The sequence below is a fragment of the Dermacentor andersoni genome, chromosome 3 (genome assembly GCF_023375885.2).
Source record: "Dermacentor andersoni chromosome 3, qqDerAnde1_hic_scaffold, whole genome shotgun sequence".
NCBI lineage: Eukaryota > Metazoa > Arthropoda > Arachnida > Ixodida > Ixodidae > Dermacentor > Dermacentor andersoni.
This window is the reverse complement of record NC_092816.1, coordinates 173575082-173863439: the sequence shown is the minus strand read 5'-3', so window position 1 is coordinate 173863439 and position 288358 is coordinate 173575082. Positions and strand designations below refer to the sequence as shown.

The 288358-nt window shown below is 46.7% G+C and overlaps 2 protein-coding genes, 4 long non-coding RNA genes and 5 pseudogenes across 12 annotated transcripts; 4 read left to right on the top strand and 7 right to left on the bottom strand.

The window, feature by feature from the left end:
* Nucleotides 1–33457: 33457 nt before the first annotated feature.
* Nucleotides 33458–53460, bottom strand: LOC126524148 (uncharacterized). The gene is made up of 2 exons (XM_050172500.3): nucleotides 52466–53460; nucleotides 33458–33576 (listed from the first exon to the last, which is right to left on the bottom strand). Exons 1-2 carry the CDS (start codon nucleotides 53424–53426, stop codon nucleotides 33458–33460), a joined length of 1080 nt encoding a protein of 359 aa, XP_050028457.1. The 5' UTR covers nucleotides 53427–53460.
* Nucleotides 53461–55966: 2506 nt separating this feature from the next.
* On the bottom strand, nucleotides 55967–58047 carry LOC129382969 (uncharacterized). The gene is made up of 3 exons (XR_008610934.1): nucleotides 57818–58047; nucleotides 57620–57727; nucleotides 55967–56120 (listed from the first exon to the last, which is right to left on the bottom strand). It is a non-coding gene; the product is annotated as an uncharacterized lncRNA (long non-coding RNA).
* A 7092-nt stretch (nucleotides 58048–65139) lies between these two features.
* LOC140212822 (uncharacterized) lies at nucleotides 65140–257161 on the top strand. Of its 7 annotated transcripts, none has more exons than XR_011893488.1 (6): nucleotides 195414–195934; nucleotides 196097–196172; nucleotides 199206–199360; nucleotides 200527–200734; nucleotides 255839–256644; nucleotides 257052–257161. It is a non-coding gene; the product is annotated as an uncharacterized lncRNA (long non-coding RNA). The 7 variants fall into 7 exon arrangements; XR_011893490.1 differs by lacking the exon at nucleotides 257052–257161 and having other exon boundaries at nucleotides 255839–256193; nucleotides 256531–256738; XR_011893486.1 differs by lacking the exon at nucleotides 257052–257161 and having other exon boundaries at nucleotides 255839–256738.
* Nucleotides 101518–112085, bottom strand: LOC140216302 (uncharacterized; annotated as a pseudogene).
* LOC140216473 (uncharacterized) lies at nucleotides 119208–130522 on the bottom strand. The gene is made up of 3 exons (XR_011893157.1): nucleotides 130254–130522; nucleotides 130053–130160; nucleotides 119208–119397 (listed from the first exon to the last, which is right to left on the bottom strand). It is a non-coding gene; the product is annotated as an uncharacterized lncRNA (long non-coding RNA).
* LOC126524151 (uncharacterized) lies at nucleotides 125902–129605 on the bottom strand (annotated as a pseudogene).
* On the top strand, nucleotides 181332–193923 carry LOC140216801 (uncharacterized; annotated as a pseudogene).
* Nucleotides 209647–210966, top strand: LOC126530137 (uncharacterized; annotated as a pseudogene).
* On the bottom strand, nucleotides 211034–213394 carry LOC140216301 (uncharacterized). The gene is made up of 5 exons (XM_072286687.1): nucleotides 213024–213394; nucleotides 211843–212050; nucleotides 211525–211698; nucleotides 211366–211452; nucleotides 211034–211301 (listed from the first exon to the last, which is right to left on the bottom strand). The coding sequence occupies exons 1-5, from the start codon at nucleotides 213148–213150 to the stop codon at nucleotides 211034–211036; spliced, it is 864 nt and encodes a 287-aa protein (XP_072142788.1). The 5' UTR covers nucleotides 213151–213394.
* Nucleotides 230037–238062, top strand: LOC126530194 (uncharacterized; annotated as a pseudogene).
* Nucleotides 257162–257252: 91 nt separating the features above from the next.
* On the bottom strand, nucleotides 257253–258365 carry LOC129384283 (uncharacterized). Its single transcript, XR_008612016.2, has 4 exons — nucleotides 258014–258365; nucleotides 257889–257927; nucleotides 257774–257818; nucleotides 257253–257352 (listed from the first exon to the last, which is right to left on the bottom strand). It is a non-coding gene; the product is annotated as an uncharacterized lncRNA (long non-coding RNA).
* Between the last annotated feature and the right edge of the window lie 29993 nt (nucleotides 258366–288358).

The window sequence follows — 288358 nt, the reverse complement described above, 5'->3', positions numbered from 1 at the left end:
ATACATGTTAGGCAGCTAAATAAAACACCTGGTATATGTGATGTACGACAGTGTCTAGGTTTTGCCACGAACCATCAGCTGAGGCATCAAGCCACTGACTGGTTTCCTAAGCAGTCACTGCAGCTTCAGTTCACAAAAGTCCCAGCTGCTTAGTTTCCTATTGTTATTCTCAAAACAAGCCTTAGCCAGAGCCACACAAAGTCGATGCAACCGTTTTCATGAAGCTTCGGGAAGTGGTTTTGCAGCGCAGCAGTGTTTACACGGCTTGGTCGAATCGCCAGTACTCCTCGAAGATGACACCCACAGAGGCCATACCTTTGCACCAGCGGACATTCACGAAGTGGTCAGCAATCAAATTCAAAATACCCCAAACATTCTCAGCTCCGCGTGAATCGCAGACAGTTTTAAGGCATAGAGAGAGGACACTATGTACATTTAATCGTGAGACGACAGTTCTGTATCCGCGGCAATCTTGCGGTCGATGGGCATCACAAACAGATCTTGCAACGTCTATTTACAAACGTCCAAGCTGAGTTGAGTGCCAGTGTTATTCTTCAAGCACATCTTCGCTATGCCTTACAAGTAAACCTTTACGTTCGCTAACATGACGGTAATATCTCATCTCTTGTAAGTACCTCGAGCGGCCAGTCGCGCTGCGATTTTGCGTGTATTAGCGGGCTTCTTTCATGCTCGGAAAAACAGTTTTATGTAGCATCATACTGAGCAACAGAAAACTGTATCCAGAGTTTTTCATCTTCACTTAGAATTATTTCATTTAAACTTTTAGTCTAATTATATTATTTGAGAAGTTGTTTAATAAAAAAGAACTAATCATATAATTAGGCACAGTGCAATAATTAATTTGAGTATCTACAAGCGGCGGCAAACAATATTACTTTGGTTCTCTCGAGCTAGGTAGCTTTTGCATATTTTTAACGTTGGCCCAAGTTAAGTGAAACGCCTTGTATATGCATGCAAAATATGACAATGTCTTGTGGCGTGTGCTCTAAACATAAAATACATACTTTTTATCGGATGAAATACTAAAATGTGCCACTGCCAGTAGTAGCACTGCCTCAACAGAATCCTTTAATGCAAGTGTCTGCAAGCACGTGCCATACAAAACGCTGCAATCGCAGCAGCAGCGTTTGTTGAGAGGATGTGCTACAGATATTTTAACTTGCAGCGAATCAATATCATGTAAAACATTCGAAAGTCATTTACTGTCAGAAAATGGGTATGTGCAAAGTAATATTCCAAGCTGATAAGGAATGTTATGCCGGTTAGCTAGAGGAAAGCGCATTTTCCTTTCATATTTTGCTTCACGACACTCCAGAAGGACGTGGACCGAGATGGGCTCCTCGCGATCGCCGCATATAGGAGGTTCAGTACCAGACAGAAGTTAAGAATGGGAGCCATACGTATGGCCTTGCCGATGCCGCTAAAAGGCTGCCTAAGTTCGCCCTATTTTTCTTCTTGGTGGCAAATTTCCTAATTATGGCTGAATAAATTAAGCTTATTCGATGTTTTATTCACCTACCTTTGTTGCGACTTCCTCCTTCTTCTTTTTTTTTTTTTGCACAGGAATAATTCGAGTCTATGGCAGGCACATATATAGAATAGTTTTGTTGATTTTATTTCAATTATTGTAGTAATGCAAAATTTATTTGCTTTTGTGGCAATTTTATTTGAAAGCGCGTTGCCGTCGCCGCCTCTGTGCGCAGGCACCCAGCATAAGATAACATGTTGGCTTGATGCATAATAACCCGCCGTGGTTGCTTAGTGGCTGTGGTGTTGGGCTGCTAAGCACGAGGTCGCGGGATCGAATTCCGGCCACAGCGGCCTTATTTCAATGGGGGCGAAATGCGAAAACACCCGTGTACTTAGATTTAGGTGCACGTTAAAGAACGCTGGGTGGTCCAAATTTCCACAGTCCCCCACTACGGCGTGCATCATAATCAGAAAGTGGTTTTGGCACGTAAACCCCCCCCCCCCCCCACTTTTTTTTTTTGATGCATAATAGAGCATAGGAGTAAAAACAGGTCTGCAACTGCAGGACATTTATGTTTTTGTAGAGATGATTAAAGCTTTCACGACGCTTAAGGAGTCTATAACTATGATTGCCGCTCGTATCTTTGTTTTCTTAATATGTTGAACAGCTGACATTTATGCATATGGCTTTGCAGCGACGACACATGTTTCCGGGGGCACGAGCTCTAAATCCGAGAAGATTGGACTGACAACTGCACATGAGGCGGCGGCATGTGACTTTTACTGACGGCAATAAGACGATGATTGCAGTTGCTGGAAGCACATTCGGACACGTAACTCTGGGGCGCATTTTCTTATTTCGACAAATCATGACGCACGTTAACAAGCTGTCCTTGCCATGGCGGTAACAACTTCGCTGGAGCCATTATACGATAATAAGCATTGAAAGCTTTCAGATGCCGTTCTTGGTGACGTTTGAGTGACTCTCAGCCAAAGGTCACAGTCATTATCCGCGCACTCAAACGAGAACATCAGGCCAAACTGCGAGAATGAAACGAGATCATCCGGGCAACCAGTGAAATCTTAAGAAAATGTGGTCTCTGGTCCCCAACCTTCGTACAGGACCACATTACATACGCTAGTTACTGGCCAAACAAGTTAAAGAAGCTATTGCTTCCCAGTTCTTCCTAATGCTTGTTCACAACGACATTCAAACTGCAACTTCTAGCACGTGAAGTTTGATTTGGCATTTCCAATAGCGACGTTCAAAAGGCTGATACAAGGCACCATACACTACATTATCACCTTCTGGCGCTGAGACAGGGTTGCCTGTCTTCTTTTGAACGCCAGCCGTCTATGAGTTTCGCGGCGCGAGTTTTGTGTCGCCTCGAGAGATGGCGCCAAGCCGCATAGCGACTGCTTCAGATGCTTTTCTTGTAGCTGGGTGGTGCACTCTGTGTCCCTGGCGTCTTTTACTGCCTGTCGTGCCGCCTTCAGCCGATTTTCTTATTCTAGGTGTGCAGCGTCCATGTGAACAACTGCACAGTACGGTGTGCTGTGGTGTTGCGTGATAGGGTGCGCCGTTGCAAAAGTGCACTATACCCATTTTATTATTTTGGCTAGTATCGTCTCCAACGCATCTGCTTTGGCGGCTTCCATTTCATGCTTACATCTAATCTCTAATACGGGGGATGCAGCAAGCTTTTTTTTTTTAATGTGGAATGTATATTTGTTCACTGAGTTTCCCCATATAGAGTGGGAAAAGGTTATAAATCCCTTCACGCTGTGAGAAAGATTACAAGATATTTTGCCACTGGCCTTATCGTTTACCGTAATATAGCAAGCATGTTATAAAATTTGGCATTTACGTCAAGAAAATATGCGAAGCTCAAATAACACTTCTACGTTCAGATGACGTTGAGATAATACCACAATGCGTTCGATTCTACGCATAGACTTCTTAAAGGATTTGTTCTGCAGCCACCTGTGGCAAGGCGGATGCCTAATGTCAAACAGGGTCCAGCACTTTAGGGCGCTTGGCGCAGCAGACTCATACACTAGGGGCACGTATACGTGCGAGGATTTTGTACAAGTTCGTTAGGCACTTCCTAGCACAATTCCATGTTATGTGACCAAAGTTTAGGAAAATTCGTTTTTTTTTTGCTAATTGGCCTTCAGATAGCGAATCTGTGGAATGAGAGTCAGCTTTGAGTCTGTGATGATGCCTAAACTTTGTATTCTACGCTCACAGATATGTACTGTCCATGTACTTCTACATTGGAATATGCGGCCTGTCCTCGCTCATGTGAAACAAACACATAGTCTTTGATTTGGAGTTCAGTTCAACCCATTTTCGTTTGCTAATTTAAACACTATGTTCAGGCGTACATGAACTTGACAGTGGCCGACAGCAAGGTTACAAGACTCGCAATCGATCTGTACGTCATCTACGTAGACAGAATAGCGAGTGACTGGGGGCAATGATGCATGGAGGCAGTTCATTTTCACGACGAAGTACCCCACCTTGCATGGAGACGGCACGTGGAGTACCATACATGCACCCTACCGCGTGGGCCGCCACGGCGCCACCGAGCGGCGACAGATGCCGGGGATCACCACCGAAAAGAAAGGCAGCTTCGCCCAAAGGCTGAAGTTCGGTGTTCCAACTATGCGTGGACCTTCGAACTAGCGCGGATATTCTATGCGCGGTGTCTTAACTATGTACGGATTCGCCCGTGTCCTAGCGAGGCGCGGAGGCGACGAACGCCCGCGCACCAATATTTTCGGAACCTTTAAAGGCTTGAGCACGCCATGTGGCACGTGCAATGGCATCCTACAGATGCCAGGCCGGTGCCTATAAAGAGCGGAGCCAATGAAATCGCATCATTTTCAGATTGTGAGTACATGTTTTTGTCACTTTGAATAGTGATAAGGGTTATAATCGAAGATATACGCTATCAATGAACATTCTCACACCTTGCTTTTGCGTTCGGCATTTCTCAGAAATTCTGAAGAATAATTCATTTGTTAACATAGACTTGGTCATAGCAACTTTCGCGGTTGCATACCATAGTATCTTTACCGCATACACGGCATATATGAAAATATAACATAGTTTTACGTAAATATATATGGAACATCACGGTGATGGCGACGCCAAAAATTCGACTAGAGTGTCCAGTTGCTATGGAAATAAAAGCGCCTATAAGGTGGTCTCCCGTAGATGCCGACTGAGTTCTACCACGAGATACTTCCAAACACTGCAATCTTTACTATCCTTATAACTATCCAGGCAGCTGGCCCTGTTCTCTACATTATCACTCAGCGATACATAAATATCCTAATTGCAACAAATGTATATCATCAATAGCAGAATTCTACTAAAACAAACTTTTCTCATCTTTCTATGTCTACGTGATTTTCGATGGACCCCGGCGAAAAACAATATCGTGTTAAAATAGCACCAAGGCTAAACATGGATGAAGCTAGTTCAGAGGTACTCAGCTACCGTTACATCTCACTTGCGGCAATGCTTTAACGGCGTCTTGAATAGAGTGGTGACTACCTCGGTACTTACCGATGTTCGTAGTAGGCTTCAACTTGGGAGCAAATGTTACTATTGTATAGGACTGCAACAATACTATTAAGGTTGCTGCTGCTTTACTGCGAGCAATGTCCAGGCTTGTTCGTTTAATTACACAGTTTTAATTACTCCTCTGACTTTTCATCTATCCCTCATCACACGTATGGCTTAATTAGTTACTCAAGGAAGCTGCCAGTCGAGTGCGACAGATCAGTCGGTATTCGCGCGCTTAATGCTGCTACAAAGAAACGGTATGCTACCGTAATTATTTCCTAGAAAGCTTTTGGCGCATTTCCCTTAGATCTAGCTTCGAGCGGCGGCCCTTTACAGCGTCGAAGTGCATATTCCCATAACAAATTTAATAATTTCGCCCCTGAATGATGTTATATCGTAATATTATTTCGACAGAAGGAATAACAACATATCCTTATCTAATTGTTACTCATTACGGAGTAATGGCCAATGCTGAGTTAACCTTTGACTGATAGAAAGTGTGAATTTTGTTCTTTAAACGATCTCAGTAAACGACCAAACACGTAAAAGACTTACTTTGAAGGCAATATAGGCAATATAAATTGCACGCTCGTGTCTAGTCAACGCTAATTGGCTTTAAGAACGCAAGTTCAGCATGCATAACATGCGGTTATTCAAAAGAGCACTGAGATATTTATTGTCACCACGAATCGGAGTTCACGATAAAAAAATGTTCCAGCACACCATGACGTATAAACAAAATACATACTTTTGTGAACTGCTTCGCATTTGCGTATAGCAATAGCCAATCATAACTTCAGTAATGTCTAAGTGGAGATAACGCAAGGGCGATCTAGAGGCCGTGATGGACATAAAAAATACGAATTCAGAGGAAGTTGCACAAACACAATTTTTATAATTTTTGGTGTTTTAGCGCACAATCTACAAAAAGAAACGACACAGAGGGACGCGAACGCAAGAAACAACTTCCAACCAGCTTTTAATGACCCGCCGTGGTTGCTTATTGGCTATATTGTTGGGCTGCTAAGCACGACGTCGGATCGAATCCTGGCCACTGCTGCCGCATTTCGATGGGGGACGAAATGCGAAAACACCCGTGTACTTATTTAGATGCACGTTACATTATCCGAGCTGGCCAAAATTTTCGGTGTCCCCCATTACTGAGTGCCTCGTAATCAGATCGTGGTTTTGTCACGTAAAATCGCATAACTTAGTTTTGAACGTTCCATGCCAGATGTTCTGAATATATACAGCAAAACAATAAAAATTAAACCCTGAATATTACTAATCACTTGATTGTACCAACAAGTGTGAGCTAGTAAACCCTCGCTGCGCACTGCCATCAATGAAATTAATCTCTTTGGCAGATAACAAAAGAGACGGTGGGCTCATAATAACTCATAATCATAATCGTCATAATCGGTGAACTCACAATCATCACTATTCGTTACTGCAGCTTCCACAATGTCGCGCGTGGAAGGATCTTTGTCTCTGAACAAGACTGCAGGGTTATAAAGATACACGCACAGTGATGGCAGTATACCGTAAAGTGTCCCTATTCTCCATTTTCCGCGTTCCTGCTGTGCTTTTTTAACCGCTAGTTCAGGCATCATTGCGTCGGCCCTATGTAGGTTCCGCCACACGATAGCGGTATTCGAGACAGAACATCTTCTGCCACATGTAACGAATTTTTTCTTGCGCTTAACTTGGCACTCCTTCTTTTGGTTTTCCACCGACGATGTAATCCTGCACAACTTGGTCAGCTTGTCTGGGGCTCACAGGAGGGCCACATTTCCCCGAATCTTCTTGAGAGGATGTGATGTCGAGTGCACGTTTGCGCAAGTAAAGAACAAGAATAAAATTTTTGTTTAACGTTTGTTAGCCGGTGAAAAGCGGTCACCGGAGAATCACAAACAAGTACGCGTATTAATGCACCCCTCTTAAAGAGCATCGTTCCGAATCTGCAAACGAACACAAAAGCGAAACACATAAGCACCTATAGTAAAGAACAAAAGCAACAACAAGACAAAGTCTCCATGTTCGTCAGCGATCTTTAGGACACACCGCGTGGACGATTTCAGGTCGTGCTCTGCGCCGCTGTGATTGAAAAATGCCGTCAGGCACGACCTTATGTCAACACGTGCTAATACGTCGGATAATACTGTAGGGTCCGAAACAGCGCAGCAAACGTTTCAAGTCTTCTATGGCGTATGGACGTTGAAACCGAAACGCGGACGCCCGGATGGCATTCCACGAAGCGTCGTCAAAGTTTGTAGTGCGCTATCCATCCTTTGCTCGCTCTCGATGCATAGGCGGGCCAATTGTCGTGCTTCTTCGGCGCGCTGTAGATAAGCGGCGAGGCCGAGATTCTCTTCGTCGGTAGCATGTGGCACGATGGCATCGAGAGTCGGTAGTCTGGATCGTCCGTAAACCAGATTAAAAGGCGTGATCAGCGCTGTTTCTTGCAGAAGCGAAACAGCAGCGAAGGTTACGTAGGGAAGGACCGCATCCCAGGTGTTGCGTTCGACGTTGACGTACATGGATAACAGGTAGGCGAGGTTTTTATTCAGGGGCTCTGTACGTCCATTTGTCTGCGGGTGGTAGGCGCTTGCCCTGCGGTAGTTTGTCTGCCTGTATTGCAGGATGGCTTGATTAGGCTCCGCCCTAAAAGCAGTTCCTCTATCTGTGATCAGGATCTGGGCCACCATGTCGTAATAGGATGCTCTCAACGAATAATTCCGCCACTTCGGCCGCGGTACCTTTGTTTGTTAGGGATTTCGTTTAGCGAAGTGGGTAGTGTAGCCACGACGATCCACGTAATCCCAGACGTTGACGTCGGAAATTGAACCGACAAGCCCATTCCAATCTGCTGAAATACTCAGCAACGTGGCTCGATTGGCTGCAGATATACCGTTGGCTTTGTTTGGGGTGTCGTCCATCGCTGGCAGTCCCGGCATGTCTTGACGTTGTGGGCAACGTCGGTGGTCAGGCGCGGCCATTAATACTTCTGTATCATGGATACCTCAATAGCGTACCAGAGAAACCGAGATGCACAGCTTTCGTGCAGAACCTCCGGACGCAGTGCTCAGGGCACAATGAGTAGGTAACTCGGGCGGATTGGTGATAAGCTCTTATACACAAGGACGGCGTTTTGCAGGGAAAACGAAGGCAGTCATCGACTAAAGGTGCTAGAGTCAACATCGCTGTTGCCTTCCAAGCACTCGACAAGGCGCTTTAGCGCCGGCTGGCTTGGTGCTGTTCAGGGAAGTCATCTGCGCATATAGTTGCCAGGAAGGCATCATCATCCTCATCGAGATATTGTAATCCTCATGCCACTGCCTTTTGAAGGCACTATGATAGGCAGTCTGAATTAGAGTGCTTCCGTCCGGACTTGCAGAAGACGGTGATGTCACATACCTAGTATGAGGCTAAATTTCTGGAGTCTGGGTTCTTTAAATTTTCTAGTTAACACAAGGCATCATGGTCGCTTACGACATTGAAGTAAAGGTAGAGGTCATAGAAGTAAAGGCCGAATTTAGCGGTTGGCTAAATGATGGCCGGGCATTCTTTGACCGTCGTAGAATAATTGACATCCGCTCTTTACAGCGACGGGCGTAAGCACTGACCATATTGGAGCCGTATCTTTTTTTTTCTTTTTTTTTTTTTTAGAATGCGGCACCGGGACTGCTGCTCGGTGTCGGCGGCTTCATCGTAGTGGCCAAGCATTGGTGGTTATTGCAGCCATCGTTCTTGCTCCTCGAACGCTTTGATTTGCGGCATTTCCCACTTGAAATCGGCATCCGGTTTTGTGATATACTTTAATAGCTCAGGGGTCCTTGATAACTCGTTGACGAAGCTCTAGTAAAGGGCACACAGGCCAAGCAACCTGCCAGCTCCTTTCTTGTCGGCGGCCTGTGGAACGCCCGCGATGGAAGATGTCGTCTGCGGATCAGGACGCACTCCGGATTTGCTGATGACAAGGCCCAGGATAAGAAGTGCATCGTAAGCCAGGCGACACTTCTCTAGCGTAAAGCTACACTACGCGGGTTGGAGCCGAGCTTCGCGTGCGTGTGCGTTTGCCATACTGCGCATGCGTCACCCTCGCCGCCGCCGACTGCGGCGCATTCCAGAGGTGTGACGTCGCAGTCTCCGCAGACGCGCCGGTGCCGTGTGCGTCCGCTGCTGCATTTAAGGCCCAAATATAGTCTGACGTAGCGTGAACGCGCGCACACGTTACGTCACGTTGGCTAGAACAATAGCGCCTATAGTTCGACCCATTGTTTGACGCACTGGCGCCGCCAACGTAACCAGACGCGGCCAACCAGGCCAACGCGCTCCGACGCCCACGGCGTCTAACGACGCTCGCCCGCGCGCCGATAACGTCGGACAACGCGCCTTTAGGATTGCGGCGCCGCGCGGCACTGCGCATGCGCGAGGAGGGCGCACCGTGCATATAATATAAGTGCGCGGAGGGACGGTCGATGCAGCGCGCTCGACATGGGGGTTAAGGAGAGTCGAGCCGCTGCCAGTCGGCGCAAAAGACTGGAAAATTAACCAAACGTAACCGTACCTTTACGCTACGAATATCCTGGTATAGATGAGCTAAGCCCTGGTGTATTCATCGCCTCTAGTATTGCCCCAAGCCGTCTGAAGTGATTGTCGAATTTCCTGGCGAACACAACGACGTCATGTGCGTAGGCGAGATAGGTCTGCCACGTCAACTTCGCTGTTACCGTGTCCATAGCATGCTGGAAAGTTGCAGGTGCCGACCACAGTCCAAATAGCTCCACCTTGAATACGTAAAAGCCTTCCGGCATGGTGAAGACCGTCTTCTCGCAATCCCGCTCTTCCATTTCTATATGCCCGTAGCCAGTCTCTGCCAGTCTTGACATCCATCGATGAGAAATACTCAGCGTTGCAGAGCCGGCCCAATGCGTCGCCTGTCCATCGGAGAGGGTAAACGTCGTTATTCGAGGTCTGGCTCAGCCATCGATAATCCACACGGACACACACACTTTCATTCTTTTAGAGCGCAGCTTCTAGGCGCCCGTTCATGCGGCGAGCGTCGGCATCCCTCAGCGTAACCGACCGAACGAGCACAGCGAAGGATGAAAGAGCGAACGTAGAGCACAGCGGCGGGTGAAAGACGGTGATAGAGAAAAGAGCGCGAGCAGAAAAGCGGAGGAGTAGGGTGCAGCGGAACCATGAGACGGAAGGCGGAGGAGGAAGGAACGCGAAAACATGAGAAGGGAATTGTCGTGCCGCGCAAGGCGGGCTCTGCGGTGACAATGGCTACAATATGTCATCTAAGTACCTAGCGTCGTCTGTGCGGAATCTAAGGTCTGCATGTGCTGAGGTCTGTCTGCGATGGCTGCTGTGAATCGCGCCCACGTGTCACGCACGCCTTGCCTCTCGGGAACTCCCAATCAGCGCGGCAGTCGCGGCACACTTCGCTCCGTTTAAAGCGTGCCGCACGAGATAAGTGGTTTGCGCCAGCCTATATTTCGGGAAATGAAAACGAGTATAAAGCTGTGCTTAAACTTCGCATTAGGAAGCCTAGTAATTGTCTTTGAATTTTTGAGCGCAGCTCTTAGATGTCCGTTCCTGTGGAGAGCGTCGACGTTATGTGTAGCCGTAGGCGTAACGGAATGAACGAGCATCACGAAAAATGAAAGCGAGCACAGAGCGCAGCGGGAGATGAGGAAATGCGATACCGGAGGAGGAGGGTGTAGCCGAACCATGAGGCGGAAGCGGAGGAGGAGCGTAGAGAGCAGGGCCTGCCCATGCGCAGAGTTATCGTTGGCCTAGGCATCCGCAGCTGCATAGGCGATCTCATCAGCGCTTCCGATGGAGGATCGGAGACGGTGTCGTGAGGTAGGGAGGGCTACGCTCGTCTGTGGCGTCAGCTGCTGAGGTCAGTCCGTGGTACCAGCGTGTATGACGGGAATCACTGCTCCTGCAAGGGGTGATGGCGAGCGGCTACAACGAGGCTCGATGGACGCTCCCTTGGGTGTTGTCGCCGCTGACACTGGTGGTAGGATTTCCCCGCGACGAAGTGCCACTGTCGTCGTTGGTGGAACGAGAGCATAAGAATAAAAGCGTACTGCCTTGCAAGAGGGGCTTTTGGATGCGATGCCTACGATATGGCGCCAGAGTAGCGCGCGTCGCCTGTATGGAAACAAAGCGCTGCATAAGCAGAGGTCTGTCTGCGGCGCTGCTGTGAATCACACCCAGGCATCATCAACGCGCTGCATGTCGCGATCTCCCGATTAGCGAGGCAGACGCGCCACACTTTGCTCCGCTTGGAACGTGCCGCACGAGACAGATTGTTCGTGCCAGCCAATATATCGCGAAATGAAAATGCGTATAGAGCTGCACTCAAATTTCGCTTTAGGGAGTGCCGTAATCGTCGGTAATTTGTTCACAAAGCTTCCCACGGTCTTCTCGATGGCTACATGAAGTAGTCGCGCAGCACTGCGTCAGATTTTTGCCTTATAGCTTTACATCCTTGAGTAAGCGCTCTGACGGAGGGGTCGAGCGCATTCTTGAGCTATACGCGATGCTTAGAAACTCTTGTAGCGAGAATCCTTGATAACGAGATCCCCAGAGACGACTTTTGAGCTATTGCTGCTTACTCACGATGAGACTAGGACTGATGTCGAACGCTGGTTCTAGAACTATGGCCATCGAGGCAGATTCAGCTGATTGCGAGAGGACAAACGCATTGCTTGTTTCCAAAATATCCTCGATGTATGCGATTTTCGTGCATTTGCAGAGGCGTTTGTAATGCTGGCTGAAGATTGCCAGCATCACTGTAGCCCCGTCCGTACTGTCGAGCGATTCCTCTTGCGAAGCAAATTTCGCGGTCGAGCACAAACTGTTGGTCACCTTCGACGACGCTTCTACGGCTGCGCGTGTTTCAGTGGCATCGGATCACGTGGCCCTGTCACGCCGTGGAGTCGAATCATGGCTTCGTCGCGTTGTGCCGGTGCTGTGATTTCACGTGGTCGGGATTTCTCGAGGCGGCCTCTGTTTGGCTTCGAGGCGTTGTCTCGACGGCGGCGTTTTGTTCCGGTATCGTCGAGGTGGTTATAGCGACGTGGTCAGCGGAGGCGGATGACCTTGGACATTTGACGAACTGAAACCGCACCTGCATCAGTTTCTGCTTTTAGTTTTGTGGATATGGGCTTACGGGCCGGCTACGGTCTAGTCCTGTGAACGGTCGGCACTGCGGTGACAGGTAGCGACCGATGATGGTGAAAAGGACTGTTGTAGATGACTCCACTGAGTGGCAACGAGGTAGTCGACGACGTCGCGAGGACGTTCACCTTGCTGACGGCAAGGCTCCTTCAAAGTCAACCCTCCTAGCCCCAAATCGTGGTTTGGGCTTCGGCTGTAGGCGTGGACAGCTTCTCCGCAGTGGTACCATAGCAGGCGGTAGTCCGGTGAGCGCGATAAGTTGGTCTTTCTTTGGTAGTTGCCCTGTGTGACGGGCGGGGGAGCTGCCGGTGGCGGCGGTGGACGATGGAATTGCGGCGTTACAGCGCCCTAGTGCGGCCGCGGAAGGTGACCTTGACGGTGGGTGAGGGCGACGTAGGTAATCGTTTCCGGCATGAGGGGGGGGGGGGCAATTCGGATTGCAATTCGGAAACTGCCAGTGACAGTCAAAGTTCGTCCTTGACCATCTCAGTGACCGAGGCCACCTGAGATAGCGACAAAGGAAACATCTTGCGGCTTATCGCGCACAATGCTGCTTATTGTCTCTAGGAGATTATCAGAGCACATTGCTTCAATTTCGCACTGCCGCGTGAGCCCTTGATAGCTATATTGCCTCGTGCGCATTTTCAGAATTTTCTCAATCGTCGTTGCCCTTTTAGAAAAATCAGCTATTGACCTTCGGTGGTTTGTGGGTCAGTGCAGTGAAAAGTTCTTGCTTTTCGGCTCGCATCAGAAAGCGGACTTTCTTTAATGCGACAGCACTACATGGATCACAAAGCGGAAAATTCGGCGAGTGGCCAAAGATGGTACAAAAAGTCACGTGGTCACAGCCAATCGACAAGAGGTGCGTGCCTGGTGAGCCGCTGGGTTTCTTGCAGCACGACCAAATGACACTCACCTCCGCTTATCCACAGCTGCGGCGGTGCCGGCCGTGCGGAGGAAAGTAAGAAATAGATACAGAAAGCTCACCTTCGCGCATAGGGTTCGCCGGAAGCGTTTCCCTCTAAAGATTAAGGTTCCATGAGCTGCAGCTGCTGGGAAGCGGCAACTGTGTGGCCCGCGTATACACGCATAGCGCCGCGCGTCGCTGCGCTGCCAGTTGGTGCAGTGATGTCGGTGAGTTTTGCCAAGCGTTCCGATAGGCGAACCTTGGACTTGTCAGTCAGTAGCTGCGCCTGGTTTCTTCGAATGTCCACGAAAGTATGCGAACAAGGCCGAGGCTCTCTAGGAGAGACGTCGCAATGCTTTCACATTTATGCACGTATAGGGATACCTAAGTGCCCTCGCTTTATTTTTCTCCTCAGACATTCCCTGGTTGTTGTGGCGGAAAAGACGAGTCATTTCTTCCGTGAAGATGGTGATAATCTCATGGCCAATTGTATTCGGGCTTCCAGTAGTAGCTCGGCCGTCTCTCTTCGAATGACTCTCGTAAACATCTTCAGAAAGCTGCTTCTGGACAGTTCCCAGGTAGTTAGAGTTGTGTCCCGGTTCTCAAGCCATGTCCTCGCGGTGTCCTGAATATGTGAGTGCGCATGATGTAGCTTGTCCTCGCAGTTCCAGTTGTTGATTACTGCATCTTTTCGTAGGTCTCCAGCCAGGTTTGTGGGTCTTCAAACTTTAATCTACGAAATGCGAAAACACCCGTCTAGGTAAATTAAGGTGCACGTTAAAGAACCCCTGGTGGTCCATATTGTCGTAGTCCCCCACTACGGCGCGCCTTAGAATCAGATTGTGGTTTTGGCACATAAAACTCCATAAGTAAAAAAATTATTCTGTCGAAGGTCTGTGGCTCCCGAGACTTGCAACAGGACAGGCGACGCTCGAGCTGTAATAGTACTCACCGATTTGGCGTTTGGTCTCTGGTCTGCTCGGGTAGACGTCCGTGCAGCGGGGAAAAGTTTTGTAGTTCACGGTTGGCTAGGTGGGCCGCGGCGAGGTTGTTGTTTTGTTGATTGGGGCTTCCTTCACGGATCTGCGGGGGTGTCCGGAAGGTAAACGATGAAGCACACAGAAATGCAGCATGTCCTATCTCACGATGTCTGTCAGCGGTAATGCGTTAGCATTGGATGAATATAGCGACACAACGTATTGCCGCAGACGAAATGATTGATGTATAAGGCGTGTACTGCAGCGGGACTCCTCTTTGATCATCATGATTTGGGATTTTCGAGGTAGCTCAGTTGTTCAAGTGTATTGAGTTCATGAAAATCGCCAAGTAAAAGTATAAAAGCACCAAATTTTTAAGGTATCATCATATGGCACAAGCGCCTCATAGCTCAAAGATAGCATGGGATGGAAAGAAATTCTTTATGTAAAAAAATATCCTTGTCTGCAATTTTCTTAGCCGCGAGACGTTATTAAACTGCGCAGCACATTTAAAATTTCACCGCAGTGTTGGCGTGTTGATTGCGGTTTGTTAATAGACAATTATGGGTCGGCTTTGCTTGACCAATTCTAAGGCAACAAATGATTACATCAAAGGATTACCTTGTAAAATTCTTATCTGTGGCGACAGCTGCTCCATTCTTGCAAAACCGGCCTTGTACAGTGAAGCTCGTTGTGTTCTTCCTGGTCCCTCAGTTTCCGTCAGTGTTTTGCAACTGCTGTTCTTATTGTGCATTTATAATCGTACCAAAGTACGCCGACTTCATATAGCTCCAAATCTATGCGGGAGAGCTGCCCTTGCCATAAAATCTGCTGTTTCGTTACGGGGCTACATGACTACGAACCAATAAGATAGTGACGTTTAAACGTCTGCCCTGAAATTTGGTGTCATTATTTTGTACTTTCCTGAGTAAATTACTTCCCGCTGAAGAGATGGCACAGAGTTCTGCATTAAGCAGAGTAGTGTGTCTTGGAAGTTTGATTTGTTTTTCAAAATGATTAGATGTGACTGCAGCACCTACATTATCGCCGCCGTCTGATCCACTTGTAAAATATTTCGTGCATAAATTACATTCCGATTCTATTTCAAAATATTACTTAGCAAAACCTCTGTTAGTGAAGATTGCTTTCTGTTTTTAAGTAACCTAAGGTCGCATGGCAGGCTTCACCTCCCGAGGAGCAAAAGAAAGTTCACCCTCTGAGAATTCTTTTTTTTTTTTTCTATCTCATGACATAGGTCTGCCTTGAGATTTTGGTACCTCATAAAACAAGAAGGAATGACTGCCAGTAGGTTTCTAAAATGTGTTCCAAAGCGCACGCTTGTAAATGGTAATCTACCAGAATGCGTCGAACAAGACAAAACACTAATCATAGTGTTTCTAAGAAATAGCCTTCTGTGTTCCAAAGTCAACTGGTATGTTTCTGGATACACACTTTGTATGGGAGAGGTTCGGAACGCGCCTGAACACAGCCGTAGTTCAAGATGATGCACCTGGTCAAGAACCTCTAACGCAAACTTTACAACTGAGCCATACACAAAATATCCATAATCCAACAGCGACTTGACAACTGCATTGTATTGAGAAGCAAACATAATCTATCAGAACTCGAGGATCGGTAAGATAGGAGCTTTATTAGATTTATGGATATGAGACATTTCTGTTCTTCGTAGTCGATGTGCGCTTACAAGGAGGGAACAGAAAACGACGATACTGGAGCCCTTGCTCCTTCACATCGGCTCCCGCTTTACTCAACGTTTTTGCGACGCTTTCTCATCATTTCAACATTATGTTTGTGTGCAACGGCATCGTAAAGTCACAAGGACTGTGTACTTTTTTTTGACGCAGTGAGTGTTTATTTCTCCGTTTTTCAATGACTCTAGCATCGTCGCTCGAACGCCGCCTTGCTAGCTCTAGCGAGTGCAAACTCCGACGTGGCGAGCACTCGCTAGCGCGGCGCTGCAGCTGGCACAGTGCTCTCTTCAGCGCCGTCGCCGTCGCTTCGGCTGCATTTTCTCAATAAACAATGGAATATCAAGTGGCGACGGAGGACATTGTCCCGGAGGAAATCACGCCAGGTCAAGGCTGGCAAACCGCCCCATCTCGCCGAGCAATATCTCAAGATATACGCGCTAACCCCACACCGACATGTGGCACGCTGAAACGCGGAGAGAATAAGCCCCACGAAAGAGACAATGTTGAAAACATCATCCGAGCGAGAAGAATCCCGCAACTGGCAAAATACGATATGCGCATCATTATCAGACCCACAGGGGGACTTAATATCGCCAGGGTGGCCCAACGGTCGTCACCGACGCCATTGCCACCTCGGCCGGTATCAGCCGTGCGGAACAACACTCGGACACGCTTTGCTCTAAAAACGATCAGAGCATCCGTGGCGAGCACGCCGAAAAGAGGAAACGCTAACCGCTACGTACGGGTAAAACAAAGCTGCATCCGTGAGAAGGTCTTCGAGGTTAGTACCTACAAAACGGCACCGCAGTCTACGTGTAAAGGCATCATCCGTTTTGGCGGTTTGGCGGACATGGATGCAAAAATCGTCAACGACCGAAATCCACCTGCGCTGGCCGCCAAGCGCATCGACTGTACCACCGCAGTAGTTGTTACCTTCGAAGGGCATCGCGCGCCCAAATTCGTACGACATGGGTCGGTGCTGGTGCATTGCACGCTGTACCGCAGGTAGATATCTGCTACGCCTGGTGTCGACTCGGCCATCGCGCCGGCGTTTACCCCAACCCTGGGCACGCTATATGTCGAGGCTGCAAAGCCCCGAACCCCAATAGGCAGCATCAGTGTATATCAGAGTTTGAGCTATGGGGCGGAGCCAAGCTCACTACCGACAAGGCATGTAAAGAACACTACCACATTCCCTACGTAGTGCGACGACGACGACGGGAGCGAGCATGTTCGACACGAGGCGGCGACGACCGTGCTGCAACGCCCAATTCGAACGCCAGTGCTGCCTACGACGAATTCACGCAACTTCCGAGAGATGGCCAATTACTTGGCAGGCGATCCCGCTCCAGGGGCCTTTCCGGCAGCCGCTCCAAACACGCATCGAGATCCCGCAGCTGTCCTCGGCCCCGTTCTCGCAGTGTGCCACGCGGGGCCCCCACCGGATCTGCTTTGCGGGGCCGTCCCAAGCCGGGTTCGGGCTCCTGCCTCGGGCCCCGCTGCATGTTACAGAGCGCGCGTCCCACTTGTAACTTCTTTCTCTGGCTCGCAACACCTAGCGGCAATATTGTGGCTTTGGCACGTAGAACGCCAGAATATATTTCAAGCTCACTGTCAGTAATCGAGGAAATACCACATGTTAACGGAACGCATTGGACAGCGCTACTGTATAAGCGCGGCGCCTAAAGGCCCGGTTGGCGTAAATAATTTGGAAATAAATTCTATGGTGTTACGTGCGAAAACTTCGACCTTATTGTGAAGGACGCCGTCGCAGGGCACTCTCGATTAATTTGGCTACCACGAGACTCATACCATGCATCCAAATCTAACTGCAGAAGCGTTATATTCATTTTTTTTCTGATTCTTGTATCTAGCACCCACGGGAATGCGCCCGCCAAGGCTGGGAATCGAACCAGAAACCTAGTGCTTAGCGTTATTCCACTAAGCCAATACAGCACATAAATCGACCATACGCGCGAAAATTTATTAGATGTACCTCCAACTGATCGCGTAATTTTCTTTTTTTTTTTTTTTTGAAGTTCGTGCGGCATGCCAGTTATTTCTTAAAATTACAGTGGGTCCATAAGGCGAACGCAGTTACGCAAAGCCGCACATTGCGAAGGTTCACACTGTGTGGTTATAACACGTACTGAGCTCTCTATCATACAGGCGTGCTTAACCGTCTACTTATCTGATTGGTGGTAATCTGCGCAAAAAAATAAAAAATAACGGACGATCTACGCGTAGTGCCTCACCTCCATGACAATCAGAGCCAGCGCGGCTCAGGACCCACTTTTATAGCGAAGGAGGCGCTTCGAACTATCTGTGTTTTTCGTGTGCTTTCTTGCGTCCTCATCTGTATGCGCTACAACTGCACTCCAACGCGCTTGGAAGTTTCTTTAGTCGTTCAAGAGATAAAATAAGAGAGCCAGCGTAAAACGTTGGCACCAGAGCAGAGAAGGGAGAAACACGGCGCTGTCATTTAACAGGTTCGTTCTTTTCGAAACACACTATTTTGCACAATCTTTAGAGAAACTACAAAAGACGTGTAACCGTTTAAACGAAAACTAAGCATTACAAATGATAAACTGAGAGCAATATGAACAAAAACTTCTCGAACGACACCAAACGTCAACGTGTTGGCCCCTTATGTTATTTGGTGTCCAATTTCACGCTCACGCTATTACGCAAAATATGTCTTACCAACCTGCACCTTGTTCAGTACATTTGGGATGGAAGTGTAAAGTAGAATGCATGTGCCCTTTGGAAATGCCGAAATCAACAAAAATCTTACACAGCATACCTGAAGAGTTTGCTGTCGGTGGTTACGCTTGTTAAGCTTACTACAAAAATAGACTTATCTATACGGTGTCACTGTTAGTGTGGCAAATGGCTGTGCAACTAAGACATAATAATGATGAAGGTGACATGTGACCGTACTAGTACCTTGCCTCAAGCCGCCATTATGACAGCTTCTTTTTGCAAGTTCCAGCATCTATACGCGTGATGCGAATAGTTATTATTATTATTAATATTTTGTATTATTATTATTATTGTTATTATTATTATTATTATTATTATTATTATTATTATTATTATTATTATTATTATTATTATTATTATTATTATTACATCGGGGATCACCTGAGAAAAAAAAATTGCCAGTTTCGCCCGAAGGGCGAAGCACTGTCAGCCACAGCAAGGTCTGTTGTTGCGCTTGTAATCTTTGAACTGTAACTTGAAATCTACCTTCAAATCTAACTATCCCCGCAGGGGCGTCTGCGTCAGCAGGCGTTTGGTGTGTTGCGACACCACGTACCCGAGCACACGAGAGTTGGACTCTCCCGCGTCTAACCGTGCGCGGCGTAGCCGTGTCCGGGGAAAAGGGGATCCTGGGGGTTGAGCCAATGCCGGGTGTTTGGACCTTTACGGCCCCTCGGCGGCGGCAACACACCCATTTGGCCTCGGCTTCACGTAGACGGCACCCCCGGACTGACCCACCCGGGGGAAATCGGTAGTTGCCTTTTCCTGTCTCTCTCTCCCTCCAATCTTCGTCTTTCTCTCACTTTTCATCTTTCCTGTCTTCTAGCTTCCGCTTACTTCCAATTTTTCCAGGCAGCAAGGGTTAACCTTGTGTGAATAGCCAACCTAGGTTATATTATATTTGGTTATAGTGGTAATGTACAGCTGGCGTTTGCAGGCCGTGTTTCACAGGTCCTGCAACGTCCCCTTGTAGGACTCCACGGTGGGTGGCTGGCGTTACTGCCGAAATTATAATCTCTTATGGCTTCTTCTTTCCCCCCATTACCTGATCGCTCCCTCAAGAGGGGGCGCACCGATGATGTCTTCGAATTTTTCGCCCGTCAAAAAGAAACTTTTCCTCGTTTCCACGTAGTGCACTCCGAAACACCAGACAAACCCGTGCGAACAATCTCACCATTCCTCGTGTCCAAGTCTCTTACCCAAGTTTTTGGTACAGGTTATAAAGCATCGAGGATGGCAAGCGGCGATCTCCTCTTGGAACTCCGCAACTAGAAGCAATATGAAAAGCTACCCAATCTAGTTTCATTTGGTGACGCCAAAGTAACAGTAACTCCTCATCGTACCATGAATACCACCCGTGGCGTAGTCTACGATGATGATCTCTTGGAGCTGACTGAGGCTGAGCTCTTGGAGGACTTCAGTGAGCAGAACGTCATCAACGTTAAGCGAATTAAGATGAGGCGTGACAACAAGGAAATACAGACCAAACACCTGATACTTACTTTTGGCACAAGTGTTTTGCCCGAGTCCATCGAAGCCGGGTATATCAAGCTCCGTGTTCGGCCATACATCCCTAATCCCCTGCGTTGCTTCAAATGCCAGCGTTTCGGTCACAGTTCACAGAGCTGCCGAGGCCGTCAAACCTGCGCGAAATGCAGTGCTCATGAGCACACTTCTGAATCATGTGAAAACTCTCTCCACTGCGTAGACTGTGAAGGCGAGCACGCTGCATACTCGCGGTCGTACCCATCTTGGAAGAAAGAAAAGGAAATAGTTACAATTAAAGTAAAAGAAAACACAAGTTTAAAGAGGCACGCAGGCGGGTATCCTTCCTGCCAAAGCACACCTTTGCCGATGTGGCGCGTCAGGGGCAGCGCCACAACGGTCCCCGGCGGCTGTCCGACCCACACCCAGTGAGGCGGCAGTGACGCCATCCGCCCCCTCGGCGACTGCAGCTAACGCTGCTACGCCAACACAGCAGACGGGGCCATCGAGCCCGAAGGTGGGCGCAGCCGAGGCTACCCCAACCTCCCCGGCCCCATCCAGCGCTGGCAACAGCCGGCGCAGCTAAATCCCTCAGGGAGCCCCATCGACCTCCGGGCTGGTGGGCGCAGGGGTCTTGCCTTCCGAGGCAGGACCCTCACAGAAAACTTCTCGCTCGCAAGAGCATGTGTCCGGCGCCTCACAAGAGGCAATGGGCACTACACCTGTCCTCACGGCGCGCCAAGCGCCTAAGGAGCGGCGAGGCTCCCTCGAACGCTCCAGAAAGGGCAAAACCCCGATTACAGGGCCTCGAAAGAGCTCTGTAATCTAAGGCATAACTTCCGTTTCCGTACACGCAGCACCTATTGACTTCCAATATGGATACACAAATAATTCAATGGAACGTCAGAGGTCTTCTTAGAAACCTCGATGATGCGCAGGAACTCATCCGAAAACACAATCCAAAAGTGCTGTGTTTACAGGAAACACACTTAAAATACAAACACACGGACTTTCTCCGACAGTATATAACTTTTCGCAAAGATCGCGATGATGCTGTCGCATCATCGGGCGGTGTCGCCATTGTTATCCGTAAGAGCATTGCGTGTCAACTTTTACAGCTACAAACGCCCCTCGAAGCAGTGGCGGTTCGAACTGTTCTGCTAAAGAAACTCATCACCATTAGCTCTCTTTACATACCCCCACTTTACAAATTAAAGAAACATGAATTTCAACCCTATATAGATCAATTACCAGAACTTTATGTCGTTCTTGGCGATTTCAATGCGCACAGCTCCCTGTGGGGCGACTCTCGTATAGATGCGCGAGGTCGTCTTCTTGAACAGTTCCTTTTTTCTTCTGGTGCGTGCCTTCTAAATAAGAAGGAACCCACATATTACTGTCTTGCAAGTAGAACTTTTTCCTCAATTTTTCAGCATAGTCTCCCCGTCTATACTGCCTGAACTCGAATGGGAAGTTATAAACAATCCTTACGGGAGCGACACCTTCCCCATACTGCTGAGAACATATAAAGAAAACGAATATCTACCACAGGCTCCTAGGTGGAAGATCGATACAGCTGACTGGGAGAAATTCCGAACTCTCACTAGTATCTCACGGAATGACATGTTTTCTTTAGAAATTGATGCTGCTGTGGAGTATTTTACAGCGTTCATAATAGATGCCGCATCAGATGCATATCCGAAATAAGTGGTTTGGCATGCAAACGACGTGTACCGCGGTGGAACAACGAATGCGCAATCGCCCGTAGGAAACAGAACAAAGCGTGTGGATCGTTACGCGCCTCTCCCACTGCAGAGAATCTTATTAACTTCAACAAAGCAAAGTCTCAAGCCAGGAGAACGCGCCGACAGGCCAGAAGAGAGAGTTGGCAGAAGTTTTTATCGGGTATCAACTCTTACAGAGGAGGGGAAAGTCTGTAACAGGGTTAACAGGATAAAAGGACGACAAACTTATTCACTCCCCCTGGTAAACACACAAGGCGATACCCTGCTTGAACAAGCAGACTCACTTGGGGAGCACTTTCAGAGCGTGTCAAGTTCCACCAATTATTCAAAACCCTTTCTCAAATATAAACAAATAGAAGAATGCAAGCCACTCATAAGAAAGCGTCGGCAGAATGAACCGTTCAACCACCCCTTTAGTATTGCAGAGTTGAGAGCTGCCTTGAGCGCATGCAAGAGCTCTGCACCGGGAGCTGACAGAATCATGTATGAAATGCTGAAAAACTTACACACTGACACGCAAGTTACACTACTTACACTTTTCAACACTATCTGGGACGCAGGGTACCTTCCGACTGCATGGAAAGAAGCCATTGTGGTCCCTGTTTTAAAACAAGGCAAAGATCCTTCCTCAGTGGCAAGCTACCGCCCGATAGCCCTCACAAGTTGCATGTGTAAGGTATTTGAAAAAATGATAAATCGGTGACTCATCCATTTCCTTGAACAGAACAAAATGCTTGATCCCTATCAGTGTGGTTTCCGAGAAGGGCGCTCCACAACCGACCATCTTGTACATGTTGAAGCAAATATCCGGGACGCATTTATACATAAACAGTTCTTCTTATCGATATTTCTCGATGTGGAAAAGGCGTATGACACAACGTGGCGATACGGGATCTTGCGAGACTTATCAAAAATGGGCATTCATGGTAATATGCTAAACGTAATAAGAAGCTACTTGTCCAATCGCACCTTCTGGGTAAAAGTTGGCAATGTGCTGTCACGTCCTTTTACACAAGAAACTGCTGTACCCCAGGGAGGCGTGCTCAGTTGCGCACTCTTTATTGGTAAGATGACAACACTTCGTGCTTCCTTACCACCGGCCATCTTGTATTCCGTCTATGTGGACGACATTCAAATAGGTTTCAAATCCTGTAACCTCGCAGTGTGCGAGAGACAGGTACAGCATGGTTTGAACAAGGTGTCAGGGTGGGCAGAGAAAAATGGATTTAAAATCAATCCTCATAAGAGTTCTTGTGTTTTGTTTACAAGAAATAGAGGCCTGATTCCGGATCCTTGCTTAGAACTGTGTGGACGACAGATACCTGTAAACAAAGAGCACAAATTTCTAGGTGTTATACTTGACAATAGACTCGCTTTCGTACCACACATTAAACATCTTAAAGAAAAGTATCTGAAAACAATGAACCTAATGAAACTTCTATCCCAGACTACGTGGGGTAGTGACAGGAAGTGCCTAATTAATCTCTATAAGAGCCTCATCCGGTCACGATTAGATTATGGTGCCGTGGTATATATCTCTGCCGCCCCTAGCGCGCTAAAGATGCTAGACCCTGTTCACCACTTAGGTATCCGCTTAGCCACGGGCGCTTTCAAAACAAGCCCGATTGAAAGCTTATATGCCGAATCGAATGAATGGTCTCTCCACCTACAGAGATCATACACCAGCTTTGCATATTTCCTTAAGGTACGCTCTAATCCTGAACATCCATGTTTTGATACCGTTACCGATATGACGTGCGCTACACTTTTCAGCAATCGTCCCTCCATCCTGTCACTTCCTGTCACTACCCCACGTAGTCTGGGATAGAAGTTTCGTTAGGTTCATTGTTTTCAGATACTTTTCTTTAAGATGTTTAATGTGTGGGACGAAAGCGAGTCTATTGTCAAGTATAACACCTAGAAATTTGTGCTCTTTGTTTACAGGTATCTGTTGTCCACACAGTTCTAAGCAAGGATCCAGCCTTTCTCGCTGCGTGTGAAGGAGCTTAGCAATAAAATGCATGTCCCACTCCTCGAGCATCGCTTAATGCACCTAACCAAGCTCTTACCTCCTTGGGAGTGGCAGGTGATACAATGTGACATATCCTTTATAAAAGTTACAAAGCACGCTCCTGAGGCCGACATCAGAATGCATTTCCTAGAACTTCAGTACAAACACTCCTGCGCAGAGTTCTACACAGACGCTTCGAAGTCAAATGCCGGGGTATCCTATGCAGCCGTCGGCCCATCCTTCTCGGAATCCGATGTACTGCATCCGGAAACAAGCATCCTTACGGCCGAGGCCTACGCATTACTCTCTGCTGTGAAGCATATAAGAAGATCAAAACTTCCAAAAGCAGCGATCTATACAGACTCTCTAAGCGTCGTGAAGGCCTTAATGTCACTCTACAAACATAAAAATCCCGTATTCAATGAACTGTATTCGGTATTGTGTAAAGCGTACTCATCTAACCAGAATATCATAATATGCTGGGTCCCTGGCCATAGGGGAATCGAAGGTAACGTTCTCGCGGACGAGATGGCCACGTCAACCACATCGCAAGCTACTATCCCTACCGCTGATGTGCCTGTCACAGATCTGAGGCCTTTCTTACGAAATAAACTGCGAAATCACTGGCAGTGCACGTGGGACGCGCAAACAAATAACAAACTGCACGTTATAAAGCCCCAATTACGTTTTTGGCCCTCCCCAACAAAATCTCGGCGAACAGATGTCCTATTCTGTCGCCTCAGAATAGGACACACATTTGGCACACATAGTTATCTGCTTACTGGAAGTAAACTTCCAACCTGTGGTAGATGTGGCGAGAGGTTGACCGTCCTCCATGTGCTCCTGGAGTGTCGGGAAGCCGAAACGGAGAGAAAGAAACATTTTGCGCTTGCATACCATTATTACATCCCTCTACACCCGGATATGTTTTTTGGTAAGGAACCACTTTTTAACACCAAGGCAATCCTCAACTTTTGAAATCATGTTGTCCTACATGTAATAAGACCATTAATCTCGTAGCGCATCCTCTTTCCGGAGGATGCCGCTGTGATAAATTTTTATATAGCACATGCCTCTAGGCCCTTGCTTCTGAAGGGCTCTAACGAGGCCGTGGTGCTCTAGTGAATTTTAGAATCTTATACATTTTTATGTAACATTATTAATTCGTAATGCACCTTAATGCTCATTGTACACGTCTTTCCTCATTGCCATAATCTTATCACACATAGACTTTATGCACATTAGCGCGACCATTTTTTTAAGGCCCCTTTACAGCCATGTCCCATCAACTTCATAGAAGTCATAACTCCACTGCAAACTCATCAACACTGCTTTGGCGCTCTTTGGCCATACCTGGCCCTTGCGCCAATAAACACCATACATTCATTCAAATCTAACTATGCCCGGATGCGACTTACGCGGGGGCGCCTAAAGCTCTGGTACCTTTAAATGCTTCAACAGGCCATGTATGGCCTGTAATCACATCGCACAGACGCCACTGCGCAGCCCATAATTAGCAGTGCCAATGAAATCGCATAATTTTCAGAGTGTGAGTACAATTCATTTTTTTTTTCGATTTTTATTGGTGAGATTCGAAAAGATTTTGAGGAATAATTCAATCATTAACATAGACCTGGTTGCAGTAACTTTGTGGTTGAATGACCACAATATTACTCTAGCTCACATATACTATATAATCTAGCTCACATATACGACATATATAGCATACTTATACATAAATATATATGGAACGTCACGGTAATGGCGGCGCCGCCAATTCACCTAGCGTCCAATTACTATCGCAAAAAAAGCGCCTGTAAGGCGGTCACCCATATAGAGCCGGTTGAGTTGTACCTCAAGACACTTCTAAACACTGTCCTATTTACTAACCTTACATCCGGCCAGGCAGCTGGTCCTGTTCGCTATAAAACGACTCAATGATATCTAATAATAATAATAATAATAATAATAATCTTTATTCAGTATAATTACAACAGTACACAAAACGGAAGCGCCGAAGCCACAAGAGGGCTTGTGCGGCAACAACCGGCAGCCGCGGCAATCTACGCGCCACACCAGAACTCCATCAAAGCTGGTTGTGCATTTGGCACAACCATCACACATCACCAAAGATGCACTGATAACATCAGTACCTATTAAAGGTTCTCTAACGCTTGAACAGCAACTCTCAGTGTTTTGCGGGTGGACAAAGAAAATACATCGTCCGGTAGTTCATTGAAGATAGCAGGAACATAATAGCGTCTTGTTGCTTTACCGTAGTGAGTGCGCACTCTCGGTTTAAGATAACGAGGAACATGTCTCAACGGTACCGGTTTCGTATTTATGTGCCTGTATGCACTGCTCCAAAAATATTTAAGTACTACGATTTGTTTAAAAAGATTCTCAAAAGAAGGCAAACCGGCTGTTCTAAAGACACTGCTGGGCAAATTCTCCTGTGGCATGTAGAGGACACTTGTAGCGATGTTTTTCAAAATCCTATTAACTCGACATTTCCATGTGAAAGAGCAGTTAAAAAAACAACACATACCATATCTTAAAACACTATACCCCAGAGCCTGGGCGATTAGTTTTCTGATAGAAAAAGGCATCATGGTTTTTAAATTAAACAACAAACATGCAACACTTCTAAGTTTCTTACAAATGTGGGTCAAATGAGTATTCCACGCCAAATCACTGTCTATGTGCACACCAAGATACTTAACCGACTGGACGCTAGCTATAGGTTGACAAGAGCACAAAGAGCAATATGAAGGGTGTAAATATATGGAAGCGACGCTTGGTACATCTTTGTGCGGGTTACGAAAACAGACAAGTCTGGATTTGGTGCTATTTATTTGTATTAAGTTTGAGGCAAACCAATCACTAACTTTAATAGCGTCCTCTTGAAGGTTAGCCAGGGCACATGAAAACTCAGGGTTGCTTGACACTAGTAAAGTGTCATCGGCATAAAGGAATACGGTGGATGCTTTCACGTGGTCACATATATCATTCACATACAAGTTAAACAACAAAGGAGATAAGATAGACCCTTGCGGGACACCGCACACCAGACTTACCGCGTCGCTGCAGATAGGCCCAAACATGACTACTTGTGAGCGATTGTGAAGATAGTTTTTAATTAGTGACAAAAAAGGACCCCTAAATCCATATGAATACAGTTTAGAGATTAAAATTTGATGATTTACTGTGTTGAAAGCTTTTTTCACGTCCAAGAAAAGCCCAAATGCCACCTCATTGTTTTCCAGGCTTTGGTGCAGTAAATCAGAGAGATTTTCTAATAGCACCTGTGTTCCAGACCCACTAACAAATCCGTACTGACTCACACTCATTAGGTCATGTTTAGCAACAAATGCATTCATCACAGAAAGTACATGTTTTTCTAAAATCTGGGATATGCAAGAAAGAACAGAAATAGGGCGGTAGTTGGCAATATCATTCTTTTTCCCACTTTTGTACAGAGGAACAACGCGAGCACTCTTCAGTGAATCTGGCCATGTACCAGTTGCAATTATGCCGTTTAAAATAAATAGCAGAACATGTTTCAGAGCTGTAATATTTCTTATCAGATCAGCTATGAAAATGTTGTCAAGTCCGGCGGATTTATTACGTTTCAGACTAGACAAAATGCTGAAAAGATCAGATTCTGTCATAAGAGGAAGGAAGGCTGATGACGATACACTGTTTTTAATCTTTGTCGAGCTCAAAGTTTGGACTGCGACCCGTTGCTCAGCCGAAAATACGTTATTGAACTCATTAGCCAAAATAGGCGTCACTACACCGAAATTATGCTCCACTGCTTCTTGGACGGACAAGCGTATGTTACCACGTAACTGGTTTATCAGAGACCAAGTGTTCCTTACGTCGCGACGAGTGTTGTGAAACTGCTGAGCAAAGAACTTCCTCTTTGATAAGCGGATAAGCGCAGTTACCTTATTTCTGATGCAACGATATTCTGCTCGAAGTTTGTCATTTTTTGGCGCCCTGCGGCACCGAGACCAGAAAGTGTCCTTTTCTTTGATAGCAGCCAGGATTTCCGCAGTCAGCCACTGGCAGTCAATTTTACGTTTCTTCACAACCAAAGTTTTTCTGCACACTTTCTTTATTTCGCCTAATATCCTGACCAAGCTATCGTACGCAGTGTCGTTAGTGTTATGATGAGTAAATGAATCCCAATCATATTCAGTGACATGATTATCGAACTTTTTTTGGTCTAGAATGGTCACAACACACCTGGTAGAGTTAGCGTGCTGCATAGAGTCTGTTTTCATAAGGCGACACGCAATGTAATAGTGATCTGCCAGTTTCTGCCTGATTACAGCTCCGGACACAGAAGAAATGTCCGACGCACGGACGTTAGCATGGTCAATGCAGGTAGTTGTAATGCGATTATTAAGAAATTCTTCTCTAGTAGGATCGGCGACATGTGGTTCAATGCCAAATTCTGCGAGTACTGTTAAGTATCTTTCAGTGCCATGGCGATCACCCTTCATCAAATCGATATTGATGTCCCCTATCATGCACACGTTTTTAGCAACAAAGTTGGTTTTCAGTAAAGTTTGTAATTCTTCAATAAATCCCACCACATTTTGACTAGGAGGTCGGTACATAGCAAGAAGATAAAATGAAATACCACGACAGGATACTTCAAAGGCCATGACCTCCGCAGTGCCGAAGGAAACGGTAACCTCTGAGATCATCAATGATTCCTTGAAGTATACCGCAATGCCACCACCCCTGCTGTTGTTGCGTGTAATGAAATAGGCATGGTAACCGGGAAGCCTAAATACATCGGTTAGAGTGTCGGTAATGTGAATTTCCGTTAATACAAACACGTCAACAAAGTCACTGAGAGCACAGGCCGTAACCGCAAATTGATCCCAGTGTTTCCTGATGCTCCGAATATTAATGTGAAGAATGGTACAAGAACAACCCAACGCTGGGTGAAAGGTTTTAACAAAGGAGTCGAAATCTGGAAACGACATACTCTTTTGCGAGGAACTACAAATCTTAGGCCATCTTATCAATGTCGCTTACAGACGAGATTTTTAGAGCAGTAGCACCCTCGGTCTTCCTCGCAAATATTTTCCCATTTCGCACCCAGACAAATTTAAATCCCTTTGCTTTGCCTTGAACCCTAGCCCTCCAAAAAAGTTCACTGTTCGCACGAGTCAGGTTCTCACTGAAAAAAATGTCAGGAATCTGTTTGTTTTCGGCCAACGCCCTGAGTCGAGCCCTTGCCTGCAACCATTTGTCTCGCAAGTCTGGTGACGTGAATCTAGCCAATACCACCGGTATTTTTCCCTGGCCTCCCGATAAGCGGTGAACAGCACATACCTGTTCCGCCGTATGGTCATGCAAATTAAGCTTTACAGCTAGGTCCGACAAGACTGCCGGCAAGTCCTCATTTGCCGTGACCGGTAATCCGCTTATTTCCAGGTTAGCTCTGCGAGTATACTGTTCACTGTCATTTAGTTGCGATTGTAAGTGACTGATCTGTTTTGCCTGCTCAGATACAGTTTCCTCAAGGCAAACCACTTTCTGATCAAGTCTCATCGTTGCTTGCGAGTTGCTATTGCACTGTTCAAGAAGCTTGTCGTATTGCGACGACATGAACGTGACTGATGCTTTTAACTCAACAGTTGTGGTCTGCAGGGACTGACAAGTGAGCGTCAGCTTATCAACGTGTATTGGTATCAGTGCAAGACTGTCAATTACGTCTTTTAGACCAAGGATAGCTGTCAGCTTGTCTTCGAGGGAAGATAACCTTGCCAACATGCCTGAAGAGCTGTCCTGCGACAGCTTCCCAGAAGCGACAGTGGCTCTAGAGTCTCCGCGACATGTACGACAACGCCATTTCTCACGTTTCGCAGACCCCATTGACGTGTATGTCGACTCAGCAATACCAGAACAGTGCTGCCCAAAATGATAAGACAAACTGCATTCCGCACAAGTAATGCTACACTCATCTTCAAAAATCGCATTGCATAAACCACACTCTGCACTGCTATCAGTCATAGTACCGGATCAAACACTGTACGAAAAAACGCCTTGCAGTCAGCGGCGGAAAAAAATCTATATATATGTATATATATATATGCAGCTCACCTGCCAACAAACAGTAACATTCAGAGCACTGCAACAGATTGCCGCTGACTGCAGGGTTGAAGTGGCTCGCGTAGCCTTTTGTAGCTGCTGCAGGCTCTAGTAGCGCCTTCTAGTGGGAACTTTCTTGTCCTTTGCTCGCGTGGTTCCCCTGGTATGAAGCGGTGAACAGCAACGGCCTGATGATAGTGCAATCTTGGTGACGGTGATAACTTGAATCCGGTTGTCGCTCCGTCCCTCACTTCAAGACGCACGGGTGGTCATCCGATGAATGCTGCCAACAAACAGAGTAACATTCAGAGCACTGCAACAGATTGCCGCTGACTGCCTAAATAACCTAACTGCAACAAATATATGTCATCAAGAGCACAAGTCTGTTATTAAAGCAGACCTTTCTGCACCTTCTATGCCTACTTTCCTAACCATCTGATTGGCCTAAGGAGGCCAAGTATTGCCGCCTTGATGATTTTCGTGATGAGTGCGTGACGTGCCTATGTGAGACAGATTTTCAGTGGAGCCCGGCGAAAGGCATACTTATGTTAAAATAAGAGAACAGGTGCATTGAGCTGAAGCAAGCTCCGCACCTTTACTCAGCTACCATTAATTTCATTTGCGGCATTGCTTTAACGGCGTCTTCAATAGAGTGGTCAGTGTCCGTGTACTTACCGATGTTTGCAGTGGGCTTCAGCTTGGAACCAAAATTTACGAATATATAGGACTGCAGCAATCCTATTAATGTTGCTGCTGCTTTACTGCTAACAATACCCAGGCTCGTTCGTCTTAATTATAAAGCTTTAAGTACAGCTGTGGCATTTCATCCCTCCCCATCAGACACATGGCTTACTTCGGCAAGGGAGCCTACAATAGAGCGTGGCAGATGAGTCGGTCTACGCATGCTTAATTCTAATGCAGCAAAACCTAATGTAACTGTAATTATTCTCGAAAAAATATTTGGCGCATTTCCTCAAGATTTAGCTTCGAGTAGCGGCGGTTCTCGCATCCAAGTGTGTAATCTTATACTAAATTTTATAATTTCGTCCCTGTACAATTTGATATCACAATATCGTTTCCATAACAACATATTTACGTAATTATAATTCTTTACCGAATAATATTCACAGCTGAGATTATGTTCGAATATTATAAAGTGTGGCTTATCTTCTTTAAACGATTTTGGCAATTTTGGCGACATAAATTGGACGCTGATGCCTAGTCAACGCTAAGTCGCTTTAAAAGGGCAATTTCACCATGAGGAAGAAGTGGGTCTTGAAAGAGCGATAAAATATTTATGTCAGCATGAATCGGAGATCACGATAGAGAATGTTTTAGCACCTTATGACATTTACACTAAATAAATAATATCTTCATCTACTTTCCATTTACATAGAGCAATAGGCAACGCAACCTGCCAGCAGTTCCTAACTGAAGATAGCGGAAATGCGAACTAGTCGCCTTTCTCACATAAAAAACATAAACTTAGTGAAAGTTTCAGAAACACAACTTTTATTCTTATTAGTGCTTTATCAACGAATGTACAGAAATAAAACACGCAGACACGAACGGAACAGGCGCTAACTTCCGAATAACCTTCAGTGTGAGATGTTCTGAACATAAACAGCAAAACAGATAAACGAAATCAAGGAAGATAACTAGCCACCCTATCGCTCCAACACGTTTGCGTTACTAAGCGCTTGGTACCAGCTTCTCTCCAGAAAACTTAATTCTTTGCCAGAAAACGAAAGAAGCGGTGAGCTGACGCACTCACAATCATCACTATGGATTACTGCAGCTTCCAAAATGTCGGGGTTGGAGCAAACTTTGTGTCTCAACAAGACTGCAATGTTGACAAAATACCCAGCACAGCCAGAGTCACGGCAGTGTCCCTGTCCACCCTTGGTCACGTTCCTGCTGTGCTCCTTTAACCGCTCGTTTCGGCATTGCTCCATCCGTCTGTCCTGCGTTCGTTCTGCCACACGATAGCGGTATTCGATACACAACACCTTCGGCACATGCGTTGAATTTTGTTCTTGTGGTTCTCGCGATCTCCATCGTCGAATCCTATTGATGTCAAAGCATCGAATGGCCCATTGGACTAAAAACCCGGCGTCTGTAGCAGCGAAACGGCACTTAAATTGTGATTGGCTGCGACGCCACGTCACTTGAGTGCCTCGATGGGGCAAAGCGGGCGAAAGGGAACGCCTGCTGCAATGCTGACGCGCCAGGTGTAGCGCGTCAGTGTTGCGGGTATCGCCGTGAGGCCAAGTCACAATCGCTCTCGGAAGCCTGTGTGATACCCCTGTCACACGGCACGTGTACTGTCATTCGCAGCGAATGAGATTGCGTCCTAATGCCATTTTTGTGGCTTCTACACGGGCATAGTGAATGACATTGGCAGCTAATGGCATTCGACCATTGAACGAGTTTCCCGAACTCATGCAAGCGCGACTTGTCTATCACGACGACAGGCGCTTGGCAAAAAATTACGAAATCGATCAGTTAGAACGAAATGTAATCAGAGTAAAGGTTTTCGTAATTGCTGTTGTGAATTTTTTTAATACTTTCATGACGTACAGCACGATAGTTGAAGTAGTTTGTGTTTACATGTTTACATGCATGTACGTACATGTACACTTACATGTACATGTTACACGTTTACAAACACTTGTCTGCTTTTTTCATTCTGCATATTGTTTTCAAGGTAGTGCCGCGCTAAAGCCTATCCACCGACCACGAATGCCAAATCTGCAGCTTCGTCAGCAGAGAATAGGAAGCGAAAAGCGCACTGGATCGACTAGAAGAGGTTGGCGCTCCTGAATGTGTGAGAAAATCAGCTCACCGATTTGCGCAGGGCGAAGCGCAACCTGAACGTATACATGTCGATTGCATGCCGTGTAACTGCGTGCGCAAGGTGCCGATAAACATCGCCATCAATTGCGAATGCCATTTTGTATAACCATGTAGACAGGGAACGCGAGACTGCAATGACATTTGGTATAAATGTCATTTACTGCAAATGACATTACACATGCCGCATGACAGAGGTATTATCCACGTTATCTTTTTTCCGCGCAAGCTTCTGCCTGCGTTTTAACTTCGGCTCGGTAATCGCTCTAAAGAAATGAATCTATAAAGAACAGAATAAATTCGAAAGGAAAAACGTTGGTGGTAATGAGTTTCGAACCTACGACCCCACGCTCAGAAGTGGAGTGACTTAGCCACTCGGTTCAGACCAGCGCCTGCTAGACAGCAGGCTTGTGCACTCTGCTTGATGACATCATGCTACATGGAGCAAAATTTCTGTTGTCTTTGCCTGTGTGGCGAAAGCGGTGACGTCAATATCACCGCGGCTTACTCGGTAGCATTGCCTTTAGATTCTATGACAATCGGGCAGGGTAGCATGACGTCATCCATCGAAAAACACTTTGATCGACGACCTATTGCTACTTTGCGTGACGAACCTTGCGTGCTACCTGGCAACGCGTAGTCCGACCTCATGGATCATGAAGAATGCCCAGCCACCAGGGAGAGCAATGGTCGTCACCACGGTGAAGGGGCTCCCGTACAGCTGTGACCGGAAGCTCTGTACTGCAAAAATCACTACAAGGCATTGTTGCTCTGTGAAGGTGTAGTTGGACTCGGACTTGCTCTATGAGCGACTCGCATAGGCAACGACGTGTTCTTTGGTAGCAACGCGCTGAATAAGGGCAGCGCCGACTCCAATACTGCAAGCGTCCGACTGAACTTCTGTGGGAACCGCACGGTCTAAGTGTCAGAGAATTGGATGGAACGTCAGAAGAAACTTCAGCTCACGAAACTGGCCTCACATTCAGGAGTCAATTCAAAGGGAACGCCCTTCGGGAGCAGGCATGTCAGCGGACAAGCGACAGTGGCAAATCCACGAATAAACCGACGGAAGTGTGAGCAAAGGCCCAGGAAACTTCGTAGCTCTTTTACTGAGCGCGGTTGTTCAAAGGCTTCAACAGCAGCAGTCTTCGCTGGATCGGGCCGTCCAATCTACAAGATGGCCCCGAGCCAGTGTTCGGCGCTCTCCAAAAATGTCATTTCTTCCATAAATATGGCATTTCTGCCATAAAAATGGCATTTCTTCCATGGCATTTCTTTCTAGATACCAAAATGGCATTTCTTCGAGTCGAGCACCAAAACCGCTTTTCCCAAGCCGTCTACCACAAGATTGTGACGTGCTTCGTGCTCACTGGACGTGCGCCAGAAAATCACATCATCTAAATAGCACGTACACAATTCCCCCTTCAAACTACGCCGTACGTTGTCCATGAAGCGCTCGAAAGTTGCAGGCGCATTACAGAGCCTGAACGGCATCATATTAAATTGAGAGTCGTTCTGATGGTACAAGCAGGCGGAGCTTCCGTGCTGCGTCAGTTCTGGAAAGTGAAATTGGTAGGTGGTGCTCCTCAGGATGGGCTGAACGGTCAGCTTTATCGGCCCGTTCATTGCTGATAATCCCGCAGTGACTTGGAAGCCATTGGAAAGTTATTTTATGGCCTGCATCACGTATATGGTGTAACGTCTCTGTAATGTGAAATATTAGCTGTTCGTGCGGTCCGCGTCGTAAAGGTGACAGTAGAGACTGCAGTGCCGCCTTAGAATCACAGAATATCGTCACTTGTGTGGCTGTTCCTTACCAATGTAGTGAAGGGCACTAAAGATCGCTGCGAGCTCTGCTGCCGTCGACGTTGTCGCGTGAGTCGTCTTAAATTTGATTGTTGTGACTGTCGCTGGTATCACGATTGCCACCGCGGAGCTGTTTGGCAAGACAGATCCATCAGTGTAGATATGTGTAGAATCACGGTAGTTCTCGTACAGAAATAGTTGCGTGAGCTGTTTAAGGGCTGGTGATGATAGATCAGTTTTTTTCGTGATGCCAGGTATTGTGAGATTGATTTTTGGCTGAGCGAGGCACCATGGAGGAACCGAAGGTTTCGCATCCGGAGTGAAACAAGTTGGAAATGATTCATCATGTGCATTAATTCCCATCCCCAGTGTAGGGCAGCAAACCGGAGACTCATAGCTGGTTAACCTCCCTGCCTTTCCTCTTCATTCTCTCTCTTTCTCTCTCTGATGCTACGACTGCCGTTTTCTCTCTGTCCGCTGTACGAATAAGCAACTGCCCGTTCGCCGAACTCAAGTCAACAGACGAAAACTAAGATGCTGATGAAAGGCAGTCGATAGCATCATCAATAAGTGGAAGAGGATAGGCGTCCTTTTTAGTGATGGTGTTGAGGCGCCAGCAGTCAACACAAAATCGCCGTGTACCATCCTTTTTTTTAACGAGAATCACTGCAGCTGCCCACGGACTACATGATTCGTGGGTTACATGCTTATTTAGCATTTCACAGACTTGGTCGTTGATCACCTAGCGTTCCGGTGGTGCGACTCTGTATTGCTTCTGTCGTAAAGGATAGGCAGATCCCGTACCTGTGCTGTGATGTGTATGAGAAGGAGGAGACGATGGTTGCCCCTCTCGCTGTGAAAAGTCATAGAGCCAAGCATGTTTTAGCAGAATATTACCCACTCAATGACGCTGCTTAGTTCTTAGCGACTTGTTCAGCATAGTCAGTATGAAGGAGTTCGCAGCACGGCATGCATTAACGGAATGTCGTTCAGCCATATAGAAAGGTTGATTGTACTCCGCATATTTCTCAATTGATCGGTGACATGACCGTAATTAATTGTAGAATATCTCCTCCTCAAGCCAGCCTGTTCTCTTCGTTGACTGAAGTGAAATGTTGCCCTGATTCTACTTGAAATGATCTTGGTGAGTGTTTCATACACTGATCAAAGCAAGGTAACGGGCCTATTGTTTTTTTTTTCAATTATTTAACGTTTCTCCTCTTATAGATTAGAATATTGTCGGAATTGTTCTAGCTTTCTGGTATACTTGAAGTTTTGACGCACCGCATAGAGAACTTGTCATCGGGATAGAAGTGAAGGGTGCGCTAGGACCCGTTCCTCCTCTGGCTTGCACCAGCCCGCACGGCGCTACTACAGTGTATGGCCGTCCCGTGCTACGAAACAATTTGGAGGTGTTTCTTTTAGCTTATTCTCCGAAAAACCTACGCCATGTCAGTTCATACAAGGTCGTCGGGGAACCATTGTACAGTTCACGCAAGTGCTGTGTAAAGTTGTATAGGGGCCGATTTTTTTTTTTAAATATCCGGATCCGTTGTGAATATTTATGTTGCAGCCCATAGTCAAATTGTGCAGAAACCGGCGACGATGATTGTCAATTAAGGGAATAGCAGAACACTTCTATGAACCTGTTCGCTGTACTATAGACAAAGGTAGTGCTTGAAATCGTACATTTCTCACTGTGATAACATTCAGAGAGCGTTTGTTGTTTCACTGCGCAATTCCTTTGAGAGCAGGGCCGTGAACGAGTACGGTAGTAACGGGAGTATACTTGGCGATACATATAAGTCAATCGTCATCTGTGCATCGTCTACAATGTCTCGAGTCACAGTGTAGAATGCGGATTTCCCTCTTTCTCACCCACAGCCGCCACTGGGAGCAAGAAGGCGGAAAAGAGAACTGTCTTTTCCAAGCGGTAAACCACTGTGTTCATTTAAAACTTCAGGGGGGCGATCTTGTACGCGTTCCAAAATCGAACGGAGGTGGTCCGTTCTATAAGTCTCGAAATGGGCGGTCCGTTCCGTTGCGTTCGTCCGATAGCAGACGAGAAGGAATGATTCACAGCACATATCACATCACAATTGACGTCATGGCATTCGTCACGGTTCAAATTGACCAATCGTGTGCGGCTCGGTGGAACGGAACGCCTCCGTTCTATTTTGGAACGCGTACAAGATCGCACCCCAGACGTCCTAAAGCTCTCGTGCGACAGCACGTGCGTTTCAAACAGGGAAAGTTTTAGCCTGCTCGGTATACCGGTAAGCTAAGGTAAACAAGGCGTTTTGCCGGATGGTCGCATGCGCACACGTGAGCGACCAGAGTTGTGCAGCCGCGCGGGAGTGCAGATTTCAACCTAACACACAGCTAGTATTGCTGTAAGCAAGTGTATTTTACTTCACATCACGTGCAAGTTATTGCAGGGGCGCATTCGTGTCACGATTCGCCGCTGCTGAAAATATGCACCTTCCATGTCACACCTGTGCTTTTCGCTTTGCTCCAAAAACTGTGTTCGCTTTTCTCACCTCGGCAGCACAACGGAGATGGTTTGGAAGGTCAGAGGGGAAATTATCACTAGTTAGCGCAAAGCAGTGGGTGTCACGATAGCAGTGTATGTAGTGTAAGCTTTCAGCGTTCACATTTGTGACTTAGGACAGACATGGCCAGACTTTATGGCTTCGATGGCATCGTCAGAAGCAAGCGAGCTCGACGCCATGTAAGCCAAGAGCAGAGTATCGTCGGTTAATTTGCCGCTTTTGATCAGCGCTCAATCGACCTTTCCCGTCTCTTGTTTCGCTGTAAACCCAACATTGCCTTGACTGAATGTGCGCGCGGTTAATTTCGCGCGAATGCGGTGCATGCTGGCATTACGGTGGTATGTGCCGGTGTCCGTGTCACGGCTGCACTCCAGCCCGTCCAGCCAATCTGTGCTACTGGTAATTTGTGTGTACCACATGACCGGTTGTTGCATCTACGCAGCAACCGGACCTACAAAGTACTCAGTGCCAGTGCTTTCTTTGAAAATGGCGAGGTGAGCGGGATGACCAGGAGTTCGCTCGTCTATTGAACTTAGTTTGGGCATTACGTTATTTTAGCCTTTTTAATGAGGCAATCGCGGTGAGCATATTGCAGAGCGTCAGCGAAAAATTTGGAAAATCTGGTGAACAGCAACTACTTATAAGGTGTTTCCTTTCTTTCTATACTTTTGGACCCTTTCATGTCAGTTTGATTCTTGTGCGGGGTAGTTTCATCTGTGCATTTCATTAACCATTTAGCGGTTCATTATATAAGAATATTTGTAGTTCGTTTGTGGACAGTCGAGTGCGCGGAAAATAAGGTGCCTTGTTGTACTCCAGACATGTTTACGTATTTCTATTTGATGGTTAGCGCTTGTCATTTCTAGTATGTTATTGTTCATCAAACATAAAAACGTCGTTAATTTCTTTTTATACTCATCGGGGTGTCAAAAAGTTTCAAGACTGTATTCGTTTTTTAAAGTCTTTCTACCCCTTCGTAATATCCTCTGGGCGTCTTTTTCCCGGATATGTTAGAGCACCCTTTTGCAATTCGAGCTTGATTAATGGAATAGTGACAATACGGCGACGCTAGACCTAGGTTTTAATGTTGGGAAAATAGTTAAATAGACGGGAACCAAATCTAACAAATGGCAGAGACGCCTCATCCTTTCCGGCGACAAAGTCGCGTGTGCGGGGTGATCTGCAACAGGGTGCATTTTCGCTGGGACGAATGTACTCCTCCTACGCCCAGATGTGGCTCTTTTCGCAAAATAGCGTAGGCGAGATGCCCTAAATCTCGGTAGCAAAACCCGCTCTTGAAAGTATGCCCATTCGGCATAAATTCCCCGTGCACTACCGCGTATGCCGAAAAACGGAAACATCGGGCACTTTGTCCGGCTGCGAATATGTATATTCTTTTTTTTTTTTTGTCATGGAGACGTGGGGCTTTTCCACTGCGACAACTTTTGTCGTGTCTAAAGGTTAGCTGTACGCCTAAATTTCATTCCTTGTGATAACCCTCGCCATAAAGGACAAGCGATTCGTGAGTATTTGATACCGTTTATTTCACTCTCGCCTAAAAATTTAAAACCTAGCTCCTGGTCCCCCTATGGCGCCACTGCATAAATCAAGCGTGAATCGCAGAAAGGAGTTCGACTCCTTCCGGCAAAGATACTTACTGGAAGTATCTGCAAACTGGCATGCACACTGGGACCGCTGTATTCATGGGCGAAGGGACTTGCACAAATATATCAGCCGAGATTCTGACCCAGCAGCCAGCAGCGACGCCAAACCCGGCAGGTAGGCAAAAAAGCTGTGCTTTAGCATCTTACTGTCATTCGGTTGTGACCGGTCGTAACCGACCGAATGAGCACAACAACGAAGGATGAAAGAGCCACGCGGAGTGCTGTGAGGAATTAAAGGCGTTGATAGCAAAGAGAGCGCGAGGAGGAAAGCTGAGGAGGAGAAGAAAGTGCAGCGGAAATATGGGGTAAAAAGCGGAGGAGGAGAGCCTGGCGAAAGCATGAGAAGAAAGGCGGAGTGCCACACAACATGTATTTTGCAACAAGCGCAATAGGATGGTGCCAGAGTACCTCCCGTCATCTGTTCACTCCTTTATCTTCGGTCACTGCTTTTCGACGGCTAAGAAATGTTACACGTTATCCCTCGACGCACCTTCATGTATCAGAAGTTTCTCGAATGTTATCGATATTACTACTCGTTGGCTGTTGTCATCAAAGATTGTAGGACGCAGCTCTTAGGCGCCCGTTCCTGCAGCGAGCGGCGGCGGCGTAACCGAGCGAACGAGCACAACGAAAAATGAAAATGCGAACGCGGAGCGGAAGATGAAAGGACGCGAGCCGCGAACGGCGGAAAGCAATGAGAACGGCTCCTTCATTGACCTGCGCGTGGGAAACTAGTGTTATGTGGACACGCCCGACCACTCGTTTCGTACCATCTGCTCGCGTCAGCTCTCATTCGCGCTTGTTTGGTTTGGTATCATTCGCGCTTGTTTCGATTGTCATGGTTTGTGATTTTTGTAATTTCACTGTAAGCGGGACGCGAATCGTTTAGTGCTTTCTGGAAGCAAGATACAAATCCTGGAACGCTGCACTCGGGACACGAGAGCCATCCTTGGTTTGGACCTGGAGAAGGCCTTTGATAACATCCGTCACGAGTTCGTTCTCGACGCCATCTCCAAACTCGACCTAGGCTCGTCCTTCCATGCCTTCGTCAGATCTTTCTTGAGCAAACGATGCGCCATCCTCAAGGCTGGAGATTTGGAATCGGAGAAAATGGAGCTGAGCAGAAGAGGCACCCCCCAGGGGTCAGTCATCTCACCGCTCCTCTTTAACATCGCAAGGGTCGACCTCTCAAGGTACCTAGGCAAGGTCCAGGGCATCGGTCACACGATCTACGCAGACGACATCACTGTCTGGTGCGCGGGTGGCAGTGACGGACAAGTCGAAGCCGCTCTCCAGCAAGCTGTCGACACTACAGAGCGCTTTCTAACCGACACGGGACTCCGGTGCTCCCCAAAGAAATCGGAGCTCCTTCTCTACAGCCCAACTAGAAAGGGCCGCAAGCCACATAACTGGAAACCCCCCACTGAAATTGACATTAATCTCTACACCAAGTGCAGAGATCCCATTCCCAAAGTAGCGTCCATTCGAATCTTGGGAATGACACTCGAAGGGGCGGGCACGAATAGCATCACCATTCACAAACTAGCAAAGAAGACGGATAGCGTCATCGGTCTAATCAGGCGGGTAGCTAACAGAACGAGAGGCCTGAGCGAAGAGAACCTGATAAGGCTAGTCCACGCTTTCTTGTTATGCCACTTCACGTGCGTAGCGGCCATGCACGTCTGGAAGAGGGCCGAGCGAGACAAGCTAAATGCCAAGATAAGGAGGGGGATCAAGAGCGCGCTCGGACTACCAAACTGCACACGCACCGACCGACTCCTGCAGTTGGGTATTCATAATACCCTGGAAGAAATTGCAGAAGCACAAGAAAAGGCACAGATTCTCAGGCTCTCCGGTACGAGGGCAGGCAGACGACTCCTAACAGAGATGGGCGTCCCCCCGGCCACTGTCGAAGACGCCTATCGGGGCCTTCCGAAAGAGCAGAAAGATAGCATCATCATATCGCCTGCCCCGCGCAATATGCATCACCAGCGCAACGTAGAAAGAAGGAAGGCCAGGGCGGTGGCGCTCCTACGCCGCGCGACAAAACTCCCTGGCGGCAGCTGCTTCGTTGACGCGGCCCAGTATGGCAACAGCAACAATTTCACGGTAGTGTCGATCAACCACAGGGGTTCGACCGTTAATGCCGCTTCGGTACGAAGCACGTCGTCGCCTGCGGCCGAGCAAGTGGCCATTGCCTTGGCCCTCCTGGACGACAAACATGCCCATATCTTCAGCGACTCCAGGGCAGCCATCCGCGCCTTCAGCGTTGGCGCTGTGTGTAAGGAAGCCTGTCGCATCCTCGACGGCAAAAGCATCGCCACCCACACCCTCACGTGGTTCCCCGCTCACATGGTATCCATCATGGGAGGCCCCACAAACCTCAACGAGCTGGCCCATTCCAAGGCGCGAGGTCTCGCTTTCCGTAACCATGGAGAACTCCAACGCCGGCCCGCAGTGGTGGAGAACAGAGATCAACCGACCACATACAATGAAATTGCGCAGCACTTTTATCTCGGCAGGAGAGACTTTCCCCTTCCACACAAGAAGTTAAATAGAGCGCAGGCATTGACCCTCAGATTATTGCAAACAGGCTCGTATCCCAGCCCCGCTTTATTCCACAAGCTTTACCCCGACACCTATGCCACTGGCTCTTGCAGGCACTGCAATGACATCGCTAGCCTAGACTATATGCTCTGGCGTTGCCCCTCGTTACGAGGCACAGAACAAATCAATGAGGACAAGTGGCTCTCCGCTATCAAGATCCCCGATGCCGGGGCGCAACTATGGGCTGTCCAGAGGGCCCACGATGCGGCGGTCGGGCATGGCCTGACTGTCCCAACGTGGGAGTGGCCCGCAGCGCGCTAAGTCGCGTACCTCAGGACCTTCATTAAAGTTTTGCATCCATCCATCCATTCTGGAAGCCACGCGGTCATGAGCGATTACACTGGAACATTCGACGAGTCACGTATGCCAAAAATGATGGACCCTCCCCCTATCGGAAAATGGTGGTAAGCAAAGCTTGTCCTGCGTGCACCTGACCTTCATCACGGCTAAGTAGCCCACTGCTAACGGTGCCCGATCACTTCCGCCTCCCGCTCCCTCATTTCGGGATCTTCTTTTCGTTGCTGTCGGATTGCCTGCGCTCGGGCGGCTCTAACGGCTGGATCGGCGCCCGACGGCCAGCCCTTTTATGGGCGAATTCTCGCCGCCACTCGTCGAAGGCTGCCTGGTATTCGGGGGAACGCACAACGCGTGGCCGTCCCTATAGCAAAAACCAGCGTCTTCGAGTGCTTTCCAGTGTGAAGCCAGCGCGTTTTTTTGACAATGGATGGCAATGGGGACGCTGGCACTCGCTGAATCTCACTGGGACACCAGCGAGAACGCTGGATGAGAGCTGGGTCACAGTGGATGAGACGCTGGTTTCGCTTCCATGACATCGGGGTGCACTGGTTTGTGCTGTACACGCGCTGGTTCTCGCTGCAGTTAGCTGGCTCTCAGTGGAACCTGCGCTTCTTGCATTTGTGTCGCACTGGTTCCAGTACAAAAGGAGGATAGACGTTGATGAATATTACACTCTAAGAAAAAAAGGACTAAAAGGGGTAGGGAGGTTAGTCCTTTTGGGGACTAACTGATTTGCCACAACCATTAGTCCTTTTGGGGACGAACTGACATGGAATGAACTGTTACTCCCCATGCGCTTACTCCTTCGGGGACTAACAGTTGCCCCTGCCCGATGGTCCTCAAGGGAGTAACGGTAATTCGTTCCGATGCTCCGCAAAGGTGGAATTAATTAAATTAGGCATTTATACCCTAATAAAAAAAATTAATGAGCTGAAAAAAAAAACGTGCCTGCAAGCAGGATTCGAACTCACGTCCTCTCGCTCACAAGTCAGGTACTCTAACCACGTCACCACGCCGCTTTTTTTTTTTCTTTATTACATGGAAAAGAAAACTGAAGGTGTATAACAAAGCGGACACAACTACACACTTAAAACTCAGGCAAACACACACATGCATCCAACAAGTGCATCCAGTCTGGCGGAGGTTCCTGCACAGCGTACAGACTTCTTACATACGCAGCACTTTCGCGAAAGAAGGATTTTGTAGTTCGCGGGCTTTCGGCATGGCGATCACAGAGTCTACTTCTCCACAGGCTGTATAAACCAAGTACAATGAACATGTCATAGGGAGGACCACCTGTAACCTTAAACGGTAGAAACCTAATTGAGTATGGAGTCATGTCAATGTCCTTTTTAAGCGTCCGTTGGAGAATGTCCCAAAAAAATACAGCGTCCCTACAGTCTATGAAACAGTGATCTATGGTTTCGGCACGTGGACAGAGCCGACAGTTTGTTGACCACGGCACAAAGCAACCCCTCGAATTCAACCAAGTTTTAACAGGGAGTGTTTCCGAATTTAATTTAAAGAAAAATGTTTTTACTCCAGGAGGCACACACATTTTTCGGACGCGTTTAAGTACATCCTGATAAGGTCGGTTTAAATAAGGTGCACGATACAAAGGATCTGGGAAAATAGAGTCAACCAGTGCCGCAGAAATTGCTTTTCGACTCGCTGTGAACACGTACTCAAGGCTGAATCTAACTTTCAAGAAAAGAAATGTGTCAACAACCTCCTTGAGAAAGCCCCAAGGAGCCTGTGGGACATCTTTGACATTTGATGACACTACTATGTTAGGAACATAATGAACTAAACGCAGTTGCAACATTTCACGCAAGAACGGGTGGTCACTGTCTCGAAAGAAAAACAGGCGAGAAACAATTTGCCTGACGAAGAGGTGTACTAATCCTAGACCACCACGTTCAAGGGGGAGAAACAGATTGTCGCGCCGCATCCATTCACAGCTCGAACTCCAAATGAATGTTGCAAATACGCGATGCAGTGCCTGAAGGCGAAGTCTTGAGCAGTGCAGTACTTGGAGCACATACATAAGACGGGAAGCTAAGAAAACGTTACACACTTCAGCACGAAAGAACATTGACAAATTCCGCCCTCGCCATGAATTCACTTTACGTTGAATTTTGCCGACTTCCCCCGACCAATGAGCGTTGCTATTTCTATACTGTGAGAGAGGCACACCTAAATAACGCAGATCTTCTTTCCATTGAATTCCTGCGTAATGTGATGGCATTGTGGCCCATAATCCAAACCAAAAACCTGAACTTTTTTCAAAGTTAACGCTTGCACCAGAAGCAGCACAAAATTCTTCTGTAATTGCAAGAGCAGTCTTTACGCTCTTTTTATCGGTACAGAAAAAGGCCACGTCGTCTGCATACGCAAGAACCCGAACCTCATTAGTCAGTAATTTAAACCCTTGGAAATTTTGTTCTTTAAGGATGCCCATACAAAGTGGCTCTAAATACAAGCAGAACAGAAGCGGTGACAAGGGGCATCCTTGTCGTACTGATGATAAAAGCCTAATCGGATCGGAGAGAGAGCCATTCACTATAAGCCGCGTTGAGCCATTAGCATAACATATCCTGACACCTCTAAGGAGCAGAGATCCGATATTTATATGCTCTAGTAAAGTAAACAGGAATGAGTGATTCACCCTGTCGAACGCCTTAGCCAGATCTAGCTGTACCATTGCCACCTGTCCAATCCCCTCAGCTACACACTCTAGCACCGATCTCGCAACATGAATGTTCGTCTGAATGGACCGCCCCTTGATGCCACATGTTTGATGATCACCGACCACAGATCTTACTACAACTTGCAAACGGCTAGCTAATACCTTAGCAAATATCTTATAATCCACATTGCATAAGGAGATAGGCCGATATCCGTCAACTTTTTGCAATTTCTCTTAATCATCGCTTTTGGCTATAAGGACGGTGTGTCCTTCGTACATTGTGGCGGTTAGGTACCCTACTTCCAAGGCCTCTCGGTACACCTGAAGTAATAATGGCGATAAGAGGGAACGAAAACACTGATAAAATTCGGCAGTAAGGCCATCCGGGCCGGGCGTTTTGCCTTTCGCTAACGAATCGATGCATGAAGTTACCTCATTGATATCAATGTTTTCGTTTGTATTGTCACGTGGTGGTGACGTTCAAGAACACAGCAGCAATACTGTAAAGAACAAACCTAACTTTTATTGGGCGAACCTGTGCCCACAAAAACAGGCTACACTTATAGCACAACGATAGCGGCGAACACTGTCGGCGATCGTCGAAAATCTGATCAGCGAGGCAAGCCCGTCGGCTTTTATACAGCAGTCGTCGAATGTTCCAGACTAATCGTTCGGACCCGCGTGCCTTCCACAATGTTCTACACCATTCGCGTCACGCGATGAAATCAGATAACACAACGTTCGGCGACAACAGACAGCCGGGTAGAAGCATCGATAACTTTCCAGAAACTTCGGATACATGCAGGCGCGTCCCGCGCTGTGCGATTACATTTGTTAGGTGGCGAAACGTAGTCGCCCGATAACGATAAGTACACGTGTCAATACCCCCCTCTTAAAAAAAGCATCGACCCGATGCTGCATACAAATGAAAAAAGAAAAACACCCGTAGCAAAGAAAACAAAAATAAGGAAGTTCGTCAGCGTCCGTAAAAGGGTTTCAGACGCACCACGTGGACCACTTCAGATCGTGTGCGGCGCCGCTGTGAATGCGAAATTCCGTCTGGCACGACCTCATAGTCCAGTGCGCCAATACGTCGGATGATCTTGTACGGTCCGAAATAGCGACGCAAAAGCTTCTCGCTCAGTCCTCGTCGGCGTATAGGGGTCCAAACCCAAACACGGTCACCGGGCTGGTACTCGACGAAGCGTCGTCGGAGGTTGTAGTGTCGGCTGTCGGTCCTCTGCTGGCTCTTGATCCGTTGGCGGGCGAGCTGTCGGGCTTCTTCGGCGCGCTGCAGATAGCTAGCGACGTCAACATTCTCTTCGTCAGTGACGTGGGGCAGCATGGCGTCGAGCGTGGTTGTCGGGTTCCTGCCGTAAACCAGCTTAAAAGGCGTGATCTGTGTTGTTTCTTGCACTGCCGTGTTGTAAGCGAAGGTTACATACGGCAGGACCGCGTCCCACGTCTTGTGCTCGACGTCGACGTACATTGCTAGCATGTCGGCGAGGGTCTTGTTTAGGCGCTCCGTGAGACCATTCGTCTGCGGATGGTAGGCAGTTGTCCTCCTGTGGCTTGTCTGGCTATACTGCAGAATGGCCTGGGTGAGCTCTGCTGTAAAAGCCGTTCCTCTGTCGGTGATGAGGACTTCTGGGGCACCATGTCGCAGCAGGATGTTCTCGACGAAAAATTTCGCCACTTCGGCTGCGCTGCCTTTTGGTAGAGCTTTAGTTTCAGCAAAGCGGGTGAGATAGTCCGTCGCCACGACGATCCACTTATTCCCGGATGTTGATATCGGAAACGGCCCCAACAAATCCATCCCAATCTGCTGGAATGGTCGGCGAGGAGGTTCGATCGGCTGTAGTAATCCTGCTGGCCTTGTCGGTGGTGTCTTGCGTCGTTGACAGTCTCGGCATGTCTTGACGTAACGGGCGACGTCGGCGGTCAGACGCGGCCAGTAATACCTTTCCTGTATTCTCGACAGCGTCCGGGAGAATCCGAGGTGCCCAGCGGTTGGATCGTCGTGTAGGGCGTGCAGTATTTCGGGACGCAGCGCTGACGGTACAACAAGAAGGTAGCTGGCGCGGACTGGTGAGAAGTTCTTCTTCACGAGCAGGTTGTTTTGTAGCGTGAACGACGACAACCCGCGCTTAAATGCCCTAGGGACAACGTCGGTGTTTCCTTCCAAATACTCGACGAGGCCTTTTAGCTCCGGGTCTGCTCGCTGCTGTTTAGCGAAGTCTTCCGCGCTTATTATCCCAAGGAAGGCGTCGTCGTCCTCGTCGTCTTGCGGCGGGGGATCGATGGGGGCGCGCGATAAGCAGTCGGCGTCGGAGTGTTTTCTTCCGGACTTGTATATTACCGTGACGTCATATTCTTGTAGTCTGAGGCTCCACCGCGCCAGCCGTCCTGAAGGGTCCTTTAAGTTAGCTAGCCAACACAATGCATGATGGTCACTGACGACTTTGAATGGCCTGCCATAGAGGTAAGGGCGGAATTTAGCTATAGCCCAAATGATGGCGAGGCATTCCTTTTCAGTCGTAGAATAGTTGCTTTCCGCTTTTGACAGCGACCGGCTAGCATACGATATCACCCTTTCAAGTCCTTCTTTCCTCTGGACTAGGACGGCACCGAGGCCTAGGCTACTGGCGTCAGTGTGGATTTCGGTATCGGCGTCCTCGTCGAAGTGTGCAAGTACCGGCGGCGACTGCATGCGTCGTTTGAGTTCTTGAAATGCCTTGGCCTGCGGCGTTTCCCACTTGAACGCGACATCACATTTGGTTAGATGTGTTAGCGGCTCCGCGATGCGTGAGAAGTCCTTGACAAAGCGCCTATAGTAGGCACACATGCCAAGGAATCTTCGCACTGCCTTCTTGTCGGTTGGCTGCGGGAACTTTGCGATGGCAGCTGTCTTCTGTGGGTCGGGGCGTACTCCTGATTTGCTGATCACGTGGCCTAGGAACAAAAGCTCATCGTAAGCGAAGCGGCACTTTTACGGCTTCAGAGTGAGCCCTGATGACTTGATGGCTTCTAACACTGTCGCAAGCCGCCTAAGGTGATCGTCGAAATTTCCGGCGAAGACAACGACGTCATCCAGGTAAACAAGGCACGTCTGCCACTTCAGTCCGGCTAACACCGTGTCCATGACGCGCTGAAACGTTGCAGGCGCCGAGCACAGTCCGAATGGCATGACCTTGAACTCGTAGAGGCCGTCTGGCGTGATGAAGGCAGTCTTTTCGCGATCTCTCTCGTCGACTTCTATTTGCCAGTAGCCAGACTTGAGGTCCATCGACGAGAAGTATTTAGCGTTGCAGAGCCGATCCAATGCGTCGTCTATCCGTGGAAGGGGGTACACATCCTTCTTCGTGATCTTGTTCAATCGACGATAGTCGACGCAGAAGCGTAGGGTTCCGTCCTTTTTCTTTACCAGGACTACAGGAGAGGCCCACGGGCTTTTCGACGGCTGGATGATGTCGTCGCGCAGCATTTCGTCGACTTGTTGCCTAATAGCTTCACGTTCTCGCGTCGAAACTCGGTAAGGGCTCTGGCGGAGTGGTCGAGCGCTCTCTTCTGTTATTATGCGATGCTTTGCAACTGGTGTTTGTCGAATCCTCGATGAAGTAGAAAAGCAGTCTTTGTATCGTCGGAGAAGACTTCTGATCTGTTGCTGCTTACTCACAGGAAGACTTGGATTCACGTCGAAGTCTGGTTCGGGGACAATGCTCATCGGTGTAGATGCGGCTGAATCCGAGAGGACAAAGGCATTGCTGGTTTCCACAATTTCCTCGATGTATGCGATTGTCGTGCCCTTGTTGATGTGCTTGAACTCTTGGCTGAAGTTGGTTAGCATAACTTCCACTTGCCCTCCGTGGAGTCGAGCGATCCCTCTTGCGACGCAAATTTCACGGTCGAGCAGTAGATGTTGGTCGCCCTCGATGACGCCTTCTACGTCAGCGGGTGTTTCAGTGCCGACGGAAATAATAATGCTGGCGCGCGGCGGGATGCTCACTTGATCTTCGAGCACACTCAAGGTGTGGTGACTACGACAGCTCTCCGCCGGTATCGCTTGATCTTGTGACAGCGTTATCGATTTCGACTTCAGGTCGATGACTGCGCCATGTTGATTCAGGAAGTCCATGCCGAGAATGACGTCTCGTGAACACTGTTGGAGGACAACGAAGGTGGCAGGGTAAGTCCGGCCATGAACGGTAATTCTTGCCGTGCAGATCCCAGTCGGCGTAATCAGGTGTCCTCCAGCGGTGCGTATTTGAGGGCCTTCCCATGCAGTCTTAACTTTCCTCAACTGGGCGGCGATGGGTCCACTCATGACGGAGTAATCGGCTCCTGTGTCTACTAAGGCGGTGACTGCGTGGCCGTCGAGAAGCACGTCGAGGTCGGTGGTTCTTTGTCTTGCGTTACAGTTAGTTCTCGGCGTCGGATCACGGCTGCGTCGTGTTGAACTGAAGCTGGAACGTCGCGTCGTCAAGTCGTCTTTCGTCGGTGTAGTCTTGGCTTCCTGACTTCGTCGGGACGGCGGCGTGTCGTCATTAGGTCGTCGAGATGGTTTCTTCATCGTCTTCGTCGGCGGCGGAGGATCTTCGTCAGTTCGACGAACAGCAACCGCACCTCCATCGGTTGCTGCTTTTAGTTTTCCGGATACGGGCTTGCTGACCGGCCCCGGGCTGGGCCAGTGTATGGTCGGCGCTGCGGCGACAGGTAGCGGCCTGGTGACGGCGAACGGGACGGTCGTCGAGGGCTCCACTGAGTAGCGGTGAGGTAGTCGGCGATGTCACGAGGGCGTTCACCTTCCCTCGGGCGCTGTGCGTTGACGGCGAAGCCTCGCAGTCCCATCTCCCGGTATGGGCATCGGCGATACACATGGCCGGCTTCTCCGCAGTGATAGCAGAGCGGGCGGTGGTCGGGGGCTCGCCAAATGTCCGTCTTCCTCGCGTAGGTACGCTGGGCGACGGGTGGGCGTGCTGGCGGCGGCGGCGGCGGACGACGGAATTGCGTCGTTGCAGGGCCCTGGCGTGGTCGCGGAGGGGGACCTTGACGGCTTGCGACGGCGGCGTATGTCATCGCTTCTGGCTGGGGCTGCGGTAATTGTGGTTGCAGCTCGGGAACTCCAAGCGATCGGTGCACCTCTTCTTTGACGATGTCGGCGATCGAAGCCACTTGGGGCTGCGACGAAGGCAGGACCTTGCGCAGTTCTTCGCGCACAATGGCCCTGATGGTCTCCTGAAGGTCGCCGGAATCCAGTCCTTGGATGGCGTACTGCGGCGTGAGCCCCTGGCGGTTATATTGCCGGGTGCGCATCTCCAGAGTTTTCTCGATCGTCGATGCCTCTGCCGAAAACTCAGCTACGGTCTTCGGCGGGTTACGAATAAGTCCTGCGAAGAGTTCGTGCTTAACGCCCCGCATCAGGAAGCGGACTTTTTTCTCTTCTGACATTTCCGGGTCGGCGTGCCGGAAAAGACGGGCCATCTCTTCCGTGAAGATCGCGATCGTCTCGTTTGGCAGCTGCACTCTGGTTTCTAGTAGTGCTTGGGCTCGCTCTTTTCGCACGACGCTTGTAAACGTGTGCAAGAAGCCGCTTCGGAAAAGGTCCCACGTCGTTAAGGTGGCTTCCCGATTTTCGAACCACGTCCTGGCGGCGTCTTCCAATGCGAAATAGACATGCCGCAGCTTGTCGTCGCTGTCCCAACTGTTAAACTTAGCGACCCTCTCATACGTTTCGAGCCAGGTTTCCGGGTCCTCGAAAGTTGATCCGCGGAACGTCGGAGGTTCCCTGGGCTGCTGCAGCACGATGGGGGACGCTGGGGCTGCCATTGGGGTTGCCTTGTCCACAATCTTCTTGGTCTTCTCAGGTAGAAGTCCGTGCTCCGGGGGCAGCTGTTGAAGACGGCGGCTTGCTCGATGCTCCGGGACTACGTTGGTGTTCTCTTTGCGGTCCGGGCTTGGATCACGGCTTGTCGGGGGCGTCCGGTACATGAACGAAAAGCACCTCCACCAGATGTCACGTGGTGGTGACGTTCAAGAACACAGCAGCAATACTGTAAAGAACAAACCTAACTTTTATTGGGCGAACCTGTGCCCACAAAAACAGGCTACACTTATAGCACAACGATAGCGGCGAACACTGTCGGCGATCGTCGAAAATCTGATCAGCGAGGCAAGCCCGTCGGCTTTTATACAGCAGTCGTCGAATGTTCCAGACTAATCGTTCGGACCCGCGTGCCTTCCACAATGTTCTACACCATTCGCGTCACGCGATGAAATCAGATAACACAACGTTCGGCGACAACAGACAGCCGGGTAGAAGCATCGATAACTTTCCAGAAACTTCGGATACATGCAGGCGCGTCCCGCGCTGTGCGATTACATTTGTTAGGTGGCGAAACGTAGTCGCCCGATAACGATAAGTACACGTGTCAGTATAATCGTACTCATCCTGATTTAACTGGGCCAGCAACGATACAATTTTTTTGGCAGCATCTGTATCCAATGGCATATGGTCTCGGAATAGCTTTTGATAATGTTCAAAAAATGCTTTAGTTATTAGAGTAGGCTCGTTAACAATCATTCCACCATACTCTATCTCTAGTATTTGTTTAGACAGCGCGTGTCGGCGCTCATCACCAAGGGCCCTACTGCAAGGCTGTTCTTCCAGGAAACGCTGCTCTCGCGCCCGCACTAGTGCACCTCTGTATTTTTCTGCGTTCAAAGTTTGTAACTGTGCCTTGACCTTATGAATATCATCAATATATTGACCCGGATGTATGCATTCAAGCTCATGCAATTCACTCAAAAGTCTACACAATGCTTTGTAATTATTCTTTTTTTCAAAGGCTAATATTGATGATTCTTCGATAGCTATCATTTTAGCTTCCTGTTTGAATAATTCCCACAAAGCAAGGAGTGGCAAATCCTTGCGGCAAGACACATGAGCTATAAGCTCAGTAATACGATTTAAGAAACACTCACGCGAAAGTAACTGGTTATTAAACTTCCACAGCTCCCAGCACATACGCCGACTGTGGTACCGACGGCTGCCAAAAGATGCTGAGACTAGGCAATGGTCACTAAAGAATATAGGATGCACAGTGTAACCATGAATAAGAGGTAGCGCGCTAAGTGAAACGTAAATTCGGTCAAGCCTTGCATGCGAGGTACCCTGGAAGTGCGTATATCGACATCCCGCCTTTTCATTTTCCCCAATGTCCACAAGCTGATAATCACATATTAGGCGTTGCAACGCATCACTACTTGGATCATGTCTCAGCTTCAGTGATGTACGATCTTGCGCGTTACATACACAATTAAAGTCTCCAAAGAGGACCAATGCACGATCAGTACAGAAATGATGTTCTAGAGATAAGAAGAAACACTCGCGGTCACGTAACTTGTTCGGGGCATAAACACACACAAATCTAAAGCTCGTGCCACTGATATCAATATCGCAGCAGATTAGGCGCCCTTCCCTATCTGTAAACAAATGTAGCAAATCACATTGTAAATGTTTGCTAACAAATAACATACAGCCTGCGGAAACGCCTACTGCATGGCTGACACAAACATTATAGTCAGATATGAATGGAGATAGAGCTATTTCTGTGTTTTCGTCGGATTCAATCTTTGTTTCTTGGATAGCAGCAATATCTAATTTTCGATTGCGTAACAAATGAAAAAGCTGTACTTGCCGTCGCTTACTTCGTAAGCCACGGACATTTAAAGTGCCAAAATGGAAGGGAAGAGCGCCCGCCATGATTACCTATGTAGGTGCAGCGTCTAAACGCTGCTCCAGAGGTGCATCGCTCCCTTCTTGATGAGGTGATGCACTATGGACTTTTAGGTGCACGTTAACACAAGGTACATCAGCAGGTGTAGGTGTTCCCCGGAGCGGTTTTGTCAACTTTGACACCTTGGGAACGCGAGCCTCCTTTGCCGAGGGCGATGGATTGTCGGATGGCGCTGGACGCTTCTTGGTGGCCTCGCACATCGATCCAGATTCCACTGACGGTGGGCGATCTTGAACTGGTGGAGATTCGTCGTCACAGTTGGTTCGTCGTCAGGTGCCTTAGTCTCATCCTCGCTCGCAGGCTTCTGGCTAACGCTAATGTCAGCCGATGACGGCTTAATCTGTTCTTGTCGATGAGTCTCAGGGAGTGTTTCGCCAGTTGCGTCCACAACTTCGCTCACGTCCATTAGATGATCGGTGATGGCATCATCCTCAGCTGGTCTATTTGCACGAAGTTTGTCAGCGTAGGTTCCGATGCATGCATCTGCCGGGTGACCATAGCGGTGACAGTTACTGCAGCGCGGTGTTCTACAGTGTCGCCGGATATGCCCAACTCTGTTGCACCGGAGGCAAAGTGGTGGTCGGCCAGGAATCAAGATAAGGCACTGGTGGCCATATATGCTCAATAGATGTGGCAGATTACTGGCAGAAACCCCATCTTTCAATGTGAACGCGACGTCTCGATTAGTCATTTGCCAGCCCTCCATGCCATCACACCGCCACATTTCTCTCGTGATGGACTGCACTGTGCCATATGGCTCTAGCGCTTCAACAATCCGTCTCTGTTCGAGGTGTGGGGGAAGCCAAAGAAGCTTCATCTTGATATTTTTGCATTCCGGGTCTATGACAAGGCACTTGAGGCCTTTCACCAGCAACTCGCCTTTGTCGACAAGTTTCTGTTTCGCGATGCTGTTAACACATGTGACTAACCACAAATGGCTCATCTGGTATTGTCCAGCGCCGAGGATATCAGTTGCATTTAGCACTGAAAGGAGAGCATCGCGAAAGTCCGGGGCCCGATACGGCCGCCCTGCCAGGTCAGCATGCAGGAAAACTGAATTGAGAACGGTGTTGCCAGTCGGTAGACGAGGGAGAACGACTTTATAATTACCGGAATCAGTAGTTGACGGTGGGTGTGATCCTCGGCCGAGGGCCGATGCGCTGTTTCCAGCGGAGCTCATCGCAAACGTGGCTGTTCCAACAAGCCTCTTCTTCTTCTTCACGCCGCTTGGTTGAGAAGACGGCATATTTAGACAAGATTAAGCATGGGAACACAAGTGCGGCAATATAAAAGTGACTCCGTATTTTGTGCAAGCTGTGCAGTGAGAGTCTAACGTTGAGTGTACTTGCAACCATAAGCGACTGCGAAAAGAAATGAGCCCGAGTATTCTTAGGGTGATTTAAACTGAGGCACTACGCCATGTATACGTGTAGCGAGCTCAAACGGGGCACCGAAGACGACAGAGAAGGGCAATTTCTCTGTCACTAAGCGTGTGCCGTTTGGGCTACACATCGCTTCAGTTCGCAACCTCCTTAGAACGGAAGGAACTTAGGTACTATTGACCAAGAAAATCTAGCCGTCTATCAATGACTTGCGCGTTTAATGTGTATCGCTCACTTATGGGGTGCGCACGAAGGGCATGCCTCTTCACATTCCAGTTTTAAGTTTCACGTAATTTTCTCACGAAGAGGCAAGGTGCTGCATTGCATGTAGTTCAATAGACAAGGCACTAACTTAGAACCATTCACGATTTATAGACAATACCGTTTTCGCCGCATCGCTCCATGACACGGACGAAAACAGCGAAGCGCCTGGGGAGTAACTGTTGCCGTTCGTCCTCCTATTGCTCTCTTTCCGAGCAGGGACTAAACACTTACTCTCCGAAATTTGCACACGGCACGCACATTCATGCAGTTAGTCCTTTGAGGGACGAAAGCGCCCTTTTTAGGACTAACGGCGCAGTTACTCCCGTTTTCCCCGGGATTTTTCTTAGAGTGTAGATGTGTTGTGCAATTTCAACGCTTGATACTAGGCTCTTGTCCTAAATAACGCTATATATTGAGGGTCATAAAAGTCAATTTCGTGTCGCAGCTTGGAATAAAGGTGCGTGAGCTTCCCTGTTTATGCATACATATTTGACACTAAAGATCACTTTCGTTATTTGAATTTTTTTTTCTTTTGACAGGGCGGTAGCTTTGTTCTTGAACGAAACCGCGCAAATGCGGAGGATGTTTCGTTTTTGAGTAGTTTGTACGTAACCGATGACTGCAAGTTGTCGTCGTTTTCTCAGTGTTGTTGAGTCGACACGAAACTCAGAAGTCATTCAGAAGAGTTGGAACGGACCCCAAAGTTCGAAGCCTACCTGATTGATATTGTCGCACCGATAACAAAGCTGAGGCGATTCGTGCGCTACCCCTTTTTCTAGTGTACTAAAATATAATAGATTAAATGTTCTGATGCTCATATACACACCTTTTTAGCCCGGTACCTGCGCTGAGATCGGTCCCTTCAACCGAAGTTTAGGCCTAGCGTACCCGCCGAGTCCGTCCACAGGCTATCGGCTCGTCTGTGCTGAGGAATCAAGTCTAATAAGGATAAATCACTCTATATTTCAGCTTTCGCATAGGTGTTCTAAAATAAAGCATTTTTTCGTGTCTACAACGTCGGCGCAAGAACCGATGAGCGCCGATGTGACGCGTTTTAAACATACGTATAAGTAATTAAGAGAAAATGAGACATCCACCGAATCGTAGCAATTGCTACAAAGGAAACCCATACAGGTTCCTCGAAAGAAAAGCTCCGGACCAGGACGAATTTTCCTTCAGCTGCGAGGCTTTTCTTTTGACGAACCCGTATACGGGTTTCCTTTGTAGCAATTGCTACGATTGGATGGATGTCTCATTTTTGCTTAATTGATTACTTCTCTTCACCTTGCGGGTTTCCGCAGAACTATTACGTCATATGTGTAAGTGCTGTCGCCAAAGGCGTCCAGCACTAGCCTACGCTTCTCTGACGAAGATATGTGACTACGTGTCGATTGAACGCATCTTTGAACTAAGAAAATGTTGCATATCCCTTGCGCGAAGAACAAGAATGGGCCAGCAAAATCGTCAGAAACAGCCCGTAGAGCGTTCCACGTCAACGGTTTATTTCGGATGTTTTTCGAATCGCAAACGAAAATCTGTATTGTAGCACTTACAAGCATACTACTGAATACGGACCACAAAGTTTTCTTTCTGATACAGGCGTAAGCTTTAGTTACGGGGCGATAGCGCATCTACCATGTCCGTGCCGACGCCGCGAAGAAGATTCTCAACATCGGTGAGTGGAAAGTGAAAAATGCGAGATGTCTCGTGATCAACCCTGCAAACCGGGGTGTTTGAATCCCTAGCAAAAATGACCAATAGAAAAACCAATAGGCTATGGAATTATTGAACATACTGGTCTATAGGTATTGTATAAGCCTATTGGTGACTTACAGGTATATATTGGTGTTCTATTGGCCTATTAGTAATATACTTGCCTATTGGCACTCTATTGGCCTATTAGTAGTGTATTTGTCTATTGGCACTCTATTGGCCTATTAGTAGTGTATTTGTCTATTGGTAGTGTTGCCTACTGGTCTAAGCACATCGTTCATGTATCAAAACAATGGTGCTATACAGCAGTGAGGACTGGAATGTGGCAACCAGTCTATAAAAAGAACAAATTTCATTTGAAAGTAGGCATGTATTTATTTACAAATAATATTTACAAAATTACTTCTTCATCAGATCCGCAATCTTTCCAGCAACAAGCTTTCTGAGCATGTTGTGCCTCCTTGTTATGTCATCTTCACTGCTGCACCGCTTCTCAAGGTAGTGCCTGAAAAAAACTGAAATGGAAAGGTCAGCAAGTGAGAACAAAGATTTAGAAGTACTACTGAAAGGACAAGTATATATGGCATATTAACGTGAAAAAAATGTGCTGATCCCACTCACTGTGGAAACAATAAGCAAAATTTGATGAGCCAGCAATAACAAAGAGCTAAACATGGTAAGAAATCCAGAGTGGTCTTATATAAGACCTATGCAGAGATGTGACATATGTCACATCTCTGCATGCAGTGAATTCAGTGACTAATGTATCTTGCAGTCACCCTTAGTCACAACAGCATACCTTGCAGACATTTGTGGAGAAACACAACAGTGTTATCACCAAATGGATAACAGCATCTATATCTTCATACATCAGAAAGAAAGCTTCACCAAACAGCCTTCCTACTGCAGCCAGTCTTGTCACACACACACATTTTAATGGGATTCAGCAAAAATGGTTGCAAATTATGGCATGGCTTCATGGGGTTCTTTTGGGCACTTGCTCCACTACCACCTACCACAGTGCAATGTTGAAATTTCAAAAGTAAATTGTATACAATATGGCATATATGCCATGTGTTTCAAAGTGCTAAATTGCAAGAGGGAAATGAGGGGTAAGGTTGCTATACTGCAGTTCTTTGTGCGTCTATGGCCTAATGAACAGTGCATCTGATGCTGCACTGGAGTACCGAGGTTAAAATCCCACGACAAGACCCATAATTTTTTTACTGACTGACAGCTTGTGCCAAGTCATTGAGGCAATAAATTGGCCAATTTATACAACCACGCCAAGCTTTGGGAGGTAGGCAAAGAAAGCTTTGAATTGAATTGAAAACAGTATTGTTAAAAAGAGGCGTCATCTCGAACACACAAGCCCTGAGCAGCTACAATTGGAATAATACATTGAGAAAATTGCAAAGGAACATGTCGCTGACTTTTGAAAGAACAGACTTGTGGCTAAGGGGTGTATAAAAAAAAAACATGCCTTCTTCGGGGCCAATCAAGGAACATGACTGGATTAAAGCATACCTTTTAGCGCATCATACTTGAATGCATCCAGAGCAGGCATACTTGTAAAGCCAACAAAAGTTTCCAATGAAATTTGTTGAATATGCAAAACAGTAGCACTGAGGTTTACAGGTTAGGAATATATGAATCAGCTCCACGTGCGTTATGAGCGATTCCTTTCAACAAACAATGAAATTCATCTACGCTACCATTATACACACGGGAACAATTAACCTATGCAAATTGCTAAGCTTGCGGCCTTTTCCCTACAGTTTCTTACAAGTTAGGGCGATGTCTTTGAGGGAGAGAGAGCTTTAACAAAAATGAAGACATTTTGTTTTCCACACAACAATGTTATAACAGTATTTTCCTTCTCTGCTGTCAAACAGGCTGCATGTTGCATGTTGAGCTCTATACTGTTCGATATCTGTAGAAGCTGGGCACGTGCAGCGCCACAAAAGGCAAAGCAAAACTTATGCGGCCAGACGTAAGAGTGAAATTTCATTACCTTGTCCAATGAATCCACGCTGGACATCGATCTCGCTGTCCTCACTGTCCGACGGGCGTGGAGGAAGTGGGACCCGCCTTGTCGGTTGATGTGCAGCCTCTTTTGTCTCTGCGCAAAATCAGAGCACAGCAAAATCAAACGCAGCCTAAATATAAGCAAATATTATAGAACAAATGTATATATCAGAATTTAACTTACCAAACAACCGCAGGATCTGCGCTCGAAAAAAAGCCACTTTGATGGTCGTCCTTCCAGTGCACTTTGTACCGCCTGTTGCTTTGGTAGTCTGAAATGCTTTGAGAACTGAAATTTTTTATATCTCCGATGCTAACGACATCTCGCGCGTCGTCGTCGCGAAATCTGACCGACGCGTACATTGCAGCACAAGCACAAGCGAAGAATACTCGCAGCTACGGATGCAAGCCAACGCCGCCGACGCTACTGTCCAAGACCACGTGACCACGTTGTGTCATGGCAGCACGAACGTGGGCTAGCAATGGCTCTCGTCGGCTCTGCAATGCCCGGAATTCGGCGCACAATTTTTATGCAGTTATGAATTTGCTGGAACAAATTGACGTTTTACTTTCGAGTAAGGTGGTGGCTGCGGCACTTCTCGACTCACTTAAGAAGAATCTGCGTGAGGTTTCAAACAAAAATACAGTGCTCACTGACATCACAGATGCAGCACTGTATCGCAAGCGTATGGAGGGAAGTGAGTGGAGCGACATCACTCTCACATTCAATACTGGTGGTGCCAGACTGTTTAACTGTAACAAAACTTCCTTGTGGCCCATTCAGTGTGTGATCAATGAGTTGCCGGTAGCATTGCGCTGCTGGCACTAGGAACTAGATTTTGGTCGTTCTCATGTCTGATCATATAAACTTAAGATATTTTTGTCTTTTATAAAGGTTCAAGGAGATAACTGTTAATTACCAAGTTCCCACAACAGTCTTGCTCATTTATCTTAGTTTTTTTTTTCAATGTGTATGTATGCTTCACATTTAAAATAAATGTTTGTTGGAAGCCAGCACTTTGTTCATGTCTGCACTTTCACTATACCTGTATTGTGCTGGTCTGCACGAATGCCTAAACGTTGAAGTGACATGGAAAGACAGAGCTAATTATAAAATCTGTGCACGAAAACTATTAACTGCACACATTGAGTTTGGGGTTTAAAAAGAAATATTTCTTTCCACACTGAGAAAGGAGACAGGAGCTACATCTAAAAGAATGCAATGAAGGTTGATTCTAGTGGTAACAGGAAACAGTCTGCTTAAGGCACGGTGCCAAAGCACTGTCCAAGTTCTTGGGAAGACTTATAAGGATGAAAAAGAAAACTACAAAAACCACAGCCATTAAAAAAGCCTGGTAATGTGTAAACGCACGTATTTGTAGCATGTTTTAGCATGTCCTTAATGCCACAAGCCTTAGCAGTGATTTAACAAGGAATGTCATTTTGAGTGATTTTGACAAGATGACGTACTGTCGGGCAGCAACTGCTTTCTTAGCAGCATTTAGGCATGAGTAAATCGCGCCGTACCCTCAATGGGTGAGAAAGAGATTAAGCTGGTGCATAAAGTAAGCTTGGGTAATCAAAGTGTAAAAAAGAAAGTGACAGGTGTTAAGCGTTATAGGGCGAACAGTTGGTAGTGCTGCTGTTGGCTCTTTTTGAGGTGGCAATAACTCAAAATGAAGCAAACATCGATAATCTTTAATTTTGCCTTATACTTTGACTTACCTTATCCTACTCATGCACAACCTTCTCCTACTGCATTGAGGGCGAGTAGGCTACGTGCACATAAAAGCTGCCAAGAAAAGTATTTCCTGCCCTGATGAACACAATTCCATTGTTTATATGCTCCAGCGACATTCTTTGATCAACCACTAGATCACTTGAAGCCTTTCACTTCCTGTGAATTTTGATCTTGTTCAACTTTATACAAGTTTATAGCATAATTTTGAGCAGAATATCTGCACAAGTTAAATTAATAGAGAATTGTTACTGAGCGACTAAGGCATCAAGTATTAGTAAAATTGCTGCCACATTTTGAAAAATCCTCATTCATATATATTTCATGCAGTTTCTATTGAATGAATCAAAACTGCCATTTTATTAAGGTTGATCCAAATAAAGCTCTCGGTTCTACAGGGAATAATGTTCTACTGACTAAATTTGAACCAAGTAACTCAAAACTCCTAGCATTATCCTGCTGGTACCAATAGCAACCACATTAGTCTTTAGGTCGCTGATAACACCTGCCACTTATTGATGCCCATTGGTACCAATACAAGCTCTACTGGCTCTATAGGACAAGTAGCAGTTGCCATCTACTTCACCCCATTGGTGCCAATACAAGCTCTACTGGCCCCTATTGGTATCAATACAACTTCTGCTGGTCCTATCAGTGACAAATAGCTGGCATCTATTTGACTTTATTGGTGCCAATACAAATCTATTGGTTCTATAAGTGACAAATAGCTGTCCCATATTGGTGCCAATACAAATCTATTGGTTCTATAAGTGACAAATAGCTGTCCCCTATTGGTACCAATGCAAAGTCTATCGGACCTATAGGCAAGAAATAGATGTCACCTATTGGAACCTATGGGTACCAATAGAATTCCAGTAAAACCGATAGAGTTCCAATCAGTTACCTATAGAAACCATAGCACAGCTCTATTGGACCAATAGAAAATTCTATTGGCATTTTTGCTAGGGATGAAGCTGCACTGGCTCCTTCACAGTGTACCAGAGGAGGACGTGCGTATTGCCTTTTCGTCTTTTGGGAAGGTGACGGACGTCTCAAGGGAGCTGTGGCGCGCACACGGCGTGTCTGATAAGGGGTCAACTACGAGGCTGATGTCTACGTGAGGGTAGACACCATAAAATAGGGTTTCTTTTCTCTCAATATGACGATCCACCTTCCTGAAACACTACGTGTAGCGACTCCGAATGTACGAGGTCTTGGAGAAAGAAGGCGACAGTGTCCTCAGTCGCCTTCTCTTAGAGAACAATCTACACGTAGTGGCAATCCAAGAAACCAACATTGATAGCTAGGAAGCGACTGAATGAATGGTTTCCACTTTCCGTCAGCATTACGATGTTTGTGTGTGTCATTTTGTCGGTGCCTCTGGTGGTCGTGCCCTTTTCATCCGCAATAGTGTCGGTATAACTGTGCAGTCGCTCTTTTCGTGCCAAAGTGGACGCCTCCTGGTTGTTGATTTCTTGCATTGTAGTCTGAATTTCCGCATTATTTGTGCTTATTTTATAAAAAAGTACTAGTTTTGTTGAGCGACTTCCGTTCTGTTTGTCGTTCAGTGGATGGTGTAAAAGGTTTGCCAGTGCGAGATAAGAGGGCGAAGGTCTTGAATGTAGTGGTTCACCACCACAACTTATAAGATATCGGAAGTGTTGTGACAAATAGTACGAGTCCGCAATTCACACGTGTTCAAGGCGATAGCCATGCACGGTTGGACAGCCTATACGTGTCGCATGAACTTGTGCCACTATGCACATCGTACGAGGTTAAGCCAGTGTTTTCCAGTGACCACAATCTAGTTATTGCAACCTTTGGTAAAAGAGAAAGCAGAAAGTACTGTAAGTGGGAACTTTGGAAACCTAATGCGAAATTGATGGAGGATCAAAGTTTCGTCAAGGATGTAGATAAGAAGCTAAAGAAGGTACTCGCAGTGCATTCTTTAAGTGCCGGTGTAGAGTGGAAGGATTTTAACCAAGTAGTAAAAATGAAAGCCATCGAAAGAAGTTGCACATTGCGGTATGAAGACAAGCGAAACGAAACACTGCTTCGTTAGTGACTTGAATTTCTTACGGGTATGGGAATGCTCCCAACCAGATACTCCACCAACGAATTAAGATGCATAAAAATTTAGTTGGACAGAATTGATGCAGAAAAGTTTAAGAGCGGCGGTTATTCGTACAGGGGCCGAGAAGCTGTGGGCCGGTGAAACGTCCACAAAATGTGAGTTCTCGAACGAAAAACGATATGATTGCAATAAGGAAATACGGCAAATAAGAAGCGGGAATGACGTTTCGGCGGACGGCAATGTTATGAAACGCGTCGTCGCTGATCATTTCAAAGAATTGCTCGGTCAACCGCGCGCCGTTGTAGGGGGCTTTAAACCAGAATTTCTGTCATTAGTGCCAAAGCTGCTTGAAGAAGAAAGAACGCGTCTGGAACAGCCGATTTTCTTGAAAGAAATAGAGAATGCCGTACATGCACTACCTGTTGGCAAGGCACCCGAGCGTGACGGCCTAAGAGTAGCATTTTATAAAACATTCAAAACAATATAGCCCTGATTATGCTCAAAGTTATCGCCGAATCATATCCGAAAAGACATATACCACGATCCTTCACAACTTCGCACAACGTTCTCGTCACAAAAACTGAGGCACCTGAAAAACGTGAGTTGGTGGGGTCTTATCACCCATAAGCCTTACCAACGTCGACTATAAGATATTTATGTAGGTGTTGGCCAAACGATTGCAGGGTGTGATAATGAGGCTAGTTGGCACGCATCAGACCTGTGGTATAAAGGGTAGAAGCATCGCCACGAACATACACGTAGCTCGAAGTGGGCTACAATGTTGTGATGTGATATATTCGGAGAGCGAGTGGCTATGATTCAACTAGATCTCGCTAAAGCCTTCGACCGTGTTTCCCACGATGTTCTCTTCGCCATATTAGAGCATTCCAACGTAGGAAGCGTAAAACAGACGGTGTCAGGATGGCGTATGCTAAATGCTCAACTCGGGTCATTGTAAACGGGGACCTGACAGACAGAGTGCAAGTGCGGTCTTCTGTGAGGCATGGATGTCCACTGTCGTCCCTGCTATTCGCGGCTTACCTTGAGCCTTTGTGCAAGGACATCCAAAACAATGAATGGATAACTGGCTTCAGGTTACAGTCAACACAGGTGAAAATATTGGCGTATGCCGATGACATCGCCATGTTCTGTTCAAATAGAGATAGTATTTGTGAGGGGGTGGCGGTAGTTGAAACCTTCTGCAAATGAACCGGGGCGCAAATAACCTGGGAGAAGAGTTATGGGTTTTGGCATGATGAATGGGAAGAAACGCCAGACTACGTCGCTCGACTTCGGGGGTCAACCACTGCAACAACGTATCTAGGTGCGCCTCTCGACTCTTATCGCGAACCTGAGCCGTACTGGAATGAACTAGCCGCGAGAGCAAAGGATAAGGCTGAGACGTGGCAAGGGCGCCAGCTGTCAATGTTCTCGCGTGGCACAGTCTGCAACCTATTTCTTACCTCCAAGATATGGTATGTCATGAATGGGCTGTGTGCTTCGCGGATCAACATCCAAAAAATCCACTGCGTCTTCGCCGTTTTCATATGGGCATCGACTTGGGAAAGAACCAGCCGCACAAACTAGTTCTTCCTCGTAAAGAAAGCAGACCTTGAACTCGCACATTTATTTGTGCAACAAGTTGTGTAGCGCTTTATGTACCTTCGCGATCAGAATGACACGTTCCTTCGCACAGTCATGCAAGTTCTTTTATGTCGTCACCTTCCAGGATTTGTTGTAGGCTCGTGTGAAGCAATGCATGGTGCCGTTAAAGGTTACCTGCGAGAAGTCGTGCTTGCGTACAGCATGTTGCATGTGCGGTTTTCTGTGCAGTATCGCACCAATATTACTAGGAAAAAACTGTATAAGGACCTAATTGACACTATGCTTTCTGCACTGATTTACCGTATGTCAAACCGTGTAGACCCAGGAGATGCCCTCAAAAGGGTTAAAAGAATGCCAGTACACCCTTCGGTAAAAACTATTTCTTTAATTTACACACTAATACATTATCAGGTAAAACATGGATGCATAACAAAGGTATTTTTGTCCCGTGGTCCATTAACTGCTTCTTATGCAAGACACCTGAAACGATAGAGCATGAGTTTCTAGATTGCTGGGATCCCATCTTTTTCTGGGATGTGCTACAAAGGACGTTAAAGAAAGAGTTACCTTTACATCCACATGGAATAAGATTCTTACAGTGAGAAACAGAGGGTTTTCCCTATGACGCTATAATGCTCCTGGGCCTCCACAGTTTGTGGAAAGCTGGAATGCAGTTCAACAATGCTGATATCAATTGGCGACCTACACGCAATCATTTCATTGAAGCTGTAGTACGGTTCAGGGATGTCCATCGGGCATTCCCTGAACATCCAACATGGATTGACATGCTAGATAAACTGGCAACATTTACAGCTGAAGTTCTTTATGATTCTTTCAAAACTGACCGGTCTTAATATTTTGTTCCTTAAAAATGGATTCAAAAAGTGTTGCGATTTTCTGATTTAATCGCTCTGTTTGTTTTAAGGATTTTCCAGACACAACCTGGAGCGTCCATGCATCAGCGCAGAAGAAATTGCCACAGGACGTGGTTGCTGTGGAAAAATAGTCGCCTGCAGAGTAACCGACATCATGAAGGGCAAGAAGAAGCATTTGTAGTTGTTTCGATGTCAACAATATATTTGTACATATGCCTCAATCATCCACTCTACTTATCATTCTATGGGTTTTGCCACATTGGGGAACCTCTACGTGAAGAAGGACTAATTCCAATAGCCAATTACCAATAGGTGTCCAAGATCCATTAGCCAAATACAGAAGCAATACATAACCAGTAGGCAAATAAAGCTCCCATAGAGAAATGCACAACCAAATAAACCAATATAGTTCAAATATGCAAATGCAAAACCAATAGACAAATAGGTGTCAACCCATTAGGCTATTGGTTTTTCAATTAGTAATTTCACTGTGATAGTGCTCCGCCATCTAAAACTGCTGTTAAAAGTCTATACGTGCATTATGATGAGCAAGGTCCATGGTTTTTGCAGCAGACTGCTCTCTATGCGACAAGTAAAATGAACATCTCTAATTGCATTTAATCCATTGTGACTAGCATAAATATGCCGCAAAAGATATTTTATACCTGCGGAAGCGCTAAGTAGTTCGATGTTCTTTGCGAAAAGCCACATTTCGCTTGTAACGGGCAGTCTAAGCACGGATGACACAACGTGAATATGAAGGAACTGTTATTACGATCCGCATCAGCTCTCGTTGTTAGTGAAAACGAATTTTAATTAGTGACACAGTGTATCAATGCACCAGGAAGAAAATCGCTTTGCCTATAAGAGTGTAGGTAGTACCTGCAAGCATAGAGTTTCATACAATAATTATTATTGTATGAAACTCTATGCGTGTAAGTACAGTGCGCGAAGCGTTAAAGAATAGGCCTGAAAGATAGATGACGATTTTCGTTCAGAGACAAGATAAGCATACAAGCTCCACAAAAATACTCTTCGCGCATATTATGTATAGCCTCAGAGATTTAACAATGCAGTACTTAAGCTCGGAGGCTAAAAGGGCGCACATAACCTTCTTAAAGCGTACTTCTTCACTATCGTGCCTTGTATGGTATATCATATATACAGGTGTTCTGTGGTATATCCTCCCATCCTCCTACTACATTTTTTGCGAAATGGCGCGGTGCCTTGTGTAGGCGTCAGCGTGGTATGGTTGTGGTGAAAACTATTGTACGGCCCCGCGCCTTTGTTTTGCTGACATCATTCAGAAAGGTCACGCTTTGACTTATTTCCAAAAAGTGCATAGTTACGAGATCTGCTTTCTCGTGACACTTTACTCCGCGTGAAGGGACACCGCTTAGTTTACACGTGTGCGCATCACAATATAAATGAATCAAAACAAACTTGGACGCACTGCTTGGAGAAATGGCTGTTGTCCACAGCGAAGCATACTCAAATGATGGACGTTAACCATCGCCCACATGGAGCAGCGCCTTCGCGTTGCGAGCATTTGGAGGTCTTTTATTTCTGGCGCAAGAGCGGGTAAGTAGTTTTTCCCAGATGAAGCAAGTGCAATTATGACCGGGAGTCTTTCTTGCTTGCTTGTCACGCGTTCTTGGTCTCGGGTCACTCTGTACATTTGTTGTGCATGCTGTGTGCAAGCAGCGCTTTGTTTACGTTGTACTCGCTCTTGGAGACTTATTTCACGAGCTCTGTGAAGAAGGTAGTCCTCGCTGCGTTATCTAGACGTTTCAGTCAGCTTTCTTGTTGAGATAGCTGGCTGTCTAGAGCAGTCACGCTGGATGCTTGCTATAGCGCGTGGTATCTCGTGTGCGTTGCTTGTGCTTGTGGCATTGACGGCGTGTGATTAACAGCTGATCCATTTTTCACTCTGGAATACGTTTCCCGCAGCTGTTCGCTCGTTTTATCCGTATTGTGCCATGTTTACCCGGATGCTAGGTATAGTGGCAGTAAAACATCTAAATCCATCTTCCTTGGAGCTTTCCTTTTGTTTTTTTCATCTTTGAGAAAGTCTGTACGGCAAAACTGCATGAACTGAGTGTTACAGAATGCATACTGTAGGGCCCTGAGCCCCCCAATACTTGTGTATATTATGCTACGCACAATGTGCTTGTTTGACAGATCAGAGCAGTTCACTAAGTGGAGTTAGCATACACAGTTCGTACTTATACAGAGAAAATTAATATTTTGGTCACAAAACATAACGCATGCACTCGGAAAAACCATTCAGGAATCTACACTGAAATTATGGTTGATGCACACCAACTTCTAATAATTGTCATCATTTTCTTTTTCCTTTAATCCAGCAGAGGTTGAGAGCTGATTCATGAAATACGGTTGGTACATAGCAGCTTCGCGTATTTGTACAAGAGAGCCTAAACAAAAACAGTTTGACATAGCACTCAGTTTTCCGTAGTAATGTCCTTGGTCACCAGTCAGTTTTCGATGGTGAGCTATTCAAAATTTCTAGTACCTAATATCACCAGCCAAGAATTGCGAAACTATCGATGCTATTGATAATCAATTTAGTAATAGGTGTGCATCATTAATTCCCCGTCCTCGTGGAAGCATTAGTGCAGGGCTAAGGCAGGTGTTTCCAGGCCAGTTTCACACAAGCAAGAAGTGGCACCAAAGTCGACACTGAGTCGTACTTGCTGCACACTCATTTCACAAGTGTAAGACAAAGTGTTAGTGAGTAGGAACGGGAGCAAAAGCCAGCACATTTGACTTCATGGGAGTAGGAACAGGGGTGCCAGTTACGCAAGTACAAACAGTAGTCGGTAATGGGGATTTCTTAGTGGACAGTAGTGCTAATGTAGAGGGGTGTTGGCAAGTGAGAGTGGATGTGAGCGTGGGAAGGGCGAATGGAGTTGACTATGAATGCAAGTGAGTGCTGGTATGAGTGGGCTCAAGTAAGAACTTAATGGTGCCAGCATTTGTTAGTGAGTATGTAGCCATTGAAAATTTAGTGACTGAGTATGAGTGAATATCTGCTTATTGTACTAATCTAAAACCACACTAAACCGACAAACTAGTTCATAAATTCAAGGGTGAATGAATGAACCTACAGTGCTGCTTACTAAGTTTCCATGCTGTGCACGAGGGAATTAAATGCTGGGGTATTATGTGCCAAAACCACGATTTAATTATGAGGCATGCCATGGTGGGGGACTCTGGATTAATTTTGACCACCAGGGCATCTTTAGCATGATACGGCCGTTTTTGCATTTCACCTCTGTCAATGTGTGGCCATTGTGGTGAGGATTTGACCCCCCCAACTTCATGCTTAGCAGTGCAACACTATAGCCACGAAGCCATCGCAGCAGGGGGGCACAAGGGCAGCACAGCTTGTCTGGTGGGCGGCAGCATGCACCCAACGTGTGTGTGTGGTTGCTGTTAAATATGCGAAATGCAGATACTACGCACATTATGTGCATCATGTTACGAGGAAGTTTGTGTTTTGCAGTTGGTAACTCTATACTCTCCAACACTTCCGAAATTCTCATAAAATGTACTAATTTCTGCTCATTCTATGGTTTAATGATAAGCCAGGCTTTGCGAAAAATAAATTCTGTCCACGAGAAAGTCTTAAAGAGGTTGAAAGGATGGTGGGACGTGCAAGGTCAAAGAAAAAAAAGAAATGTCTGCAAGGAAGAAATTGTGATGGTACTTGTGCTTCTTGTGGCAGTGCAAGACACCATATTGCAGTGGGGCGCTTGCTTTGAGCAAGTTTATTCTAAAGCAGTGAAAATCTGCTACATTGTGTAGTTGAAAAAGTTGCTGTTTGCTTCTCATTCGCTGCTCTTCCAGGTTCACTGTGGCTTGTGTGCTGTGCATAGAGGTAAAGAATCGTTAATAAAGTGCAGATCTATTCTAGAATAAATGTGTGCTCAGTGCAAGCATAAAAGCGTGCATGGAATTCCCCCTCCCTTTTGTACCCACGGGAGTTTTATTAATGTTAATTTTCACCGGTTGGCAGGTGTGTAATTCTAAAATTACCCTATCTGTACTTCCATCAGTAATTGAAAAGTTCACTACTAAGCATTTGTTAACAATATTATTGGCAATTGTCACATAACTGCTGTAGTGGCTCTGTGGCTATGGCAGTGTCCTGCATGGCAGAAAGTAGCGGGTTTGATTTCTGGCCGCTGTGGCCACATTTCTTGGAGGCGAAATGCAAACATGCTTGTGGTACTTAGATTTAAGTACATGTTAAAGTATCCCAGGAGCTCAGTGTTAACCTGGAGTCCTCCACTGCGGGGTCTCTCATATAGCCCCAGTGCTGCTTAGGAGCACTCGACTACAGAATTCATTTCGCTACATATTTACTAGTTAATGGCTCTGTTCTCTGTAAAATTATGTGATGAAACAGGTGCTACCAAGATATCCTCACTGCAACAAATGTACGCCTTCAAGCACATCAGTCTTTTAACGAAGCACTTAGCTTTGTAGAAGTGTTCGGTTATTTGCTATCATTGTTTAGAGTTCCAGTTGCAATTTTTATTGTCACACCTTCTATGTGGCCACTGCTATTAATTTTAATTGACGTAGTAGTTCTGCGGAAACCCGCAAGGTGGAGAGAATTAATAAAGGGAAAATCAGACATACACCCGTTCGTAGCAATTGCTACAAAGGAAACCCATACGGGTTCCTCGAAAGAAAAGCTTGAGTTGAAGAAAAATTCGTCCGGGTCCGGGAGTTGAAGAAAAATTCGTCCGGGTCCGGGACCTTTGGTTGGGTTGGGTTTCTTTTGTAGCAATTGCTACAAACGGGTGGATGTCTGATTTTCCCTTTATTAATTGCTATTAATTTTAGTAGGGAAGAATGACAATTCTCGCTCTTATTTAGCATTTTTTAAAAATTTTGAGACAGTTGTTTCACATAAAGCGCTCTAAAGGGCTTTCGGGCTGCTCCTCTGAAGGGACTTGCATGCTTATGCAGTCAGCACTCGGCTGTATGGGCTGCAGGTGCGGCTGAACACTGTCTTATGGAAAACACTGGCTTTGTTCATGTAGGGTTAGCATTATCACTTACAAGTGAACTGAACTGTCCACACCAGAACGTTAGCGCCGCATTGCAACTATGTTTCTTTTCTCCTTAGGTGCACAAAGGAATGATTTGTTGCAGCATCTATTGGAACAGCATTGCATCGTGAAAGATATTCATGACATCCTAAAGGTACCTCTGGTCATGGCTTCAGGTAAGTGATGCGCAGCTTCAATGCTTAAACCACGTCATTCGACTAGGAGAACAAGAGATGACCGTTTTCTACAGGCGCCCATCAGTTGCGTGTAATTTTGCTCGGGGGCTGACCGTGTTTTGCTCGTGTTCCACAGACCCTTATAGGGTCTGTGGAACAGGTGTTCTAATCGGTAAAACCAGTACTTTTGGTGTGGCATATTTTTGTGGTTTTTTCTGTGCATTGAATGAAAGGTAAGCACAAAGCGGGTGTTTCATCATTATTAGCATTGAGGAAGGAAGTCTCATTTGGCCTGTATACATGTCGCAAAAAAATGCACAATGATTATCACTGTTCCCGTTTTTTGCCTGCATTGTGTAAGTTGTGTACACGCCATCATCTCTGCTTAATGCTCACATGTTTCATATCTGTGTGCACGTCTTTCAACATGACTCTTCTACCATCTCCTTCAGTCTTGTAGCGGTTAATGAAAGTTAGTCTTTCAGACTTGCTACCATCTTCACCAAAATTTCTGTACGCTTGCAGCAGTGTTGGCAAATAAAAGTTTTAAAATCATCTATGTCAAAACCCAGGAGTTTGCAAATCAAAGCCGCTAAATCCAGTTAAATTCTGAAGGCAGTCGGAAACACACTACATATGCCAGTTGTGCTTCTACTTCTACTTAATAATTGAAACTCAAAAATTGAAAATGGACTGTGAGATTTTGTATGAATTCTCAGGAGCTTGCGTTACCAGAAGCTCTCATAAATACAACCTGGATAAGATAACAGCTTATATTGTGATCAAATATTCACTTGAATTACATTTTGAAAATATCTTAAATGGTTGACTACTGCATTGCTGCATGCAACTTCAACTTCAGCTTTCTTATCTCCCGACTAACAGCCACAACGTACTTGGCAATTTCTCCGTTCCTTCCTTGCACCTCCGGCACTGTGAATACAACGATCTGGACTTGCTGGGCTATCGCCCTTCAATCGTCAACTCCCTCTACTGATCTTTCCACTACTTTTGTGGCTTCACCATTCAGGACATCATTTAGCCCCGCCGCTACCACTACCAAATTGCGCTCTGCAACATTCTTAGAAAGTTCGCTTTTTGTCTCTCTCAGTACTGCGACCATTGTCCTGCCTCGGAACGCCCCGACTGCTACCTGTTTATCACCCTTTACACGCTCCGTTATAGTTCTTTTGCACCTACTCATATTTGAGTCGCCACCGATAAGCACTAGGGTATTCCCTTCCTCCCTCCTAACTTTCAGATCATTTCCTCCCTCCTGACTTTCTTATCATTGACTGTGACCTCATTCCTTGGGGTTAGCTTGTTCCCCTCCTCTCCATCGCCTCCTGACTTCCCAGTTGCCACGTGTGTGTAGCTATTCCTGTCTGAACCTGCCTGACCTTCTTTCCTATTGCTGTCCATGCCAGTGCAGGCCCCATCCACGTGGCTGGCGCTGGAAAGTCCGCCAATGTGACTTCGCATGGCGGTGTCAGTCATTTTTTTCGTCCAATTCACTAAGCTGCTCTTGGAGTTTGCGCTTCTCAGTCCTCTCTACCTGTAGCTCCTTTTCTAGAGCATCCATACATAATGCTAGGCTGGTTGCTTTGTCAGCCCTGTCCAGGCGTGCACTTAATACGCAGCATTTGCACATAAAATCCGCGCCTTCGGCCTCCTCTACAGATTCGAACTGTGTTTCCTTCCAATTCAACGACGCCTCACACCACTTGCATTTAACCTTCAGTTGCTCGACCATCTTAGCAGCACTCTATTATCGCTACCACAAAAGCTAGGAAAAAAGCCACTTGCAACCACGTGCTCAAATAAAATTCTGCCTACTGCAAAAAGCTGATCATCTAGAAAAGAAATACTAACTACCTGTCTAAACTAGTGAACTCACGAATGAGCCCTGCAAATCTATAGCTGCCGGACGGAAAAGACCCTGCCGTTAGGTCACTGACCTGCTCTTTCACAAGCACTTCACCTGACTAGCCTAGATCTAAAAACTAGCCTAAATCTAAATTCTCAAAATATGAAAGGAAGGAACTCATCTATTTGTTGTAGTCACGGTGCTCTCGCAGTCATCCGTCCGTTCGGTCCCGGTCACCACGCATAATCCAAAGAACACCGAAACAAGTGTTCGCACTACACAACTGTCAACTGCCAACTTCAGAGAGGCTGTAGCGTCCTCTCTTGACTAGATTCGGTATCAGCCTGGGTGCGTGACGCCCAGCAACATTGGACGGACGACATCTCGGGCCCTAAAGGGCTCCGCATTTTAAGACATGCAACAGCACCCCATGATGACGGCATGTTATCCCACGGGAAATCTGTGATAGCAGTGGTGGCATGGCCCAGCACCCCCTGTAGCGGCGCGCCGAGGGACCCTGTGTAGCAAGGGAAATGGGCTGTGCTTTTCACACCTCCCCATTCTAGCCACCCTAATCATATCCAGGAAGGTGGTCACATGCGCGGTGTGTGATTCAATGCCACATGCGGTGGATAGAACCATATCTTGCGCTTACGGCAATCTGTAATGTCCAAAAAAAAGAAGAAATGACTGAAAAAAAAAACAAAATCTGAACTTTCAGTTCACTGCAACTTTTATTAGCCGAGCAATATGGCAATATGAATTGCATAACCAGGTAGCCCCATCTTTCAGCAATAAGTTTGACATATATATGGCCACTGTGCAAAAATAACGCTGATATTTCTTGCATCATGCATGGTCATTGAAAGCAACTCGAGAAAGCTTGTGCCACCCAATTCACATTTCTATTTTAGGTCCTTGTTAAATTTGAGGCAAACAAATGGTATCTCTGTGCAAATAAAGTTGCACAGAGTTCTTGGCCACAACAAAATATCTGGATCCCGAGTGGTGGCAGCCACATTTCGATGGAGGCAAAAGGCGAAAAAGTTCAGGTACTTGTCTTGTAGTGCACCCCAGGTGATCAAGATTAAACGAGCATCATATCATGGTTTTGACACGTAAACTGCCTGGATTTGAATGAACAAAAACTATCTTTTGCACGCTCTCACACTTGTGCATCCAGCACAGCTCACCCCTAGACCTATAGTAGCCCAGGACTGTAGGCTGTCTGTTGCTGGCTTGTGCCTCTTTGCAAGCTTGCTTGTCACAGCATTTCTGTTCGTGTGATCCTTGTTGGACATGTGAAGTCTCTGACAGTCCTTTTTAGGCTTCGGTGCACCATACAGCTGCCTGCACTGTAGCCCAGCTTCTTGGCCAATGCAGTGTTGCTTCTCATCAGACCTGGTTGAATTGGCTGACGACTTCAGCCACTGCTTCTTTGAACACTGTGCAGTGAGGCATGCTTAGTACTTGGGGGCTTGATCCCAGATCACGGAATGCAGGCTCTCGCTGGCATTTGCTGCATTGCTCCAAGAGGGCTTCCTCACTCAGCCGCTTGAAGACTGGCTCCATAGCTTTGCACACAAAGTTGGACAGGCTGCTTTTATGTGCTGAGGGTTCCTCACCCTTTGCCACAGCCTGGTTATAGATGCACCAGGATTCTAGCCCTTAGGGGCAAAGGCCATGCTTGAGGGGCCTCATCAATTGATGACATATGGCACATGGTAGCCTCAACTGCCCTTCTCATGTCTGGCACATTATTCTTGTGACTCCTCAGTGCCCAGCCATAGTAATTTGTATTTTTCTTAATCGTGCCCTGGGTGAGCCTTCCCTTTCCTGCAAGTGGCTCACCTTGGGCCTTCTTATTGTGAACCGGCCCATGCAAGGCTGCTCCTGTGTGCTTGTGCACTTGATTGATGCAGTCTTTCTTGTCTAGCTTGATGAAGCGTACACAGCTTTCTCGGTCAAGGCATGGAATTTCCTGCTGTCACCATCAGAGAGCATTGTTGTGTAACTTAGCTTGCACTTGTTGAGGGATCTCTGGAACATAAGCAAGGCAACTTGCACCTCCATTTGCCCGGCATTGCATTCAGTGTTTTTCTGGCACTCTGGAACCTGTTTAGCGTTCCAAGCCACATAGTCTTGGTCATTCAATTTTGGACCATGTGAGCAGCCCAAGCAAAAGTTGAACAACACGCTGTGTTCCATGACAAGCCCACTGTGCATCTCAATGATGTACCCAATAGCAACATGTGAACTGTGGCCACGTGTCAACCAGGTTTCATCATAAATCACATAGATGTTCCCTGGTTGGTTTCTCAAGTCATTGTAAAGCTCCTTGATGATTTGGGCCACACTTTTGGCTTCACAACCTTTTGCAGTACAGCACAAGCTTGGCACAGAGGTCGTACTCCTTGGCAGGGTTCTTCAAAAGCATCACTGCCTTCTTGCCACACCCGGGACTGCATGAGTCCAAGAAACTCTTGCACCACGGATAAAGCCGTGATTGCAAATTCAGTTCCGCTGTCTTTAACATCCTCTTTCGTGTCAATGCCCAGCTGCTTGAATTTTCGTTCCATTGCAGACTGCGACGCCAGGTGCGATTTCATGTTACTGGTGATCACTACGCACTTGTTTTCTTCATTTGTGAAGAAAACTCTCTCTACATGGTCTATAGGTTCCACACCACATCTAACAATGGTTCGCACGTGCAGGCAGAAATGTATTCCCAGACATTACCTAGCCCTTTCTGCTACCAACTGTGGTCAGCGACATTCCAGACACAGAATGTGACACACTGTGTGCCTGTCCCTCTCTCCCTAAACGTCCTTACTGACTGAAAAATAAGCCAGTGGCATGTAATACAAAGAAAAGGTCCCTCATATCAGCAAGCATCCGACATGTTGAGAACGGCTTATCTCCAGACTCAGTTTCCACTTTTAAACATACAAGTTAAAGAAATGTGAACTTTAAAAACATGGCAAAACGAAAATAGCTGGCTGTATACACTAATAGCTTAACTACAATAACTCATGAAAAAAAAAGGAAATTGTGTACAAATGATTAACTCGGAGCATGGACTATACAATAACACTGTCCTAAATGACTGCTAGAATAAAATCAATGTCTACTGCATGACTGCATCTACTGCATGCTGCCCCCTGTGTCCAGCTCCATGAAAATGGGGTGCCCGCAGATTTCGACGGTCAGCATGTACGGCAGCACAGACGACGGTACTAAGCTTGTGTGCCACATGTCGAAAATCGGCGGGTTCTCGGCCACGACATGGAGCCTGGCCGCGGAAGAACTTGAGCCTGCTGCCGCACGCCCCCACTGCATACCCTTGCGACGGCTACCCTGGCCGCGGGCTTGTGTGGTACATGGGCTTGAATCAGGCTGCTGCTTGCTGTTAGTCCTCCTCCTTCGGCATACACGTGCCAGGTGCCCAGTTTTCCCGCACGTGAAGCATTGTGCTTGCGAGAACTGGCACTGTGAGGGGGAGTGTGCACCATCCTAGTGACTGCAGGTACTGCCCTTGGTCGCCAACTTGTTGACCACCGCTTCCGTTGACAGTGAGCCAGTCACATGTGCAATCTTGCCAGTGTCCTTGACGGCAGCCATCGCCAGCCCTGCCTTCGTGGTGTCGTCGGGCGAGGGGTCTGGTAGCTCCAGGAGTCGCGTCTGCATGGCGGGGTTGTTCATGCCGCAGACGAAATGTCCAGGTGCAGTGAGCCCAGCTGGTCGCCGAAGGCGCAGGCACTTACCAATTCTCATGGCGCAGCGACGACCAGCCCAGGCCTTCCAGGCGGTTCCGGTTGTTGAAGCGGAAATGCTCCATTAGTGTGGACGATGCCGAGCTGAAATGCAAGCGCAGTATGGTGAGCAGCTCACTCAGCGTCTTAACATGCAGTGTGGCTGGCTTGAGAAAGTCGAGCAGGAGACTGAAGACGTGGGTTCCGCAGCTGGCCAGGAAAATATCCTGCTGTTTTGCCTCAGATGTGTCGTTTGCCCTGAAGAACACGTGGACTTGCTCCTGGTAGACTGGCTAAGCGGACCCATCTCTCTCAAACGGCTCGAGCCTTCTGCACAGAGGCATGGCTGCAGCATCGGGGAGTGTTGTTTCTCTGCTCGCGGCATGGGTCGATACGTGGGTACTCGTCACCAGCGTTGCGAACTGCCCAGGGTCATGTATGACGGAAGGCTCAAGGCACTCTCCATTAGACAGACGCTCTGCAGCGTGGTGGTGACGAACGATGACTGATCGCCGAGCACAAGTCCTCGTTGGTGTTTATTTGGTGCTGTGACCAACATTGTCCACCCCTAGCTGGCAGGCCACTGAGCCTGGCGGGCTGACGAAGATTATGCCTGAGGGGGTGTCACATGCTTGTTATACTATATTCTAAACCGCTAAAGCAAGCAGAAAACATCAGCCATTGTAGTCTCCTCGTTTGCAGTGGCACCCTCAGTGGCAGCTACTGTCCCTATAGCAGAGTTGACCTGAACTTTCGTGACCAATAGAAAAGCACATTATCATAAGCTCTGCCTCAGGTGACGAACACATCAGTGTCCATAGCCACGCAACTTCACATGTGGAATGTTTTGATCTACACTCTGCTGCAGCACATGGTGCCGCTTTCTTTGCTTGCTTTGAGGAAGGGCCCCTCAGTGGTCATTCCGCTGGTACTCATTTGGAGCCTCTTGTCACTCCTGGACACTGTCTGGAACTCCTGGACACTGTCTGTGGGCTATACTTTAATATGACGCCCGTGCCTTAACTCAAGGCCTAGAGCAGCATCCATAGCAATCATTGCCCCGACACCATGCTTGTGCTCTTGCAGTCTTTTTAGGCATTTAGTGGCACTGAGCAGGTGCCTTCTGTACGTTTCGTTGCCTTTGTCCTCGGCTCGAATCCGCTGCATCTGCTCAAAGAGAGCTTCAATATTGTTGCCCACATCCTGTAACAATCATCACTTTATAAAACATTATAGCAAAAATTAGGTTTTCAGTAAATAAAAAGAGTATCTCCTAAAGAAGGGTCCTTCAGTATATACAGTGAAACTTCGTTGAACCGTAGTTGGCCAGAGCTCGGAGAAACTACGTACTAAACGGTAGTACTGCTTAACCAAAATAGCATGAGATCACCCACTTACCTGTCAAAAACGGAACTCAGAGAGAGTGCGATGAAAGGGGAAAAAAACATGCAGTATTTATTCACTTCATGCGAAAAAGTGTCCTTTTCTTTTGATGTCATTGCGGCCTAACAGTGATGACTGTGACCTCAAGCTTACTGAAACTGCGAACCAGCTTTTCAGCCAGCCCCTCTTGCAAACACTCACATGGCAGATTCCTCGTTGGCGTTACATATTCCCCGTGCACAGGCCCGGTAACGCTGCATATGTCGCAGGGCATCTTTTTCATTGCGGGGTGCTGTTCTCGTCAAGACAATTGCATTCATGAGGCTGACGTAACGCATAGCTCTTGCTACTGTCCGGTCTGAGTCGCACGTGCTGTCACTTTCCGTGTCGCTAGGTGACACTACAGCAACAACAGAGGCAACAATGGCAAAAAGTCTAACCTTGTAGCCGATATCTCTTCGCAGTCGAAGCAGCGCTGCTGAGGAACTGCTTTGCATTCCAAATGCCACACACCGTAGTCAACAGTAGATCCCTGTCATGTGCCAGCGCCGACATCTTCTTGTCACGTCCGATAGCACGAACAATGTCTAATTTTTCTTCTATGTTGAGCACCCAGCGTCTTTTTACTCCGAGCTTCGGTATGACGACATTCCTTGTTTGCACGACGCCGAAATGATGTGGCTTCATGCACAAATGCACGGGGCGCTTGGAGGTCGTTGGATCCATGGTTCCGATCTCTGAGGCTTGTTGTTCTGCTGGGCCACGGCTGGTCTCGACGCACGCGCTCTCTCCTCTTATGGCCTGTGCAAAAGGGGCTGCTGCTACCTACCGCCGCAACTCTCCGGGGGTGCTGCGAGCCAACCCTCTCCGGTCGAGGGCAGCCGCAGAACTTCGCAAGAGCATCACGGCGCGTGCAGCGCCCGCTGGTTCAGGCACCTTGCACGGGTTTCTGAACTGCCGCTCCCAGTGTTGAACAAGAACTTGAGAACCGTATCTCCTGCAGTCAACACTATAAGCATGCTAAGCCGGAAACTAGTAGATGGAGCTGAAAGCATTAAAGTTAGCATGCAGAAGTGATAGTGTTATAGCATTAGCATGCACGGGTGGATCATTTGTGACTGCCAGGTGTAACAGTAAAGCAAGATACTTTAGTAAGAAACGAGGGTTAGAAACATTTATTTTAATCTTAAAGGCCAGCACAGACTTTGGCAGTACTTGAAAATGTATTATAACATTAATAACATTTGCAACTCCAAAACATTCAAATTCGTCTGCTGAATCTGTTCTCATTGCGGAAAACACACAAGGTGTGACAGATGCTTTTCCCATTGAAACTGTGACAACCATGCACATACTTAAGAAAACTGAAAGCAGTAACAGGCACTGCTTGTAATAAACTGTACAACATTCTCGTGCGACTCACAGTTCCGAGGCATGTCGTTCACAGCCTGAAACGTTTCCGCGTTGGTTTATGGATGAAACCAGATGGCATGTCATTTTGGTCCGTTAATTTCTTTGCATAGTTGACAAGAAGAATTTGGAGAAACTTTTCTGATGATCAGATGTGCTAAGTGTTTGTTGTGACTCCTGTCAACACCTTCCGGGCAGCATAGGAGGGGTGCGTCTTCTAGATGCGGCTCAACGATTAGCATCAAGGCTCCTAGATTCTTTGAACTTAGAAGTTCCTTGACTGCCTTTTCAAAAAAAAATTTGAAACCCTTTCCAGGAGAGCAAGAAACTCCGGCTTTGGATAGTGGAGTTCGCCTTCTTTTTGTGCACGCAGAAGATTGTACAGAGGTGTGCTTGTCTTGTTCATTGTCACAAGCATGACGCAAGCGTTACACCCAAGATCACTGATCAGCTTGGCAATATAGCCACCTACATATACCAAGCCTGAGTATGCAACAGACGGAGGCGGAGCTGGTGGATGTGCTCGCAGACCTTTCAGTTCTTGAACTAGATCTTCAGAAGCAGAAGTGGCCGTTCCTTCAGCGTCGTCACCTGCATGGTAGCTTCTTTCGATTGCAGTGCTTTTTCTTTTACAATGTGATCCAAACCTGTGGAAACGGCTCTTGCGTCTAGCACGTCGTTACCTCCGCACATAAACTGCAGTTTTCCGAATGATGCTTCGATAGGATTACTGTTGAATTTCCTAGTCAAAACGTAGCTGAGCCCTCTTCTCAGCAGAAATTGGGTTACTTCCACTGTTTACTTTGTGCAGAAAAATAGGGCACTGTGTGTTTCCTCTTTGAAGCTCCCAACGCCACTTGTGATGAAACAGTCTTGAATCGTCTTCACGTAGTTGCAAAATTCATTTTGCAGCCGCAGGAGTCGGTCATCATTTTCTCTGGAGATGGGCATTTTGCAATCGCTTCCCTTGTACGTTGTGTCATGAATGTCGAACCATTTCTTCATCACTTTCATGAAGTTGATCATAGATGTTGCGTCCTTGAAAGCAAAGAAGGCAGAGTTAACTCGAGAGTTCTGCTGGAGATGTTCCAGTGCTGCAATGACTTGGGGTGAAAACACTTGCATGGCACGTAGCATATTCATTTTCTCAAGGTTCGATGGATACACATGTTTTCTTGTCAGATTTCTGGCCAACTTTATGGTCATTTCCTTCTGGTGCTCATATAGTTTCTACACTAATGTGCCACTGATGCTGCCAGTGCCATCTGTGAGCTCACGTTCCAAAAGTTTACTGTGGACATTTTTGAAAACGTGGCAAGGATGGAAGCTTGAAAAAATTACTCTTTCATCGTCATGAGGATGCTTTACGACTGTTGACAACAACCCATTCCCCATGAGCTTAAACATCGTTCTGTTCACAGAGTAGTTATCAGTAACAATATGACTGACTACAAAGCCGCATTCCTCAACTGCAGAGATAACATCTCTTGTCCAGGCATACAAATCTCTACCGCTGAGCTGCTTTGTAAAGTAATACGAACATGGGGTCTTGTACGAGCTGGACACTCCGTGGAGTACGAAACATAAGACTCGGTTAGCAAGTACTTCGCTCTTGGTGCATGGCGCACCGTTTTCTGGCTTGTTTCTTATTCCAGATACTATGTGGGGCTTGCGATCATAGTATATGCACTCAGGCTTTATTGCAGCTTCATCTATTATTAAAGAAGCCATGTGCTGTTTGTGGTGGGGAAGGGAAGCCTCATGGAACTCATTCCAGAAGTTGAGCTAGGCCCGACAAAGCGCTGCAGTGTGCACTTGTGTGGCAGTGTGAGCAGTTCAATTCGGGCATGATCGTAGCCTTTTGGCGGAAGAAAGTGCCATATGATTCACTCTCTAATTACTTCTTCAGGGCAACACTGGAATTTCTTCTTGTATCCGTCAATTTGGTGAAGCAGGAAGACAGCTTTTTTCTCTCTGTTTTCGGTGTCTGCAGCAATATTTTTCAACGATGAGTAGTGCTTGTCGTCACGATATGAAGAGATCACCTTTGTCTGTGCTTCTAGTTGCTGCTGTGCTTTCGAACACTTGGAGCGATAACATGCTACCTCTGAACGAAGCCTTGCCACCAATAATCGGTTATGACCTGACTGCCGCACATTGTACGTGTTTGCTGTTTACGTGCATGTACTAGCTTTCTGCTCAGTTTCATGCTCTGGTGACTCTAAAACTGCATTGTTGCGATCTTCTGTGTCTGCTTTTCGTTTTTCTCACTTCCTAGGAGGAGCCGTGTCTCAGACTTTTGAGGTCCTGTGTGGTTTCTTTGCACTGGGTGCTAAGTAAGACTGATAGCCTTCAAATACGGTTGCAACCGCACTGGGAACCAGTTTTCTTATATCCCAGTCACTGGCATAGTCAGTCACCAAAAAGTGCCTACTGCATACTGTAGTAGATAGCGATTTGTCATTAATGACAACATTTTCCCAAGTAATGTTTCTTAGCCATTTGGCGCACAGTTCCTGACAGCTGGAAACTGGTGAAACGACACACCGAGAGTCTTTCTGGACTGCGACTGACAAAACGGCACACAACAGTACACCATAGCCACGATCTTGACATGTGAACTTCACTTCACAAGTCTGGGATGTGAGTATCCATGAAAAGTCGGATGCAGAAACTTGCTGCGAAACGTGACCTTGTCAGTAAAGCGAGTGAATCATGCGGCAGGCATGTAGATAGGTAACTTCACGTGAAAAACCTTTCACTCACGTGTTTCAGCGCAGTGAAGGTAGCCAGCACATGAAAAATTGTGCCCGCACACATGCCGGCTTGTTCGAAACCCGGCACCGCGTGAAATGAGGGTTGGCTTGGGGCGCCCTCTGGCGGAGAACAGTAGTGCCGCAGCGCAGAAAAAAATGCATTGGCCCCTCGACGCCTGGTCAGGCCATAAGGGGAGAGCGTGCATTGAGACCGGCCGTGGCAGGACGAACTGATGTAGGCGGCGCACCGCCGTGTTTGCGCGACGAAAAGTGGAAACACTGCGTGTTAACTGATATGTATGCAATAAGCTGGTATGGTTTATGCGGATACAAAACACATTGTATTCAATGGCCGCTGAGTCGGGGGATTTCACTACTTCAAAATGAAACTACTGTTCAAGTGGGTACGGGTTAACAAGGTTTTACTGTACTGCAGTACCCTTCCATGAATCCTGAAATGACATTTTTCGATTAAAATCGACCCTATGATTTAGACAAATGGTATTACACAAAGCATCATATCGAAATCAGTCAAAGTATATAACATCAAGAGAGTTGTGCACATATACAGTAAAGCAGTAAACTGGGCTGCTTGTTGATCGTAAATGAAAGACACAGAAAATGAAAGGATGAAGCACAGACATCTATTTATACGTGTTAGTGAACGCGTATATGTACATGGTGATAGGCTTGGGACATAGGATGTAGCTAGACCATAACATGCAATTACTTAATAAGCCAGTAAGGCAGCAACCACCGCCACCTGCTAACGTCTGCTAACTCTATCTGCGCCTCTCTGAGCGTGACTGAGACCGTGCTTATGTACTAGTCTTATGCACTTTTCGGTGGCCATAAACTTGCTGCAATACTTAAGGGCACTATAGAAGATGGCTATGTAGGCTATAGGAAGTGAGCATGAAAAGAACTAAAAGGGATATGAGTATCATAGCTATGTTTGAAAAGGTGCATGAAGGGCTAGAATTCATGCACAAGATGCCAGCCAAAGGGCAACTGCAGTATGTAAACCTGAATTTAAGGTGACGTGAGCACTGCACGTTGGTTTTAGAAGCGAGGACGGGAAGAAATCCTGCATTGTGGCTCTTACCATTCCAAGGTGAAGGCACGTTGGCTGAGAAGCAGTAGGTACCCCAAAATCATGATGCAGATTTCCCAAAAGATCCGGCTGGTGACACAAACAAGAGACAAATTTGTAAAAAGCATGTGATGTTGCCTGAAACGCACAGGCTGTTCTACAGGCTAGGTAAGATAGCCCAGTGTCGTGACACTAAAGTGCACTTTTTCACCCCATAAAATGAAGGGCGATCGCACACACAACAAATGAACGTGCAAGAGCCTGTCAGTTAAAATATATGTGAAAACAGACTGAATGCAAGAGCTTTGTGGTTTACGACATTCCACTATCACATGGAAAAGTGTACACAGAGTAGACTAAATGATGTGTGAGTCTATGGAAATGAAAATACGCATGCCAGCAACAAGTGGCACCCAGTAATTCTGAAGTCAATTGCAAACAGTGGAAGTGTTTGCTACTGTTACAAAGAATAAAGCTAGACTCAAGAGCAGAAACTAAAGCAGAAAGGGAAAGCTGGGAAGCACTTAAGGTAAAAAAAAAATAAGGAAGTTCACTGGGCACTGCCTAAGTTTTGTTCACTGAAGCGAAAATATGTGCTAGTTTGGCCTATGACGTCTTCACGTGTTATGCTTTAGATACGTCCTACATCCCACGCCTATCGCCGTGTACATACACATGTTCTGAGTGCATCACATGCCTGACTTTCATCTTCATCACATCTATGTATTATCATTCATTTACATCTTCATCTGTATATATCATAAGCTGCATAGGTTCAGCTTCGTTTGGCAGCACGAGCTCGGCTGGAATAAAGCGGTCCCTTATAATTCTTAGGAAATGAAGCAGGTCACTGACCAAAGTCAAAATAAAAATAAATTTTTGACCTTGGTCAATAACCTCCTTCATTTTCTAACGATGCTTTTACCTGACCAGATGGTATTCCGTCGAACTTTTGACTACATTGGTTCCTTAAAAGATATGTACTAATGGTAATACACAGTTATTAGTTTTTGCTTCATTCTTTCAGTTCATGTTTCTTAAATTTTTTGTGCCAAATACAGTGCATAACAATTATGAGTTCTATGCAGTCGGAAGTTATATCTCTCTTTAGCCAAAGCCACTCTCCTTGGAACATTTCCCATGAAGCTTACGCAATGGTTCACCCTGATCGTATGCTGCGTCACCCATCACGTGTATTGCTTCTTTCCTTCATCAGAGAATGATACGGTGAAGGCCTAAAATAGGTGCACTGTTTCAAATGTAATCTGATAAACTTAAGCTGCAATTGTGGTGCTTGCAACATTCTGTAACCCAAAATAGAGGCATAGGCGCCATGCCATATGAGATAACGTATGCTTAAAAAGTGGTACAGTGACTGTGCTTGCTACTGTTGCTTGATTTAATACCATATCATTCCCTTATCCTGAGATTATAACAGTTCACCATTTAATTCAGGGACGCAAACATGAAAACTCGGAGTAGCAGCTAGCTGCTACTCTTATATGGAAGCACTTCACTCCCGGGAACTGTTCTTTTTTGTCTAGCTGTGTTGTTACAGGTGCACAAATATTTGTAACGTTACAATCTTATGAAAAAGAAATTTCACATGAAAGCCCCAACAGCTCACTTCTGCTAGCAACATTAGTCACCCATTCCACATAATGTTGGCAAAGGCAGAAAAAGTGCACAAACTAAACATCATGACCAGTGAAGATGTGAAAATTTCCAACAGCTTCTATAAAGTTCAGGACTTGTGCATGCTGCTTACATTTGTCTCTAGTCTCCTCAATAAGCTGTCTGATCAAAGCTGTTAGTATTTGTTCTGGCTCCTTGAAAGGAGTGAAAACACTAATTTGATAGGTTTAACTGGCTGTAGCAGATGTTAACTTGACCAAGTGTGACATACATGATACTACTCAGATATTTTATTCTTATTTTCAAGTCACATTTAAACTCGCTCTGTTTTTCTATACTTGCAGTGATTGCTGTCAGCACCTTCCCCCTCTTATAGCAAAGAAACGCAACAAGTGCAATGCCTTGCCAAAGCATAATGACATGTTATGAGCGCTCAGAGTACTGAACCTGGCCAAACCAGAACTACAGTGCCTAGAATATACTTGCTAGTGTGCCGAGGGCGCGCGCTCGCGTGGCCCCCGAGGCGATGCCTTCCCGCAGCCACCGGGTGGTGGCGCTGCCAATCGCTAAAGTGCCACGATGCCTCGTTCGCTGCCGAGGCAGCGTAGGTGCGGCAACTCTGACGTTGGTGCGCTGCGCTTTTCACTGCTAAAGCCTGTCTCTGAAGGCTTTCAGAGCAGTTTTTGCTTAAAAACTCTGCTGGCTGGAGACAATCTTACCGCCCTGGCATTATCTGGAAAAAATCCTGGACTGAAACAGCGTTCGGCGAAACGTTTGACACGTACGATCAGGTTCAGTTTGCTAAATTTTTATTCGTTTATTCTTTGTGGTGAACCGCGAGAGGACTTAAGCAGAAGTCATATTGACCGCCTAATGTTCAGCGAGGTACCCAACTTGAAATAAGCAACGAAATTTGATGCGTTGGCCGCATTACGTTGTTGTGATAGAACAATCGAGTGTGGTCCGGACTCATTGTTGCTACATGGAAACTTAATTCTGATCGAGATTTTATTCGACTAGAGGCCAGTCGATTGCGATCACGCATCGCGATCGCGGGTGAAAGATATCGTATACACCTTCATGCTGAGTGTGCACTCAGCCAGCTCTGTGCAGGTGGAAAGACCGAGTAGTGGCCCCCATTGTCAATGGCGAGCAGAACATCTAACCCGGAATGGCGTCGCATATAGGTAAAAGACAAAAGCAGGGCACTATCGCTCTTTCCCACCACGGCTTCCGTCTTCAAAGATCGCATGTGATGATCAACACAAGCAGTTGGAATAGGACACACTATTGTTGTATTTTATTTGCAATTCACAGCTAGCTTGCTTAATACATAAATACTTACGCAGGTGTGTATGAGCTTGCGCTTCCCTTTGTAACGGAACAAAAGAAAATGGTGATTGTACAATTGATTCTTATTTACAAATATGGAATACAGTAAAAACAGATCAAAAAATACACAGCAACAATAACAAGCGAAATTTTGACATTATTTAGCTAAAAGGTTTCATCAAATGAAACATTACACTGGAATCATTGTTGATTAAGTGAAATAAATCATGTGCAGCTGGTTGATAAAAATTTACCTGGTCTACAATTATCAAACAAAACGAAAGGGCATGGAACGAAGCACACGCAAACCCCACTGAGAACTGGACACAAGTGGCGCCACAGGGCCGCTCTGACAGACGTCTAAACAAGTTGCTCATCAATGCGAATTCAGAAACATGCACCTGCACACACAAACTGCTCATGGCCATGAAATTACACCATACTCACAATATATGGAAAAACTGCACTGCTTTCATGCTTCAAGAAATTTGCGAATATGGCCATGTGCAGTGACAGTAACAAGAATGGTTTATACAAATGGCTAATAATTAATAAGATAATAATGAAATTTACCTGTTGACATCACAGTCAGGTGCTCCAGAGCTACAGAGCCAGCAGGTGCTTCAGATAGCTTGGCCCAGGTTTCAGGAATACAAATTGAGTCGAACGGATGGTGCTCTTTAACAGCAATACAACCCATCTGCTGCTGCGGGCATGAGTTCTCACACGGCTCTTTTGTTGCTGGCGGCTCGTCGGAGACATCGTCGAGCGTGCTTGACGCTCCATCGCTGACGCCTGCACCGGCACTGCACTTTTGCCGTTTAGCGGCAGGTTGGTCGCACAAGTTCCTTACTTTTCGTTTCGATGTCTTCTTAGGCAGAAGGTATTTCGGATAGTTGTCGAATACCGTTGGCATTGCATCGGGCATGAGACGTGATCTGTCTCGGGCGAGCTCGTTTACAACACCGTTCCCCGTCACTTTGAACATTCTTTCGATATAGTGGTCTTCAAAATGTTTTTCGCAGACAACACATGCTGGAGTCAACTTGCGGTCCTGTCTTCTGATCAGCCGCTCCCACTCCGCAAGCCGTGTTGGGTCCGAGGGCACACCGAACATGGAAGCTTTGTCCGGATTCGACCGGTAGCCACTCCGACAGAGCGGCACGAAACACGTTTTTTCCCGGCCTTGATGCTTCGAGTTTAGCATCATTAATCGCTGTGGTCTTCCCTCACACGGAACAGCACGGAGAAAAACGCAGGAAAAAGCGCAAATCCGACTAAAATACTATAATACGCACCGCACACGACCAATGCAACTGCAGCAACTGCGGAAGGCCCGGCAGCGACGGCACCTTTACGACGAGCAGCGTCTCTCGCGGCCAAAGTTGGAAGGCATCGCGCGCGCTGCCACCCTCTCCCATTGGGAGAGCGCTCCGTACGACACACTAGCAGTATATTCTAGGCACTATACCAGAACACTGCACATGTGGCAAGATTTTCTGAGCAGCACATGTGGCAATGAAGGCCTCGGACCCTGCGCACCCGAAGTGAACTTATTTTTACAAAATATGACAGCACACGATGGAGAGTTTCGCTTGATACACCAGTGAATCATTTACCGAGGGGTAAGTGATGTTCACTATATGTTTAGTGATGAGCAAAATTCTGCATTGTTTGAGACCAATGGTGACAGCAGTTCTGACAGAACTTAAGTTAGAAATGCATTCTGAGCAAAGTTGACCTGATGACAGTGCCTTTGGTTGTCGCCGCTGGTTTTTATCTTGTGGCATTTATAATGGTGCCAATCAGCCCTGGTGCCATGATCAGCGTTAAGTGCCCACAGTGGGGTGAAATTAATGTTTACTGATGTAGTTGCAGATATTGTGCTATATTCTTGGGCTGAAGGCACTCACACACATGATTTCCTTTGCAATATTCGACAAATAACTACCTCCGAATTACTTGAACGGCAAATCTGGCAATTTTTTTTTACCCTGTCAGTGTAATGACAGATTAACAACTGAATACTGGTACGTGCAATGCCAAGACGGGACAGAAGATAGACACAGAAGAACAGGACAAGCGCTAACTCACAACTAAGTTTTATTGGTTACATAAAGAAAAGACAGAAAGAAAAACACAAACACAAAGAAAACAAGAAAAGACACGAGAGAAAATACAAAAATGAATGGCATGCAGAAAATTATTTAAGGAAACGTTAACCTCAGTGGTAATGGGACTGGGGTTGGCCCCCCCGCTAATTTTGCTGGAAGCCTCGAAGTTTGTTTGCCTTATGTTTCCCCAGTTGAGGCCGTTTATTGGCCAGAAGATTGGTAGCATTAGGCTACAAGAAAACTAATGAACGGTGTTCGGAAAACTGGGAACACTTAAAAAGCAAGAGAAAAATAAACGTACAAGGTAAAAGAGATGAAAGAAAAAAAAAGCTAAAAGAGATGAAAGAGCCGCGCGCGCGATGCAGGCATCAACTAGGCTGCCAATTCCCCTAGGTTAAGAAACCACTTGTGTAGAGAACCGGTTGAGGCAGATCAAACTGCCCACCAGTGTTATGGCCGCAAGCCAGGCCATTTCCCCTTCCCGTAATCGAATTTCCTTGGCAGCCTGTTTGGGGCTTGGACAGAGGAGACCATTTGCACCGAACGCCAGGCCTAGGACTTTAACCTGCTTCTGAGGATGGCGTTCGCTCAGTAAGGACACAAGGGGGTTGGTATTTGTCCCTCTTGTGCATGCACATGTTCTCGAGTGTCTGTCCTGGCATCCCAAGCAACCGCCACATCCAAAATGAATGTCTTATCCTTGAGGTCGGGCATGATGTCAGGCCGAAGCCTACTTCCGCACTCGGCCACAAGGAGGAGCTCGCTTGAGATGTCAGCATCTAGATGATGCTTTTGAAGCTTGTTAATAATAGCATTGCTGACGAAGTTATGCCCCGAGCAACGCGGCTTGTGGACGGCTTCACACATCTGGAGGATGTGGTACGTTGTTTCTTGTGCCTTGTGGCACCTTCTGCATAGCTTGGCCGAATCGTTGCTACTGTGCCAATTGGAGAGCGTCCGTGTTGGGAATAGGTTAGAGCACAGCCGCAGGCCTTTTATTCGGTCTCCATTGCTCATGAACCTTGAATCAATTCTGAGCCACCTATTACCGACTGGATCGTTTTCAAAAGCAAAAAGGTTTTTGTTGGTGTATCTTGATTTTATGTCCTCCACATTCGTTTTCCTAGCGGCCCGAAGGGCCTTCTCAAGGGATGAGTTTTCAACGATTCCCGATGGGACCCCAATTCTCTCCTCAAGAGTTTGTCGAGAACCGCCGACACCACGTCCACGATAGGAGAGCCCAGATGTTGAAGCCTCGCGAAGGACTTTATTTGGTTTTCGGCCGAAACGCGAGAGAGCTCCAAGATGCTATGGCCCCCTAGCTCGGTGAAGGGCGTGAATGAGAAAGTCGGGGAAAGAATGTGGAAGGCGAAGGATGCGTTTTACTTCCTGCCTAATGCTTCTGTCTAGTGCAGAAGCAATAGGCATTACTGAAAGGGAGCTGGAGGTAGCATGTAGCAATGTTGGCAGCATTAGAGAAGAGATGCACTGTAATTTCTGAAAAGGCTTCAATTTGGCCGAATTGATTAGAGCCAGTTCTTTTTGAATTGAGGTAATTGAAGCCTTTGGTAGCTTGTTGACGAACAAGTCCACCCCAAGATATCTGATGAGCTCGTTCCGGTTCTTTGCAGTGACCATGACATCTCCCAACCGAAGCTGGGGAATATCATAATCAAACCATATGAGCCGGTGAGCCTTGTATCTCCAGCCAAAATACTGGGTATTTTTGGGGTTTATTTCTAATCCAATTTTCTTGAAGTGGTATTGTGTTACCTCCAGGTTCCTTGTCAGTTCTTCGAGGCTTGAAGCTATCAGGATGATGTCATCCGCATAGTCTATCGCGGACACAGTCGAGCCCTCTGTGTTGTAACCAAATCCTGATGAGTTAAGGTCGTGCAAAAGAGGATGAAATGTTAAGTTGAATAAGAACGGAGAGAGGGGGTCGCCCTGCTTGATCCCTCTCTGCAAGAGCACTCGTGTCCCATCCGTGTGGCCCCTTTAGGAGTAAGTGATAAACTGATCAGAGTACTGATCGGCTAGCGATTTCATGTAGTCGTCATGCGCCCCTCCCTCCCGTAGAGACGTGAGGAGCGCCTGATGGCTGACGGAATCAAAAGCTTTTCTTAAATCCAATGAGGCCGCATAGAAGTAACGATTATATCGTTTGGCATGTTTCATAATGCCCTGTAACAGTAGAAGGTTCTGGCATGTTTCATAATGCCCTGTAACAGTAGAAGGTTCGACTGTGCAGCTCGGTCTTTGGAAAACCCGCTTTGAAGCGGATGAAACATATGCTGCTGTTGCAGCCTGGCCAGCAGCCGGCGTGAGTAGAGTCTGATGAGTACTGAGGATATGATTATAGGCCACAGGTCCAAGGTGGAGGCAACATCCGGTCACTTGGGTATGTGGGTATGAACACCGTTCGGGATAAACGGAGCTCATCAGGCAGATGGTGGTGCGTGAGCCAATTGTCCATAACCAGTGCGTGGACCTTTGCAGGCAGCTTGCGGAGCTCTTCACTGACAGCCTGTCCGGCCCCGGAGATGATGCCGTCCCCATTCTCTTCGGTGCATCTGTTATCTCATCTGTGGTGAAACTGGGGCATTCAGACCGAGGGGAAATGACTTTTTATCCCTACTTCATTTACTGTAGGGGATTGACTGGTAAATATGGGGTTGTAGGCCGAATGGATTTGTTCGAGGGGGATTGGCTTAACTGTACCCGTGTCCAAAATGAGTTCCTCTAGTAGAACTTTGGGACCCAAGGCGAACAGGCGTTGGTGCACATTGAAGAGCCGCCGTTTAAATGGCCAAGCGCGCTCCTCAGGCCGCCTCCGAAGAGGGGAGTCCTCTGTTTGTTGCTGATTGCAACTACTCCGCCTCTGTGCAGGTCGCTATCGTACACCAAAGAAATCGTACAGAGACCTCAACTCTGACATGGTCAAAGCACAATCAACTAAACTGGCCGACAGACCCGCGTCATCGTGCCCGAAGGCAAGCAGAGTCTCGTTGGCCTTCTCGTTAGTAGGGAATGTTGCTGGGCTAATCGGAATTTTGGTGCTGGATTTAGGTTCTTCGTGTGTCGGCTGGGTTAAAGTCGGCGCAGGCAGCTGGGTCGATTCTTCGGCTAAAATTTCGCAATATCTTCCTTGCCTGTGGAAGCCTTTGATTCTTGATATTCTTGAAGATACGACTGGAAGCCTCTGCATGGCCATGTTATGGCCTGTTATATTATGGCCTTGTGTTATGGCCACATGTTGTCAGCTTAGTACGAAATAGAAGCACCCACCCTTCTTTCCAGTCCACAACAATGTCTGGGTACGCATCTCCGAGGGCAAGCCTTCCCAGGTCGTGGTGGTCTATTACTGTAAGAGCTGGGCAGTTAGGAAAAATGCTGCCTAAATGTTCGTGCACAAGTGCTTGGTGTTTGCAGAAGGCATCTGTGCAACCAGCTAGGCATGTACTCATGCCTACTTCTTTACACATCATATACTTTGCCATTCTCTTGAAAACTTGTCACAGAAAAGCAGCTGTCCCTAAGTGAGATGACTGATGCTTCAGCTCCTTCCAGTGTCTTCTTTAGGAGACTGTTGTAGAGCAGTTGGTGCGTGGGGACACAGTTGTGTGCATGTTTCAATATTCTGCTCTTGAAGTAGAGCTTCTGTACATCTGGTATGGACTCTACTAGAGTGACGGCATTGAAGGATTTTGTTCGCGAAAGCACAATATTCTTGAAGATAGGACTGGAAGCCTCTGCAAACTTATTTGTGTTATGGCGACATGTTGTCAGCTTAGTACGAAATAGAAGCACCCATCCTTCTTTCCAGTTCAAAACAATGCCTGGGTACGCATCTCCGAGGGCAAGCCTTCCCAGATCGTGGTGGTCTATTACTGTAAGAGCTGGGCAGTTAGGAAAAATGCTGCCTAAATGTTTGTGCACAAGTGCTTGGTGTTTGCAGAAGGCATCTGTGCAACCAGCTAGGCATGTACTCATGCCTACTTCTCTACACATCATATACTTTGCCGTTCTCTTGAAAACTTGTCACAGAAAAGCAGCTGTCCCTAAGTGAGATGACTGATGCTTCAGCTCCTTCCAGTGTCTTCTTTAGGAGACTGTTGTAGAGCAGTTGGTGCGTGGGGACAAAGTTGTGTGCATGTTTCAATATTCTGCTCTTAAAGTAGAGCTTCTGTACATCTGGTATGGACTCTACTAGAGTGACGGCATTGAAGGATTTTGTTCGCAAAAGCACAATATTCTTGGAGATAGGACTGGAAGCCTCTGCAAAATTATTTGTGTTATGGCGACATGTTGTCAGCTTAGTACGAAATAGAAGCACCCATCCTTCTTTCCAGTCCAAAACAATGCCTGGGTACGCATCTCCGAGGGCAAGTCTTCCCAGATCGTGGTGGTCAATTACTGTAAGAGCTGGGCAGTTAGGAAAAATGCAGCCTAAATGTTTGTGCACAAGTGCTTGGTGTTTGCAGAAGGCATCTGTGCAACCAGCTAGGCATGTACTCATGCCTACTTCTCTACACATCATATACTTTGCCGTTCTCTTGAAAACTTGTCACAGAAAAGCAGCTGTCCCTAAGTGAGATGACTGATGCTTCAGCTCCTTCCAGTGTCTTCTTTAGGAGACTGTTGTAGAGCAGTTGGTACGTGGGGACACAGTTGTGTGCATGTTTCAATAGTCTGCTCCTAAAGTAGAGCTTCCATACTTCTGGTATGGACTCTACTAGAGTGACAGCATTGAAGGATTTTGTTCGTGAAAGCACAGTTAAAGATACGACTGGAAGCCTCTCCAAAATTATTTGTGTTATGGCCACATGTCAGCTTAGTACGAAATAGAAGCACCCACCCTTCTTTCCAGTCCAAAAGGGCTTCCACACGTGAAAAGTCAGATGTGTGGAAGCTGTCTCATAGCTTTGTGATAGCACTCTCCAGCTTTTCAGGGCTGTCAGTGCACATGACCGAAAGAAATCAATGCAACGGTTCATTCAAAGCAGCTATAGTGTTATACATTTCAGGTTGTTTCAATATGCTTAGGGAAAACGAAGGCCAAGTGCACTTTTAGTCAGAGTTAAGAAACTCCTAGGTCACTTAAGCACTTCGTATGAGTTGTGAATGCAAAAGCATCAATGCCTAATTGAATGCCGCTGAGCGGTTCTTTGAGTAATGAACCCCTGACGGGCAAGCTAGCACCTTGAGACATTTGGCCAACGCCTCCTACCTAGCACAAGGCTTGTGCACTTCGATCCTTGATGTCATGCTACTTTGCCCAACCGCTATTGAATCTAATGGGGATACTTTTGTGTAAGCCACAATTATTTTGATGTTGCTGCTTTTGTCATGCCAGGCTTGACAATGGAAATTTCGCTCCAAGTAGCGGGATGGCTTAGAGCGGAGTGCACAGGCCCTCTATCATGGAGGCGCTGGTTTAGCCCAGTGGGTAAGACACTCGTCTCCTGAGCGTGGTATCATAGGTTCGAAACTCCCTAGTGCCAATATGTTTTCTTCAAAATTTATTGTTTCTTTATACATGAATTTTGTAATAGCGATTACTGAGGCAAAGTTATAACGCAGGTGAGAGCTTGTGCCGACAAGGAACACGTGGATAACACTGGCTTCTGAGAGTGAGGAGATGTGGTGCTGCGGCAATGCCCTCACCCCTCAAGCAACAGGGGGTGGGCCTGCAGGTGCTTCCTTTTGCCCATTTTGTTCTGTTGAAGCGCACATGTGATGTGGCATCGCAGCCAATAGGGATCTAGGTGCCGTTTCACTGCTACAGGCGTGCCTTCCTTTTCGCTGAGTGGGTCATTTGATGCTTTACCACCAAAAAAAAGATATTTTGTTAGCACTCCTGTGCTGGTAGCTACTTCAGTGACTAGCATTAGTAACGGACATACTTCAATGAAGCTTCCAGTTAGTTGCAGCTTTCAAATGCCTTAACAATTCTGCCAGCAGCCAATTTATCGCCTGTGATTGTTGACAAATTGTAATGTTCTGTGCACTGTCAACAGTAAAGCACATACTGCCAAAATATATCCTAGTAGTGTATGAGCACAATAACAGTCATAGCAGGGTATCTTTTCCAGAAGTTTATGTAAAACTGCTTCTGAGGCATAAACCTGCCAGATCGCTGACATGAGACTCCTTCTCTGCTCTTTTGCGATGTTGCAAGCTGCCGTGTCTCTCCTCCACTTCGCTTGCGCAACATGAAAGAAGCAAAGCAGCTGTGTGCCTTGGGGCCAAATAGCTTGAAGGGCTGCTTTCTTTGCAGCTGAATTGTCTGTCATGAAGGCTTAAGGATACTGCAAACAGAGCAACAAATCGTGTGAATCGGTCAACGAAGAACTTGTTGAAGGCACGCATGTCAACCGTTAGGTGAAGAATATATTAGAAATCACGTTTTGTATTGTCCATAATTTTTATTCATGTTAATAGTAGCAGATTATGTCCCTGCCTTATACTGCTCTTTTGTAACAGTACACACATTATTACCTACAAGTAGAATTCTATCAGAAAACGAAATTCAGGTAAAATTATACTGCTGCATACCAGTGCCCTTGAAACGCAGGGCAGTGCAACATGCGCTTTATTATCAACTTGCTTAAAAAGCAGTATACAAATACTGAAGTATAACTACACGCTACATAACTTGACCAAATGTGACATAAACAGGCCCCTGAGACACATTAAGAAAAGGAAAAATCAAGCAAGACATTAAAATATGCCTAACGAAAGTGCCACTCTCGTTGAGCCACTCATGCTTTTGGTAAAGATAATGTATTTATTACTACGCTAATACTGATGCTCATGCCTAGTATTCAAGCCATTGCAAGCCAAGGTGACACCTGTGGGAGCATTGCGCACATTGTTTGCATGCTCCTGTATTTTGTTCAGTTGTAATCTTATTTCAGTGTTGTACTTCCGGCAGCATGATGGGGCAAGCAGACAAACTGCGTTATTAAGTATTGCAATGGCCAGAGCCCTGTCTCTACTTTGTCTGTATGCCTTTCTTTTCAGCACTGAGATAGGTGGTCCTACACAATCTTACTATTCTAATTGATGCTGGGAGTATGGATGTTCTTGTCTTTTCTATGCTGTGCTGGACATCATGAAGGTATACTATATCACAGCACATTTTTTCTTTCTAATTGCATACTTGGCTGCCTCTCATCTTGACGGCAGCTTCAGTGTAAAAGAGAACTGCCGCTATGTGAGAGCACGCCTCTTCAAGGCCTGCTTTGCAGCTGCAGTGTCCAGCCTGGACCTCACTGTCCTCTTTTATAAGAACCACAGTGTATTGCTGCCTTAACTGCATATTCACTGCTGATATATGTTGTTACGACAACATCTGCAAAGAAAATGTCAAACAGATTTCAACATGGCAAACATGTATTCCAAGTTACATTAAATTTCACCGTCAAAAAGAGAAAGACAAATAGAAAACTTAGATGGTAAAAGATATAACTTAGAAGACAAGTTCAGTTACATACACACACGTGTGGTGAGGTAACGTGTACTATAATGTACAGTAGGAGCTGCAAGGGTATCTTGCACAGTGAAGTGCTTGCACCTTGTAGGTCGTAGTGATGTGATAGTACACAGTGATACATTGAAATGATATGGCTTGCAAAAAGTAGGTGATGTGACAGCAGTATGACAAAATTTGATTGCTTAATTTCCTACACACAGACTATGCCTGATGAAACATGCAGCTGCTGGAGACCGTATTTTCCGTTCTTCTCTAGCCATAATTTAGAGTGCCATAGCTAGAGTGCCTAGAGTGCCATAACTTTAAGTTCCTTTATGCATACAAAATGCATATTGTCTTATATATGGAAACACCAGACAGAAGGCAATCGCCAACATCTCAACAATGAAATTATCATTGGGTGAACTTGAACTTGGAAGAAAATTTAAGAATCCAGTAATGCCCAGGGTGGTAAGTGCGATTGGAGGCCACATTCAGAGTTGGTGTGTGCATTCAGGCACTATTTCTACTTTCTATTTGGCCTGCTTGCAATTGCTATGCACAAGAACATGCTACATTCCTCATGCATGCATGCGAAAATTAATAGGACAAAATCTTCTCCCTGAAAGCAGCATGCCTCAATGCGTACACAATTTATCACATGTGCACCTCACGGAATAACACAAGTCATACCAGACTTCTGAAACACAATTTACATAGGTACATTTTAATAAGTACCTAATTATGTACAAGAGTCAACAGGTGTAGTAAAACAATAAGTTTGTGGGCTTGCTTTTATGCAAAAGAATAGAAAGTTGGGCGAGTTGGCACAGTAACATGATCTTGGATAGTAGCGCGAAGTGACACGGACACAGACTAGAAGCAGACAGGACGAGCGCTATTTCTCGCTTTTATGGAAACTTGTAGAAAAGCATGCCTTTTAATGTAATAGTAATTTCAGTTTTGCAGTAGAATGCATGCATGAAATGAAAACCTAATGTTCTTTTACACAGGTTGCAATCTAGAAGTTCCAACATATATAAAGCTTACCCTCAGGGGACATCAATTTTTTCTGAGCATCACAGTGTCACATGTCGCGCCAAAATGGAGTGCATGAAATCATGGAATGAAGCTGTGTCTGCACGTCGCATTGCCGCTCAGCCACCATGACCACCGCTGTGCCGCCTTTTGCATGTGAAGCAGGCTTTAGTGTTTGAGGAAGAGCCACCCGTGAAGACTGCATATGTCGGTTAAGCAGGTAACTCTTAAAGAAGTTGAAGATGGGACCGGTAATACCATAAGAGTCAAGCTTGCTGAATAGAATAGAGTGACTGAGTGCATCAAAGGCTTTAGTTAAATCCAAAAATACGGAACCTGAGAAGTCACTGCTATCGATTGAACGTTTCATGAAGTCAGTGAAAGGAAGTAAGGCAGGTTCAGTGGAACTTCCTTGGTGAGAACAAAACTGGCAAGGTTTTCTAATACTAAATTTCGTTAGTTAAGTATTAAGGCGCTTAAGAAGCAAATGTTCAGTGACTTTGCTTACTCAAGAGAGAATAGATATAGGCATATATAAGATTGGTATGACCTTAGCACACTTTAATGAGTCAGGAAAGCAACCTTCTGGAAAAATAAGGTTGATTATACTGTATTGCTTAATGTATCAGAAATCAAATTAACAATCATCTTTAAATGATGTGCACAAATGTTATCCAGATCAGGAGGAGTATTTTTAAGATTACAAATAGACAGAATTTTTTTAGAAGAAGAGGAGGGAAAATAAAATGAGTGTGGTAAATGCAACAGACCATGTGAAGGGTCCATCACTGTGATCCTATTTTCACTATTCATTATAGACTTATATTCAATATTCATCACTATTTTCATTATAGACGAGCTCAGAGCAGGCATATTTAAAACTTAATTGAATAGTTTCCACTGTTTCTTCGGGTTATTCTTATTTTTTATGAATTCATTGTCATAATAGCAGTCTTGTCATGAGTTCGTAAAGTGTTAACCCTTTCAGGCCTAAATTAATTATGTTGGACATAAAAAAATGGTCTTTACAAATTGAGATGTGCATGCTCGTATCAGTAAAAAAAAAAATTTTTAATCTGTGCTTGCACTTTACAATCAAAATTTATTTAATGATTCCAAATGGAATCAGTGGAACCTGGTGGACTCGAAATGCGTCGTTGCAAACAATACGTGAAAAGTCTATTTTAGATTAAACTATTTGAAGCAATTCTTTTCTTTGTTGAGGCAGAGGTGTGTGCCACATTTCTCGCACCGAATGAGGGAGTAAAAGACAATACAGAGCTTGCACCTATTCTTCGTGTCACAGTGCACAGGCCAGTGAGCCGTCCTGTCTAAGCGTACATCTTGTATTGGTCGGAGGCATGGATTGGCTCTTTTCGGCGGCGGCGTGTGAGATGCAAGACAGCCATGCTTTCGTTCTTCTGATGTACCCGCTTTCAGGAGAGCCTGGGCAACTTTCATTCGGAAGTCAAGAAGAGGCTGATGTCGTATGCCGGATTGCACACAATACCTCCTGTACAGCAGCCAGGCATTCACAAAAGAAACATCAATGATGTGAAACACAATGCACAGATAGTAGCACTTGCCGCGAATGTTGCAGCAGTATACTTCCACCAACATGTCACACAAGTCGACGCCTCCCATGTAGCAATTGTACTCTCGTATAATTGCCGGTTGCTCAACAGTCACATGAGTGCGGCTCGTCAAGCTCCACCTCTGAACTTGTCCAGTTGGTTCCAATCCAACGTAGGATACTGAATTAATTGCCTTATTATCATACCACTTTACTACTGCAATCTTGTTTGTTGGCTCATTCTTTACGTCGAAGCTACCTCGTCCCTCCTTCTTCAGCGCAACGTCACCCTTGAAAGTGCAACCCCGTAGGCGATTGGGGTGTACAGTCCCCACGGAATTAATTCCCCTTAGTTTTAGGGCACATACAAGGCTATATGAGGCGAACTAGTTGTCGGAGGCTACTTTGAAGCCCTTGTTAGGGCCGAGAGCGCTGGTCAATTTGAGTACAAGACATCCAATGATGCCGACCTCTGATGCTTCAGTGACAGTGCCTTTACCTACAAAGATATTGTATGCATATATGATGCCACTAGCACCTGCTCTGGCAAAAACTTTGATGCCCCACTTATGAGGCTTGTTCTTGATGTATTGTTTTAGAGCACATCTACCTTTGAATGGTATGATCATTTCATCGACTGCATTGAACTCTTCAGGTTCAACTTGAGCCATATTTTCAGAAACTCGCTTGAGCAATGGCCTTACCTAGAAGAGCCTGTCTTGCTCGGGGTGTGTAGGAGCAGTCACGTAGCCGTTATCATTAACGTGGAACAGTGCTCTACAGTTCTACGTCCACTACAGTGCTGAACCTTGTTGCTTTGCTCCAATAGTTTTTTTCGGATGACATCTTCACAATTCCAGAGATAACATGTATGCCTGCAAACTATTCCATTTCTTTAGCTGTCGTTTTTATACAACTTACAACAGAGTACAGATTTGTCTGGTCTGAGAAGTTTTCAAAAACTGAGTTGTCACAAAATAACTTGAAATACTGGTAGGGTGATGGTAATTCATCTGGTGGAGATCCAAATTCTTCATTGTATTCCACCTGCAGGGGGAGTATGTCATCATTCGCCCACAACGGCGCTTTTTTCTTTGAAGATTTTTTCGTGCGATCATCCACTTGCAGCAGCTTTGTACTACTGTTTACATCTTCACCAGCATCTTCGTCGCTGAAATTCTCAGTCTCGACTTCAAAGCCAATATCACGGGCAGGATTGTCACTTGTAGATTCTTGTCTATTTTTTCTAGTTTGCACGATGACTTCTTCATCTTCATCGGACGAATCAATGTCTACGTCTGACACGTCACCTCAAGGGATCAGAACAAGCTACGGGACTTCTTTCTTTTTCCCGTAAAACTTGCACATGCTGATTGCTGCCATCTGTTCTGAAAGAAAATGTTTCCGTACTACAGAGGATTTCACACACAAAAAAAATTATCTACATGGCGTAAGCTCATATCAACAGCATAAAATCACAAAGCAGAGCTACGCTCCACCAACTATACAGGCTCCTGACGCGATAATGACCCATCAGGTAACAAGTTCCCAAAACATGGCCAAGTACACGGCATGAGAATGAAAAAATAAGTATTTATAACATGTAAATGTCACCTCTGCGCGGAGTTCAAGCACGAACAAACGCGTGATTTACTCAGTGAGGTAACATCAATCGAAAATGTACCGCGTTAGTAGTCGGGGCCACTATGTCCCAATGACTCCATTTGGAATCGTCAAGATTCACTAAGTTCTCCGGTACCCACAAATACTTTTGGCCGAATAAATTGATTGCAAAGAGATAGCATAATACCTGATAGCCAAAGTCCAAAAGTTCGAGACAAAAATAATATAGTTGTCTTGCCTCTGCACGGTAAAAAGAAGAGGTGATCTCAGCGAATGACGGGAACAGTGCAAACGATTATTTTATTTTTTCGCTCACAGGTGGCAGCACTTCCTCGACTCTGCCAGGTTGCCGGCATATGTAGAGCAAAGGCTAAATATGAGTTTTAGCATAAGAACAACCTTTCTCTTTTACTTGGTATCGCAGAGGTCTCGCACCCATGTCACTCGATTCTATTCAACCAAGTCTCGGCTTTGGCCTTATGGCAGTGTCCAAGTCAAACAAAGATGAGGGACCCTGGGAGCATTGGCAAGTTTCAGGGTGTCACTGCATTCTTTCAAGTCGACACGGAATTTGTAGTACACAGTACCATAGACACTATTGCAGGCAACAAAGTAATGCTACCTTCTAGTGAGGGTCCATACCTGCGCCACATGCACAGAAAGATCAAGTTGGATCCCAACAGTCTGTCACGCCATGATCGCCCAGCCCACTTGTCAAACGCACCTGGAGACATTGCAAACTACCAGGCAGAAATTGAGTGCCTTGCCGCCGAGCAATGCGGCGATCTCCACGAGGACCTTATGCCTGTGCGCAGTGCACGATCAACGACAGTACCATTTACGCCAGAATAAAATGCTTTTTTTATTCATCTTGTATCGACTCATTTTGTCTTGCCATATATCTTTCATATACATCCAGTGGCATGTCTTCGACACGTTCATCCAAAAATTCGTCTTCTTGCATATATCTTTCTATTATATCCATGTGTTCCTCAATTTCTTCTTCGTCATCGTCTATTGGTTCAAGTTCTTCATAATACAGCGGTAGTAATATGGCGCAAAAATTGAAAAGATTCGCGCCCTCTTGTGGCAAAGTCGCTTAATCTCCTTCAGGAGAAGCCACCATTTCTGTATCCTCTTCTGTCTGCATATACAAAAATGTAGCTGTAGTCTTCGATGATCTAACTCTCGGAGCGTTTAAAATATACTATATATATATCTTTTTCTGAGTGGTACCTACGACAGTTACTGCAACGTAAAAACATACTCGCCACCATTCTCGGAGCTCCTTCCTTGTTATGTCGTTGTCGCTGGCCGCCGAGTGTGCCTTTATTTTTTTAACCCAGGGCTGCCCACTGACCTGCAAGATTGATGATTCTATCTGGAATCACTGGGCCTTAAAGGGTTAAGAAGGTTGCAATGACATTTATAGTGTAGTGCCTAGGCCATATTAAATGGTTGCCTCTTCACTTTTTTGTAGAGATTATCCTTTTTTTTCCTCATCATCAACATCAGCCTATTTTATGTCCACTGCAGAACCAAGGCCTCTCCCTGCAATCTCCAATTACCTCTGTCATGCTCCAACCGATTCCAACTAGTGCCCGCGAATTTCCTAATTTCATTGTCCCATCCAGTTTCTGCTGTCCTCTACTGCGCTTCCCTTCTCTTGGCGCCCGCTCTTTAACCCCTGGTGGTCCAGTGGTTATCTAACCTGCGCCTCTCTCTGTTAAGGTCCTCAATCATTTGTTGTAACTCGTCTGCAGTGTTGCTGAATAGAACAATATCATCGGCAAACCGAAGGTTGCTGAGTTATTCGCCATCAGTCCTTACTCATAAGCCTTCCCAGTTTAATAGCTTGAATACTTCTTCCAAGCAGGCAGTGAATAGCAATGGAAAGATTGTGTCTCCTTGTCTGACCCCCCCTTTTTTTTTTATAGGTAACTTCCTACTTTGTTGTGTGTGTAGAATTAAGGTAGCTGTGGAATTTCTGCAGATATTTTCCAAGATATTTACGTAAGCAGTCTGTACTCCTTCATTACGTAATGCCTCTATGACTGCTGGTATCTCTACTGAATCAAATGCCTTTTTGTAATCAATGAAAGCCATATAGAGAGGCTGATTGTACTCTGCGGATTTCTCGATTACCTGATTGGTGACACTGATGTTACCCATTGTAGAGTATCCCTTCCCGAAACCTGCCTGTTCCCTTGGTTGACTTAAGTCCACTGTTGCCCTTATTCTACTGGAGATTATCTTAGTGAATATTTTGTATAATACTAGGAGTAAGCTGTTATTCGACTGTTATTCCATCTTCTCCTGCCGCTCTTCCCTGTTGCAAGACACATGTCTTGCGAGGCCCTTCTGACCTTATCGCTGAGTTATCCCGAGTGCTCTGGGCACTGTAAAGGTCAGTATAAAATTCTTGCACCGCTTTTACTATACCTTCGAGATTGCTGATATTACCCTGCTTATCTTTCAGTGCATACATCTTCGTTTGCCCTACGCCAAGTTTCTCACCAATTTCAGGCTGCGTCCATTTTTTACGGCTTCTTCAGTCTTTCTCATATTATAATTTCAAATATCACTTATTTTCACCTTGTTGATCAGTTTTAACAGTTCCGCAAATTCTATTTATCTCTTTAGTTGGACACTTTCATTCTTTATCGTTTGTTTATTAGGTCCTTTGTCACTTGGGAGAGCTTGCCTACTGGTTGCCTTGGTGCCTTGCCTCGCACTTCAATTGCTGACTCTGAATCCAGCCTAGTTACGGTTTCATTCATTACCTCTATGTCATCTTCATCTCCCTGTTCTAAGGCTGCATATTTGTTTGCAAGTACCATTCTAAATTTGTCTGCCTTTACCCTTATTGCCTCTAAGTTGACCTGTTCTTTCTTGACCAACTTTATTCTCTGTGTTCAAATTGAGGTGAATTCTAGCCCTCACTAACCTATGATCACTGCACTTTACCCTACCTATCACTTCTACATCCTGCACTATGCTGGGATCGGCAGAAAGTATGAAATCAATTTCATTTCTTATTCCACCATTAGGGCTTTTCCAGGTCCACTTTCTGTTGCTACGCTTCCTGAACAAAGTTTTCATTATTCGCAGCTTATTCAATAAAACTTGGTGCTGGGCTAGTTGGTGATGCATTCTTTAAAACTGAAGGTAGCGCTAAAAAGGACGGACACACGGTGAAAAGACGACACAACGCCGAAGAAACGTCGTTTCTTAGTCGTGTCGTCTTTTCACCGTGTGTTCGTCCTTTTTAGCGCTACCTTCAGTTTTAAAGCAGCTTATTCCTTTCTGCGAATGCTACCAGCACCTTTCCTCTAGCATTCCTAGAATTGACACCATAGTTGGCAATTGGTTGTTCACCAGCCTACTTTTTCTTCACTTTTTCATTCAAGTCACCCATTACTACAGTATACTGAGTTTGCACTTTTCTCATCGTGACTGGATGTTGGAGTGTAGGCTTGTACTACTTTTAATCTATACCACTTATTAAGCCTGATAAAGACTACTGCTTCCTCTCATTAATGCTGTAGAATTCGTCAGTGTTGCCCGCTATGTCCTTATGGATTAGGAATCCTACCCCGTATTGCTCCTTATCTGGGAGACCTCTATAGCAGAGGACATGGCCATTGTTATGTCGGCAGCGGCAGGTGATGGGGGCCCAGCAACCAGAGAGTGCGCGGCGAGCGCCGGCAACGCCGACACGAGAGAGGGAGGCGGAGAGACGACCGCTCTTGAACAAACCACCCAAAGGACTGGACCAACAAGTGGCCATTTAGTGCCTGAAGACTTCCCTGCCAGATGTCACCACCTCATTGGTCGAAGCCAAACACATGACCGAAAGGGGTGCGTCATCTAGCCAAACTAGACCACAGCATGATTAAACATTCAACATGAGATCCCTGAGAGGAAGACACTGTACCACATCATCCCCCTCTGGAAAGGAAGAGTAACTATTCAGTGAAAAGCACACTCGAAACACACATACTTAAGGCCAAGAATCATTTCTGTCCGTCCTCCCCTCAAGTTCACACACAAGTGCACCAGTCTTTGGAGGCACAAGAACGCGGACAGTCTTTGACGCACCAATGTCCAGGTGCTTCCAGTGCATTAGCGCTTCACAAAGAAATGTTCATTTGTCACACTGCACTGCAGACAATTCAATATAGAACTCGATAAGCAACACAGGGTACAAGTTTCACTGCACCACACCTGAAAAAAAATACATTGTACATTTGTATTAAACAAGGGAACACATGACACTATCTCTGTACTGTCACGGCGAGGCCCCTAGCCATGGCACCTCGGGGAAGACGCTATGCCCTACACTTAAGAAACAAAAATCATCAAGCCACGGAGGCCGTTTCTTGCTGTAGTGAGGACGTGTGCGTACCTCAAACTTTGGGGGTTGCAACGCGTGTCGGTCGACTTTGAAGCCCCATTCTTCCCACTACTGTTCCTCTCCCCCTGGCTTGACATTTGAATGTTGGTGCCACACAAAGCTAAAGAGGCCTGCTGTGGCAAGCTGCTGTGGTGTAGTAGCCAGGATGAACACCAGCCTGCCTCAAGATGTCCAGCGTGCCAATATTTCCATTGTTGAAGTGACATATACAATCGTGTAGTCCAAACCAAACAGTGTGCAGGCCTACATAGACATCTTTAGGGGGACACTGCCAGAGCATCCCATTGAAGCATTCATTTGCGTTTTGCATTTTTCTGTGGAGACATTTCGTTAAAGTTCATCAGAACAGAGGTCTGCATACACAGGTTTCACTTTGTTCAGGATGTCATTGGAAAAGCCTCCCCTGTGCTTGTGGTGTCCTGTGCCCAGAGCTTTCACTCGGTTGTAGGCACACCAACTTTTCACACCTGAATGACACAGGCTATGTCTAGGAGCTCCATCAGTCTCCATCAACTGCAGTGAAACACACATGCTAATGTGGCCTGCTTCATAGCTTGTAGGTTCCCCACATTTGCCCTGATTGCGATACCGTAATAATTTTGTAATCTGTCAATCATAACATCCATCAACTTCCCTTTACCTCCGAGCCCATGAGTTGACTTTTTCAGTTTCCTCGGTCGGCATCCGACACGCTTTTGCATGTGCCCAATGCACTCAAGTTTGCTCACAGTGCCAGTTCTGTACATATCTATGACAGCCGCATGGCATTTCGAGTCATTGTCTCCATAAAAATTGATGTACTTCACGTTGCGCATCCTTTCGTACTGCTCAAACATACAGTACAGTCCTACATCCTCCATGCTACCAGCACTGCCTGTGTGGTTGGCTTGGCAGTCAGTGTGGTTTGCCTTCCATTCTTCGAACTCAATGCTTGTGGAACACTTCTTCATATTTTCACATGTCTTGCACTTTGTGGACATTGCTTCCACATCAATCACCTTTCTTGTGTCCGCTGATTTCAGAGAGACACAACCATTCAAAGAGGAGGCCCACGCCTTTGCCAAGTGTCGTTGCCCGATATGCCATACTCGTTACTGCCGACAACCTGGCGCACTTATGCAGCAGCATCCATCATTGACTTTGATGCGTCAATTTTCACGATCTCACAGAGCTTGGAAGAAACCTTGTCATAGGGGGAATGACAAATTGGCAGTGGCATATTCATAACCTTCAAAAATGTCACAACACCAGTATGTCCTTTCCCCAGCTGTTGCATAGCTTAGACAAGCCGAACTTTGTCTTTGGCTGCGCTTGCTGCTTTTTTTGATGAAGAAAACAAATGTTTGTGGACACATGCACTACATACCATGGCATATGCAAAACATACCCCTTGGCGTGAACGCTCCTCAAGCTTCAGTGAAATGCTTTTGCATTCCGGGCACGCCAGCGACGCCAAAACTGAGGAAAGAATTTCGACATCTTTAATACCGTTCCCCTGTGGCACAACACCTTCCAGTGGCACTTCAGTCTTCCTCCAACTGGCCCAGTTTCACTTCACTTGCCAAAACAGCCACATTCGCACTTCGCCAAGTCGTTCGTGTACCGATTGCTGTAGAGCTTGCGTTTCAGCTTTTGTATCACTCAGAACTTAGCCATAACTTGTTATAGTCTGTAAGACAACAATCTAGTACACTGAAGTGATGAAACAATAGCTTTAAATGGCAGTACAACACGCCACTGCAGTGTAAACACGATGTCACATCGTGCACCCCCATGTGGCAATTTGTTCGATTTGAATAAAAAAAATGATCGCGATCACCATTGCTCAATGTTGTCAACCTTTAAAATACTTCACCACAAACTAATCTAAATCTATCCTGCGTACTTGAGCACAGGCATAAGTTTGTTTTAATGATTGAAAAGTGGGTTTCGTTTTCACAAAATGTCAGTTTCGGTTTCAGAGGTCTGTCGGTAGTTGTAAAAAACTTCATAACTTTTTAACAGAACCAGATAGAGACATAATTTTTGCAGAAGCACAATTCTGAATGTCTGTAGATTCTTAGAATATTAAAAAATAAAATAAGCTATTTCTAAAAAAAAAACAACATCTTTTCAAGGGTGGCAACATACTTTGGAACTTCCTGTCGAGTTTGTGGATGTATTCACTGACGAGCTGCTGGGGCATCCATGCTTTTGTGTTGGCCTCATACCACATGGCTTGAAGTACCTCGGGCTTTTTGATTTTCCAATCACTCGAAGCGGAAGCATCTCTATTCCTGACATGTTGCTGTCTACTATTATGGTGACGCACTCTTTACTATGCTTCCCGCCGTGGCAGAGATCGGCAGACACAGAAAGTGTCTTATCGGGCAGCATATTATAGATTAGAGTTGTTTTGTCGCAGTTAAAAACATTGTCTGCCGAAAACTGGCGCATCTGGAGGTCCCTCCCCAGTCTTTGACTATGTGACCTCCTAAAGTTACTTTTTCTGTAAAACATTTCAATCGCATCAATAAACTAAAACTGAAACAGTGACTCCAGTGTCTCCGAGCAATAATTTTCAACAAGGGTCCGGTCAACGGCACCACTCTTGCCACACATCCTCTTGAAAGCGAGGTTATACCTTTTCTTGAAATTACGGAGCCATCCGTCTTTGATCATAAAGCTCTCGATGTTCATCCGGAGAGCGAGCGTCTCTGCCTTCTGCTTCAGAAGGTCTCCAGACACAGGAATCCGCTTGGCGACCGTGGCACACAACCACATGTGGAGGACTTCTTCGAGCTTCTGGTGGCTGCCGTCTCTAAAATTTTTCCTTTCCAAGCTGGAGGAAGACTTAGTTGCTTCGCCAAAGAATCTTCGTCTTGTTTCGCATGTAATCCGAGACCGTCTGCTTCGAAATATTAAATTCTCGGGCAACTCTGCTTTGAGACTGGCCGCTGTGGATGCACAATGGCGATTTTTTCGCCATTGACATTGTGGTATATTTAGTACCACGCTTGCCGGCATTCCCCAGCGCAGCCTGCACGGGCACTGTCGGTGCCATTAGACACTTGATGCAATGTTTCCGTATGCCGCATTGGATCACCGCAACCTCGACACAGCACACAAAGCAAACATCACCGCGCCGTCACACCGACACCAGTTGCACAAACTAAAAAAGTGGTCTACTCACAGCGCCGTGCACAAAGAAAGAAACAAATCAGCTGCTGGATTGCCTTGACATGGCTTACTAAGCTGAGATCGGAACTGCTGTAGCCACTCTACCGAACGAGGCAGAAATGATAATAAGCGGGGATTTGCAGTAGCGCCACCTCATGGGGCAGCAAGGAGGCTCAGCTCAAAACAAAAATGGCGTTCAGCAAGTCGAACTATGCACTGGTCAGAGTCAGTGGGGGCAAGTACCGTTGATCGAGTTGGCTCAAGGAGCATTCGAAAAATCAAACGAGAAATCGGAAGGTGTCCGAACCTTTGGCAGTTATACATTGTTCTATGGGGAGAATTGCGGTGCCGCTAAGCAGTCCAAATAATCAAGCATGTCCGAATTTTTGGAGTCCGATAAATCAGTCGGTGACTATAATCTCGTAAGGGCTCCACTTTTTTTTTTTTATTCGTGTGGGAATATTCTGGGTGCAACCCCTGCACAGATTACTTTTTTCTTTCGCATTCAAAATGAAATTGAATTGCTGTTGTATGCAAGACCTTTATTTTGGTTTTGGGGTCTTAACACTCATTGTCACTGGAGGTGTTCTTGGAGCTTCAGGCTGGCTGCTCTGTTCCCTCAGAAGCACACAAGGTTATCCTTAGCGCCATAGAGTTTATTTGTGATTCCTGTCACATTGAAGCACTTCACATTGAAGCACATCCGAAGACAGAGTCCAACGCTCACAATCCATTTAGCAGCGGTTGTCGTGGGTGCTTGCTTGAGCCTCCCGGTAGGCATTTCATCCTGTATTGCACATGTAATCCTTTCCATATAGTGCCAACCAAACGCAACTTTGAACAACCAGTTTATCCTCGCGTCCAGGGGCTGTAGCATACCAGTGGGCCCTCCTGGGATCACTACCATGTTGGTTTGTGCTTCTCATAGCTCTTCCTGTCCTTTGGCAAGTGTTCACGGAAGCTATCTAGTACGAGAAGTATATTCTTGGCAAGCATGGCGCCAGAGCTCTTGTTCCACATTGTCCATATTCACTCGGACACAAAGGCATCAGTCACCCAGTCCTTTTCTTCAGTGCGGACGAACAGGCCTCATGGGAAGTTTTCATTGGGAAGCCTTTTGAGCTTGAAAGCAGCGTGCGGCGGCAGCTTCCGCCTCCTCCGCCATAATGCAGTGCTGCCACTCTGCACCAGTTGTGCACACAATAACACTTTGCTTGCCTTTATAGTCAATCATGCAGCACTCTGGGGTGTCAAGCAACGTAGTGGTCTGATCTGTGTTGGCGATTTGTGACAAGATGTACTCATTTTGACGCCACAATCTAGTGATGTACTTCCTAAAGTTTAGTAGCTTGTCCTCGTATAAGTGAGGAAGCTGCTGGCAAATCGTTGTTCTTTGCTGGATGGAAAAATTGCTGCTCTTCATTAAACTCTGAATCCAAGCAGCACTTGCTTTAAAATCATGTGGTATGCCCTTCACATGCACCTACTCTAGCGCTTTGAATCTCAGCCTATCCATTGATAAGACGGTAGCCATTCTTCCGCACCTCCGTGACGTAGCTCGGAAGTGCTCTTTGTGCTGCTCGTGCTTGCTAAGGGTTCCTTCTGGTTGCACCAGCGCTGTACACACTTCTCATCAACATTAAAATGCCTGCCTGCTGTATGCTTACCGTGCTCCAGGACATATTCGACAAGTTCCAGCTCGAAGGCTGCCATGTAGCTGTTCAGGTATTTCCCCGTCTCTATCGGGCAAGTACGAGAAATACCAATGCGCACGTGAGTCGAATAATCCAGGCCTGCTTTGGCATGAACAGCCAAGCAACTAAAAAACAACACGCGGCACGACAAACAAACAACAAATAAACAGTCGACCATGTTGATGACACCAATGCAGCAGAGGGGGAGAGAGCTGGCAGCGGTGGCGGGTGACAAGGTGCATATCTAGGGCCTTCACAACTCAGGGACATTGCGGGTTGCAAAGTAAACGTGGCTGTGTGGCTGCGTTTGGGGGGTGCTTTGAGAAGCGAGGTGTCACTATGACACAAATATTTTTGTCAATTACTCAGTTCGAAACGGGGGTGTGGACAGTGCCACCTAGGTACTTTTCGAAGCCCTCGACTGCAGCCGTGACGTCACTGAAGGGAGATTACCGTGGAAGTGCACTTCACCTAGCATGCATAGGCGGTTGTCGTTAATGGGTGATGAATTGCTAGGATGCATACTGTAGCATTGTTCGTTTGCCTTTATCGTGATATTGACTTGAGATCAATTGATGGTGGTGACTGGATTCACAGACAAAAAAAAAGTTGGAATGTGGATCAGCATGTCTTTTTTTTTTTCAGATTGTGCTGATTTAATGACGCTTGATTGAAGCCCATGATGTCGCTCCACAATTCTTGCCAATCACATGTCACTGGTCGTCCTCATGGGTGATGCTTGTATTTTCAGAAGCATGTTTGCATCTGGTAGCCTCGTAATCAATTCATAACACTATTTCTTTATGCACACCATAACGGTGGTTGCACCATCATTCGATGTATCGATGATAGCACGAAAAAAAAAAATGAATGTGAGAGCTACAGGTGTCAATGTACAGTCGAACCCACTTATAACAATACCGATTTTAACAATATATCGGTTATAACAATGAGAAGCTGCTGCACTGTCAACATTTGAATGTTTTCCATTGTGAAATAACCAGCTTACTACAATGCTTCAATGCCACACTATCAGCTATAACGATGAAGTCTGGCTGCTGGGTGTCCGAGCCGAAAGGTAGTAGGATGCGAAATCTTTGAAAAGAAAAAAATAAAATAAGAAATTCGAGTTGCTGCTCAACGGGCTGCTCCTTCAACAGTCGCCACGCACTCATTTTCCAGCCATCTCCGCAAGCCTTTCTCCCGTCACCTCTACCCCTCCGAAAACGAATGGGCTGCGCCCTTAGCTGTAAGCCGCCCCACCCTCCAAGACAAGAATGGACCGCGTCACCTGCGCTTCTTGCAGATTGCTCGCATGTTGCTCACTGGCTTTTCATTCAGTGCAGTTCTGTTAACAGTTTAAACGCTCGCGTTCATCTTTGTTGAACTGAACTGGAAAACTTTATTCTGGTCCTGCAGGACACGCTTAGTGCATAGCGGGTGTTTCCCACATAGGGACCGACGGGGATTACCTGGTGTTTCAACATTCCCAGAGCATGTGTGCCAGTGTCGCCGTGTCTCCGCACGAGGGGCATGTGTCGCTGGGGTGCACGTCGGGATAGAAAATGTGTAATTTGGCAGGGCTTGGGTACATGTGCATCTGTAGCAAACATAGTGTTAGCGCCTGCAGCCTCTTAATTTTGGGGTGTGGTGGCGGAAAGATGCGGCGCCTTAGGTAGAAGTGTTTTGTAATCTCGCTCTACGTAATGAATGTGTCCCGATTCTTCTCTAGCTCGACGAGATGGGGTTACCCTGGGACGGCGTGGTCGGTAAGCGTGCACACTGCGTCGCAGGCGATCTTGTTGAGGTTGGGCGGGACGCCCGGTACCTAACCGAGGTGGGTGGGGAACCAGATGACATTGTGCTGCTTCAGGGTCCTCAGATCCACACTACAGAGGATGTGTAATGCCTGGTCGGAGACTACCTCACATTCAAAGGCTTTGATGGGCATCTTGAGTCAGTGAAGGCTCGGTTTTTGTGGTAGGTGGCAGCGTCCACGAACTTGACGTCCGCTTTCATTTCTGTGTGCTGGAGAAGGGCAGTTGCCCGTGCAAGGTGCCTGCCCCTGTTATGGTCAGGATGTGTGCTTCGCAGAATAGCAGCGATAGTGAAAAAGTTTCTGATCTCACCTCAGATCTCGGCGTCAGCTTCGGTAGATCCCTGGTAGCGTGGCACATAATGTGGCCGCCCGCCTTGGTGGTCGTGAGTTGGGTCACCTGCGTTCGCTCCCGAGCTTCGGCGATCTCTTCAAACATTGTGTACGCTGAACTCGAGGAGTTTCTGTGTGGAAGTGGAGATTGGAAGGCCGAGGGCCTGTTTCACTACCTTTCTAATGAGGGTGTTGAGTATATTGCACTCAGCGTGTAACCAATTGCGCAAGGCAGCGACGTAGGTAAAGTGGCAGAGAACAAACGCTTGTACGAGACGTGTTAGGTTGTCTTCTTTAAGGCAATGGTGACAGTTAGCCACTTTGCGTACGAGTCGTATGGCGATCTCTGTCTTGGTCTTGAGCTTCTGCCCCATTTGGATGTTGGTTCCGCGGGACTCGTTGATCATGCCCAGGACCCTGATGCAGTCTACTTTGGGGACAGTATGGCCGTCCCTGGTGCAGAGGGTGATGTTGCGTTTGGCCAGGGGTCTCCACCCTCTGGGCTTGGCGCTGCAGCGTTTGGGCGAGTACAGCAACAATTCCGAATTGGTGGGGGAGCACTTGAGACCAGTGTGTTCGAGGTAGTACTAGGCGGTTTTGACGGCCTCCTGCAGGGCGGATTCGGTGAAGCCATTCGACCCTGCAAAGCACCAAATGGTCATGTCATCCGTGTAAATGGTGCGGTTTAGCCTGCCCATCTTCGAGAGTCGTTCTGAAAGCCCGATCATCACAAGATTCCCAGGTAGCACAAAATAGATACATAACGTTTATATAGAATTTATCCAAGACGATAAAAACGGTTGAACACTTTTGTGACCGCGGGAAAATCGGTAGTTTTTGGGTAGTCTGGTAATTATTCTTTTTCCTGCCACAGGAAATGATTCATGTTGAAGTGTACGGTATCAAATTGTAGAACAAATCTTTCCAATGGTATTAATTTCAAACAACATATTAATGCCACAGCGTTAAGGAGCTCCTGTCGCAGAAAAGCCGGTGTCGGCGTTGGCCGTGAGCGAAATATCCCGGTAGGCAATTCATAACTACAACTTGCAAGATGGACTGGGTAGGTATCGAACCAGGATCTCCGGAGTGTGAGACGGAGACACTACCACTAAGCCGTGAGTTTGATGGTTCAAAGCGAGACAAAAGCACCTCTAGTGAATGTGGTGTTGCCTTAGAAACGTGCCGTAGAAAGTTATACTGCGGTGTATATCGGTAATTATGAGCATGTAAATTACAGAAGTTGCAGTTAAACGAGTAGCGAAGTATGTGTCCGCTACATTTCTTCTGTGCTTGGCGCACAAGCAGAGCCATCTTGCGGCAAACACAGAAGACCCCCTCCTCGCAATGTACGGCGCTGCCCCGACAGGTGACGCGCCACTCACCCGCTTCTCCCCTTCGTCACGTCAAGAGCATGCCGAGCGAATGAGTGGGCAGTGCGAACCGGGTGCGATAACGCTATCGCGTTCCACTCTTGAAGGCAAAGCTTAAGCGTCCTCCAATTTTTTATTAAAAGTACGAAAAAAATTATCAAAACAAAAAAATTGAAAAAAAAAACGAGAAAGATAGATAAAAACATCAATGCTGATTTGCACAAAAAATTATTTTTAAAAATTGAAATGTACATTTTCAACAAAAGGGCCATATGAAATCAGCCTGCACATATTAGCTCTGTATCTACAAGAGTTCTTCAGGTACACAGGAATACATTAGACCCAGTGTCTATCGTGCCACCGTGTGAAGCAGTTTCTCGATCAAGTGAAACAGTGGTTAGCTGCACATGTTTTGCAGAAAACATTTGTTTTCTGTTCAACTTTTCTTTCTTCATAGCACAGTTTACAGTTTCTACCCTATTTACACGATTGTAAGTCAACTCGAATGTAGGTCTACCCCCCCCCCAAAAAAAAATGTGCGAGCGCATTTCACACAAGAAAAATTTATTGCCACGGTTGATGACTACTCATCGTCACTGGAGTCGTCCTCACTGGTACTGCTGCCGTCATAGCTGCTGCGGTCCCACAGCACGTCGTCGTCAAGTGTGAGTCCACATTTGGCGAACGACCGCACCACAACATTGCGCGGTACTGCCGCCCACGCAGAGGACCCACCCGCACACAGTAGCCAAGGAGGCCCTCCTCACACGCCCACTTGGGGTAAGGTCGGGGTTTCCTCTGGAAATCCAGTCGTTGTATTCACGGCGCAGCAGGTCCTTAAAAGGCTTGTTGAGCCCCACGTCAAGAGGCTGGAGCTGCCCCGTCAAGCCACCGGGGATTACAAGCATGTCGGTGCGCTCCTTATGAAGCACCGCTTTCACCTTGTCGGTGAGGTGGCCCCGGAAAGAGTCCAACACTAACAGTTTGGGGATGTCTCCCATGAGGGATGCCCCCGGCCTCAGGAGCCACACCAGACGGTACCATTCCACTACCATGTTATCCGTCATAAATCCTTTTGCATTCGCCCGTACCACAAGGCCTTCGTGTTCCTCTTAAACACGATGTACGGGCGAAGCTTGGTGCCATCTGCCAAGCATGACAACATGACCGTAAAACGCAGCTTTTCGTTGCCCGTTCTCAGTAGGTTTACATCGCATGCTCCCTTAATGCTCACAGTTGTGTTACTGGTCATATCGAAGTATACGGGAGTCTGGTCGGCATTGCCGATCTGGCCGAGCAGATACCGTCGGGAGTCTCGAAGTTTTAGGAAGTGCCTATGGAAGGCGAGGACCTTATCCTCGTATGCAGCCGGCAATTTCTGGCACACGCTGGTGCGTCTACGAAAGGAGAAGCCAGCCCTCTTCATAAATTTAGAGGCCGAGGCCCTGCTGGCTTTGAATTCAGTCCTCAGTGTTCCTGCTTCCGAAGCGAAGACACGGGCATGTTGAGTGATCATTTCGCATGTGACCAGCAGTGATCGATCGCATAGATCCATCACGTACGCCGCAAGCTTCGTTTCCAGCTCCGGAAAGCGTCCGGACTTAGGCCTGCGAAAACCACGGCGCTTGGAGTCACATGAAAAAATTCTCTCGCGCTGAAGCCGCCACTGCCGCACCACGCGTTCACTCACTCCAAACTTGCGTCCTCCAGCGCATTTGTTAGTTTTCTTGGCATGGAGGATAGCAGCCCGTTTGAATGCAGCTGTGAACGAGCGCCGACAGTTCTTTGGGGCACTCATGACAGGCACGACGATTCGACACAACAGAAGCACTGACAATCACGTGGCCGTCAAAAAATCGTATCTCAAAGAGAAGCTCTTCCGCCAACTACCAATACCCCCATACGGCGACTTTTCCATCAATGATCGATCGAACTCAAAGACACTGTGTGTCTTTGAGTTCACTTGGAAAGCCACGCCGATCTTTCTGCGTTGTCCAACACGCAAGTGTCTTGCGCTCCAGTAAATGAACAAACAAAGATGTGGAAGTGTAGAAATTGTCCAAAAAATTATGTAACCCTGATCAAGATAATTTTCACACAGCCGCATCACAAAATTGAATGCCAAAACTTGCACGCTAGGTTCTTCGCACTTTCCCGTATAGACGCTGAACTGAACAGTGTACCCCATTTCCGAATTTGCCAAAACTCATAATTTGTAACCCCATTTGATCACTTTATCCCTCATGTACTGGCAAATTCCGGACCGACCTTTCGATTTCACCATTCTCTCATCAACGGAGCGGTTCCGACATGGTTGAAAAAGTAGCGCGGACACGGAGTAAGACATTTAGAAGGTGAAACTCCCGTCAGTGCGAGCGAGCGTGGCCGACCAGATAAGGTCACAATTGTATGCGCCGACGGGGCCGTATACAGTGGCGGCGCCATGCGGCGCGTCGTAGAAGCCGCAGCGAAAAAAAGAAACGCAGCGCCTGGGCAGGCGGCTTCGGCACGCTCTCAACTGCGGTAATTTCTTTCCAGGCCGCCAGGCGCCGCCAGCACGAGAACGGCTCCGTGGGCTTGTGACCTTTTCTGGTCGCCGCAAACAGCGGAGTTTCCACTCCTAAATGTTTCTTGCTCCGTGAGCGTGGAAGAATCATTGACGTGCTGAAGCAGATGGGGTATGCGGTGAAGCTTGCCATGGGATGCGAGGGTCGTCTTCTCTGGATCAGACACACTCAGGAAGGCAAGCAACGCCTTGAACCGTTTCCTTGGCATCACTGTAGGCGGAAGAAGCCCTGGGAATAATCTGCATGTGCTCCAATAACAATGCAAGCGTGGGACTTGCACGATTCCCATGTGTACGAGAAGTCCGATGAACTTGAGCATCTCTTCTTAAGTGACTTCCTTCCATGATCCATCTCTCTCGCTGTACGTGGGCTTCTCGAAAATATGCATCCACGCATGCTTATTTGTGTTGTTGCATATCTCCCTGATGATTTCAGCGGTGAAAAACAACAGGAAGAAGTCGACGGCTCTTACGAACCACCACGCAGCACTCCGGAGCGCGATTCCAGGGTCCACCCAACGGTCTTCGTGGACAAAACTCCACTCTCTGTGCGGCCGCTGGTAAATGGTCCCGTCCGAACGACATTGACACCCTGCAGATAAGAACTGTGACCTTTAGAACACGCCGGAAATCCTTATGACACGATAACACGGTCCGAGAAGAAAGCAAAATTCACCGGCGAATACCTGTCGATGTTCCGGGGCGGTTTGCTGCACTTTCGTCGTCCATACTGAAGTCCAACGAATCAGTCTTCCGAGTCTGTGCTGCCACGATCATCCGCAAATTCGAACCCAGATGCGTCGGAATTCGTCGAAACTCGCCTTTTCCGTGGAGCGGACGCGTGCGATATAGATGCCATCTCAGAAACAACGAGCGCTCGTCACCCCAACTATGCAGGTGCTTAAAAAATTCCCACGTGGTGGAAAAGAGAAACACAAATCCGAAACTGATAAAATAGTCTCTCTTTAACCCGCTTGATGGCTCTAGCTGTACGAAGCGTTCGGAGAGGTGCCAAAATTCGAACTTGCACCACCGAGAGCATGCTGCCGATTGGAGTAGGCACGACCATGAAAGTGTTAAAGAAGACACAAATAAGACAACTTCATTGTTGAAACGTTGTATATGTCTGCTAATGTCTGGCTTAATTACTTTTTTTCAGACGATCTACAACAGCTGTTTAAAACGTATTCGAAAAGCTGGTCTCGAAATAGGATTGTGGAAGACTCAAATAATCCCTTTACCAGGGGTCTTCATATATGGATTCTAAATGCTTTTAAGACATTATCAAAAAGCTGGTCTAGAAGTAGTCTTGAAAGGTTTACGATCATCTGAAGCTTAATATTGCGGTTTCGAAATGAGTCGAAGCGTGGGTCTCTAGTGGTACTGAGCTCCTGGCACAGTGCCAAGCACTGTTGCCTATAGGGGCCGATGCATACTCGACCAAGTCACCTGAAAAGGAACATGTCCTCAAAAACGAATCCGCAATGCCGCCTTTGGTATGCAGCAACAATGTTTACAATGAAAATATGAATGACATCCCGCTAAGAAATGGGCAGGTCTTGACAATCGGCCAGGCGAGGACTATTGTGCCAAAAGCACATGAATTGAGCATATCACAAAGCAACACTTTATTGCAAAAATAATACTTATGCAAGGTTTGAGCAAAATATATAAGAAATGCTAAGTAAACCGAATTAAAAGCACATCAAGAAGGATTAAAGCTACCAGAAACAATTCTTAATGAACTAGAAATTGATCAATGACTATAACATGTATAAAGGAAATTTGTATATAACATGTATAAAGGAAATTTGTCAGTGCACATACAGTGACAAACTACAAGAATGCAAAGTTTGCTCAAGTTTCTTATTTTGCACAGTAAAAAGAGCACATGCTATTAGGTGAACAGACTAGAGTTACTTAGAAATTGATACCACAACAACTGCAAGAAGCAAAATGAATACATTGTACACTTGAACCCATGAATACATTATAGTACACTTTGCATACATCTCCAGTCTCCTAAAATAAAAAAAATAAAATTGGCTCGCCATCCCCATCCTGCGAAAGTGAATGTCCAGTGAAGCTGTTTAATACCACCACTACAACTGCTGTGGGGGTATGCAATACTTTGCTGCTTTAGAGTGATGGTAATTTTGACAGCACACCACCACCTGTAGCGGTGCTGCAACAACACTGAAATCAGGTGCTAGTCTGGTTATTCCATATATGGCTAGGGACATCACTTCCCACGTCGCAAGCTGCCATTGCCGCGGCAGCTTGCGCAGCAGTATTCGCTACCGGGAAATGTATGCAGGGAGCGCTACATGCTTTGCATTGTTACCAGGCACACCTCATCATCAATTATTTGGCTCCGATGCTTCTTTTGCACATGTTCTTTATTGAAAAGTATGCTGTTTTGTATGCTGTATCCATGATTCCAAAGAATTTATACACTGTGCGCTTCACTTCGCTGAAGCCTCTGCCTTACGGGGGGTATGAGCCATTGCTTCTGGCCCTGCACTGCCACTGCAATCGCCCCACATTTTTGATAACGGACACAAAAAATGCTGACCAACTAGGGGCTAACAGCTTCACTGTAAAACGCACTCTGATTGACAAAAAGCTTCCACACATGTAGCTCCGAGCAAATGCTTTACCAGTTCACCCCCACTTTCACATCCAAAAATATTTGGCACACAGTCCAGGCAGAGTTCCATTGATGAACAGCTTGGGAGCACGCCGCTTTGTACTCTCCAGTTCCACTGGCGATGGCACTTCCTTACATGCTGGTACTTGAAATGTTTTCAGTGTAGACACACTTGCTGCCCTGGACAGGTATGCCCAGATATTTGCAGTGGTGCTCCATTTCGTCAAAGTGGGCATGAAATCATGCACTACGCTAGTAGTTGAAATGTTTTCAATGCAGGTGCAGTGGCTTCACCAGGACGACTTGCCTACATACCATCTCTGACACATGTATGCACTCACTCTTTACTTGGTAGCACTAAACTTTAAGTGTTCCGACTCGGTGTGCTTGCCAGACAAGTAGGCAGGCCTCACACTAAAATTTTTGCAGCTTCTAATGAAACATATAGCAAAACACTTAAGCTACAATGTGAAAGATATGCTAAATTTTATGACTTATGAAAGTGGCATTAGTACAAAATATGCAACTGCAACACTGTATCCAGGTCATAAAAATAAACATAACGAATGCTAACTATAAAAATGTTTGATGAAATTGTTTTGAACAGGCTGTTCAATGAAATGGGCACATAATATGTAGATTCCACATTAATTATCCCTTTGTGAGTTCATATATGGTTTTCTAGCAAAAAAGGAAAATGCTTTGCTTTTTTGAGCTCCTGAAGGCTTCACAAATGATACTAAACAAATTTGAGGATTATAACATGCCTAGTTTATTAGAAAAAAGTGGGACGTATATGTCCCATTGGCACATTCCGTGGATCTCGGAAGTGGGACAACACTGTCCCATTGTCGCATGAAGGCACCATGCTGAGATCACTTGTGTGCCTATTTAGTGTGAAAGGCACCAAAACAAGTGGCACGCAGGGTCACCTTGCACACCCCACACATGAACTTTGTGTGGACCTCATTTCCTATGGTGGAGCACCACCTGCACCTTCGCCTTGTGGGCACTTTTTGTGGATTGTGGCCGCTCCCTGTGAACCGAATTTCCTCCGAGACTCCAACCATTTTTTGGCCATTCTTTCGACCCTCCTTGTTCTTCCGGAATGGTCCTGTGCTAGTGTAGTGCCTGAACGTTTGTCCATTTATGAATTGCCGTCCTAGAACAAGCCGGAACCACAAGTATGTTATGCCATTGTTGGTGCAGTATTGAATGAATGCATTGACGACAGAAGCATCGAAGATAAGATGAAATATTCTATACCAGGACTTCTTGGAACGTCTATCAGAAGTGTAGGCATTTCGCTTTTGATCAAATTTGTCTACGGCCCCCATCGACATGTTGTAGTCTGCCAGTGCTTTTGGGCAGATCACAGCCACTGAAGAGCCATTGGCAAGCTTCCGTGACACTTCGTCAGTTTCCTTCGGATCATGGATATTCGACAAGAGGTGAACATCTTTAGTGTCATGCCACTGATAGGCTGTGACCTGATATTTAGAGCGCCACAAGTTTTCTCCCTTCTTTAGCTTGTTGTTTAACTTCAATTCTTTGGGCAAGTCCTTTCTGTTGGTGCAAACCGTCCCTGCGGCTAGGATGCTCCTCTCAGCAAGAGTTTCCATTAGGTGAGTGCAGGTAAAATAGTTAGCAAAGAATAGCGTTCCAGGCTGCACATTCTCTGACAGAAAAAGCACGACATGCTCACCAAGGCTTTGATTGGCCATCTTTGTGCGTTCTTCCCTTCATACACCTGAAATTGCAGCAAATAGCCTGTCTTTGAGTCGGCCCTGCACCAGACTTTATACCCTCTTTTTATGGGCTTCATTGGAAGGTACTGTTTCATACTAGATCTTCCTTTGAAAGCAACCATGCTCTCGTCAATTGCCTGGTGAGATGACGGCGAGTATTCTTCCTGAAATTTCTTGTTCAGTTTATCAATGAGGGGACGCAGCTTAGCAAGACTGTCATAATCATCTCCTCTTTTCTTTTCTTGGGTCGTTTACACGAAGGGAGTTCATGATATACTGGAAGCGCTTTGTAAGGTATTTGAAGAGATGAATAATCGGCGACTCGTTCATTTCCTTGAACTGAGCAAAATGTTTGATCCCTATCAATGTGGCTTCAGAGAAGGGCGTTCCACAACTGATCATCTTGTACATATTGAAGGAAATATCCGTGACGCATTTGTACACACAGTTTTTCTTATCCATATTCCTCGATATGGAGAAGGTGTACGACACAACGTGCCATTACAGAATCTTGAGACTTGTCAGAAATGGGCATGCATGGTAATATGCTAAACCTAATAGGAAGCTATTTGTCCAATCGTACCTTCCGGTTAAAAGTCGGCAATGTACTGTCACGTCCTTTTACACAAGAAACTGGTGTACCCCAGGGAAGTGTGCTCAGCTGCACATTCTTTATCGTGAAGATGAACACGCTTTGTGCTTCATTACCACCGGCCATCTTTTATTCTGTCTACGTGGATGACATTCAAATAGCTTTCAAATCCTGTAACCTCACAGTGTGCGAGAGACAGGTACAGCATGGCTTGAACAAAGTGTCAATGTGGGCAGAGAAAAATGGATTTAAAATCAATCCTAACAAAAGTTCTTGTGTTCTTTTTACAAGAAAAAGAGGCCTGGTCCCGAATCCTTGCTTACCCTAGCAAAAATGACCAATAGAAAAACCAATAGGCTATGAGATTATTCAACATACTGGTCTATAGGTATTGTATAAGCCTATTGGTGACTTACTGGTATATATTGGTGTTCTATTGGCCTATTAGTAATATACTTGCCTATTGGCACTCTATTGGCCTATTAGTAGTGTATTTGTCTATTGGCACTCTATTGGCCTATTAGTAGTGTATTTGTCTATTGGTAGTGTTGCCTACTGGTCTAAGCACATTGTTCATGTATCAAAACAATGGTGCTATACAGCAGTGAGGACTGCAATGTGGCAACCAGTCTATAAAAAGAACAAATTTCATTTGAAAGTAGGCATGTATTTATTTACAAATAATATTTACAAAATTACTTCTTCATCAGATCCGCAATCTTTCCAGCAACAAGCTTTCCGAGCAAGTTGTGCCTCCTTGTTATGTCATCTTCACTGCTGCACTGCTTCTCAAGGTAGTGCCTGAAAAAAACTAAAATGGAAAGGTCAGCAAGTGAGAACAAAGATTTATAAGTACTACTGAAAGGACAAGTATATATGGCATATTAACATGAAAAAAATGTGCTGATCCCACTCACTGTGGAAACAATAAGCAAAATTTGATGAGCCAGCAATAACAAAGAGCTAAACATGGTAAGAAATCCAGAGTGGTCTTATATAATACCTATGCAGAGATGTGACATATGTCACATCTCTGCATGCAGTGAATTCAGTGACTAATGTATCTTGCAGTCACCCTTAGTCACAACAGCATACCTTGCAGACATTTGTGGAGAAACACAACAGTGTTATCACCAAATGGATAACAGCATCTATACCTTCATACATCAGAAAGAAAGCTTCACCAAACAGCCTTCCTACTGCAGCCAGTCTTGTCACACACACACATTTTAATGGGATTCAGCAAAAATGGTTGCGAATTATGGCATGGCTTCATGGGGTTCTTTTGGGCACTTGCTCCACTACCACCTACCACAGTGCAATGTTTAAATTTCAAAAGTAAATTGTATACAATATGGCATATATGCCATGTGTTTCAAAGTGCTAAATTGCAAGAGGGAAATGAGGGGTAAGGTTGCTATACTGCAGTTCTTTGTGCGTCTATGGCCTAATGAACAGTGCATCTGATGCTGCACTGGAGTACCGAGGTTAAAATCCCACGACAAGACCCATAATTTTTTAACTGACTGACAGCTTGTGCCAAGTCATTGAGGCAATAAATTGGCCAATTTATACAACCACGCCAAGCTTTGGGAGGTAGGCAAAGAAAGCTTTGAATTGAATTGAAAACAGTATTGCAGTGATGATACTGGCCTTGGCCATTTCGGAGCAGCTTTCGGAGCAGTAAAACTGGCTTTCGTAGCAGGCAAAAATGCCTTTCAGAGCAGTAAAATGGGCTTTCGGAGCAGTAAAATGGCGCTTTCGGAGCAGGCAAAATTGCTTTTCGGAGCAGTAAAACGAGCGTTCGAAGCGGGTGTCTGTTGAAACAATTGCAAAACATATGTGCTGCTTTCACAGCAAGCAATAGGAAAGCAAGAAATGCTGAGTGGTGTTCTATCATAGCCAAAATTTAACAAACGCCACTTATTTTAATTATTAATACCACCGGTTAGTCTAGCTTTAACTAAAGTTGTCAGACAAACAATGTGCAAATATACAATTATTGCACTTTATTATAAAATGTCTTAAGGCAACAAGACTATCACAGCAGCTTGGGCAAATATTTGCACGTACTTGTACAGGAAAGATCACGGGAACAGATCCCCATGATTAAATATCACAGCAGTGGCCTTTCACAAAGGAAATAGAATACACTCACATGGGTGAGGCAATGTGACTATGAAACAAAGAACTGAATATATGCTCATGGGACTAGCACGACTTGTGAACAAACGTTTTACAGAAAGGAATACTCAAAATAGTGAGGCAACGTGACTAAAGAACAATCCTCTTACGAGACAAATCAAGGAATACAATTATCCTAGTGAGGCAACATTACTAGCAAGCAAACCTTGTTGATAATAAAGCAAGGAACCCAGTAATGAGGGGCAGCATGACTAGAGAACAACCTTTTTACAAAACTAAGCGATACACTCAGCCAAGTGGAGCAGCATGACTAGAGAACAAGCCTTTTACAAAACATACCAGAGAATACACTCACTTCAGTGAAACAGCAGGACTAGTTAACTGTGTATATAGCAATGAGTAAAGCAGCTTGACTAGCGAAAAAACCTTTAACAAAAAAAGAAAAAAAAATGCACAGAATACACTCACTTGAGTGAAACTGCATGACTAACTGTGCGGACCTAAACATATTACGGCGGGAACAATAGTACCTTGACAGAGAACCCCATTGATGAAAACATATCTTCTAAGTTTAAGCAGACATTATGAATATACAGAAACACAACAATAAATATGAAGAAAATTCTGGTTATGTGCTCTAATAAACTGCCAACTAAAAAGTCCAATGAAGAAAATTCGCACAAGTTTCAACATCAGTCAGGCTTGTGTCCACAAAACTACTGTGAAACCCCGGAAAAGTACTTCACGTGCGTGCAGCCACTTTTCTCCTTTTACTATCAGCCATCTTTTGAAGGGACACTGCAAGTCTAGATTTGCCCTCAGCCAGAAGAGAATTGCCACTTTCAATGTCAGCAAAGTCCTTTGACCTGAGGCCACGGCTAATTAAAAGTTCAGCATTTGTTAGCATCTTCCTTGCGGTTTCTACTTCCTTTTGAAGGTCTGCTTGATCACCGCTGCTCAAGCCTGCCTCATCTGCCTTGCGTTGCCGCTTCGCTGACTGCTCTTCCTCAGAAGCAATGCGTTAGTACAGTTTCTTTGCGTTTCGCACAACTCTAACAACCTCAGGCGTAATGCTGAAACGGCTGGGGTCACTATGGAAACGCTTGCCATAGGACACAACATGACGTATCCCATTGATGCCCTCTACCGTTAGCCGCGCCCTGTCATGAAGAAGTCTACGATTCTCACTAAAACCCCTTTCGACATCTGCATTTCCATGGGGAATGCTCAGCAAAGCCTTTACCACTTTATTAAGTAGTGGATACTTGTGCGAGCCATCACTCTTTTTTAAGTCAAAGATGACCTGCCAATATTTATCAACCCTTGGAGCACTTTCAACTGTCTCCAGTTGAAAAACTGTATACTCATCCATCAGGGTTGAGATTTCGCTTGGCTGTATCACCTGAGGCAGCTTTGCAGCTAAGCACCTCATTTCAGCTTCTGATGACTCCTCCTCCCTGGCCTTGGGAGAAAGGCAACGTAGGCTCCGCAGTGCCATGTTCCCAAAGGGCAGTCGTGATAGCAGATGTTCTGTGGCTTTTAAGTAGAAACTTTGTGCACCCAACCGAAAAGCCTTTTTCTGGGCTGGTTCCCACTGGGACATAGCTGCTTCTGTGTCTCCACCAACTTCCACAACAGCCTTCCACATTGCAGAACAATGAACATCCAAACGTGGCAAGTCCTTGCCATTAACTGTACGGTAAGCTTCGGCTTTCATAAAGCGACCAAGCAGTTTCTGAACGAGAAACACCATCTCTTCATAGAGTCGATGCACCAGTGGTTCACTTCCCTGTAGGAGTGATAGGAATGAAACAAAAATTTCAGAAACGTTCCTAATGAAGAGGAGCTTGGCATAGAAGGTCTTGTCAGAGAACACCTTCCTCAGTCGTTCATGCAACTGGCCTCCTGTGCGACAGGATGTGTCTGACAACAGGACTTTCTTCACAGCAGGATACTGCTCTATCAAGCGATCAACAGCAGGCCCCAAAGTGAGCCACCTTGAGCTCACATGGCGCAAAAATACAGTTTCAGGAAGACCAAGTGTCACTTGTTCCGCTTTCATCGCTGCGCTCTGCACAGCTGAATTCTTAAAAAAGTAATAAACATCTATCACAACCCCTTCGATGTCCGACCCAAAGGCATTCAATCCTCGAGCAAACGAGTTGTGCACTTTGTGCAGGCAGCACTCTCCTAAGTCGATGATATTCGGGTAAGCCTCTTGCATTTTCTTCTTCAAGCTTTTCATTACATTTGGACCATCGGTAAAAAAGCAGATGAAGTTCTTCTGCGGAAGGTCCATCATTGCTTTCTGGATCTCACCTGCCAAAATTTCTGCTGTTGCGGAACCCAGCCGGTACGACTGCAGGTGCTCCACTACTACCTGCTGTGCTTTGTCAGAGAAATATCTAACCACCACATCAAGCTGCTGGCACCTTTGCTCTGGAATAGGGGTTTCATCTATGGCAATAGAATAAAACACGTCTGCCTTGTTGAGCTCGTCGACCACAAGCTTCTTGAAGTATGAACCCAGGCCGTCAGAAACAGTGTAAGAGGTTTTGGACCTCTTGCAGGAAAATTTCTTGGCTATTTCTGAATCCGGGAACATTTTTGGATACAAGTCAGTTGCTGTGTCTGCCCATGAATATGGAATGCCCTTTAGTGTCATACGAAGGATAAAAAGTGTCTCTGCGTGTGTCACTTGGTCATTCAGTGGAATGTTTCGTTGGCTTGTTAATTCCAGAGTTGACTGAGTAGTCTTCGGTCTTTGTAGGACACCTGAAGCGTCTCGGTGCTGATTGGCAGAGTCAATGTGGCGCTTTGTGGCGGCATGCCGCCTTATAGCCGTTACGCCGTGCTGCCTGCAGTTAATGCTGCTGTCGCACAAAACACAAAAGCCAGTTGCTTCGTTTGCTTGACGGCACCACAGTGATATTTTGTCACCATTTTGGTCAGTCTCGAGAAGAATGTCCTGATTGAACTTGGTGGAGCGGCCTGCACAAAAAAAAAGCAATGTATCATTTCTACTAAATAATGCAATTTACGCTATGCTAAAAGAAAAGGTTAAATTGCTCATTACCGACATTTTAGCATTACACGATATACCAGAAATAAAACTAATTCTTTCACATGCGCAAATGTTTATCAAGATCGCTTCATCTCTTAGTTTAGCACTTCAACCTTTGTCCTGCATTAGAACAGAGCCTACAAGTCCAAATTCAACCTGGCAGAAAAACAACGGAGGCCCGCCGAGACGCTAGACAAGGCACGATGTTTTATTGAGTGCCCTTTCGATTCCCTTTCTGTTCAACTCTTTCTGCCCCCGTGAACAGCTTGCATTATCATTGCTGCGAGCGGCCACGATACGTTAGCTGTCATGCAAGTTCGGGCATAGCAAGCATGCCAGTTCCATAGTCCTGACTGAAATAGCTCACGCAAACAGCTAAAATTATAAGTTCTAAAGCATAACGCAGGCATGTTTCAGTCAAATAAAAAGGTAGAAAGCGCTCAACTCCGTGCACTAGACATTACAGCAAGCTAACGTGGCATCTTCAGTAGCTGTATGTATGCGAGCAACGACGCGACGAGCATTGGTGATCGCAGCGCGGCTGAAACGACCCAGGGCGACGTCACCGAGAGAAAACAGCGACTAGAGTTTCACTAAGTTAAGCAACGTTTTTTCTGTATGCCTTAATATGTAGCTACAAGAACGGTGCGGAATTAAAACGTTAAAGATACGAAATTTTTTTTTATTGGCCTACGCGACTGGTCGCTTGATTGAACCTTCCCTCCGTCCGTGAAATATTGAACCTGAGGAGCTTTCGGCAGACAAGCCGCTTTTTTTTTTTTTTTAACGAGCGCGCGCCTCCCCACACGCGACCCAAACTCGTCGCTAGTCTCCATCGCGCAGCCGTCATCACGCCTGAAATCGCGCCAACAAACCGCCGAGGCAGAAGAAGCGCGTGCGGTGAACGCCAATCGCTCCTGAACAGCAGACCGCCATCTTTGCCGCTTTCTTGCCTATGCTCTTGGCACACATTTTTTGACATATAGAACAGCAGCAGACAACGTGCTAGCTATGCCTCTACAAACTTAAGCAATACAAAATGCATGATAGATGCACCAACCTTTCAGCTTTGCAAGCGCCATAGCGAAGTCGACGGCCGACGGTGAGGGCTAGCACATCCAACTCAGGGCGACCGCATGCCGCAAAGACCACACCAGCAGCCCAACAGCAGCCATATAGGAAACTCTATGACAGCAGCAGTGCCTCCTCTATTTTTCTGTGCCTGGGAAATGGAGCGGAGAACCAAGGGAACCGGCCGTCGGCTCTAGTACGGCTTTTCGCCGCCACGCGCCGCCGCCGGAGTAGCATCATCGTCGCTCATGGAAACGCAGGGCGTGACTGTATACGCAGTTGTTAAATGGTTGAGCTTTCGACTGTATTCGCATTGTTTCAAGTACAAGCAAGACCTTTGTAAACACGAACCCTGAAGCACTTGTCGCTCTGGGCAACCAGCCTATTTTAGAGGCATGTGTCGTTCGCAGCTATTGCTGTTCAATGCGCTCGCGCGTCGTCTGCTGCGCCGATGCGAGAACGCGCGCCAGTTGAAATCCAATGCGTGGAAAAATGTTCTGTCGCCGTTATGTTCGCTTATATGAAAGTCGATATTTAAAAGCAGTGCTTGCCACCATATAATGGGAACGCTTGGGCGCTGAAAGAGCTCCTAACGTCCACTCGTGTAGCAGGGTGCACGCAAGCCGGGAGTTCACGCGCTAAATGGCACGTAATGTCGTGAGACTGCTCTACGGCAAAACGTGATGCCACGTTTCCTTCTTAAAGTTTTTGAGAGTTACATTTGTTGCCACCGCAAGGAAGCCACAGCTGGCGTCAGAAAATGAGGAGCTGTGCCGTGTCATTTAGGAAATCAAAGCTGTTGAATCGTAACGGTGCAAAAACAAACAAAAAGCGCGTTCTGCCGCGCGGTTCTGCAACACATGAAGCTCTGCAGAACCTGCATGCAGACATTACTCCGCAAATAGGGAGGTTCATGTCTTCAATATCAATGAGTTACGAGTCATGGCTCACATTGATTTTACCATTTCAATGGTGGAATTAAAAGCATTTATTGCGGAAGGAAACTACTACATGTCATTGAAGCGTATACCACTCTCACAGTTTCGCGTGCTTTCGCGAAAGGGGCTTTCTTACAAAATGTTTAACTGCGTCGTGCCTATCAGTAACATTGAAGGCGTAGTTGCAGAGGAGCGGCCTCAGGAAACGAACCGATATGAGGTTCATGAGCTTATGCCTGTGCTCGTTGCTGTCATTGCTCTTGCACTTCAGCAACTTTGAAGAACAAAGAGCTGGGACGGTGTACTCCACTAAGGTAGTCAGTGGCTTCTGCAAGGTCTGGTGCTCCTGCAGTGCACGGTCAGCAAAATCTCTTAAACAGTCCAAGACAAAGAGAAGTTGGTCCGACGGGTAGAGCAGCCCACCTTGATCTTGGCTCCGAGTGAGCTGAAAGAGCGGCTGGTTGCTCACCGGCTTCGTACACAAAGTAACACAGTTCTCGCAGTCAATATGCTCGCCTACAACCCTTGCAATGTAGCCCCCCACATAGGCGGTAGCCGAAATCTGTAGCGATGACAGCTGCTGTGGCAAAATTGTGGTATTAAGTCTCTGCAATGCCAATCTTGCTCTCGAGAGCTGGGGCACTGCTTGCACAGTCGACGGCAGGGGAGGCATTGAAGCTGAAGCAGAAGTTGGTTGTGCAGAGGAATGTGCATCACACAGTATGTGTCCCGACATTGCACCACATTCTTTGTGGGCAATATTGGAGGCTGCATTGGACACAGCAATCCCGGTCTTCAGTAGCTTTTCGAGGCCTGACAGTGCATCCCGAACGTCCAACATGTCGTTGCACCCGGATGACATTCGCAAACTTCCAAAGAGCGATTCAATTGGATCGCTGTTGAATTTTCGAGTGAGCACAAAAGAAAACTTCTCTTCTGTCAACAGATATCTGACGCACGCCACTGTCAAATAGGTGGTTAACAGAATTGCTTCATACGTTTCGGCTGTGAGGAATTCACGAGCATGTCCAGATCTTTTCTTTAACGTCTCCAAGTACATAGGAAAAGTGACCTCAAGCCATTCAAGCTGCGGATCAGCACTGTCGTCAAATTGACGGCCATCCGAAAAATTGTGGCGTATGTGCTGCGTCGTGTTGCTGACATCGTGAAGCATGAACCACCGATAAACGTTCTTCATGAACGTAATTGTTGGGCCTGCGGCTGAAAATGACAGCGCACAAGTGTGTCCAGCCTGATCCTTGAGATGTTCCAAGGCAGCGGTTACACTTGGAGACATGAGCTGGACGGCTCTTGCCACGTTCATCTTTTCTATGTTGCTCGGATAAACATGCTTCCTGCTTAAAAACCGAACAGGCTTTACAGACAAGCCTTTCTGCAGTTCGTAGAGGTCTTTTATGTGTGAAGCAGAAATCTCGCCTTTCGGGCCAAAGTCACGCGATAGAAACTGTGACCTCACGTTCTTCAGCACGTGGCACGGATCAAAGCTAATGAAAAGAATCCTGCTGCGGTCACAGGGGTGTTCAATCCGGTAGGTAAGCAGGCCATTTCCAAGCAGTTTCATGCAATTCACGTTCACTTTATGATTGTCCGTGACAAGGCGAACAATCCTAAACCCACAAGCTTCCACTTTTTGCATGACGAAAATCAGCAACTTGTGGAGTTGGGGGCCCGTTAGCCCTTTTGTAAAATAGTAGGCAACTGGAATTCGAAACTTTGTTGTCAGTCCACTGATGACAAAGCACAGGAGCGAATTGGCTAAGACAAGGTCACCGTTTTGCTCTTCCACCCCGATGTCTACTTGCCCAACAAAGCAGTCACGTTGCTTGTTGTATTGCAACTTCTGCTTTACCCTCATCTCGTCAACGATGAGCGAGCAGACCTTTGATTGCGGTTTGTCAAAGTTTTCGGCTTCACATATCAGCCGAGCTTCCACCAGTTTGCTGAAGCCGGTCTCACCACTTGTAGTTCCAATATAGTTAGTTAGGGTCTTTCGGTCTGGAAGCTTCAAAAGCATCTCCCCTCGAATATGTTCGTAGGCTTTCGTTGATAAATGCCTCAGCACCACACAACGTCGAGTAGTTTCTTCAGACCAGGTAGGCCTTTTTTTTTGTAATTGGTAATTTGGTCCACGAGAAACAATGCTGAAGCCTCTTTCTCTGCTGCTCTTTCTCTAATGTAGGAAACGTCTGCAGTCAAAGAGTCCTCCTGCAGTTTCTTGAGCTCCTCTTTGTACTTGTCGATTGTCTGATGTAGTCTCAGTATCTGGCTCCTCAGATCTCTTTCTTTTCTCTTCCATTTGGCCTTTTCGGTAGTGAGCAAAGCAGAGGCCGAGTTGCTGTCGACCTGGACACTTTTGTCGCATGAGGCAGCCTGGTCAGCCCTGTGCACGCATTCATTCTGGCACTGTACACCATGATGGCCTCTTGTTTCGCAGGTAGCGCTTGTAGTATCCATCGGCTCCGATTCTTCAGCTTCGGGACCTGATGTTGCCTGCGTTGCACATGACAGCGGTCGCGAGGCAGCATGGCTACTGGTGCAATCATTCGTTGACTGTTCGTTCGCAGCACGGTCACGTTTAGTGATACTTGCCATGCTTCGTTTAATTGTTGCCTTCGGCTGCAAACGTGAAGGGTAGTCTGCAAAGACGGACGGAACTGCATCCTTCCTGAGCCGCCGTTTTTTTCCTTCTATGAAGTCTTCTGTTCTGAAATGGCGGCTGCATACTCTAGTGTAGTTAGAAGTTGTATTAGGCGACCAATCACCCCGCCTAATTACTGCAAGCCACCTCTCTCGTATACCAGCAGCAGCTGGTATTTCGTGGAACGACAGCCCGACAGTCTTTTTCTTTCCGTTCGATTTGCACAATGGTACGCAACAGTAAGACATACTGAGGCATAGGGAACACGTGCTTGCAAAATCCTGAAAGAAGAACAATACGAATTCAAAGTTTCGCAATGTTAGCGCGGCCGGACAGGCTGCATGTGCAACACGTGCGTGCAAAAGCCCGAGAAAAAAGAAAACGGATACTATTAAATACGAATGCAAGTTTCGCACTGTCAGCGCGACCGGACAGACTGCATGCGGAATACGTACCTGCAAAAGCCTGAGAAAAATCGGAATGCAATCAAATGCGGATGCAAACACGAATTCGTCAGCTTCGTACTGCGCGCGGCCCGTCAGCGCCAGCTTACTATCCTACTCACACAGCGCCGCCACGCGGCGGCGGCGACGCGGGCGCCCGACGGCCTGGGGAGAGCGTTCGCCCAGGCACTGAAAAAATAGAGGAGGCACTGACAGCAGCAACACCATCAGGCTTGGCTTGGCTCGGATTGCCGCGCGCGCCGCGAGTACGGTAGCTCAAGCGATGCCGCTGTCGATGGTGACATAAGCGGCACTCGATTAATTAGTTTCGTTTCTGGACCGGAGCACACCCTTCGGCGCAGGGTGGGCGCAGATTTACCATATTTTGCTGAAATGTAGCAGGATGTAGCAGTGCTCACGTTTCGGCGCAGTTCGACGCAATTGGCGCAGCGGTATCATCACTGGTATTTTAAAAAAGAGGCGTCATCTCGAACACACAAGCCCTGAGCAGCTACAATTGGAATAATACATTGAGAAAATTGCTAAGGAACATGTCGCTGACTTTTGAAAGAACAGACTTATGGCTAAGGGATGTATAAAAAAAAAAAAACATGCCTTCTTCGGGGCCAATCAAGGAACATGACTGGATTAAAGCATACCTTTTAGCGCATCATACTTGAATGCATCCAGAGCAGGCATACTTGTAAAGCCAACAAAAGTTTCCAATGAAATTTGTTGAATATGCAAAACAGTAGCACTGAGGTTTACAGGTTAGGAATATATGAATCAGCTCCACGTGCGTTATGAGCGATTCCTTTCAAGAAACAATGAAATTCATCTACGCTACCATTATACACACGTGAACAATTAACGTATGCAAATTGCTAAGCTTGCGGCCTTTTCCCTACAGTTTCTTACAAGTTAGGGCGATGTCATTGAGGGAGAGAGAGCTTTAACAAAAATGAAGACATTTTGTTTTCCACACAACAATGTTATAACAGTATTTTCCTTCTCTGCTGTCAAACAGGCTGCATGTTGCATGTTGAGCTCTATACTGTTCGATATCTGTAGAAGCTGGGCACGTGCAGCGCCACAAAAGGCAAAGCAAAACTTATGCGGCTAGACGTAAGAGTGAAATTTCATTACCTCGTCCAATGAATCCGCGCTGGACGTTGATCTCGCTGTCCTCACTGTCCGACGGGCGTGGAGGAAGTGGGACCCGCCTTGTCGGTTGATGTGCAGCCTCTTTTGTCTCTGCGCAAAATCAGAGCAGAGCAAAATCAAACGCAGCCTAAATATAAGCAAATATTATAGAAGAACAAATGTATATATCAGAATTTAACTTACCAAACAACCGCAGGATCTGCGCTCGAAAAAAAGCCACTTTGATGGTCGTCCTTTCAGTGCACTTTGTACCGCCCGTTGCTTTGGTAGTCTGAAATGCTTTGAGAGCTGAAATTTTTTATATCTCCGATGCTAACGACATCTCGTGCGTCGTCGTCACGAAATCTGACCGACGCGTACATTGCAGCACAAGCACAAGCGACGAATACTCGCAGCTACGGATGCAAGCCAACGCCGCCGACGCTACTGTCCAAGACCACATGACCACGTTGTTTCATGGCAGCACGAACGTGGGCTAGCAATGGCTCTCGTCAGCTCGCATTTTCTTTCCCCCGTGGCTTTAAAAATGAGAAAACGAGCAATATACTTTTTTTTACTTTGCTATTTTTTATTTCCTGCTTTGTTTCCTATGCTTAAAAACGTTTTAGCATTAGGTGCATGAAGACAGTATTGTGAGAAAGCAAAATAATGTAAAACATACAGCGTCACCACGCGACGACTCATCGTGAAATTTTTTGTGCCAAATACACGTTTTTAAATTCTGTCTTTGTATGGTGCTCTGTGATTGTCTACCGTAATTGCCATAATTCTGTGTCTTATATTGGATTCCCGTAGTAGTGGTCACGTTTTACGAGAGTCCTTGCTTGGTGACGATCTCCGCGGCATTCCTCGCCTTCCGAACGTCCGTTTTTCTGCGAGCGATGGAAAATCGGGGCGTCGCCGGTAGCAGTGCACGTGAACCCGAAGTAAAGAGGAAGCGCAAGTGCTATTTGAAGCCTGGAGCGAATTTCACGGTTCCACGAAGCACTCTTTTTTATCAGCATGTGCAGGGAAGCTCTAATCCCTGTACCAATTTGAGCTGCGAGCGGTCTCCGACTGTGGAGCCAGCGAACTCGCCAACTCACTTGGACGACAGCGTGCAACCAGACTACAATTGTTTGCCGGCTGAAGTGGACGACGTCGCCGAAAACACAAGAAATGACGATCGCAGCCGAAGATCACCGCAACATATCGTCAATGACCGTGCAAGCGAAGAACTGACAGGGTCTGCACATGCGGATGCGGGCAATGAAAGCAACTGCGCTGACACGGCGGACGGCGAGGACGACTTCATGAAATTGTTCTCAGAGGAACGTCTGCCAAATTGTGACGTGAGTGTTGCTGATGCAATGGTTACATTGATGGCGTACTCAACGTGAGCGGGGCTGAACTGGAGCGACATGGAAAAGCTAGTACATGTGGTGAACCTTTTGCTGGGAGCCGAGGTGCTGCCTTCATCTCAATATTTGTTGAGGAAGGCGTGGAAGAATTGGCAGAGGCAATTAGTGAAGCGCTACTAATTTTGTACGACCTGCAGTACGCCTGCTGCCAATGCTGAAGGACACAGTTTTGTTTGTTCAAACTGCAATGCCCGGAATTCGGCACACAATTTTTATGCAGTTATGAATTTGCTGGAACAAATTGACGTTTTACTTTCGAGTAAGGTGGTGGCTGCGGCACTTCTCGACTCACTTAAGAAGAATCTGCGTGAGGTTTCAAACAAAAATACAGTGCTCACTGACATCACAGATGGAGCACTGTATCGCAAGCGTATGGAGGGAAGTGAGTGGAGCGACATCACTCTCACATTCAATACTGGTGGTGCCAGAGTGTTTAACTGTAACAAAACTTCCTTGTGGCCCATTCAGTGTGTGATCAATGAGTTGCCGGTAGCATTGCGCTGCTGGCACTAGGAACTAGATTTTGGTCGTTCTCATGTCTGATCATATAAACTTAAGATATTTTTGTCTTTTATAAAGGTTCAAGGAGATAACTGTTAATTACCAAGTTCCCACAACACTCTTGCTCATTTATCTTTTTTTTTTTAATGTGTATGTATGCTTCACATTTAAAATAAATGTTTGTTGGAAGCCAGCACTTTGTTCATGTCTGCACTTTCACTATACCTGTATTGTGCTGGTCTGCACGAATGCCTAAACGTTGAAGTTACACGGAAAGACAGAGCTAATTATAAAATCTGTGCATGAAAACTATTAACTGCACACATTGAATTTGGGGTTTAAAAAGAAATATTTCTTTCCACACTGAGAAAGGAGACAGGAGCTACATCTAAAAGAATGCAATGAAGGTTGATTCTAGTGGTAACAGGAAACAGTCTGCTTAAGGCACGGTGCCAAAGCACTGTCCAAGTTCTTGGGAAGACTTATAAGGATGAAAAAGGAAACTACAAAAACCACAGCCATTAAAAAAGCCTGGTAATGAGTAAACACACGTATTTGTAGCATGTTTGTAGCATGTCCTTAATGCCACAAGCCTTAGCAGTGATTTAACAAGGAATGTCATTTTGAGTGATTTTGACAAGATGACGTACTGTCGGGCAGCAACTGCTTTCTTAGCAGCATTTAGGCATGAGTAAATCGCCCCGTACCCTCAATGGGTGAGAAAGAGATTAAGCTGGTGCATAAAGTAAGCTTGGGTAATCAAAGTGTAAAAAAAAAGTGACAGGTGTTAAGCGTTATAGGGCGAACAGTTGGTAGTGTTGCTGTTGGCTCTTTTTGAGATGGCAATAACTCAAAACGAAGCAAACATCGATAATCTTTAATTTTGTCTTATACTTTGACTTACCTTACCCTACTCATGCACCACCTTCTCCTACTGCATTGAGGGCGAGTAGGCTACGTGCACATGAAAGCTGCCAAGAAAAGTATTTCCTGCCCTGATGAACACAATTCCATTGTTTATATGCTCCAGCGACATTCTTTGATCAACCACTAGATCACTTGAAGCCTTTCACTTCCTGTGAATTTTGATCTTGTTCAACTTTATACAATTTTATAGCATAATTTTGAGCAGAATATCAGCACAAGTTAAATTAATAGAGAATTGTTACTGAGTGACTAAGGCATCAAGTATTAGTAAAATTGCTGCCACATTTTGAAAAATCCTCATTCATATATATTTCATGCAGTTTCTATTGAATGAATCAAAACTGCCATTTTATTAAGGTTGATCCAAATAAAGCTCTCGGTTCTACAGGGAATAATGTTCTACTGACTAAATTTGAACCAAGTAACTCAAAACTCCTAGCATTATCCTGCTGGTACCAATAGCAACCACATTAGTCTTTAGGTCGCTGATAACACCTGCCACTTATTGATGCCCATTGGTACCAATACAAGCTCTACTGGCTCTATAGGACAAGTAGCAGTTGCCATCTATTTCACCCTATTGGTGCCAATACAAGCTCTACTGACCCCTATTGGTACCAATACAACTTCTGCTGGTCCTATAAGTGACAAATAGCTGTCCCCTATTGGTGCCAATACAAATCTATTGGTTCTATAAGTGACAAATAGCTGTCCCCTATTGGTACCAATGCAAAGTCTATCGGACCTATAGGCAAGAAATAGGTGTCACCTATTGGAACCTATGGGTACCAATAGAATTCCAGTAAAACCGATAGAGTTCCAATCAGTTACCTATAGAAACCATAGCACAGCTCTATTGGACCAATAGAAAATTCTATTGGCATTTTTGCTAGGGTAGAACTGTGTGGACTACAAATACCGATCAACAAAGAGCACAAATTCCTGGGTATTATACTTGACCATAGACTCACTTTCATTTCACACATTAAATATCTGAAAGAAAAATATCTAAAAACAATGAACATAATGAAATTTTTATCCCAGACTACATGGGGTAATGACAGGAAGTGTCTAAATGAATCTCTACAAGAGCCTGATTCGGTCACGATTTGATTATGGTGCCATAGTGTATAACTCTGCCGCTCCGAGCGCGCTAAGGATGCTGGATCCTGTCCACAATCTAGTATCCGCTTAGCCACTGGTGCTTTGAGAACAAGTCCGATCGAAAGCTTATATGCCGAATCAAATGAGTGGTCGCCGCTCCACCTACAGAGATCATGCATCAGCTTTACATATTTCCTTAAAGTGCACTCTAATCTTGAACATCCATGTTTTAATAATGTTACCGATATGACGTGTGCTACACTTTGTCCTTCTATAAGACAGCCTTTCTCGCTGTGTGTGAAGGAGCTTAGCGATGAAATGCATGTCCCACTCCCCGAGCATCGCTTAATGCGCCTAACCAAGCTATTACCTCCTTGGGACTGGCAGGTGATAGATTGCGACGTATCCTTTCTAAAAGTTCCAAAGCATGCTCCTCTGCTAGACATTCAGGACAAGCACTTGTGCACAGAGTTCTACACAGACGCTTCCAAGTCGCATGCCGGAGTGTCCTATTCAGCCGTCGGTCCATCCTTCTCGGAATCCGATGTACTACATCCAGAAACAAGTATATTTACGGCAGAGGCCTGCGCATTATTGTCGGCTGTAAAGCATATAAGGAAATCAAAACTTCAGAAAGCCGTTATATGTACAGACTCCCTAAGTGTCGTGAAGGCCTTAATGTCACTCTGCAAACAAAAATCCCGTGCTTACTGAGGTATATTCCTACCTTTGCAAAGCTTATCTGTCCAACCAGCATATCATTATATACTGGGTACCTGGCCATAGGGGAATCGAAGGTAACATTCTGGCAGACCAGATGGCCACGTCAATTGCATCCCCTGATGTTAATACCACTGCTTCGGTGCCTCTCACAGATCTGAAACCTTACATACGAAAGAAACTGCGAAACCGCTGGCAACGCACGTGGGATGCAGAAATAAATAACAAACTGCATGTGATAAAGCCATAGTTAGGTTTTTGGCCCTCCCCAACAAAATCTCAGTGAACAGATGTCCTATTCTGTCGCCTCAGAATAGGACACGCATTTGGGACCCATCATTTTCTACTTACTGGAAGTGAACCTCCAACCTGTGGTAGATGCGGTGAGAGGCTGACCGTCCTCCATGTACTCCTGGAGTGTTGGGAAGCCGAAACGGAGAGAAGGAAACATTTTCCGCTTGCATACCGTTATTGCATCCCTCTGCACCCGGCTATGTTTCTTGGTAAGGAACCGCTTTTTAACACCAAGGCAGTCCTCAACTTCTTCAATGATGTCGTTCTGCACGTTATAAGCCCATTAAATTTGTAGAGCATCCTCGTTCCAGAGGATGCCGCTGCGATAATTGTTTTGCATAGCACATGCCTCCATGCCCTTGTGTTCCAAGGGCTCTAAGGAGGCAGTAGTGCTCCAGCATATCTTATAACCTGATATATTTTTACCCATCATATCATTCTTTTTAAATGCATCTTAATGTTCATAGTACATGTCATACGTCATCGCCATAATCTTATTATACAGATTTTGTGCACTTTACAGTGACTATTTTTAAGGCCCCTTTACAGCCACGTCACACCAACTTCATAGAACTCATAATTACACTGTGAACTCATTACCATGGACATGGCGCTCTTTGGCCATACTTAGCCCTTGCGCCATTAAACATGAAACATTCATTTATTCAGCACCGGGCGACATGGTTTCAGCCCATCTTAACATAAAACGCAGTTCTGCGTCACTCAGGGAATTTTGCAAAGGCACTCGGGGAAAACCTGGAAAGCTCAGGGAATTTGGAAATGACGTCTTGGTAGACACCCTGTATAATGTGTTTCTACGTACTTGTGCCATGTCATATTTCATGTAGAAGGTTGAGCATGTGGAAGTTATAGAAATGTGAATAAAATAGATTTGTTACCTTGGTTAAAGAACATTTAGAAATAAGTAATGCTGCTACTGCAATAGAACTTCTCTCACATGTTTCTTCCAATATGGGCTTTTTACTGAACTAAAGGAAATTAATTTGATAATTACATTCTATAAATACATCTTTTTTTAAAATTTGACATTGCACTTAAGGGGCCTTCCTCTTGCAGAAAGTTGTAAAGAAGAAAAAGTTCTCATTCAAGGATTATGTTTTTAGTTCACTTGATCCATTGGGCGTTAAGCAGTAATTGGCATGAATATTAACAAAAAATGGCTATTGGTTGCAGGGAAAGCTTTCCGTATGCAAGTCAAAAGAGCATTTTTCTGAGATCACATATTAAATTTTAACTGTTCAACCATCTGTTTAATATGCACCTGAGGCATAGCTTGCACGATCACCCACCTCAGATTTCTTTCCAAAACTTTTTTTGGCACTTGCCTTGGCCTTCCTTTGTTTGCTCTCAGCAGAGACCGGAAACTGAGCCTTGTCCATCTGATCGAGAGTCATTCCACAAAAAACACCCACGGTGTAAGAACGATTGCCGGAAGCACTTGCTTCCTTGCTTGATTACCATCATTGCAGAAGCTGGCTGCATCATACACAGCAGCTTTCACTGTGGCCATATGCTCCCCATATCCAAGCCAATCAAAGTACTTCAATTCCAACTCATCGAACGCTTCCCCAAAAATATCCCCAGTAATGGGACCCCCTTTCAAAGAAACTAAAACTGCTTTGTCTACAATATATTTGTGAAATCTAACATCTTCTTATTAGGATGCTATAGAGCACTGCGGATGGCAAAAATATTGATGTCCAATATATTGGGCAGTTCATTTGTGCACGTTTTTCTGGCTAGTAGAGCTGCATCTGCTTTGAACTTATTAGATTCTCCATAAGCGGGTCTTGTGACATACTTTCTTGAAATCCATCTATAGGAACCCATTTAGGGGGTACTGGTTGAATGTATTGGAATTATGACCCAACCCTAAATTATTCAGCTGAAACAAAGCCTACAGCTGTACTTTTACGTATAGAACTCGCGTGCAGCTTGCTTTGCTCATGAATATTGAAATATGGCCACATATGTCCATTCTAGGATGGGATTTCCCATGGCAATGTTTCATGCTCATGAGCTTTCCAAGTACTTTCCTAGTGTGTTTATCATAGTACATTATGCTGACTGCGCTTCTACAGACACATTCATCGTGGCATTATCTGTTTTTCTTTGTGGTGCTTTCAGTGTTGTCACAATGTTGTACTTGCACTGAACGCTTTTCTTACCACTAGAAATGTCCTCATTTTTAGTACTTTTAGGTTTTAAAGGGATACGGACACAAAAATTAGTGGGTGTTTTTTTTGCATCAGAACAAAAGTTAAACTGTTGAAATTGACGAATACAACAAGCTGCTTCGAAAAAAAGAAGGAGAAACATCTTTATTTTTTAAAATTTTCTGTTGTGCCTTGCCTCCAAGCGGCCACCGGTAGAAGCTGAAATTTGATTTCATGACACCCCCCCCCCCCCCCCCCCCCCCCGTGCGCGGCCAAGGTCAGCCACAGCTGTCGCAGTCTTTCCGGAGTGTCTGTCCCTTGCAGCGTTTGTATCGCCATCAGCGATGTTCGCACGTGGTCCGTCTGAAATCTTATCCGCCTTGGCGCTTCACGCAGGTGGTGCATGTTACACGCATGTTCTCATGGTCGTCGATCGGTATTGACGCATTCGTCGCGGTGGACGGAAATGCCCAGACATGACTGCACCCAAGGCTGTTATAACAGCATCGTCGGGTTGTGACATGCCGTCGCACATGTTTTCCAGAGACGAGAAGGTGCGTAAACTTGGATACGTGCCTGTCAGCCATCACGCCCAGCATGGAGACTTCTAAAAAATGGCTTCATTTGCGCAGACCACTTCGCCGACGATGACTATGCAACCAGCCCCGCTGTGCTGAAAAGCCCTTGGCATGCCACTCAAAAGGCTCCTGTTGAGGCAATACAATTCAGAGTGGGTGCTTAGTGATGCATTCGTAACTCTCAGCTGTGTTTGCCACCTTTTGTTGCTCTGTGCAACAGATCCTCTCTTTCTGTAGGCATGTAGCCACAGCGGTGACCGCAGCAGCACCTCTTGAAAGAAGGGAAATTACCCTTTCATCGGCTGTACAAGAACAGATATTCTCGGGTTGTGAAAGAAATTGTTTACCCTCCGCATGCACGTTTTTGTCACAAAACAAAATAGTCATGTAGTGTACGCTTTCGCTGTGTCTAATATTGAATGAAACCATATGAGCACTATTTTAATTGATCCAAATACAGTCGAACCCACTTATAACGATACTGGTTTTAACAATATATTGGTTATAACAATGAGAAGCTGCTGCACCGTCAAATTTTTTATGTGTTTCATGATGAAATAACCCGCTTACTACAATGCTCCGATGCTGCATTATCGGTTATAACAATGAAGTCTGGCTGCTGGGTGTCCGAGCCGAAAGGTTGTGAAATGCGAAATCCTTGAAATGAAAAAAGAAAAGAAATTCGAACCATTGCACAATGGTCCGCTGCTTCAACAGCCGCCGAGCGCTCATTTTCCAGCCATCTCCGCGTGCCTGTCTCCTGTCACTCTTCCACCCTTCCGAACATGAATGAGCTGCGCCCATAGCTTTACGCCACCCCACCCTCTGAAACGCGAATGGACCGTACCAACTGCGCTGCTGGCAGATTGCTCGCATATTGCTCGCTGGCCCCCCATTCAGCGCAATTCTGCAAACAGCTTAATCGCTTGCGTTTGTCTTTGTTGGTTGCGTTGAAATCGTTCCTGGCCACACGGTTTCTCAGCGTCATTTGACCAACGGTTGGTGTGACTCGCCACCGAAATGGATGGCTGATGTGCCCACTGATCATCGGCAATGCACGATGTTGCCAGTGAAAAAAAAAGTGTATGGTTATGGATTTGTAAACTAAGTGCTTCTAACCAATGAGGCGATCGTCGCAAACATGCTTACATCAGATAGCGACGGCGACGACAACAGTGATGACGCAGTAGGGCAGGCTGCCTCGACGTTGTCCTCGCAGGAGGCCCAGCAAATGACTCAGTCCCTCCGGTGCTTCCGTTTTTACGATAAACCTTCCACTGCACTACATGGAGCACCTGGATGCCTTGGAGAAGGATGTCGGCAAGCTTCACGTAAAGCGTGCAAGGCTGGCAGATATAGGTTTTTGTCGTGCAAGCCAGTGAGAAGTGAGATGCCTGTGGTGGGGGATCTCGCCTCGGCGTTTCTTCTGGATTTCTCAAGCTGACAGGCTGCCGTGGCAGCCTTCTTTCAATATTTAAAAGGCCCCTTTTGGGGCCTTTAGAAGGCCTTTTGGGGCCACCAAAGCAATGCCCCCGCATTGCTCACATATCGCTTGCCACCCGTGACCCCTCTTTGCAGTTGTTATAGCAGTGCCATTCTTTAATGCTGACAGCCGCAGCTTTCTATACGCGATCGCAACGCCCAGGAGGCAGTTAAATGAGGGAACACAACCAACAGCCGGATGGAGGAAGGTGGTGGGGAGAGGCACTGACCTCCCCATCACTATATTTTTCTTGCATCAGCTCTGCCATCCCTCTATTTTGATTTTTTCATGCAACCCGGTTATAACACTTATCGGCTATAACAATGGCATTTTCGCGGCACTTGAATATTGTTATAAGTGGGTTCAACTGTATACAAAACACAGCCAGTGAATGAACGCCAGACAATAACATGCATGTGTAGTAATCTAAAATGCGCAGCGCATTTGTTTACATTGTCTTTTCACACGTTGCTTTTCAACCTGAAGCAAAAAATGACGAATTTTCATAGGTCGCTGCATGATCATGCATCGGGTTTCATGACTTGATTGTTCTGCTGCACGAACAATCAAGTCATGAAACCCGATGCATGATCATGCAGCGACCTATGAAAATTCGTCATTTTCCCTAGTAAATTTCACAGCCAAAGTCTTTCCTTTCTCTATGGCCACAGAATCAAATCGATGTAGCTAAGTGATCTGGTCGACGGGTCCCTAGCGCAGCCACCCACCTCAACGAGTTCAACCAGTAAATGTTCTAATGGCGTGAATGTGACAGTAGCCGTAAACACAGCTGGACAGCTGGAAAATACTGCACATGCTCGCGATGGCGACAGCGGCGCGCCTCGTTTGACCGCGGCCGGCCGACTGGCTATCCGACGAGGGTGTCGTGACGTCACGCCTTCCAACTCGCTTGGGCCGGGCGGTGTTGCGCGCGCTCACAGAAATGCCAAAAATAAGGCCATCCGCTGAAAATTGAGCTAAGTGACTACTTGTTTTCGGTGTATTCGCTCACTCGGGACTCATTTTCAGTATTTTCGTAAAATGTTCAGATTTTGTGTCCGTATCCCTTTAATATTTTATTTCAAGACACATTAGCTCTAGCATGTGCTGTGGTCCTTGTCATCGGTGCTTTTAATGGCAGCTCATAATTTAGGTACAGTCGTGGCACATTCCTCGTGGAGATATTACTTTTGCTTGGTTCAGTTCAATTGAAGTTAGGAATTCAATTGGGAATTATATATAGTTGTGCATATACAGCAGGAGGTCCCAAGGTTTAATCATTGTTAATGGGACCTCCTGTGCCAGTAAAATGAGTAAAACTGCAAAGGAAAAAAGCAAAGGAAACAAAAGGGAGCATATATGTTACAAGAGCAAACTATATACCTAGTTACTCAAATCTAAGCCGACCCCAATTCTAAGCCAACCCCCTAAAGTCTGAAGCCAAAAAAATGTGTGTGTATATATATATATATATATATATATCGCCTTGAATGTAGGCCGGAAAAAAAAAAAAGCCAGGACAGCGTTCACGAAATGCAAACAGCATTTATTGAATCTAACGTGCAGAGCTCATTCAACGTCGTCGTTGCTGCTAGACTCGTTGCTGTGTTCCTTGTCACTGTCACCTTCAAACAGTGCATGATCTTCGGTACCGTCAAGCGCATTAGAAGGTGTCCTCGATTTGGCTTGCACAGGCTGCACTAGTTCTGAAAAGTGCCGCAGCGGTGCCGAGCGGGTGCAGCGCCTGCAGCGCCAGTTCAGCAAGTGTGGCTGGAGTCGCACTAGCGTATGACTGCATACCGAAGACGGAAGTGCAGGCCTAGCAGACACATAGCTTTGTTTACGTGTTTTACGTGCATGTATCGTAAAACACGTTTACATGTTTACGTGTATCGCTGGCACCGCTTGCCATGTGAAATGGCCTTCTTTGAAATTGCCATGGAGCTATTGGACTTGGAAAGCGACGACGACTGCGACTACAGTGACATTCACGTTGACTACGACAATGAGTTCGATGATGTGTGGGTTGTGGTAGCCTGTGCGTTGGTACGAGGAGATGCAAATCGTGTGCCGGGGTATGAGAACGTGATATCCAGGTATCATGAGCACCAGTTCAAAAGATTGTTCAGGCTCTCTTGAGAAACATTTGACTGGCTAAGTGTTCAATTCAGAGCTTTGACCTTCTAGCCAAACGCGCTTCAAAGGCATAAAAAAAATATACACTGAAAAGACATGCCTAATTGCTCGTGTGTATATCGGCTTGCAAATGTCGATGTATGCCCTAGGAGACAAGTTTGACGTGGCAGAGTTGTCAGTGCATGCATGCGTGATGTGGTTCATCCACTTTTTGCACACACTTACCGGTGATATATGCTGGCCCAGCAGTGCAGAAATGAATCGCATCAAGGCAGGTTTCCTCACCAAGAGCGGACGCAAAGGCCCGCGAAATGCCATCGGCTGCATCAACGGTTTGCACATCTAGATGCTGACTCCAAGCGAATCGACGCAGTCATATTTCAATTGCAAGAAGTGGCCATCTATCATTTTACAAGGGATCTGTGATAGGAATCGGTTTCTGAATGTTTTCATCGGGTTCCCTGGATCTGTCCACGATGCCCAGGTTTTGAAGGAGAGCCCTTTCTTCGCACCTGCAGCATTGGAATGTGGTGAAAACTACATTCTGGGGGATAGTGCCTATCCTCTGATGCCTTGGCTGATGACTCCATTCAGGGACAATGAAGCCTCATTTCCATCTTGGGAAAAAACAGTTTAATAAGTGACACAGCCAGCAGAGGGTGTCCATCAAGGACACCTTCGGCGTGCTTAAACAGCGTTTCAGGAGGTTGTACCTTGTGGATGCCAAAACTGTTGTGCAGTCCTGCTATATAGTCATGGCAGTGTGTGTGCTCCACAACCTGTGCAACGAGAGGGACTTCTTCCAGGAGCTGACATCTTTACCACAAGAGGAAGATGTGGTTAATGACGACACTGAAGGGGATGGTGACTGCAGTCTCTCGGGCAGTCCCTGCGAGAGTTCATTGCAAAGGAGCAGTGCTAGGAACATGTCGCATCTCTGTGAATGCCATGCCAATGTGGAAAAGCATTTTGTAAAATGATTTGTCTCATATATGAGGAATGTTTTCATTTGAAATGAATTGCACGTGCAGTGGTAGTAGCGCAAGACAACTTTATTCTCCCTGTCGTGACCCTTGTTGTTTTGCAATCAAGTCTAGCAGGCGATCAGATCTCCTTACGGTCTGCAAGCCGCTTTGCCCGCTCTTCTTCCCATTTTTTTCTCTCGCTTCGGCTTAGCTTCTCTCCTGCTTGCCCCACTTTTTCCAGCACTTCCAAAAGGGGAGTAAGCTGTGACTTGCTGTGGCGTTTCCTTTTAGAGGCCGGGCTGTCCCCAACTGTTGCAGACATAAAGATTGTGTTGGGCAATAAAAACTGATGAAAAATAAAATTAATTAAAACAAAAACTAAGCCCTGCCTGCTGCTCCGAAGTATTGCAGGCTGCCAAATTATAAAGATAAATAAAAAGGACCGTAATCAATTTTGTATTGTAAAAAACGGGGGGGAGGAGTCAACCACCAGGAAAACCACAGCCAAGGGAATGGATGGCTGCAGGATTTATTGAAAAATGATGCATAAATTACAATACTAATACATAATATCAAGTGATAATGTCTTGGCTTACAAACATTGATCAAGTCTTCTGTTGGTGATGTCCCTGTTGTCTTGCCCATTGTCTTGTCTCTATCTTGTGTCCTCAAGGAACATGCACAATTTTTCCCCATCTACCAGTTTCCACAGCCTGCAGAAGCCCTTATGATATATCATGCCTTCAGATATCTGAGCAAAAATTGAATATAATGATGTCCTAAAACTTTTTCTTTACCTCTTCTTTTTTCATCTTCACTCCAGTGTGTGCATATATGCATTTTTTGTTATTTATTTTTCTCTTTTCTTTTTAAATTTGATTTCATTTCTTCCTTCTTTTTTTTGTTTACTTGATTGACGTTTATTTATTTTTTCCCTTTTGTTTTTTGTGTATGTCATTCATCATTTTCTTTTGCATATTTTACATCTTTTTCAGAGTTGATGACACGTGATATATGCAAATATAAAATCTCAATGACAGATACCATGTTGCTAATATTACCTTAGGAAGCAAAGGGTTTGGAGGAGATGATTGATTTGGTTTTTTATATCTCGTGATGTAGTATGTCAATTCCAGTTCAAGGGCACCTGCATTTTGACCTTGTGAGGTCACATTTCTTTCAATTCCACTTTCATCGACTACATGAAACAGGCAGTTTTAACATAATTTGCATTCTTGTTTTGCTTCGTGCTATCGAACTTCTTATGTGGAATTTATTTCATTACTGTGAGTTTTCCTTTTACTCCGGTGGTAGGCGCAGCCGTCATACCGGTTCACTCAAGGAACTCAACAGTTTGTTGGTACTATTCTGACTTCGGTGGTAGCCATGGCTGTCATACCGATTCATGAAGAACTCAACAATTGTTGATATTGTTCTACATTGGTGGTAGCCTTGACCGTCGTACCGATTATGTCAGATATTTATTTCCCTTTTTTGTACTTCCTGAAAGACTGATGTGAGATATGAAGTATTTATGGACCATGAGTGGTTCACCTTTATATTGAAGATGAGTGCAGTGTCCTTTTGGGTCTTTGTCTAGGCTGCCATCGATGATATGAGCCATAAAGATTTTACCGGCTATTTGTTTTCTCAATCCTTTCCCTTCTTAATTGATGTTCATATCTTTTTTTCCTCTTTATTTATTTCTGCGGACGAAACCGAACTGGAATTTTTTCTCTTTCTTCTTTTTTAACTACACCCTTCTATTTACCTCTTCAACCATCTCCTCCACAATCGAAAGTGCCTCCCTATCCTTTAAAAGTTCAATTTTTTCCCTACTGTACGTATGCCCGAATTTCATTTTTAATTTATCATGATACTTAGTTATTTCACAATATTCTAAATAATGATCAGACAAGTTTGCCTCTTTTCCACAAGTACACATGCTATATTGTCCAATTCTGAACCTCTCTATTTCTTTCTATGTAATATGTTAAACGTTTCAATTTCTTCTATTTTCAAGTTCACTGGAGGTAAATTTGCTAAAACATGCACTATTAGCAACTGTTTTATAGGCTTTTGTTATTGCTAATAAATGTCTTCTTTGAATGCATGTTAGTTTTTTAACAATAATTGTTATATTTCTGTACCATATTGGGGAAGCATATGTTATGCGCTCTATACCCCTTTTGTTTGTCTCTCATTTGTTTGCTTTGATACCTCTGTTTTTAGCAGTAAACCTATTTAAATTATAAGTAAAATTCGTTTCTTTTTCTTATATATTATAGGTATTGAGTAAATGTAAAACTTCCATCAGAAATTAACCCTAGAATTTTTAGTTTCTCTACCAGTTGAATTTTATTCCCTCCTAATTTTAGTATTGGAGGGCTTTTTTGTATCTTTCTTTCAAGATCATGTATTGAGATTTTGCATGGTTAAAATCAATATTCTTTGCCTTCCCCCAATTTTCTACTATTTGCAGAGTTTTATTTGCTGTTTCCTGAAGTTTTCTTTTCGGATCCACTTTAATTATTATTGTTATATTGTCTGCGAAAGCTTGTATTTAAGCACTTTCTGGAAATTTCTTAATTAATGAATTTGATATCTTGAGTGTCTATAATAATGGGCTTAGGGGTGATCCTTGCGGAGAGCCCTGCTTAAGTTTGTACTTTAATTCTACTTCTCCATTTTTATATACTATGGATCTTTCCCTCATTATTGCTGCCAATAGATCGTTCAGATTTTCTGGGCATTTGTGTTAAGGTAAATATTCTAATATTACTTTTATGTTAATAGAATTGAATGCATTTTTGATATCTAATGATATCAATAGTACTGCTTGCTTATCTAATAATGCCCACGTTACCTTCCTTTTTATATTCTCTAATGCATGTGTTGTAGATGTTAAGTGCTTAAAACCATACTGATGTCTTAATAATTTCTCATTATTCGAATAAAACTATATTCTATCCTTGAGGAGCTTTTCTAGTACTTTACCAAAAATCGAATTAATAGCAATTGGTCTAAGATCTCTAGGTTTTTCCTGACTTTTTTTTTCGGAATTAATATTATTTTTGACTCTCCATTTTTCTGGAAAATGCTCCCATTTTAAACAGCTCTTAAATAAGCCCTGGAAGAATTCTTCGTCTCTTATACATCATTTGAATTATCTCTGTTCTTAACCCATCCGGACCTACTGCTATGTCGTTTCTCAAACTGCTTATAACCGTGTCTATTTTCTGTTCCGTAAATCGAACATCTCCATTGCACTGTTGAATTTTATTTGATTCTTTGCCCAAAGTTTCTTCTTCGTTCTCGGTTCCTCATTCGGAGATTGTGCATAATTTTCCTAAAATATATTCTACCGTCTCTTCTAACGTGCTTGTTGAAGAATTGTCTTCTTTTTGTATACTACTAATTATTAGAGGGGTTTTCAACTGATCTCTGGTCAGCTTGTACGCTAAATTAATTTTTTGTTACTTTAAATATAAATTCATCTCAACTTTTACTCTTTGCGCTAGCCAAATTTTCTACATATGAGTCATGTTCTCTATAATATTGATTCTTGTAAACGTCTGTTAGATCTCGACATATTTTATACCTCCTTTTCATTGACCTGACTTTTTTTTTTCCTTTGTATTTCTAAATCTGTGTTCCACCATATTTTGCCTGGTTTTGTATCTTTCGTGAATCTCTTTTGATGTTTTTTGTACAGCTCCTCTATTGTACTGTAGAATTTATTCACAGTATTTTCTGTATCTTCAGTAGAATCTAAGTTTCCTACCTCTTCTTCCCAATCAATATTTAGAAGTTCTTCTGCAGCTTTTCTTTCTCCTTCCTTTGTTGTCTTAAATACTGGAGCACATTTTGTACCAAATATTTGAATTTTTATGTATCTATGATCACTACAAGTTGAATCTTTGGTGACTTCCCATTTCATTATGTATGTGAAGATACTAATGTTAAGTCAATCCAGCTTCTTTCTCGATTACAATCAAAGGTGGGTTCAGTATTCCTATTATTTAAAATTATTAGGTCATTTTTAATTATGAATTCAATTAGTTCCTCACCTTGATCATTTGTAATATTACCTCCCTATGTAATATTCTTTGAGTTAAAATTGTCTGTAATTATTATGTTCCTCGTATGTGCTGTTTTAATTATCTCATCAATTCTAGCTAGCAGATGCTGTATATTTTCTTTGGGAGGGAAATAAGAGTTGATGATTAAAGTCTCCCTATTATTTAGGTTAGTTTTAAATGCTACCATTTTTTTCTTCTAACACTAGTGGGAAAACTGAGATTTTTTTCTTAGTGTATTATTGCTGTGACTTTGGGGTTCTCTTTTGAAGCTAATGTTTTGTGTTTCATTGGAAAACCAATTATTTTTCCTTTTAGGTTATAAGGCTCTTGAATTAATGAAGTATCGTATAATTTATCTTGTTGATATATGCTTAAAGACTGATTTGCTTTAAATGTCTTTGCCAAATTAATTTGAATCATTTCGAATTTCTCGTTGTTTAAAGTTGGCTTTGTGTTTGCCATTTCCGTTTAGAGAACAATATAAAAAAGAGAAAGATATTAAAAGTACTTACTGTCCTGTCCTTTAAAGAGCGATTTACTCTCCTGCCAGCTGCAGATACCGAATGATCTTGCCACGTTCCTGCTCCTTCCTTTTCTGGAATGTAGGGCAGTTCACCAACATCATTGAACGACCTGCCTTCTCGGAGTCTATTCCTTCCTCTGTGCAGATACAGCATTCATAGTAATTTTTTCTACATTCCTTAAAGTGATGGCCTCCACCACACTCGGTACATTTTGCAACCCTCGCCTGACACCACCTCTGGGTGTAGCCATACTTGGCCCAAAAGCAGCACCTTGGCATAAATGTGTTGTCATACATTGGGCATCTATCCCAACCTATGTTAAGGTGGGTTCTGCCCTTCAGTGCTTCAAATGCCTGCAAACTCAGTGAGATTGTAGCCTTCTTTCCATTTTTTCCTCTCCAGGTTTTGTTTACTTTGACTTCCTTGGTATTGCAGGGAAGCCTATCTTGTTCAATAATTTTTTTTCGATCTCGTCATTGCCTAGCTCCCAGGCGATTCCAGTTACCTTAATTTCCAAGTTTTTTCTTTTGGATGTCTTGTCTTGAGCTTGGAAGCTAGCTCGGCGTCATTTGTTATAAATTCTTCCACTCTTTGAATTCATTTCTTGGAAGAAGCCTTGACTACAATCCCATCTCTAGCTGGGCGCATTTCGGCCTTGTGGACACCCATATCGTGGGGGTCGACTTTCCTCTTCAAGATACTTTGTATTTCCATTTTATCTAACTGATCTGATGTTATGATCAGTGCCAGTTATGACTGGTCACTTTCTTTCTCTTTGTTTTTTTGTTCAAAGAAATCGCGTATTTCTTTGGTTCTTGGCTGTTCTGACCTACGACTACTGCTGCATAGGTTGGGGTTTCGGTTTTCCTTTCCTGCATAGATGCAATGATCCCCTGGAGCCTTGCAACTTCATGTGTGGCCTCCAGAGTAAGACTCTGCAGTTTCGTGAAAGCTGAGAGTAGTTTGTCTAACAGTGCTTCCCTGTCTTCAATTTCTGCTGCCAAGGTCAACAGAGTTTTCATGAAGGACCTGTCAATCTTTGACATTCTTTTCATTGTTCATCCCAAGTTTGTGGTCTCTACTGATGGGATGTCTTGTTCGTTCATTTCGTCCCCTCGTTTATTTTCCAGGCCATTTCTCGATTCCTGTTGGATCGACAATGTCTCTTCTGAGGCCTTTTTGCTTTTGTTTTGCTGTGCTCCTGGTTTGTTCTTTCCTGTTTGCTCATTTGACTCTTTCCTCCTTGTCTGATGCATTGCTGCTTCCATCTCTTCCCATGAATCAGGAATGTCATCCTCCAAACTCCAGTTATCTTCATGACAAGAATAATCTCCGAGTGCCTCTTTGTTAACTGGAGTTCCCTTTTTGTCGGTGGCATTTTTTAGTAACGTCAATTTAGTGACGCTTTCCTTTGGTCTTTCTTTTGTCTCTCTTACACCTGCTTGTGACTTTGCGGAGCTACCCTCTTTCTCTCCTGAGCCCGGGATCTTTAATTGAAGCCTTTCTTCATTTTTCTTCTTACCCATCTCTCTCTCCTAGTAAGCTTTTACCAGTTTCTAGTTTAAGTTGGTGTACTGTGGAGCTTGTTGCCACCTCACCCAAAACGCTGTTTCTGCTCTTGAATGCCAACTCTTACCTTCTCATTTCAAGTTTACCTCTTCAGAAATGTGAGGATGCTTCACCGCATTCTTGAAAAGTCATTGTCTGCTCTCGGCAACACTTTCTGGGCTAGTTTGCCCCAATTCTTGCATGACTTGTCAACTTCTCCTGCACAAAATAGGGATTCTTCACTGCATTGCTAAATGCTTTATTTATTTATTATTATTATTTTGTGCCCTCCTCAAACCTTGTTTACCAACTGGTTACCATACTCCTGTATGTTTTGTGCTTCAGAACCTAAGGATGCTCCACCACATTGCTCCAACCATTGTCCGTGCCTTACTTGGCCTCTGTATAGGGATTCTAGGAAGTTGTTCATGCCTTACTAGGCCTCTGTACAGGGACTCTATTTAGCTGTACTCTGAACAGTGCCTGTGGTGCTTGTCCTGTAGAAAATATACACACAGATGCCACACCATTTCCAGGTTTTCCACAAAAACTGTCTTTCGCTTACCCTGAGCATCTGCTAGGGAGGATTACCTTTCCAGGCTCCAAGAGCAATCGTGGGTTAATACTGTGCTCCTTCTCAAGTATCTCCGCCAGTTCTCTGTATAATGTGTGATGCACAAATGATCACCCCCTTTGAATACCATAATAAATAAGCACACTTACTCTTTATATTCGCAGGTCACACGGTGGTGACCAGATAAGCTGTTGTCCTTCTTGGTCCTATTATATGCTCAGTCAAGTGACTTCTACTTATTATTAATCTGTGTGGTAGCCATATTGCACATAAACTCCTTGTTGATAAGCTCGGTGAGTCTCACCGACAGAAGATTTCTTGTGCTAAATTAAAAGCATCGCACAGTTAAATACAAAACACGCTGCTACATGTGACTGAAATTTTGTTGTACCACTTCAATAGGTTCCTTTAGTACTTAATTAAGTGTGGCGCTTTCTGGTTCTCTGAAATCAAAATATTTGCATACTGGCTGCCACACATTTAAAACACTCTTGAGATGAGAATTGATGTACTAAGCTTAAACAAATCCTGCAAAGTATGCATGAAAACATTCCACTAACATTGTTGATTACAACAAAGGCGCTAAATAAAACAATGGGCGAAGGAAGAAGACATGAGACAACCACGTAGGTCTCTCCTTGCTTCGTCCATTGTTTTATTTCGCGCCTTTATTGTAATCATGCATAACCAACTCGCCCACCAGCACGTGCTCAGTAACATTGTTGGAAGCATAAATTCGAGAAATGACAGTACACTTCATTTTTGCTCGTAATATTGGTGGCAACATAAAATGAAACGTAAAAGACAACATACAAGAGTTCTCTGCTCTTTCCCGCCCAGTCCTTCATCTCCATGTACTTGGAGATGAAGAACTTGGTTTTTCGAGTGCTCCATATCTCTGCTGCTTCCTCAGCGGACGCGGATGCCGCTGGAAAGGCGCCTGGCCCCACTCCATCGAAGCCGTCACTGGCGCAGGCCGGTGTCGGTGGTTGTGTCACAGGAGGAATATTTTCAACTTGTGTATCTTGGGCCACGAACCGGAGTGTCAAGCGCTGCCTGTCTGCGAAGACAAAACCTACCATTTAGAATGTGCACACAGCACAGCATGACATCTCAGAAATGCTAAATGGACCTAAATCAATGCCGCAATTTGACAGGGACCTATGTGTTGATCGTGGCCAACCGCTACCCGTAGCCACGAGTTCACGCTTTCATTGAAAACATGCAGCACCACTTGCCTGATGCCTCGTATATATACATATATATGTATCCATTTGCATTTGCGTCCTCCAGTGCTGAGCCGTCGGGTTTGTACACAAGCCTAACTTCTTTTTGGCCACCGTGGACGAGAACATGCATCATCATCTGCTCTTAGCTGGGTGGCAAGTACGCCATGCTGCACTTTTCTCTGCACTTGCTCTGGAGCAAGTGCAGGCCGGCTGAGAACTTGTGCAACACTTGGCCAGCACCTTTACAAAACGAGGAGAAAAGTGCAGAGGGTGCGTGCTGCACCAGAAAAACGAGGACGGCGGTGCTGCACCCACTGAACTAGTGCAGCCGGTGCAGCCAAATCTATAGTCTCCTCTATTTGGCTGCACTTATTGCACTAGTTCAGAAAAGTGTCGTGCCAGTGCAGCGCCAGTTCTTGCAGTGTGAGTGCAGCGCGAGACTAGCGCTTTTGGTGCAGCGGTCAAATCAAGGACAAAAGTGCAGAAGCGTACAGTCCTTCGTCTGCCGCGACTGGGCGGCTGTGGCTTTTCTTTTGTTAGTGTGTGCCGCAAGCGTAAGCGTGTGCGCAGTATTGTACTACTCGTCGTAACTACATGGATACGCTGTGAATTTGTTCGAAATGGCGTTTTTGTTGGCAATGGCTATGGAACTCGTTGACTCTGACAGTGACGAGGAATTCGACCCAGCTCTTTCCGTTGCGTTGTGCAAAGTGCCACGGGTCGACCGTCACCGAGTCAACGGGTACTTTGAGCAAGTGACAACTGAGTACTTGGACTTTGAATTCGAAATGCTGTTTAGGCTGTCGCGTGAGACTTTTGACAGTCTGTGCTCGTGGTTGAGGTTGTCGCCATTCTACCCGAAAAGTGTCTCCGGCTGTCCGCATATCACAACAGAAAAGAATTGCCTTATAACTTTGAGCTACCTTGGTGCACAAACAAGCATGTACTCGGTGGCAGATAGATTCGACGTTTCTGAATCATCAGTTGTGCTGTGCATGCAGAGAGCGCTCAATTTTCTGCACGTGATTAGCACTGAAATGATATGCTGGCCTAGCGTTGCCGACATGGCCCGCGGCAAAATGACCTCCCTGACAAAAAGCGGTGGGAAAGGCATGATATCTCAGTGGGAACACCGTGGGATGCATTGATGGCAGCCACATTGAGATTCTGAAGCCGGATGACTCCACTGCATCATACATAAACAGGAAGAAGTGGGCATCTACAATCCTCCAAGCAGTTTGCAACAACCAGAACAGGTTTTTCGATGTCTTTATTGGCTTCCCTGGTTCTGCGCATGACGTCCGAGTGTTGAGAGAAAGCACCGTCTTTGAAGAGGCTGCAGCCAAGTGCGGTGAATTTTATATACTTGGAGACTCCGCATACCCCTTGCTGCCTTGGCTTATGACACCGTACAAAGACAATGACCCCAGTTTTCCAACAAGGAAAAAAAAATTCAAGTTTCACAGTCTGCAAAGGGTGGCCATTGAGAACTGCTTTGACCTTTTGAAGCCACGCTTCAGAAGGCTGTATCTTGATGCCAAGACAATCATGCAGTGTTGTCTCATTGTTATGGGAGCATGTGTACCTCACATGTGCAAGTCTGAGAGAGATTTCATTGCAGAACTTGCAGACCTGCCCCCTCACGACGATGTTGGCAATGATGATGAGCCAAGCGAATACGACACATCCACATCACAGTGTGAAATCCAAAGGCGACACATTGGCCAACATCAACGCTGAGCAGAAGTGCTCATGGGAATAATGTGAAAACAAACTGCCGGTGTAGGCGTACTTATTTATTGCCCTCGGTAGTGCATTCGAGACGCCCAAGTTTCATTTTTTCTTCGTGCTGCTTCTGTTTCGCAGCGATGGCTTCCTGCAAAACACTGATCAGGCTGCCAATCGACGAGCCCCTGTGGTGGCCACCACCACGACCTCTCCTAGGTGCAACTTCATTTCTGCCGGGTGCTCGTACCTCCTCAGCTGGTGCCTCCTCAGCTGGTGCCTTGTCAGCTGGTTCATCAGCAGGCCCATTTTCTGGCAGGATGTTTTCACCATTTCTGTTACTTCCATGAAACACTCTTCTTTAAATATTAAGGGATTGCATTCAGCAACAATTGATTCTGGTACTGTAGCATATTCTATTCTGCTATAGTATTGGACAAAAATTATGTAGTCAAGATGTTCCACTAGCCTGGAGATCATGCAACATTCTATTAATGCAAGTTGTGCTAACAAAGCACTAATAACGAGTATAGGAAGCTTCCTGGAGTAAAATGCAGAAATTATGGTATTAAACGCCACGAAGGGAGGCAGTAACACAACCAAAATTACCACTGGATAAAGTGAGCAAATAATGCTTTTTTTTACGTTCTCAAGAATTCTTGCTTAATTTTTTAAAGCCTCCAATAATCAACACTCGGAGCAAACAATGTTCACCATCGACAACCTTGTTGTACATGCACGCTTATGGAAAATGCAGAACAGCCTTCTCAAGTGCTGGCATCTACAGATCCATAACTGCGCCCTGAAACACCAAATCGCAGCCATCACTACAGCTGCCGCGAAATATGACAACCATCTCGCCTACCAGAACTGCAGACATGCATGCATGACCCTCAAGGTTTATTTTAGGGGGCCTCCTAGATTCTGCACAACTACTCTGCTACTCTGGCACCAACTAGCAATCCCTTCAGTAACCGTTCATCATGCCAGAACTCATGCATACTATCAAGTAGCTCGCAAGCAAGACCACAGCAGTCTGGGACCGCTTCACCATCGAAATACGAGGCAGAATGAGGAAGTCTTCACGGCTTTTTGCGAACACACACCAGCACGTCACATTTTGATTCAAAGCGAGACACCTTTCTCCATGCATGGGCGGCATTTCTCTATGGATTTCAATGGGCATTCGTCCCTTGCTCTATAGAAAATTAATTACGCTTCGTTGCTCGTACGCTGTGGATGTGTGAAGCACGACCGGCATCTTCAATTGCTGACAGCAGTGCTGTGCTGGTCCAAGAAAGGTTCACAGCTGGGAATGGATATGTTGACTTTGCATTTACAGCCTTAATTGGGCTAAAAAAAAATGGGGCAAGGACTTCAATTCGTACTTTGAAATCATTAAAGCTCCCTCCAGACAATAATGGACCTCTACAAGCTCTTAGAAGCTGTCACTCATCGTCTTTTATCAGTAGTAGTTTGAAGTTGCAGAGGAAACAACGCATCTTAAACACTTGCTCTGCAATATCAATCATGCTAATCAGAAATGGTCAACTGAATGTTTGGTACATTTTGACGCCTCCTATCGCGCATTCAACATGAGCTCTTGCACATGTGATCTGAGGTGTCTGCTCCACAGCTTCAGGCCTCATCTGGGGCTCGTGTTGCTCACGGAATGGGAGTCAGAAAACTGTGATTCTTGGTGGCAAATAAGGAAACTTAAACCCCTTGTCTACCATTATTGCATCTCCCTCATCCATAAGATCCAAAATCCCACTGCACTGAAGCATAGTCTTGTCAGACACCGATCCGCCCGAAAGACGCGACACATACGCAATATACCCTTCGGGTGTAACCCCAAAAGCACCTTGTAAGTGTTGTAGTGCTTATAAGTGGAAAATGTTTGCCGCTGTGCACTAAGTGATGAGGGCTGCTGTATGTGAACTTCTGTTGCATTTAGCACCAACCTCGTGTTTTTGAAACCTCGAAAAAATCCTGGTAGCTTTGACGCTATCATTTCTCTTGTTGGCATTTGCATTCTCGCTTCCAGCTCAAGCTAAAGGAAATTAATCCAGCTAGCGAAAATGTGGCTAGAAAGTTGTGAGCAGCCTCTTCTCCAGGCATGCCAATTTTCAACTGCAAGAGCACCATTAAAAGCTCTGCTTAAAGTTCACGTTCACTTGGCCTGTTAGGGACATTGCTATTGGCCTTTCTTTTGGCCCCTCAGTATGACATTTTACTGACTCGGGGCTCAAAGTATTTGAATAGGCCTCGAAAAATGTCATAATTAGGCAGCCCAGTATAAAGGCGCACTTCTTAGCTGAGAGCTTAATGATATTTAAAGTAAGTGTCCTTGAGTTGGCTTCATCAAGCGTGATTTCGAGCCAAATATTCCTTTTTTCTAAAGAAGCAATTCTTTGCTGCAGCAATGCTGTTTCTCTCTGCACATCACTGCTCGTCGAAGTATTTGGGTAGCTGATGCTTGCCTGGGAACCTATGATAATGGCATAGAAAGAGATAATAAAACTACTTAAGTCATGTATGCAATCAATAGACAAAAGCTTGCTTTGCTAGTAAATTTGCACAGGGTGACAACAGCCACGTTACAATAACCTTTCATCAATTGAGCAGTCCAATGAACTATGTTGACTAATCCTGAGGCTAAAACCATTGTTTACTTTGAACACAACACTTCCTGGTGTAAACTTTCAAGACAGATGTAAGCTACAGAGAAGGATGTGAAGCACCTCGAAAGTTGATCAGATCAATGCACTGAATGTTAAAATGAGTTAAACTGCACAGCTGCGAAGTTTTACTTCAAAGAAAGGCATAAATGATAGGAAAGGTATAGCCTTATGATTAAATTACTGCAGTGACTTGCCAATCACTGAAGTTTGTAACGTCACAGGAGCTGTGTCTTGTCCATTAAGATTCATTTGCATGTCACCTAAGAAGGAATAGCACAGTTTAGGTCATTCATATTGTTGTGCTGATATATTCGATTTTCATATAAAATACTGAATACCAAAAATGTCAGCCCTGTTGTGGAATTTGCATTATTACATACTTTGACTCCTGCCTGTGTACCATGCATTGGGTGCACGTTAAGAACACTAGGTAGTCAAAATTAATTTAGAGTCCCATACTTTGGCGTGCCTGATAATCATATTGTGGATTTGGCACATAAAACCACAGAATATTTGAAACTTGACTGCTCAACAAAGCACTTCCGTTGGTTGCGGCTTATTTTAATTAGTTGTATACTCAAAATAAAACCGCACATCACCACGTTGCACTTTCAGTTTCCTTCATATTTCCCAATTTACCTGTATAAGAACTGCTTGCTGAGTGGTGCAAGAGTAAATGCAGCATTGTATTTTCCTATTGCAAGTTAGAACAAAAAAAAAACATTCGACTCAACCATGAATAAAACAATCATCAATCCCAATTGGATGAGAAGAAATTCAGCTGTACATTAAGCTGACAACCCTAATTCTAAAAGGCGCCTCACCATATATTGTCACATAGTAGAGATGGTGAAGAAGGCAGCCAAACTGTGATTATAGAAACTGGCGTTTTATTGGGCAAACTTGTGCCCTCAAAAGCAGGCTACACTCAAAGAACAACAATAGCGGCGAACACACTCGGAGATCGGCAAAGATCTGATCAGCGAGTCAAGTGCGTCGGCTTTTATACATCAGTCATCGAACGTTCCCGAGTAATCGCTGGAACCCGCGTGCCTTCCACAAAGTTCTACACCATTCACATCGCGCATACATGCAATCAGATTACGCAAGGTTCGGCGACAACAGACAGTGGATAGAACCATCAATAACATTCCAGAAACTTCCGAAACATGCAGGCGCGTCCGGCGCTGTGCGATAACATTTGTTAGGCAGTGAAACGTGTCGCCCGATAAAGACAAGTACACGTGTCAATACCCCCCTCTTAAGAAGCATCGACCTGATGCTGCAAACAAACGAAAGTAATAGTCAACGACCGAGTTTTCGTTCCCTCTAGGGAACGTAACAACGTCCGAAAATTCAGGCAGTCGGAAAAAAAGAAAAAAAAAAACACCTTCTTTTCCTTTTTTTTCTCGGATCTACAGGTAAAGGACAAAGTACCAGGCTTCCGAAGCCCTGCCAAAGCATCGGTGAAGTGGCTATAAAAAGAGGCGTTCAAAAACTCTGCATGCAGCTGACTGCCGGTTTATTATGTACATGTGCATCGTCGGGCAGCCGGTGTTAGTGCTGCAGTGGCTTGAAGAACTTGTTGATTGTTGTTTGGACGGCGTTCCGGTTGCATACGATCATATTCGCCTCGATCTGAGCAAGCGTCATGTCAGCACTGTACACCAATGAAAGAGTCAACGGTGCTCGTGTCAACTCGGCGCTTGTAGGTGGCGCAGGCATTGGCTCCTCATTTTCAACATCGGAGTCTTTTGAATCCCCCACAACCTGACGGACTATTTCCTCATCGATTAGCTCTTCGCAGAAGTCAAGGTCGTTGTCAGCGTCAACAAACTGTTCAAAAGTTATTTCCGTGGGTATGGAAACCCCAGCAGAGCGGACGTCGTTGATCACGTCCGTGGGCGGGCACACGTCAATTGTGTTGTTGCTTTCAGGCAAGTCTGGTTCCTCTGTGGCGAGTACGAAGCCCGCGTGGCGAAAACAGTTGCGAATCGTCTTGCCTCACTGCCTTCCATGCGTCCGCAAGCATTCCAGCAGCAGACCGAAGATCAACGTTGTAGCCTTTGCCGTTTTCCGCACACAGCACCATGCGGTTTGGTACCCACGAACGGTACAAAAGCTTCAGGTTGCGGACGACACCTTGGTCCATTGGTTGGAGGACTGCAGTCGTGTTGGGTGGCATGAATTCCAGCTGGACAGCCTTCAAATTCTTGATGTGACAATGAACGGCGCAGTTGTCAATGCAGAGCACGACACGTCTGTTCTGAAGCTCAAACTTCCTGTCCAACTTGCGGACGTAACTTTTGAACAACTTTTGCTGAGTCACCCATGCCTTTCTGTTGGCTTCGTACAACACTGGCAGCGTTGCCCCTTTAAAGCAAGCCCCTCGGGTTCTTTGACTTCCCAATTACTAACAAGGGAAGCTTCTCGCTGCCAGACATGTTGCTGCTGACGAGAACGGTCAGCCGTTCTTTACTGTGCTTGCCACCATGGCATGGGTCACCAGCAAAAGTGAGCGTTCTTTCTGGCAACATCTTAAAAAACAAACCAGTTTCGGCACAGTTGAAAACGTCAACAGAGAACTGCTGCAACAAAGACTGAAGTTTTCCATTGCGGTACTGCTCAATAACTGCACTGTCGACGGCGCCGCTCTCACCGCACATCTTGAGCTTGAGGTCATTTCGATGTTTAAAGTTCCTCAACCATCCATCACTAAATTTAAAATCCGCAATGTCCATTTGAACCGCGAGAGTTTCCGCTTTTTCTTTCAAGATGCAGGCCGAGACCGGCAACCGCTTTGATATGGAATTAAGCCACACGACGAGAGCTTCCTCAAGCTTTGGATGAACACCTTGGCTTGAATTCTTTTTTTGGCACCAGATGGTTTTTCGGCTGCTTCCAAGATCTTGCCCTTGTTCTTGAGAAAATCCGAAACTGTTTGCTTAGAAATGCCGAACTCCTTGCTAACGTCAGCCTGCGATCGGCCACTCACGACTTGCTTTATAATGGCGGCTTTCTTCTCCATCGTTAACCGACGGTACTGCTTTCCATGCTTCGATGCCATCGGCGAGGACGACGAAGAGGGAGTGGGGGCCATCGAAGGCAAGCGAAATCCTCAAGTTGCGAACAGTCGAGTTCACTGACGAGCATCGAAGCACCTAGGCCTAGCATCGGAGAGCACACTTGACAGAACAGCACAACCACGCACCACGCTAGCGAAAACGTGGCCTGCGCAAACAAACGAAATGGCGCCGCTCCGGAAACACCGCCGAAGGTGGAAGTGCGGCGATGAACATAGCCAGCATGGCCAGACCAAATCGGTGTGTGACCGCTAGATTCGGCTAGTTGTGGTTCAAAGCGGTGATATGCTTGGGCTGCAAGTCGATTTCCTTCGCAAGGGCACTGTGCGAGGAGCCAAAGGACCTTCCGTCGCGTCAAAAAGTCCGGAAAATTGGACGGCGGGGGGTTCGAGCGTCCGAAACTTCAGATGTCCTTATACATTGATTCTATCGGGCTCGTGGCGGTGCCGCGAAGACGTCCGAAATATCAGGCATGTTCGAAAATTTGGGCGTCCGAAAATTCAGTCGTTGACTGTAAGAAAAGCACTCGTAGTAAAAACAACAAAATAAGGAAATTCGTGAGCGTGCGTAAAAGGGCTTCAGAAGCACTACGTGGACCACTTCAGATCATGCCGTCTGGCACGACCTTGTAGTCCAGTTCGCCAACCCGTCGGATGATCTTGTAGGGTCCGAAATAACGTCCCAATAGTTTCTCACTGAGTCCTCTTCGATGTATTGGGGTCCAAACCCAAACATGGTCACTGGGCTGGTACTCGACGAAGCGTCGTCGGAGGTCGTAGTGTGGGCTGTCGGTACACTGCTGGTTCTTGATCCGTAGGCAGGCAAGCTGTCGGGCTTCTTTGGCGCGCTGGAGTTAGCGACGTCAACATTCTCTTCCTCAGTGACGTGTGGCAGCATGGCGTCGAGCGTCGTCGTCGGGTTCCTGCCGTAAACCAGCTTAAACGGCGTGATCTGTGTTGTTTCTTGCACCGCCGTGTTGTAAGCAAAGGTTACGTACGGCAGGACCGCGTCCCATGTCTTGTGCTCGACGTCAACGTACATTGCTAGCATGTCTGCGGGGGTTTTGTTCAGGTGCTCCGTGAGACCATTCGTCTGCAGGTGGTAGGTAGTTCTCCTGTGGCTTGTATGGCTGTATTGCAGAATGGCTTGGGTGAGCTCTGCTGTAAACGCTGTTCCTCTTTCGGTGATGACTCCTGGGGCACCATGTCGCAGCAGAATGCTTCTTACGAAAAATTTTGCAACTTCGGCTGTGCTGCCTTTCGGTAGAGCTTTAGTTTCAGCGAAGCGGGTGAGATAGTCCATTGCCACGACGATCCACTTATTTCCGGACGTTGATGTCAGAAACGGTCCCAACAAATCCATCCCGATCTGCTTAAATGGTCGGCAAGGAGGTTTGATCGGCTATAGTAATCCTGCTGGCCTTCTCAGTGGTGTCTTGCGTCACTGTCTCGGCATGTCTTGACATAACAGGCGACGTCGGCGGTCAGACGCGGCCAGTAATACCTTTCTTGTATCCTCGACAGCGTTCGGGAGAATCCGAAATACCCAGCGGTTGGATCGCCATGTAGGGCATGCAGTGCTTCTGGACGCAGCGCTGACGGAACAAGAAGGTAGCAGGCGCGGACTGGTGAGAAGTTCTTCTTTACGAGCAGGTTGTTTTGTAACGTGAACGAAGACAATCGACGCTTCAATTCCCTAAGTACTACGTCGGTGTTCCCTTCCAAATACTCGACGAGGCCTTTTAGCTTCGGGTCTGCTTGTTGCTGTTTAGTGAATTCTTCCGCTCTTGTTATTCCGAGGAAGGCGTCGTCATCCTCATCGTCTCGCGGCGGGGGATCGACGGGGGCGCGTGATAGGCAGTCGGAGTCAGAGTGTTTTCGTCCGGACTTGTAGATTACCGTGACGTCATATTCTTGCACTCTGAGCCTCCACCTCGCCAGCCATCCTGAAGGGTCCTTTAAGTTAGCTAGCCAACACAACGCGTGATTGTCGCTGACGACTTTGAATGGCCTGCCATATAGGTAAGGGGGGAACTATGCTGTAGCCCAAATTATGGCGAGGCATTCCTTTTCAGTTGTAAAATAATTGCCTTCCACTTTTGACAGCGACCGGCTAGCATAAGATATCACCCGTTCATGTCCGTCTTTCTTCTGGACAAGGACGGCACTGAGGCCTAGGCTACTGGTGTCAGTGTGGATTTCGGTATCGGCGTCTTCGTCGAAATGTGCAAGTACCGGCGGCGACTGCATGCGTCGTTTTAGTCCTTGAAATGTGTCGGCCTGCAGCGTTTGCCACTTGAACTCGACATCAGATTTGGTTAGATGTGTTAGCGGCTCAGCGATGTGTGAAAAGTCCTTGACAAAGCGCCTGTAGTAGGCACACATGCCAAGGAATCTACGCACTGCCTTCTTGTTGATGGGCTGCGGGAACTTTGCGATGGCACCTGTTTTCTTCAGGTCGGGGCGTACTCCGGATTTACTGATGACGTGGCCTAGGAACAGAAGCTTATCGTAAGCGAAGTGGCACTTCTCCGGCTGCAGAGTGAGCCTTGATGATTTGATGGCCTCTAGTACTGTCCCAAGCCGCCTAAGGTGAACGTTTAAATTTCCGACGAAGACGACGACGTCATCCAAGTAAACAAGACGTCTGCCACTTCAATCCTGCTAACACCGTCTCCATGACATGCTGGAACGTTGCAGGCCCCGAGCACAGCCCGAATGGTATGACCTTGAACTTGTAGAGGCCATCTGGCGTGATGAAGGGGGTCTTTTTGCGATCTCTCTCGTCTGCTTCTATTTGCCAGTAGCCAGACTTGAGGTCCATCGACGAGAAGTATTTAGCATCCAATGCGTTGTCTATCCATGGAAGGGGGTATATGTCTTTCTTCGTGATCTTGTTCATTCAATGATAATCGACGCAGAAACGTAGGGGTCCGTCCTTTTTCTTCACCAGGACAACAGGAGATGCCCATGGGCTTTTCGACGGCTGGATGATGTCATCGCGGAGCATTTCGTCGACTTGTTACCTAATAGCTTCACGTTCTCACGTCGAAACTCGGTAAGGGCTCTGGTGGAGTGGTTGAGCACATTCTTCGGTTATTATGCGATGCTTTGCAACTGGTGTTGTCGAATCTTCAATGACGTCGAAAAGCAGTCCTTGCATCTTCGGAGAAGACTTCTTAGCTGTTGCTGCTTGCTCATGGGGAGACTTGGATTTACGTTGAAGTCTGGTTTGGGGACTATGGTCAGCGGGGTAGATGCAGCAGAATTTGAGAGGACAAAGGCATTGCTCGTTTCCACAATTTCCTCGATGTACGCGATTGTCATGCGCTTGCTGATGTGCTTGAACTCTTGGCTGACGTTAGTTAGCATAACTTTTGCTCCGTGGAGTCAAACGATCCCTCTTGCGACGCAAATTTCACACTCGAGCAGTAGATGTTGGTCGCCCTTGATGACGCCTTCTACGTCAGCGGATGTTTCGGTGCTCACGGAAATAATAATGCTGGAGCGTGGCGGGATGCTCACTTGATATTCAAGCACACTGAAGGCGTGGTGACTACGAGAGCTCTCCGGCGGTATCGCTTGATCTTCCGACAGCGTTATCGATTTTGACTTGAGATCGATGATTGCGCCCTGTTCGTTCAGAAAGTCCATGCCAAGAATGACTTCTCGTGAACACTGTTGGAGGATAACGAAGGTGGCAGGGTAAGTCAGGTCATGAACGGTAATTCTTGCCGTGCAGATTCCAGTCGGCGTAATGAGGTGTCATCCAGCGGTCCGAATTTGAGGGCCCTCCCATGCAATCATAACCTTCTTCAACTGGGCAGCGATGTGTCCACTCGTGACGGAGTAATCGGCTCCTGTGTCGACTAAGGCGGTAACTGCGTGGCCGTCGAGAAGCACGTCGAGGTCGGTGGTTCTTTGTCTTGCGTTACAGTTAGGCCTTGGCGTCTGATCACGGCTGCGTCACGTCACCAGGTCGTCTTTCATCAGTGTTTTTTGCTGTCAGACTTCGTCGGGACAGCGGTGTGTCGTCGTTATGTCGTCGAGATAGTCTTTTCGGCGGTGGAGGATCTTTGTCGGTTCGACGAACAGCAACCTGACCTCCATCGGTTGCTGCTTTTAGTTTTCCGGATATGGGCTCACGGACCAGCCCCGGGCTGGGCCAGTGTATGGACGGCGCTGCTGCGACAGGTAGCGACCTGGTGACTGCGAACAGGACGGTCGTCAAGAGTTTCACTGAGTAGCAGCCATGTAATTGGCGATGTCACATGGGTGCTCCCCAAGCTGCGGACGCGGCGCGTTGACGGCGAACCCTCTCAGTCCGAAGTCACGATATGGGCATCGGCGGCACACATGGCCGGCTTCTCCGCACTGATAGCAGAGCAGGCGGTGGTCGGGGGCTTGCCAAATGTCCGTCTTCCTCGCGTAGGTGCGCTGGGCGACGGGTGGGCGTGCTGGCGGTCGAGGCAGCGGACGACGGAATTGCGCCGTTACAGGGCCCTGGCGCGGTCGCGGAGGGGGGCCTTGACGGCAGCATAGGTCATCGCTTCTGGCTGGGGCTGCGGTAATTGAGGAACTCCAAGCGATCGTTGAAACTCATCTTTCACGATGTTGGCGATCGAGGCCACTTGAGGCTGCGACGAAGGCAGAATCTTGCGCAGTTCTGGACGCACAATGGCCCTGATGGTCTCTTGAAGGTCTTCGAACCCAGTCCTTGGATGGCGTACTCCGGCATGAGCCCCTGGCGGTTATATTGCGGGGTGTGCATTTCCAGAGTTTTTCGATCGTCGATGCCTCTGCAGAAAACTCAGCTACAGTCTTCGGCGGGTTATGAATAAATCTGGCGAAAAGTTCTTGCTTGATGCCCCGCATCAGGAAGCAGACTTTTTTCTCCTCCGAGATTTCCGGGTCGGCATGCTGGAAAAAAAGACGGGCCATCTCCTCCGTGAAGATCGCGATCGTCTCATTTGGCATCTGCGCTCTGGTTTCTGGTAGAGCTTGGGCTCGCTCTTTTCGCACGACGCTTGTAAATGTTTGCAAGAAGCCACTTCGGAACAGGGCCCATGTCATTAAGGTGGCTTCACTATTCTCGAACCAGGTCCTGCATTTCTGTTAAGTTATGCTAAGGCTGCTCTTATGGGTTCGTCAATTTCGCTATTGCATTTGTGGCTTTGTAGCTGGCCCAGGTTTTCTTCCCATAAATTTATAACAGCTTCCGTCCATTTTCACACTCACAAAAAAACACAACGCCCGTGAGCGATGGCTTGCACAAAACGTGCTGCAGAATGGCATAGCAACAAAACGCTGCGCTTTTCTGCTTTTTACTGGAGTTGACACGATTTTTGACTGAATTTAAAATGACTTAAATAGCGACAAGATTGCCTGCTGATCTCTAGGAAAATAAGAGTACCTATTAAAGAAAGTAAAGAATATATTAGTTTTATCTACACGTTCGTTTAATATCATCAGAATGTGGTCACCACGGTGGGAACATTGGAAACAAGAGTTCGCATTCGATGGACAAGTGAGTTGTAATAATTGTAAGAACGGACTATGCTGTGGAAAAAGAGCTCTCCTTAAACGAAAGTGAATAATATATTAATTCTTCACTAAGAATTTGTATAGTCAGAACGTGGAGACATCAGGAACGAGAGTACACATTTGATTGCCAAGTGACTTCTCTTTCCTGCCCGTGCACAAACAGCCGGATAAATGGAATTTTTTACCTGCGATTATTTCTTTGTGTGGGCCTGTGAACTAACCTCCATCATCGAAGAATGAAAATATTTACTTCGTTATGTTCAAAATGAACCCACACATGCGTTGGCTGGGCTTTTATTAGTATGACTTCTAGTACAATAAAAAAAATGAGTGCATGTGAACTTGCACCCCCTAAACTCTGGTATGGAAAGCTTTAAAGCAACTCCTATCACTTGTCAGACAGAGGTAGACGGCACACTTTGTGCAGCGCGTGTGGCGACTTGGCAAGCATCCTGGCAGCCTGCAACACCTAGCATTCTTGATAGAGTCAACCATTGGAAAATGGTCAAAACCATCTGTACGCTTGTCAACACCAGGAATTCTTGCTACCCTGATGGCTTTGTCAACATGCATGTCATCAAGGCAATCTCCATCACCACTACCAGACCTGCAACTTTTTGATGATGCACAATGTGCTTCACCGATTGTGAGGCGAAAGTCCACTAGCTCCATTACTCCACGTCGTTGGGCGTTGTTACTACTACAGTCCTCTTGGTGCTCCATCGAGGTGTTCAAAAGGGCCAAGTCCGCCATGTACAGGCTGACTTTCAGAGTCCATTTCTTTGTCTTGATTGAGATGCAGTAATACAGTATTCCAATAGCTGATCACAGACATCGACCCCTCACATGAATGAATTGTATCTGTGGACACCTGCCAGTGAAGGAACGTCAATATATTCCTTCGTTTTCTTGGACCAGCGGATCACGGTTTCTACCGGACTTGCACCTGTGCACGTAGAAGCAATTGTAAAAGACTTACTATCTTTCCATTTCACAACAACAACCTTTCCATCAGCACATGTAAATTCTTCAAAGTCACCTTGCTTCATCGCCGTGTCAATTTTAAAATGAACGTTTCTGACACGGCTTAACATGATAGTACCAGTTCCGTCAATGCCCTTGTCGATTAGTGCATACAAAAGTGCAATGGTGGTAAAATATCTATCAAAGTACACAGATGACTCCTTTGGCAGTGTTTGCACGAGCCTGAGGACAACGTTTGGACCAAGCCCAAGAGCAGTGCCTGCAAGTGGGGTTGATTTCCCTTGGTAGACTTCAAAGTCCATCACCAATCCAGCAGAAGTAGGTAAAACAAAGTTTTTCAAGCCAAGTGGCTTTAGCTTTCCCTTTACATGCTGTCGAAGAGAGCACCTACCGGTGAATGGAATGATCTGTTCATCAATGGAGTAACTGGCACGTGCTCTCTGTAGTTCGTGGCAGCGCTTGCGTACAGCATCAATGATTGGCTGCACTTTCCACAGTCGGTTCTCTGCTGGATTCTCCAGAGGCATTTCAATATCCACAACATGCAGGCATGATCGCAGGGTTTTAAATTTCTCGCACGGCATCACGTTGGCCATTTGTTCGACCTAGTACCCCCTGCGCCAATACATGTGGATGTTTGGAAGGCGGATGCATCCCATGATAACATGCATACCAAACAGTTGGCAAATTTTCTGTGGGGTCGCCTTCAGTATTTTGCCGGGGGTTGACATGCAGTATATATTAGTTTTTTCAGACGCGTTTTCAAAGAAAGACTCATCAAAGCACTGCGAAAAGTACTTGAGCGGCATCGCACATTGGGCGAGGCATTCTGATCGTCATCGCAGTGAGGGCGCACTTCTCCTTAAAGGACTCTTCCTTCCAATCATCCTTGCCTGGTGGCTGACTGTGGTGCAGATGATGAACTCGGCATGCTCGCGACTCTAGCATCATCAAGCAATGCCTCACTTTGTTGATCTTCGTCATCACTGCTTGCAACTTGGCGCTCGGGTACCTCCCAGTCTGGTACAGCTGACACAGCGAATGTTTTTGTGACCACCTCTTGTCGAGGTTGGCGCACTTATGCCTTGCCGAAAGTGCAGTTCATAGGAATCGCCATGTAAGGACAGTGCATTGGAATAACCTTGAATGTGTCGCCCGCACATTCATCACATATTTGCAATTGTAATATTACATTAAAGGGAGGAAGTTCATGCAATATATCGGCATTGTGAAGAAATTCTAAAATGGTCAAAGCACTTAATACAAGTCTATTGCAAATAACGCAGTCATTGCATAGCATCACATTTTTACAAAACACAGGGTGTAACCCTCTTGACTTTGTTGTGAATGGCACAGTGATTTAACCCTTTGAGCAAAAAGTGAATGTGTGTGATGCAATAAAACCTAGCCATCTATCCTGTTGGAACAGCTGAATGCTCCCTGCAGCCAATCTGTGGCGCATTGGCTGCTAGGAGCAATAAATTGTTGACCATCCTTGTGTGCAGTCATGTACTGCAAAATGCATGTTCTCGATTCAAATGCATGTGAATCTGTTCTCGAGGGTCTGAATGAGGTTGTACAGATGAACTGCATCTGTACATCGCACTGTTTGCAAGCTCCAGCTGGCAATTGGTGCGGCACACTTTCTCTTGTCACAAGGCAGGCATTTACAAGGATGCACTTGTTCCTCTTGTCACACGGCAGTTACAAGGATGCACTTCCTGGCTACATATCCCGTTATGTAATAAAGCAGGTGAGCATCACTGCGTTGCTCCACATGGTCTACGGCAACTTCTGCTGCTTCGGCAGGTAGTCCAGTGTCGTCCAAGGCAGTTTCTTCGTTTTCTGGGAGCAGCTTCTCCTCAGACAGCAAGGATTCCAAAAAGTCCAGGGGACACATTTCATCCCTTGGGGCTCTTTGCCAAGCTGTAAAAGCTTATGCAACTGCATATACACAAGCAAGTTAAACAGAAATTTTGAAATACATGCTTTGTATTTCAATGGACCAGACTGAAATGCATAAGCATACTTGATTATAATGATGAACTGCGCAGAAGTGGGGTGATCATTGGCTCCGCTGGAGTGTCTAACAAACGCTGCAAGCAGTCCTGGCTCGTCATCCTTAAAATCATGCACTCCAAAAGCCATGCTTTATTATATTGATATCCCTGTAGGGATATCCGCTTCGATGCCTCGAAACATGCTCGGACAGCACACTGTAGCTTTTTTGGAAGCTGCTTGATCTGAAACAAAAGTACAATAGCTTACTTTTGCCTCAAAACTGGTTTTCTTTATACAGGAATTTTTTTGTCATAACTTTCGGATAACTGCATGCAGGGTGTGCACTTTCCTGTTCTGCTACCTCAAAATATGAACAGCACATTTCAGTTGCCTTTGCACAATCACTACCGGTGCAATTGGGCGTCGCACTTTATTTTTCAAGCGCAACAAGGGAGCCACTAGGATTCACCTCACTTTATTGTACGTCAAAAACCGCTGAGGCATCTGGGTCGACATTTCTGTGAAACAAACCAGAAAAGGGTCAGCCATCAATTATCTAAAATAAGTTTTCACACTTGTGATGCCCAAGAGGCATGTACCAAGAAACAACATACCCTGTGACATGGATCCATCACACACAGTGGAGAAAGAACAGACCATGCCCAGATAATGTTGTGCAGTCAGACACACCTAGTGCCTGGAACTCATTGGTCTTTCCCAACTCCATAACGTGGAGTTTTTCTGCACATACCAGAAGCTCTTGGGCCTCTTGCTCAGACTCAATGGTATGCTGGCAGTGAAGTTGACCAGTCAGGAAAATGGTACAACATGCTCAAGTTTGTTCTTCGATTTCAAACACGGCTACCTTGTAGAAAGCAACTGGAGGTACTTTGCTTTTATGATATTCAGCTGTTTGGGAACACACTACATTTTTGTGTGTGAACATCTGGCGTGACCAATACTCTGATGGTAGTTGAAGACCAAAAATGAAGTGCTTTGCAGGTATTTCATCTATCACTTAGTCCAGTTCATCATCTGGAGTGAGCTGAACTGATTCGCATGCCGAATTGTCAATGTCTCTGCAGCCCTTTTTCGTAGGCACGGAAGAGCATTGTCCCACTCTCCTCTTCCTCTCTTTCGGCAGAGTCTTTGTCATGTATGTGGGATGATTTGAAAAACTGCTGGAACAGCACCGTCTTTCAGGGCAGGAACGTCGTGTGGTATTAAAACTTCCTTTCCATTTACAATGTGCACAAAGTGTCTCATGATAAACCTGCACAAATATATATTAAAAAGTGAGCATAGCCTCTTTTACACGAAATCCCCAGGTTTATAACCACTGACAAAACAGTGCAATTCCTACTATAACTTATGGTAACACACATTCAGGCGTGTTTTGGTGGAGGCAATGCATCTATGTGGTGTAAGATGTCAGTGCACATTAAAGAACTTCCGATCGCCTGAATTAATCGGGAGCTCTCCAGACTACAGCTATCCTCATAGCCTGTGCATCGCAAGGGGTCGTTAACATTAACTTGGCCAATCGTCAACTTGTTTTATATGCTTAAACACGTACGAACGTACCTTGCGTCGAAATGCCTGGTCGCACGTCTGTCGTCAGCACGTCTGTCTAGAGCGCTCGAAAGGGCCGCTTTTTCTGCACGCGCGGCGCCTACCGATAACACCCGGTTCGAGATAGCCTGCATCTGAGCATGCGCCGCCACACTGATTACACAGCCTGCTGCTTTATCGTCATGCCGGTTCACAGCCCCGATCGCCAACGATAACCGGTGAAGGCGCTGCTGGCCGCAATAGCAAGGTCGAGATAACACGTCAGGGAAAAATTTTTTCATCCTGGAACTTTGATGCGCAGCAGTTTCATTCCATATTTATCATTGTTGTTTGCGAGTTCACTTTCAGAACAGAAGTTGGCAATTTGTCGTTGTCGCAAGTGGGTGGATATTATGGATGTCACAGACTGTGCTGTTGAGCATGATCGTTAAATAACCCGAAGCGCTATTGGAATTAGACAATGTGATCACTCCGATTGACTTTCACGCTCAGAGATACCATCGCACAGAACGTGCAGATATTCAGATCGCTTTATTAAAGCTATACACATGCGTGAACATGCACGAAAAACAAAAAACGAATACAAAATCCCATAAGACGCTTTCCAAAGAAAGTAACAGGTAGCACTTGTTACCCTGGAAGAAAAAGTTTGTGGCTCCTAGTAGCCGATTGCAGCTCCTCCAGACTGCTTCGCACTTAAAATCCCTTTTGGGAGCGAGTCATAAAGTGGTTCTACTACCGTCGGATCTCTCTGAAGACGTTCCGACTCTCCTTGAATAGCCTCCCATAGCTGATCAGAGTTCGCTGTAGTGAGGGCGGACTGTCGCGAAAGCCTTTTTTTCATTAACCCCCATACGTTTTCTATAATGTTTAAATCTGGACTCTTTGCCGCCCAATCTAAAGGATAAATGCCGAGGCTATGCAAGCAATCTGTAACAACATTTTTAGGGGACAAGAACCGTCTGTATGATGTCCATGTAGGAAGCAGCTGGTATTCTTCCTTCGATTCTATGCAGGGGCCCAAGTCCTTTGTAGCTTATTGCTCCACAGACGTTGACTGACGTGCGGCCGCTGGACCGCACATTCAACACATAGTCCTCGCCGTACCTGCAACATAGTTGATTAAAGCGGTAATTAAAGAACCCTTAACGTTAAGAAGCAGTGCTAGAGTGGAAAAGTGCACTGGTTTTTTACAGCCTATGAAAATCCTACCGACTTATATTTTTGCACGTTTACCCTTCTTAATCACTGTGGTCATTAGGGACTAAGTCTAGCTACAATAAAGAAATGTCTTACGAATATATGTCTTACCGGCATTTCACAGGGTGCCACACCCGTTGTTGCTGGTCCCAGCGGGTGCAGAAAGTAGCTTCATCATTAAAAACTACAGCCCTCCAGTTTTCGGACGTCCATTCTTCCACAACTGAAGCAAACTCGAGGCGCTGTTGCTTATGCGATCCTTGAAGGTATGTCTTCTGTGCAGTGACTCTGTTGTTTATGCCTGCTTCGTGAAGCCTGCGTTGGATGGTGTCCGTGGAAACATGCCCCAGCTGAAGTTCATATCGAATTTCGCGGGCACTGAGAAAGGGGTCCGCAACTGCGGCTGCCACTATCCATCGGTCTTCTTCATCCGTGGTCCTCCTTGGATGTGGATTTCGGATGGCATCAGCAAGACGACCTCTGTAATAGGCCTGCAGAACTCTATTCACTGTCGCCAACGGACGCCCTATTGCTGCACATATGGCTCTTTGAGACATCGTTCGTCCTATTAGGCAGATGGCTTTTCTTTCCTGTAGCGTGAAGCGCGGAGCCATCGTTGAAACCCATGTGCAGCATTTTCGAAACCGCACATGGCTTTTAAATCCATTGCTAGCTACTGCAAGTGCGCAGTAATGCATTTGCTTATCGAAAAGCGTGCATGTATTGACAAAGAAAATTATGTGCGTCAAAGTTCGAGCATGAAAAATTTTCCTAGACGTGTTATCTCGACCTCGCTATTACGGCTTGCAGCACTTTCACCGCTGATCGTTAGCAATCGCAGCTGTGAACCGGAGCGGCGATAAAGCAGCAGGCAGTGTAACCAGTGAAACGGCGCATGCTCAGATGCAGGTATCTCGAACCGAGTGTTATCGGTAGGCGTCGCGCAGGCAGTAAAAGCGGCCCTTTCCAGCGCTCTAGACAGACCTGCTGACGACTGTACTACTGTTGTATTTTGATGCCAAGTCATTCATTTTTTCCTACATTGCATTGCATTCAATATAAATTTCACTTGTAAATCAGTTTGCCAACTCTGTGCTTCTAATAATAGGGCACATGTTCTGTATACCGGATCTATGCATGTTTTTTTTTATCTTTGTGGTTCTTTGTATTTATTTTGTTTATATCCTGCATGTAACTGACTGAAATTGAAGTAGTAAAGGTAGCTCAAAACAGTCATGCTGAGCTTACACTAGTTCTTGCAAGACCGATCCCATTAGCGACATCGTTGTCTCGAAGTGGACCCACTTCACTGTTGGAACGTCAGCTGCTCCTGCTCCACTTCTCATCAAGTCTTGTCCTGTGATGTTTATTTACATTCAGAGAACGCAGCACATACTTGTGCACTCGGTTGGCAGGCTGTCCCAACAAAACCGAATGCATTTGCTAGCCAAACAAGCGTTGCAACTTTTTTATGGGCACTTAGAACTTTTCTGATACCCTAGCGCAAGGCTGCAGCATTGCAATGCTCAGCTGGGGTTGTAACATGATCAACAAAGAAAGATCGCAGAACATGCACTTACCACTCAATCCAAGCTCACGAACGATCTTATGCCATAGGTAATCCTTTAGCACTTTGTCTTTGTGCGTGGTGCTTGTCGAAAAGGACGGGGTAGTTACGCACCAATTCGATTAGCATTTTGGATGTCGCAACGGACTGCGACATGACGAGCGTGTCAGACTCGGCTGCCATCTTTGGAAGGTCCGCGGTGAGAGAATCGGGCAGGAGCTGCGGCAAAAAGCGGTCTGGGACCGATCGGCGCAAAAAGGGCTATTCGAGCGAATCTCGCTGCTGCCAAACTAGGTTCCACGCCACTGCAGAGGCCAAATGTCTCAGTGTGGACGTGCCTTACATTTTCTATAGGCCTGCTCTCTGTTTACTGAACTTGCTTTCTGGGCTGTAGTGGAGACAAAGATGGCCTGCCATGCTTCATTGTCTTGCGTTTGTAGTCTTTGCAAGTGCGTCATTGATTCTGAGGGTGAAGTCGAAAGCAAGCCACTCATTCGATGAAATTCCTCGCACATCAGCATCATGCCTGTGCTCTAACCAAGAATTCGCAACTGCCAGATTCACAAGATGAAAAATCATTTTAAGAGTCCACTTTCTTGAGCGAATTGTGGTCCTGTACAAGGCAACAAGGAAGTCCATTTTGTCTACTCCTCCCATGCTGCAATTATACACCCCGACTACAGCTGGGCATTTCACATCGATGAAACATCTGTCCACCTTGCTCCAGCGATGTGCTGTTTCCTCAACTTCAACACTGATCAAACTCAAGGCCATATAATGGCTTGGTTTTCTAGACACCATGGTAAGCAATCTTACCGTCATCGCTGCCCATATTGTGGGACGACCCTCGACCATTTTTCTTTAGTTCAATTTCACTCGTGAGCAGGCACTTTTCACACCTGTTTGTACATACAGTACCAGCTGCAAATCTTTTTCTTTCATGCCGGGCGCGCAGTATATGCAATGAAGTAAAGTAATTATCGAAAAAAAGCGTGTGCACAACAATTGAATTTGATCAGATCCAGGTGCCAAACAGTAGCTCCTGTTACACCATATCACCGTTTTTCTTCTCATTCGTAAAGTCCGTCTTATGTGTAATTCAATATTTGACACATAAAATATGTTTACTTACGTTCCTACTCACTTCGTAATAAGACTGCGAGAACTTCCGCAATAGAAAGTAAATTAGAACCCACAAACGCAATGAGCACAGACATTTTCAACTCGTTTTCAACTCGATCGCCATGCAAATGACATCTAGCACGGAAGAATGAATAAGCTGTGCGTCAGCATCGTAAGCTTCATACTACTAAGCAAGGAACACACCACAACGCCGCGACAGCCACTAATGAGACCAAAACGGTAGCATATTTCTGTGAATGCGCAACTGGAGCCCCCTAAGCCACTCTGCTCCTCCACCACCCCCATTGCATGGCTGCACCACTAATTTCAAGCATAGCACACAAACCACACATTCAGCGCTGAGCAGTGGGTGGTCGACGCAGTTGCACTTACGTGACTTGGAGTGAGCAGCACACCCCTCAATATCCATTTAGCAAAGGGAGACACGGTGACGACAGATCGCGGTTCGCTGAACTGCGCTGCAAAGACGCTAGCTAGGCCACTTCGACATTTCAATCGACACCACCGCCGGATTGTCAAGGAAGCACAAGTCATACAACGCAGATTCTGTACTGCCAGTGCTCACCGAGGCAAAAGCCGCACTTCCACACCACCACTACTCGCGGCTTTCCACCAAGTAACGCAGAACCTACAACCAACACACAAGCAATGCAAGCACAATCACATAAGCAACGTTGAACAACGTGCAGTCCGTGCGGGCGAGAGAACAGTCACGCCGAGAACGAACATGCCAAGGCCCCACGGCATTACTTGGCGCCAGCATCGCGCCTTCTCAAAAGCCCGACCTACTGGAACTCCGGACCTGCACAGATATCCGGCGTATATGGGAGCCAGTTCCACCCACTCTTGTTCAACTGTTGACCATTGGTGTCACTTTTATATCATGTTCGTCTGTTTATAAACTTCGTAACCTGTTTGACAACGATACAACAACATATCCTAGACGAAGATGGAAATTGGAAGGGGAAACGGCATTAAATTACATCCAAAAAATAACAGTGGAATCTTTCCAAGGCAATGATGAGGTTGTATTTAAAGAACAAAAGAACTTGAAGGAGAACCCATGGAGCATCCATGGAACCCATCCCATGGAGCATAGTGGGACTACTTGACGACATTGTTATAATAGCTGCAGGCATCACAAACATCTCATCACCGATTTTAGCAACACATAGATTTTTGTGAGTCCTGCATCAATACATTTTCCAAACGTATTATGTGCATCGTAAAAGTGGTTCATGCTTTCCATGCAAAGAAGTTTTAAAATCTTTACAGGTGTGGAAGCACCATGTTCTGTAGCAGCAGAGGTGAAGCCAGAGCTTGCCCTTATTTTATGTTTGAAATAGACCTTTGTTGGGTTGTCCTCTTACAGATCAAGTGGTTTAGCTCTGGTAATGTAATTGCATGGCTAATTAAAAACTAAAAGCATGTTGTTCCTGTCAGAAGTATTATGTTCCTCTGAGTATTGATTACATTATTTCTGAAACAATTTACCAAGAATTTCAGGCTTCATCTTAATACCAGTAACACTAAGATACATGTCAGCCAGTCTCTGTATGGCAAAATAACTCACGTTAATGGGGCTGAGACATCAAATTTGTGGCTTGCGCATTCTTTGTTGCAAACGTTTCTTATTGCTCCAGGAAGCATGATACACACTCGAATATTCTTATATTCTCAGTAAATAATTTAATATCTCATTATTTATGTGAACAATTTTCAGTTTTGGTTTCCTCTATGCTTTACTACGTTTCCTTGTCTGTTGGTGTCATATCAAAGCCCCTCAGTTCTTCTTTGTTCATTTTACTTTGTATTGTATTTGTAATTTCATGCGTAATTATTTTAGAATTTCATAAAGCTGATATCTGTGGGCCTGGTTGTTGGCCATTGCTGCTGTAGAGAGGTGTAAACATATTTTATCAACACACCTTTGAGAGAGAAACAAGCACTGACTTGCAACTAAAGGTTTGTTGTTGCAAGACCGGTGTTCATTGCTTTCATCTGTCCTTATTTATTGAACCTGTCTTGCAGCAATTAACCTTTTTGAGTTCACCACCTGTGCATGTAGAGTTTGTGCATGCATCTACATGTGTGTGTACACGCCTGTAAAGAAAAAGAAATGCAATAGACCTTCAACCAAATCGAAATTTCGGTTATATGCTGCAAGTTGTAAAGCATTGTCTTGAGACGTTCTAGCACTGCAAGTATTATTCAAATTGTTTTATTATTAGAAGAGGTAGGAGAAAGTGAAAAGTCTTACCACCACCTAGCCAGGAGGTGAGGTTCACTGCCAACATAGACAACCACAAGCCATATTTCTTGTTCTTTTTTTTCCTGTTGCATGGCTCACTTCCAGATAGGTTTAGCATGTTCTGCATTGGATGTTTGGCCAAGGTCTTGGTACATAATCAGTGACATTGAAGGCAATGCGTAAATGAGGCATTTGTACATATGACCTTGCTTCTCTGGCAGGAAGCAGGGCTACCTGACAGGAGCTGTGAAGAGCATGCAAGCTTAAAAGAAATGTAGGAAATTTCCGCTGCTGTCGTGCTGTGCAGCAGTTTAAAACTTTGCAGACACGATCATCACCATACAACTTACACAACATTGCAGAGCCTAGCCGTCTCAATCCCGACACGGTAAGCAAAAGCAATTGTCTTTTATGTCTTGCCCAGATGCCAAGTTGCTGGAGTGCAAGTTGGAAAAAATTAGTACCCATGTCTCAATTTCTTGCACATTAATTATGATGACATGACTTTTGTTGACAATGATTTCCATGGCTGTGGCGGCACTTCTTGGGTGAGATACGATCAAAATTCTTTTGTGTAGGTTGGCTACCACCTTTATATAATGCTACATGTGCAAGCATTCGTGAGTGCATGTTTTACAAGTTGCGCAAGGTCAAAAGCGTTGACGTAGCTTTTGTGCGATGCCACTCGATGGTAAAGTTTTTCGATTAATTTAGCTAGAACTGCTACACTGGTAACACACCAAGTGCAAACTTTCAGTCTCTGTGATCACGTGATAATGTGTTGTTTTTTTTCAGGTACCTTTTTTCACACACATTGTCAGTAGCTTCATTACTATTTCTCTTGTTTTGTATCAGTGTTCTCTGTCCCATCCTTTATGTTTTTATGAGTTAATAAATATTTAGTTGTGTGTAATGAACTAGATTATGTATTAGTATTTTTTATTCATGCTCATTGTCAGTTGCTCCGTTCTTTCTTTTGTTTTGCTTCAATGTCTTGTGACCCCTCCCTGCTTTGGCTGCCAAAAGGCAGCGGGCAGTATTATGTAAATAAATAAAATAAATGATACATTAAATGACAAAGAAACAGTGTTCTTTTGTATTCCTCCAATTCCACATTATTACTGTAGGGGCAACTATCATTTACGATCCTCAATGCTATAGCAAGTCATTCTCCAGGCTGCATGGATTTCTCAAATGTGGTGCTGCGGTGTGAGGTCCTCTGTGACAAAGCTCAATAGCTTGTCAAAGAGCTGCGGCGTCATGCGAAAGAACTTGTAGAAAAATCCTTGGTCATCCTGGCGCATCCGTTGCATCTGTAAAAAATGGTGCATTATTACTTGACAGAAGGCCCGTGCCCTACCCACAAACACGCTCAGGTATCAGGAGCTGTACACTTTTCACCGACACACACGCATAGCCACTACCCATGATTAACTTTACCCCCTGCTTTGTTTATATTCTTGAATACAAACACTGTGTCAGTAAAACAGGAGAGCCAGTCAACGTTATATTAAGCAAAAACTGTGCGGCCACTGCCAAGAAACTTCCGAAAGCAGTCGCACAGCATTTTAACCTGCCAGGTCACAATTTAATTACATTGCACTTCATATTCTACAGTCACATTTCTGAGAGACAGAAAATATAGGAACTCATATCTCGTCCACAAGCTTCATATATGACAACCAACACATATAAAAAGGTGTTCTTGAATCCATGTGTTATACTAATGGCACAAACATAACCAGCAGCCCTTAACTTTTTTCGTAGGGGTGTGCTAATACCGAATAGCGGATTTAGAATCAAATAACGAATCAAACGAAGAAAAAATAAGCTGGATATCTAATAAAATATTAAGTATAGCAGAAAATTCATTACCAAACATAATCCTTACAAATTTTGTGCAAGACGGTGCTACACAAGCTGTGTATAAACAGTATGGTCTACTGTTAATAGTGAAGGGAGCTCCAAATTAGTATTCCAGCAGTTCTTACACCTCTGTTCTAGTATATGAAGGTCTGGAAAATACTTTTTATTAACAGATTGTCTGTTGAATATTATGAAGTGCTTCCCCTCTGGAATTGAAGAATTAGTGACGGTAGATTGTACTGCATACACGAGTTAGACAGACGGCTGTTGAAATGGCGTGAAGTATCATCACCGCGTATCCAGTATACGATCTGCGTGCCCCCAGCAGCTAATCAGCCCAATCTTCGCCTATACTTTCACGCTTTACGAAGTACACCCTGCTCTCGTCGTTCCCTCTGTTGGCGTACGCCACGTTATTTCGATCGGTGCTGTCAACCTGGACGGACCTTGTACCGACAACGCGGTGCCGTTCTGCGAATTGTGGCATTCTCGCGCTGCCAGTATGATCCCCGCATTACTATTTTAACCCTTTCACTTATGTCTCGTATATGTGCGCAGGTAAAAACACTAAGTAATTGCTGGCCCTACGAAGATAAGTCCCCATGTCCAAACATTGGCTCCTAATTCTACCACTGTAGATCATCAAAAGGAAAGAAGTTACTCACAGCCATAAAGTCCTTCTTTACGCCGTTGAAAGACGGGCTGGATCCACCAACGTCGCTGCAGACGCTTTCTGCGCTCCCGCCGTCTTTGCAAGAGCAGCAGCAGCAAAAGCTTCTTTCTCAGGTGGTACATTGCGGGCACAGAATGCTGAAGCCGCGAAGCAAAAGCTCGACCACAGTGTCGTACGAGGTCGCGCGCAGTTTTCAACTGCAGTCATGGGCAAGCAGACACTATCGCGCATAATGTTGATCATTGATGTAGCTTTGCTTGCCATAAGGATGTGTAGATACAAACGGCACACATTTCTCAAATTAAAAACTATATACTAGCTCTAACATTGATAAATTATATAGAAAAGGCTAGCCATAATGAAATTAAGGATAAACATTTGTCAAACCCAATGACAAACGTTTCCGCCATCGCTGGTCTGTCAGCCCTGTGCTATGCGCAGTGAAGTGCGCATATCATGTGGCTGGGCCCTTCCCTTTGTCGCCCGCATACGCACTCGAAGACGCGTATCCCCTGCTGCGTATGGTTGGGCCTTAACATATGAGCCATAAGAAATGAACAGTCATGTTGGCAAAAAAGAGTATGTATTGTGCTTGATAGGTGACCTCAAGCGCCACAGCACAAGGTGAAGCTAAGTTGCAGTTTGGCACACAATAAGGTCTCTTCTGCTTACAACGGTGCATACGTGAACATTTCACTTTATACAACCTTTGCAATATGAACAGCACTGAAACACAATGTAGAGAATAAACATTAAAGGGACTGACAACCACACCAAATGTGCCAGGAGAAGGTGGAAATGAAAAGACAATCATTTATAGTGACAGAATCGACCTAGCTGTTTGCAATTTAAGTGAAAATAATTTCAAATTGGCATGAAAAGTCGCAAAACCTGGTAAGTGGCGGGAACTGGCGGTGAAACCTTGGCACTTCACATGAATGTAGTGAAATTATTGTAACTGCTATTAAGTTCCAAATACTGTTTAAGATCAGTCCCTGTACTATAGGCATTTGCCCTTTATTTTACGTGTATTATGAGCTAAGAAAAAGTACACTCAAATGAACGGTGCTGCTTTCGCAGCAATGAGTAGAGTGGCAGAGCCATGTCATCCTTCAATGCATGGTGGTGCACATGACTGCTTTCGTATGCACAAAAGTTTGTGAGTGAGCACCAAGAGTTATGTGAGCTTCATGTGAAGTTTCAAACTAAACCCTGGCCTTGTCGCAATGGTTCTCTATCAGGAAACCTTTGTCAACCCTAACGCGGTCGACATATGCCGCGCATTTTTTGAGTACATTTGAGTGGGCTGTGAGTTGTGCGTCTGAAGCGCGACCTCCAAACGCTTTCCCAACTAATGTTATCATGCCGCTTGGAGCAACGCCAATGAATACTTTGACTGTGTACTGACGTTTGTATTGGCTGTAGGTAAGCAGCCGCGATGTCAAGTCACCTGGCCTTTCAAGGGCCACTTCTGTGCAGTCTAATACAATGCGAGTTTCCTTGTATTCCTTAAAATAAATTGTCAAGTTTTCCAGGACTGACTCTTTGCAACGGAAAAACACCGCCTCTCCAAGTACATTTGCAAGAATGCATGTGGCATTCTTCAAAATGTTCGATGCAGTTGTTATGTGTATAGAAAAAAGAACAGATAAAAAGCTGAAGCTTATGTTGTGGTAGAGTTTCACAAAAACAATCAGCACGGTATTTTCGTCACTTAATGCAAAACCTCTCGGAATGGATACCCTGCGCAAAGCAGCGAACTCATCAATTATATTTCTCAACAGCTGCAGACATGGCAATCCTGTGAGCACTTTATTGGTGTCACCTGTCTGCCCAACCGCACATGAAAGGAGAGGCTTGGGGCGGCCAATGACTGGGAGAGGACTCGCTTGTACACAGGCATCCCGTAGTGTGCCAGCTTGTGCACACACAATCTCGGCGAACTGTTCCAGGATATCATCTTGTGGCACTGTAACGAATGCACAATAGATCTGACTTTACTAGTACAGTAAACTCGTATGTGTGGAACTATAGTTGATGTGCATTTGTTGTGCCAAGTATGCTTTCTTGTCATGCCAAGTCAGCATGCTAGCTAGCAAAAATAGTAGCCAATTTGGTAATCTCGCAGGAGCATACCTTCGTACGCAGTCTCCTCAGCAGGATTTTCTTCGTGAACAGAGGCATGACCTGCACCATACACCAGGCAGTGAATTACTTCGAAAACGCAAAACCATTGTGCGCGCAGAAGTTATCCAAAGGCTACTACGAGGCACATAATGCCGGAAAAACTCTGGCTCAACATTTAAATTAGTTCTGTAATCCTTATTGAATACGATTGTTCCACGTGCATTTGGGTACTTTCACCGACAAACAACCGCGAGTGTGCACATCAGCTGTCGGGCAACTGCATAGGATTACGAAAAATTCGTTCGCTGCAAAAATGAAGCAACAGCTTGTGTGGATAAAAAGCATCGAAAGAACGCCTGTCAGCAGCATCACTTACCCGGTGGCTTGCGAGGCAGCTTTTGCTTGTCAAATCTGCACTGCGGCAAGTTCAATGTTGGCAGTGCAACGGGCTTCAATTTTTTCCGCCCCCCTATAAAAGAGAGAAAAAAATAAATTACTATGAGCAGTAGCAATAAATTCGCTCGCGCATGTTCGTTCATCGCTTAATGGACCATCAGCTGTTGGCTCGCAAAACGACACTGTTTAATCTGTACGAGATCATGCGTACGCACTTGCCGTGTTTCGGTGCTCGTATTTACACTTTGGAACACTGAGAACAGTTCCCGTGGCAGAGGAAAGACTACGGAAAACGTGACAAGTCACGCTCGGTTACGGTCGTTTAAACGGACTCGCAGCTGAGTGCGAACCTTGCATTCCCTCGCATGCTGCGCATGAAGGATATAAAATAAATTGCATGCGTGGAGACACGGCTAATTTACTTGCGGAAGTATAGAAAGCACAGGCAACTCATTACTGGCATCCCAGGCCACGCTGCCACGAACTTTCGCGGACTGCAACGATCTGCACACGCACAGCAACTACGCAGCAACTACGCATGCAGCAAACATTAATGCCCAGATTGCCCATTACGATTCCCAAACGTGATATCAGATTTGACTACTAACTATCGTTTTTCGTCAGCGAACGCTTGAACGCACCATCGTCGAAATGCTTACTGCTCACCATCGCATACTTGGAAGGCGCCTTGCCGTTCCGAAGCCTGACAAGCCATTCTCGGTGACTTGCCGTGTCAATGGGTCAGTAGTGAAAGCTTATCCCTGGCTCTGTGCAATACGTGCTGCATTGCGGAACCGAACAATATCTCACCATGGTAAATAAAGCGTTTTCTTCGGGCACGGAGCACAAAATCGCGAAATGAAAACAGTAGCCCTGTACACTTCCACACACCGCACGGGCGATGCATCCACACTAACGGGGCGACGGTGCCGCCTATAGGTTGATCTCGCGGCCAATAGACCGTTTTTTCGTAGGCGCCGCCATATTGTGAACGCAGTGGCGCCACCTTTGAGCAGCGCCATACTGGCTTGGGTGAAAGCGGTCTTTTGCATGGCAGGTATACGCTCGGCAGTAGGTTCTGGCGTTTGTTTTCGCGGTCGTGCGGTTTGTTTAGTATGACGTGCGTCTTCTACGTGGTAAACGGTTCTGTGAGACGTGCTGAAGTGGTTTAAGGCATCATGGCCAGAATTTCTGCTGGCGTTTCGGTGGACGGAACACGCAGCGCCATGTGCGCGCGCATATTTGAGCCTACGATCAGCCTCGGAGATCAGTTGTGTATCTCTGAATGTTCCAATCACTAATGTGACCTTATTGCAGTATTATCCTCTATTTCTAAGCTGCGGTTTAGGAGCCATGAAACATACGCGACGATCGTAACAGTGTGGGTACCATCCTGCTACGATAGGAGCTGTGCTGTTGCACTTTGACAAGCGTTCAAACTGTTCGCTGCAGGTTACATTGCGTGACTACTGGGTTGGATGGATGAGATTTCCACCCATAAATAAAATAGTTTTGGCTAGTAATAGCAGCATAGCTTACAGTCTGAATTAAGCTTGTCCAACAAAGCGACCGTTCACAAACTGCGCGAGCGTCCTAAGCAGTAGTAGGTGCTGGATTACAGATATCTTTGTTCTATATAGCGCGTGGTCCAAGCGGGTATATATTTATAAACGTTTTGCGGCGTTAGACCGTTTTCTCTTGCTTTTTAGAGAAAGAGGATGATAACCGAATTTTTTTTTTTGGTTGTGTTCGTTTAGTTCTCTACGACGCACTCACACGTGTTACGGAAATTTTACGCTCAGAAATAGCTATCGCATTCTTTTTATGCGAACCCTTTCATATATTATGGCTGTATACAGGCCAAAAAGGCAATGCCGAAGCACACAGCTTATATATGTATCGTGCTGGCTCACCAACCACAGTGATCGCTGTGTTGAGCAGCGCCATGGGCCTATGGTAATTTCAAGCATACTAGACTTGAAATGCGTGAGAACGATGCCAGTGTATCACAAATATTTGATAGTGCCTGTCGCTCAGATGTTTCGTGGTTGCCTTAGGTTGGCCATGCACGAGCATGCGCTCTTATGTTTGTTTTACTCCCTACGCCATCGATCAGACAGTGAGCTGATTTACCATTTAATGCTGGTAATACAGAGACGCCGGTTTTCTTTGTTGAATCAAAATCGATATAAGCAAGACAGAAAACAACACATACACGCACCGCGACCGATAATGCCGTACACCGCGGCTGATTATGCGCGTCAGATTTTCGCGCCTGCAAGACATATTTCTGCCTACAGTAAGTAGTTACCGATGCACCGAAAGGCTTGCCTGACGACCTTATATGAACGAACATGGCGTAAATTTCACAAAGATCTAAAACATCTCGAAATCCTTCCGCAGCACGCGACAGCAATACTTTCAAGCAGCGCCGCGCCGGATCGCCCAAGCCAGAGAGGAGGAAAGGCTCTCAGTGCGCCCTATTTTCCTCGTCCGATGAAACGGCCTATAGACCGTTTCATCGGGCGTTTCACCAGCTGCACTTCTCTCTTCCAGAAGTGCAGCTGGTATACTCACTGCTGGTATACTAAACACAAACCTCTATATAAGTTGTTTGGATGGCGTAATCAACAAGATCCCTCTATAAGCAATGGCAAAAGGTAAAAAGCTGCTGCCTCAGGTATTGCATTTGTATAAAATATGCACTCTCACATGCAGCAGATACAGTTCATAAATTGATTTACATACAGGTATGAAATGTTGCACTACGTGATAAAATTTAAATAAGATCAGCTGAAAACCACATACACCATCTTTGATGGGGTCAAGTTGGTGCAACATGCCTTGATATTAGAAGTTGTGCTGTTGTATTCACACACTCATGCATGTAAATGCAAGGTACACATACATTTGTGTTTACGTGTTACTTTGTGCATCAAATGAACAGCACAACTTATACAAGACATAAAGAAGTAATTTTTTCGTACCAGTCTTATTCCTATTAGCTACGCGGTGTTGTTTCTTTCTCGCATGGAGCAACTCAACTCTGTGCATAAGTTAAGCTGATGTTACTAATCAAAGCTAGACATGGGTGTCATTTTCAGAATATGATAAAATAAAGTGACCACGTGTATGGGCCTAAAATTGATGGTTTGACAGTATCTTATCTGGCTGGGTAATAGATTTGTGTAAAAAAAGAATGCAGCACACTGACGTAACAGTGTGGCTAACATAATATAGGGAGCAAACACTCTGCCAGCTGAGTCACTTGAAAATTTTGCCAGCACTTCGTCCTCATTGACTGGCTTTGATCACATAACTAATGTTGACATAAATGTGCAAATCTGTATTCAGGATAAAGTCATAGCAGCCAATAGGCACGTTTTACATTGTGGTAGCAGCTGACTTCTCAGGAGCAATGCACTGTGACCATGAACATGCTAAAGAATGACAAGAGGCGAGGCACCTCTTTCCATAGTCTGGCAGCACAGCTGAAAATGGTTCATTAAAGTAATGGAACTGTAACCTGTGCAAAATAAAGATAGGTGAGATAGCCACTTATAGTGTCCAACATCCTACACCCACGAATGATAGGTAGCAGTAAGCTTACAGATCGATGAAAGTGCACCGGAAAAACATTTAATGGACATACTTTGCAGGCCCAAGTTAGTTTAATGCACATTTGCTAATGACTGTTAGCAGAATGAACATGAGGATAGAAAGTAAAGCACTTATCAGGCACATAATACTGGTACTTGCGCTATTGTTTGCTTTAAACTGAAGGCTCATGCCAAAATAGGTGACACGAACCAGATAATCAAACAGGGTGCATATACAAAGTAACAGCAAAGTTTCGCTTACCCAATTCTGCCTGCATTAGTAACGTGACCATAGCTAGCCAGTGAGGAAGAACTCTAGGCAAAATTTCATTCACACATTTCTGCTGCCTGCTAGCTGAATATCATATCACCGTACCTGTGACACTAGTTACTACTTGTCTTACGTGTTCACTTTTACATTCATATTGCTTTTTGTCAGCAAATGTAAAATTTGTACTTAATAAGGACATACCCAGTTTCTACCTATAACGTATCCATCTACCATGCCACTGGTGTCATCACAAACTGACTCTATACTTAGTCACCAGCCAAAAACAAGCAGTTAGGATTTTTGGGTATAGGAGGTATCGACTGAGCGCGGACCGCCAGGCGGCGCCGGTGAGTGCCTCTATCCGGCCACCATAGCCGCGGTTGTTCGGCGATCCGGCATATCACGGTTTGATGTTCGGCGGCCGCTGTTTGGTTCTTGTGTACGTGTTCTTTTATTTCAACTGTACTTTTTCCTGGCACTTTGGTGAACTGCGCGGTGTTTGGGTGCAGTGCCCACTCGCAGAAGCATGTGAAGGACGAAAATGTGGCGGAGGTTAGTTTTTTTTTTTTTCACATTCCAAAAGTGATCATGCATCAGTGCGCACGGACAAATGAAGTATCAACACGGAGGAGGGCGGAATGGTTTTCCCGTATTAACTGCAAGAATATGGACCACAGTCCGAACCACTACAGAGCCTGCGGGAAGCATTTAATTTCAGGTAAGCCCTAAAAGTTTGCAGTACGCTTGTTGGCGACCGCGGTATGTGATCGTAAACAACTGCTGGCCGGTTGGGCAATAGCTCTCAGCGACTTACCTACTCGTACTTAACGCAGGTCGTCCAGCATACCTAATGGATGAGTCCATTCCGGACTGAACGCCCTCGCTTCATCTTGGGCACGGGAAAAGAAATGAACGGCAACGCCTCGTCATCTCGGTACGACTGCCCGCGGTTATGATTTGCTGCATCTTTTCAGGGAAGGTTGACTTTGCACATGTTACTGATTTGACAATGGAGCAAATTGAGCATCTTGAGAACGAGAATCGGCACCTGCTCTCAGAGGTCGGGGAAGTGCGAAACAAACTGAACAAGCAAATCCTGACTGAAGGTTGCCTGAGAGAAAACTAAGACATGCTACTGGTGACTTATCACAAGCTTTTAACCTCTCCACTTTAAAGGAGTTTGATGATTTTGTATTTCTCAAGTAGCTTAATGCAGGGTTCCCTTCCAGGTACACGAGGAAAAGGCACCGAGCGGAGCGATCGAGAAGTCCCCTAAAGCAACTGCATGAGAATGCACACGAAGGAAGCAGTGCTGTGCCGGATTCACCAGTGAGCTCCGAAGACGATGAACCGCTTTTTGATGATGATCCTTATATCCAGGAGACTCCTGATCAAGAATGCACTGATGGAGGTATGTGTTTGCATGGAGTTAAGATTGCTACTGTTTTTGATTTTATGCATATTTTTATGTACTGTAAACAGTGCTCAAATGGCTTTGAATGAAAAGTGCAAACATTTCTTGAACTATCATGCTGGACTGCTCTCTTTTTGACTGTGCATTGATAGGCAGGTTGCACACTGTTTGCTGCATCTTTTCAGTGTTACGTTTCGCCTACGACGCGCGGTATAGCCGGCGCGGATGCAACGGACGCCGGGGCTTCGTTCAAAGCGGCGGACATTTTGGCCCGTTCGGAGCTCCCGCCAAGCGCGTCCAGGCGTGTTTCAGTGCCACGTGTCTTCGTGTGTGCGTGTGTGCCCACGCTTGTCAAAGCGCGGCAGCCGGGGAGAGGAGCTCCCCAAGTGTGAAGCGAGGAGGTCTGATCGGCGCCGGGTTGGCGATGCGTCACTACACTCGGCTCAACATGTCTCTCGGCTCGACCGTGCGCGCCGTCGCGTGGGCTCATGCTCCGCCGTCGCGTGGGCTCATCCCGTGACCTTCCTTCTGGCCCGCGACGCCGAGAGTATAAGAGCAGCTGCCCCCGGACGCCAGGAGAGAGGCTCCGATTTGTACTGTTGAGTTACGTGCTCTCCCGTCTCTCCACTTCGGTCGACCTGACCGGCCGCTCTTTTGCTATGTTAGAATAAACAAGTTGTTCTGTTACCAGTCTTCTCATGCTTTGCCGGGACCTTCGGATGCTTCCAGTGCCCCAGGCCGCCAGGCCAACGCTACCCTTGGGGCTTGCGACCCATTCGCAATAACGGGCGCCAGCACTGAGGTTCCAACAGCTGGTTGCCAGCGGTGAGATCGCGACAACGGAGGCCAGCAGCGAAGAGATGCGGTTGACTGTATGCTGAGCAGCACAACGACCATCCGGGAGCAGTGCAACGAGCCCTGTGTGATGACTGGTTGCCTGCAGCGGAACGACTGCGCTGAATTCTTGGCTGCGAGGTTTGGTGAGTGCGGGACTTTCTTCTTCTGAGTTTTGCCAGGCTTTTGTTAGTGTCAGAAACAGAGCTGGTAATTGTGGTTGTCGTTGCTGCCGGGTTAGTTTGCGGCAAGACAATAGTAGGCAGTAGAGAAAGCAGCATTCAGAGCAGCCGGGATTTGAAGTCGTTGCGCAAACCGAAATCGCTGGAGCTTGCAAGAGAGTTGGGTCTGGATGTCTCAGACAAACTCAGAAAACCAGAACTGCTAAGGGCTATTCTTGAGTTAGAAGCTGAGGATGACGAGCTGTCGGAATGCCTTGAGACCATTGAGGAGAGGGAGACGGCAAAAAGACAGGAGCGCGAACGTAAAGAACAGATAGAACGAGAGCAACAAGAGAAAGAAAGAGAGCGCGACCGTCAACACGCTTTGGAAATGAAGCGTCTCGAGTTAGAGATGGAACGCGCTCGTAATGGAAGTCAGGCACACGGTGCAGGAGAACGAGTATTGTTCAAAATGACTGACCTGATGCGGCCGTTTAAGCTTGGAGAGGACATTGGTTTGTTCCTGGTTAACTTTGAGCGAACGTGCGAGAAGCAGGGGTTCTCTCGGGAAACGTGGCCACAGCGCTTGCTCACTTTGCTACCCGGCGAGGCGGCCGACGTAGTCGCTCGCTTGAATAGAGAGGAGGCAGAGGATTTCGACAAAGTGAAATCGAGTCTGCTAAAAAAGTACCGGCTGTCCGCGGAGGCGTTCCGTCGGAAGTTTCGGGAAAATGAGAAAGGCAAAAGTGAGTCATATACAGAGTTTGCCTACAGGCTTATGTCAAACATGCAGGAGTGGCTCAAAGAAGAGAAAGCGTTTGGTGACCACGAGAAAGTTCTGCAGTGTTTCGGGCTAGAACAGTTTTATAGTCGGTTACCTGAGAACGTGCGGTACTGGGTCTTGGATAGGCCAGACGTTAGTACGGTGGCTCGAGCCGCTGAGCTAGCCGAGGAGTTTGTGACGCGTCGGGCTCGTGGAGCTAGGGACGGTCAAAAGGGTGAATTTGGCTCCAAGTTTGACAGGCCGAAGTTCACGCCCATGAGAGCAAAGGGGGACACACGTAGTTCGGATGCGAGTGAAAGCAGTCCGACCGAACGTAAGGAGACGGCGGCAGCCGAAGCCGAACGCAGAAAACGGTTCGAGATGAGGCAAGCGCGCGTTTGTTATACGTGCCAGAAGCCGGGTCACTTTTCGGCGCAGTGTCCAGAAACAAAAACAAAAGTCGTGTTTTTGTCTTTATGCAGCACTGACGAGAACATGAAGCTTCTCGAGCCTTACATGCGAGACCTCCTCGTGAACGGGAAAGAGTGCCGAGTGCTTCGCGATTTCGCAGCTACAATGGATGTAGTTCACCCCTCTTACGTAGAACCCGATATGTTCACGGGCGAGTGCGCATGGATCAAGCAAGCCGTGGAAGCTCATAGCGTGTGTCTGCCCGTAGCAAAAGTGCTTATTGAAGGACCTTTCGGAGCGCTTGAGACGGAGGCCGCAGTGTCATCTATGCTGCCCCCCCAGTACCCGTACCTATTTTCGAACAGGTCCGATCACCTCCTGCGCGAGAAGGGGCTTTTGTTTGGGGAGGCTAGCGTTCAGGCCTTAACCAGATCGAAGGTTCGGGAGCTCGCTGCAAAGGCGGTAGTTGCGGGGCCGACGTTGTCGAACAATGAGAAAGGGTCAGAGGCGCAGCAAGCTGATATTCAGAGCACGCCCGAACTGAATAAAATTGAGCCTGTAGCGTTAAAGGCACCAGATACTGGAGAGGGAATTCCCGATGCGGGAAAGTTAGAAGAGCTATCTGCAGATTTGCTCATCGCACCTACGTCAGATGGACTTAATAGGTTGCTAAAAGTCAGCCGGTCGGCTTTGATAGCCGAGCAAAAGAAGGATGGCAGCCTAGAAAACATACGCTGCATTGTCAAGGAAGGTGTCGCCAAGAAAAATGCTCGCTTTGTGGAAAGAGGTGGGGTCCTGTACCGAAAGTATCTAGACCGCAGAGGAGTGGAGTTCGATCAGCTGATCGTGCCTCAGTGCTACCGTCAGGATCTGTTGCGCTTGTCGCATGGGGGTTCGTGGTCCGGACACCTAGGAGTTAAGAAAACTAAGGACCGTCTCTTGCAAGAGTACTATTGGCCAGGGTGTTTTCGGGACGCAGACCACTTTGTGAAGACATGCGACACCTGTCAGCGGGTGGGCAAGCCAGGGGACAAATCGAGGGCGCCGTTGAAGTTGGTACCTATCATTACGGAGCCTTTTAGACGGCTCGTTATTGATACAGTGGGACCTCTGCCGGTAACAGCCACGGGGTACAGACACATTTTGACTGTGATCTGCCCAGCGACAAAGTTCCCTGAAGCAGTGCCGCTTAAAGAACTCAGCTCAGTTGAGATAGTCAATGCACTACTGTCCATATTTGCGCGAGTTGGTTTTCCTGCGGAAATCCAGTCAGATCAGGGCACGGTGTTTACGAGCGCTTTGACGACAGCCTTTCTCGAAAGGTGCGGGGTAAGGCTGTTACACAGCTCAGTGCACCACCCCCAGTCGAATTCCGTTGAGAAGCTCCACTCCGTCATGAAGTGCGTGTTGAGAGCATTGTGTTTTGAACATCAAACTGACTGGGAGCTGTGTCTGCCTGGAGTGATGTTTGCATTAAGGACCGCGCCGCATGCGGCTACGGGGTTTTCGCCAGCTGAGCTGGTGTACGGTCGCTCGCTGCGATCTCCGCTTCGCATGCTTCGAGAATCGTGGGAAGGCAGGGGCGACGACCCAGTCGTGGTGGAGTACGTGCTTAAGCTCCTCGAACGCTTAAGAAGGGCACAGGAGTTGTCAGGTGAAGCAATGGCAAAGGCCCAGCAGAGGGCCAAGGTTTATTATGATCGGACAGCCAGGGCCCGTCGTTTTGAGGTGGGCGATGAGGTCATGATATTGCGCACATCGCTAAAGAACAAACTCGACGTGCAGTGGGAGGGCCCAGCACGGATTGTTCAAAAACTGTCGGACGTTAACTACGTGGTGAGTCTGCCAGGAAAGCGGAAAGCACAGCAAGTTTACCACTGTAATCTGCTCAAACCCTATAAGCAACGGGAAGCAGTGGTGTGCATGATGGTAAACGTTCCCGAAGAGCTTCCGGTCGAGCTTCCGGGACTAGGCTCAGTGACGAACAGGAAAGACACCGATCAAGTCATTAGTGACTTAATAAGTAAAGCATCGCTGTCGCCTGAGCAGAAAACCGAACTACACCAGCTCTTACAAGAGTTTCAAGGTCTGTTCTCTGAGAGGCCTGGTAGGACTTCTGTCCTTACTCATGACATAGAACTTACCTCCCCAGAGCCAGTACGATCCAAGGCGTACCGGGTGTCACCCCGCCAGAGCGATATTATGGAGGCTGAGGTAAAGAAAATGCTACAGCTCGGTGTTATTGAGGCGGGTGAGAGTGATTATACCTCCCCTTTGATTTTAGTTGAGGTACCGGGCAAGGAACCTCGTCCTTGCGTCGACTACCGCAGGCTTAATTCCATCACTAAGGATCAAATTTATCCGATCCCTAACATCGAGGAGCGCCTTGAGAGAGTGAGTAGCGCTCAGTTTATTTCCACCCTAGATCTTGTCAGGGGTTATTGGCAGGTTCCACTTACAGAAGAGGCTAGTAGGTATGCGGCGTTCATTTCACCAATGGGAACATTCCGTCCTAAAGTGTTGAGCTTTGGTTTGAAGAACGCGCCATACTGCTTTTCAAGCCTCATGGATAAAGTGTTGCGGGGACAGCAAGAATTCGCTTTACCGTATCTAGACGACGTAGCGATATTCTCCGCATCCTGGCCTGAGCATATGGCCCACTTGCGGGCAGTGCTAACCCGCCTGCGCGATGCGGGCTTGACAGTCAAGGCTCCCAAGTGCCAGTTAGCACAGGCCGAGGTTGTCTACCTCGGTCACGTGATTGGTCGGGGTCGTCGCCGCCCCTCTGAAATAAAGGTGGCCGCTGTGCGAGACTTCCCGCAACCGCGCACGAAGACCGATATTCGGTCGTTCTTAGGTGTCGCCGGCTACTATCAGAGGTACATCCCCAGGTACTCTGATATCGCGGCTCCCTTGACGGATGCTCTAAGAAAGACAGAGCCGCAAACAGTCGTCTGGGATGAGACAAAGGAAAGAGCTTTTAGCGCCCTAAAGAGCGCCCTAACAAGCCAGCCTGTGCTACGATCGCCCGACTACACAAAAGGGTTCGTTCTTCAGTGTGATGCTAGTGAGCGAGGCATGGGCGTTGTACTGTGCCAACGGGAAAATGGAGTAGAACACCCCGTCCTGTATGCTAGTCGTAAGCTGACCAGTCGTGAGCAGGCGTACAGCGCCACCGAGAAAGAGTATGCGTGTATCGTGTGGGCCGTTCAGAAATTGTCATGCTACCTAGCCGGCTCGAGGTTTATCATTGAGACGGATCACTGCCCTCTCCAATGGCTGCAGACCATCTCTCCCAAAAATGGCCGCCTCCTGCGCTGGAGCCTCGCTTTGCAACAATATTCCTTTGAGGTGCGTTACAAAAAGGGGAGTCTCAACGGTAACGCCGATGGCTTAAGTCGAAGCCCCTAACGTGGGAATCAGCCTCAAAATTGTTTGTTACTGATGTTTTTCTTCCTGAGGCAGGATTTTTAACATATTGCTTTTGTGTAGTGTTTCAAAGTGATGATGTGCTTTCTAGTGCAATTTTCCGATTTGTGGACGCGTTCTGAGTGCTGCTAAACTACTGTAAGGAACTAGGCAGTAGTATAAAAGGGGAAAGAGCCTGGCAGGGCTTAGTGAGGGTTGTGCCGTGCTTGCTGACTGAGCGGTTGACTTTCGGCGTAGTTCTAACGCTTGCTGGGAACGAGAACAAAAATGTCAACTCTCCCGAAGTCACTTTGCAGTGTCCTGTGTGAACCTGAACGAGAGAACGAGGCCTTCTCTGTGCGCTGCGCTCAAGAAACGCCGAAGGACGACCGACTTCGGTTATGAGCATCATCAAGCGACATCCCTCCGGACAGCGGATGCAGTCCCCTGACCATCGGGATCTCCTTCCCCCGGCGGGGCGGTCTGTTACGTTTCGCCTACGACGCGCGGTATAGCCGGCGCGGATGCAACGGACGCCGGGGCTTCGTTCAAAGCGGCGGACATTTTGGCCCATTCGGAGCTCCCGCCAAGCGCGTCCAGGCGTGTTTCAGTGCCACGTGTCTTCGTGTGTGCGTGTGTGCCCACGCTTGTCAAAGCGCGGCAGCCGGGGAGAGGAGCTCCCCAAGTGTGAAGCGAGGAGGTCTGATCGGCGCCGGGTTGGCGATGCGTCACTACACTCGGCTCAACATGTCTCTCGGCTCGACCGTGCGCGCCGTCGCGTGGGCTCATGCTCCGCCGTCGCGTGGGCTCATCCCGTGACCTTCCTTCTGGCCCGCGACGCCGAGAGTATAAGAGCAGCTGCCCCCGGACGCCAGGAGAGAGGCTCCGATTTGTACTGTTGAGTTACGTGCTCTCCCGTCTCTCCACTTCGGTCGACCTGACCGGCCGCTCTTTTGCTATGTTAGAATAAACAAGTTGTTCTGTTACCAGTCTTCTCATGCTTTGCCGGGACCTTCGGATGCTTCCAGTGCCCCAGGCCGCCAGGCCAACGCTACCCTTGGGGCTTGCGACCCATTCGCAATAACGGGCGCCAGCACCGGGTCCCCAACATCAGGTAAGGCTGACTTTGCACATGTTACTGATTTGACAATGCAGCAAATTCAGCATCTTGAGAACGAGAATCAGCACCTGCTCTCAGAGGTCGGGGAAGTGCGAAACAAACTGAACAAGCAAATCCTGACTGAAGGTTGCCTGAGAGAAAACTAAGACATGTTGCAGTTTTACACAGGATTGTCAAATTTCAGTCTTTTGGTGGCTGTTCTTGAAGTGCTGAAGGAAGGAATGGCACATACAAACCGAAACAGTCTAACCCTCTTCCAGGAGATGCTCATATTCTTCATCCGCCTTCGCTTGAATGTACCATTGCAGGACTTGGCATACAGGTACTCGCCTTTTTACATTGGCTTGATAAGTGTTGCATTGTGTTTACAATATCTGTTGTCACCTGCAGATTCAATGTATCCCAGTCAACTGTGTCTAGGGTTGTCAACAAGTGGATTGATGTGGCCTTTGTCCGCCTCTCCCGTGCTGTGAAGTGGCCAGAACCTGAAGAGTTGCAGCGAACAATGCCTATGGCACTTTGGCAGTGCTTCGGGACGTGACTAGCTGTAATACTTTACTGTGTTGAGTTTTTTATAGAGCGACCTTCGTCTTTCCTGCCCAGATCGCACACATGGTCGAACTATAAACATTGCAATACAGTCAAGTATCTAATCGGCATTGCTCCACAGGGCGTTATTACATTTATTTCTCATGGGTGGGGTGGACGCTCGAGTGACAAGGCCATTACAAAGAAGTGTGGCGTGCTCAATAATCTCCAGCCTGGGGACTATGTTTTGCCAGATAGGGGCTTTACTATTGGCAACAGTGTTGGACTTCATTGTGCAAAGCTTGCAATTCCTGCTTTCACCAAGGGCAAGCCCCAACTTTCAGCCTGTGAAGTAGAAAAGACGCAAAAGCTTGCAAATGTCCGGATTCATGTTGAGAGAGTGATTGGACTGCTCCGCAATAAATACCGAATACTCAAGTACACACTTCCTGTTGAGATGCTGGCATCAGAAGAGAACGAACCCACTGTGCTCGACAAGATAGTCTTTGTTTGTTCGGCACTATGCAGTTTGAGTAACTCCACTGTTCCATTCAGTTGACCCCAGAGATAGACAAAGCAGATGATTCAGCTTTTGCGAATGTTTAATGCTTTAGCACCTCCTGTGAAGAAAAATAAAGAACGGTTTTGTACATTAAACATGCTAAACTTGCTTGTGTTTTCCTTTACACTCGCAGCAGAATCAACTTCTAGGTGTTTTTTTTAAGTTCACACATTTGAAGTGAAACCACACATACTTGCAAGCAGCACTCTCGCACATGACCATTTTGCCCGACTCTGGCCCTTGGCACAAGCAATACACCTCCTCTTGCAAGGTCTCACAGTCTTCGGCAGTTTCTAGCAGATTGTCACTGCTCCTGCCAGTCCAGGCAGAATGATCAACTTGAAATATTCTTCACAGCGCTTCACCATCTTGGCACAAAACTGTGCATCTTTGTACACTGATTGCAATAAAATCTTTCAAAGTCCACAATACGAAGTCGCAGTAGTTCACGTTACACACAAACATCTGCATTTGTATTTGGTAATAATAGTGATCGTGCTGCTTGAGCTTCACAGCCCCATCCACAATGGTTATACAGGAGCTCTCTTGTGTGGCAAGCACCCGTGCATGGTCCTCTTTGCCATTACATAAAATTTTATTTCCAAGACTCCTTTTATGCAGCAGGTGCAACTTGTAATGTCATCAAGAGAGGCAGCCAGCAATGGCAGCTCGGTGCAGATTTGAAGTCCAATATCCTTGCAGACAAAATTCATATGTATGTCCTGTGACATAGCCTTGTAGGCATCTCTCGCCTTTCCTTTACGTTCCATTCCCCAAGCAGTCTGTGGTGACCAGACCTGTGTACTTTCAGGATAACAAATTTTTCTAAGAAGTGACATTGCAGGATCACTAAACGATGTTCGGCATACTGCCTTTGCAATAGATGCAGTGATGCGTTCTGTCCTGAATGCAAACCATTTTGTGCATTTTGCCTGCTCGATGAGCTCTGCAAGCTGCAACATACAACAAATTATTACAGGTTATGCACAATCTTCATTTGCTTTTTTTCTATTATTTATTAAGCAAGCATGAAATGCTAGATAGCAAATAGAAGTACTATGAATATTCATACTTTACCTGTGGCTGAACTGTGATACTTTCAGCCAGCTGGGAGCATCGCTCCATTACGGAACCCCATGTGGTGGGTTGATCATCCTGCTGCACGTTGGTGAGGATGGCACTTGGAAATTTTGTCGCAGCAGGGATGAAGTGATGAGCACATTTTGGCTCTAGGGATAACAGTGCTGGTCTGCTCCCACTTTGGCGGCACGCTGATAAAAAAATTCTGACCGCTTTTCATCTGTGGTAGGTTGAACATTCACCCGGCTCAGTTTCCCACAACATGGTGTTTCACCTCCATTTTTATCTTTGAGGATGAAAAGCTCACACCTGATACAGGTTTTGTTTCGAGGGACCGTACAGGTGGTGGCAGCGATGCGTTTTATCAGTGCAAACTTGTCGATCCCGTCTCTGCACAACAGCCTGTATGTAAAACAGGATAGCGCCAATGTGGGAGCAGGCTTCCCCTAAGCCTGCTTGCATGTGCAGTGCGCAGCTTGCACCACTCCCTCTTCTTTCACAAGGAGCCAGGGGTGCAGTGGTTTCTCACTGTGTGACTGGGAGTGTAGAACCTGCCTAAAAGTGAGAATAAGCTGGTGAGAAAACAACAGTTATGAATGCTTTTCCTTAAGGATTGCTACTTCGGAGCTCGTTCAGAAAAAGAAAGGAACATGTTTACACGCAAACATCGCAGTTGTGCCATAGCAGCCAGAACTAGGCTGTTTGCCAATGAGCATAAGCAAACCCACAGTACACACGCGTGCATCAGGAATGCTAAAACGAACATGTTGGCATAATTAGTGTCTCGGCAGTTAATTTTATGATTAGAGATTGCTCGTTTTGCGATCGAACAATCGACACATTTTCGCCGCTGACGATGCTCAGTCAAAAGTCTCTCATGTAACGAGAAAAGTGAAAAAAAAAATACATCAGTTCTTGACAATGCGCGATTGCTGCGGTACACAGCGCTTAAATCAGCGAAGAAATGCGAGAGATTGCGCGTTTTTTGATCGAACAGTGCATACATTTACATTGCTACTGATGACGCTTTGCAGAGTAATGAAATCGTTCTGGTAACGGTACGATTTTGAAACACACCAGCGCTCGACATAACGCCACCGCTTCAATACACAATTGAAGGAAAAAACCAGTCAAAAAACACAAAGGACAGGAGGAGAGTTCCACACCACAACGATCAGTCGTTGTGGTGTGAACCTCTCCTCTTGTCCTTTGTGTTTTTTGACTGGCTTTTTTCTTCAAGTATGTACCAACTGGCCCGGATTTCAACCCTTCTTCAATACACAACACTTGACGGTGTTGCAAGAAAATAAATGAGCTTACCCTGCCAACGATGACCACTCGGCTGTCGGCGAGGGCTTTGAGGCGCGGTTCCTGCACCCATCCGCTGGTAAGATAATTGTGAGCTTCCAAAGCCTTGTAAGATTTCAGCTGCTCTCGAGTTGTGAAGTTCGTTTCATGGACGAGGTAAGCCTTAATGTCTGTGAAATCCACACGTGGCAAAAGGTTGAAGTCGCACTTCTCATTCGTTCAAGTCAAGAGGGTCAATACCGCCGCACAGGCGCACTTCTCTTTTTTTTTTTTTTTTGAGACAGAACAGCACAGTTTTCACTGGGACAAGCAGGGAGAAACAACACGGACGAGCGCTGCCGAGTCGTTTCTCCCTGCTTGTCCCAGTGAAAATAGCGCTGTTCTGTTTCAAATATGGCCTACCAACTCACCCAAACATCCGTTTTAATCTTTTCTTCATAGCGCGACTTTTCAGGCTCTTTCAGTCCCCGCGCGTACCACGATGGAACCAAATCTTCTGAACACCTCAATGCGCCGTCGACTGGCAAAAAAAGATCAAAACAATACGCACAGCCTAGCACACTGGTGGTAGTCGTACTGTGGCGTATGCGCTCGCGACGACGAGTACGGCGACTGTCCCTTGTGGATGACGTCACCTGAATACCTCCTATATGTAAGCCGCTTGCGTCGCAAAATATGAAGGTACGGACACACTGGCGGCAAAACACGCGTGGCACGCTGCCGGTGGCAAGAACGCCGCGTGGCAGAAAGGTCACATCGGTTTAAATGGAGTTTACATCGGTTGTGCCATGTGCACGCGGCGGCCGCCGCGGAGTCACGTGACAGCGCGATCATAGGCGCGATATCGCGGTTGTCGCGCGCTTTTTCCTTGCTCGGTTAGCAGATACCAGCTCCTTGTCCCTCGTCATCTACCGCGCTGATCGCGTTGACTCCTGCAATGGCAGATGCAGACGACGATGTTCTGACGAAGATGAGCATTTTGGTCATTGTGTGTTCTCTGCTGTTGCGACGGCGGCGCGCGCAAAAGGCACGCAGACGAAGGTTTTGGGTACACCCCTGCTGCCGCTACGGAGACGTTGAGGGGCAAGCGAATATTTTGCTTCCTCGGCTGCGCGCCCGAGATGAAGGCTTCTTTCGAGAGTGAGTGATTACAACCTTTTTAAACGTGTAGTGTGCCGTGTGTGTGACGTGATAGTGATGTTGTCTTTGATTCTTGATTATAGCTTTCTTCTGATGCCGCCGAGTTCGTTCGACACACTGCTCCACCTTGTTCGGCCTGTGATTGAGCGGCAGGACACTCCGTTCAGGCGGTCGATATCCGCACACATCGACTTGCCATGACAGTGTGGTAAGTCCGAAAGTCCGTGACCCGGTACTGTCCCCTCACAATGCCTGATCAGCAGTCCCTCGGAAAATATTGTGTAAAACATACCACATGAGCACTGTGATGCAACTCACCCCCCTCCTCATTTATCCTTTGAGACGTATGTGATGAGAATACGCTTTTCAGATTTCTCGCAAACGGCGACGCAATGAGAAGTTTGTCGTTCAACTTTCTGACAGGACGATCAACGGCTGGAATGATCGTAAGAGAAACTTGTGCTGCATTATGGGAAATACTTCAGCCAATTTATGTAAGATTTCCACAAACAGCAGAAGAATGGAAAAAATTAAGTGCACTGCAGTCCGTTTTGTTACTGCGGAGAGGGTTTATAGTGTTGACAAGCGTCCAGCTTGCCTTTCTTTACCTCATTTGTTATGCTACTGACTTTCCCAATGCGCCCTACGTACCGACTTTTCAAATGTGTTGAAATCTCATCACGCATAAGACAACTCAATGTTGCCTTATGCATTACTACGCTATTGTTTTGTCACAGTCTCGTATTATATTGCCTCCCGATCACCCTTTCAAGAACAAAAGTTCTTGTGTGCTTTTCACAAGAAAGAGAGGGCTCATTGCAGAACCCAGCATCAAAATGTATGGTCAGCGAATTCTTGTGAACAAAGAACACAAGTTCTTACGCATCATACTTGATTCGAAATTAACTCTTATTCCACACATAAAGTACCTCAAGGTGAAATGCTTAAAAACAATGAACTTGCTGAAAATTTTATCCAATACAGCATGGGGCAGCGACAGAAAATGTTTAATGAATCTTTACAAGAGCCTCATCCGATCACGGTTGGACTACGGTGCCGTGATCTATCATTTTGCAGCCCCGACCGCGCTAAAGATGCTAGATCCGGTCCACCATCTAGGAATCCGACTGGCCACTGGAGCTTTCAGAACAAGTCCTATTGAAAGCTTATATGCAGAATCAAATGAGTGGTCACTTCATCTGCAGAGAACATGCATCAGCCAAACATATTTTTTGAAAGTCCACTCTAATCCTCAACATCCTTGTTTTAACACCATTAACGATACGACATATGCTACACTCTTTCATATTCGTCCCTCCGTAAGACAGCCTTTCTCGCTGCGTGTGAGGAAGATTAGCGATGAAATGCGTGTCCCAATCCTCGAGCTTCGCCCAATGCATCCAGCCAAGCTGCTACCTCCTTGGGAGTGGCAGCTGATACAATGCGATATATCCTTCATGCAAGTTACAAAACACGCTCCAGAGATTGAAATCCAAATGCATTTCCGGGAACTCCAGCACAAAAACTCCTGCACGGAGTTCTACACAGACGCATCGAAGTCACACGACGGGGTGTCCTATGCAGCAGTCGGTCCATCCTTCCCGGAAACCGACGTACTGCATCCGGAAACTAGTATCTTTACAGCTGAGGCTTACGCACTGCTGTCGGTCGTAAAGCATATAAATAAATCAAAACTCCAGAAATCGGTTATATATACGGACTCCCTTAGTGTTGTGAAGGCCTTGATGTCTTTCTGTAGCCACAAAAATCCGGTAATTAATGAACTCTACTCTGTACTGTGTAAAGCATATATAGGTCTCCTCGATTTGGCTGCACTTTCTGCACTAGTTCAGGAGGTGCAGCACTCTAGCACTCGATTTGCCAGTGCAGCTAGCGCCACCTGCACTTCGGCACTCGATTTGACGTCGTGCTGCACGAGTTCATGTACACTTCGGCACTAGACTCTCCGCAAGTTCTTTTCTCGTGCACGTAGTGCAAGGCTTTTGATAGCAGACGACACATGCGGCTCCGTGGCCATGCGGGTGTTGGTAGACGGCATCGACGGCGCTTGCTATTAGTAACGTAGCACGGACGCCAGTTTTCTTCAGGATGTGTACGCAGCATCTTGTTAAGGGCGCTTTCCGGGTTCAACTGCTGCTAAGTGCACTGAAGGCCGGGATTTTCCCTCGGGTCACAGTCGTTTGTATTAATTTTCACGAGCTACCGCTACCTCGACGTTAAGTTTGCGCGAAACCACATCGGTCAGTCGTTTGAAACGTTGTGCCATATATGATTCAGAAAGATGTGGAAACCACGCTTGGTCATGCTTTCTGAATAATGACACACCAACAAAAGAAAAGCCACAGCCACCCAGTCGCAGCAGACGAAGGCCTGTACGTTTCTGCACTTTTGTCCTCAATTTGACCGCTGCACCGAAAGCGCTAGCGTCGCGCTACACTCACACTTCAAGAACTAGCGCTGCACTGGCACGACACTTTTCTGAACTAGTGCAAAAGGTGCAGCCAAATCGAGGAGACCTTATATCTAACCAACATGTGATTATATGCTGGGTGCCTGGACATAGGGGCATTGAGGGAAACGTACTAGCGGACCAGATGGCCACATCCATTTCATTGCATGCAGTTAGTCCTACTGCTTCGGTCCCTGTCACAGACCTGAAGCCTTTCTTAAGAAGAAAACTGCGAAACCACTGGCAACGTATGTGGGACGGCGAAGTAAATAACAAACTGCACGTGATAAAACCACAGTTAGGTTCTTGGCCCCCCGTAACAAAATCACGGCGAACAGATGTCCTATTCTGTCGCCTGAGAATAGGACACACATTTGGCACGCATAACTTTCTACTCACTGAAAATGATCCTCCAACCTGCGGTAGATGCGGGGAGAGGCTGACCGTCCTCCACGTCCTCCTGGAGTGTCGGGCAGCCGAATCTGAAAGAAGGAAACATTTTCCCCTAGCATACCGGCAGCAGATCCCCCTTCATCCCGCAATGTTACTCGGCTCAGAACTGCTATTTGATACCAACGCAGTCCTAAGTTTCCTGAAAGATGTTGTCCTGCATGTTGTTAGCCCCACATGTTCATAGCGGGTCCTCTCTTCAGAGGATGCCGCTGTGATAGCTCTTTGGTATAGCACGTGCCTCTAGGCCCTTGTGCTTCAAGGGCTCTGGCGAGGCAGCAGTGCTCCAAGTAATTTTACCATCTTATATATTTTATATTTTGCATCATTCTTCTACGATGGATTTTAATGTTCATAGTATTCGTCATTAGTCATCGCCATAATTTTATAGCACGTAGATTTTACGCACTTTACAGCGAATATTTTTAGGCCACCTTACAGCCAAGTCACATCTTCCATAATACATCGTCAACATTACCACGTGTCATGGCGCTCTTTGGCCAAACCTGGCCCTTGCGCCATTAAACACCACATATCATCATCATCATCACCCTTTCAGATTGCCACAGACATGCTTGTCGAGTGGAATTTTCCCAACTGCATTGGATGTATTGATGGAAAGCATGTGAGTCCTGCAAATTCAGGGTCACGAAACTTGAAGTACAAGAAGTCATTCAGCTCAGTCCTCATGGCAACATGCGATGCACATTATAGGTATGCTGCATTCATGGCAAAACAAAACTTTTGTTAAACTACTCGTTAATGGTGCATTTTTCTTGTGAATCATGAAAACAGTGTATTATATTCATTGAAAGAGAGTGCTATTGTATGCACCGAAAGAAAAGAGGGCAGTTCAATGGTGTAAGTTTCATGACGAATTAAGGAGCATAGCGTAGACAGGTGTATGATTACAATGGTTTGCAAACGCAGGTTGACAGTACACATATTTGGTTCTGCACAAATAGCAGCAGATGTTAAGATGGTAATCTGAGCTGTGATTGTGTGTGGCATGTTGGTAATCTGAGTTGTGATTGTGTGTGGCATGTATATTTAGTAAAACTATAATGCAGCTAAAAATTAATCTGCAGAAAACTAAAGTAATGTTTAACAGTCTCGGAAGGGAACAGCAGTTTACAATATGTAGTGAGGCACTGGAAGTGGTAAGGAAATACATCTACTTAGGACAGGTAGTGAGTGCGGATCCGGAGCATGAGACTAAAATAATCAGAATAAGAATGGGCTGGGGTGCGTTTGGCAGGCATTCTCAGATCATGAACAGCAGGTTGCCATTATCCCTCAAGAGAAAAGTTTATAACAGCTGTGTCTTACCATTACTCACGTACGGGGCAGAAACCTGGAGGCTTACGAAAAGGGTTCCACTTAAATTGAGGACAACGCAACGAGATATGGAAAGAAGAATGATAGGTGTAACGTTAAGGGATAAGAAAAGAGCAGATTGGGTGAGGGAACAAACGCTAGTTAATGATATCTTAGTTGTAATCAAGAAAAAGAAATGGGCATGGGCAGGACACGTAATGAGGAGGGAAGATAACCGATGGTCGTTAAGAGTTATGGAATGGATTCCAAGGGAAGGAAAGCGTAGCACAGGGCGGCAGAAAGTTAGGTGGGCGGATGAGATTAAGAAGTTTGCAGGGACAACATGGCCACAATTAGTACATGACCGGGGTAGTTGGAGAAGTATGGGAGAGGCCTTTGCCCTGCAGTGGGCATAACCAGGCTGATGATGATGGTGATAATGCAGCGCAGAAATCACTTTACGAGACTTGAACGCAGTAGTGACTTCAGGAGGAGCAAGGTGAAAGTCATGTGCTACATCAGATGCTAAATGGGCTACACTGAAACTTCTTGCTTTATTTCAGATTTGTGTATGTGGACGTTGGCCACTACGGGGCAGAAAGCGATGGAGGAGTTTTCTTAAGAACGAAGTTGATGCCCATATTGGGCGAGCGCAGATTTGGGATCCCCCCAGCAGCAACAGTTGGCTCAGCGGGACTGATACCATACTTGATGGTGGGCGACGAGGCCTTTCCATTGAAGCCTTACCTCATGCGGCCTATCCTCGACGTGGCAAGTTGCTTCAATTACTTTTAACGCTGACATGTTCCTCTGATTGCCGAGATGAAATATCAAAGCAGCTGTACTGTGTTACTGCTGCCGCTGTTTTCCATAGTAGATACAGTTTCGTGCAATGCATGCATACGGTAAAAATGGTCAAACAATTTCTACAAAAAATTCACAAATGCAGTCTAGCCTGCATGCATGTACGTAAGTCTTACAAGGAAAGGTTTAATTTCTGCATGGAAAAAGAAATGGTGCAGAGGACTAAATTTCGTGTATGCAGTGCAATATGAGTGTATTAAAATACTTTTATTACTGATAATTTACATGTTATGTTGCATTTTGTGTGAAAGCAGTAGTATGATGCAGTAATAAAATGTAATGTTGACATACCAGGTTTCATTGCATGATTGCAAGCAAATGCATGAGCACTATTTAACCTGTTTTTCCGACAGGATAATATACTGAAAATCACAAGTTGTGCAATGCAGCCAAAGGTGGCCTTATGTAGCATTGCTTTAGCACAACTTACCGTAAAAACTGGACTATAGGTCGGACCGGAATATAGGTCGATCCCCCAACTAACGAATTCTAAAAATGAAAAAAATCTTTTTCAATGGCAAAAGTACCGAAAGACACCCTTACCTTGAAACAAATGTGACTCATGCACAATAGTGACAGTATTTATTTAAATGCTGCTCGCATGTCCACCCGGCCAATTTTTAACAGTATCGCGTGACTATCGACCCGCGTGCTTGTCAGCACCTTATTAACGGCGCTGAGCGGCGAAACAAACGAGATACGCGCACGTGTACACGTGCGCTTACTTTCGCTATTGCGCCGCTCCGTGCCGTGATGATAAGGTGCTGACAAACACGCGGGTCGATGGTCGCGCGATACTGTTAAATATTGGCCGGGTGTACAGTACGCAGAAGGGCACGAAGTGCGCAAGCGTTACTCCGACTCAGAGCAACGCGTTTGATTAGAGTCGTATGACAAGTGCTTCTCGCTGCCCAGTCCATAGGCGCGTGCGATCTCTACCGATTTCAAATGGATGCATTCGGCTGCCACAGGCAGCGATCTTACACGCAGCTCCCGGACGAACTCCGCAACCTTGTCTTCCAGGTTTGCGGTCCGCCCACAAAATGTTTTCTGTTGGTTTGCAGCTTCTGTCTCCGCCAGTACCGAATGATCTTTTCGGATACTCCAAATTCGCGCTGTGCCGCGAGGTTGCCGTGGCCTTCCGCGCACTCAATTGCCTTTTTCTTGAAGGCGACGGTGACTTGTCGTCGGCTTCCTCTCATATTGAAACAAAATGTGAAAAAGCAGCCTTTAACCTATATAACTTTGTGACAATGTAAACGCAGATTGGCGTTGCCACAATGTCTCCACTACGCGCTGATGGCGATGGCGCTTCTTTACTTCATCCGCCCATTGTTGCAAGACTTCCGTAGTTTTTCCGCCAATGGCCGGTATATGAGACTAGGGTCGACTTTTCACAATTGTTTTTTGAACTATCATGTCAAAAGAAAGCCGAAATTGCTTGCTTTCACAGAAAAATATTATCGATTGCTTGCACTTTACATTTCATTTATTCATACTGCTCCATTTCGGCTTCATACAGCAGCTTGTGGATTTTGAATGTTACCTCGCATCTTTTTTTGTGTGGTAGCATCCTCAGCTTAGCAGCTATCCAGTTTGCTGTCTCTTGACTGTCTTCTGTCGGTGCAGGCATTTAATTTTTTTTTAGATCTAACAGCGTAGCTGAGCAGCTGCCCAAGACATCTTTCACCGCATCGTCGAAGCTGTCAGACTGCCTTCTTTTGGTCCTGCATATATCTGTATCAGCACAATATTTTCTTGCAATCACTGATTATCATTCAAATACTGCAGGAAATGTGAACCATGCCAGTACCGAGAGGAAGGTCCATTGGATGCTCGCCTTTTGGTAGACCTGCAGGACAGGCCACATCATTACACTCAAGCAATGCACTGGAAAAGTATGTCTGCTTCCAATCAAAGAAAGTGCGCACCACTTTCTTACCCTGGATCTGGGGCAGCGGCTCCTGCTTGTGAAGTTGACAACCTGCCTCAAAAAAATGTTATGGTGTCATATTCCGACACAAGAAAGTGAACACTAACTTACCCTGAAGACCTGGCAGCGGATGCCGCACCTTCTGTTGTGCTGGGGAGCCTATAGAAAAAATAAGTATGCTGCCATTTATGCCATGTAAAAAACATGTCTACTTGCAATGCCATGAAAAGGAGCAAGACACATCACACTCATCTAGTACCCGAAAGCTTGGTTTCACACCTTGTTGCAGTTTTTAGACGTGCAGTCATTAAATAGGACACTTAAATGTTTTTCCCAGTACATTGCAATGCAGTGTTGAGTGTGTGATTCACTTGAAACTGCACACCAGCGGCGAGTCATGACAGCAACTAAGCCAAGATCTGTATGCACATAAAACTAATCCATTTCTATGGGAGTGCAGCATAACAGTGCATAATAGAGTGGACCCACTCTTAAACGTGAAAGGCTTGTGGAAATTGTGTATTGATATGGAACCTGTGATGCACCACAGCTAGGAAAACTGAAAATCACCACCCACCTCAAATCGTCTTCATCAGTAAAGTCATCGGGGCTGTCAGAGTACCTGCATTATATGAAGACATAGGATGTTACTACTATTGGTGGATAATGACACCACAATTAGTACAGCTTACATTTCTTGAAAAAGCGTAGCAGCTGGGCTTGATATACAGCTGCACAGGTGAATGAAATCGCAATGTTGTACATAAACTGTTTCACTGCAGTAACCGTTATGGTAAGCAAACAATGAGGTGCACACCTAGCCACCAGTCTCGGACTGGAAGGGCTGTTGGATGACAGCGGAGATGGCAGAATAGAGCTGCACAAAAGCACAGATGCATAACAAGTTAAATCAATTGAAGCTTTACAAACTGAAGTTACACTTATGGAAACAAGACTTAACGTACATGTCCTCTTCTGGGTGCACATTTGATGAAGACCTGAAATGTAAAATTTGAGGTGTTTTGATGCAATCCCTGCAGATTTCTCGCCAGGAAAAAGGTCATGTGAAAATTACAATAGCGAAGCTACCAGCGCAGCTGAAGGGAATAAATTCTTAAACACACAGACGCTTGGGCAGTCAAAGCAGGTAAAAAGATATTAAACACGAAGAAAGCGGCTTAAAAAAGAGTGGTAGGACAGGTGATCGTAGTGAAGTTATCAGTGCCAGGCTTGAGTTGGCGCAGATGGCTGCGCAACTAAGTTGCCTTTTTCTTTTCCTTTCCGCATATTGTGGTGTGTTCCTCAGCATGCCATCCACGATGTCGAAAAGTGTCCTTTGTGTGGACCTTTCCGGCCTCTCCTCCGGCGCCACTTTTCCGGGCCCCCTCCGACGCCGACACAATTTTCAGCCAACGATCCTTCACATTTTTAAATTTTGCGGCTGCTTGCGGTCCTACAGAAATGCCACTGTTTATCACAAAGAAAGGTTGCAAAATGAAAAGATGAGCAATTTGTTTGCTCAAGCGGCGCTATACGAAGCGCGCAGCCTGATACGACATGCAAACCGCTCAGGCAAAATCACCATGCCCGTAGGAAACCGAGATTCCACATCATTTGCTCTGCAGCACACCGCTAGAGCACTCTAAACAAGTGTGCCCACCCCCGCACATTCCTGCCGACGTGAATATTCAGCAGAAGCTCAGATAAAGAATGAAAACAACTCACCAGTCAGATCGAATGTTCGGCCGATGATCGCGCACCGGTTCATTTTGGCGTTCTTATCTTAGTACTCCGGGTGAGTTTTATCGTACAAAAAGGGGAACAAGCGAACAGTCTCCAGAAATCGTTCTATCATGTTCTCTCGGCTGAAATTCATTTTGCAACGTGGATGCACATAAAGCACTAGCGCTGTTTGTCGCGACTGGCTCGGAGCGCTCGGTCGTCGATCGTGGTTCCGCCGCCACCGCTGGAAGTTAACTTCGGCAGTAGCCAAGAGGTGGCGCTTAAGAGAAAGCCCGGATAGCCCGGACGTCTCTCATTGGTTCGCGGCACGCGGCAAGCCGCCGAAAATGGCTCCTCGACCCACCCTCTCCGCGGCAGACCAAACCGCTTCCGCGGGAGCTTTCGCGGCACGCGGAGCGCCGCCGGCGGCGTGCCGCGCGCGTTATGCCGCCAGTGTGTCCGTACCTTTAAGCAATTTACTTCATGAAATGTAGAAATTCTTGCTATTCACACCAATGCCCACATAATAAAAATCAAGGCTGCCCGAAATTTTCATTCCTGACATTAGTGCTGTCAGGCGTGTCCACATTTCAGGACAAGGCTGTACGTCTTGACGCACGCAGCTATTATGATGTTACCTAAACCCCCCCACAATAGAACCACCTTCAAAAGTGCCGTAACAACTTCGGAAACAAACAATACATGCACGAAGCATAAATGGCTGGTGTGATAGGGCAAACAGGTTCAGGGTACTAAATATGAAAACGCGATCGGCAACGCTTCTGCACAATTCACTTCTGAGCACGTGCACATCGCGTAGAACGAGCACTTCTACACCCAACAACGCTGCGACACATCGCACATTTATATCACGGTTTGTGGCTTGCGAACACATTTCGTAACAGCAAGAACACAGCTCGAACGTCGCCGTCACCTTGACGCATCGCTGCCGGCAAAACGGCTCACACGCTGAATGGCAGTGATAAAGAGGCAATCAAAAATTGGCCGGGGCTTAGCTAAGGTTAAGCCTGGCTCGAAGCGAAAAGGTTCGGTGATGCTTATGATTTAGCCTATAGTTATGCTTACGGTTTAGCTTATGGTTATGCTTTATGATTCAGCCTATGGTTATGCTTACGGTTTAACTTGTGGATATGCTTTCATTCGCTTATGGTTATGCTATACGTCTGCCTTGTGTAGTTATGCAAATTGCTTATCAATGATATATACCAGAAGTTATGCAGGATTATTAAACTTCCTTATCCCTTCAATCCGTGGATGGCCTTTGTGCTGAAATCAAACATGGACCTACAGGTTAGAGTTATCGTTCTGGTCTACCAATGTGGGTACAGCAGAAGGGCCATCATCTCCGCAAGCTTGCTGAACAGATATTTTTTCTTCATTGTTGTCATTATTAACGCTCTCACAAGCTTCCATCAGTTCAGCCAGACACACCAGCGGAGAACCTTTGCTTTACCCCCATGATTGCCTCCTTCTTTTTGTCAAACATTTTGACGAAGGCATTACCGTCTAGTATATGCACTTCGTTACGAAAGGTGAGGTATAGCATGACGTGTTCTCGCTTGTAATTTTCCACATTGTCTATACTGTAGTTGCCCCCGCAGGGGCGTCTGCGTAAGCAGGCGTTTGGCGCGTTGCGACACCACGTACCCGAGCACACGAGGGTTGGACCCTCCCGCGTGTAGCCGTGCGCGGCTTAGGCGTGTCCGGGGAAAGGGGGATCCTGGGGCTTGAGCCGATGCCGGGTGTTCAGACCTTTAAGGCCCCCCGGCGGAGGCAACACACCTCTTTGGCCTCTGCTTCACGTAGACGGCACCCCCGGACTGACCCACCCGGGGGAAATCGGCAGTCGCCTTTTCCTGTCCACCTCTTCAAACTTTTTCTTTCCTATCTTCTTTTTTTTACTGTCCTTTCATCTCTTCTCTTCCGTCACTTCCTAATTTTCCTAGGCATCTAGGGTTAACCTTGTGTATGTGCCTTTCCTTGGGTATAATATATTAGGTTATAGTGGCAATGCACGGTTGGCGCCTGCAGCCTTACGCGTTAAGTCCTGCAGCGTCCCCATGTTGGGCTCCGTAGTGGGTGGCCGCCATTGCTGCCGAAATGAAAGTTAAATACTATGGGAACACCCGCATTTCCCCGCCTACTTGATCGTCACCCTCAGAAGAGGGGGCGCACCGAAAACCTGAGCACATGTTTCACCCGAACTAAAGAGACCTACCCAAAATACCACGTAGTACACAGTGAGAACCCTGAAAAACAAGCCAGATTCATTTCACCTTTCACAGTAGCAAAATCCTTGACCGAAGCCTTAGGGTCAGGTTATAAAGTGACTAAAATGGCTAGTGGAGACCTTCTTCTTGAGATCCCTCAGAAAAATCAGTATGAGAAACTAGGCAGGCTTGTGACATTTGGCAATATAGCAGTCTCTGTTACACCACACAGATCAATGAATAGCTCACGCGGAGTCGTATCAGAGGCAGACGTCCAAGATTTGACAGAAGCAGAACTCCTGGAAGGGTGGAAAGAACAAAATGTTACCAATGTAAAACGAATTATGATTAGACGGGACAATAAGGAAATTCCAACCAAGCATCTTATCTTAACATTTGCATCCAGCGCACTACCAGAAACCATCGAAACAGGATATATCAGGTTAACCGTGCGACCATATATTCCCAACCCTAGACGGTGTTTCAAATGTCAGAGGTTTGGCCATGGCTCGCAGAGCTGCCGTGGTCAAATAACTTGTGCAAAGTGTGGAGTCCAGGGCCACCCTTCCGACAATTGCAGTGGCACACCTCACTGTGTGAACTGCAGTGGAGGCCACCCTGCCTACTCACGCTCCTGTCCGAACTGGAAAAAAGAAAAGGACGTAATTACCCTCAAAGTCAAAGAAAATATTTCGTTTAAGGAAGCCCGTAAGAGGTGCTCACCTTTCCACAGCACACCTTATGCTGATGCGGCGCGTCGGGGGGCAGCGGCGCAGCGGCCAATGCCAAGTACCCAGCCCGCGTGCAGCGAGCAGGCAGCTTTGGCTCCTGCCCCCAGGGTGGAAGTAGGTAAGCCTACTCCATCCAACCAGCAACCACGCCAGGCTACCCTTGGGTTGCCGGCCCCACAAGAGTTATCTGCGGCATCCTGCGCTACACGCAGTGATCCCGCAGGACCGATAGCGGCCACGAAGGTAGGCGCAGCCGAGGCTGCCTCAACCTCCCCGGCCCCTTCCAGCGCTGGCAACAACCGGCGCAGCCAAATCCCCCAGGGAGCCCCATCGACCTCCGGGCTGGTGGGCGCAGGGGTCTTGCCCTCCAAGGCGGGACCCTCGCTGGTAACTTCCCGCGCGCAAGAGCACGTGTCCGGCGCCTCACAAGAGGCAATGGACACAACACCTATTCCCACGGCGCACCAAGCGCCTAAGGAGCGGCGAGGCTCCCTCGAACGCTCCAAAAAAGGCAAAACCCCGGTTACAGGGCCTCGCAAGAGCTCTGTAATCTAATTCAACATTTTTGTTTCCCTATACACAGCACCAATTCACATTAAATATGGATACACAAATCATACAATGGAATGTCAGAGGTCTTCTGAGAAACCTTGATGATGTACAAGAACTGATCCACCAACACAATCCAAAAGTGCCGTGTTTACAGGAAACACACCTAAAATCAAAACACAAAAACTTTCTCAGACTGTACATAACCTTTCGTAAAGATCGCGATGACGGTGTCGCATCATCGGGCGGTGTTGCCATTGTCATCCATAAAAGCATTGCGTGTCAACATCTACAGCTACAAACGCCTCTTGAAGCAGTGGCGGTTCGAGCTGTTCTCCTAAACAAACTCATCACTATTAGTTCTGTTTACATACCCCCACATTACAAATTAACTAAACATGAATTCCAATCCTTTATAGATCAATTGCCAGATCCTTTATAGATCAATTGCAGCTTGTGGGGAGACTCGTATCGATGCGCGAGGTCGTCTCGTTGAATAATTCCTTTTTTCTTCCGGTGCGTGTCTGCTGAATAAGAAAAAAACCCACTTATTACTCTCTTGCAAACAATACCTTTTCTTCAATTGATCTTAGCCTAGTTTCCCCGTCAATACTGTCTGAACTCGAATGGAAAGTTATAAACAATCCTTACGGGAGCGACCACTTCCCCATACTGCTGAGAACATATAAAGAAAACGAATATCTACCACAGGCTCCTAGGTGGAAGATCGATACAGCCGACTGGAAGAAATTCCGAACTCTCACTAGTATCTCATGGAATCACATGTCTTCCTTAGAAATTGATGCTGCTGTGGAGTATTTTACAGCGTTCATAATAGATGCCGCATCAAAATGCATATCCGAAGCAAGTGGTTTGCCATGCGAACGACGTGTACTGTGGTGGAACAACGAATGCACGATCGCCCGTAGGAAACAGAACAAAGCGTGGGGATCGTTACGCGCCTCTCCCACTGCAGAGAATCTTATTAACTTCAAAAAAGCAAAGTCTCAAGCCAGGAGAACGCGCCGACAGGCCAGAAGAGAGAGTTGGCAGAAGTTTTTATCGGGTATCAACTCTTATACAGATGAGGCGAAAGTCTGGAACAGGGTTAACAGGATAAAAGGACGACAAACTTATTCACTCCCCCTTGTAAACACACAAGGCGATACCCTGCTTGAACAAGCAGACTCACTTGGGGAGCACTTTCAGAGCGTGTCAAGTTCCACCAATTATTCCAAACCCTTCCTCAACTATAAACAAATAGAAGAATGCAAGCCACTCGTAAGAAAGTGTCGGCAGAATGAACCGTTCAACCGCCCCTTTAGTATTGCAGAGTTGAGAGCTGCCTTGAGCGCATGCAAGAGCTCTGCACCGGGATGTGATAGAGGGTCTGTTCGATTCAGCTGCACCACTTGAACCTAGTTCACGGTGGTTCACGGCGGTTCACGGCGAGTTCCGCACTTTTGCAGCGCCAGTTCAGTGGTGCAGCTGCAGCGCGACACTAGCGCCCCGGAGAAACGAATGCCAAGGTGCAGGTGTTGTGCAGGCCTTCTGCGTCGTGTCGCTCGTTGTTTACGCGCTGGTGAATTTGTATGTGACTTGTGCTATTTGCGTTGCGCTGTTTGCGGTTGTAGAAAAAATTGCTCAGGTCTGGTGTGTGTGTGTTGTGTGTGAGCATCGCTGCTGCACTGAACGACGACGATGAACTGTGCCACACTCTCAACTGTCGTTCAAGTAGCCATGGACCTTGTGGACTCGGACAGTGATGATGAGGAGTTCGATGACTTGGTCGTAATGTTGGCCGTAAAGCTGGTGAGGAAAGACCGAAATCGTATTCCACGATACCATGAAGACGTCGTTGGCAGCTATTTTGAGTTTGAGTTTAAGCGGCTCTTCCGACTGTCACGCGAGACCTTTAACTGTCTTGCAGACCGCTATCAAGCGTCACCGTTCTTCCCAGAAGCTCGTGGAGGGCGCGCGCGAATCAGTGCCGAAAAAACGTGTCTCATCGTTTTGAGCTATCTTGGGAGCCAGTGCAGCATGTACTCAATTGCAGACAGATTTGATGTTACAGAGTCATCTGTGCACGCTTGCATTGAGAGGGTGCTCAACCTTTTACATAGCATGAGTGAAGAAGTGATCGCGTGGCCGGACCAGCAACAGCAAGAACGTAGCAAGGGTGGCTTCTTAATCAAGAGCGCTGGGAAGGGGCCACGAAACACAATTGGCTGCGTGGACGGAAGCCACATAGAGATAAACACCCCGACCGAATCCCCGCACTCGTACTTCAACCGAAAAAAGTTTCCTTCTTTGATCCTGCAAGGCATATGCAACCATGAGAATAGGTTCATAGATGTGCTCATTGGATTTCCCGGCTCGGCGCACGACGCCAGGGTGCTCCGCGAAGGCCCCTTTTTTGAAGCTGCAGCAACCAAATGCAGCAATGGTTACATCTTGGGGGATTCAGCCTATCCATTGCTACCATGGCTTATGACGCCTTACAAGGATACGCAGCGGAGCTTCCCCTCCTGGAAAAGGAAATATAACAAGTGCCATTCCCAGCAGCGAGTTGCCGTTGAGGTGACATTCGGTATACTCAAGCAGCGATTTCGCAGGCTGTACTTGGTGGACGCAGCCAGCATCAAGCAGTGGGCGCATGCGTCCTGCACAACTTATGCAATGAGGAGCGAGATTTCTTCGAAGATCTGCAGGAACTCCCGGATTTGGAGGAAGTCGGAAACGATGAGGACAGTGGCAATGTTGTTGACTGCAGTGTGGCAGGCTACAGTGAGTGCCTGCGAAAGGCAATTGCCGAAAAGCAGTGCTAAAATTGCATATCCTTGTGCCGCTAGCAGTACTTATGCAGATAAGTTTTGCTTCACTCTGTAATGCTGCAAATATACTTTCTGAGACAATGTTTGTGAAAGATAAAGAATCGAGACGTTTGGGGCCTGCAAGCCCCAGGCTACTTTGTATGGTTGTCCTGTGTTGCGTGGTGATAATACACAACACACACACACGTTTTCTTTTTTGAAAATTTTTATTCAGGAGCCGTTGTGGCAACTTTCTCCACAGCTGTAACCAGCCGCTCTAACAAAGCCATTTTCCTATCAAAGCGTTCGGCCCGCTCTTCCTTCGCCTCCTTAAATTCTCTTAAGAGGGCATTCAGCGATGTGCTGTCCTTTTTTCTTCGCAAGGCACCCTTAGGGTGTGCATTCACACCTGCAGCTGATGCAGGCCTTGTCAGGGGTTTGCCCATTGACAATTCTGGCTCCATGTCAGTGCCGTCATCAGCGCCGGGAGACATGCTGAAAAACAATGTGCAGGATTAAGGGGGATAACTAAACTTCTGTCAAAATGGGGCAACTGCACCTGCTGTCTTTCTCAATTGTTCCTCCAGGCTTCATCAGCACTGTCGGTGTGATGTGGTGTTCTTTTTCAAGAACATCACTTAGCTCTCTATGAAAGAAGAAAAGAATTAGTTGCAAATACAAAAGCCCGAGACTGTATGCAATAGTCAACAGCACTCACTCTTCGTATTCACACAAAGCCGTCGAGTGCCCCGATGAATTGTTTTTTATTTTTGTCTTCTTATATGATCGTTCAAGGCTCTTCCATTTATTCTGCACCTGCAGCTCGGTTATCACAACTGAGAACTCTGTGTTGATCATACGAGCAATTTCTTGCCACATGGCCTTTTTTGTCCTGTGAAAAAAAAAAGTAATGGATTAAAATTTGGCAATTCTAGCACATTAAAAGCTGCTGAAGTATGCTCGCAAGTGCCAAAGCAAACAAAGTTGAAATTTAACTTTTTGTTAACAAGTCAATGAGAAAGTAAATGAAACTTGCTTAAGGCCGCCTTTTTTCCCGACGAGAGGATTCAGCTCTTTATATTTCAAAATGAGGAACCGGGTCCTCCGAACACTCCAGAGTTCATCCTCGGGGGATCTGGATCGCTCCTCCATCGGTGCGACGCTGAGGTCCGCAGGCGTTGCCTCCATGGCAGATGACGTATTAGTTTCACATTCTTGAAATATCACCGTGATGACCGTTCCATCTGACAGAAAATAGTACCGCATTGAGTTGTAGGTATGCATCTACTCTGGACTAACGTATTCGAAACTTCACACGCGGGCTCAGCAGTAAAGAGGAGCGACTTGTCAACCTACGCACTCAGACGTAGATGTACATGTAGATTCCTGTGACCTGGTGGCACGTACCCACTCTGGGGGATTGGCCAAGAATTGGGTAATTTATAAGAAAGTGTAAAATAAGTCAAAATTCCATAATAGCTAAGTAATTATAAAATACAAAGATTGTAGAGCCTGCATGATTTTACGAAAATGAAAATTCTACTATAATTATAATAAAACAGTTCAAATTCAATTTTAGTGAATGAAAAGGAGGCTTAAAATTTTGTATTCAGAGTTGAAATCTCATTGATCCTAAAAGAAAATCTTGGCAACGCTAACCTTCCCGTCGCTATGCCGAAGTGTAGGGGCACCCAAAGATAGTACATTTTGAACAGTTAAATCTAATCCAAGAAGGCGGAGTGGTATTTGTAGGGTTCGTTTACTTAAGCTAATAAATCGTCGACAAGAACTTAAAAAAATGGTCTATGTTCTCATCTTCACTACATATGTGACAAATCGGTGAGGGTGTCAGAATGCAGCAGTTACTTCAATTTTTTTCTCGATTGGCATACGAGTTTGTTGTATGCAATGCAACAAATAAACGTTAACGTCTTCTTTCTTTTCTTTTATCGCAGCCAACATTTTTAATTTTTACGCACGTTACTACGTACTTACTATTCCCTCCGCCTTTGTTGCACGGGAAACAAAGCGCGATAAATTTCCGGATCAGAATAACGCATTTTATACACTTCAGTACTGGCATATTGACAAACAGGCACACTGCTATAGCTAAACAACGAATACATCGTGTTCACCATATTCACAGGCGCCGACAGCTTAATTGAAGGAGCTTACAACTAGAAATTGACCCCATGTGACTAAAAAGGGTTAACATACCTGGCGTTCTGTAGGCAAATCCATCGCCGAAGGGAACGCGCCTCCCATCGCCGTCGACTACAGGGGTAACCTGAGTTTGCACCCCGTCTACAAGTACCGACAGCGTCGGCAAGTCGTTCGCTGACATCGTCTGCTAGCTGTGGTCGGCTCTCAAGTGTGGAAGCTCACGAAGCTCGTGAACCGCGCGTGCACCAACGCGGCACCACAGGCAGAGCAGGTTCTGAAAATTCCTGAACCGGCGCTGCACCTTTGCTGCACTTTTTGAAACGAACGCTAGGGTGCAGGGGGCGCTAAGCTGCACCGCTGAAACGAACGGCAAGGTGCGGCACCGCGTGAACTGGTTCAAGTGGTGCAGCTGAATCGAATAGACCCAGAATCTTGTACGAAATGCTGAAAAACTTACACAATGACACGCAAGTGACACTACTTACACTTTTCAACACTATCTGGGACGCAGGGTACCTTCCGACCGCATGGAAAGAAGCCATTGTGGTCCCTGTTTTAAAACAAGGCAAAGATCCTTCCTCAGTGGCAAGCTACCGCCCGATAGCCCTCACAAGTTGCATGTGTAAGGTGTTTGAAAAAATGATAAATCGGTGACTCATCCATTTTCTTGAACAGAACAAAATGCTTGATCCCTATCAGTGTGGCTTCCGAGAAGGGTGCTCCACAACCGACCATCTTGTACATATTGAAGGAAATATCCGGGACACCTTTAGACATTAACGGTTCTTCTTATCGATATTTCTCGATATGGAAAAGGCGTATGACACAACGTGGCGTTACGGGATCTTGCGAGACTTATTGGAAATGGGCATTCATGGTAATATGCTAAACGTAATAAAAAGCTACTTGTCGAATCGCACTTCCCGGGTAAAAGTTGGCAATGTCCTGTCACGTCCTTTTACACAAGAAACTGGTGTACCCCAGGGTGGCGTGCTCAGTTGCACACTCTTTATTGTTAAGATGACAACACTTCGTGCATCCTTACCACCGGCCATTTTGTATTCCGTCTATGTGGACGACATTCAAATAGGTTTCAAATCCTGTAACCTCGCAGTGTGCGAGAGACAGGTACAGCATGGTTTGAACAAAGTGTCAGGGTGGGCAGAGAAAAATGGATTTAAAATCAATCCTCACAAGAGTTCTTGTGTTCTTTTTACACGAAAGAGAGGCCTGGTCCTGGATCCTTGCTTAGAACTGTGTGGACAACAAATTCCTATCAACAAAGAGCACGAATTCCTAGGTATTATACTTGACGATATACTCACTTTCATTCCGCACATCAAATATCTGAAAGAAAGATGTCTAAAAACAATGAACTTAATGAAACTTCTATCCAAGACTACGTGGGGTAGTGACAGAAAGTGTCTAATGAATCTCTACAAGAACCTAATACGGTCACGATTGGATTATGGGGCCGTAGTGTATAACTCTGCCGCCCCGAGCGCGCTAAGGATGCTGGATCCTGTCCATCATCTAGGTATCCGCCTAGCAACTGGTGCTTTCAGAACAAGCCCGATTGAAAGCCTATATGCCGAATCGAATGAGTGGCCGCTCCACTTACAGAGATCATACGTCAGCTTTACTTATTTCCTTAAAGTACACTCCATTCCTGAACACCCATGTTTTAATACCATTACCGATATGACGTATGCTACACTCTTCCGCCACCGTCCGTCTATAAGACAGCCTTTCTCGCTGCGTGTGAAGGAGCTTAGCGATGAAATGGATCTCGCACTCCTCAAGCTTCCGTTAATGCACCTAACCAAGCCCTTACCTGCTTGGGAGTGGCAGTTGATAGGATGTGACCTATCTTTTCTAAAAGTCACAAAACACGCTCCAGAGGTCGAAATAAGAATGCATTCCTAGAAATTCAATAAAAGCACTCGTGCACAGATTTCTACACAGACGCTTCTAAGTCACATTCCGGAGTGTCCTATGCAGCCGTCGGTCCATCCTTCTCGGAATCTGATATACTACATCCAGAAACAAGTATCTTTACGGCAGAGGCCTACGCTGTATGGTCGGCTGTGAAGCATATAAAGAAATCAAAACTCCAAAAAGCTGTTATATATACAGACTCCTTAAGTGTGGTGAAGGCCTTAATGTCACCTTACAAACATAAAAATCCTGTACTTACTGAGGTCTATTCCGACCTGTGCAAAGCTTATCTATCTAACCAGCAAATCATCATATGCTGGGTACCCGGCCATAGGGGAATCGAAGGTAACGTTTTGGCAGACCAGATGGCTACGTCAATTACACTCCCTGCTGGTAATAATACTGCTTTGGTGCCTCTCACAGATCTGAAACCTTACAAACGAAAGAAACTGCGAAACCACTGGCAACGCATGTGGGACGCAGAAATAAATAATAAACTGCACGTTATAAAGCCACAGTTAGGTTTTTGGCCCTCCCCAACAAGATCTCGCCGAACAGATGTCCTGTTCTGCCGGCTCAGAATAGGACACACGTTTGGCACCCATAATTATCTGTTTACTGGAAGTGAACCTGCAATCTGTGGTAGATGCGGTGAGAGGCTTACCGTCCTCCACGTGCTCCTGGAGTGTCGGGAAGCCGAAACGGAGAGAAAGAAACATTTTCCGCTTGCTTACCAACATTACATCCCTCTACACCCGGCTATGTTTCTTGGTAAGGAACCGCTTTTTGACACCAAGGCAGTCCTCAGCTTCTTAAATGATGTCGTACTATAAGTTTTATGCCCATTAAATTCGTAGAGCATCCTCGCTCCAGAGGATGCCGCTGCGATAACAGTTTTGCATAGCACATGCCTCCAGGCCCTTGTTTTTTCAAGGGCTCTAAGGAGGCAGTAGTGCTCTAGCATATCTTATAACCTTATATATTTTTACGTATCGTATCATTCTATTTAAATGCATCTTAATGTCCATAGTACACGTCATAAGTCATCGCCATGATCTTATACAGATTTTGCGCACTTTAGCGCGACCATTTTTAAGGCCCCTTTACAGCCACGTCACACCAACTTCATCGAACTCATGATTACACTGCGAAGTCATTACCACGGACAAGCCGCTCTTTGGCCATACTTGGTCCTTGCGCCATAAAACATTCATTGCATACATTCATTCATATACTGTAGTTGCGGCACCTGAGTATAGCCGGTTTTTTCCTCTTCTTTATCGTGTTGATATTGTATTCCAGCATGAATTCGGCGTAGGTCACATTTTCCATGTTCCCTGGTCGTTGCTGGTACCGCTCAACAGGACTTTTGTGCCAAATGTTTAGAGAGACGTGCCTGTCGTACGTCTGGCGTTTCAGACTCGGCTTTGCTGCATCGTTTAGCGAGACATTCTTCTCATTGTTGGGGTGTGTCGGACGCTCGTTGAGCCTTTCATTTCTTCGCTCCTTTTGAGCCAACTCCCGTGGTAGCACTTCTGTGTCGGTAGTGTCACTCTCTTCTCCTTCCATGTTGAATGCGTACGCCTATTCTCTGGCAAGCGGTTATATAGTCAGCCTCCGCGATAAACACGCGCTTGCGACGAACGTCAAACGATGACGCATAGCGCACGGCAGTGGCCACCTGCGCCGTGCGTGACGTCACTCGTGCTCCGACATACGCCGGCTCGCGCGAAGCGCTGTGTTGACTAGCGTAGGGAAGCTTTTCACTTCAAAACTTATCGCTACTGATCGTATCATCAATTCTGAAAGTTGCGAAGGGCTGGCGTTCACCACTTCGCTGCAACAATCCGTGTAGACGGAACAGTTACCAATCGTGTTCGCTGTGTGCGCCAATCAGAGACTACTTATTTCGCCACGCACTGAACATGTGTTCTGTTCAGAATGCACGTGTATGGTTTATTTATTTATTTATTTTATTTATTCATACTGTCGATCCCATCAGGGATCATAACACGAAGGGCATACATATTTATCTTGCAGTGTAACAATAATAATTGGCGCAATAATTAGATTAGACATATTAGACATGCAGTTAGCAGAGGCAGACAATGTACTAGGCAGAAAAGTAACGTTATACACTGTAATAATGTTATGAGAAAAAAAACAGCAGGTAATCAAAGGTAGAAAATTTCCAAAGGCGAACAAAATGGTAGGCATAAATTATACAATAATACGTAGCATTAAATTTAAGAGTAATAAGGGGTAATGAGGTAGTCTGTCAAATATCAATGGTGGTAAGCAATAACAACAGGAAAAGAAGTAAACAATTTGCATAAATAAACAATAGTACTCAGTAATGGCAAGTAATACAAGTTATAAAAGTGAGGTATACACAAGAGGTAGTAATCCATAAGATACGTTTAAGGTGTCGTTAAAGAAATTGTGATTATGTACACAATCTAATGAAATAAAATGGCACAAAAATAGATGGTGACACAGGTACATCATAATTGTTAAGCACGCAATTCATTTTCGGCTAATGTCAAAAACGTTGTTAACGATGGGCTGTCTGTAATACTAGGGTCCAGCTTATTCCATTCACGTGTCATTAAAGGGAAAAGCGAATGCTTATGGCTTTCCGAATGAAATGAGTGTTCGTTTAATGATAGTGAATGTTTATCTCGGGTGAGTCGTGTTTGTGCTAAAGATAAGTATTTGGAACTGTCTATTTTCAATTCATTATGAGTAAGTTGATACATAAATTTTAATCGTGCAAGCTTGGCTTGTTTTTGTAAGGTCAGTATACCGGCCTGTTTTAGCAATTCTGTGGGTGAGTCTGTTAACCTATGTTTGTTGTAAATATATCTTAGTGCCTTCCTTTGAATTGCTTATAGTTTGTTAATGAGTTCTTTGGTGAAAGGAAACCAAACAACGTTAGCATACTCTGATACAGATCTGACAAACGTGTTATGTGCTAGTAGTTTTGTGTTTGGGGGTGGTAGTCTAAGACGTCTGTTCAGGAAAAACAATTTTTTTTGTGCGGTCGAGGTAACGTTGTTAACATGGCGCTCCCATTTGAAATCGTGTGTTAATGTTAAGCCAAGGTACTTGTACTCCTTCACTTTAAGTGTGGCGTTATTTATAGTGCAGTTAAATTCTGATGCGAGCTTTTTCCTAGTGATTGATAAAATAGCTGATGGACTTCTTGTTGGCGACGCGCACGCGAACCATGGAACAAAAAATGACGAAGTCGACGGCTTCAAATATTTCTTCCGACGCTCTCCTAAACACAACACACTTCCTGCGCTCCATCAATTTCTGTCGGCGATCGCACGCACTGACGAGGCCTGGAAGGCTGCACCGGCTTGCTGCCTTTGGTGACTATCTCCGTGGGTGCCAGATAACTTGTAAAAATCATAAAAAGGAGAAAAATAGGCTTCATTTCGCTTTGAGCAAGCGCCACGTCTGCTGCGACGACACCCGACACCGCCCGCCTCGGACCAGCCAATGAGGAACGAGTAGGCGTGCGGACGGGAAAGTTGCGACCGCTCGTCCCTCTCCACTAGAGAGCCATACCCACGAGGGCGGAATGGACAGGCGGATTGACCATGTTTAGGCCCTTACTGGTTAGCTTCGTAGTTATTTTCCGCCAGTGTGAGTCAACGCTCTTTCTGTATAGGTATTTAAATACCTTAGCTGGCCACCTCTTATCGTCCAATTTCCTCAGGCGTTTTCGGTATGAAATTTTACTCTGAGCTTCCCGTGCTTCGAATGATGACCAGCCCATATCCCCCTGTACTGCTTCGTTTGTGGTTTTCCCGTGGGCACCTAGTGCTAATCTTCCAACAGCTCTCTGATTTACTTCAAGTCTCCCCGCAGGGGCGTCTGCGCAAGCAGGCGTTTGGTGCGTTGCGACACCACGTACCCGAGCACACGAGGGTTGGACCCTCCCGCGTGTAGCCGTGCGCGGCTTAGCCGTGTCCGGGGAAAAGGGGATCCTGGGGGTTGAGCCAATGCCGGGTGTTTGGACCTTTACGGCCCCTCGGCGGCGGCAACACACCCCTTTGGCCTCGGCTTCACGTAGACGGCACCCCCGGACTGACCCACCCGGGGGAAATCGGCAGTCGCTTTTTCCTGTCCTCCTCTCCAATCTTCGTCTTTCTCTCTCTCCCTTTTTCATCTTTCCTGTCTTCTCATCACTTCTCCTCACTTCCTAATTTCCCGGCGGCAAGGGTTAACCTTGTGTAGCTAGCCAGCCTTGGTTATGCTGTATTTGGTTATAGCAGCGATGTACGGCTGGCGTTGGCAGGGTTTCCCTTGTTTCTGTCACGTCCCCCTGTAGGGCTCCATTGTGGGTGGTCGGCATCGCGGTCGAAAACCCAACATTACTTATGGAACATGCTTTTCCTAAACTACCTGATCGCCCTCAGAAACGAGGGCGCACCGAAGAAGTTTTTCAGTTTTTCGGACGACAAGTCCACAATTTTCCTCGTTTTCATGTCATCCACGCAGAAAAACCAGCTAAACAAGTGCGAACAATCTCCCCGTTCCTTGCATCTAAGTCTCTTACCGACGTTTTCGGTCCAGGATATAAGGTGTCGAGGATGGCTAGCGGTGACCTCCTCTTGGAGCTCCGCGATCTGAAACAATTTGAGAAACTGCCAAAACTAGTATCATTTGGGGAGACCCAAGTAGTAGCAACCCCGCACCGCACGATGAATACCACCCGCGGCGTTGTCTCGGACGATGATTTGCTGGAGCTCACTGAGGCTGAACTCTTGGAGGGCTTCAGTGAACAGAATGTCATAAATGTCAAAAGAATCAAGATAAGGCGCGAGGGTAAAGAAATTGCGACCAAGCACCTAATTCTCACCTTCAATTCAAGTGTCCTGCCCGAATCAATCGAGGCCGGGTACATCAAGCTCCGTGTAAGACCGTATGTGCCAAATCCCTTGAGATGTTTCAAATGCCAACGTTTTGGCCACAGCTCGCAGAGCTGCCGAGGCCGCCAAACATGTGCGAAATGCAGTGCCCTTGAACACGCAACTGAAGAATGTAAGAACTCTCTACACTGTGTAAACTGTGATGGGGATCACGCCGCGTACTCGCGGTCATGCCCGTCTTGGAAGAAAGAAAAAGAAATAGTCACAATCAAAGTAAAAGAAAATATCACCTTCAAAGAGGCACGCAGGCGGGTTGCATACCTTCCTAAGGCCAGCTTTGCCGAAGTGGCGCGTCAGGGGGCAGCGTCACGACGGCCTCCGGCGGCTGTCCGACCCACAAGCCGTGAGTCGGCAGTTACGCCATCTGCCCCCGCGGCGGTTGCAGCCAGCGCTGCTCCGTCAACCGAGGAGAAGGGACCATCGACCCCGAAGGTGGGCGCAGCCGAGGCTGCCTCAACTTCCCCGACCCCTTCCAGCGCTGGCAACAACCGGCGCAGCCAAATCCCCCAGGGAGCCCCATCGACCTCCGGGCTGGTGGGCGCAGGGGTCTTGCCCTCCAAGGCGGGACTCCCTCTGAAAACTTCCCGCTCGCAAGAGCACGTGTCCGGCGCCTCACAAGAGGCAATGGACACTACACCTATCCTCAAGGCGCACCAGGCGCCTAAGGAGCGGCGAGGTTCCCTCGAACGCTCCAGAAAGGGCAGAACTCCCGTTACAGGGCCTCGAAAGGGCTCTGTAATTTAATCTCTGTAATTTACATAATCACTACCTCTGTTTCTGTACACACAGCACCTATTGATCACCAATATGGATACACAAATCATACAATGGAACGTCAGAGGTCTTCTTAGGAACCTTGATGACTTGCAAGAGCTTATACAAAAACACAATCCAAAAGTGCTGTGTTTACAGGAAACACACTTAAATTCCAAACACACAAACTTTCTCGGACAGTACATAACTTTTCGCAAAGATCGCAATGATGCTGTCGCATCATCGGGCGGTGTCGCCATTGTTATCCATAAGAGCGTTGCGTGTCAACATTTACAGCTACAAATGCCTCTCGAAGCAGTGGCGGTTCGAGCTGTTCTCCTAAACAAACTCATCACCATTAGCTCTCTTTACATACCCCCACATTACAAATTAATGAAACATGAATTTCAATCCTATATAGATCAATTGCCAGAACCTTATGTTGTGCTGGGCGATTTCAATGCGCACAGCTCCCTGTGGGGCGACTCTCGTATTGATGCGCGAGGACGCCTCGTTGAACAATTCCTTTTTTCGTCCGGTGCGTGTCTGCTGAATAAGAAGGAACCCACTTATTACTGTCTCGCAAACAGAACCTTTTCTTCAATTGATCTTAGTATAGTTTCCCCGTTAATACTGCCCGAACTTGAATGGGAACTTAACGACAATCCTTACGGGAGCGACCACTTCCCCATACTCCTAAGAACATATAAAGAATGCGAATATCTACCACAGGCTCCTAGGTGGAAGATCGATGCAGCCGACTGGGAGAAGTTCCGAGCTCTCACTAGGATCTCATGGAATGACATGTCTTCTTTAGGAATTGATGCTGCTGTGCAGTATTTTACAGCCTTCATTATAGATGCAGCATCTAAATGCATATCTGAAGTAAGTGGTCTTGCATGCAAACGACGCGTCCCGTGGTGGAACGACGAATGTAGGACCGCCCGTAAGAAACAGAACAAAGCGTGGGGGTTGCTACGCGCCTCTCCCACTGCGGAGAATCTTATTAACTTTAAAAAAGTAAATTCCGAAGGCAGGCGAACCCGCCGACAGGCCAGAAGAGCAAGCTGGCAGAAGTTTTTATCGGGCATCAACTCGTACACAGAGGCCAAAGTCTGGAACAGGGTTATTAGGATAATAGGAGGACAAGCACAATCACTCCCTCTGGTAAACACACAAGGCGATACCCTGCAAGATCAGGCAGACTCACTTGGGGAGCACTTTGAGAGCGTCTCGAGCTCAACCCATTATCCTCGGTCCTTCCTCAAATATAAACAAACAGAAGAATGTAAGCCAATAATTAGGAAATCCAGACAGAATGAACCCTATAACCGGCCTTTCAATATTGCCGAGCTGAGAGCTGCCTTGAATACATGCAAAAGCACTGCACCGGGACCTGACAGAGTCATGTATGACATGATCAGAAACCTACATACTGACACACAAGTTACACTACTTACACTTTTCAACACTCTGTGGGCTGCGGGATAACTCCCATCTACATGGAAAGAGGCGATTGTGGTTCCTCTCCTGAAGCAGGGAAAAGACCCCTCCTTGGCCGCAAGTTATCGTCCGATAGCTCTTACGAATTGTCTGTGTAAGCTCTTTGAAAAAATGATTAATCACAGACTCGTACACTTCCTTGAATTCAACAATATACTCGACCCCTGTCAGTGTGGCTTCAGACAAGGGCGGTCAACAACAGATCATCTTGTGCGCATTGAAGGATATATTCGCGATGCCTTTGTACACAAACAGTATTTCCTCTCCATATTCCTCGATATGGAGAAGGCATATGATACAACATGGCGTTACGGGATCCTGCGAGATTTGTCGGGAATGGGCATCTGTGGAAATATGTTGAAAATAATTGAAAGCTATTTGTCCAATCGTACCTTCCGTGTAAAAGTTGGCAATGCACTGTCACGTCCCTTTACCCAGGAAACTGGTGTTCCCCAGGGAGGCGTGCTCAGCTGCACTCTCTTTATCGTGAAGATGAACACCCTACGTGCTTCACTACCACCTGCCATTTTTTATTCCGTATACGTAGACGATATACAAATAGGCTTCAAATCCTGCAACCTCACAGTATGCGAAAGACAGGTACAGCAAGGCTTGAACAAGGTTTCCAAGTGGGCAGACCAAAACGGATTCAAGGTCAACCCCCACAAAAGTTCTTGTGTTCTCTTCACAAGAAAGAGAGGCCTGGTCCCAGATCCTTGCGTAGAACTGGGCGGACAACAAATTCCTGTAAACAAAGATCACAAATTTCTTGGTGTTATACTTGACTCCAGGCTTACTTTCATTCCGCACATAAAACATCTAAAAGAAAAATGTCTTAGAACAATGAACTTACTTAAAATTCTATCCCACACAACGTGGGGTAGCGACAGACAGTGTTTATTGAATATTTACAAGAGCCTTGTTCGATCACGGTTAGATTATGGCGCCGTAGTATATCACTCTGCCGCACCGAGCGCACTTAAGATGTTAGACCCCGTTCACCATCTGGGTATCCGTCTGGCCACTGGCGCATTTAGGACAAGCCCTGTTGAAAGCCTATATGTAGAGTCATATGAGTGGCCACTCCATCTTCAGAGAACAAACATTAGCTTAACGTATTTTCTCAAGGTTCGCTCTAATAAGGAACATCCGTGTTTCACAACCGCTAACGACTTGACGAGTGAAACACTTTTTCATAACAGACCCTCTATGAGACTTCCTTTCTCACTGCGTGCAAGAGAACTTTGCGCGGAAATGGATGTCCCAGTTCTCGAACAACGCTTAATGCCTCCAGCTAAGCTAGTACCACCCTGGGAGTGGCAGCTGATAGAGTGTGACACATCCTTTGTAGAGGTCACTAAACATGCGCCAGAGACACATATCAAAATGCATTTCTTGGAGCTCCAGTACAAGTACTCGTGCACAGAGTTTTACACAGACGCTTCTAAGTCGCATGCCGGGGTGTCCTACGCAGCCATTGGTCCATCCTTCTCGGAATCCGGTGTACTGCACCCTGAAACAAGTATATTTACGGCTGAGGCCCATGCACTATTGTCGCCTGTGAAACATATCAGAAAATCAAATATTCAAAAAACAATTTTATTTACAGACTCCCTAAGTGTCGTAAAAGCCTTGAAGTCACACTGTAAACACAGAAACCCCGTAATAACTGAGCTCTATTCCATTCTCTGTAGAGCGTATATGTCTAACCAGCATGTCATTATATGCTGGGTGCCTGGACATAGGGGCATCGAGGGTAACGTTCTAGCGGACGAGATGGCGACATCAATTTCATTCCATGCAGTTAATCCTACTGCTTCGGTCCCTGTCACAGACCTGAAGCATTTCTTAAGAAGGAAACTGCGAAACCACTGGCAACGTATGTGGGACGCAGAAGTAAATAACACACTGCACGTGATAAAGCCACAGTTAGGTTCTTGGCCCCCCGTAACAAAATCACGGCGAACAGATGTCCTATTCTGTCGCCTGAGAATAGGACACACACTTGGCACGCATAACTTTCTACTCACTGAAAATGATCCTCCAACCTGCGGTAGATGCGGGGAGAGGCTGACCGTCCTCCACGTCCTCCTGGAGTGTCGGGCAGCCGAATCTGAAAGAAGGAAACATTTTTCCCTAGCATACCGGCAGCACATCCCCCTACATCCCGTAATGCTACTCGGCCCAGAACCTTTATTTGACACCAACGCAGTCCTAAGTTTTCTAAAACATGTTGTCTTGAATGTTTTTAGCCCCACGTGTTCGTAGCGGGTCCTCTCTTCAGAGGATGCCGCTGTGATAGCTCTTTCGTATAGCACGCGCCTCTAGGCCCTTGTGTTTCAAGGGCTCCGGTGAGGGAGCAGTGCTCTAGGTAATTTTACTATCTCATATATCTTCTATTCTGCATCATTCTTTTACGATGGATTTTAATGTTCAAAGTATTCGTCATGAGTCATCGCCATAATTTTATAGCACGTAGATTTTACGCACTTTACAGCGACAATTTTTAGGCCAGTTTACAGCCAAGTCACATCTCCATAATACATCGTCAACATCACCACTTGTCATGGCGCTCTTTGGCCAAACCTGGCCCTTGCGCCATTAAACACCACATATCATCATCATTACTTCAAGTCTCGACTGAACTTCTGCCTTTAAGCACAGACCGGGCCAGGCTTCGCACTGCCCCCTAATGCTGATTTCAGTTGCGAATATCACTCGCACGACACTGGATGGCCACTTTTTCAGCCTCGGAAACCTGGGGGGTGTCGACGCGCACAGCTCGCATGTGATCTTTGGTCGCGGCTATCACGTCCGCGGGTGCCGCGTTCCTGATAGCGCCGGCACAGCCCGCTTCTTCCGTGTTATTGGCGGCAGGAGGTCTGGCTAGTGATACGCTACGTGCTCTCGGACGCCGTTTTCGCCTCTTCCCGAACAGTCCATAACTTCCGATGACCGCCTGTCATCGCACCGATCGCACAGCTGTCGCTTAGGCCTCTATGTAACATGGCGCAGTACGCGCCGCTGTCTAGCAGACGAATCCATTGGCATCCATTAGGGAATCGGGAACTGCCCCAAGTGATAGAAACGCACCAATAATCTGCGATTTAGTTTATTTTATGCGCGATAGCTGTGATGTTGCCAGACGGAAAGCGCTCTTCCGCTAGGAACACACAATAGAAGAATGCATCTTTCAAATGAGACCAAAATGGCCGCGCTATTTGGCGTGGTCCTCAGGCGCTGCGGCGTTGAATATGGTCGTTTTTCAGGTGGTTTCGCGAGCGAAAATGGCCATGGAACACTTTGAGACCGAATAACTCAACAAATGCGCATTGCATCGCTATAGTATTTTAGAATCAGTTTCTTTAGACCTTATTGATTATAAGAAAAAAAACTTCAAAAATAAATTTTTGAGAAATTTTTTCGCCTCCCAGACCTGTGTCTCCCCATAAGCAATACCTGCAAAACTAGCTTGATGTACTGAAGCTTTCACTCAACTCACCTGTGTAGTGGGACCCAAGGTTATCGCCCAGAACTGCCAAACTGTGCCCTTAACCTGGCAGCCATTGAAGGAAATGCACTTCGTCTCAAGCAGTAGTATGTCACTAATCAGTGAGGCCTTAAACATTTCGCTGACACCGCAGTTCTCGCCTCCTGAACTGCGATCTTTAGTTTTCCTGGCGCAAAGGGCTCCGCCGCCGGTGCATGGGGGAACGCGAGCGGCGGCGAGGAGAAGGTGAACGGCGAGCGGCGGAGAATGCGGCGTCGACGGCAGGAGGAGATTCAAAGGTGTCCGAATAGTTGGGGCGTTGCTGGAAACGTGGCGCATATGGACGCACATTATTGGGCACGTTCGGTGCAAGCAGGTGGCAGTGACGTGCCACGTGTCCAGCACGGCTACAATAAAAACAAATCGGACGGTTGTCTTCCGTACGCCAATGGTCTTGAGGCCGGTCATAGTGCACCACTGGACGGACTGGAGGGGATACGGGTGGGCGCAAAGGTGGGCGAAGGGGGCCGTAGGTCTGTGACGCAGGCCTCATCGCGACTTCGGCGTACGTCAGGGGAGCGGCCGTCGGAGCCTGCTGGAAAGAAGGCGAAATGTGGTCGGCTACCTGCTCCTTGATGACAGATTGAAGAGCGGGCGCCAACGGAGTACTCGGCTGGCCGTGTGTATGTGGAATCAAGGAAAGCTGACGAGCCACCTCTTCACGGACGAACTCCTTGATCTGCAGCAGCAGCGAGGTGTCATCCGGGGCAGCAGCCAAGCTCGACATTGAAGTGGCCTGAGGTGTAGATTGGCGGGTGGCTACGCGTTGTTTGCGCAGTTCGTCGAAGCTTTGACAGAGACTGACGAGTTCAGAGTCTGTCGACGGATTTTTCGCCAACAGCATCTGGAAGGCGTCGTCTTCAATACCTTTTAAGATATGGTGGATCTTCTCGGCATCAGCCATTGTGACGTCAACGCGGTTGCAGAGGTCGACAACATCTTCTATATAGCTGGTAAATGTCTACCCACACTGTTGCGCACGGCCAAGCAAACGTTGCTCGGCGCGAAGCTTGCGAACCGCGGGGCGCCCAAATACCTCTGTCACGTTAGTCTTGAAGGCCGTCCACGTCGTCAGATTACGTTCGTGGTTGCGGTGCTACACGCTGGCGACACCGCTCAAATAAAACGACACGTGATTCAGTTTTTTCGTGTCGTCCCAGTGGTTGTGGATGCTCAGCCGGTCGTAGTCAGCGAGCCAGTCTTCTACATCATGGTCTTCGGTACCACTGAAGATGGGTGGGTTGCGTTGACGCATTGGGCCGGGGCAGACCACGGTAGTCACCGGGGCAGCGGGTTGTGGTGGTCCTTCTCCCGGCATTATGAAGACGGGCTGCAGTGTCCGATTACGAAGTTCCAGAATTCCGGTTGTACCCAGCACCTCCACCAATTGTAAGGAGGGTTTATTCGGCTCGTAGAGCAGCAGCGACAAACTCAGCACCAGCAGGTAGGGCGCAGCCAGCGAACGAACTGGGTACGAGCCACGCGATGGCAACGGGGCTTTTTAGCCTGCCGATCTTCTTCGTCACAGCTCAAACACTTTATCCTGACCAAAGTATTTGAGGTCGGACTCCAGGCATAATATTGCTAGCTGAATGTGGTCAGCACTGGATTGTTTGGGTTTCCTGATGTTTGCAAGCATGTAGTAAACCCCAACAATTTCGTGCTGCTTTCTAGCAGAGCCCAAGGGATTAACAACTTCAAAAGCATTTTGGTAAAGCAAAATGTGGATATCCAACTTGTCTGCAGCGAGCTTAGTCCACTTGAAAATCAAACCGTCTGTTACATCTGCAAGTTGACTGAGCAAGTGGGCGTTGCATGTCATAAAGCACTCCTCAGTTTGTGCAGTGTAAAAAAGTGATTTCAGTGTCACCACAATTGGCACATACTAAAGTACCTTGGTTTCTGGAAGCGGTTACAACCGAGGTATACTTTTCTAGGGGAAATGTAAGCAAACTTAGCCCTAAAATAAGCTTTTCATTTAAAGTCACTGCAGAAAAGTTGAGAACTTATTGTGCTAACTATAGGCTCCGTGCAGGAGTAACTGCGGCGCAGACGAGGGCGCCCCTCGCGGCGGAATGCGATGAGCTGGTGGGAGACGCGCGCGCGAAGCTCTCCAAGCGTTGTTAGATATGGGGCTGTTTCCTGAGCCTACTTCGAGTTCCCCAGACCACATCGAATCGCGCCACTGCTACGTAAGGAATGCAGAAGCATGGATGACACATTCCTGAGGCACGACAGGTGCAAACAAGTTGGCGGCCCCCACTTCGTGTGCCCCGCGGTAGCTATTCACTGCTTGACTCTTCCAGAAAAGCGAAGGGATAGCCCGGCATTGTTGCAAGTAAATTGGGTCCCGAAGCAAGACGGCTGTAATGCACCGTGACAACAAGACGGCTGTGATGTACCGGGAAGGCCTGGCAGCGCCTCACCGGCCGTCTTTGAAGAGAGCATTGCACCACAGCAAGGCAAGACCGCGGGCAGCCGCCGGGTGTGACATCACCGCACGGGTGCCTACCATTGGCCGAAGGTGGCGTCATCGGAGCGGGCCCTCCCATTGGCCGAACATGACGCGTCTTCCAGTCCTCGAAGGGTTTAAAAGAAGCATTCCAGAGGGACCGGAGCTTTCCCGGATTCACCTCTCTCGAACTTCTTGCCGCGGGCCGCAGCGTCCGAGTTGCTGCCGGCCCGTAATGACTGTACTACTGTTACTTGACTCTCACCTCTCTGTATATAATGTAAAATAAACCCTCCCAAGTTCTTTCATCCCGAAGTCCGTCCTCAACCCCTACAGCGTGTGTGCGTTTGAGCGGTCTGAGTGCGTCGGTCGTGGATTGCAACAGCAACATGCCGCGTTCTAACGTGAATTGCTGCGTTGTGAATTGCCACAGCACCTACGCGAACTCGCCTGGAACAAGTTTTTTTAGGTTCCCCAGCAAGCCGTACGAAGCGAAGCGACGGGAACGCTGGATTGCTCTTGTCCGACGACACAAGTGAGTCGCAGCAGCACCCTACCAAACGTGCGCCGTTCATGTGTTGTTGCATTCATTTGCTTATCGTTCAGGATGCTTCCTTCACATTACTGTACGAGATACAATGCATTATTTTGATAGTCATATGCGAAGTTGGAATGAGATCGCCTGTTATTCGCCTTAAACTCTAACAGGGTTGTAAACACTACCCGTTGAACATACAGAGCTTAGAATATGCAATTTTGGCTACATCTTAGCGTTTGCTTCGTGGCACGTAGCCTTAACTGGCCTGATGTGTTAGGGTTCGCGTCATTTTTGTGTTGTTATTGCCCCGCCATCGTAGCTCAGGTGTTAGGCGCTAGACTACTGTCCCGACGACGCCGGTTCGGCCCCGCCTGCGGCAGCTGCGTTTCGATGGAGTCTAGCACAAACAGTTTGGACACCACAGGTATCGTCTAAATGAGGTTGAGATGTTGATCGAGGAGGATAGGTGTTTTTAAACGCTAAACGCGTGTGTTGTGCGATGTCAGTGCATGTTAAAGTATCTGAGGTGGCTTAAATTAGTCGGGAGACCTCCACTACGAGGTTCTTCATGACACATGTGTCGATTCGAGGCGTCAGACCACACAGTTTACGATTTTTTTGTTGTGGTTGTTGCCCACACAAGCTGTTTTGTCCGCAGCAAGGACGGCGCAGGCTGGCAACCTACTCCATACACAAGGATCTGCAGCAAACACTTTGTGGGCGGTGTAAAGCTGAATGAAGAGGGGCATCCAGCCTACTACCCCTCCATATTTCCTGCTACATACAGGGCAGCACCTGGCCCACTCTCTGAAGACCGCTATGTCAGGTAAGAAGGGATCCACATTAACATTATCATACAGAGCTCTTTGCTCACAGTTACTGAAGATCTGTGATATATTATGCGACTTTCAACTCTCTTTGGACTAGGTGAACATTGAAATCTGTTTATTCTGTAAATGCACTTCAATCCCACTAGGAAAAGAAGAAGGCAAGAGCAAACGATGCTGCTGGACAAGCAGACTGCTGAGGTGCATGGACCAGCAGCTGAAGCGGTAATGAAGTTAATTTATGTTGGCGATGAAGCCTGCTTTTTTCCAGGCCCTGTTTTCATCGCCCACGGTTTTTGTGCAGCAAAAACTAAAATAAATGCTCATTTATTCGTTCATTTACATTTCATAGGCTGCTAATGTACACGAGCAAAGTGTGGAGGCCATAATTCTGGAGGCTCAAGCTGCTGGCAGCGACAACAGTCCAGTGTCTTCTGACAGCAGTCAAGGCGCTCTCTTTGATTATGGCCTGCGATTTGTTCATGTAAGAAAGCATATCCTATGTCAGGGTTGGGGTATTGATTAGTAATTGTCTTTCAAGTTATTGCTACCAGGTGTCAACAATGACAGAAGATGGACACTCGTCCTTCAGCAGTGAATTCACCTTCACTTCTGAGTTGACCGATGGCTATGCATCATGTTATATTAGCCACAAGGAGGTGTGCACTACAGGCGTGGGAAGATGTAGCACTACATTTATTGACAAAAGCTGTGGGCCTTTACATAAACAACCCATTTTCGCTGGTCACAGCTCAGTTACCGAAGATGAAGAAAAGTTTCATTCTTTAACAGCTGTCGGTTTTAACATTTTTGCTCTTCTTTTAAGCGTTTTGCCACCTATGAGGAGGGCCGTGAGCGAGTTGTGCATTGAGGACAAACTTCTGTTATTTCTGATGAAGTTGAGACATGGCACGCCATTTTCTGTCCTTGGAGCTCTTTTTGATGTGCACAGAACTACATCAGCACGAATCTTCAAGGGAATGCTCGTGAATTTGAATGTGGCCACAAAAAGTTGGGTCTACTGACCGTCACGAAATGTTATTCAGTCAACTATGCCACCTGCATTCAAGGAGCACTACCCAAGTTGTAGAGTAATTATTGACTGCACGGAGCTTGAAACTGAAATCCCAAATGGAGTGGAAAAACAGAACCTATGGTATTCACATTACAAGAGTAGGCATACAATCAAATATTTAATTGGCATTGCACCCAACGGCCTGGTCACTTTTGTCTCAAAAGGATTCCCCGCAGGGGCGTCTGCGTCAGCAGGCGTTTGGTGTGTTGCGACACCACGGACCCGAGCACACGAGGGTTGGACCCTCCCGCGTGTAGCCGTGCGCGGCTTAGCCGTGTCCGGGGAAAAGGGGATCCTGGGGGTTGAGCCAATGCCGGGTGTTTGGACCTTTACGGCCCCTCGGCGGCGGCAACACACCCCTTTGGCCTCGGCTTCACGTAGACGGCACCCCCGGACTGACCCACCCGGGCGAAATCGGTAGTTGCCTCTTCCTGTCTCTCTCTTCCTCTAATCTTCGTCTTTCTCTTACTTTTTCATCTTTCCTGTCTCCTCCTAGCTTCCGTTTACTTCCAATTTTCCAGGCAGCAAGGGTTAACCTTGTGTGAATAACCAACCTAGGTTATCTCATATTTGGTTATAGTGATAACGTACAGCTGGCGTTTGCAGGACCTGTTCTTACAGTCCCTGTAGCGTCCCCTTGTAGGACTCCACGGTGGGTGGCTGGCGTTATTGCCGAAAATTCAATCCCTTTATGGCAACCTCTTTCCCTCCGTTTCCTGATCGCCTTCACAAAAGAGGGCGCACCGATGAAGTTTTCCAGTTCCTTGGACGTCAAAGACCAAACTTCCCACGTTACCATGTCATCCACTCAGAACAATCCGACAAACAAGTACGAAACATTTCCCCTTTTCTAGTTTGCAGGTCCTTAACTGATATCCTTGGCCCAGGCTACAAGGTATCAAGGCTGGCAAGTGGTGATCTCTTGTTAGAGCTCCATGATCAGAAACAGTACGAAAAGTTGCCCAGTTTAGTATCATTTGGAGATGTTCCACTAACAGTAACTCCACACCGCACTCTCAACACCACCCGCGGCGTTGTCTCGGATGACGATTTGCTCCAACTAACAGAGGCTGAGCTCCTGGAGGGCTTCCCCGCAGGGGCGTCTGCGTCAGCAGGCGTTTGGTGTGTTGCGACACCACGTACCCGAGCACAAGAGGGTTGGACCCTCCCGCGTGTAGCCGTGCGCGGCTTAGCCGTGTCCGGGGAAAGGGGGATCCTGGGGGTTGAGCCGATGCCGGGTGTTTGGACCTTTAAGGCCCCCCGGCGGAGGCAACACACCTCTTTGGCCTCTGCTTCACGTAGACGGCGCCCCCGGACTGACCCACCCGGGGGAAATCGGTAGTTGCCTTTTCCTGTCTCTCTCTCCCTACAACCTTCGTCTTTCCCTTACTTTCCACCTTTCCTGTCTTCTTCTGGCTTCTTTTCATTCCGATTTTTCCAGGCAGCAAGGGTTAACCTTGTGTGAATAGCCAACCTTGGTTATTTCATATTTGGTTGTAGTGGTAATGTACAGCTGGCGTTTGCAGGCAGTGTTTCACAGGTCCTGCAGCGTCCCCTTGTAGGACTCCATGGTGGGTGGCTGGCGGTACTGCCGAAATATCACATATATTTATGGATAGCTCCTTTCCTCAACTCCCTGATCGCCCTCAGAAAAGAGGGCGCACCGATGAAGTCTTTCAGTTTTTCGGACGCCAAGTCCACAACTTCCCACGTTTCCATGTAGTTCACTCGGAAACACCAGGCAAACCAGTACGCACCATTTCACCTTTCATTGTATCAAAGACCCTGACTGATGTTTTTGGAGCCGGTTATAAGGCGACCAGGATGGCAAGCGGTGATCTCCTCCTGGAGCTCCGCGATAAGAAGCAATACGAGAAACTGCCTAAGCTAGTGTCATTTGGGGATCACCAACTAACAGTAACCCCGCACCTACTATGAACACCACCCGCGGCGTTGTGTCGGACGATGACTTGCTCGAGCTCGCTGAGGCTGAACTCTTGGAGGGCTTCAGTGAACAGAATGTAATCAATGTCAAAAGAAATAAGATGAGGCGAGATGGCAAAGAAATCCAAACCAAGCACTTGATAATCACCTTCGGATCAAGTGTCCTGCCCGAATCAATCGAGGCCGGCTATATCAAGCTCCGTGTTCGCCCATATGTTCCAAATCCCCTGCGTTGCTTCAAATGCCAGCGTTTCGGTCACAGTTCACAGAGCTGTCGAGGCCGCCAAACCTGCGCGAAATGCAGTGCTCATGAGCACACCTCTGAAACTTGTGAAAACTCTCTCCATTGTGTAAACTGTGAAGGGGAGCACGCTGCATACTCGCGGTCGTGCCCATCGGGGAAGAAAGAAAAGGAAATAGTTACAATTAAAGTAAAAGAAAACATAAGTTTCAAAGAGGCACGCAGGCGGGTATCCTTCCTGCCAAAGCACACCTTTGCCGATGTGGCGCGTCAGGGGGCAGCGCCACAACGGTCTCCGGCGGCTGTCCGACCCACACCCAGTGAGGCGGCAGTGACGCCATCCGCCCCCTCGGCGGCTGCAGCTAACGCTGCTACGCCAACACAGCAGACGGGGCCATCGACCCCGAAGGTGGGCGCAGCCGAGGCTGCCCCAACCTCCCCGGCCCCTTCCAGCGCTGGCAACAGCCGGCGCAGCCAGATCCCTCAGGGAGCCCCATCGACCTCCGGGCTGGTGGGCGCAGGGGTCTTGCCCTCCAAGGCGGGACTCTCTCGGGAAACATCTCGCTCGCAAGAGCACGTGTCCGGCGCCTCACAAGAGGCAATGGACACTACACCCATCCTCAAGGCGCACCAAGCGCCTAAGGAGCGGCGAGGCTCCCTCGAACGCTCCAGAAAGAACAAAACCCCTATTACAGGGCCTCGAAAGGGTTCTGTAATCTAAGGCATCCCGTCCGTTTCCGTAAACACAGCACCAATTTATTTTAAATATGGATTCACAAATCATTCAATGGAACATTAGAGGTCTCCTTACAAACTTTGATGATTTGCAAGAACTCATCCACAAACATAATCCAAAAGTGCTGTGTTTACAGGAAACACATTTAAAATCCAGACACGCAAACTTTCTCCGTACGTATGTTACGTTTCGTAAAGATCGCGATGATGCCATCGCATCATCGGGTGGTGTTGCGATTCTCACACATAAAAGTATAGCATGTCAACCTTTACAGCTTCGAACGCCCTTTGAAGCAGTGGCGGTGCGAGTTGTTCTGCTAAGCAAACTCATCACTATTTGCTCGCTTTACATACCCCCGCATTACCAACTGAACAAACATGAATTTCACTCCTTGATCGATCAATTGCCAGAACCTTATGCTCTTCTTGGCGATTTCAATGCGCACAGCTCCCTGTGGGGCGACTCTCGTATAGATGCGCGAGGTCGCCTTGTTGAACAGTTCCTTTTTTCTTCTGGAGCGTGCCTTATCAATAAGAAAGAACCCACATATTACTCTCTTGCAAACCGATCCTTTTCGTCAATAGATCTTAGTATAGTCTCCCCGTCTGTACTGCCTGAACTTGAATGGGAAGTTACCGACAACCCTTACGGTAGCGACCACTTCCCTATACTGCTAAGATCATATAAAGAAAATGAATATCCACCATACGCTCCTAGGTGGAAGATTGAGACAGCTGATTGGGAGAAATTTCGATCTCTAACTAGTGTCTCATGGGCTGACCTGTCTTCGTTAGGAATTGACGCTGCAGTCGAGTTTTTTACAGCATTCATAATAGCTGTCGCATTTAAATGCATATCAGAAGTAAAAGGCTTGGCCTGCAAACGACGTGTCCCATGGTGGAACGACGATTGTAGGATCGCTCGTAAAAAACAGAACAGGGCGTGGGGGTTGCTACGCGCTTCTCCCACTGCAGAGAATCTAGTCAACTTTAAAAAAGTAAAATCCGAAGGCAGGCGAACCCGCCGACAGGCCAGACGAGAAAGTTGGCAGAAGTTTCTATCGAGCATTAACTCGTTCAGAGATGAGGCGAAAGCCTGGAACAGGGTCAATAGGATAAGAGGGCGACAAGCACATGCACTCCCTTTGGTAAACACAGAAGGCGATACCCTACAAGATCAGGCGGACTCACTTGGGGAGCACTTTGAGAGCGTGTCAAGTGCCAACCATTACTCGCAATCCTTTCTCAAATATAAACAAATAGAAGAATGTAAGCCACTCATGAGAAAATGTCAACAGAATGAACCATACAACTGTCCTTTTAGCATTGCCGAGTTGAGAGCTGCCTTGAGCGCATGCAAGAGCTCTGCTCCGGGATCTGACAGAATCATGTATGAAATGATCAAAAACTTAAATAAAGACACCCAAGTTACACTAGTCACACTTTTCAACACGATTTGGGCTGCGGGATACTTCCCGACTACATGGAAAGAAGCCATTGTGATCCCGGTTTTGAAACAAGGCAAAGATCCTTCCTCAGTGGCAAGTTACCGCCCGATAGCCCTGACAAGTTGCCTTTGTAAGGTATTTGAAAAAATGATCAATCGCCGTCTCGTGCATCTCCTAGAGTCCAGTAAAATGCTTGACCCATTTCAATGTGGTTATCGGGAAGGGCGATCTACAACCGACCATCTTGTGCGCATCGAAGCGAGCATTCGCGATGCCTTCGTGCACAAGCAATTCTTCTTATCTGTATTTCTGGATATGGAAAAAGCGTACGACACAACCTGGCGGTACGGAATCCTGCGCGATCTTTCCGCGCTAGGTATCCGCGGCAATATGCTAAATACTATAGAGAGCTACCTAGAGAACCGTACATTTCGAGTGAAAATAGGTCCTGCACTGTCGCGTACATTTAAACAGGAAACTGGGGTACCCCAGGGTGGCGTACTCAGCTGCATGCTCTTTGTCGTAAAGATGAACACGCTTCGTGCACCTTTACCACCAGCTATTTTCTATTCCGTCTACGTAGACGATATACAAATAGGTTTTAAATCCTGCAACCTCACAGTCTGCGAGAGACAGGTTCAGCATGGTTTAAACAAGGTGTCACAGTGGGCAGAGAAAAATGGATTTAAAATCAATCCTCACAAGAGTTCTTGTGTTCTGTATACAAGAAAGACAGGCCTGGTTCCGGATCCTTGCTTAGAACTGTGTGGACAACAGATACCTGTAAACAAAGAACACAAATTTCTAGGTGTTATACTTGACAATAGACTCACTTTCATCCCACACATAAAATATCTTAAAGAAAAATGTCTGAAAACAATGAACCTCTTGAAACTTCTATCGCAAACTACGTGGGGTAGTGACAGGACGTGCCTAATGAATCTCTATAAAAGCCTGATTCGGTCACGATTAGATTATGGTGCCGTGATCTACCATTCTGCCGCCCCGAGCGCGCTGAAGATGCTAGATCCGGTCCACCATCTAGGAATCCGCTTAGCCACGGGCGCTTTCAGAACGAGTCCCATACAAAGTTTATATGCAGAATCGAATGAGTGGTCACTTCATATCCAGAGAACATACATCAGCCAAACATATTTTTTGAAAGTCCACTCTAATCCTCAACATCCGTGTTATAATACCGTTAACGAGATGACATACGCTACACTCATTCGCAATCGTCCCTCCGTAAGACAGCCTTTCTCGCTGCGTGTGAGGGAGCTTAGTGAAGAAATGCAAGTTCCACTCCTCGAGCTTCGCCTAATGCATCCAGCCAAGCTGCTACCTCCTTGGGAGTGGCAGCTGATACAATGCGATACATCTTTCGTTCAAGTTACAAAGCACGCTTCAGACATTGAAATCCAAATGCATTTCCGGGAACTCCAACACAAACACTCCTGCACGGAGTTCTACACAGACGCATCGAAGTCACACGACGGGGTGTCCTACGCAGCCGTCGGGCCATCCTTCTCGGAAACCGATGTACTGCATGCGGAAACTAGTATCTTTACGGCTGAGGCCTACGCACTATTGTCGGCTGTGAAGCATATCAGGAAATCAAAACTCCAGAAAGCAGTCATATATACGGATTCCCTTAGTGTTGTGAAGGCCTTGATGGCATTCTCTAACCACAAAAATCCGGTAATTAACGAACTCTATTCTGCTCTGTGTAAAGCGTATGTAGGTAATCAGCATGTCATCATATGCTGGGTGCCAGGTCATAGGGGCATCGAAGGTAACGTTCTGGCGGACCAGATGGCTATGTCAGTTGCATCATATTCTGCTAATCCCACCGCTGCAGTTCCTGTCACAGACCTGAAGCCCTTCTTACGGAGGAAACTACGGAACCAGTGGCAACGCCTATGGGACGCGGAAACAAATAATAAGCTCCACGTGATAAAGCCGCAGTTAGGATTCTGGCCTTCCGTAACAAAATCACGCCGGACAGATGTCCTATTCTGTCGTCTAAGAATAGGACACACTTTTGGCACACATAACTTTTTACTCACCGGAAACGAGCCTCCAACCTGTGGTAGATGCGGGGAGAGGCTGACCGTCCTCCACGTCCTTCTGGAGTGTCGGGCAGCCGAATCTGAAAGAAAGAAACATTTTCCCTTATCATACCGCCAGAACATCCCCCTTCATCCAGTAATGTTACTCGGCCCAGAACCGCTGTTTGACTCCAGTGCAGTCCTGGGCTTCCTGAAAGATGTTGTCTTGCATGTTCTTAGCCCCACATGTTCGTAGCGGGTCCTCTCTTCAGAGGATACCGCTGTGATAGCTCTCTCGTATAGCACGCGCCTCTAGGCCTTTGTGTTTCAAGGGCTCTGGCGAGGCAGCAGTGCTCCAAATAATTTTACTATCTTATACATTTTCCATTTTGCATCATTCTCCTACGATGGATTTTAATGGTCATAGTTTTCTTCATTAATCATTGCCATAATTTTATAGCACGTAGATTTTACGCACTTTACAGCGACTATTTTTAGGCCACTTTACAGCCAAGTCACATCTTCCATAATACATCAACATTAACACTTGTCATGGCGCTCTTTGGCCAAACCTGGCCCTTGCGCCACTAAACACAACACATCATCATCATCAAAAGGATTTGGAGGACGGACTACAGATTCAGTGGCAACTGTTGAGTCTGGATTTCTGTCGCTACTAGAGCCAGGGGACCTGGTCTTAGCAGACAAGGGTTTTCCTGGCATAAAGACAGGTGTCGGTACCCAGAAAGTGACATTGGTAATGCCACCGTTTGCTAGTAGTCAGCAGTTCACTGAATCGGAAGTAAGTGCAACATATGAAACTGCGTCAGTGCGAATACATGTTGAGAGGGTCATTCAACGACTGGAAATGTTCGATATCACACATAAGATTCCGTGTGAACTCACATCTTATGCAGATGCAATCCTGCATATGATAGCTATAATAACCAATTTGAAAAGTCCTATCTTTGCAAAACAGTGAATGAAGAGGGGGACTTGCCCTGCAAAGGACGTTATATGAAGTGTATTTATTGCACAACCCACATATATGTATATTTTGGTGTAAGTATCACAGCCAGCACATCTCTAATTGTATCAAAATATTGTTACGCCCACAAAAGGCGTTACTTTGAAGCCGGGTAGAGTTAGAAGCGATGGCCTTGGTCAACTGAGCGCCTGTCGAGATTCAGCCAGCCAGCCACACGTCGTCGTCCTCGTTCACTCCCCTTCGGTGCCCCCGCATACTGTTTGTTGAGGCGTGAACCCACTATGCACCTAAGCGCGTCACATTCGTGAACCCACTATGCACCTCAGAGCGTCACAATATCACAGTTTTGGCAGTGCAGATGACAGGAAGTTGATCACGTTATTGATGTGTCTATGCTTGAATACACAGGAATGGCATGCTTCCAGCCCTTTCACGTGTGTGCGGTTTTGTTTTGCAGTCCACATTTTCATTCTTTGGGTTTGCCTCATAGGCCTGCACATTCATGTAATGCCTTCAAAAAGTGCTGAAAATAAAAGCGCCTCAGCTTTGGCACTGCAGACAGCAGGAAGTCACTGTCTTTCTTGACAGGTATCATTAGCATGTCTGCGCTCGAGTACACATAAAAGTGGCACACATCGAGTCCCAGCACATGCATGCACATCTGAACTTGAGTGAAGTACTGATGACTACGTCGTAGGGAGATGACTTCATCGCCACACAAGTGATTTAGCAAGGGCTTATTCTTCAGTGTGGTGTTTCTACGGCTGTACGGGCACTTTATTTCAAGCAGGATGGTTTCTCCATATTTGTCACTGAAAAAAAAAAACACGCTGGTGTGGTCTGAACAAAATAAGTTTGCGGAACTCCTTAACTAAATATGCCGTCAGGTGAACATGCCAGCCGAGGCTCCTCGGGGCACACAACTAATTCGAATTCTGCGACTGTCACCTCATACTCTTTCTGAAATGCTACACGAGCTTTTGGCTCCATTGCCACTCCATACTGGACAGAGGGACCACTGAAGGGCACCTCCATTACCATGCGCTTTGCGCGGTCATAAAAGCCCTCCTCAGGGCAAGTCAGGATCCTGTGTGCCTACAAAAAAGTTTTATCACTGATAATAAATATTCACTCAATGTACTGAGAAAAATGCTTTCCTGTCCACTCCAAATAAACGATGTGTCACACCTTTGTGGCAGTAATTCTGGGAAACCTTTCGTTTCCCCAGAGAGCTTTGTTTGCCAATGTCCGTGTAGACAAAGTGGCTACATCCCCTGGTTCAATTGCCACGTATTTTCTGTAAACTTGCAGAAGTGGGTCAGGCAACCTACACGGGGAATGCCAAGAACTGATCGGAAATTCTGCATGTTTATGCAATTCATATAACATTTAGCTCTGCCTGAATGGTGGACTACCCTACAATTAAAAGCATTGGTCAGTCGTGCAGGTAAAAAAAAATTACTAACCTCTCGATGATGTTGATCCTTTTCAGAATTTGCCTGCCCTCGTGCAGCTCAGAAGAAAAGTAGTGAAGTATTTGGTAAATTCGTTCCCAGTCAAATAGGTTTAATGAAGGTGACCCAGGAAAGATGGCTTGTGTGGGCTCAGGAGGCAAGCTTTGGGATTCTGCGCGTAGGGCATCCACTAGTGGGCAATTTATGCTATCAAAGAATTGAAGGACGTGAGTGACGGGAAAACTCTTGGCACGTACAGAAACGTGAAAACATGGTCATTAATAAGTGCTCTTCAATCTGCCAACCTTGTGATAAACGTTTTCAGTCAGATGAGCGTTGTGATGAAACCCTACCAGGCTCTTTCAAGCTGCCTTCGACTAGTGAGCGCTTGGGGTAATATTTCCTGGAAGCAGGAACGCCCCATGCTCGTGGTCGACTTGTTTTGCTGTCGCACGTGGTGGTGTGCACAAACAGCGCGACAGCAGCAGCGTGTTTGCATTTTCCAGCCACTCCTGCCTGGCAATTGCATCTCGCCGCCAGCACCCTTCTGTTTTTGTCAACCTAAAAAATTTAACTTTCAGCTCTCAAACAATACAATTAATATTTGGGCAACTTACGTCAATCTTGACAGATTTCGCAGGTGCGTTGATTCTCATTTGCGGTATGTACTTTGCCGTGATTTCCGAACCTCTATCATGCAGCAGCTCTTTCACGTCATACACATGATCGGCTTCTAAAAGGAGTCGTCCTTTACGAAGGTTCCCGCCGCGGAAAAAACAGCTTAGGTCGTTAAGCTCGCCGAAACCGGTCGCCAGTAACGTGGACACGCCGCTCGACATGGCTCGCAAAGCTCCCGCGCCCGAATTCGCGCGCGCACATCTCCCACCAGAGTTTATCTCGTGGCCGCTCAGTGGCGCTACCAGTCCGCCGAGGGTATCGCCGTCTGGGTAACTGCACGGAGCCTATATCAGCACCATCAAAACTAGCAGTTACTTCCAGTGTATTAGTTGTGTCCATTTTGCCTTCCAGTGCTTCCTGCAGTCTAGCTTTTATGTATTTCCAGCTTTTGTTATAAATGTATAGCATGTCCATAACTATAGTTTGCACAGTGTTGCTGGGACCATAAGCTTTGATTACAGTTTGAGATAAAGCGTGGCAAGTGCACGTTCAGCTGAGTTTTAACTCCTGATGTGCTGCATCCTTAACAGGAGCAGCAGGCCCTGTCATCTCACTGTCGTGAACCGGGCTGGCAACTTCACCTTCAAGTGCAGGAGGAACCAACAGTTGTAGCGCCTGGTCAACAGTCCTAGCTGGCTTCGGCTGGGTAATTTTCGCTCTGAACCCGTGTTTCCTCAGCAGATGGCCATGGAAAGAGGAAAGAGGACAGGGAACTGAACATGCACTCTGTAGCTCAGATGTCCATACAAATGCTGCATAAGCATACTCCTGCTGTGAAAAACATCCGAACATTCTTTTTGACGGCAGGTAAATGAAAAATCAGTCCGCTGTCCCTGATTAAGCCTGCTTGCCTGAGCGTCCCTTTGGTGATTCCTAAGCACATGGCACCACAAAGAAGCGTACGTGAAGAATTCACGTGCGCAAGACCCTTGAATGCAAGGTATGAGTCTGCAACATTTGCTCGTGTCGCTAAGGTGACGAGCATAGCCAACGAGCATTTGTGACTTAAATGTGCAACTTTTACATGCAAACATCATGGGCACCAGGACGTCGTGCGAAAAGCATGCGATAAACTGCCTGCATCGATGCTGCGTGCACCAGCAGTCAAACCAAAACGGAAAACGCCAGCATACGGCTACATGCGTGCATGAACACACGTGATACTTCACGAATAAAAATATGAGTTGCTGTGCTGTTATTGTCCGTTTCATACAAATGCGCCAGCATTAAAGTACATTTGCTGCACACAGGAACATAAGCGTCCGTCTCTAAATGCTGTCAATCCTAAAAATTCTCCCTTGAAAATTTAGACATTCTTAGCACAATGCATTCACGGGCTAGTTGGTGCGAATCCATTACTTCGTTTAGCGCGAAACAACGGACACATGAGCCTTGTCCTGTCGTCTCTATTGTGCCCGTTTCGCGCTAAACAAAGTAATTATACACATTCTTAGCAGGCGCCAGCATTTTGTCCCACAGCCTCTGCAACAGCTGCGGGCAACACGCCATTAAAAGCATGGCGCGAAGTCAGAGCCAAAGCGCCAAGCAGAAGCTTCTCACCTGTTTTTCTGTGGCGCACTCCTAGCAGCTCCTAATATCAGTCAGCACTCCGTCTCATGCCCACTGCGAGAAGCAGTCTGCTGACGCAAGCCCCGTGAAGCACATTTTAGTGGCGAACACTGGGCCTCTTCGATTTTCGGACTTCTGGGAGCTCGCTGGCAGCCAGACGGCAGCCAGCTAGTTCTAGTTCTGACAGGAAATGGTGTCATAGTCACGTGGGCTGAAATTTCAAGGTGACCCGAAGGTTGTAAAATCGAATGCCGGGGAGGGGGCGCCGGCATCGTCTGCTCATTTGTGCGTCGTCTACCCTTTTTTGCATGCTTTGCGTGTACGCATGATTGCCGAAGAACTCCTCGCAGTGACTGCATAGCTATTCAGCCTGCTTTTCGTGAGATCATCCCCTAGTGACAGCGCCGACGAAGACTGCATCGGTGATGAGCTCGCATTAGTTCTCCATTTAATGAAGCTGCAAAGACAGGATCGGCACAGGGTGCCTTTGTACATTTATTTATTAAGTACTGCTAGCCTGAATTCCAGGCCTTAAGCAGGAGTGGGTTACACTTCGGTACAAATGTACCTGAACAACAAAAAGAGTACACATACAAACAAATGGAACTCGAGAAAAGCAACTGGTGTGTCAAGTACGGCACTGAATTATATAATTTCAAATGGTAAAATGATATATATATGTGTATATATATATATAATATATGCATGAACACACATCATATCGCAATAGTAGATATATGAACACACATCAAGACATATTAGACAAGTGCGTTGGTCAACAATTGACACTGTGAAGAAAACGAGAAAAAAAAGTATTTGGTTCTATGCGTTATACATGTCGGGGGAAAGTACCCCCCCAAAAAAAAGGCGCTTGGACTCGCGCTGTTGCAAACGCTCGTGCCATGTACCGCGTTGAAACTCTACTGGTAGCTCGACGTCGGTGCGATGCCAAAAACGTGCGTAAGACTACAACTCCACTTTGAAACAGAAAAGGGCCAGGGCTTGGTCCGGACTGCACCGTAAAACACGTAGCTGCTGCCTTGCATTGACGGCTGTCAAATTTATCGATAAACCCCTGCGTTACACTTGGGCGACACTTCAAAAAAATGGCTCTGGCTTAGCTAAGGTTAAGCCCAGGATGCGAAGCATACTAGCCTTTATTTTAGTTGTTGAACCACTGTTTAGCCTGGTGAACTGCTGTTGCTTGGCTATGTTTGGTTCGGCTAGACGAAGAAACAACTCATGCGTTACTCTGCTTCGCCTTCAAGAGTGGAACGCGACAGCGTTCCCGTCGACCCGCCAAGGGGTGTAAAGGCCAGAATACATGGAGCGAACTTTCACGACGAAGTTCGGGCGGCAGAAAATCTGCCGCGGCGCGACGCCGCATGTTCGTCGGGCTGCGCTACATGGAGCGAAGACAGGCCGGCCGCCGCCGGCGAGTCGCTGCGTTATCAGTGTGGCTAGACGAGGCAAATGCGCTGTCGTGAAACACATGACAAAAAAAAAAACTTTAACGACAATTATTATCGCTTTTGAATTACGGAACACTAAAAACGCGTAATATTTTGTTTAGAAATGATTTCTAGTCTTTTTTATGTGTTTGAGACATTCATGTGCCGATGTAGTTTAAAGAAAGCGGCGATGCTATGCGTTGTGGCAACACTGGGTGGGTAAACAACTTTCGGCTCCTTCGACTCCGCGGTTCTGTTCTGCGGCTCAACGCGCGCGCGGCCGAAGCAAGCAGACCCGAAAGTAGCGCACGTGAGCTTGTCTAACCATGGCTGTTATTAACTTGTTAAATTCCAGCCGCGCCGCTTTGGATGCCATGAATACGAAAAGCGGGAGACCGGCGTGAACGATAGAGCGGGATCGGGATACACGGACAAGCGGGGAAGCGTAGCCGGAAGTTGGGGCGGATAGTGAGACCTGATTGGCTCGCCTTGGGGCGCCGCTCGTTTGCCGCTTCCGGTATCGTCGCCGCCCGACGAACTTTTCTGCGCCAGCTGGATCGGCGGCGAACGACGTTTTCTCCGCCGCCGCGCGTCGCGCGTACGCCGCCGGGCGTCGAACGCCGACTATTCGTCGCATATTCGCTCCATGTATTCCGGCCTTAAGACAATGGGCTACGGCGCAGCGACTAAGCGCCCCGCATTGGACGCGGTGAGCGTCGAGCAACGCAGCGTTTGGCGCGGCAACGAAATGTGCGCCTGAGCAAGCGACGCACGCCTGAGCCTTAGAAACAGCTAGTTTCTAAGGCAACACCGCATTCACTAGAGGCGCTTTTGTACCGCTATGAAGCATCGTACTCGTGGCTCAGTGGTAGCGTCTCCGTCTCACACTCCGGAGACCCTGGTTCGATTCCCACCCAGCCCATCTTGCAAGAGCTGAGCCAAAGCCACCTAGAAACAAGCGCAGCTGCTTATATACCGCCGCGACGCCGCGAGCGACGGCGCGAGTTGGAGCCCCGTTTCTCCTTTGTCGTGACGTCACGGTGTCACGTGGTATTGAAGGCGACACCGCCGCGCCTGAGGAGCTGGGTTGAGCTCTAGTAATATTAAAGTGTACTAGAATATTGGGTAGTGGGCTGACTGAGCTCCATCCGCTGTCGCGGTTTACGTCTCGCCTGCTAGATGGCGCCACCACTGTATTCAATGTAAGCGGCCGCGCTTTGGCCGTGCGAAAGGTACGTGGTCGCCGCTGTAGAAACGGTCTAATTTCTTGAATGCTCGTTTCTCATATAAATAAAGAGCTTGGACAGTATGCTTGTTTGTCAGTAGTACTTCGTCTTTCTTTTCATGAGGGAAAAGTTTCTTTAATCACCATTTTTGTAACGCTGGCTTTGCTGAGCTTGCACTCGTATCGAAAACTCGCGTCTTGCGCCGAGTAAAAGGCTGTGGGGTTCCTCTCCATTGACAGCAAGTTTGGGTATATTTACTCAATAATAGCGTGACATAACAAATGAATCACTTACATTCTTGTCAAAGACAGCAGTTTTACTGCTGTCTTTGATTAGAACGTAAGTGATCCATATGTCGCGGTGTTATCGAGTTGCGCGCGTGCAGAAATTCGTTTTCGGCGTTACCCTATTTGCAGTCCTTACAGCAATTCAGGCACCTTTGGAACGATGCCTTTCCTGTATACCCACCTATTTGACTCTGGCTGAGCATATTGTGGAAGAAAAATAGAGGTATATCAATGAAATGTTAAGCAGCATAGATATGAAGTTTTAATCGCACATGAATGTTGAAACAAAAGGTAAACCGTTTAAAACACCTTCCATGCTGTAGCTTGTCACATATGTGCCAGAAAACATGCGCCTATACATCAGTCGTTGCTCTACATTATTCCAACATAAAACGCATTTAATTCTCCCGACACTAACATACTGCATAATTTCCTATATCTGCCTTTCCAGAGAGTGATGTTGGTATAGCCACACTTATTTTTAAGGAAATATTTTATGAAAGAAAAAGAGAAAAAAAAATGCAAACAAAATGTTGGTTGAACAACTTTAACAAAAGTTTATTATCTTGACAAGCACAATGCAACAAGTAGACAATGCAGACAGCATGCACATTTCAAGAGCAGCGGCTCAACTTCAAGTGCTTTGCCTTTTGGCGCTTCCCCGACTTGTCAGTATTTATACTTTTAACATAGAAGTGAAGTCGTGTAGTGACATAGAATTTGATTATTTTTGGAGAAAGGGTGGAAGCATGACTGGAACAACCAACCTCTTGGCCAAGTCTGGCTTTGACAACTGTCAGCACATCTAAAATGCTGTCAGAGTGCATCTGTCCATGGGAGAAGCAGCCTGTGAACAAGTCCTCAAGCTTCTTTATGAAACCAAATAAGCGACCAGTTGGATAGAGGAGCCCTTCATTGTCACGAAACTTTGTCAGCCTCGCAAGCTGGAAAGTTTCATCTGGGGCAGGCATAGTGAGAAGGGTCAGACAGTCTTGGCAATTGGTTTTTAAAACGCATTTTCTTGCAACATAGCCAGCGATGTGAAAAATTATTCTTGAGTCACTGCTGGCAATGTGCTGGTTATGGTCTTGGGAGGATGGAGCTGTGTGCATGCTCTTAGCAGCACTCATTGGCAGATGAAAGTCTGCTGCATTCTGCGCAGTGTCTGGCAGGCTGTCAACTTCCAGGAGGGAGCCCAGTTCGTCCTGCTGACAGTTACCTTGACTGGCACATTTTACTAGCCCATAAAATGACAAGCAGTTAATGATAACTAGAAATTGACTTGGTGTTGGGTGGTCATTACTGCCAGAAGACTGTCGAACGATCCCAAAAAGGTTTTCAAGAGGGTCTTGACTAGTTTTGGAGGTCATTAGGTACTTAAAACCTACTTTTCTTGTAAGGTAATCTAGCAAGCCTAATGTGCTTGAAATGGTTACACGCAGACCTGTTGCCGTGGACTCACTCACAAAGCCACCTGTCCCTTTTACATGCTCCTCCCATGCTTTAAGATAGGATAAAAAATCCTGCAGCACAGCTGTTGCTCGAGAATCTGGCCGGAGGGCTTCCGCAGGGAACCGTGAGGTCATCACAGATATCAGCTGGTGGATTTTGCTGAAATACACAAAAAAGCTCTTCAGATGTTGCTTCCACCAAGTTAGACTTAAACATCATTTCCAGCTAACAAAACCATAATGCAAAGGTTTCATTACTTTTAAAATTAAGTAGCAGAAGAGAAAATAGGCATTTCACCTGAAGAATTCCTGAGTTGCATCCATTCTTCCAAGAGTGGCTTCTAACGTGTCCTTATACAGGTGAAAAGCTTGGAGCACTTTAGTGCTGAAAAGCTGGAACGCATAACTGACTCTCATCTTTTCAAATGCGTTTGGCTCAATATGACATCGTGTTATCCCTGGCATAACCTTGAGGGTAACATTGCAGGAATCCATTTTGTAGGCTTCCTTTACGTGTTGCATATCCACCTAAAAAGAAATTGGAGAGGACCCTGTTAAGCTTCAAGAGTGAGTAATAGCACAACAAAATCCTCAATAAGATGAAGAAGAGCCTTACATGGCCAGCTGGAGTGTTGAATCCAGATTTCAACAATGAGTTGCGTAGACATTTGATAAGATGAGGGAAGTCGGATATAAAAAAGAGGTTTCGTGATGCATCGCTGGGGTGCTGAATTTTGCAGGTGGTAGACTCAGCTGATGCTTGTATCCCAAGTATCCTCCACATCCTTCTATTCCAGCTTGCGCCGTCGCATGTAATGAAATCAACAAAAAGGCCACTCTTTTCGGCCAATACGGTTGCCTCAATAACAACTTTGGCAAGAATGTCCCCCTTCATGTTGCCATGTGTGGCAAAATAGCCAATTACCTGGCTCCATTTTCCCTGAAAGGGAACAAATAGTATAACCATGCCATGGTCACATGGGACACCTTTGTCTTTGGCTGCTGTGAAAGGGCCTAGGTCTACAAAACCCTCAATAACCCCAGACGTTTTAACTGCAAAGTGTTCCGACAGCTTTAGCTCGTCTATAACTAATCCACCATGTTTTTTCCAGGCATCAAGCTCAGCTGACTTCACTTTTAGCTGCCTCAGAACTTTGTCGCTGAAGCCAAACACAGTGCGATATGCAGATACATAGCGCTTGAGGGTTGATTTGCACGGTAGGGAAAGAATGCTATTACGGCGAAGATGCTCATACAGACGAGGACTTTTCATCTTCATTATTATGCAGTCCAGGACCCACATTTTCGTGTAGCGTAGACCATTAGGTTTCACTTTTGAAGCTGCGAAGCACTGTCGAACAGCTTCCTGCTGTCTGGGGGGCAGTTTTGAGATCTGTGCTTCTAATGCTTCTGCTTGAATGGCAGCATTTTTCCCTCTCATTTTAGCAAGTTCATTTTTCACATCTCCTAGGCGAACAACTAGCCTCTTGTTTCTTCTCGCTGCAGCTCGCAGTTTAAGCACAACAGATCGGCCGCTCTTTTTATCAGTTCTTTTGACCCTCGCTCGTCTGATCTGCAGTGCTCGTTTCAAGTAGCGGCAAGACACACACTGCGTACCTGCAAGAAAAGTGCATTGAATTGAGTTCCCACGGAGCCAAAAAATCAATGAACGCAACATAAAATGAGTTGCAAATTAGGCAAAATGGACAGCATAATTACCTCTTTCAGCGACCTGACCCAGGCAATTGCTGCTGAAGTACATTTGCTCGAGGGTCACTACGTGGGATTTAAGGTTCTTCGTAAAATACCTTTCTTCATAATCTTCAAGTCGCATTACTCCAGTGCAAACACTCATGGAATCAGTTGCTCTCAGCACATCTTCTGCTTCCCCGCTTGTTTGCAATGTGCTTTCTTTTAGCAGAATTCCTCTCACAAACACTTTGTAGTAACTGTGCGTCTGTGACTGAAAGAACATTACCACTTTTTCTGAGCACACCTCATTTCTTGATGTCAACACAGACGTGCAGTACACGACACCGTCGTGTCCAGGAAACCTGTGCTTGGTCCACTGCTCCGACGGTACCTGAAGACTGTCAAATAACAGCATGGGTTCCTGCTGACCCAGTGGGCATGAAAATTCTGCATCGGCGTCCGGCTCCACGCCTGCTTCCGTCGAGGAGGCCGCGCCTTGCTCAGCAATCGTTGCAGCGCTTGTGTAGGACACCGTCGTGTCACTGTTCGAGCACGGTCTACGCTTCGCCGGAGACGCGCAACTCTCTGACTTCCTTTTACGAGCAGGCCTCTCTTTCACAGCTTTTTTCGTCAAATACGCGGGTAGGTTTGGAAGAATGGTTGGCACAGCATCACTGCTAAGCAGTGGCTTACCACGTGGGATCCGCACTTCCTTGCCACCAATGATGTGTACATAGTCGCGAATTACGTAGCGCGGCTCAAAATGTAGTTCGCACACGGCACTTGTGTCTTCGAGAGGCTTGTCCGCTCGATGGAGGTTTTTTTCCCACAGTCTTCGAAGTGCTTCATCCTTGGGCACGCTGAATAACGACGGCTTTGGGGCACCTTTTACATGTACATAGCCCGTTTTACAGCCGGGCGCAAAACAGTGGTTCAAACGGCGTGGTGCCATTTCACACGCAATAGCGACGCACGATATACTTCCCTACGATGATTTCTTATAAACATTAGAATTGGTAATGTAAACTTCGGAACACATGAAAGAAAGCACAGCGGAGGCAGCGGCGCGCAAAGCCAGGAAGGCAGCGGCGGAGGCAGCGGAGGTTTACATTGACGACGACGACAGCGCCTCCGCGCGGGTCCCCGGGAAAACATAAAAATGTTCACATTTCCGGCGACGCGGGAGCGCACGCCGCCACCGGAGAGTCAGCTCACTACCCAACGGTCTAGTACACTTTAGTAATATGCTTCGCATAAAACACGTTGCTGATGCACTCTTGCAGCGTCGGCCCACTGTTGCTGGTGGTCGCAGCGCGTGCGTGACTTCATGCACTGTTTTAAGGTGTGGATCATCCGTGAGATCATTGGGTCGATACGAGACCGACAAGACGTTGACGCCGACGATTGAATGAATATTCAGCACTGTGTCACCGCGACCATTTGATCGTACTAGGCCGACAACGACGCAACCGACGTGTGCGAGTTGTCATATAGCGCGACGGGCTTTCGTGCCGACGGCACCGACAAAATCAGCATGCCGACCGTGATAGTTTGACCGAACATTACGTGATCCGCCGTCGAACCGATAACGTGATAGTTGCAGCTCATTTACTTGTAAATATAATTATTCGCACTCAAAATGCGTCGACATCCCTTCGTACCCCATGCCCCACAAGAGTTATCTGCGGCAACTTGCGCTACACACAGTGATCCCGCAGGACCGATAGTGGCCCCAAAGGCAAGCGCAGCCGAGGCTGCCTCAACCTCCCCGGCCCCTTCCTGCGCTGGCAACAGCCGGCGCGGCCAAATTCCACAGGGAGCCCCATCGACCTCCGGGCTGGTGGGCGCAGGGGTCTTGCCTTCCGAGATGAGACTCGAAAAACTGCTCCCTCGCAAGAGCGCGTGGCCGGCGCCTCACAAGACGCAATGGACACAACACCTATCCTCACGGCGCATCAAGCGCCTAAGGAGCGGCGAGGCTCCCTCAAACGCTTCAGAAAAGGCAAAACCCCGGTTACAGGGCCTCGAAAGAGCTCTGTAATCTAATGCATCACTTCTGTTCCTGTATACACAGCACCAATTTACTTTAAATATGGATACACAAATCATTCAATGGAACGTCAGAGGTCTACTGAGAGACCTTGATGATGTACAAGAACTTATCCATAAACACAATCCAAAAGTGCTGTGTTTACAGGAAACACTCAAAACCAAAACACACAAACTTTCTTCGACAGTATGTTACTTTTCGCAAAGATGACGATGATGCCAGGGCGGTGTTGAGATTGTAATTCAAAGAAGCATAACGTGTCAACATTTACAGCTACGAACGGCCCTTGAAGCAGTGGCGGTTCGAGTTGTTCTGCTAAACAAACTTATCACTATTTGTTCGCTTTACATACCCCCACATTAGAAATTAAACATGAATTTCAGTCCTTTATAGATGAATTGGAGGAACCTTATGTTGTTTTTGGCGATTTCAATGCACACAGCAGCCTGTGGGGAGACTCGTATCGACGCGCGAGGTCGTCTCGTTGAACAGTTCCTTTTTTCGTCCGGTGCGTGTCTGCCGAATAAGAAGGAACCCACTTAGTACTGTCTTGCAAACAGAACTTTTTCTTCAAATGATCTTAGCCTAGTTTCCCCATCACTACTGTCTGAACTTGAATGGGAAGTTAACAACAATCCTTACGGAAGTGACCACTTCCCCATACTGCTAAGATCACCTAAAGAAAACGAATATCCACCACAGGCTCCTAGGTGGAAGATTGAGACAGCTGATTGGGATAAATTTCGAACACTTACTAGTATCTCATGGGCTGACATGTGTTCGTTAGGAATTGATGCTGCAGTAGATTATTTTACAGCCTTCATAATAGATGCCGCATCTAAATGCATATCAGAAGTAAATGGCTTGGCGTGAAAACGCCGTGTCCCGTGGTGGAACGACGAATGTAGGATCGCTCGTAAAAAACAGAACAAAGCGTGGGGGTTGCTACGCGCCTCTCCCACTGCGGAGAATCTTGTTAACTTTAAGAAAGTAAAGTCCCAAGGCAGGAGAACACGCCGACAGGCCAGAAGAGATTGTTGGCAGAAGTTTTTATCGGGCATCAACTCGTACACAGATGAGGCCAAAGCCTGGAACAGGGTTAATAGGATAAGAGGGCGACAAGCATATTCACTCCCTTTGGTAAACACACAAGGCGATACCCTAGAAGATCAGGCAGACGCACTTGGGGAGCACTTTTAGAGCGTGTCGAGCTCAACCCATTATTCTCAATCCTTTCTCAAATATAAAAAAATAGAAGAATGTAAGCCAATAATATGAAAACCCAGACAGAATGAACCCTATAACCGGCCTTTCAGTATTGCCGAGTTCAGAGCTGCCTTGAAGACATGCAAAAGCACTGCACCGGGACCTGACAGAGTCATGTATGACATGATCAGAAACTTACATACTGACACATAAGTTACACAACCCACACTTTTTAACACACGGTGGGCTGCGCGATACCTCCCATCTACATCGAAAGAGGTGACTGTGGTTCCCGTCCTGAAGCAGGGAAAAGACACCTCCTTGGCAGCAAGTTATCGCCCAATAGCTCTTACAAATTGTCTGTGTAAGCTTCTTGAAAAAATGATTAATTACAGACCCATACATTTCCTTGAACTCAACAACATGCTCTATCCCTATCAGTGTGGCTTCAGACAAGGGCGGTCGCCAACCGATCATCTTGTGCGCATTGAAGGATATATGTGCCATGCCTTTGTACATAAACAGTGTTTCCTCTCGCTATTCCTCGATATGGAGAAAGCGTATGACACGGCATGGCGTTACGGAATCTTGCGAGACCTGTTGGAAATGGGCATCCATGGAAATATGCTGAAAATAATTGAAAGCTATTTGTCCTGTCGTACCTTCCGTGTAAATGTCGGCAAGGCACTGTCACGCCCTTTTACGCAGGAAACTGGTGTACCCCAGGGAGACGTGCTCAGCTGCACTTTCTTTATCGTTAAGATGAACAGGCTACGTGCTTCACTACCACCGGCCATTTGTTATTCCGTATACGTAGACGATATACAAATAGGCTTCAAATCCTGCAACCTCACAGTATGCGAAAGACAGGTACAGCAGGGCTTTAACAAGGTGTCCAAATGGGCAGACCAAAATGGATTTAAAATCAACCCCCAGAAACGTTCTAGTACCGCCCTGGGATTGGCAGCTGATAGAGTGTGACACATCCTTTGTAGAGGTCACTAAACATGCGCCAGAGACACATATCAAAATGCATTTCTTGGAGCTCCAGTACAAGTACTCGTGCACAGAGTTTTACACAGACGCTTCTAAGTCGCATGCCGGGGTGTCCTACGCAGCCATTGGTCCATCCTTCTCGGAATCCGGTGTACTGCACCCTGAAACAAGTATATTTACGGCTGAGGCCCATGCACTATTGTCGCCTGTGAAACATATCAGAAAATCAAATATTCAAAAAACAATTTTATTTACAGACTCCCTAAGTGTCGTAAAAGCCTTGAAGTCACACTGTAAACACAGAAACCCCGTAATAACTGAGCTCTATTCCACTCTCTGTAGAGCGTATATGTCTAACCAGCATGTCATTATATGCTGAGTGCCTGGACATAGGGGCATCGAGGGTAACGTTCTAGCGGACGAGATGATGACATCAATTTCATTCCATGCAGTTAATCCTACTGCTTCGGTCCCTGTGACAGACCTGAAGCATTTCTTAAGAAGGAAACTGCGAAACCACTGGCAACGTATGTGGGACGCAGAAGTAAATAACACACGGCACGTGATAAAGCCACAGTTAGGTTCTTGGCCCTCCGTAAGAAGATCACGGCGAACAGATGTCCTACTCTGTTGCCTCAGAATAGGACACACATTTGGCACGCATAACTTTCTACTCACTGAAAATGATCCTCCAACCTGCGGTAGATGCGGGGAGAGGCTGACCGTCCTCCACGTCCTCCTGGAGTGTCGGGCAGCCGAATCTGAAAGAAGGAAACATTTTTCCCTAGCATACCGGCAGCACATCCCCCTACATCCCGTAATGCTACTCGGCCCAGAACCTTTATTTGACACCAACGCAGTCCTAAGTTTTCTGAAAGATGTTGTCTTGCATGTTTTTAGCCCCACATGTTCGTAGCGGGTCCTCTCTTCAGAGGATGCCGCTGCGATAGCTCTTTAGTATAGCACATGCCTCTGGGCCCTTGTGTTTCAAGGGCCCTTGCGAGGCAGCAGTGCTCCAAGTAATTTTACTATCTTATATATTTTCTATTTTGCATCATTCTCCTACGATGGATTTTAATGTTCATAGTATTCGTCATTAATCATCGTCATAATGTTATAGCACGTAGATTTTACGCACTTTACAGCGACTATTTTTTGGCCACTTTACAGCCAAGTCACATCCTCTTCACAGAACTCATTGCACCGCGAAATCACCAACACTGTCTTGGCGCTCTTTGGCCATATCTGGCCCTTGCGCCACTAAACCACACACATTCATTCATTCATTCATTCATTCAGAAATGTTCTTGTGTTTTCTTCACAAGAAAGAGAAGCCCGGGACGGTATTTTGTAGCGATGCATTTTCCGATTCTATGCTTTTTCAGGCTTTTCGCGCTTGGCCAGTGGTCAGAGCGACGTTCTTCCCACATTATCAACGGGATCAGGCGGCCGTGTGTGGTGGATGATAACAATAGCATAGAATAAGGCATAAGGCATCGCTACAATATTGCGGCCCCGGTCCCATATCCTTGCGTAGAACTGGGCGGACAACAAATTCCTGTAAACAAAGAGCACAAATTTCTTGGTGTTATACTTGACTCCACGCTTACTTTCATTCCTCGCATGAAATATCTTAAAGAAAAATGTCTTAGAACAATGAACTTACTTAAAATCCTATCCCACACAACGTGGGGTAGCGACGGACAGTGTTTATTGAATATTTACAAGAGCCTTGTTCGATCACGGTTAGATTATGGTGCCGTAGTATATCACTCTGCCACACCGAGCGCGCTTAAGAAGTTAGACCCCGTTCACCATCTGGGTATACGTCTGGCTACTGGAGCATTTAGAACAAGCCCTGTCGAAAGTCTATACGTCGAGTCAGATGAGTGGTCACTCCATTTTCAGAGAACATACATCAGCTTAACATATTTTCTCAAGGTTTTCTCTAATAAGGAGCATCCGTGTTTCACAACCGTTAACGACTTGACCTGTGAAACACTTTTTCGGCATAGACCCTCTATGAGACTTCCTTTGTCACTGCGTGCAAGAGAACTTAGCACGGAAATGGATGTCCCAGTTCTCGAATATCGCCTAATGTTTCCATCTAAGCTATTACCACCCTGGGAGTGGCAGGTGATAGATTGTGACATATCCTTTGTAGAGGTCACAAAGCATGCACCTGACCTCAAAATCGCTATGCATTTCCGGGAACCTCAGTCGAAGTACTCCTGCAGCGAATTCTATGCAGACGCGTCAAAATCACATTCTGGCGTATCTTTTGCTGCAGTTGGTCCCTCATTCTCTGAATCTGACGTATTGAATCCTTTAACAAGTATCTTCACTGCAGAAGCCTATGCAGTACTACCTGCAGTAAAACACACAAATAAATTAAAACTCGACAGAGCAATATTATTCACAGACTCGTTAAGTCTTGTAAAGGCGTTAATTTCCTTACAAAAGCATACAAATCCTGTTTTCATTGAAATTTACTCGCTCGATCTTATGCAATATTTATCTATCACATAGACACGTAGTGATATGCTGGGTGCCTGGCCATAGGGGCATCAAGGATAGTGTGCTAGCTGACAAAATGGCCTCATCACTCAAATCAATAACCACTTTTCCTACGGCTGCTGTCCCTGTCAAAGACCGGAGGCCTTCATTAAGAAGGAAAGTGCGACAACACTGGCAGCGCATGTGGGACGCAGAAACAAATAATAAACTGCACCTTATAAAGCCACAGTTAGGTTTTTGGCCCTTCCCAACAAAATCTCGGCGAACAGATGTCTTATTCTGTCGCCTCAGAATAGGGCACACATTTGGTACCCACAATTTTCTGCTTACTGCAAATGAACCGCCAACCTGCGGTCGATGTGGTGAGAGGCTGACCGTCCTCCACGTCCTCTTGGAGTGTCGGAAAGCCGAATCTGAAAGAAACATTTTCCACTTGCATGCCGTTATTACATCCCTCTACACCCGGCTATGTTTCTTGGTAAGGAACCGCTTTTTAACACCAACGCAGTCCTCAACTTCTTAAATGATGTCGTTCTGCACGTTATAAGCCCATTAAATTCGTAGAGCATCCTCGCCCCAGAGGATGCCGCTGCGATTATTGTTTTGCATAGCACATGCCTCCAGGCCCTTGTGTTTCAAGGGCTCTAAGGGTGCAGTAGTGCTCTAGCATATCTTATAACCTGATATATTTTTACCTCTCGTAACACTCTTTTTAAATGCATCTTAATGTTCATAGTACACGTCATACCTCATCGCCATAATCTTACTATACATATTTTACGCACTTTAGAGCGACCATTTTTAACGTCCCTTTAAGCCACGTCACACCATCTTCATAGAACTCATAATTACACTGCGAATTCATTACCACGGACATGGCACTCTTTGGCCATATTTGGCCCTTGTGCAATAATACATCAATCAACCAACCAACGGCATTGCGCTCTTTGGCCATACATGGCCCTTGCGCCGTTAAACAATATTCATTCATTCATTCAAAATCACAAGTTGTGCAATGCAGCCAAAGGTGGCCCTATGTAGCATTTCTTTAGCACAACTTAAGCATGCAAAAAATGAATAAAAACCCTTATAATGTCAGTTTATGTAGCATTTCGAATTGGCCGCACTGGAAAGAGGCACCGAGAGGACTTTAGATGTAGGAAGAGTTTTTTTCTTTTCAAGTTGTATTCAGCGGGTGCGCACAGCTGCCAGTTATTTCAATGATTTGAAATTAGTGCCATTGCATTTTTCATCTAAGTATATACATGTTTGCTGTAATTGTAATGCCCTGACGTTTTGTTTTTTCTAGCTCTTCATGCCCACAGGATCAGCCAGTACAGCGAGTACTTGAAGAGGGCAGTGTTTAATTACCGGCTGAGTCGTGCAAGGAGGCTCATAGAAAACAGTTTTGGTATCCTGGCTAGTAGGTGGTGAATACTGAAGAGACCCTTTCGAGCGTCAGAAGAAACCACAGAGAACATTGTAAGGGCATGTGTGGCGCTCCACGATTTTCTAATGAAAGATTCGCTGTTCTCAAGAACAACGTACAACCCTCCTGGATTTGTTGACCATGAAGACTGGGAGGGAAATGTCACAAATGGGGCATGGAGGAACGACAGTAATGCCTTTCCTGGATGGACAGACCAGGGGTACCACTCTGCTCGGTAATTATTATTTCCATGACGGCATTAAATCAGTAATAGTTTACATTTCCTGCTTTATTTACATTAAAGCAATTGAAGCTCATCAATAACAAACAGCGAAACCTTCAAAACATTTAACTTGATCATTTAACACATGACATAAGATCTTGTTTATTAGAGTTTGCGCTCAGAATTGTAACAGTGCAAAAATGCATGCGTAGTGCATGTTTTCAACAAAGTCACTGGGTACAGCTAACGACGAGGAGTAAAACACGCCCATTAGAACTGTGACCTCAGACAGACAGGCAGAATAAGCTGAAGGAAAAGGTTGAACATCTCGTGCATTTCTGTGTTACAGGGCTGCATTGGAAGTAGGGGATAGACTGGCATCCTACTTCATGAGTGACGGCCAGGTGCCATGACAGGAAAGTGTCGTGACCCGTGCAGGATGGCAGGCAATTTCCGATAACAGGCAACTATTTGTCAGCATGCACAAATACTATCACGTCAAAAGAAAGCCGAAATTGCTTGCTTTCATAGAAAAATATTATCGATTGCTTGCACTTTACATTTCATTTATTCATACTGCTCCATTTCGGCTTCATACAGCAGCTTGTGGATTTTGAATGTTACCTCGCATCTTTTTTTGTGTGGTAGCATCCTCAGCTTAGCAGCTATCCAGTTTGGTGCCTCTTGACTGTCATCTGTCGGTGCAGGCATTTCATTTTTTTTTTAGATCTAACAGCGTAGCTGAGCAGCTGCCCAAGACATCTTTCACCGCATCGTCAAAGCTGTCAGACTGCCTTCTTTTAGTGCTGCATATATCTGTATCAGCACAATGTTTTCTTGCAATCACTGATTATCATTCAAATACTGCAGGAAATGTGACCCATGCCAGTACCGAGAGGAAGGTCCATTGGATGCTCGCCTTTTGGCAGACCTGCAGGACAGGCCACATCATTACACTCAAGAAATGCACTGGAAAAGTATGTCTGCTTCCAATCAAAGAAAGTGCGCACCACTTTCTTACCCTGGATCTGATGCAGCGGCTCCTGCTTGTGAAGTTGACAACCTGCCTCAAAAAATTGTTATGGTGTCATATTCCGACACAAGAAAGTGAACACTAACTTACCCTGAAGAGCCAGCAGCAGATGCCGCACCTTCTGTTGTGCTGGGGAGCCTATAGAAAAAATAAAAATGCTGCCATTTATGCCATGTAAAAAACAAGTTGTCTACTTGCAATGCCATGAAAAAGAGCAAGACACATCACACTCATCTAGTACCCGAAAGCTTGGTTTCACACCTTGTTGCAGTTTTTAGACGTGCAGTCATTAAATAGGACACTTAAACGTTTTTCCCAGTACATTGCAATGCAGTGTTGAGTGTGTGATTCACTTGAAACTGCACACCAGCGGCGAGTCATGACAGCAACTAAGCCAAGATCTGTATGCACATAAAACTAATCCATTTCTATGGGAGTGCAGCATAACAGTGCATAATAGAGTGGACCCACTATTAAACGTGAAAGGCTTGTGGAAAGGGTGTATTGATATAGAACCTGTGATGCACCACAGCTAGGAAAACTGAAAATCACCACCCACCTCAAATCGTCTTCATCAGTAAAGTCATTGGGGCTGTCAGAGTACCTGCATTATATGAAGACATAGGATGTTACTGCTATTGGTGGATAATGACACCACAATTAGTACAGCTTACATTTCTTGAAAAAGCGTAGCAGCCGGGCTTGATATACAGCTGCACAGGTGAATGAAATTGCAATGTTGTACATAAACTGTTTCACTGTAGTAACCGTTATGATAAGCAAACAATGAAGTGCACACCTGGCCACCAGTCTTGGACTGGAAGGGCTGTTGGATGACAGTGGAGATGGCAGAATGGAGCTGCACAAAAGCACAGATGCATAACAAGTTAAATCACTTGAAGCTTTATAAACTGAAGTTGCACTTATGGAAACAAGACTTAACGTACATGTCCTGTTCTGGGGGCACACTTGATGAAGACCTGAAATGTGAAATTTGAGGTGTTTTGATGCAATCCCCGCAGATCTCTCGCCAGGAAAAAGGTAATGTGAAAATAACAATAGCGAAGCTACCAGCGCAGCTGAAGGGAACAAATTCTTAAAAACACAGACGCTTGGGCAGTCAAAGTAGGTAAATAGATATTAAACACGAAGAAAGCGGCTTAAAAAAGAGTGGTAGGGCAGGTGATAGTAGTGAAGTTATCAATGTCAGGCTTGAGTTGGCGCAGATGGCTACGCAACTAAGTTGCCTTTTTTTTGCTTTCCGCATATTGTGGTGTGTTCCTCAGCATGCCATCCACGATGTCGAAAAGTGTCCACTTTGTGTGAATCTTTCCGGCCTCTCCTCCGGCGCCACTTTTCCGGGCCCCCTCAGACGCCGACACAATTTTAAGCCAACGATCCTTCACATTTTAAAATTTTGCGGCTGCTTTCGGTCCTACAGATATGCCACTCTTTATCACCAAGAAAGGTTTCAAAATGAAAAGATTAGCAACTTGTTTGAGTGCTCAAGCGGCGCTGTACGAAGCGCGCAGCCTGATACGACATGCGAACTGCTTAGGCAAAATCACCATGCCCGTAGGAAACCGAGATTCCACATCATTTGCTCCGCAGCACACCGCTAGATAGCGCATTCTAAACAAGTGTGCTCACCCCCGCACATTCCTGCCGACGTAAGCATTCAGAGGAAGCTCGGATAAAGAATGAGAACTCACCAGTCAGATCGAATGTTCTGCCGATGATCGCCCAGCGGTTCATTTTGGCGTCCCTATCTCTGTACTCCGGGTGAGTTTTATCGTACAAAAAGGGGAACACGCGAACAGTCTTCAGAAATTGTTCCATCATGTTCTCTCGGCTGAAATTCATTTTGCAACGTGGATGCACACGAGGAGAAAGCACTAGCGCTGTTTGTCGCGGCTGGCCCGGAGCGCACGGTCGTCGATCGTGGTTCCGCCGCCGCCGCCGCTGGAAGTTTAACTTCGGCAGTAACCAACAGGTGGCGCTTAGGAGAAAGCCCGGACGTCTCTCATTGGTTCCTGGCACGCGGCAAGCCGCCGAAAATGGCTCCTCGACCCATCTTCTGCGCGGCAGACCAAACCGCCTCCGCGGCAGCTTTCGCGCCACGCGGCGCGCCGCCGCCGGCGTGCCGCGCGTGTTTTGCCGCCATTGTGTCAGTACCTTGTCGGTCCGGTGGCCTCCGCCGTCGAGTACTCCGCCTGGACACCGGTGTTCATGGGTCGGGTGTGGCAACGCCGGGTGCTGCCTGAGCCAGCCTCGCTCCATCCGGAGGGTCCGTAGTGGTCGGCCTCGTGAGTGGTGCTGTGCTCGACACCAGTCCAACGGCTGCTTCACCACTGGCAACGGTTGCCGCCTCTGAGGTGGGTGGTGCTCCGCTGGAAGCGACTGGTGCTGCCGCTAGTCCTCCTGCGGGCTGCAACTCAGAAGTGGCAGTCGAGGGTGCTGGCCAGGTCCCGAGGCCTGACATGGTCGGCGTGTCTGTGCCACATGGCCCCGTCTGGCATGCGGACGAGCTGCGATGAGGCGCTGGCAGGAGACACCACCTGTCCGGCAGACCAGTGTGGGCCAGGACGGAAGTTCCTGGTGAAAACTGGAGTTCCCGACTCTGGCAAAGGCCCGGGACGGCAACTTTGTACAGCAGCCAGCTTCTGCTTCAGCTGCTTCAAGAGCACTGTGGATCGGAGGCCCGGATGCAATACGTCCAAGGGTGTCTTGACCATCCGACCCAGCAGGAGCGCACAGGGGGCACGGCCAGTGACAGCGTGGGGAGTGGTCCGGTACTGAAATAGTATCCTGGCAATCTGCGTCCGGAAATCCCCAGTCTGGCTCTTCTTGAGCATGTCTTTGATGGTTTGCACCACCCACTCGGCTGCACCATTTGAAGCAGGGTGGTACGGCGGAACAATCATCCGGCAGATTCCGTTCTTCGTCAGCCAGGCCAGGTACTGTGCGCTGGCGAAAGCAGGACCATTATCGGACACTATGACATCCGGCAACCCCTGGGCGGCGAAGACTTATAGTGCTCCAATGGTCGCGCCTGCTGATGGAGTGGTGACAGGTAGAACCTCCACCCACTTCGAAAAGGCGTCCACAACCACCAGGAAGTAATGGCCCTGGAAGGGTCCCCCAAAATCCACATGTAGGCGGGACCAGGGTCTCTGTGGGAACGGCCAGGGGGTGCTTTCCACTTCACGCCTACCTACCTGCCTGCCAGTGGCGTAGCCAGAAATTTCGTTCGTGGCGGCGGGCTCACAATGCAGCTCGGCCACCTCCTAAGAGGAAACATTAGGTCGGATGCTCCTATATAAATACATGTCGAAGGAAAATTAGTTTTTCTCGGCAACCACTTCACCAAATTTGATGAGGTTTGTTCCATTTAAAAGAAAAACTTAAATTCTAGTGATTGCTTATTTGGAATTTTCGATTTAGGTCGTCAATATTTTATTAAAAAGTGGCAAACATCGAACATTTTCAGAAAACGAAACAATGAAGTTTACAACTCTGTAAATTAGCAATGAAAATTGATATCACAATTCTGTAAATTGCACATATAAGTACATCTACAGCGGACAAAATTGATGTTACACATGAGTCTCAAAAAATTAAGTATTATGGAAATAAGGCTTTTGCAGAACCTTTGTACATAACATAACCAATTCAAATAGACATATCGCATTTGTCCGCTTTGAATGGTGTAACGGATGCCGTTTACAGAACCATGATATCTGTTCTTGATGAAGAGCTATTAATTTGTAAACTTCGTGCTTCTACTTTTTTCGGAGTTTCGAATTTTTCAAAATATTGTTACGGGAAGGAAAAAGCGTTCGTCTATTTACAGGTGGCTTTTAATGGCTGAGCAAACAAGCGTAGAGCATCGATACTGCTAAACACTTCTTCGTCGTCTCCAAGACCACCATCAGCGTCGTCTTCTTTCCACATTACCGACTGTGACATCACCCCCGTCGGAGAAAGCACCTGATTGGTGCGGCTCATCGGTCTGAGAAAGGTAAGGTTTGAGACGGCTGACGTGGATGATGTCAAAGAGAGGTGAAGGCACCGTGGCATTCCGCGGAGACACTTCATATGTGACAGGGGTTACCTGGCGAAGGATGCGGTAAGGGCCATAGTATCGCGAGAGGAATTTCTCGGAAAGACCAACATGCCGAGTTGGATACCAAACTAGCACAAGAGCACCTGGTTCGTAGTTCACGTCGTGATGGCGCTGGTCGTAACGGCACTTCTGGCGTGTCTGTGAAGCAGAAAGACGAATGCGGGCAATCTGGCGTGCTTGGGTCGCTGTGGCTATTACATCCCGAGTGTACTCTGTCGACGAGTCGAGTGTGGTCGAAAGGAGAGTCTCGAAAGGCAAAGTCGGCTCACGGCCGAAGAGGAGATAGAAGGGTGAATAGCCAGCTGTGTCGTGGCGCGAGGAATTGTAGACGAACGTGACAAATGGTAGAGCAATGTCCCAGTCGCGACGATCGGAGGAAACATACATTCCTAGCATGTTAGTTATTGTGCGGTTCAGGCGTTCGGTAAGACCGTTAGTTTGAGGATGGTAAGCGGTAGTAAGTTTGTGTTTAGTAGCACATGATCGAAGTAGGTCGTCTATGACTTTGGCAAGAAAGTATCTGCCGCGATCGGTGAGGAGTTGACGAGGTGCACCGTGGTGCAAGATAACGTCGTGAAGCAAGAAATCCGTGACGTCTGTAGCGCAGCTGGTCGGTAGGGCTGTAGTAATGGCATAGCGAGTTGTATAGTCCGTAGCGACGGCAATCCACCTATTTCCGTCCTTGGATATAGGGAATGGTCCGAGGATATCAAGGCCAACGAGAAAAAGAGGGTCGGCCGGTATATCCAAAGGCTGCAGCAGTCCGGCAGGAGGCACAGCTGGTCTTTTTCGGCGTTGACACGACTCACACGCGGCAACATAGCGCCGGACGGAGCGGTAGAGACGGGGCCAGAAAAACCGTCGCCGAATTCGGTCATAGGTCCGCGTGACGCCAAGGTGTCCAGCGGTGGGAACGTCGTGCAGTTGCTGCAGTACAATCTGTTGCAGATGAGACGGAATGACGGTTAGGAGCTGGGGCCCGTCGGGGTGCATACAGGATGTCATATTGTAGTACAAACATGTGAAGGGATGGGTCAGACGGAGCAGAGAGCAGGCGTTCGATAATGGGGCGTAACGACTCATCGCGTCGTTGTTCAGCGCCAATGTCTTGCAAGGCTGAGAGCGAAAGAACGCAGATCGGTGCGACATCCACTAAACCGTCCGGTACATCGACGGGATGACGAGACAGGCAGTCGGCGTCCTGATGTAGACGACCCGACTTGTAGACCACAGTGTATGTGTATTCTTGCAGCCGTAGGGCCCAGCGACTGAGGCGTCCGGGATCCTTGAGGGAGGAAAGCCAACAAAGGGCGTGGTGGTCGGTTGTAACTGTAAATCGTCGACCATATATGTAGGGTTGGAATTTTCCCACCGCCCAAATGAGGGCGAGGCACTCGCGCTCAGTAATCGAGTAATTGCGCTCGGCGGGAGAGAGAAGGCGACTGGGGTAGGCGATAAGGCGGTCGTGCCCACATTGGCGTTGAGATAAAACTGCGCCGATGCCGTAGCCTTTGGCGTCAGTGCGGATTTCTGTCGGAGCGGAGGGGTCAAAATGGGCGAGAACAGGAGGTGTGGTAAGCAGCGTGATGAGCTGCGAGAAAGCAGACGCTTGTTGAGAGCCCCAACAGAAAGGAACGTCTTTCTTCAGGAGGTCAGTAAGGGGACGGGCAACATGGGCGAATATTTCCGCAAACCTGTGGAAGAGCAAAGGCCCATAAAGCTGCGAACATCTTTGGCACAAGTTGGTACGGGGAAATTCTGCACAGTATGAACTTTAGCGGGGCGGGGCGAATGCCTGACGAATCGACGAGCTGTCCGAGCATGGTTATTTGGCGGTGACCGAAGTGGCACTTGGATGAGTTGAGCTGCAAGTCAGCGGTGCGAAAAACGGAAAGAAAAGATGAAAGTCTTTCAAGATGAGTCGCAAAAGTTGAAGAGAATACGATGACGTCATCCAAGTAGCACAAACAGAGGGACCATTTCAACCCACGCAAGAGCATGTCCATCATCCGTTCAAAGGTCGCCGGGGCATTGCACAAGCCAAATGGCATTACTCGGAACTGATATAGGCCGTCTGGTGTGACGAATGCGGTCTGTTGACGGTCCATTTCATCCACGGCAATTTGCCAATATCCAGAGCGAAGGTCTATAGATGAAAAATAAGTGGCACCGTGGAGACAATCCAGAGCATCGTCAATGCGGGGAAGTGGATATACATCTTTCTTGGTGATCGTGTTTACATGACGATAGTCAACGCAGAATCGCCAGCTGTTACCCTTCTTTTTGACGAGAACAACAGGGGACGCCCACGGGCTGGAAGAGTGTTCAATAATCCCTTTGGCAAGCATCTTGTCAACCTCGCTCTGGATAACTTGTCGCTCAGAGGGCGACACATGCTATGGGCGTCTGCGAACAGGTGCTGCATCGCCGGTATTTATCCGATGCGTCACGACCGTAGTTTGACGTAAAGGGCGATCGTTCAGATCGAAAATGTCGGAGTAGGACTCGAGGAGGCCACGGAGCTGTGCGGTTTGTTGGGTTGAGAGGTCCGGTGCAATCATCTTTGTAAAGTCGTCGGTCGGGACTGATGCAGAAGGCGCAGAATGAGCAGTGGTTGAAGACGGCGCAATAGATAGAGCAGAAATGTGGCACTCGTGCGTTGGTGACAACGTATCAAGAGGCATGCCTCGAGGAACTACTTGCGGGCACTGTCCGAAATTTAGGATGGGAAGACATGTCTGATTGTCCGCAACAGAAACGATGGTGTGTGGGAAGGAGACATTGTGAGAAAGCAGGACTGACGTCGCGGGAGTAAGGAGTCAGGTACAGGTGGGCTGGCTAAAACAGGGATGAAGGTTGCTGCAAGAGATGGCAGGCGTATAAAATCCGCGGAACAAAGCTGAGCTGGAGCTTGAGCAGGAAGGTCAATGGGAACAGGTAGAGGTAGGTCAAGTTGTACAACACCAGCGGAACAGTCAATCAGAGCAGAATGGGCGGACAAAAAGTAAAGTCCGAGGATCACATTGTGAGGGCAACGTTCAAGCACACTAAACAAAATGGACGTGTGGCGACCGGCGACACTGACACGAGCAGTACAGATTCCAAGCACAGCCGGAGTTCCACCATCGGCGACCTGGAGCAGTCAAGTCGGAGCAGGTGGTGGTGGTGGTAACAACTTTATTTCGTCAACAGCAAATAATATTTGGTTAACTTTAGTGGGCTTCCAGGGTGCGTGAGGTGGCCGTCCGATCAGTTCCTCTAGCGCCACCTGTTATGGTAGTGAGGTCCTGTCTGTCGGCGACTTCCAAAGCCCAGCTGACGGCCTGCAGTTGAACCGCTGGGTCCGAGCTGGACACCGCATCCTCCCACTCTTGCTCGTTAGAGAGATGCCATTCTCTTTTCGGTTTTAGATTGTCGCAATCGAATAAAATGTGTTTTAAACCTGCCTTTGTGACCCCGCAGAGCTTACATTCGGGGGTGTAGACTCCTGGGTAGGCCTTGGAGTATATATAGGGGTTGGGGAAGGTGTTAGTTTGTAGCTTCCGCCAGGCCACTTGTTGATGTTTATTAAGGCTTTTGTCCGGCGGCGGGAGCGTCCCTCTGTTGTTTCTGTAGTATAATGTGATCTCGTGGTAGGTGGTCAAGGTCTCTCTGGCCGACCTCAGGACCGGCTCGCCCACTGCCCGGTTGACGAAACCTCGGGCTAAGTTGTGGGCCGCCTCGTTCCCAGGATGCGACGCGTGGGCCGGAACCCATATGATTCTAATGGGTCTGGCGTTGAAATTTTGCGGTTTTAGGATTTGTTTGGCGGGTTTGTGGACCCTCCATTTTGCAAAGTTTCGAACGGCTGTCTTCGAGTCGCTAAAAATCAGGTTTGCTTTAGTGCTTATAATGGCTAGGGCGATGGCCGCTTCCTCCGCCTCGTGTGCCTTTTTGCTCCGCACAGAGGCGGCTGAGATTGGTTTTAGGTCCATGCCCACGACGCCTATCGAAAAGGCATCGTGATCACAGAGCTCTGCAACGTCCGTACAGACTGCCTCCTTATGGTTTGAATATTGTCTGTGAAGGGCTTTGGCTCTCGCCTTCCTCCTTTCTTCGTGGTGTTCGGGATGCATGTTTTTCGGGATTGGATCTATTCTCAGATATTTGTGTATGTCTCTAGGCATTTGCACGGCATCCGTCCCTATGCGTTCTTGCCTGATATCTAAGGTCCTTAGAATGTGTCTTCCCGTGGGTGTTTTTGTTAGCCTGTCGTACTGTGCGATTCTGTGCGCCTCGACTAGCTCGGGAAGCGTGTTGTGTATGCCTAACATTAGCAGCCTTTCTGTTGATGTATACTTAGGGAGATGAAGGGCTGCCTTGTACGATTGTCTTATGAGGAATTCAACCTTGTTCTTTTCCGCTGCCTGAAGTTTGAGATAGGGGAGAGAATATACTATACGGCTGAGCACGAAAGCCTGCACTAGCCTCCTCAAATCTGTTTCTTTCATTCCCTGGTGTTTGTTAGCTATTCGTCTTATGAGCCTGTTGGTTTGTCCAACGCGTGCGACTAGTTTGTTTAGTGTAGTTGTGTTTTTCCCGTTGCTTTGAATGTGCATTCCCAGAATTCTCAAGGTTTGTACTTCTGGAACTTTTGTACCATCAACCCTAACATCCAATTGTGCCGGGGGATCGTTTTTCTTAGGTCTGTGTCTGATAACTAGGAGTTCGGATTTTTGTGGCGAGCACGTTAGCCCGACTCTCCTGGCGCATCCGGTAACTATATTCACTCCCGTCTGTAGCGTGCTCTCAATATCACCTTCGCTTCCCCTGACTGTCCAGAGGGTGATGTCGTCTGCGTAGAGTGCCGACGATAAGTTTGGTATGGCGGCAAGAAGCTTGGCCATGGGTATGAGGGTTATGTTGAACAGAAAGGGTGACAGCACTGACCCCTGCGGCGTGCCTTTGCTTCCTAATTGTAGTGTATCCGACTTGATGCATCCGAATGTTATTTGAGCCGTTCTGCCGGTTAGAAAAGCCTTAATGTATGAGTATATTCTCTCCCCCACGTTTAAGTCGGAGAGGGCATTCATGATGGCATTGTGGGTGACATTATCAAAGGCTTTGGTGAGGTCCAGTGCCATTATTGCTTTAGTGTTGGTGTTATTCGGTGTGTTTATTACCTCTTCCGAAAGCCTGAGCATAATATCTTGCGTAGACAGGTTGGGCCGGAAGCCTATCATCGTGTGCGGAAAGAGATTGTGCTTGTCCATGTGGTCTTGTAATCTAGATAGCGCCACGTGCTCCAATAGCTTCCCTAAGCATGATGTTAGGGATATGGGTCTGAGGTTGCTTAGTTCGAGTTTCTTGCCTGGCTTGGGTATGAGAGTTACCTTGGCGTGTTTCCACGTCTCTGGTAGCCACCCATACCTCCAGCACTTATTAAAGTACTCCGTGATCCCTTGAATAGAGTCCTCGTCTAGATTTCTTAGTATTTTGTTCGTCACCCCATCCGCTCCTGGAGCGGAGGATGTTCTAAGTTTCTGCATGGCCGCCTTTACCTCTGCTACCGTTATGGTTTCGTCAAGTTCAGGGTTGGGGTTGCCGTTGTAGTTGGGAAGCGTCAGGTTTTTCGTGGTGCATATGTATCGGTTTTGTAATTCCGTTATCATTTCTTCGTCATTAAGTGGGCTTGCATGAATTATGCGTGCTACATCCTTCTGGTGAGCGGCTCTGCTGTTTTCTGGGTCTAAAAGATGTCTCAGAAGGTGCCATGTGTCTTTCAGCCCCAATTTTCCGCTCATTTGATCACATGTTTGTCCCCATTGTTGTTTAACTAAGTATTGAGAATGATTTTGGATTTCTCTTTCTAGTTTGGCTATTCTAATTCTAAGTTTTCTGTTGTGTTTTTGTTTCAACCATCTTTTTTGTAAGCTATTATGTGCCTGCCACATGTGTAATAATCTGCTATCAGCGGCTTTGTTTTCGGCTGCTATCTCTATCGTCTTAGTGGTGTGCTCTGCGTCTTTCAATAGTTTGTGAATCCATTCATTTAGGTTTTCAATCTTCTTGCCATCTGCGTTACCCTGTCTCCTTTCTCTGAATTTATCCCAGTCTACCACTCGTGTCACCCTTCTTCTTTCCTTCTTGAGCGTACTGCTGGGTATAGTGGTCTCTATAATGTAATGGTCGCTCCCTAGGTTTTCGTTCGTGTTGTGCCATTGTGCGTCTACTATGTTTTTGCATAGGGTCAGGTCAGGGCATGTGTTAGCTTGCACACTGTTCCCTATCCTAGTTGGCACCAGCGGATCTGTCAGGAGCGTGTATCCTTCGTCCTGAACATATTGCCAGAGGCTAGTACCCTTCTTAAAATTTGTTCTGTAACCCCATGCCATGTGTTGTGCGTTCATATCTCCGACTACTATTAGGGGATTCGTTTTACTGATTTTTCTGGCTTCATTCATGGCTTTTATTATGGGGGAGGATTCCGCCTTGGGGGTGCTATATATGTTTAGAATGAAGAGCGGGACCTCGCTTCTTTTTAGGGGTATGACCTCTATCAGGAGGCAGTCTGCACCGTTCGATTGAATTTCGTGCTCTATTGCAGTTAGATTTCTATGGACCAAGAAGGCCGTGAGCGGTTTTTCTTCCTTGCCATTTTCATATGTTTTATAATCCCGAACCTTTACTTTTTTCCTGGTTTCTTGTAGGGCTATGACATAGGGAATTTTTTCTTTTTCAAGGTTTTGAATGTGGAGCTCTAGGTTCTCCCGCGTTCCGCGGAAGCTCCTACAGTTCCATTGCCATATTCTTATCTCTGTCTGGCCCTTCCCCATGATTGGCTTTAGGGAGGGAGATGGATTGCGCTGTGGTGGAGGCCATGGGTCCTGGGGCCGGTAAGAGTTTGCCCATTACCTTAACCAGTTGATTGTCATGTTTCTGTACTAGCTCGTTTGTAGCCTTTGCTGCGTTTGTAAGGACTCTTACTTGTTCTGCTAACGTTTTATATTGTTCCCTGGTCTCGTTTCTGATAGCTGTGAAGCGTGCTTCTATGTTTGCTTCAATATTGTTTTGCCTTTCCTCAATTTTATCTAATCTCGTGGCCACTGTTCTTAATAGGCTCATTACTTCCTCGTGATTCCGTTTTTCGTGCTCCTCTGAGTCTTCCATCAACCTCTTTTTTGCCGGTGGCCCTCTTGCAGGTGAGGGTGCCCTAGAGGATGCGTTTGACGGGGGAAGGGATGCCTTTCGCGGTTCCTGTGTTAAGATCGCGGGTTGTTGAGCAATATGTGTTTTACTTTCTTGCTGCTGTTGCGTTATTGCCTTCATTAGTTCCTGAATTATTCCTTCCTGTTTTTGTATGATTGCTTTAAGTTCCTTAATTTCATTACTCTCGTGGGAGGATTGCGGTGTCCCGCTCACCTGATGTGGTGCTCCTTCCCGCCAGGCGTTCGGTAGCGCCGGGTAGGACTCCGAGCGGTCGCGTTTTCCTCGGTCGTTACACTGGGCTCGGTTTCTTGATCTGCTTCTGCCTCGCTGTTCCTGCTGCTGTGTCGGGTGCGCAGGTTGCGCTCCCTGTCCCTCCGGTCGCTGAAATTCCACTTGAGGCTTGCCACTTCGTTTCTTGTTTCCCTTGGCGGGCGGTCTCTCATATCTGATCTTGCATTGGTTGGATCCCGTGAAGTGTTCTCCCTTGCACAGGATGCACCTCGGCGTGCACGTGGGCTCGTCTTGGACCGGATGCTCATTGCTGCACCTGTAGCAGAGATTTTTTCGTTCTTCCGGACACACTTCCGAGCAATGTCCCGGTCTTCTACAGTTGTAGCATGCTTCCACTTTGGGTCTGAAGAGGTAGCAGTTGTGGATTCCTCCGCCGAATCGAATGGAGTCCGGGACTCTCTTGGTGTTTGCGAAAGTGATGAGCAGGGCTTTTGATGATTTTCCTATCCTTCTTGCGTCCACAATCTCTAGCTGTGGGTTGACCTTCACGATGTCGTCCATGATCTCGGCGTGGCTTTGGTCTTCTAGAACGTGATACGCAATCCCCTTGATGCTGTTGTCCGGTGCCGCTACGTATGCACACGTCAAATAGACTTGGTCTAGGATTTTGATGTGCTGTACTTCCGCGTATTTCCCTGCGCGTTCCATAGAAGGGGTGCTCACGGTAAAGGAGTTGTTAAAAGGATTGATCCTTACTTGGTCGTGTTGCTTGATTTCCCCAAAGTTCACTCCGATGTCCAGGCACAGGGCGTACAGTAGTGTAGTGGCCGTGTGGTCACGGAGCCGAAGTCCGCCTCTCGGCCGGTGTACGATCTTGTAGTCGCTCTCTGGCAGACGCGGGAGCGGCTTCTTTTTATATGGGCGGCGTCTTATCGATGCGTTCACCCCACTGGTCTGGGCGGCCTTGCCGGTGGCGTCTGTCGGTGTCATAGCTGCATCCTGTTGGGCATTGGCGTCCCCATGCTTGGGGCGAGCTCGATCATGGGCTTTGATGGCAGCCTGTATCCATAGGCTTCGGTCTTCATATTCCTCCGGGGAGATTTCTTCTCCGTCTACGGCGTACTCCATCGCGACAGCGTTGGTGACGGCTCGAGGGGCCGGCGGCGACGCCGATAGCGCCCCTAATCGCGCTAGGCCTGAAGTAGGCCCAGCTCGACTAGCTGCGGCGGGTGAACGAAAGTGCCCCTAAAGGGGTAAAAAGGGGTCTTGCGCCTCGAAATACAGCGGCAGGGTTCCAGGCACTCTCTGTGACCTTGTGGGAGCAGGTCCAGGTCTGCTGGTACAGAAAGTCGCTCGGAAAAGACCAAGAACTCGGGAGCCCATACGGAGCACATCCGCACGACTCAACGCGCCAAGCGTTCTCCCCCGGAGCAGGAGTAAGCAATTTTTTCAAGCGCGTTCGAAGCTCCGCACTCATGATGGAAATTTGGGCTCCAGTGTCGATGAGTGCTGTAACGGGCAAACCATCCACATCGACGTCCAGAAGGTTCCGATTAGTAGGCAGGGTCAGCAGAGGAATTTCAGGCCGGTGTTCTAGAGCAGCGTCACCTCCAGGAGCTGCCCCAGTTAGTTTCCCGTCGGAGAGCGGCGACGGTAAGCTGGGGATGGAGAGCGACGCAGCTGGGGCGAACGGGAGCGGCGACTATGTGGTGATGGCGATCGGCTGGTCGCGGTGGCTCGAGCGTTGTCAGGTGCGTCTTCAACCTCGGTGGAGAGTGATGGCGGGCGAGGATTCAGTGGGCAGCGGTGGTAGGCGCGAAAGCTTGGTCGAGAGTGGGCTGGCCAGGAACTTCGACAGTGGCGAGAGATGTGGCCCACACGTCCACAGTAAAATCAGATGGGTCTATCGTCATAGGTGCGCCATTCGGCCGAGTTGCGATAGCTCGGATATGGACCGTATTGGCTCTGGTGAACAGGCGCAGAGGCAGCAGACGAAGCTAAGTCAGGACGGCTGGCGGAGCAGATGGATGGAAGACCTACATTGGCAAGTTCTTGGCGAATGACCGACTGAATGAGGGACACAAGCGGCCGGGAATCGTTAAAGCACTGCGTGACTGGCGTGGGAGGAGACGCTGCTTCGATTTCTCGCCGAACGATACGTACGACGTTCTCGCAAGAGGTGGACTCACGCGGTGGACAAATGTCTTCGCACGTCGACGAAGCTGCGGTATTAGGTAGACGAGTAAACTGTCGAACTATGCGGCGACTCTTCGCGTCTTCAAAGCGGCGACATTCGTTAATGATCTCATTGACCGTTGTGATGTTCTTATAAACAAGCAGGTTAAACGCGTCGTCCGCGATGCCTTTTAAGACGTGGCTGACCTTGTCTGCCTCTGACATATTGTTATCTACTTTGCGGCAAAGAACGAGGACGTCCTGGATATACGCCACGTAAGATTCAGTGGACGTCTGTACACGGGCCCCAAGGTCCTTCTTCGCAGCACGTTGGTGGCCCACGGGTTTGCCGAACAAATCTCTAAGCTTCTGTTTACACTGGTCCCACTCGTAATCTCTTCTTCATGTGTTTCGAACCAGACCCGTGCTGTTTTCTTGAGGTAGAATATTATATTAGCCAGCATAAGCGTGTTATCCCAACTGTTGTGTGCGCTGACCCGTTCATAATTCTGTAACCAGTCATCGACGTCAACGTTGTCAATCCCGGAAACCATGCCAGGGTCGCGAGGCTGGGCCAGGATGACCGTCGGTGGCGACGACGGGGCCGCGGTTGAACTCTCTCCTTCGGATGACATGGCGGCCAGGCTACGTCCGTTGCGGAGCTCCGTCTTGCTCAAGTGATTACCCCGCACCTGCACCAATGATGTTACGGGAAGGAAGAAGCGTTCGTTTCTTTACAGGTGGCTTTTAATGGCTGAGCCAACAAGCGTAGAGCATCGATACTGCTAAACACTTCTTCGTCGTCTCCAAGACCACCATCAGCGTCGTCTTCTTTCCACATTACCGACTGTGACAATATCTTAAACAAAGTTCGGGCCCTAAATCGAAATTCCGCTTCCAACAGACACTAGAATTTAACTTACTCTCTCAAATGCAACAAATTTCATTAAAAGCGATTCAAGAGTTGTCTCAGAAAAGCGTTTCTGCGTTTTGCATGTATCTGAATAGGCCGCGTCGGAGTTGTGCCCGAGCTAAAGCTTCCTCTTAAACAATTTGCCTAGGGATCAAATACATGAATAATAACTTTATTGTCATTACCAAAGATACTGCAAACGAATTCTTGAACGCTACGCACTGTCAATACAAGCAAAATATGTATTTTTTCATAGAATATTATACTCGGATGTGCCAAAAATTGTGCCCAACATAACTGATGTCAATGCTTCCATGTTTTTGTCTATTTAATAAGTAAAGAAAATATCACACGAACTTTAGAACTACATCAGTACGAAACCAGCAAAGCAGTGCATACCGCTAATATGAAAAATGTAAAGGCCATGAAATGAACAAGTTGAGGACATATATGTTAATGAAACTTTGTCATTCAAGATCCTTGTTTACATTCTTGTACATATGCAACGGCCAGTGAAAAATCTCAATGACGCTGTCATTTGTTCCGATGTATTACGCAGGAGCAGCTGTCACCGGTCATGTATCGGGAGTAATTGCACCGAAATTACAGTCGCAACAGAGAGCACGTATAAAAAGCAGGAGTTCTGCAGAATATACGAGGGCCAGTCAAATGAAAGTGAGCCAATGCGAATATATGACAAACGGGGTACTTTATTTAAAAGTAGTCTCCATGAGCATTTATACATTTGTCCCATTGACTAACGAGTCGCGTAATTCCAGTCTCATAAAGCTCCTTGGGTTGTAGCTTCAAAACGTCTGCAACTGACTTTCACGTCATCGTCCGAGATGAATCTGGTTCCCTTGAGCTGTTTTTTCGGTTGCCCCAAAATGTGGAAGTCGCAAGGCGACAGGTCTGGGCTGTATGGCGGATGTTGCAGGGTTTCCCGCTTGAACTTTGCCAGTTTTGTGTTAACCACATCAGCGACGTGTGGACGGGCATTGTAGTGGAACAAGATGACCCAATTCGTCAATTTTTCACGTAGTTTGTTCTTGATTGCAACACGCAGCCGATCTGGCATTTCACAATATCGGAAACAATTGATAGTCTCTCAAGATTTAGCAAATTCTATCAGTAATGACCCCTGACAATCGAAAAATAAAAGTCAACAACATCTTTCCGGCGGTAATGACGGTCTTTGTTTTCTTTGGGGGTGGTGAATTCAAATGTTTTCATTGTAAGCTTTGCCGTCGTGTTTCCGGCTCGTAGTAGTGGCATGATGGTTCGTTTCCGATCACAATTGCAGACAAGAAATCGTCACCTTTATTGTGATACCGGATCAGACAGTAAAGACAGCGCCGAACTTCTCCGTACTCTGGCGGCGGTTCAAAATCTTGGACATCCATAGCGCACCCAAGAGCTGATAACCGAGATGTTCATGAATTATGGCGTGAACGGTGACGGTGAACCGAACCGTGACTGATGTTCACACGCTCGGCCAGTTTATCGATGCTTATCCTCCGTTCTTGTGTCATCAGCTCATCAACCTTTGCAATTTTGTTAGGAGTGATTGCACGATAGCTTTGGTGCAGTCTGGGCTCGTCTTTGCAACTTTCACGTCCTTCTTTGAACCGTTTGTTCTAACGCTCGACAGTGGCCAATGAAACGCAATGTTCAATAGGACTGAGTCAAGCTGCTGACGCAGCTTTTTTCCTCAAGACCATTCAAATGTATATTGTATATGGGAAATAAAGCACTTACTTACTTACTTACTTTACTTACTTACTTATTTACTTACTTACTTACTTACTTACTTACTTACTTTACTTACTTACTTACTTTGCTTGCTTGCTTGTTTGCTTGCTTACTTGCTTGCAATGTACACGGCAGCGGCAGTCATACGGTCACTAATTTATTTTTGGGAAACACCTTCAGCTGTCAAAAACTCACGGCACCACGCTGCTCAACTTCTGCAGCGTCCATTACGTCTCGCAACCATGTTCAACCCAGTGTATGAGCGCATTAAAGAAGATTTATCCTCACACCTACGTGTCACTTTTGTAAATGAGAGATGCCTGTGTGCTACGCGCAGGCCTTGCAGATACTGCACAGAACCATAATTGCGCAGGATGGGTGGGCTCACTTTCATTCCATTCGCCTTCGTACATTATAAACGCGAAGATGCAATGGAATATACAAATGCCAAGATACAGCTTCGTAAAGGGCAAAAAAGTGCCACTGGAAAAGTTCACTGCACGTATGCACAAAACCTCGCAACAAGATATCTAAACGTACGTATAAGTCTCCAATTAATCTACGTATCTAAGAAAAAGTCACGGTATATAATGGGTCAAACAAGGCAAATAAACATGTTGCGCAATCACAGATTCACAGAATCCTAGATCCCTCCCCCATTCCATCCACTCCCCCCGCAAACGCGCGCGACGGAAAGCGGCGCGCTTGCTCCTCACTTTTCTCCCTTGCGCACACAAGACTGAGCCACCATCGTCGTCTCACCCATTCCAGCCCCCCATCCCCCTCCCTACGCTTTCACTCGCACATACAGCATGCGGTGCGCCGTTATGATGTTATCGCCCTTGGACTTTATGCGGAACATGAGGGCGACGGCAACGGCAGGAATGCGCCTAGAGTGTCCATATAATTGCTATCGCAATAGTATAGTAAGAGTATCGGGCAGCTGAAGCGTCCCATGGGCCATTACTTTCCGCAAAAGAAGAAGCAACGAAATCGAACTTTCACCAAGCAACAATTCGCTGTGCCACAACAATGTCTTTTTTCTTTCGTTTTGTGGGGCGGGGGAACCGAAATGCAAAAACGCAAAGGAAAGTATCTCCACAGTCAAATGCCTGCTTTGGGAACCTAATTTGGCTACCGAAGGAATATCGAAGAAATCGTGAGACGTTTGGTCCACCGAGAACCATACGCATACTGCTCGGTATCCTACACCGGCTAGGCAAGACTTTCTGGAGAGGTTGCGCTCAGGCGAACGCGGTGCAATCCATCGTGTCCCCACAGTGATGGCGGCGAGCGACCATTGTTTCTTTTTCTCGTCTGCTAGCTAGAAAGCGTCCAAAACTCTGCCAGGCGAAAATGCACTCGGCCAGAGAAACCGAACGCGCAACGAAGTGCGCCGCGCGGTGGTCGGGGCAACACGAGAAAAACGCATGCGCTCTGGCTGGCTCTGGCAGCCCCCGGGTAGGGGAGCGAGAACAAAAAAGAAATTAAAGAGGCTCAGTGTGTCCTCGCGATTAAAAGTCAAAGTAGAAAAAATGAATAAGAACGTAGTTACCTTGGCTGGCTTTAGTGTCTTCACTGGATGCTTTGGCGCAGGTGGAAAAAAATGTTAATATTTTTTTATGTGACATGACGGCACGAATAAACCACCACAGCGCTTCGTCTCATCGGGCGTCGCTGCGGGCTTTGTCAACTTGTCTGATAGTGTGTTGATTTGGCTTGTCTCGTTGTATGGCCCGATGTACGACTTTGGAAAACTTAATGAACCTTTGGCGTCAAATATTTATGGGAACATTAAACTTACAAAGTTCCGCAATTTAAAATCTAAAGCACACGTTTGGAAATGTCAACGCACCTTCCACATCAAAAGTTTATGAGAACTTTATACCCATAATGTTTCGGAATTGACATCCACGCGCTCTGTAGTTTCCACGATAGAGTGTAGATTCCACGGCCTCCGCGAGATGCCCCGGCGAGCCCGTTCGCCATCAAAACGGGCTGCTTGCGTTATGTGACTCCCGGTGCACGGGCGTTGCCGCGAAATCCAGCCCGAATTCGCAATTTTTGCGGTGAAATGGCTTTTCGAGCGTGAAAAAGACGTTCTAGACAAAATCCAGAATGATTTCCGGCGCCGGGGTTTGCTTTGGTGGGCGGTGCATGGACAGCACGAAAAGATTTCGGTGGGGGAGGGGCTGAAGCCCCATAAGCCCCCCCCCCTGGCTACGCCCCTGCTGCCTACCGTATCCTACGTGCCCAAAAACACATTTGCCGAAGTGGCGCGTGAAGGGGCAGCGCCACAACAATCTCTGGCGGCTGTCCGACTCACACCCAGTGAGGCAGCAGAAACGCCATCCGTGCCCCTCCCCCGGCGCTGCTACGCCAACCCTACAGAAGGGGCCATCTACCTCCGGGCTGGTGACCTCAAAGGCCTCGTCCAACGGGCCGAGGCCTTCACGCCAAACAAAGCGCTCGGAAGAGCGCCTGTCCAGCGCCTCGCAAGAGGCGATGGACACAACCACTAGCAAGACAGCGCCACCAGCGCCTAAGGAGCGGTGAGGCACTCTCGATCGCTCCAAAAGAGACAAAACTCCCGTCAAGGCGCCTGAAAAAGGCGCCTTGACGGGAGCACTTAACACATTTATCATAATGGAAACACAAATACTACAGTGGAATGTACGAGGACTTTTACGTAACCTCGACGACATTTACGAACTGTTACACAAATATAATCCAAGGTTGCTGTTTGTTCAAGAGACACATCTGAAACCTACAAACATTAATTTCCTTCGTAATTACTCTATCATTCGGAATGACCGCGACGAGGCTACCGCCTCTGGTGGTGTAGCAATAGTAGCCCACAGATCTGTCGCTTGCCGACCCGTCGCCCTTAACACGCCCCTCGAGGCAGTGTTAGTTCGGGCCATTCCTTTTCATAAATTAGTAACAGTGTGTTCCATTTATATACCGCTAAACTAGCGTCTCGAAAAAACGACTTTTATAACCTCATTGACCAGCTCCCCGTGCCTTACATACTTGTGGGAGATTTTAACGCTGTTATGTTTCGCCTACGACGCGCGGTATAGCCGGCGCGGATGCAACGGACGCCGGGGCTTCGTTGAAAGCGGCGGACATTTTGGCCCGTTCAGCGCTGCCGCAACCCTCCCGCCAAGCGCGTCCAGGCATGCTTCAATGCCACGTGTCTTCGTGTGTGTGTGTGTGTACATGTTGGTACCCACGCTTGTCAAAGCGCGGCAGCCGGGGAGAGGAGCTCCCCAACTGTGAAGCGAGGAGGTCTGACCGGCGCCGGCCCGGCGGATGCGTCACTTCTCGTCTCAACGTGTCCGTGCGGCGCCGTCACGTGCGCCTCATCCCGAGCCGTTCCTCCTTGCCCTCGACTCCGAGAGTATAAAAGCAGCAGCCCACGGACGCCGAGAGAGGCTCCGATTTCTTCCGTCGAGTAACGTGGTCTCCCGTCTCTCCACTTCGGTCGACCTAACCGGCCGCTCTTTTGCGATGCTATAATAAACACGTTGTTCTGTTAGCAGTCAACTCATCCTTTGCCAGGGCCTTCGGATGCTTCCAGCTGTGCCCCAGGCCGCCAGGCCAACGCTACCCTTGGGGCTTGCGACCCAAATGCAACAACTGGTTGTCAGCGGTGAGATCGCGACAACGGAGGCCAGCAGCGAAGATATGCGGTCAACTGTATGCTGAGCAGCACAACGACCATCCGGGAGCAGTGCAACGAGCCCTGTGTGATGACTCGTTGCCTGCAGCGGAACGACTGCGCTGAATTCTTGGCTGCGATGTTTGGTGAGTGCGGGACTTTCTTCTTCTGAGTTTCGCCAGGCTTTTGTTAGTGTCAGAAACAGAGCTGGTAATTGTGGTTGTCGTTGCTGCCGGGTTAGTTTGCGGCAAGACAATAGTAGGCAGTAGAGAAAGCAGCATTCAGAGCAGCCATGGATTGGAAGTCGTTGCGCAAAGCGAAATTGCTGGAGCTTGCAAGAGAGTTGGGTCTGGACGTCTCAGACAAACTCAGAAAACCAGAACTGCTAAGGGCTGTTCTTGAGTTAGAAGCTGAGGATGACGAGCTGTCGGAATGCCTTGAGACCATTGAGGAGAGGGAGACGGCAAAAAGACAGGAGCGCGAACTTAAAGAGCAGAAAGAGAAAGATGAGCGCCAACGTCAAGAACAGAAAGAGAAAGATGAGCGCGAACGTAAAGAACAAAAAGAGAAAGAAAAAGAGGAGCGCGACCGTCAACACGCTTTGGAAATGAAGCGTCTCGAGGTAGAGATGGAACGCGCTCGTAATGGAAGTCAGGCACACGGTGCAGGAGAACGAGTATCGTTCAAAATGACTGACCTGATGCGGCCGTTTATGCTTGGAGAAGACATTGGTTTGTTCCTGGTTAACTTTGAGCGAACGTGCGAGAAGCAGGGGTTCTCTCGGGAAACGTGGCCACAGCGCTTGCTCACTTTGTTACCCGGCGAGGCGGCCGACGTAGTCGCTCGCTTGAAGAGAGAGGAGGCAGAGGATTTCGACCAAGTGAAATCGAGTCTGCTAAAAAAGTACAGGCTGTCAGCGGAGGCGTTCCATCGGAAGTTTCGGGAAAATGAGAAAGGCAGAAGTGAGTCATATACAGAGTTTGCCTACAGGCTTATGTCAAACATGCAGGAGCGGCTCAAAGAAGAGAAAGCGTTTAGTGACCACGAGAAAGTTCTGCAGTGTTTCGGGCTGGAACAGTTCTATAGTCGGTTACCAGAGAACGTGCGGTACTGGGTCTTGGATAGGCCAGACGTTAGTACGGTGGCTAAAGCCGCCGAGCTAGCCGAGGAGTTTGTGACGCGTCGGGCTCGCGGAGCTAAGGACGGTCAAAAGGGTGAATTTGGCTCCAAGTTTGAGAGGCCGAAGTTCACACCCATGAGAGCAAGGGGGAACCCACGTAGTGCGGATGCGACTGAAAGCAGTCCGACCGAACGTAAGGAGACGGCGGCAGCCGAAGCCGAACGCAGAAAGCGGTTCGAGACGAGGCAAGCGCGCGTGTTAACCGTGCCAGAAGCCGGGTAACTTTTCGGCGCAGTGTCCAGAAACAAAAACAAAAGTCGTGTTTTTGTCATTATGCACTGACGAGAACATGAAGCTTCTCGAGCCTTACATGCGAGACCTCCTCGTGAACGGGAAAGAGTGCCGAGTGCTTCGTGATTGCGCAGCTACAATGGATGTAGTTCACCCCTCTTACGTCGAACCCGATATGTTCACGGGCGAGTGCGCATGGATCAAGCAAGCCGTGGAAGGTCATAGCGTGTGTCTGCCTGTAGCAAAAGTGGTTATTGAAGGACCTTTCGGAGCACTTGAGACGGAGGCCGCAGTGTCATCTATGCTGCCCCCCCAGTACCCGTACCTATTTTCGAACAGGTCCAATCACCTCCTGCGCGAGAAGGGGCTTTTGTTTGGTGAGGCTAGCGTTCAGGCCTTAACCAGATCGAGAGTTCGGGTCGCTCGCTGCAAAGGCGGTAGTTGCGGGGCCGACGTTGTCGAACAATGAGAAATGGTCGGAGGCGCAGCAAGCTGATATTCAGAGCACGTCCGAACTGAATAAAATTGAGCCTGTAGCGTTGAAGGCACCAGATACTGGAGAGGAAATGCCCGACATGGGAAAGTTAGAAGAGTTATCTGCAGATTTGCTCATCGCGCCTACGTCAGATGGACTTAATAGGTTGCTAAAAGTCAGCCGGTCGGCTTTGATAGCCGAGCAAAAAAAGGATGGCAGCCTAGAAAACATGCGCTGCAATGTCAAGGAAGGTATCGCCAAGAAAAATGCTCGTTTTGTGGAAAGAAGTGGGGTCCTGTACCGGAAGTATCTAGAACGCAGGGGAGTGGAGTTCGATCAGCTGATCGTGCCTCAGTGCTACCGTCAGGATCTGTTGCGCTTGTCGCATGGGGGTTCGTGGTCCGGACACCTAGGAGTTAAGAAGACTAAGGACCGTCTCATGCAAGAGTACTATTGGCCAGGGTATTTTCGTGGCGCAGAACACTTTGTGAGGACACGTGACACCTGTCAGCGGGTGGGCAAACCAGTGGACAAATCGAGGGCGCCCTTGAAGTTGGTACCTATCATTACGGAGCCCTTTAGACGGCTCGTTATTGATACAGTGGGACCTCTGCCGGTAACAACCACGGGGTACAGACACATTTTGAGTGTGATCTGCCCAGCGACAATGTTCCCCGAAGCAGTGCCGCTTAAAGAACTCAGCTCAGTTGATATAGCCAATGCACTACTGTCCATATTTGCGCGAGTTGGTTTTCCTGCGGAAATCCAGTCAGATCAGGGCACAGTGTTTACTAGCACTTTGACGACAGCCTTTCTCGAAAGGTGCGGGGTAAAGCTGTTACACAGCTCAGTGTATCACCCACAGTCGAATTCCGTTGAGAAGCCCCACTCCGTCATGAAGCGCGTGTTGAGAGCATTGTGTTTTGAACAACAAACTGACTGGGAGCTGTGTCTGCCTGGGGTGATGTTTGCATTAAGGACCGCGCCGCATGCGGCTACGGGGTTTTCGCCAGCTGAGCTGGTGTGCGGTCGCTCGCTGCGGTCTGCGCTTCGCATGCTTTGAGAATCGTGGGAAGGCAGGGGCGACGACCCAGTCGTGGTGGAGTACGTGCTTAGGCTCCTCGAACGCTTAAGAAGGGCACAGGAGTTGTCAGGTGAAGCAATGGCAAAGGCCCAGCAGAGGGCCAAGGTTTATTATGATCGGACAGCCAGGGCCCGTCGTTTTGAGGTGGGCGATGAGGTAATGATATTGCGCTCATCGCTAAAAAACAAACTCGACGTGCAGTGGGAGGGCCCAGCACGGATTCTTCAAAAACTGTCGGACGTTAACTACGTGGTCAGTCTGCCAGGAAAACGGAAAGCACAGCAAGTTTACCACTGTAATCTGCTCAAACCCTATAAGCAACGGGAAGCAGTGGTGTGTATGATGGTAAACGTTCCCGAAGAGCTTCCGGTCGAGCTTCCGGGACTATGCTCAGTGACGAACAGGGAAGACACCGATCAAGTCATTAGTGACTTAATCAGTAAAGCACCGCTGTCGCCTGAGCAGAAAACCGAACTACACCAGCTCTTACAAGAGTTTTAAGGTCAGTTCTCTGAGAGGCCTGGTAGGACTTCTGTCCTTACTCATGAAATAGAACTTACCTCCCCAGAGCCAGTTCGATCCAAGGCGTACCGGGTGTCACCTCGCCAGCGCGATATTATGGAGGCTGAGGTAAAGAAAATGCTACAGCTCGGTGTTATTGAGGCGGGTGAGAGTGATTGTATACCTCCCATTTGATTTTAGTTGAGGTACCGGGCAAGGAACCTCGTCCTTGCGTCGACTACCGCAGGCTTAATTCCATCACTAAGGATCAAATTTATCCGATCCCTAACATCGAGGACCGCCTTGAGAAAGTTAGTAGCGCTCAGTTTATTTCCACCCTAGATCTTGTCAGGGGTTATTGGCAGGTTCCACTTACAGAAGAGGCTAGTAGGTATGCGGCGTTCATTTCACCAATGGGAACATTCCGTCCTAAGGTTTTGAGTTTTGGTTTGAAGAACGCGCCATACTGCTTTTCAAGCCTCATGGACAAAGTGTTGCGGGGACAGGAAGAATTCGCTTTACCGTATTTAGACGACGTAGCGATATTCTCCGCATCCTGGTCTGAGCATATGGCACACTTGCGGGCAGTGCTAACCCGCCTGCGCGAAGCGGGCTTGACAGTCAAGGCTCCCAAGTGCCAGTTAGCACAGGCCGAGGTTGTCTACCTCGGTCACGTGATTGGACGGGGTCGTCGCCGCCCCTCTGAAATAAAGGTGGCCGCTGTGCGAGACTTCCCGCAACCGCGCACGAAAACCGATATTCGGTCGTTCTTAGGTGTCGCCGGCTACTATCAGAGGTACATCTCCAGGTACTCTGATATCGCGGCTCCCCTGACGGATGCTCTAAGAAAAACAGAGCCCCAAACAGTCGTCTGGGACAAGGCAAGGGAAAGAGCTTTTAGCGCCCTAAAGAGCGCCCTAACAAGCCAGCCTGTGCTACGATCGCCAGACTACACAAAAGGGTTCGTTGTTCAGTGCGATGCTAGTGAGCGAGGCATGAGCGTTGTACTGTGCCAACGGGAAAATGGAAAAGTGGAACACCCCGTCCTGTATGCTAGTCGTAAGCTGACCAGTCGTGGGCAGGCGTACAGCGCCACCGAGAAAGAGTGTGCGTGTCTCGTATGGGCCGTTCAGAAATTGTCATGCTACCTAGCCGGCTCGAGGTTTATCATTGAGACGGATCACTGCCCTCTCCAATGGCTGCAGACCATCTCTTCCAAAAATGGCCGCCTCCTGCGCTGGAGCCTCGCTTTGCAACAATATTCCTTTAAGGTGCGTTATAAAAAGGCGAGTCTCAACGGTAACGCCGATAGCGTAAGTTGAGGCCCCTAACGTAGGAATCAGCCTCAAAGTTGTTTGTTACTGATGTTTTCTTCCTGAGGCAGGATATTTAACATTGCTTTTGTTTAGTGTTTCAAAGTGATGACGTGCTTTCTATCAGAACGCTGCTAGACTACTGTAAGGAACTAGGCAGTAGTATAAAAAGGGAAAGAGCCTGGCATGGCTTAGTGAGGGTTGTGTCGTGCTTGCTGACTGAGCGGTTGAGTTTCAGCGTAGTTCTAACGCTTGCAGGAGACGAGAGGAAAAAATGGCAACTCTCCCGAAGTAACTTTGCAGTGTCCTGTGTGAACCTGAACGTGAGAACGAGGCCTTCTCTGTGCGCTGCGCTCAAGAAACGCCGAGGGACGACCGACTTCGGTTACGAGCATCATCGAGCGACATCCCTCCGGGCAGCGGATGCAGTCCCCTGACCATCGGGATCTCCTTCTCCCGGCGGGGCGGTCTGTTACGTTTCCCCTACGACGCGCAGTATAGCCGGCGCGGATGCAACGGACGCCGGAGCTTCGTCCAAAGCGGCGGACATTTTGGCCCGTTCAGCGCTGCCGCAACCCACCCGCCAAGCGCGTCCAGGCATGTTTCAATGCCACGTGTCTTCGTGTGTTGTGTGTGTGTACATGTTGGTGCCCACGCTTGTCAAAGCGCGGCAGCCGGGGAGAGGAGCTCCCCAACTGTGAAGCGAGGAGGTCTGACAGGCGCCGGCCCTGCGGATGCGTCACTTCTCGTCTCAACGTGTCCGTGCGGCGCCGTCACGTGCGCCTCATCCCGAGCCGTTCCTTCTTGCCCTCGACTCCGAGAGTATAAAAGCAGCAGCCCACGGATGCCGAGAGAGGCTCTGATTTCTTCCGTCGAGTAACTTGGTCTCCCGTCTCTCCACTTCGGTCGACCTGACCGGCCGCTCTTTTCCGATGCTATAATAAACAAGTTGTTCTGTTAGCAGTCGACTCATCCTTTACCAGGGCCTTTGGATGCTTCCAGCTGTGCCCCAGGCCGCCAGGCCAACGCTACCCTTGGGGCATGCAACCCAGATGCAACAATGCCCATAACCCGATGTGGGAAGACTCACGATGCGACGCGAGAGTCGACTCCTTGAAAATTTCCTTTTAAATTCCAGTGCGTGCCTCTTTAATAGGAAAAACCGACCTACTATAATCCACAACATAATTCATACTCCTCAATAGACCTGTTTATCGGTTCTGGTTCTATCTTCCCTGATTTAGAGTGGTCTGTAATTATAAATCCATTTGGAAGTGATCACTTCCCATTAAGTCTAAACCGAGTAACACAACATGACTCCCTCCCGCCTGTTCCTCACTGGAAACGAGCCAAGGCTAATTGGGAATGCTTTAAAGACTCCACCTACATATTACCAGATTTTATAAGTGATTTGAGCATAGATCATGCCGTATCATATTTTACCGCTCTTATCATTGATGTAGCAGAGAAATTCATCCCTCAGACAAATGGCACTTCATTGAAAAGACGGGTCCCCTGGTGGAATAACGATTGTAGAGAGGCACGGAGGAGACAAAATAAAGCTTGGGGCAAACTACGTGAGTGCCCTACTGCCGAAAATTTAGTAGAATTTAAACACATTAAATCGCAGGGAAAACGAACGCGATGACAGGCAAGGAGGGCAAGCTGGCAGACGTTCCTTTCAGCTATAAATTCATATACTCAAGAGGCTAAATGTGGGACGGGCTTAGAAGGCTAAAGGGACAAGAAATTCATGCGTTGCCCCTAATAAACGATGAAGATAATAGCTTAGAAGATCAAGCTGACGCACTCGGGGAACATTTTGACGCGGATTTCTAGCTCAAATCATTATTCCAGGGCATTCCTAAAGCACAAACAAATAGCAGAACGTGAGGCCATCAACCGCAAATGCAGACAGAACGAATTATATAACCTGCCTTTTAACATTGCCGAATTGACAGATGCCTTGCTACATGTGAGAGCTCTGCACCTGGACCTGACAGGATCATGTACGACATGCTTAAACATCTTCACAACGATACTCAAATAACGCTACTCGCACTTTTCAATGCTATATGGGCTGTCGGGTACCTCCCATCTAAATGGAAAGAAGCTATTGTGACCCCTGTTTTGAAGCACGGTAAATATACATCACTGCTGACCAGCTACCGTCCTATAGCGCTTACGAGCTGTCTTTGCAAGCTTTTTGAAAAAATGATCAATCGCCGTCTCGTACATTCTCTAGAGTCCAGCAATATGCTTGACCCACTTCAATGTGGCTTCAGGGAAGGGCGATCTACAACCGACCATCTCATGCGCATCGAATCAAACATTCGCGATGCTTTCGTACATAAACAAACCATAACCCAATTACTTGAATTAACGCATGACCTATCCCAAAGCATTGATAATCAAAAACAAGTTGACTTAATAGCATTAGATTTTTCGAAGGCGTTTGATAGAGTAGCCCACAAAAACTAATCAGTAAACTGAAAACAACTTTAGGCAATGGTTATAGTGTCAATTGGATTGAAGATTACTTAACCAAACGGTTTCAGTATGTTGTTGTTAACAATGAAATTTCTTCCATTGCAAAAGTTACATCAGGGGTGCCTCAAGGGTGCGTCCTTGCTCCCACTTTTTTCCTTATTTTTATTAATCATTTGCCGTCTAACATCCGCGTTAAAATTAAGCTTTTTGCCGACGACTGCATTCTTTATAATGAAATTAACTCTATGAATGATCACGTTGATTTAAACAGCGCCCTTCATGATGTAGTGAAGTGGTGTAAAAAGTGGCAGATGGAACTGGACATTAAGAAAACTGCCTTTTTACCTACACTCTTAGCACGGTAACGTTTATTAAAGGGGTATATTCTCACAGCTTTGTGCACCTTTAACTTATAAGTTACACATCAACCTTTACAAATTTAACTTCTATTAAGGGTAAGAAAGCGTGCACCTCAACTAGAGGTTACAACACTTTAACCTCTAGTATAGGCAAACAGTATTGAGTGCCTTTGCCTAAATATAAAGGTTACTTTTACAATATACCGGTTGAACGATTAAAATGTTTACACAAAGCGGCTTGCAGGAGGTCCCAGATGGATACCGTGCTGCGCATGCTCCGTTATATAGAGCCGGTGTCGCCTAACAACGCGGACGCAGCTCTTCTTTCTTTCGGGCTTCTTTCTGCGGTATGTTTCATAAAAGCCCGTTGCTCTGCGCATGCTCCGCCCAGGCAGTTGTCGCCTAGCAACAGAGGTGCGTCTCTTCCTTCTTTCGCGCTTCTTTCTGCTTGCGCTCTTCTTTCTTGCGCGCTTCTTTCCGCGGCCGGATTAAGCAGACTACAACCGTGCGCGGAGAAATGTGAGCCTTCGCGGAGGAAGCCCCTCGGCCAGTCCTTTCCGGACGCTGCCTTTACATGCGCTTGCGCTTCGAAATAGTTCACGTGTCCACCTCGTGCGGTTTTCGGGACAAAGGGTGTCCCTGCATCTCTCTCAACCTAAGTAAAAAAAAAAAGCCTTGCGTTTTGCAGGCAACCTAGACCTTACGCATACCGCAACATCTCTTGTTTGACCTAAAAATATGAAGACAAAATGCAGCCTACTACCCCAAAAAGTACAACAAAGGTGAGCGCGGGAGCCAGAGAAATTTCTTTACTTTCGTATAGTATATTGTAAGTGACAGACTCATTCTTTTGGGCTACAGTTCTGTAGCTGCTAATCAATAAATGAGGCAAATTTTCGCTTTGCCAACTACAAGTGTTCAGACCTGTGGCTCACGCTGTTGCGGTTTTTATCCTCCTGCACATGCGTTTGTTTACTCGGTGGATTGTTCCTAAGCATTTAGCATGCGAAAATGAAAAGAAAATGAATTTCAGCTGGCTGATTTTCCTATTTAATTTTTGCATGCTGAATGATACCCTTGGTACAATCCACACAGCAAACGTAAATGCATGCGCAGGAGAAAAACAGAAACAGCACGGGTAAAGGGCCTGAACACTTGTTGTTGTTCAGAAGCAAAGCAAAAATTTGCTTAATTTATTGCTAAACAGCTACACAATTATACCCAAAAACAGTATGCGTCTGTCACTTGCTATGCCATTCGTAAGTAGAGATCTGTACTCCCGCGCTCTTCCTTGTTGTGCTTTTTGATAGCTAGAGAATTTTTTGACTAGATATCATTGCAGTCGAAGAGATGTTACGGCTTGCGTAAGTTAAGTTGCCAGCAAAATGCAGTTTTTTTTTTTGCTTAGGCTGAGAGAGACACAGGGACACCCTTTCCCGTGGAAACCACACGAGGTGGACAGGTGAACTATTTCAAAGCGCTACCGCGTGTAAAGACAGTGTCCAAAAAGGACTGGCCGAGTGGCATCCTCCGCGAGGGCTCACGTTTCTCCGGGCATGGTTGTCGGCTGCTTAATCCGACCGCGAAAAGAAGCGCGCAAGAAAGAGGCGCAAGCAGAGAGAACAGCAAAAGAAGGAAATGACGCACCTCTGTTGTTTGTAGGCAGCCGGCTCGGTGTACCATGCAGAGATTTGGCCTTTCTGGAACAAAACCCAAGGTGGCGCCTCCCCGTTGCTAGGCCGCACCCGGCTCGTCGAACCATGTAAAGAGCGGGGCCCACATGAAATTCTCTGAAAAAAAAAAAGAGAGAAACGCTCAACTGAATGTGGTATCAAAAGTTCACTTTCATTTAAATCCACCACCTCCTGGCAACAAGTGAACATTACTGCTAGGTGAAAATTGTTAACTAGACTTTGAGTCAAATCACATTCTTTTTCTTCAGAAGGGCAAAGAAACACTTCAATCTGTCATTTATGAGCCCTCTAGTCACAACATTGCTGGGAAGCACAAGTTTCTGCATCAGCGCCAGGAATGGTGCAAATGCATATGGATAATCGAGGTTCTTGATGTAGTAGGTTAAAATACAATAAATTACAGCTAGCTCCAGGCTGCCGTTCGAGACCCAGATTATTTCTTGCCTGCTGCCAGCATAAACACGCGTATTCTCGCTGCATGTGTAGACGTGGGGAGCTGCAATCTGGATATCACCACTGGGCAGTGGAGCCTACAAAGACAGTTAGAGCCTATAAACATTCGTCTATCAAACATTAAATATGCACAGTATAATGTGAACTGACGAAGAAAAATTTATTAAAAACGTGCAGTACTGCAGAGCATAACTCAACCCCAAAGAGCCCAACCATTCTACATCAAGGAAAATTAGAACTGGCTCACCTTTAGCTCTCATAGTAAGCATGCAGGAAAAAGCAATGAAATGTTATTTTACTAAAAGTAATCAGTTTAATACTAATTTTCGTTTGTTTGCTGAACTATATACAACTGAAATCTCACTAAAGGATAATAGGAACGCTCCTGGAGGCTTTTCATAAGTTCTTGCTGGAAAGGGCTGACAGACGCCACTCCTGCGGCCCTACCATGTACACGTACAATGTACTCTCTCGTACATTGCGTACATTATATACATTACGTATTGAACCACTCCCTGACGCCGCGTGCAGGTCAGCGACAGCAGCAGCAGTGAAAAGTCGAGGGAAGTGGCAAAGAAAGCTTCGCTTTAAAATATTTGATACACTAGGCAATCAAAAAAGCTTTGACTAACATTCCACATTATACTAACCATATTGCACTGAGGAGAGACTAGACGTGCAAGCTTCCACGGTTTCATCTGACACTGAGGCCTCGAACACGGTGCCTGGCACATTGCATTGCGCCTTTGCCTCGGCTGCATTTTTCGTTTCTGAAATTATAGACGCAACGAAAGAACATCATTAGTGTTCACAAAGTAATGCAGAGCACATTACAGAGCTCTAGGCGAGAAAAAAAAAACTCGTACATAAGCAAAATTCGTGCGAGAGCTATACAACATGTATTCTCCGGAACAACGCTGTATATAATTATACATCATTGTGCGAAATTTGCATGCAAGATGTAAGAGAAGGGGTGATGTTAAGGTAAGAAGAGAATTGTGTATTCTTCGCAGTTAGTCAATGCTAACCACCAATTCCCATGTTAAATTATTGGCCCGTTTGACTAAAAGAAAATAGAAAAAACACGCATTTTCACCCAAAAGGCGAAGCACTAATAGCGATAGCAAAGCATTAGACCACTACCCAAACTAAGGTACGTAGGTTTACCTGCCGTAACAGTAATCATTAGCTTACTAATAACCATGGTGTCACGCGAGCACAGGCATAAATGAACATATCTCATTTGACGACCGCGAACAATCGCTATCAAGTTAGCTTGAAGAACGCAGAGGGGAGCGAACGTTCGTTTCGTTGC

Excerpts from the sequence above, each read along its gene's own strand:
- LOC126524148 (XM_050172500.3), bottom strand. The coding sequence starts at position 53,426 with ATGAGCTCCGCTGGAAACAGCGCATCGGCCCTCGGCCGAGGATCACAC. Across the intron at positions 33,577-52,465 it reads CCAGTTCAAGATCGCCCACC|TACAGAGCTTCCGGTCACAG; the intron begins GTCAGTGGAATC and ends TGATTTTTGCAG.
- LOC140216301 (XM_072286687.1), bottom strand. The coding sequence starts at position 213,150 with ATGTCAGCGAACGACTTGCCGACGCTGTCGGTACTTGTAGACGGGGTG. Across the intron at positions 211,699-211,842 it reads GGGAAAAAAGGCGGCCTTAA|GACAAAAAAGGCCATGTGGC; the intron begins GCAAGTTTCATT and ends TTTTTTTCACAG. Across the intron at positions 211,453-211,524 it reads GCTTTGTGTGAATACGAAGA|AGAGCTAAGTGATGTTCTTG; the intron begins GTGAGTGCTGTT and ends CTTCTTTCATAG.